Here is a 288,358-nt window from a genome sequence, read left to right on the forward strand (position 1 = left end):
CCAGCTGTTTGTCCAGTCTTTCCAGCAAGTTCACAAAAAGTCTGACTTTGAATCCGTAAGATTTGGTATTACTTCTAGGACAGTGGATTATGTATGCAGATGGATAAAGGCTTCACTCTAAGTTAGTGATTTAAGGACCTTTGGAAAACCGTGCATTAGCAGGGCTTAGAGCTAGGACAGTGTAGAGTTTAGGCTTTTCAATACATTTGCAATATTGCTATTTTTCTCCTACATTTTGTGGTTCTCATAAGCCAGGGAAAATAGCCTAGGTCTGACTGCTCCCTTCAATTGCATGTATCACATAATAGGGAAGGAAGTGCTGAGAGTCCCAGTGCTGTTAAACTGGCCACAATGGAAATTATAATAAAACAGGAGATAACAGAAATAACTCCAACTCATCAGATCCCAACTTTTGTGGCTAACATAAATGCCTTCAGTGGATACTTGGTTTGATACAAAATTATTCAAATGAACCTTCTCTTCTGGTGTAGTATTTATATGGCAATTCTCCTGGAGAGAAGCTCCCATTAATTTCAGTGTCTCTCCTCTCAATACCCCATTTGGAGAGCTTATATACTTCTAAGAGCTATTAGAAAGAAAATAAAATATCCAAAAAATAGTTGTACTTTTGAGAACTATTAGAAAGGGATGCATGTAGGTCAAAGAGTGAAGGGTGACCTTGAAATAAAGAAAACATTCATTTAGTGTACTAAAATGCCTTTTCTTCTAATCTGAAATTTAAATACAAACAGTACAGTTTTTCATAATTTTTACCTTTTGTTTCCTATCCCAAAATACTAGCAATTGTAGCATGACATTAAAATTAGACTGAAACAATTGACTTGTTTCTATGTATGTTGTGAAAAGTTGGTCAATCTGTTGAATTCAACACAATGAATTCCTGCTTTAGGCTTTTTGTACCCTAAAAATGCTTTCTTATGTGGCTTCTAAAACTCTTTAATAATAAAGCAGTTCATTGACCAAAATTACTAGGACTGAGGTGAAGGATGCATTTTTGGTTGGGAATAAATCTGAATTCTGAAGAGTGGACCTCTTTTCAAACTATCTTGCAATTGCTAGCCCTTGAAGTATGGCAACTTCTGAGAAGCTAAAAAAATAAATAACTAACTCGTGCCACTTGGGCAATCAGGTACATAAAGCAAACACTGTGTTCTTGGAGCAATCTGTATAACACTGAATCAAAGACAAAGTTATAAAATGTAAGATTCCAGGAATGTACTGATGCAACCTAAGGGTTTGGTTTATACCTTTTGAAGATGTCTAGTGATTGTTTCTATCAGATTTAGAATGCTATGAGAAGAAATGTTTTTCATTAGCCACCCTTCCTCTCCCACCCCATTCACAAGGTTGGCTTGTTCTTGAACATGTGTCTGTGGCTTTGGCTTTTACCTGAAGAAATGTAGATGTGAGATCATCCCAGTATACTAAAAAATATTTTGTTCTTAGTCACATGAGGTTGTTCAGTTTTGATTTTGCTTTTCACATAAAACCATTACTTTCTGTGAGGATCCATAAAATCAGAAAGTTTTAAGAGAGCTACAAAAAGAAAACCTCAGAAACAGCAAAAGTGAAATTAGGGCTAAGCAGTAGCCATAAAATAAGTCAGCAAAAAATTATGTAAAAAGTAAAAAAAAACCAAAAAACCCAATAGTCTGTGTATTAACACTTATCTAAAATAACTCCCTAATCTACAAAAAAGTATACCTAGCAAAATATTAAAAAGTTCTAACCTTAATAGTAAAACTCTGTACATTGTGTTTTAAAGCTTACAATCAAGTATTGTATTTAAAATAAGTAAGCATTGTTTTAACCAAAAGTAAGAGTGCTTATAGTAGTTAAATAAAACTACTGTCAATAGGCTTTTACTTTGTGTAATTAGTCAAAAAACTTTTAAAATAAGTTGTAACATTAAGTTCTTGATCTACTGCCTAAGATGTGAACTAATAACATCTTCCCATTGTCATAACCACGTAATGGAACTAATGCTGAAAAATAAAACAACTCAAAATGCATTCCTAACAATCCCATCCTATTTGTAATTTGTACACAGCCCCCAACCAGTGATAACCTCCCACATCTGCTCTAAGCATGGCAAAGCCTCATGCAGTGTCACCACAGAGGGAATTCAGGCTCAGACCTTTGAAACTGTGGACAGTGCTCAGATAATGCACTGAGAATCACAAAGGGGTGGGTCACAGCACAGAATACGCCTTCTCTGCAGACTTACAACAAAACTTCTTATTCTTTTATTTATTCTTACAATACAGATTTTGTTTGCAGCTTAATTTTCAGCCAAGAACTTCAGTATTAAACATAAACTAAATTTTGCTCACAAACTAGCCAAAAATACTTGTAGTTTCTAGAGGCAAATTATTTGCATAATTCTTAATTATTAAGCTTCACGACGCAAACCCCATCTGTATTTCCTAGGTGAATATAAACCCTGAAAAGCACTACTTTTCATGCCAAATAACAAGTTGTAGAAAGGGTAGGAGAATACTGCCAATCAAGCAGCTTGAGAGACTTCCTTGCATGTGATGCCACAGTGTATAATTTAAAATAAAATATTTTCCAGTTCCACTGTATCATCTGCATACTATTCATTTAGTTCCTTGTATTTAGCAGAAGTAGGGCACATTTTCCAGATACCATTTATAAGCCAACATACTCTGTTAATTTTATTCCTTACTGGAAAGTACCTTGGTCTATTCACAAATTAATTGGGGAAGTGACATTGTGACCATAGTCCCAACTGGTGTGCCTGACACAAGCAGGAAAGAAAGGATGAATAGGCAGGATTTTCCATTTGGCATTTCAGAATTAGGGGAGGTAATGTTTCCAGTTATATACACTTAAAAATATTTTCTGAGAAGATATGCTGAACTTAAGCATTAAGCTAAATACCTATAGCCCTGCATTATTTCATCAGCTATTTTCCAAGACATCACTCATTCCTTTGTTGAAAGTTTGCCTCTTAACAGTATTTATCTTATTTGGAAAAACTACAGGTCTATGAAAGAGCTTTATTTTGTTATACTGGTTTATATAACTAGTTACTTGCATGTTGGTACGATAGAAACAGAACGTTTTTGTAGTGGCAAGGGGCACTCATTAGGAAAACAACAAAATTGTACAACTGGAAATGAAAACAAAGCATAAAAACCTAACATTTCACATAAAATGAGCTTTCAACAGAAGTATTAGAAAAACCACCAAACCTCAAACACCTTGCCATATTAACTTCAGACCAACTGGAAAGGCACTGAGAATTGAAGTGTGCGACTCATATCCACACCTGTGAGAGTCACAACCACAGTGAGACACAAACCTCTGAGGCATACAGAATATGGCACTGTACAGTCCATTAGGCATTCCTGGTACATACGGCAGTTTTGTGTTTCCTTAGGGTGAGCTGAAAATGTTAACTAAATGTACACATTACAGCATATTTCCATGGGGAAGAGCAGTCCAGTTTAGACCATCTGAAGATGAGGAAACAAGGCATAACATACAGGACATTGTTGGCACAAGGAAGTGTTATCCTATCAATACACACCTTTTTAAATTTAATCCAATAGATATATAAAGGAATGGTGGTGGCACAGGCAAAGGGACAGGACTAATATCAAATATTCAGTTCTAAGCATGCTAGTGAGGTCTTTGTTTCATAAACTGAAGCTACCAAAACCAGTTCAGAGGCAAGAAAGCACTTATCAAGACAGTCCAACCCATTTCCAGGCATCCTTCTTCTGGGCTGACATGTGCAGACTGAAGGATCTGTCCAGTGTAGTTTCCATGCCCAAAGCTGTCTAAAGTTTCCCATTAGCAAATGCTGCCTCCTGGAACTGAGGGACAAATGTCTTGAAATATGTCCTAGTGAAAAGAACAGAAAATATATTATTAGGAAGGAGTAATCTTAAAAGCATGAATTGAAGCACTTGATGTTTCCCATGTTTTCTATTTCCCCTGTGTGGAGAAGGCTTCACATATGGTACAAAAGGCCCAAAGACAGACAAGGCAATGGAGCAGGAAAAGAGTGAAGTCAGAATACGTGTAGGAGATAAGCTCTTTATCTGTCTCACAAACCTTGACACAATACTGTCACTGCTGATGGCAGCAGTTTACATGAAATGCAGCAAATAAATACTAATAACATTGTATGAATGGTAAGTCCTTTTATTAAACTTCAACATTTATAGGATAATGCTCTTTTTAAAGTGTACTTTGTATATTTTGGTAGTCTATCTTCTTTGCAAAGGATCAAGCGACTCATAAATCCATAAAATGAGCTAATCCTACATATCCAAAATTGAGTTAGAACTGTACCTTTGAGATTTTTTTGCTGAGATCCAGGGATGCCCTTTATTTGCCAGTTATATTAGAAGCTGCTTTATCATTTTGCCTTTGGTTTCTGCCTACTGCATTTTGCACCAAACTTTCAATTTCTCTATTTTTTTTAAATTTTGTTTTCTATTTCTATCACTGATCTCCATAAATTTCTCTCATGTTCTCACTAAGAAGAAATCTAAAGCTGCAATGTTATTTATTAGATTCCTGATCTCTCAGCTGGTTTACCTCCTGAAGCAAACACACACTGATCAGGTTCACAATCATGATGTGTTTCATAACTGCACTAGAAGCTTTGGCAATCACTGAACAGCAACCATACTTCCTCACACCTAAAAACCTTGCAGGACCACGAAGGGAATGCTCCTCTCTCTTTGTGAGGTTGTGCCTGGCAAATTAATTAACAGATAGCTGCAGTCAGCTTTTGTGCACAAGATATAAATACATATGAGATGCTGTCCAAAGGTTAAAAGAGCAATGGAAAGTAAAAGCATTTCTGGACTGAGGAGCTGATCCCAGAAATGGAAACAACCATAATAAAGAGGACAACCAGCACACACATTTTATAGCATATACAGATTGTGCTGTGTATTTACAGAACACACTTTGGTTTATTGAAGCAAAGTTCAGAAAACAACCCTCATAATCATGCCTGCAAAAGTGATTGTTCCTGCTGGCACACACAAACATAAACCAGCTGAGAAGGCATCCCTGTCCCCTGATCTCAACAGCTGGGTGCCATTTCTGTATTTGTGTTTTTTCTGCCATACCTTTGAAATTGTAGCTTTTGTAAGTCCTGTTTAATTCTACGTGTTTTGCTAGCTCATGGAGTACTTACTGCATGTTGTCAATGTCAGGACCTATCCTTTTTACTTGTCCTTGCTTTATCTCTTCTAACATTTAATTATGCTTCTCTGCTTGCTTCTTTTAAACAGCTTCCCCCTTCCCCTTTGATACCTCCTCTGCAGACTCTCTTCATGCACATGATCTTAATCAACTTGATAAATGTTACTTAAAACTTCCTTCTTCCAAAACTGTAGAAATTCTTAATCATTAAATGGGATACAATCAGAATTATTTTCCTACATTTTATTTCTTTTTCTCCATAGCATTTCTGTGCTTTGTATTAAACCCACACTTAGTTCATTATATGCAGTAATTATATATGCCTTTTCTGTTAGGTAAAATCCAGAATGAATGCTTATGATACCACAAACATCCTCCCACACCAACTTTATCTACACTTGCATCCTTTCTTTTCACTGATTTCTGCAGGAGAGCTTGTATCCATTCCTGCAAAACCAAGTCTAACACCCCCCCTACATTCTGATCAGATGTACTGTGTCAAAAAAGACGTTATGTCACTGGTAGTTCATATGAACCTCTTGGCAATGTTCCATACACTACAAAAATTCCTTTAGTACATCATCATTTCAAATGTCTGCTTTTTTCTTTTTGTACCTAAAGTACATGCTTAAAGTTGCTCTTATCATTTTGGTCTTGTCCAGACTGAAGCAAATGCAGTACCACAAGTGTACTCAGGTTATGTTCCTCCATTTCTCTCCCTCTCCCATACCCCTTAAGTATCTCAGATGAAACAAAATCAGAGATAATTATGGTTCATCACACCTACTACAAAAAAATAAACACTGCTCCCTTCACCCCCCCACACTAAACCAAACCAGGCCCTGCTAAGAGATTCAAAAGCCCAGTGTGCCTGATAGGACTGTCCCAGCTACAGCACATTTAGTAGATTGAGGAGGAAAGATGGGAAAGTAGGAGAAGGTAAGTGAAACTCCTTAATGAACACTGAAAACTCTTTTCTAAATTTTTTCTTTTCATCCCAAAGTTTGGGACAAAACCCTGTGTTAAAGTACCTGAATTTCCTGTGAAATGGAAATTACAACATTTTAGTTACAACAATCTCTGCAGAGGTCACCAGTAAGGAGGAAAAGAAGCAGCAATCACCTTCTGAGTAAGTTTCATCTATTGACCATCTGGCATTGAAATCAAAGTACACATGTTTCTGCCTAAATAGGACCATAACACAAAATATTATGTCACGACAGATGACACGAAATAATTTTGAGAGAAATATAAAGTCTTTTGAAGGACAATACTCTGCTATAGACTGCATGGTAAAGGCATCTTTCATATGCAATGCTATTCCTTATACAAAGATTTTACATCAAGAGACAACATTCATGCTCAGCATCCTGTATGTACAGGCACAGAGAAAGAGTGAATATAAACATGAACTTTGGATAAAGATACATTTCTCATACTCTATTCATATTAACACATTCACATGAATTACACCTCTAATAACTATGATCTGTGCTATACCATAGGGATTCATTACAAGTATCTGAAAAGTTTTTTTTCAGAAACTTTGCCACATGATGTTCTTAAGTTATCTCCAAACTATTTTGAAATTATTGCTTTTATATACACTAGATATGTTTTTCAGCTCTGAAGAACTGTTATTAAAAAACCCAACAACAGTAATTTAGGTACCTGTTGAATTACACTGAAGGTGAGGAAAGCTAATTTGACCTATGGTCTCTCAGGGCTCTGTCAAATGGCAGAAATCAGCTTTTGATCAATGCCTTTTCTCCTTTCTGGGAAAGATGGGGATCCTTCTTTCTCCAGCTTTCATCTGCCATGTTCTTGGTGGGTCTGCATCACACTGACCTTATAGCAAGCTCAGAAGACCTGCATAAATTCTCCTGTAAGTACAGGGAAACTCATTTGTACAAAGTACACAGATATTCTTCACGTGAGTGTAGAGTACAATCAACACTCATGGAAAGAAAGTAAAACCCACACTAACTGTTGCATCCTTCTCACAATGGTTTTGATACCAGCTTAAACAGTGTTTAAAAAGTTGCTTTCTTTTCAGCCTAGAGTGGGTGCCAATCTTCATACACTTACGGGCACATGTCTAACACTTTGTTGAGCTTCTTATAAGACTCCATTGTTTTTTGTCTATTCATTTTTATTCCCTCAAATGGTCATTCTCCAAGTTCAAGGTAGTAAGTTATGAGGTTTCCATGGAAATTTTTCTTCATCACTCCAGAAAACAACACATTTTGCTGTAGTTAACCACTATATATACTTGACATAGTACAATGAATTCCAGGTGCTATGCTCAAGGACATCTGTTGAGAGTAAAGCACTTCTCTTTCCTTCACTTTATTATCCAGTGGAAAGAAAGTCTTGCTGTAATTGCAAGTGGTAAGTATCTAAAAGAAGGCAGAATTGGCTCACCTGCTGTTTACATATTTCCCAGTGATATGAAACACTGAGTGTGGTACAAGGTCTCCAGAAGCCCATACATGTCTAAATCCCAGGGTGTGGGTTTGCTGTGCTTAAAACATACTTGACTCAGAATTCACATGCTTTTGTGAAATTTCATTGTAATTGTACTGTTTTTTCCCCAGAGTAATTTAGTGCTGGGTTTTTTAAATGCAGTTGGTAGAAAATCTGCACTGACCACTTGATAATACCTTTTGCTTTCACATATCTATGCTGAAAATCTGCAAAGATTTAAAATTATGTAGCTGCAATCTCCCATCAAACAACATTTCCCATATATTTATGGTGATAGCATTCTCACACCAACACACTCAATTTCTGCTGTTGCTTTTGCTGGACTGGTACTATAGCCAGCTATACAAGTGTGTTCTAGTTACTGCTGCTGGTGTAATAAAGTTAAAAAAGTTGCTTAGGTGTTTCTATTTCTCTTAAAATCTTCATGTGGCAAATTCAGAGCAGAAGATCAAGACTCAAACTCTGTGAAGAAAAAAGCATACAAAATGTTGTACCAATGAGATTTCTGCTTTTTATGTCTGGGACAAGGACAATCATCATGGGGTGATGAATCATCTTCCCGAGTCATTCACAAAATATATTCCCCTTAAACTCCTCAGTTTATAACTGCCAAGATTTCCAGCATGCTGATCTCAAATTCACCCATGCTAGCCCTATTTGCACTCATGTTGTATTTGTTTCAGCTCAAGATGTGGGACTTTCAAGTGCTTTTTCCATCAAGAGATGATCTGAGGAAAATGAAGGGGATGAAGTCATCATGATGGTCCACATCAAGAACAGACTTGGCAGTACAGCAACACTTCTACTACCAGCACAGCGTCCTTACTGGCAAATTAAAGCCCCTGAGCTACAATCTTCATCTTTTCACAAAGACATAGAGACCTTCTCCCACTGCATCAGGCACACGTGTTGTGTTCCTTCTCGTCTGAAGGCAGACTCACATTTGGAATTTTTTTCTACTACTGGCTTTGAGAGCAAACTTTATTCTTAAATACTACCCATTATTTCAATATTTTAGTAAGTACTGCAACAGATATTTAATTCTGTAAATATCTGGCTCTAATTATAGACCCTTAGTGTAGTCAAAATAATAGTAGCCAGTGTTTTTGACAAATACATCAAATTTCTCCTACTCTAGGCAAGGCATACATAATATGTATGAATTATTTTCTAAAAATTTTCAAGTTAATAGATCTGACTTGGGCAGGCACTCCTGTAGTCATGATGATCTCTGAATAACTCTACTTAATCCTTCCAAGTCTTCTGGAGTAAGGTCTGTATTTAGTACCCCATTCTCCTCAGTAGTTCTCTATTGTCTGAATTGTTCAGCAGGTAAATTGAGTTTGTTTGAATAATCCTGGGACTGAGGTAAGGACTGAATTGTATCCTGTCCAGCTGCATGAGATACAACCAAGAATCCCAGGCATCTGTCCCAACAGCTGTCCACTTCTTTTAAAGGAATTGTACCTCTAGGATTTACATCATTTTGCATCCCCTATTTCTTTCCTGCTGTACCTTAGAAGAACTGCTTCAAGACATCTACAAGTTTCTTCAAATCCACTGAATCCTGATAGAACAACATCAACTCTATAGATGACTGATCTTCATAAATTAGCTGGAACAGCTATTAAATTGCTCTTTCAATTAAATTTGTTCTTTCAATTAAATTTGGTGAAAACAGGAATTAAGAAGGGTATAGGTCAGAGTGAAGGACAGACTGAGGCTTCTTGAGGTTTTTGACCTATTCCTTCCAGTCTAGTATTATTATGCTGACACTTTGCAATAAAATCTTGTTATATAAACTATTACAACACTATAGACATATTAGAATTATAAAAGAGTTTCTTCAGGCTTCATCAACATCACCTGATTACTCACTTTCTGAAGTACAAAGTATTTTTGCATGGATCACGCATACATATGTAGTGTGCCTTTGTATTTTTGTGTTCCTGTTGAAACTTGTTTTAACACAGTGAAAACTTGTTTTGAAAATACTGAACACCTACAACAATACCTTCTGGATGCCAGATGAGAGGCTTTGTCCTCCCATGACCACACAGGCACATCCAGCTGATTTGGTTCATGTAACCCCTAAAAATTCATCTCCTATTTACCATAACCTTCAAAACTTTCTAAGATTTCCTATTTTTTTCTGGCAGAACATAATCAAAGATGCCAACCAGTCTTTTTTTTACAGATATAAGTTTTCTTTCTAAATTCCTTTTGTCAGGAGCTACCTAATTCAACACGATTACCACTAATTAACAAAAGGAACTCAAACTAATAAATTGGTGCATTAATTCCAACAGTGGGTATGTATTTAGGTCATATTCCATATGACTGCTCATTATGTCCTTAACCCCTGCTCATGCCCTCCTCCAGCATCTCTATGCCTTGCACTGAGGAAGGGCTGAACACAAAAGTGTGGATGTCTACAGAAAGCCCATTCCTTCCACAGGCCTCATGCCAATGTTTGAGGGGCTGCTTTTTCCTTTTAAACACAGACATGAGACATTTGAACCTCTTTGCTATTTTCATCATATATAGTGCATTAAAAACATATTTCCATTGGGTGAACCATGTTGTCTATTTATTCATAGGCACTTCCACAGCATTCCTCACCAGGAAGATACATGAGCACTCACAGCAAAGCTGAATCAGCCCATCTCCTGCTTTGGGGTAACAGGAGAGTAACTCTACAGCAGACATTCCGTGACACCTCTGTTAGGAGAAAATGATGGTTGTATCATTGTCTCCACATCTAAGATGTTACAAAAACTGAAGTGAGAAACAGTTCTCAGCACTGTAACTTTGGATTGCCCAGCTGGAACTGGGCTGTAGCAGGCAGGGCCAGGTGCCAAGTGGCAAAGGCTCAGGAGCTAATGAAAATCAGGACTATTATGGAATGCACAAGGCACTCAGGAGACAGCAGCATTTCTAAATCACCATTCAAATCTGAGTATTACAAAAACTTATCCAAGCACAGCAGCAGAATGAAATAGGTACCTTCCAGGATTTCTTTCTCACTTCAAATACACATCACGATACTTGGTATGTATTCATGTTTCTAAACTAAGCTTCTTGATGCTATGCTCTTTGGGATGTGGTTTAGAATTTCCTTAAGAGGCAGCTTTATCTATAGCAAATATTTTGCTTTTATGTGAAACACAATGTCTACACAGTTCTCCATTTTACACATCTCCAGAACTGGTGGTGCCAAGCAAACATCTGAAGTGTTTATACAACAGCAAGACAATAGTTCTTAAATTTCTGCTACTGTAACTGGCTAAACACACAAATGTACAAAGGAGCCAGTGCACAACACCATTAAGCTGCGAGCAATTTTTTTTCTGTGTGCCAAAAAAAAAATTGCATCACAATCCTTCTTCCTCTTCTAATATTTCTCTCTCTCTAGCTCCTTTTATTGTGAATTACCCACAAGGAGATTAGAAAACTTTTTTGCCTGTTTCTACCTGCCAGTCCATGCAAGGCATTGACTGTGCAGCCAGGCTCATGGACAGACAGAACAGTAATCAAGCATCAAGAGATCTGCAGATCTGCAGTGGGCAGCCACCAACATGCAAGTTTTTAAGAAATACAGCTAGCTCAGTTTATTATACTGCATGACAGAAACCTGACTCCAAAATTACAAACAAACCAAAATTGTAACAGGAAATAGAAGTGGCAGAACTAGTGAAACCAAGTACATATCAGAAGTTTAAACATTAATATTCACTCATGTCCAAAAGCTGTTTTCTCTATTTTATTAGCAATATCTTTTTTCTCCAGAAGTTATTTCTGATTCAAGTCACACAGAACGGTACAAAAATTTATTATATTTAGACATGTTTTTCAACAATTTGCTGATTGCAGAATTAACAGGTAGCTTTAATCCATATGAAGCAAATAGAAATAAAAATTAAATTTTTACTTCATTTTCAAAAACCTATGGTATCAAATGGTTTTATAAATAAAGTGAAGAATTCAGCACTGGTCTGCTGTAAAAATTAAGATGACTTTGCTGCCCAACTTACCATAAAGCAAAATGAATTTTGACAATCTGTTCAAAGCACGAAACAACCATAAATATAACAACCCGACTAAAAGCAAAATATAAAGGAAGGGAGTTCTAGGGAACTGCTGTGGAGCCAAGATTGCAGATCATCATGTAGGCTGGCAATTAATGTTTATTTTAAAGCAGCAGCATAAGTAGGGTTATCACTTTGTAAAAGATGCTAATTTTGATTCAAAGAATACATGTCCTCCAAATGCACAGACCTTTACTGACAATAACAGATAGAAATTACATCTGCTGGACAGAATCAGTTCATACAGACCAAGGCCAGTAACTATGAAAGCAACTTTTAAAAACCATCTGGAACTCAAGACTCTGGTATTTAATGTCTCAAAGATTTCTGATATAGATATTTTAAAAATTTACAAAGGTGTATTGCATAGACACAGTGAATCTATGTGTTCCAAAGCACACACAGAAAAATGAACTTCTCATTTTGAAACAGTTTCATCAATGCCTTCTGCTTGCCAGTCAGTTCAAGAGATAAAACACTTCACTTCCTTCACCTTCTCCACAATGTACATAAATAGATGTACTTCAGTCAGATGAAGGTTTGTGGTCTTAGATCATAGCAAACTTTGCTTCTGCTTTCTTAACTTCCATTTTCCCCACAGGGCAGTGGGTGTCTGTGAAGGTTGCACTGGAATATCTTGGTCACAGCACGGTCACTCTGTTTCCTTATCAGTGGATCATGAAAATGATATTCCAAGGCCATCATGGAAAAACTCAATCTTCATAGAGTCTTTTTAAATATATTGTTAACTTGCAGGAAATTTCCAGTCCTATGAGCTACAGCATGACAAGTCTGCTCTATTTTTCCTAGTTGCTGAAGTGCCATAGCCATATTTTCCCACTTCAGGTAAAGGTTAACTTCTTAAAGAGTCAAGGAACATATTATTTCCTCTTATCTAGGCTGTGTAAATGCACAATGAGCTGTGCTGTTGGAGAGCAATTATTTAATAAACTTTTTATTAGATTTGAAGGAGAAAGTCAATGTGAGACAAGATGCAACTAGGAACCTCTTCAAAGCTTAAAAGGCATGGTAAAGAATGTGTGAAAGTAGTGATAAGTAGCAAGAGAAAGCAGAAAAGACTGGGCAAGGATATGTTCAGGAGCGAAGCTTGTAAGGAAAAACAAGTGCAGAAATTCAAGAAGAGAGGAGCTCACAGTAGTAATAATAGAATTTGAATGATCTTTAAGAGATTATTGAATCCCTTAATAGTAGTTCAGAGGCAGAAATGAAGAGTTACACCACAGATGCATCCATAACGAGTCTGACAAGCAGCATCCCTGAAAACAAAGTTTGCTTGCAGGTGAAAGGACTGATTTCATCATGCCATCCTCTTTGCTTTGCCAGATTGCTTATCAACAGGGGCCGAAGGCAACATACCAAAGCAGAAAAGAAACCTCCTTGGATATTCATTAGGACAAACCAGTCAGAAGGAAACAGATGAGACTCCACACATCTGTGATTATATAAAACATACGAAAGCACTTGTTTCTTTTTGCTTTTCAAAGGATATATATTTGCTATTAGAAGTAAAAATGAATGCTCAGAAGATTGGAGACCCATCCAAAGGGAAAAACCAGGCAGAAATAAACCTTTATACTAACAAGTAAAAGCAGAATAAAACAAATAGAAAATTAATTTGAGGAACAATTTAACTGTGACCCTCGAAATACACACTTGTCAAACAATATAAAATGCGGTCAAAAAGTAAAAATACTCAGGAGAAGTAAAATCACAAAGAATAAATGAAATGGAAGTGCTTAAAGATGTTGCTATACCAGAATCTGGCCTTCCAAGAGATGTACCAAGAGATTCAACTCATGCATATATGTCAGCCAAAAAGGAAATGAACAAATGAACAAAATACAACCAAATCAGCAGCCCCAGATTACATTCACACCCAAGTTCCAGAGAAACTCAAGTGTGAGAAAGTTAAACTCTTAAATAGCTTGTAGCCTCCTGCTTAAAACAGCTTGGTACCAGAGAAGTGTGATGTCAATTAAAAAAAGGTCTGGAGGTCTGGGAGGATAGGAGCTATGACTCAATGAATCTCATGTCCATACATTACAAGTTGGTAGAGATTGTTAATAGAAATTATTATAAAAATTCATAAATAGTCCAAAATTAGTGGACTTGAGTAAATATGACATACTGGGTAGGAGCCAAACTTGTGCTTCTCAAGTCTCCTATTTACTTAAGGTATCAAAACCACATGGACAAGAAAAATTCAAGTGACACCCACTGCTCAACTTACCTACAGGTATTTGGGAAAGTTTTTCAAAGGCATAAAAACCCCTGAATTACCACAGAAGGAGAAAAGATCCATGAGTAGATAAAGAGCAGGCCAAGATACAAAGAAAAGGACAGGAATAAATGATGAATACCATTTGGGGGAAGTCACCTGAGGAATGCACAGAAATGGGTGTTCTGACCTGTGTTGTTCATATTCCTACATGATATGAAGAAGTGAGCAATGGAAGATGGAAAAGTCTGTTAGTGTTAACAATTTAGTCAGGGAAGGAAAATAGGGCACAATTATGAGGAACTGCAGATAGTTCTTACAGTACTAGGAGACTGTGAGATAACATACCAGGTGGGATAACTGGGAGATAACATACCAGGTTTGTCAGTGTTGACAAACATGAAAGGAGAAATATGTGAGGAAAAAGACATAATTTTACTACCACAAAAAACATAGGCTCTGAAAAACTGTTAGAAAGGAGATGTTGGTGCTAAAATGACACTGTAACTAGCCTTCATTTGTATGCAAAAAACAAAATCAGATGCTGTTAGAAGCAGAATAAAGAGTAAATCAGACAATACCACTACACCACCATATAAACGCATGGTGAGTAACAGAAAAGGAAACAGAAGGAAAATCACAGAAACAGTAAAGGGAGAAAGAAGCAGGACAAGAGTGACTAGAAAGATGGAGAGGTTCTGGAGAAGGAAGGAGTGAGCAGAGCAAGAGAAATGGAGGATCATATAACAAAGGTTATGGAGGGGATCAATAGATTAACTATTTGCTGCCTCTCTTCATACAAAAGGTAAAGGGTAACAGCAACTTGAGCTAGGAGGAGGCAGGAATGCAAAAAGCCAACAGAGTTTGTTATTCACACCACACCTGTGTGATCCCTTGCCACAGAATTTCATGATGTTATGCTGTTGGTTCAAAAAGCAAGCGAATAGAAGGAAAGCTAGGTAAGATTACTTAACAGAAATGTACCAGTACTGCATAAAGAAATCCTTGAGGATGGTAGAACAGACAATGGAAATATGACTACATGCTCTGCCATGCTTTTCTACAGGCATCCACTGCTACCTATTGATACAGACATGACAGTGGGCTAAATGAATACAGAGTTTTAACTATTGATACAGACATGACAGTGGGCTAAATGAGTACAGACTTTTACCTATTGATACAGACATGATAGTGGGCTAAATGAAGACAGAGTTTTACCTAGCTTAATGGAACAATTATGAGTATTACTCAAAAGACAAGACTATGGAGCTCACTTCCTATTTTTATTTAGCTGTTTATTTTGTAACTGATCAGGCAACAGTGTTTATCTAAGCTAGTAAAGCTCAGCTCCTTACAAATCCATGTATTTCTCTCTACCCTTTTCTCTCGAGAAAGGGAGGACATTTTTTGTGCAAGTTCCTAACTGTAATTTCATGTTCTAATATAGAACTAGCAGCTTTCATAAATGTATAATGGAGTTCTCTAATAAAGCCAAATCAGACAGTGACTGTGTTTCACAGTATTTCTAGAACGCCACTTAATCCCAGTTATCCAAGAACCACCTACATTAAATTCTAACCTTTCATTCCTACAAAGCAGTTGTCTTCCAGCAAAGTGCTATTATACTCCACTTATACCATGCCAACTTCTCCAATCTCTTCTGTGCATTTCTCTTGTCAATATCCGAGAATACTTTTTTGCAGAAAGAATATTTACTATGTATCAAAACGCACATATGTACAGTTCACACATATACAGAGTATCTATACAAAATCACAGAAAAACTAATTGCCTAACAGATTTTATTTCTATGCACTTCCTATAGCACCTATACTCCTCATCTTTAAATAGTTGTTTTTCTTCCCCACAGTCAAAGCTTTAATGAGAAGTGACCAGAAACAAATACCCAGGCCCTTCTGTCTTGGCTGAAATCCACATAATGCATGACAGCACTGAAGATCCCTGGCAGGCACCTGTCAGAAACTAACATACCATAACTTAAGAGTCAGACTTAATTATCCAGGGAGACATTTGAAGAAAACTACATGAAAAATATGACTCAAGAAGTGCAACTATCATGATATATACTGTATTCTGTACTGTATGCAGAAGAACTAAGTAAAAATAAAGGAATGTACTGGGAAAATTCTAATTAAAAGCCCTATCTACTTCATCTGTTATCTCTTACAATCAAAATAATTTTGTTATTAAGTTTTGCTGGTAAATCAACTGCAGAACACACTACAAGGAATCACTAAGTATTTTAACAAAACATAGCTTTTACCATTTTCCTTTCTATTGTTCCCATAGAATTCTGATCAGCTGACACTCCCACAGAAAATCAGCTTTGATTTAATGGTGTATAAAATCAAATTAACTTCTTGGTAAGCTTCACACGCCTGGGTCGCCACATCTCCTTTTGTTCTGGCTGTCACAGTGCATTGCCCCTTTGCTGCTCTGAGGAGCGGCCCACCAGCGGCAACAAAACGTCAGCTTTACTCCATTTCAGGCTGGGAAATCACTTCTGTTCAGTTTCTGATGCAAAACTATCAAAAACCAGAGCTAAACAAGCGTCCCAGCTCACCCCCTCAGCCTTCAGCTGTACCTATGCTGGCGTTCTTCCTCAGAAAGAATCCTCTGAGCCTTGCAAGTGTCTGAACACAGGCACACACACCTAGAGAAGAATGATGTCCCTGGCTTCTATACTTCTGTTCCTTACTCTCATTTTTATGAATTTCATTGTAGTTTAAGATAACATGCAACAGAGATAAAGACAGTCATGCAAAAAGCTTTGTGAGGTGAGCATATATCATGCAAATAAGTTAGTTTTTGGAAAACCGGTCTTTAAAGATGACTAATGTGCATGAAAAATCACATAATACAGGCAAAGCCAACTTGATACTTTTACAAATAAGCAAAAAAACCCAACTTAAATACAACCCAAAGAATAAAAAAAATATTTATTACCTTAATTACACCTATCAAGAAGAGAAGGTATAAAAAGGGTGCAACATTTACATGTAAATTTTATAGTGAGATTCATGGTAGCATAGCTGGGACTCAAAATTTTCATGAAATTGTGAAAGTTGTTATTTTTTAAGAATTTGAAATATAGTAATAGGTATTCTGCCTAAAATGTGAAAGAAATCTGAATAACAATACAAAAATGGATGAGTTGAAACTGGTTAATGTCAAAACAACAACAAAAAAATCATCAGGGCACACAAAATTTACTTAATAGAACAGCAAGTCTGACATACTACAACTGATATGTCTAAACAGCAACACAACAACTGTCCCTTTTTCTTTCCAAATATCCTTTTATTAAACTAAGAAATGCAATATTTTAATGTGTTAATGTAATCATAGAATCACGAAACTGTTAAGATTGGAAAAGACCTTCAGGTTCATCAAGTCCAACCATTAACCCATCACTGCCAAGCCCACCACTAAACCATGTCCTAAATGCCACATCCACACACCTCTGAAATACCTGTAGGGGTGGTGACTTCATTCCCTCCTGGGCAGCCTGGATTGACAACCCTTTTGGGGAAGAAATTTTTCTAAATATCCAAACTAGACCCCTCCTAGTGCAACCTGCAGCCATTTGCTCCTATCCTATCCCCTGTTATCTGGGAGAAGAGGCCAATCCCCATGTGGCTACACTGCCCTCCAGGCAGCTGTGGAGAGTGACAATGTGACCCCTGAGCCTCCTTTTCTCCAGCCTAAGCACCCCCAGCTCCCTCAGCACGCCTCACAGCACTTGTGCTCCAGACCCTTCCCCACTCCACTGCCCTTCTCTGCTCCAGAGAAGGGCAATGCTCCAGCACCTCAAATCTTTCTTATAGTGGGGGCCTCAATCATACACATGACAGACATCATCAATTTGCTGATACTCAAGGAGAAGCCGTGGCTGAGGCTGAAAATGCTATGGCCCAGTTCACCAGCGTGACACCTCCTAACCATGGCACTCTTTGTGCTGAGCACAAACTGAAGCTGCAGCTGTAGATTGCAAAAGATGCACCTGCACATAATCTGATGATGCACTTGACCTCATGGCAGAGCAACAGCCAATATAGTTGAGAGCACTTGAGCTCTTTGATGCTTTCACCCTCTGAATGCCCAAAGAGATATATAAAATTTACACCACATTCGGCAAACACCGATGGATGGTCAGGGATAACATTGTCATTCAGAAACCTGTTTTGTCAGCCAACTTGGAAAAAAAAGGGAATATGAACCCTTGGAACAACTTCTTATTGTGGTACCAGTTTTCCATGCTCCTGCTATTTTTAATGATGAGTAGGTGGATTTATGTAGGATAAAAGAATAAACTGAGATTTAACTTGCTCTCCCCTGAAGTATAATCTAAGTCTACAGAGCAGCACTGGGTCACACAGAATTTGGGCCAGAGTGTATCTAAGAACTGAATTTCATTTGTATAAACAAACAAGCTTTATTTACAGTATTCCTTCATAAAAACCCAGGCTTCAAGTCAGCATGTTCTTTAAAGACTCCATTTATGTACACTTGAATGCCTATTTAAGCAAAAAGACAAGAAAGCTTTCCCATGGAAACTGCACAGAGATGTTTTACTTCACACGTACACCACAAACAAGGCTGCTAACTTTCCATAATTTACTGTATTTTCTTAGGCTTGCCATTGTATTTTAGGACCAAAACTTTTGGAGAAGCTGCTTACGCAGGAGGCCACAGACATATAAATAAATGACCTACAAGAGGCAAAGCCTGAGATACCAGCTGAGAGGAAATGGCATCTCAGCAGCTTGTAAGAAAATTCTTATGTTATTGGTTTCCCTGTTTCTAGCTGGAGGAACAGGTTAAAATTTTGTGTTAGCTGAGAAACAAGCAGTCTGGAGGCAACTGAAATCACATTATTAAATCAGGACTTGATTCATCCTTCAGAATTAAATAAAGCCAGAGGGCAACCCCTGGGCTAAGACAATAGCAATCTTCAGTAACCAGATGCTATCTCTCAGTGAGGAATCCAAATCAGTGGGCTGCAATGGAGCCCAGTGATTTTAAAATCTGCCCAAGAGGACACAGAAAAGAGGCTTGACTTCATGGACTTTATGAGACAGATATAAATTGGTCCAATAAGTTCAGCAAGAACATGGGCAGTTTTTCTCTCTGAATAAAAAAGATCCAGCTAAAGTGATATTCTGATATGACAATTTGCCTTTTAGATTTAGGTGATACGTCTCTAGGTGTGAATGCATACAATCTACTTTTATATGTATGCATTTTAGGCAACTAATTTTGCTCCTGCCTATAGTTACTACTGATTGTCTCAGGCTACAGCAAAGGGTTAAGTCCTAACTTCAAAAGATATGCCTATTTCTGCTGGGGGCCACAGAGATAAGCAAGGATACCAAGACTTTCAAGTTTAGTCCCTGCACCAAAGGAACTGGATGGGGCTCATCTGTTTGGAAAAAAAAATCAACAACCCACACCAAAACAACCTTGGGAGAAGGCTGGGCACAGAATCAAAGTCCCTTTGGTATGAACTTATGACAGCTCTGCCCATGAATAAACAGGCTGTGCTGAGTTGCTGAAAACAGAGACAGGGCTTGCCAAAATTGAGGACGAGGAAAGCTGTGACTGATGGCATTTCCAACTGGATGATGCTCCTACAGCTGGTGCAAGAGCAAGCAAAAGCTATCCCTGATGGTGTCTTTAGCCCCAGTGAGGAAGACAGAGTACATTGATCCCTGCCTGAAGTCTGAGAAGAAGGGTGGAGAACTTGGTCAGATACTGGAATATCAAGTGGGAGATCCTGTGGCCCTAGAGCAATGGCCAGGAAGATAAACAGAGATGTTTTGTCTCAAAGAATGCTGAGCACTTGGGAGACAATTTTGCTAAGAGGGAAAAAGACTATATATAAACAAACCCTAATTGACAGTATTTAGAAACACAAACAAGTTGTCTCTGATTTAACTAGGGCTAAATTTACTTCAGCAGAGTAGAATGACATTGTTTCTAGAGGGTAAATAATGTGTTCTTTTTTTTCTTGTTTTTATTTGGGAAGTTTTCATGTGTTGTTTGAACTAATACGTCTCATCAGAATGCTTTCCCACATATCAACATACATTCCCATATACTTGGTCCATAACAGGTCTGTGGTAAAAATTAAGTAGAATAAGAAGTTATTTGGTTATGTTAAAACACACTAACCTATTCTAAGAAGCCCTAGCAAATATTTTAAACACTGTTTACATAAGATGCTCAATTGTGTTCAAAATCTTTCTTAAAATATGCTCACATGTATCATAACATCATATTTTCCTTGATGCAGATTTATTTATGGTACCTACTGAGGAATCACTAGCTGTTCCTGCAAGCGAAGCGCTTTTAAGTGGAGCAGTTTGTGTCTCTGAGCAGCTCAGTGATTGCTATTTCAGACATCTCTGCACACTGCCTTCCCCCGCTTCTCATCATCCCTCTCCTATTACGCAGCCAGGGTAAAGCTTCAGTGCAGAGCCTCCAACGTAAGAGTGAATAACCTCACCGAACGTACATGTGATAGTAAGTGTACACATTTAGTGCTTTTAAAGAGAACTGCTGTCGTACTTCTAAATTTCAAGTGCAGGGCAGTGAAGTCCATTTGTATACACTCACTCATAAGCGAATGCACTTAGCAGACAGCACATAGGTACTTGTAAGCTTTCAGCTACAAAAGAAATGCATTTTGTAGTATGGGCATAAAAAAAAGGCCACAGTAATGCTTCCAATTATTGTTCTTCCTGTTTGGTTTTTTTTTTTTTTTTTTAGTAAACAAAATACTCATCCTGCTAAAGAAAAGAAGAAGGTCCATACACAAAAAAAATCATAGTTGATTAAGAAATGGTGCTCCTATAAACAGTATGGTGGCAAAACCAAATACTACCAAAAAGTTTTTATTACAATGCATATTAAAATTCCAAATCAAATGTTACTTGATGTTTTCCACAGAATTTAAATCAGTATAAAAATCTACAAATGCATCAGTCAATTGTTGTTTGCTTCCATTATTTCCAAATTACAGTCTCTGACCATGCCACTCATTTGATTTACTCAGCTTGAACTATTTTTGTTTCAACTCTTCTTTATGCATATTTGCTGATTTAATTTAATCTTCTGACTGTCATTCAAAATGTTCATCCCAATACGCCCTGTGATTTATGCAGTTTGATGTTTTTACATGCTGAACAACTGATAATCAGCCTGCTTAAATCTCTCGCTGCTCTAACATTTTTACACTTTGCAAAATTAAAACACTGCAGCAAGCCTACTGCGTTAACTTCCCCATTCAGGTAAAATCTGTTCTGCTTCATGAGAAGACAGGGATAATATCTAGATCTGGGGACACCACTGCCTCTGGCAGCTTGCCCTTGTAACAGAACCTCTTTGAGGCTGCCCTGTCACCATTAACTAAAGGGGTACACAGACTGAAGTGATCTCTCCTCAGCCCAAAATGAGGGCTTGCAGAAAAAATGCAGAGGAAGGAGACAGCGATTCTCTGTTTCCATCCAACAAAAAGGCAATAAAGCAAGACACATTCAGATTTTCAGATAACTTTCTCAAGATCTGATAGGGCTGCCTCCTGTGCTGGAATGGTGGTTTGCTCTACCTCCTCCTGTTCTTCCGTGCCTTTTCATTACAGCCTAATTCCAGATCTTTCAGGTTTTTCTTCCTTGCTCTCTCCATCTCACATGCTTCCCTTCAGGGTCCCCTCAACACAACCCCAGGGAGATACCTTGACTGACTGCTACCATGCAGGTTACTCCTGCTGGGGGCTATCTCATCTACTTAGGAGGGAAGTTCTCTGGAGTAGAGACTGTCACCACTCTGTGTCATACAAAGCCTGGCAGAAAGAGCCTTCTTTTGTTCAGTCCTCTGGCACTAAAGCCATAAGCATGATTAGTATCTGTCTACACTCCTCTACAGGAACACCAGGACTGTATGAGAACAAGAACAGCTTCAGCTTTTGTAACCCTCAAAATGCAGTTACATCCATGAAATTTCTATCCACCAAAGACCACAAAACAAATGGAATGCTTAGTAGGAAACAGCAATCTGACTTACTTTGCTCTCTTGGCCATTTCATTGCCATCCCATCTGGGGCTGTATGGGTAATTCTTCTGGGCCTGGGAGTACAGCTGGCCACTGTTAGTGAAGTGGTAGACAGACTGAAATGTTAGGGTTGGTTGGTCTCGAGGAAAGTAGAGGGGTAGGTCAACTGCAATTCAAAAGGAAAAAAAGAGTTATAAAAATATGCTAGTGTATTTTTTCCTTTTTGCTTAGTGGGAATATATCAGACCATTCTATTGGTTTAAAGGTGTCAGAAAAGGAGAAACTGATGGTTAGTTATAAAACATCCTTCTGCATTTCTTATAAGTAATGATTCCAACCTATTGCTGTATGAGACACTTTGCTTTACCAAAACACTTCTGTAAAGTACATGATTTAAAAAAAGTTTAGCTAGTGCATTGCTATGTTAATCATAAAATCTTCACCAGGGTTATTCAGTTATTTTAAAAAACCCCTACTTTTATAGTGAAATCTTCCCTTTCAAAAATTCACAAAATACATTCTGTTTTGCTTTCCATTAAAAAACCAAATTTATTTGCTTTAACCAATATATTTTAGTGTCCTCATGGACATCAAAAACATTATCATCCTCATTTTACAGCTATCTGTGTCCTAAAGCAGCCAAATGAGTTGATATAGAATGTAGAAAGATTCAGTCATATGAGCTGGAAAAGATTTCAGCTTGCTGTCATTTGCTAGACAAGAAAACATCCACGAAACTAAAAACACCACAAAGTCATTATTACCCAAAATATCACCCTAAAAATAAAAATCAGAACCTCTTAGTTCCCTTTGCCTATCACTGTCTCATGATCAGCTAGGTCTGGTGAACAATAAAATAGTCTACAACAGTTAGAAACTGTGTATGTTTTCTTTGTCAGAACTAGTTTTCAACCTAACTTTTTCATTGTTACAATTATGGTTTGTATTTTCTTGGTCTACTTCTTATTTCAGGAGGCTTCAGAAATCTGTAGTTAAACTGAGTTAGGACAACAGACCTGAATTACTGATATTAAATATCTAATCTAACACCCAAATTAACAGAAGAACAGTAATGTCTTTAAAGGGGTAGGCTTCCTTTATAAAGCACCTAAAACCATACTTTTTGGTATCCTTCAAATCACATTTTTAATATTCTGTACAGTGAAAGAACACTGCAATGGAATTGTATTTTAAATACTTGCAGAGATTCCAGCACCTCCTGCAAAATCTCTGCTAGCAGACTGAGGAATCAGTGTAAGACAGGTTTTATTTTCCAAATTCCATGGTATCATCCTGCTAGTTCCTTCATTTTTCCGTTTATCTAATCACATCTAAATACTCAGATGTGCACCAGCTACACCCTATCTCCGTTTGCTCTAAAGGACCCTCCAAGCCCTAGGAATAGAAGCATTTACAGCCATGAAGCACATTAAATTAAATTGTGTGCTTTGCAGCCATGGTCCCAAAATACAACAAATGCTCGTGTGGAGGACAGTGCTGGCTCAGTTCATGACCCAGTGTCTGAGCCACACGTGACAACTCCCGGAGCCCGGGTGACTCAGCCCACACAGCAGCTTCCAGCAGATATTTAAGCACTAATGACATGGGCAGAGTTCTGCTAATTCGAGGGCAGATCACTGCTTCAACAAAGGTTAGATTCAAAGACTGCTCTGTTGAATTCCTCTTTATAATGTGATTACTAAATAACAGCCCTGAACAACATTGGTGTGACCTGGCCATTTATCAGCAAGCACGCTGTCTCCTCCCCTCACAAATAATGTGTGTGCCTTGGTCTCTGAAGGACTCCACCATGGAAAAGAATCAAGAACACTGATTCTCTATTTTAATCTTATAATACTTCAGCTCTGAGTGCTTAAACTGTTTCTCTAGTGTATCTTTTTCATTCTTAAGTACCAACTCCTTAAGAGAAACCAAGTTTGTATACTTTTGTATTTTATCACTTATTTGTGCGAGAGGAATAACAAACTTTAGCAAAGCATTCAAACAATAATTCAGTCCTTGCACTCGACCTTTTAGTTAAGAATTTCTAACTCCATTAACTTTCCCTTCAAAATTGCCATCTACATAACACATGCAAGGAGCAATAGTTTTTTTCCCCTGTTACCTACAACTAAAGGTGGGCTCTCAGGGCAAAGTACCCAGCACTAGAAATGCTGTTTATAATGGATAATCAAGGCAGTGCTCTCACTACAGGGACACCTGCATTTGTCATGACAAGGTACCACCAAAATATATTCTATTAACCAAAATCTGTATAGGAATTTTCAGGAATTACTTACATTATAAACTGATCACATAAATCAGAAAATCAAACTAGAATCAAAACTGTGCATCCCACATCTGGACAGCAGCAGCAATACCCTGAACTGCAAGTAGAGTTTTGAAAAATTTAAACTACCTTTGATTTATAATAACACCCTTCACCTGAAATTGCCAAACTTCCACTTTTCTAACCCAAGTGTTTCACTTAATACAAGGTGTGGATGAGTCCAGACCAAGTAAAAAAACCTGTCCCTAATTCTGGAACACAACCACACCTAAAAGGCCAGTAAACAGGAAATAGCCTTGAGTTTAAAGTGTTATACATATCTCAAGGTAGCCAGCTATTATTTCAGCACTAGGAAAGGAAGGCAAGAACTTGCTTCCGTCCCAGTGGAGGCCTGTGCATTGCCACTGGTAGCACACAGAATGAAAAAATAAGCAAATACCACTGGTAATTAACGCTGGCAAGGTGTGTTGGACATAAAAGGTCAAATTCTGCTCATAATCATAATATGGCTTGCTAAAGAAAATGTTTCTTTTTACCTGGTCATGTGTAGGCAGTCTGACTCTCAATCTGTACATTAATAAAAAATCAGATCTGCCTTCATGCAATATCTAAGATGACAAAGGTGTTACTGTAATTACATGCAAGACAACCATTCACACTTTGCCATGAAAAATGCATCACAGTTAAGAACAACTCATCAGTTTTGTAAACAAGGCATCCGTTTTGTAAATTAACACCTGAACTAGGCAAACTGTAAAAGCCTGTGTTGGTTTGGCATGCTAGTTACCTAAGAACTACAAAAACGTATTCCTGTTGAATACAAGTACTATTCCCAAATAACAGCTGACTCACAAAGTACCCTGGTGATATGTCTGCAGAAAATAAGCAGATGACTCATGTCTGTAAATTCCTGAAAGTACCAATAGACCCCTTGCTTAGTCATCTTTTGCTTGGATGCTGGGTTCATGAGCTCTGTAAACTATAATGAGAGATCTAGCTCTTAGTAGGACTCTCTCTCCCTTTTTTCCTCTCTTCTAAACAGTGCAAATTATCTCCCTAAAAATAACTTCATCTGCGTAAGTGAGTCATTTCAACTAGCAAGCTTATACAAGTCATGCAGTTAAGCAGTAATATTTGGTTATGAAGGTAAAAATGCTGCTGTCAAACTCAAGATTTAAAATGAAAATTATGTCAGAGGAAGTCCCATTTACCCCTTCTCTCGCAGAAATAGAAACATTTCCTTTGGAAAATTTAAACAATTAGCTCATTCAGGAAAGTAAAGCTTTCTAATTTAGTTCCATGCTCAAAGTAATTTAAATCTGATGATTTCTTACTTTGGCTCTCCTAAGCATCATACTGTTAATCTAAGAGGAACTTAAAGAAGCAGACTGGAGAAGGAATCCAGTAAAACACTGCTTTCTCCTACATTACAATTTACAGATCATTCTTTAGAAGTCAAATTTTAGACAGCCATAGAGTGGGGAAAATAATGTCTTTATGCAAGCACTACATGAGCAGAACTTGGAGGGCTGTTTATGGGTAATTAAGCATTGAGTAAATTCTTCACTGATTGAACCCTAATTTTCCCACACAGTTCATAAGAAAGCAAAAGAAAAAGGACTTGCTTGTTGAGAATGAGTCATGTTGTAAAGAAACTTAATTACAGTTTATAAATAGTTGAAGTTGCTCTCTTTTTGAAACATAAGAAACTATCTAGAAGTAACATACAAATTTCCTTCTCTTGACTTAGTATTTAATGTGTACATATATTCAAAACATAGTTATCTTAAAGCCAAAATCTTGGTTTACTAATAGCTAACAAACTGTGCAATGCATCTGTAAGGTTGAATTGCTTATTTTCTTCAAAAAAAGCAATCTGAGGCCTGGAACAGGTTACCTAGTTTGTTAAGCTTATGTCAACAACTACAAAGTTGATTTTGACTATCCTAATAACTTTAAAATAGTATCTTCAGCATCTAATTTGATGACTTGTTCAACAGGATATGAAATATGGAAGGAATAAAGCATGTACCAGTGCTGCTACAGGTTTTCTGAAGGAAATATGCTGAGAAGAAAAGAGCAGGTTTACCACAGTGCCCTCTTTTCCACCTTTAAGCACTGGAGAAAAGAGATGGAAGAACACAACCACGCTTGGAAATGCTTGGTGACCATTAATATATTTCAAAGCACTTAGACAGTAACATTTAAAAAAATTTCCATATACTGTTCCCTCGTTCTAGGGAAAAGGTTTATTTATCCTTCATGTGGCACTGGATAAATCCAGGTAATGGTCTTCACAAAAGCCAGCATTTACTCACTGAATTCATTTAAATCCTTGGATGCTGCCATACTGGTTATCTTACTAACCTTTGGGATGCTTGATTCTGCAGCAGTTTATTGCACCTGAAATTTGTTTTGCACTCATGAACACTGAGTGATCTGGATATTTTACTGTTGAGATTTCTACTTTGACAAGATTTTATGGCCTGCACAACCTTAGTTCAATCTGTACGTGCTTTATGGAGCTGCCTTCAAATAGAAAATAACACATTGTGGTTTCCAGTTCTAAACAGTCCTAGGCTGCACAGAGCTGGCCAAAGGAGACACTGTTCTGGCTTCTCCCCTCTGCATTTCTTTACTGCAAACACTGAAGTCTTGCTTCAATTAAACGTGCTCATTTCTGCATGAGCTTTTCAATGTGATGATTCTAATAATAATAAGAATGATGTTAGCTACATAAAATACTTAAAAAAAAGTTTCACAGCACATTCATGAGTTGAGAGGTTCTTTAGGGATTCCAGATCAGGAATGAAGGAACAAGGAAAGAAGAGTCAATCTGCCTGCTGATGCTAAGTGCCAGCCTGTGGGATGCAATTCTTCTGAGACTTACTAGTAGAAAATACTTTATATAGCCAAACACAAGTCCTTCCAATGCTGACAGCCATAGTACATACTTCAGAATCCATGATTACTGGACATGTGAGAGGTTTTGTTACAATTATTTCACCAGAAAACCAAGAAGGATATGCCAAGTCTCAAGTCTCCAGAGAATGCTGAAGACTCTCAGCCTGATACTAGCTGTTCTCTTCCCAAACTTCCCTGACTCACTCCTTACTTATCATCCAGCTTTGGCGAGAGACTGCCTCTGCACTCAAGTACTTCTGATGAAGTAAGTAATGGAAACAGGAAACACATATTCCAGGCTCCAGAACTGCATTTCTGTCTCTTATTAGTACATATTCATCATCTTTCTGCCTGTTCTTTTTTTGGTTCACTGAATTTCACATTCTCTCTGCCTTACTTGCAGTTGAGCTCACACTGTCGGGAAAAACAGTGGATTTGAATGCATGGCCTCAAACTGAAAAGCTCCTTGAACTCGGAGCTCTGCAGTTTTCCTGGGATGATATGGATAAGACCCATGTGAATTTTCAGCGCAACTCCATGGCAATACATATACTATATCACTTACACATCTCTCAAGCCCTGTTTTAAAAAAAAAATTATACTAGATTTTTTGACATGACTTCTACTATGAGACAGGTGATTCTGTAGAATGGGTAAAAAGTCTTTACCAAACTTCAAGGAAAAAGAGTTTTCTTCAGTTTTTAGATAAAAATTCCAGTGCAGAAGGCCTTTCAGGATTCATATTGATCATGGTTCCTACGGAGAAGCCCGAAGAGATTTAGCCACAAGCATTCTGGGGGCTGTAGTGTCTAGCAAAAAGCTCCTCAGGGCAGGATTTCAGGCTGCTTTCCCTAGTGAACCTTTCCTGCACTCGTGTGTGCTGAAGGCCTTTGGCCTACATTCTACTGGCAAAAAATGAAAGGGGAAACTTGGCTTAAAATACACAAAAATTACTGAATGCCACAGCTATCCTGCTTTGGTGTGTGATGATTTATTCTTGCAGGAATGAGAAAGCAAGGATGACAAATAACATATCAATGGCATTACTGTGGGACTTTAGGTTAACAGAGCACAGTCACAGGAATTTGAATTTGTTAAATATTATTAGGGCTGACATCCCTTCTGGAGAAAACCAGTTTTTTTTTGTAGGAAGATGCTATTTTGAAATCAACATTTCAAAATTTCAAATCTGAAAGGAAAAGCTGTTTATGGAATTTTAGCTGAGACACTTATGGCATTCTGGGTGTGTTGGTAATCACAGCTGGTTTTGAAATAATTAGGTCTGCACTTGCTACGGGAAATATCCACCCCATTGGCAAAGTCAACACTTGTATAGTAAATGAGTAAGATGACTTATGTACAAAATACTTTCAAATAAATACTACAGAAATACAAGTAAATACTCCAAAAAAAGAGGAACAACTAGTTTATTAACAGAATACTAGTTTATTAACAATACTAAACAATAAAAGACAAACCACTGTAGGCAAAATGGAAACAATGAATTGTGATGGATTAAACTATTCTGACACATTACAGAGTAGATTTGTTTAATTAGCTTTCTTTGTTTTGGTTTGTTAGTTGGTTTTGCCTGTTTGGGTCTCTTTGAATATAATGTAAAATAAAATTTTTATCTGAGGAGGGCTGCATGACATTTCTGCATCCACCTTGTGGTTCTCCTTGCACTGATAGTGGGAACTATAATAGAATCTAGGCACCAGTGGCAACTAGATTTATGACTACAATTGCTTTGATTTTCTTTCAACATAAGCATATTATATGGTTGTAAAAATATCTCATGTCTTTATTATAACCTGCAACTTTTTTAAAGTATTCCATCCTTCATTCAAACCAGCATTTTTAATAAAAGTGATAAAAATATTTTGAATGACTGAAGTTACAGTCATGTGCTGCAGACAGAGTATCTAACTATTGGTTTAGTTTTACAGAGGAACTAAGTAACAGATCAAATCAAGATATTCTTCAAGCAGTTTCCAGCTATGTGGTCCAACACCATGCAACACAGCTATACCTTAATCTGAAAACAGCTTTATAAAAGCTTCTTGCTTTTGAGTGTCACTGCCCACCCCACCTATGTCATACTCTTATTGAATTTCTCTTACTGGACAGCAAGACTGGACTGCCTCCTGTGGATTATTTTACAATCCTATATTGACCCAAAAGAAACAGCATAATGGCCTTACAGATCTTTTCCTTCTCTAATTTCTGTAATCATATGTCTTAATTAAGTAAAAGGCTTCTTATTACCAGCTTCAGCTACTTACTTGTATTTTGTTTTATTTTTACTTCAAATTCTGCAAGATCTTAATTCCCTCCTGCTTCCGTTTTTATTTCCTTTTATTGTTTCTGCTGTTACAGTTTCTATAGTAACTTCTGGAAGTGCTGATGAGATTGATGTGACTAAAAGCTGTCTCTTCTCCATCTGAATTGTTTGAAGCTTGAAACTTAAATACAGTTGCAGTTGTTATGGGTGTAAAAAGCAAGCCATGCCCTTCCTTGGCACAGGCAGGATCACTGCAAAAAATACTCCTCTGCTTTTTGAGCAGAGATACACTGACAGATGCTGAGAAGTTTTCTGTTACTTTCCAACTGGACAGGAAGACTTCTAAACCATGCTTTTACCTGAAAAGCAGATGTGCAAAACCATTGTCTTATCTCATCAATATTTTATTAAGATTATGAGGCTTGCAAATAAGTTGCTTTTTTTTTCTGTTTTAAACACTTCCTGAGATTTGAAAGAAAATTCTTTCACTTCACTCTCATCTGTGGTGAGTGTGACATTATCCTGGAGGTCAAGAGGACTCTCTGCTGCCACACCTGCTATCCTGTTCTTCCAACCTTTGGTGCTTGCAGCTTTCAAAACCCAAGCCAGTGTAATCCCATCTGGCCCACACAGCCAACTAAGCCACTTCAGGTATTTTTAACTGCAGCACAGGCCCACTGCATCTTCCCACTCCTGAACATCACAATTACCACTTTTGCTCTTCAAGCCACCTTACACAGTACTAAAAGCTTATCTTTCTATTGCTTTTTGACCTAAAGAAGTACTTTGTGGAACACACTCTTTTATGACACGCTTTCTAGACCACCAGCCATTTCTGGTGCATTTTGTGAATCACCATTTCAGGATGATGCAAGACCAACATCAGGATCACACCCCTAAGCTTCAGGGACCAGACTTCAGGCTGTTCAGGGATCTTGCTCCTCCCATGGAAGACTCCTATGGGATAATGGTCCTGGTGAGAAGATGGGTCCCTGATGACCTCCAAACTCAAGAGCAGTCCATCCTAGTGAGCAGAAGGGCGAACACTACCAGCAGGAGGCTTACATGGATGAGCAAGGAACTGATAAAACTCAGGCATAAAAAGGAATCACAGGAGATGTGGACACTCCCTGAGCATGCAGAAACAGGACTGGGAACATCAGAGCTGACCTACAATTGAATCTGGCAATGTGAGTTAAGGACAACAAGATGGGCTGCTACAGCAACAGCAGAAGTATGACTAGGGAAAAGATCAGACTGCTGCTGAATGAGGCAGGGGGAGTGCTGACAAAGGAGACAGAAAAGCAGCTTAAGCCCTCCCTCCTTCTCCCATTTTGAAATTTATGCAACTTTGTGACCAGTTCCATCTCTAAACTAAGGTGTATTCCCTATTATTCCAAAATGAATTATATTTCTATTTCCTAAAAGGCATTCAGCACTTGCCTCTGTGTGCTACTGCTGTCACATATAGATTCTTAGAAAAAATTTATTTTGGTGACAAAGCGACTGTCATTGCATAGAAGGAGGAAAGAGAGGGAAGAATGTTTCAGAAAATGTTTCTTATCTTGATGCACCTCATATTTCTAGAAATTTCATATCTGTAATAATTCTGTAGTGTTGTGTTTCATTTCTGAAAGCATTATGTGGTATTGAACCCAGGACTCATCCATGAAACCCCTGCTCATCAACTCTTTCTGGACTGAAAACAAGATATTTGCTTCCTACTTGCTATTATGAGCAATTTTGAACTTGGTGTATCTCACACCTTTAAAGCAGTTCTCATCTTAGAGAAAAACTATCTGTGAGTTACCAAAGCATGTAACACAAACCAGATATGGACTAAGACGAATAAGCACCACAACCTGTACTCAATCCTGCCCCATCAATTACTTTTTGTGACCTAATTATTTCTTTTCAAAAACTGAGTGGATAAAATAGGATTATACCCTTTTTCCATGGCGGGTACCTTTCCTGAGAATTTCAGTTATCTGTCATATACTTGGGCACACAGTAGTCATACTCTAGATATATATAAAAAAATAAAAAGAATCAACAGTTCACTTTTCTGAAAAGTGCAATTTTGTAAGAAGTTATTACAAAACCTTTCAGTCCATTTGTTAAAGTGCTTGTAGTTGCTGGAAGAATGTCAATTAATGTCTGCAGCAATACACTACAGTTATAAAAGTGTGGCAAACACACGTGTTTCTCAGAAATTAAAAAAGTAATATCCACAGCAAAATGACATTTTAAAATACCTTGCCAGTCCACCCACATCAGGCCATCTATAAGACAGGAATAAGATTTTATTCCTATTAATTAGTATCACAACTGTTGCTTCCTGTTTGTTGCTGTCCATACCAAGTTTTATGAGCTTTCTGCTGTCCATTCTCCCTTTTTCTGTAATTACAAATAGGAACCTACAACTAGCTTATTCTGAGTGACATGAAAACAAAATGAACCTAGAGAAACAGAAAAAGAGGAAAAGAAAATTATTTTTCAGTTCACTTGCATCCATTATGAATACCTATATTAAAAAAAGTCTCATTTGGCTCACATACAAGTAAATAGCCAAGGTGGAATCAAAGGAACAAAATGTTTAAAGCACTCTTAATGTCTAAAATAAAATTACCAGCTTTCAATAAAAATTTCAAACTAAATCTACTTGGCAGTATCCCTTAGAAAAAAAGGAAAAAAGTACACCATGGAGAAAAATGATCAGCAAAAGACTCATTAATTTTCCAAATGCTACAATTGAGTCCTGTGATTAGCCCCTGCCTGAGCCCATGCCTAGTTTAGTGTGCCTGTGACTCAGGCTACTTTTCCATCACACTGCCTGTCCACAGCACTGCAGTGTGCCTGCAGTTTTCACTGACTTCAGTAAGCAAGAGACACCTCACTACACAGGAGGAGGCCCAGGGAATGCTTTGTTCTGAGGGACTGGAACAATGTACAAAATTTTGAAGAAACCTCGTCAGTTCACAGTATATTTTGCTGTAAGCAGAACATGCTTACAGAAACTCTCAAGACAAAAATCAAAGAAATACATAGAACCAACTAAAATACTGAGTCAGAGGAGAAGACTACCAAAAAGAAAGACATTTATTCCCAAGCATAAGATCCAAATTTGATTTTCACTAGCCACTTTTAAATCACTGGGGCTTTGTTAATCTACAGTTTCTCTTTTAAGAATGAAAAGACAGTCTTATACAATATTTACAGATTGTTTTGATGAGCATTGAACTTCTCATTCTAGACTCCTGAAACATTTATTTCATTATGCTTGGCATTTCTGCAGAACTATCCTGCTTTCCTGAGAGGACCAGATACCTCCCTATTATTCACATGGTGATGTTCTCTTTTTACCTTCTTTAGTTTTCAGAGTCATAAATTCTCATTTTAATTTAAGAAACAATGAGAACAATAAAATAACAGCATTATATAAGAAAGCTAAAACACTTCATTAGATAAAAACTCACAGAAACAATCTAATGTAAATATTCCACTCATTACTTAGCCTATTTTTTTAGGACATGGCTCAGGCAGACAAGGTTTTGTACTTTATACTCGTAACTTTTCTTCAAAAGACTGACAAATGTGTGCAGACAGCAATATTCAAACAAGAATGCATCAGAAGCTGGTCTTGGTAACATCCACCAAAAGCCCCTGAATCCAGAAGCAGGTGCCTACCCAAAGCCTGACACTCATAAGGTATAGTCTCCCTTTAGCCAACTAATGCTTTAGGCCCCTTGCTTGCTTGCTCTCTCTTGTTTCAAAACTTTCTTCTTGCTGGGATGCTGTTTCTGATCTATCCTCTGCCACAGACAACCACCTAACTGCACAGACAAGTTAAAGGGCAGACAAAAAGCTACTTATGTTGGCATTCCCACAGCAAGAAAAATCACCATTTAAACTCAAGCTTTTACATGACCAGCACTTTGGAACTCCTGGCTCAGTGGCATTATCCACACAGAAACTGAAAGCCCTTACAGTCAGCCAAGGTCATTTCCAGCAAATATTCCCAACCAACTTCACACTGACTGAGATCCCAAACAAACTGGAAATATAAATGCTGCCAGCCTTCAACATTCTCTACCCCCTAAAATATTGTTCAGTGAAACCAATCCTTTTTAGTTTAATGTTTGTCCTTTTCAAGACATCTTAAACAACCACTAACACAAGCAGTGTTTCATTTGCTACTGCATACTGGTCCAGCTTCTGTCCATCTCTTTAGTGCTGATAACCTAAAGATCTTGCAAGATAAAAATTAATCTTTGAAAAGCCCAAATACAGGTTGCTTCAGAGCTCTACTCTTGTATTTATAACAATAATGCTACTTAATTCTTAATTATGCACAGATAATGTAACTTATGTCTTCATCTAATATTGATTGGTTATTTCATCAATGGCCAGACTTGACCTTAAAGGTCTTTTCCAACACAAATGATACTATAATTTATATATGGTATAAATATATAAACTGTATACAAGAACAAGAATACAAGGAAATACCTGTCTCCAAAAACTAATCATAGCTGATTTATAAACAAGAAGAGAAAGTCTATTGAAAAGTGAGCAGTCTACTGAAGTTTACTTACAAAGCTTCATACTGGGACTTACTCATAAACATTATCAGTATCAAAAGCAGTAAGCCTGATTAACGATTTCCTTTCCCATGTGGATGCATGAACTTCTCAAAATGTTTATTTCTTCTGTCTTATAATTGAAAGCACTTGATTAATTCTGAAACCTAAACCACTAAAGAAACAGTTCCTTGGACTAGTCTTTGATCTAATATAATAACTCCAGCAGCTTCATTAGTATAATGATTAAGTCTGCAGCTAGGTAGCTCCTCGGTGTTTTAAGGCAGAACGTGTAGACTCTGGTCTTCATTCTATAACTACAGCACCAGTCTTTTTTTTTTTTTTTTTTTAGCATATGATGTTGTTCTAAGGTTATTTGGCTTCAGAAATTCAGAACTATTTTTCTGTTCCTCTCCTCTTTAACTCACTTTACTCAATAAAACTATTCTGAATAATTTCAACTTATTCTGTTTTTTGCTTCGTAGTGTCCAAACAAGTTTGTAACTCCCAATGCAAACAGTTGCAAAACAATGCCAAAGTTATTTTGGAAACCTCTGAACCCATCTTCTAAAGGAAATACAATTCATGTTAGTGTTTATAAATCTCATCTAAATTGCAACTTCAAACCTAAAATTTTACCAAAATTTAGATGCCAATAAATATGGTGCCTTTCATTTGAAATGCCACAGTGCTTGCTGTATACTGACCTATTTACTCTCCTCTGAATACTCTAACTACATACTATAGTAAATATATAAAGTAGAACAGTTTTCAACTTATTGCTATCTCTCCCAGACATTTTATTAGATGCTTGCTAAATATTCAAGCCTAATATACATAGTTATGTCAGTGGTTAGGAGATGAAAGCCTACATTACTTCACTCAGGAAATGAAGTGCAGGTTTCGGTCCTTTCATAGCAATATCCTTCAGTGCATGGACCAGAAATGCTTTTGCACTGAATTGTTCAACAAGTGAGTGATGCAATGGCTTACACAACTAAGCCACTGTATGATTTCTAAGGCCACAGGGTTAATACATAGTGATAAACTATTCAGTTATAATTGTAGCTTTCAGGCCAGTTTAATTGAATACCATGAATATTACACAGTTAAAACTTGCTCTGTTATTTAGCAGAAATTTGAATTTTCATTCCTCTGAAATCTAAGTGATTCAACATGTATTAAGGTATATTATCTCAGAGCACAAATCAAATCCACAGGAATTTTAACATTGATTAAATTAACCCAGATATGTTGGGGAGTAAGAAAGGTGGGAAATCTTCAGGAAGGCTGCACATAAAGAAGTGTCGCCTCATAGAAGACAATTGTGACCAGTTCTCCATTGTAGTTGAAATTTAAGTAAAGACTTAATGAGGATAATTTTCCCAAAGATACCACTTCAATTCTGTTTTCCTCCCAGCATAAATTATAATAACATGATGGAAGAGCTTTAATTTCAGGTTTGAGTTTTCTAAGATCATTAATGACTCTTAAGATCATTAGTGTGTGGTGAGCTAATCTTAGGGCATAGAAGGAAAGGGATTACTGAGACCATTTTTTATGATCTGCAACACAACACAGGGTGAAGAACCTCTCTGAACAATGGCAATCCTGACTTTCTGCATTAAAAACTCTGGGACAAATTTTTGTGACATCATCAAGACAGCATGAATCTTCCACATGAAAAGCTAGCCCACGACAAAAAATTATGTAATATGAAAGACTCCAGTGCTAAAATGCTATCAAATACCAGTGCTGCAGCTGCCCACAAATTGCAGCACAATTGCAGCGTAATAATTTTAAACATAAATAACATGCGTAACGATCAAATCTAAAGAATTACGTGACTGAATTTCCTCAGATCAAAGTATCTTTGATACCTGTGAATTTCACCTTACCACAAGGAAAAACTGAAATTGAAACTTAAAGTAATATGTAAAAGGCAGTACCAAAGCCACATTTACTAATTTCCACATGGAGTAATTCCTATATATTTAAATTAATAATGTGGTTCTGATGGTAATACAATCTTCATTTAAAAATTTTAAACAACAGCGAACCTAGCTACGTTGTTAGGACAGTTTTTGCCTACACAGTTTCAGTCTAGGAATAAGTTTTGAATCCTGATGACAATGTGCTGTTATTTCTTATGTGATATATTTTTTCTACAAAAGTGTCTTTACAGTTGTTATCAATGCATTAACTCCTGACAGTTACAGATGATTTTAGGTATTCCTGGGTAGAGTCTTCATCACTAACACTTTAGAAAAGCTGAGTTACAACAGTGAACTCAAATCTTGAGTCAAATTACCAGAAAACCTTCCCAAGATCCTTTTGGCATTTTGTAAAGCCAACATTTCAGTATTGGTGTGCATCCTCTCCCCTTCTCTAGATACAATTGAGATTTTGTGTTTTCTAAGTCACATCAAAAATAGATTAAGCACTGGATAAAAATAGCTAAAACTTTTAAATTGTTTCCTGTAATTGTACATTTTCCCTTTTGAACTTGTATCTTCAGAGGATAGACATTTATGCCTGAGGCAAAGTGTTACTCACTGTGAACAAGGAAGCAAAAATCTTTCCACATCAGCAACAGAGTAAGCTTTGTGAATCCTTCTGCATCATATTCCACCACACCACTATCAACAAAAACACAACAAAAAATGAGTAGTTTTTATCTTTAAGTACTAGATGATGAATATGTGAATTTTGTAATAGGGGAATTGCTATTTTTGTTTGTTTGTTCAGAATCTTCCAGGATTTGCTTTTTTTGTTAACAGTTACAATTTTCTGGCTAATCGTAAATTAGATTAAACTTTTAATGTCAGGAATAGTTTTATTATGCTGAGGTATTGGAGGTTGTTACCCAAAGAAAGGCCATTTTCAGTTTAAAATGCACTTTTAAATGAAAGAAGGCCTGCTACCACATCTGCAGTCCTAAATTGATAAAAACTGTAGACACATAAATCCCCTGTACATTACTTGAATGAAAATTATATATAATTTCTGTAGTGAGTGAGAGGTTAAAACTGAAAGCTGAGAAGAGTTTAAATTTGAAAATTTGGAAGAGTACATATAAAAAACACAAAACATGAGATCATAACAAAAATTCATATAGAATACTTGTTTGACAGATGGATTAAAAGTTTCAACCATCAGAAGCTGGTATTCTGTCTGACGCAGTATCAGAACTCATGAACCACAAGGCAGATGTCATGTCAGAGGAACATGTGGCCACTTCTATAATAGAGTTTTCTCAGAAGAAAATCAAATGTCTTGATAAAGATTGAGGTTGCACTGACTGTTTACTCATATGCTCAGTTGAAGTTATTGTTATCTATTTATCATGGTATTAAATTTGGGTGCATGCTAGAAGCCACCTGTTTTCCTAACCTCACTTGAGAGACCTGAGATTTGAAGGGCTCCCTTGGAAGCAGAAACCCCTCATCACAATTAGCTAAAGGCTTAGACTCCAGCTCAATTTAGGCAGGAAACCAAAGTGCCAACCCTTCACAGTGCCACAGTAGCCCTGACTAATTGATTTGTGAAGCAAATGTGTCATCATGCCTGGCCATGCACCTTTCATCTGCAGGAATGCAACATGATCCAAGAGCCTCTTCTCTTGAGACACAAATCACTGGCTGTTGGTGGGAACAGCTGGTCTCCCAGCCCTGCCTTTACACTGAGCAGGGCTTTCTGGCTCTTGCAAGGCTTGGAACCACACCTGCTTCCCCATTTCCCCACCTCAGTCACTGCCTGTTAGTGTAAAATCCCTTAAGTAATTGATTCAGAAATGAACATACTTCTTCTGCACAAGGAAAATCCCTACTGTCCCTTTCCCATCATCACCTATTTTCTAGAAAAATCAGATTGGCCACTGGCACAGAAGTGAAATAATACTGGAGTACATTCCAGTATTGCTACAGAGCGACAATCTGTACACATAATTCTGTGAAAAATGACTAGATTTCATCTCATCCAGTGGACAGCAGCCACACAACCACAAACCATATGCAAAAAATGAGTCTCCCCCACACTATAGAAAAATATGCATCGGAAGAAAACTTACGTTCCGAAGTGACTCAGGAAAGCGGCAATATACTCTCTTCTCTTATGGTATCCCTGAATAACATATTGTACCTTAAAAAAGAAAGAAAATAAATCCAGAGCTATAAAAAGATTAAAAAACCCAAAGCCCAGTTTGTCATACATTTCTTGTTGAGGAAGATTTATGTTTGACATGGTAGAATTTCTGAATTCTACATTTAGCATGATTTCCCTAAAGAATCCTAAAGTGCCTTTGAAAAAAATTCTGGATCTTGTACAGAATATCTTGTAAAGAAATCTCTTCAATCATGTCTAAGTGAAACTTAAGTCTTTCACAATAGACTGAAGCACTGTTTAACTGCATGAGACAAACACTGAAAGAGAGAAATGCTCATCCTTGCCTTACTGAAATTTGAGTAGAAATCTTTGATAGGCAAATCAGTCATTTGAACTGACAGTAAGATAAGTGTCAAAATAACATTCTGGTTATGAAAGAGAAGAAAACATTAAATTTCTTGCATAACTGATCTTGGGTGTTTTCTGAAGACTGCACCTCCAACAAAACCTTCTGAACACTAAGCTCTTTCACCAGTTTCATGCTGACTCAGGGAGCCACCTACTCAACTGCGAGCATCAGTTTCTGAGGCACTCTGGGTTTTGAAAGACTTCCATCCAGGCACAGACAAAATCCAACAATGCTAAATTTGGAGACTTAAGGCAAAATTCTCCTCACACCACGTATGTTTTCTTGTTGATTTGGATGGCATCACTTAAGAGAGCAGTGTGAGCAGGGTTTGACCCATAACAAAACCAATGCATGTGTCACCAGGCTGCAAGGACATCTGGTTTACAACTGGTGGCTTGGAAGTACTTATGGTATGGTTCTATATGTGATTCCCTGTGTAACTGTGCTTTCCAGAACCAAAACTAGCATTTTAAGATCCTTTTCTCCCTCACTGAAAAGAACAGGAAGACTATTTTCTTGGCTATGGCAATACTAGAATTCCTTGGCTGGCAAATGCTTTCCTAAAATTACTGAAAAAGTCTTGATACAACCATTGCTGAGAGCTGTCTTGTATAACTTAAATTCTACTTATAAACTCAAACATTGTATTTTATAAAACACTATTTTGAAGGCTTTGTGTAAGATCTGAAATGGTATTCTGGGAAGAGGAAAACATACGATAAGTTTGCTTAAGTGACTTCGTTTAAGAAAGGATAAAAACAGCCCGGTGTGCCTGCAGATTTTAAAAACAGAAAGTAATTTTAACAGAAAACCACAACAAAAACAACTCTAATGATAGATTCCAACATAATTATGGAAACACACTCTGAAGAAACTTTTTCTAAAATATAAAATTATTCTCTTCATTTAGACAATTGAAGGTAAATATAATATACAAGTAGGAAGTCTGTAATAGGTCAATATTTAAATGTTGACTCCCTAAGCATTCTTTTGAAAATTATACCTAAATAATGGAGAAACTTTCAAAATACTATAATTGTTATTTTTTGTTTAAACAGTAAGCTAACTGGAACACAACCTTTTCAGCAACCTTAAGTAGCTCTTACTGCATAAACATCCAAAGAAACTGCTGATTCAGTTCATCTGGAGGAAACATCTGAGAAGAAAAATCACGGAAAGTACTCAAAACCTACAATGATGACTGGGGTATGAGAACTTGCAACTAGAACAATAATATGCAAACTACACATCTGTATTTACTAAAAACCAGTATACTGCAATGCAGTATTGTACAATACAGTAACATTTTATCCTAAATCATGGCATGTCACAGTAAGAAAAAAACTGCTCCAGGATCTGATCCTAAACTCACTTGTTTACCTAAAGGTGTCATTCTATTCAATGTCATGCTTAGGTACTCAGCTCTTACCAAGAAGGCATTCCCTGTGTAGTTCAGCTTAAGTGTGCCTTGCTTTGCATACCAGGCAGAAGAATAATGATGTCTGTGGAAATGCAGTACAGTGCATCAGGGAAAGGAAAACTGATTGTCTGCAGCAGCTTACCTTGTTTGTTAGAAGCTGGCATACTTGGGGTACGTAGTCGATGAGACAACCTCCACCAGGAAAGGCTGGGATGTGAAGGGCAGATGATCCTCCAAGTGCACTAGAAAAATAAGTTAATTTAAGAATACATTACATGCACGGCCTCTGGGATTTGAAAATTATTTCTGCATAGTCCTCTCTCCCTATTCTCGATGTCAGATGGCCAAGAGGAAGTATATTTTATGCTGTGGTGATAATAAAAAGTATTGAGTGATACCATCTATAAAAACCATGACCCACTGTAAATTAACCACTGAAATCAAGAGTATCACTAATGCAAAACATTCTCTCAGGAAATATCTTTTTCATTGTGAACAGTTCTGTTTCTTAGCCTTCATCAGTAAGAGGTGGAGTACTGTAGTTCAGATATCTTGTTAGTAGTGGAGGAGAGGACCTGAAGTCCTTAACTGTTCCAAAACCCACGTTCAGTCAAACCAGCTAAGAATAATCAAAATAATTAGGACTGAGGAGTCATAGATGGCCAGATGCAAATATCAATCATGTCACTGACTCCAGTTTTGGACTTCCCAATAGAACACAGATGTTAACCTACTAAATCAAGGGGTCAGTGAGCCAGAAAGATTATCAGGTACATGATGATGTAAGGAGGATTCTGAAAGAAATGGGTTTGTTCAGCCTTCAGAGAACACTGCGGGGGCGCGGGGGGGATACTGAGGAGAGAAGCTGAAGGCATATTGATGCCTTCAATTATCTAATGGAAAATTATAGAGATGGTGGAGTCAGAGGCTTCTCTGAAGTGGGCCTCAGTGGTGCTATGTTCTCGGAGGTGCTCAAAGCTCAGCTGAACAACAGGGGCCATGAGCTGGCCCTGCTCTGAGGAGTGGTTGGCCAGATAAGCTCCTTCTTGCTCATTTAGATTGGTTTATGATTAGAGTCTATGATTCTATGATTTTGTTCATGCCCAGTAGGAAATGGCAAAACCAAGGACATTAATTCTGTCTGTGCACATACTGGACTGAATGATAGGAACTCACAGAAATAAGGTAACTTCAGAGATGTATTTAGGCAGCTTAACCATTTGCCTCTGTCAAAGGACAGAAGACTGAAGCACAGTCTTCTGTGCTTCATCCTTCTATTACTCAGGATAATGGCTTCTTTGGTGTGCAAAGATCTAACACTTATTTAAATCAGGCTGTATGAGGCAACGACTAGGTAAAGTCCATGCTACTTCCTTCTAGCAGCACTGACCTAAATCTTTCTTTATAGTCCCTTACCAAATCAAAATTTGCATTACACACTGTGGATTACATCATTCATTAACCATCCAGAAGCAACTTGGATACCATAAAAATGGTTCAAAAGCTAAGTTACTTTGGGTGGCCTCCTGTTTACATGCTGTTTCCATGACAAATTACACTGGCTAGAAAGAAAATTTCTTCTCTGCAAAACAAGTCTCTTACTCTCCAACAGGATCTGGCCTCTTATTTTCCTCAGAACTTGATAAGAAACCACTTTGGTAGGTATAAAGGTCTACAGTCATGCATCCCTTTGAAGGAACAGAGCCTACATAAATCAAAAAAATCCCAAACTCATAATGAGGTATATGGAAATCTGCTACTCAGGCAAAACAGTCTGGGTTTAGCAGACTGTTCACCACATGGAACAGTTCTGCAGGTCTGGATTTTGCATATGCAACGATGAAAAAAAAAAAAAGCCCTGAGTACACCACAGCTACATAAAAAAACAAACAAACTTTTCCAGCAGAAGTAAGACTTGAATGGGATTTTTTTAAAACAGAATTCAGTTTCCCTCCTGCTACCCCCTTACTAAAATTATTCACACAAGAATATAATTTTGCAACTTGTGGATGGTTTAAAGCAGTGAAGTATGACTAAGATGATTAGAAAGTTGGAACATTTCTGAAACAATATGTTCTTACAAAATTGCAAGTATAGCGGGTCCACCGATCCGTAACATTGGAGAACGGAAAACTTCACCTCCTGGTATGTTAGAAGTGGGTTGTGAACCTCACTTTAGGACACTGACTTCCAGTTTATTAAACTCCTTACGTATTATGTAAATATATCCATAAAAGCCTAAAATCTCACACACAGAGCAACTGGTACTGTCCACTTTGCATCCTGCCTTGCCTCATTTGACACCAAGTCCAAGTTCCCTTGCAGCATGGACACAGAACTAAAGATGCTCAGATGGCTACAACAGGAATTACTGGCTTCTCTCCCAGTTACAGTAGCAGGTATGAAACTAGAAGTCATCTCTAACAGACTACACATGCAAAAAGAACTTTCACTCCTATATCATCAGCTTACAATACATCTTCCAGACTGAATTATTATTATTATTATTTGTGAGTAAGGGGTTTGCCATTTTACCTGTATCCATCTCTTGAAAGTAGCTATCCCATAAAAACGTGTTGACATAAATGGAAATCCAATCCTTCTCAAATGAAAAACAGACTGCTAAAAGGTGTGGTTTCTGAGAAAGAGGTCCCTCCACAGAAAGAAGGCTGGAGTTCCTAGTGTAATTATCCTCTGAAAACAGAATAAAGCTATACCATATGTAATTTATATGCTGTAGAAATAATTATGGGTAGGGAAAATTAAGAGTGGACAGGCATCTTTGTTCCCTCTATTGGGTCAGAGAATCTGCTTATTAAATATTTTAATAAAATACTGCATTTGCACAGGACCTTGCCTCTGACCATCTCAAAACTGTCTATAAACATTCAGCAATTAACATTCATCTGCCTCATTCAACTGATATTTACCTTTTATTTTTAAACACGTAAAGAAGCTATTGCTCAAAGTTTGATTTGACAGTGCTGTACTACAATTTCTGTCATGTTAAAGGAACATATTTGCTGTACCTCACAACCTTGAGACCACGCAAGAGGATGTAATAATTCATTTGACTTATAATAAACCTTCAACTAAAGAAGGAAGTGACTTCCACAGTGCCAAAGAAGGACCTGTAAAGGATGCAAAATGGAGACAATTGAGCAAGGGAATGTCACCATGCAGCTCAATATCCAAAGGCTGCTTTTTGAGGTACCTCACAGTCCAATCAAAAGAAAAAGAGCAAAACAAAGTGCTATAAGAAGCCTTTTATAGTGAAGGACATTCCATTTGGCAAAGTATTTCACCAGCACAAGTTAAAGATTGCTGCATGTCAACTCTGCTTTCCCTATAGCTGGGTCTCTTGGAGCATAGATCTTAAACACTTCTGTGTGCAATCAAGCCTTCCTTCTCAGTATCAGTGCTATACACCCCTTACAAAAAAGCCCCATGCTCATTTTATCACAACAACAAAAAAATGTTAAACAAAAAGCATCAAGAGATATGATGAGGAAGCACAGACAATTGCTCCCCCACAGCTGCCAGAGTAAGGATAGTTTCAGTACAATCAATGGAATTGTGTTTGATTTTTACACTGTTTTCTTTCAATAAACTGGTACTTTTTAAAGGCTAGAATTCTAACAGTCTGGTATTTTTGGTAATTTTAACAATTCATGAAGCAATAGTCTTAGGAGATGCTACTTCATTTCAACTGGTACCAGATGAAGATAAAATACATGGTAGATCTACCTGTTCTATAAACATACTGGAACAAAGACTTGCTGGCCTCAGAATTTTATTTGCTTGCTCTTACTCTAAGCCTACTCAGCTCTGCAAACCAACTTCATACATCTAATTTTAAGACAGAGCAGAGACTCCTTGCAGCAAGGTCCTGCCCTCCTGGACTTCCAGAGTCAGTCATAGTGCGGTTCTGATCCATGGTCTGTGAATTAAATTGCATTTTGTGAGGAACTCACTACTGAATTCAACAAGTGCAGCAGTCAGCCTGCATTAATAGAAGTTTTGTTCTGTGACATGCTGAAATACAAGTTCAGAAAGCATAGCTGGAGTATGTTTACATTTCTGCTGTTGACTGGTGCTTTCCAAGTGTCTTGCTCTGTCTCTCAATGGATCCATTTATTCAGGCCAACATACAAAATGCAAAATTCTTCCACATTTTTTATAACTTATAATTAATTAAAATGTCTTTCTCAAGAAATCATCCTCAATAAATGGCTTAGCATTAATTCACAAATTTCAAGAAGTGACTGTTTTGTTCTTGAGTATTTATGGGTAAAGAACCAGCCATTTGCCCATCACTTCATTAGGGAAGAAGGGTACTTGCAAGTTTCAACCTCAGCAGACTGAGTGCTTTAGCAAGGCACACTTACAGGCAGGTAGAGAGATGCTCTTACTCCTATCCCTACCCCTGTCCCTACAGCTCTTGGGCCCGCCTAGTTCCCCTAAACTCCTTCATTAACACCACCTCTTCCCTGCAATTCATTTTGCTTCCCTCTCTCTCCAAAGAGAAAAAAATGCAGGTTTGTCTAGATTGCTGGGAAACTTTTGAGCTAAGTCTGAAAAATGAGGATTATTTCAGACCACCCTCTACATCACAGTTTGAATAGTTAAATGTTAAAACAAGTTATGCTACTACAGCTAAGGACCTGTGCACACGTAATACAGTTTATACTTTGCTGTGAAACAAATATCACAAAGAAAAGAAAAGGAGGTACTTGATAGGGGTTTTTTTTGTGGTTTTTTTTTTTTTTTTTTTTTTTTTTTTTTTTTTTTTTTTTGGGAGAGTAGAAAATGTGTATTTGGGTGAGGAGGTTCAGAACTGTAAGAATCATACTTATCCTGAATACAGTATAATATAGCATTAAACAGCTTTAAACCAAAAGACAGCAGTACATAATATTGACTGCACTCAACATTTGTAACTCCAATATATTCTTTCTGCAAAACACACAGAAAACAGGGAAAAGACAAGTTCAATGATTGTGAATGATGGAGTTATAGATTTGTCTAACTTTGAAAATGTAAACAAATTAAAAACTTGCCTCTGAATGGAAAGACCTTTCATATGGGTTTAAAGTAATTAGAAGCTTTTCTGTCAGTGTGGCCAGTGTTAAAGCACTGTCAAATCTATGTACCAGTGATGGAAAGTAGACTTCAGACTTTTTAGACTATGGCCATTTATTTTACCAAGACTGGTAAAATTACCTTTTTAACTCTCTGTAAGACCTGCTGTATTTTGAAACTGAAGCGCACTGCAGACAGACATGAGCATTTAAAGGGTTTATTACTCATGATGGCTATACCCAAGAGTAGCCTCAAGCATGTGGAAAGAAGTTCCCTTCTTTTTGCTTTTTTTTCCTATTTTGAGAGGCATATTCAGGGCTTTGATCTTCTTCCCTGTTCTCTTTGTCTTCTGTTGCTGAAGTAAATAGTTGACTTTTTTCTTTTGCAGTTTCATCACTTTAATACATTACACCATTTGGCACAGGAGACACAAGGAACCACATCAAATAAAAGCACGTGACCACAAAAGCTGCCTTAGCAACCATGATCCCAGATTTGCTGTCAGTTTACCATTTTTCAGACTCGCCTGACTGTAACCAAATCCATCCTATCACACAAACAACGTGGTGCTTGGCAGAAGCCTTGGGATAGTGCTTCCATCAGCAACACAAAGCTTAGCAGTAAAATAAAAGAACATTTGTACTGAAAAATTGGACAGTCGAGGTTTGAGACAGCATTTTCTTTCCTTTCCTGTAATAGTCCATTTGAAGCAAACATAATTAATATACTGCTTGTCCACTCAGATCTATCACAAAGAGAAGCATGTCCAAAAAAATTTCCACTTTATTTTTAAAGAAACAATTTTTTCTTTTAATTACTTCTACTATAATACTGGTAAAACAGAAATGTATGATTTCAGCAAAGAGAGCTAATCTGATCTAATCTATATTATTGAATGTTCTGGAAAAAGAAATACAAATAGACCTAGAGGGAAGCTATGCCAAATCTGTTTATCTGAAGAAAGAATCCTGGTCAAACTCAGACTCAGCATCTGGCCATTAGAGCTGAAAGGATGATACCATCATTTTTTCCTTGACCTACTAGTGGTTCAGAGTAAATACCTCTGAGCTTGTCCTGACTAGTGACTGGAAAAAAATATGAAATAATCACTGTAAAGAGCAAATACTAAAACCAGAATGTATTCTAGTTTCACAGAATGTGCAGAAAACGGCAAGTCAGACTTACTGAGCTTTATTTCAGTTTTCTGCTGACTCTGTATGTTCTAGCATGTTATTTCAGCCATCCTGCTTCTCTGCTTGCCCACCTATTATGTTCAGATGCTTATACTGAAGTACATGGAAGTTTAATAACATTCATAGACTAGTACAAAAACTGTGGGATGAAGTAATCTTTAAAAGCTAATAAATACATGTTTGGGTTAGTCCAACTTCTCTATTCTGCTGCAGGTAAAATTGTAAGAAAGAAGCAGTTGTCTATAATGTATTAGCCATTTTAGACAAAGTGGTCATACCAAGGAGACTTACATGAAGTGTATAGATTCTAGGTTCTAGCAGACTTTAACCTATCAGACTTAAATGCAAACCATACCTAGAGTGATTCAATACTGAAGGATTTGTGGGGATAAGAGCTCTGTCCCCAGGATTCTATTGCTTCTCAAAGAAAATAACTCAAGTAGTATGACATTAATAGATGGCTAACCCTATAATTAGATTAGAATTTGTTTCTTCTCATCCCTTCACTGAGTACTGAGAGCTAGAGGCAGAAAGAACAGATACTCCTGCAGTATCAAGTTTTTCTTACTGCTGTATGATAGCATAAAAATCTGAAAATATTACTATTTCCTCTGTATTTGATAAATCAGGACTGAAAGGATTTTTCCTTTGCTTAATGGATCTTTACACACAGAAATATTCTGCGTAAAGGGGACTGCCAGATTTCTACTGATGTGTTAAATGAGTGAAAACCTGGGCTGCTAGTGCTGGGAAAGGGAGCACTCCACCATCCTCTCATCTCACATTCCCTGAAGAAACAAAACCTCAAGAGAATAACAATTATTACCTGGCTGATGGGACACTTGGGACACAGTGGTACTTGGGCACACAAGCACTCTGCCTACAACACCACACCGCTTCCCTCTCTGGGTGACAGGGCCCCTGTTATGAACGGACCTGTGGCTCAGAGCAGACAGGTGGGCAGGCAGGCAGCCCAGCAGCACTGATTGTCCTCTGGCACCTCCATCAGACCTCAAGGTACAAACTCGTGGAAAGTCCAAGCAACAGAAATTATCAGTGAGGCTTTGAAGTGTACAGGTTAACTTAACTGGTGTCACCAACATCACTCCATAAAATGGTACAAAATTTATGGTCACTAATTCATTCTGACAACATAAAAGTGAAAAGTATAAAGCAATATAATTCAAACTGTTTCAAAGTATTAACATAGAATTGTTTTCATAGTACACTACTAACAGGTTCAAAAAGAAAATATGAAAAGTTCTGTAGGTTATAGAGTTTTAGCCTTCTCTTTAAGGCTAAAAATTTCTGACAAATGTTGCTTTTGTGTTGCAACAGACTGAACTGATGCCCCCTTACTTCTTCTGCAAAAATATCACCAGTAGCAATGTGTATTGCAAGTGTAGTATACTCAGTCAGCTGGGGCAGATAATAATGAGAATCCATAACAAATGACAGAAGAGCTGAATTTAGAGACACTTCTTATGATATCAAAAATAGAACTTTGGTGTATCCTTTCCCTTCCCTCCTAAAAGGTACTGCTTACTAGTATTAATTCCAATTAATAATATGAAATATTTTTACTAAATAAGAATTCATTAAATAATATCTACAGGAAATAGATATAAGAAGCCCTGAATCAGTTGCTAGATGCCTCACATTTTAAAGAGGAGGGCATGGTTCCTGTCCCAAAGAACTTTCACAGTCTACTATTTCAAGCTACACTGCAGAGAGGAACTGAATGAGAGGGTAGGAAGCATGCACATTGCAGAAAGGAGACTTAAACCTTTATCACTTACAATGTAGATAAATAATTTCCAAAGCATTTTGCTTATTTCTTAAAGGTTGGCAACACATTAAGAGAAACCTGAGTGAGAAGTGAAGAAAGGTCAGAGAAGATTTTCACAGAGAATTCAATGCAATAAGGAAGCAACAGCAAATAAAACTCCCAAACTACCAGGAAAAGTTGTAAGAAAGAAATCTAGACAAATAGAGCAGCAGCAAACATCACTGAACAGAAAAGGTAGATAAGATAAGCAACATGTGCAGATAAGTACATAAAGAGAGCACTGTGCAGTCCTGAATTATTTTCATTTCCACAGAAGTTCAAAAACATACAAGAGAAAGATCATGTAGCCTAACTTCCTTCAATTTTCTTCTGCATGGATCTCAGAAAGAGAAGCAAACATGAAAGAGGCTGGAGACCCATCACAACTAAGACAAAACAAGATTTTGGGTGAAGAAAAAGTCAACCGTTACTGAATTGTTAAACATTTCCACTCTGCATTAGTTTGAGATAACAACATAAACATAGGAATTTGTTTACAATAATGCATTCTCCCAATTTTTCCTTCTCATGAACTCTGAAGGAAGAAAGTTGAGTCTGTTATTCTTCAAATTCCTGTTCTTCAGAAAGGTACTTTTAAGGGCATTACCTGTTTTGCTGCTATCTTTATAACACCCTAAACTGTGAATATATTAAGGGCCTTTAAGTAGCAAGTAAAATAATACTGGGCATTGGCTCTTCTACTTCAAGGGAAAAATGTAATGACTTGGAAGAGCTGTGTCAAAGGAACTAAAAATGGTGTAGCATGAAGACAGGAGTTAGGAATGACAAACTTCTGCAGAAAGAAGAGAGAGAATACTGGAGTGCTGGTATGCCGTGAACAGTATGCTCCTCTGAAACAATAGCACTCAATAAATTAACAAAGAATCCAGGATTTATTTATTGTAAGGATCCCTGGAAATTCCTCACTGCACTGAAGCCTGGGTGGTGTGTTACACAGTGCTTCACAGCATTTAAGATACTGATCTACTCTTCTATAATCCACTCTGCTTTAGTGATGAAGATCTTCCAAGCAATTCAGTTGAACAGAATATTTATCACAAATCCATGTACATCTTCTCTTATTATCCCTCAATAAAGTGGATAATGTACATTAATAACTGCTCTAAGAAAGCATCAGTTATACATGCAAACATGCTGTATCTATCTGTAATTTCTGATGACTCTTACAGCAGCCATTCAATAACATCCACGTTACTACACTGTGACTGTACACATGGCAGATAATTTTCCAGTACTTGTACTAAACACAGCTAACCAGCAGTGTCTATCACAAAGCAGAAAAATTACTCTGAAAACCTTATGACTCTGTTGCCTTCCCTGCCTACTGTTCTTGCCTTTTTCTGAAGAACAACAGTCATTTCCTTGCATAACTTGCAGCCCTTTATGTTTTGTGATTGCACTTGCTCATATTGTTCCTTATTTTATTTATGTTCTCTAATCTACTTGCCAAATTACAGTAATTATCTCTTATTGTTAATATTTTCCTATATTGCTTAATGCCTAACACTTCCAGTGACACAGTCATTTTGTAGAGCATTTATTTTCTGCCTCTGTGCTAAAACACTGCTGTGTTGTAAACTTCTCTCATGTAGGTTTTTTTTTTTTCCATTCTCCTTAGGCCATACAGGAATCCTCATTTGTGAATCTCATCTATCTGGAGAAACATTTTGTATGAAACATCCTGTCCTCTGCTTCATCAGCATCACGTTTAATTAGCTTACACTGAGAGGGCAAGAAAACTTGCAGAAAAATGTCAGAAATGAAATGAGAGCAACATGCTGGAAAACTTCTGGATATGAAGTTGAGCATTTGGGTCATCGATAAGAATGCCCAAGGGAGACAGAAAGTTAAAGGAGAAAAATGTTTTTCTTTCATACATCTGGCTTCTGACACTGATTTCCATGTGTATGCAGCATGATTAAAGGGCATTCTTGCTCAGATCTTGAAATTGGCTTTATCTTATGTTCACAAATGATGTGGAATGCTACAAGTCTGGTCTGGTGCTCCTGCTAAATGCTCCAGGAGGCCGAGTGCGCTCTGGTTTTATGTAAGCCAAATACACATGTGGACACAAGGCAAGAGAACATCAGTTTTTCATGTAAACACAACCACTGTGGCTTGACAAGCTAATATGAACCATGTTAAACTCTTACTCATTTAACAAGGTGATATCAATCTGCTCAGACAGTTTTTACAGTCCCTTTCAGAGTCTTTACCACAGGAATTTGTGTAAGTCTGTTTTGTTCCCATGAACACAAATAATTCAAAAATCATCCTAACATGTTCTCTTCAAAACAGAGGGAAGTAAAGCTATGGATCATATTGCACAAGGGCAGCCTTTGGTAGGTGGAAAGACTGAGAAAAATTCTCAGAAGAAAACACTGGCACTTTGAAACTCTGGTCTTATATCAGAAGTAACAAAGGTTCCTTCTGTAAAAAGGCAGACACAGGTCCGCTTTTAAAACAGAAAAGGCAGAAAATAAATCCAAAGGTCTTCATTGTGTTAAAAGTGAAGCAGGGACCCCATATATACAAAAGGAACTGGAAATCTCATGATTTGTAACTTAACAGCAGTGCTTAAGTTGGTGAGAAGGTGAATACAAGTATTCCTGTATTTTGATTACACTGATATGCCTGGATTTTGGTCATGGAGCACATTCATCATAGAATGCTATGCAAGGCAAAGACTGGAGCAAAAAATCCTTTTCACAAGATTCCCCTTATCCCAGAAGAGATAATGAACATTCATAGTGCAGATACAGATATCAGTCAAGCCATTAGTCAAACACACACACTTCTACGCCCTAAACTGTCTTTAAAGCTGTCCCTCTTTCCCTTAGAAGCTGCAAACACTTACATGGCCATTGAAAGATGAAAATTACACCTTTACATTAGTATACCTTATGACTTTTTAAGGTTTGATTAATATTGCTTAATGTTTAAGATGTTGAGTGGTAAGATATAAGGATGGCCTAAATGGCATCGGTAAGTAGATGTATTTATGGGATGCTTTGATAAACCAGGCTCTTTAGTTGAAGAATGACATTTTCAGAAAGATTGTCTGCTTTTAAATAATTTCTGTTCTGTCATTTAGTAAGACTGAAATATTAAGATTCTACATCTTGAATTGCTTCCTAAATAAAGTATTCTCTTTTTGGAAATTATATTAGGGCTCTTGAGTCATATAGATATGTAAAAAAGATCAGATGATTACCAAAAATAAAAGCATCGAAGCAGTACTACATGTCTTATTAAAATACCTTTTACCCTAAAAATGCAAAGTGTTTTAAGAACACATAATACAATTTGTGTATAGTGCTTCTACAGATTGCTTAAAATACATTAATAGACAATCCTTGATTCAATTTCTGTCAGGGAATGAATATTACTGTATGTGACTAAAAGCTGAGCAGAACTCACAACTACCTCAGAAGTGAAGTACAACCAGAATTTCCCAAGCAGGTCCTCAACATATTTCAAGGTGAAGTTTACTGTTAAGCCATTTCAGTTTATCCTAAGTTCTGCCTTCATCAACTAATAATATCACAGTGTCACCAAAATCCCTTGGATACTATCCACTCAGGCAGATTAACTGTTTTTTCATTTTACAACATTCAAAGAAGCTGCTGCACACCATCTATGCTATCGATCTGCAACCACAGTAGTACATGATTTCAGACAGAGAGAACTCCACAAGCTTTTTTAATTGTGAAAATCTGTCACTCATGAAAGGCTATTTTAAAATTGACTAAAGAATGCAAAAAATTAAACCTTCCATATTACTTAAATCTATAAATAGCGTTTTTGAATTCTAGTTTACCTGGGCAGAAATAGTTGATTTGGGGCTCCTGCCAGCTTAGGTTACTATTTTGTTGTGAATACAGAAGTTCTCAGAAATCACACGCTCTTTGCTTTTTCTACTATTTCCTGCCTTCAACATACAGGCCACTATTGGATGTTTTTAAGTGAATTATAATGAATGTGCTAGCTTATGAAGATTTTAGGTGTGCTGAAGTTGGAGTAAAAAAGAAAAAAAAACAAAAAAATACAGTTATGAATTTAAATCTAAACTTCTCTGTATATAGCTTGTGTTCACTGGGCTTCCTTCTTAAAAATGACTGAAGGCTTTTCCTTTAGTAACTACTTCTGTAGTTCATGTTTCTTTGGACACTGATTGTTCTCAATTTCTTTAAAAATTGCAGGGGTTACACTGACAGCAAAGACATCATCTCATGCTTTCAGATTTTTTACCTTTCACTAAGAGCTCAGGGTAATGATGCAATGCCAGGATGCTGTACATGCCCAATTTCACTCCAGATTAAGAATCAGGCATAGGGTTTAACAGTTGCTTTGTGATACAAAGGAGGGAATGAGATTTGATCCTCTTATACTGAGGTAAATTCTTATCCACCTTGGTTTAAAATAACAATATACTTAGATTAGGATTTGGATCTACTGTACCTAATGTATTGTTCTCAAGCTCAAAAAAAGCAATAGTGAGATGAGAGTCTTTAATATCTACTTCTGACTTCACAAACGACAGCCCATCCAATAACTCCTTCTATTTGATCCTTTCTCTTGTTTGCTGGTTCAAACTTGACATTTGTATAATACAATACACTATTTATTTATTTATTCATTTATTTATTTCAGTTACTACAGCCTTGGACATATAAATCCTTATCTGAACGTCTCCTTGATAAAATGAGGTGTTGCCTTTTTACTCCTATAACCACCTGCACCTCATACGTAAGCTCAGATACAAAATGTGTAATATTAAGTCAACATTTTTTTTCCCCCAAGCCCCCAAAAGAATCACAATTTCAAAGTTTTGGTTCACACATCTGCAGTAATTTGATCCTCCTGTGCACACGTGCTATAACAACACAACACTACCAACGTTAATGTCATACTAATATATGGACATGACCTAATAAAGGTTGATGAATTACTTCTTTATGAGTTTCCTGTATGTAAACATCAGCTATATTATTCCACAAATGTAATCTCTGTATTTCTGTTATTCCTGACTGCCTGCCAGTCAATGTTTACCCCTCCATATTTGCAGAATCAGGACTATTCGCAGGAGAAGCAAGAAGGAAGTTGGTGAGCAGCGCAGTAACAAAGTCTGGTTTCCAGTGGACTTGTACAATGTGTCAGACTGACTTTTTACACGGGCTGTGTTAAAGCCACAGCATAGCAGGAGTTCAGTCCTTACAAACATCAGAGAAACCACACTGGAAAGATGTCCTAAATGCCTTTGCCAAATGAAAAGCTTCAAATGCTGTTTATGCCTTGCAAGATAGCAGAGCATGCATTCAGGAGAGGAATCTTCACTGAAGAGAGGCTTTTTTCACCTGATGTTTAATAAGGCATGAATTCTAATTGAAGCACTTCCTAAGATTAGAATATTCATAATTTCTTTCTCCCATATTGACTCTCTGCTCACTGAATACTGAAGTGAGCTTCAGCACTGAATACAGAGGGGCTTCAGCCTTTCCTTCAGGTGTAAGTAACAGTATCTTCCTCTTCTTAGTGGTTATATTCATGAGAATATAAAAACGATGTGAATTTCCCATATTTGAGACTTCTACTTTTCTGCAATTTTTTTTTCTTTCAAATTGACCAGCAGACTCAAAAATGTTAGCAGGACAAAAATGACAGATACCTGTACATACAGATAACATGATCCTATTAATTTTACAGCAAACAAAATCAATTTTCTTAGAAGCCAGATTTAAAAATAACCCAAATTTCCCATCACACAACATATCTAGGGAGAAACTGAAGTCCTTGGCAGAGGTAATCATCAGGAAAACAGCCAAAACCTCAAGCTCTATGCAGAAAATGATAGCAATTCCAAGAAACCCACCCCCAAACCAATCCCATTGATTAACCTGAAAGCTTAAACAAAAAACTGAAAATCAACTGATTAAATTCACATTGCATACGCAATTCAGAGAAAGGACAGTGTTCCTCAGATACTTCCTGAATAAGAACAAGCATAGGAAAATCCATCCCATTAGGTAAATAATTTGCCAAAACCACCATTCCAAGAGCTTCTACAAATGCCTTCTTAACCACAACCCTAGGACTGTCAACACAACACTAGCAATCCACTTTCTTTACCATTAGTGCACACAGGTGCATACTCAAAAGAAAAAGTTCTGTAAACCTGAGGTGTCAAACGAAGGTATAACTTGACACTATCACTGAAAAAAATATTGATGCCTCTTGAGGGATGGAAACTGAATCAGTAAGGCAAACATGTTAGCCCTAAGGAAGCTTCAAAACAGGACTCATTTGAAACAGCTATCTCATATGGAAAACCTCAGCCTGCAACTGAAAATCTTTTAAATACAAGAAACAAAAGAAAAATATTTATAATGGAAAACATGAGGCAATTTCCAATTGCAGCAAATTTCAAAGGTTGCTTGGTCTCCTAGCTCCCAGCTTTACTGGAAAGCAGGAGTTGCTTAATATCACTGAAAACATCTGACAAAGGCCTTTTAGTCTAAGTTTAGAGATATGACCTTTTTTTTCCTCAATAATCCAGAGCAGGAATCTATTAATCTTTATAGTTTTAGATGTGTATTTATGACTCTCTTCTTGGGCACTACCCACAGGGTGTGCATTTTAAAAGATTCCCCCAGCCAGTTGGGTTATACTTTTTGTTTTTTTGAAGCTGGGAATTTGTGTTAGAGAAAAGGCTCTAGAATTTCTGGTAGTTTCTCAGCAAGTTTACTAATCTTGCTTAGTGGGTAGGAAAAGAAGGTGAATGAATCAACACAAGGAAAATAACAGTCAAAATACCAGAAGGTGATGGAAACTTGCCTATGTTCACAGTACAGCAGAAAATATGGAAGCTTTACCACCACTTCTTAAGTTAGAATTTTAAAATCTAATGCAAAATGCATGTGTTAGGAAAGGTCCAACCCCAATGCCATATAAAAACCATTGTATAAAGAAAGACGTATTGGTACATGCCCTTGTTGTTCTTGTTTTTTCCACCACTTAACTTTTCAGAAAACTCTGAGCAGATTTTTCTGCTCTTATATGTTGAAAAGGGAAAAAAATCAACCAGGAACCTGTTTTCAGTGGGTTCTGTTTACCAAGATTTTCTAGCAAAAGCTATTCACCATTGGATTTGCTACTGATTTACTGTAAAACAATTGTCTGTTACGCAAGGGTAGTTTGCTCTTGCAGGACAAAAGCCCTCCAGCACAAGTCACTGCAGGTTAAACTGTTTTCATTTGGTGAGTGCAGAGGATACTCCTAAATGTAGCTCTGCATACTCTTTTTTAAACTTTCCTTTAGTTTCTCATAGGGCTGCCCAAAGACTGATCATCAATGAAGGTCATCTCAAACTCTCTGCAGAACTGATGATGGACACCATAAACAAGAACTCAATGATCATTTAACATTAGCCAACAGTAGCCCAAGAGCCATCTGTACCTGCAGAATCGTCACCACTGGTTTTAAGCAGAGCAAAACTAAGGTTTTTCACTCAGATAAAACCAAGTCAAGGGAGGTGGCTGTGGAAATGACAAAGACATGATGAAAGCTGGGTTTTTTTACACGGGCACTGTGTAAAAGCTGCACTGATTCCTTTGCAGTTAGGGGTAGCCCTGTCTCTCACATCTACAGCAGCTCTTAGAAAGAGTCACTAAGAAGTCTAAGTAAATAATTAGCTCTAACAGTGGGGTTAAGTCAGCAGGAGGGTTCACTAGTGACTTGTGCTGTTTAAAATGTTTGTAAATGACCTGACAAACCTGTGAGCTGCCAGGTGGCAGTTCAGGGATGACAGGTTATTGAGGGTAGTCAAAATAAACTCCAACTATGAAGAGTAATGAACAGACTTTGAAGTAGAGGAACTGGATGACAGTAAAAAAGAGATTTAACACAGATGAGTATGAAGTGATACACACAGAAAAAAACCAGCCCTAACCAAAAATGTAAAATGGGCACCAAAGCATTCAGCTGCTCTTGGGGCTATGATCAAAGTTCAGTCAACTCAGCACAAAATAAAAAGTCAAAACAAAAAGAAGTATGGGATTATGAGGAAAGAAGTAGAAATTCATCTGCAGCACAAGTCTGTCTGGAAAGCAGAAAATGAGGACAGAAGACTGATTACCATAAAATGATGAATGATGTTGAAAATGTGAATAAGCACTGACTAGTTGCTGTCTCTTCCAATACAAGTGTAGTGGCCAGCTTTATACCAAGCTAACAGGAAGAGCTAGTTTCAAAACTAAAAGGAGAGACATCTTCTTGCAAGATGTAGTGGAGCTGTGAAATTCCCTGTTGCAATATGTATGCAAACGGTAGGCTGGACAAGTACACAAAAGAAAAACTCATTCAGGATTACATATGAATCAGATTTCCTCAGCCACCAATGGCTTAGGGCTGGAGAATTCTTAGGGCAAAATATCACATGTGCTAGCCCTGTTTCTATGGACTTTGTTATCATTTTGCACATCCATGTGATTTTCTAGTGGGGTGGCATATTTAGATGATACTGCAAGGCAATTTAAAGTGCAAAATTTTAATCACAAACATGTATCTCTCTATTTACATAAAAAAATTAAAAGGATTGCCACAGTATTATGTGATTAAAGTAGATACAAATCATTTAAATGATGGTGTTTGCTTAAAATTGCAGTAGAAGTAGTTGTTAGAGTAACCTGAACTAATGGGGAGAAAAAGGCAGAACTTTAGAATGGCTAAGTTTTCTTTTCCTTCAGAGAAGGTTTTAAAGTAACTAATTTTGTGATCAGTAAAATGTAGTACACCTTCAAAGAGTTTTAGATTTAATGAAACAAATGAAACATTCAAATAAATAAAGATCCTCTTTTGAGAACTTCAATAGCTCTGCAGCAATGACCTGACTTGTCTGACATGAACTCAGGCTGGGTGGAACATCTGGAAAAACACCCCATCTCAAGATGTAGGACCCTGCCCTCTTCTGCAAGTACAAGTGATATGCCAGGGATCACAATGATTTTAAAAATGCATAGCTCTGCAAAACATACCGTGCTACCTTCCCCACCCCAGCTTAACATACAATCCCTCTGACAATATCAACACTTGCCTAACATGACATTTCACATACCACCATGATTTGGATGGCATGTGCTTGAAAGAGAACTTGAAACACTAACACTTAATGTGATGAGGTTTAGGAGAAGATTGAAGGAAGTAAACTGAGAATGAAGATTACAAAATGGCCCTTTCATTCCTCTGTGGGGATGAAACAGTATGAACAAAACAACCAAACCCCAAATGCTATTTACTTTGGGAAACAGGGTATGTCAAACTTCTCAGAGTAGGTGGAGTCAAGTAAGGACACAATTAGTCTAAAGCCACCACCAGCAAATTGCTGCACACAGAGATATCCCTGTGTACAGGTATGGCTAGCTGCAAGAATCCAAGGGAGGAGGACAAGCTGTCCCTGGAAACGAGTGTGGGTGGGATGCACCACTACACAAGCAAACCCCATCCCCTAAATATGGTCGTGATGTAGGGATGCACTTACACACTAGTGAAGATCCACTTACACGCTGTGCTGGAGTTTTGATTTAAGGCCTCTTACCTTTGTTACTGAACAAATTTTGTAATTAGCTAATGCTGCTGCTTGATTCTATTTGTGTGCTCTTTGTTTTCCAGCTGCTGCAGCATAGAGCAGAGATGTGGGTGATGAGATACAGCTACCTCTGTTTAATCTTTTTTTTGACAGGCTTGGGGAGAGAAAGGGAAGACAAAGACAAGCATTGACTTGATACAATGTTCTTCTCCTTTGTTTGGTGTTTGGGAGAGTTATAATGCAAACTTGATACTTGAAGTCATTTTACTAAAGGGAATGAGGTAAAAGTATTAGCAAGCCTAACTAGATGGTCCAATTTACTTCATGTAGCACATCTCAGTACTGAAATCCAGAGTCCATGAAACAGCATTACATAAGACAGCAGCAACAGAACAATCTCATATGAGCCCTCCAAAATTAAGAGAAAAGCCCACAGAAAGTCTGTCCAAGTATGGGAGATAAATTCAGTAGCTACAGTCGAATCAGTCCTTGGCTATTTCACTGGGATCAAATAAAACAAGATTTGTCAGAATTACAGCATGGGAGAGAGAATCAATCCAAAGGTCTGTTAATGAGGAATTAAAAGACAGCCAACCTATTTCTAAACTACCATTCCATTTTTTTTTGCTACATCCAAATCAGACAAAAAAAAAAAAAATCATTAACAGATTCCCCAGCCTTCCCTTTCTTACTAACTTGTCACCCCATAGCACTGTAAAAGGTTGTTGAACTGATGCTAAGATACTGCCAATGTCCTAGCAGTAAGTTACCAGAAATTTCCTACTGTGAAAGAATACAGGTTGGAAGTTTAAGCACAAACAAGTTTAGGAAAACAAAGAATACCAAATGGGTAAAAAGAAGACACTTCAAGTTTACACTAAAGAAAGATTCGAAAGGTGGATACTATTTGAGAATTGTGTAAGCTAGAGGCAAGGGGGGTGTGGGGTGTGTGTGTCACCATCTGAGACACTTCAGATTTGTAATTACATTGGAATCCTATGCTGAAAGGTGGAAGTGGTCAAGAAGAATGGAACTATCTCATCCTTTTATGAGAAGCAGATTTCCTGAAAAACTGTTGCTTGTTTTTAGCACCTGAGCTACACAAAGACACACTTCTCAAACATTAAGGAAACAGAAATGATTTGCATCTCTGCTCTGACTGACCTGACTACCTGAGAGGAGCTTTTTGTTAGAAATTAGCAATTGCAATAATATTACTGAAGAGGATGGAGGTCATGGTTATATACATCACAAACTTTTCAAGTACTGCATACTAATATCTAGATTGTTCCTTGTAACTAAGTCACCACTTTCTATTCTTCAAGACTGCCAAACCTGTGACATGCAACTGTTACCAACTGATTTAGCACATCCATAAGTTTCTAATATGATTGGCATTGTACATAATTTCAGAGCATGAAAGACAAAATTGGTTGGGAAACATCTAATTTTCATCTTTCAACGTGACAATACATGAAAAATAGCATCTGAAATGCACAGACTTATTGCCTAAGTAAGTGACTTCAAAATCCATGTATTAGTTGGGAAAAAAGAAAGACACCCAGGTCTTTACATGTCAAACTTACCCTCCTATGGATTGTGTAACACCTGCTCCAAATTGCTTTCTCTTTGGAGATCTACTTTGGAAAAGTGACCTATCCAAAGCTGTTGCCAGTACTTGGAAAAGGCCATCTAGCCTTCAAGGAACCCTGCATTTATTCAGCATCTAATTAATTCAGAACCTGAAGAGCATGGAGGCAAACCTGGCCAGGCCCTAAAAGTAGCTAATTGTAGCTCTTTGAACCAAATGCTGGGAAAGGTTGAATTTTATGTTGTCCATGGTCTGATTTCCTAACTTTGCAAGAAGAGATAAAAATGCAGTACATGTAAAAGCAAGGGATGCCTGGTGAACAGCAGACTATGCACTATTATTCATCAAGTCTCAGGGTACATGTTTCATAATCCCAAAGATACAAAAATTATTTTCATTTAAAATTTCATACTTTGCCTTGAAAATCCAGCACTCTACTATCTGTCTACCAGGAAACCCCAGAATTGCTCAATTCTAATGAATAATCTGGACCTGGTATTTTCATCTTTCCCACAATGTAAATACACATTAAAGGGGAGATGAAACATGGACAACTCCAAAAGATCTGGAGAATAAAAGAGCAAAAGCTCCTAGTTGGGGAAAAAAATACTTTCCAAAAAGCATTTCTATTAGTTAACAGAACAAGATGCAGTTTATGGTTTGTTTTTAAAAAATTTCTAACTTTATTTATTTTTGTTGAAAAAAAGCCCCCACGCCCAAAACTCCCCCTCCTTGTGTCATTTTGTATACTGTTTTCCCTTTTCCTTATGTTACTAAAGCTAGACAAACGAAAGAGATATTTCCTCCCCAACATTTAATTCAACCAAATCATTTGCATATTTTCAACATAAAACAGTTTTAAATAGCCACAGTTCTGACTGTCATTGTGACTAGTATCCTAATCAAGGTGCATGTTTCCTCAGCATCAAGACTGCCCAGACACTGCAGTAACTTCAAAGGATCAAATTAATTTCCAAAAGAGACTTGTCTTTTTACTTCCTAAAGATTTAGACTTCACAATGCATGTACAAAATTATAAACTGATCTTATCAAGGCCTACTGCAGTATTCTGAGGAGAACTGAATGCATGCCATGTTACAAGTGTAAGAAATGACAAATAGGCATATCACAGGATCATAACAGGGCTGGAAGGGACCTGGTTCCAACCTCTCTGCCATGGACAGCCAGGGACACCTTCTACTAGACCAGGCTGCTCAGAGCCCCATCCAGCCTGGCCTTGAACACTTCCAGGGATGGGGCATCCTCAACTTCCCTGAGCAACCTGTTCTACACCCTCACGGTAAAGTGAGTTCAAAACTCCTTGAACATCATCGCCTGAATTTCAGAACTACTTTCCCAAAAGCGCCCTGAGTTCCTCTCACACAGCTTTACCTTCCCCAGTCTTAGCTATGTTTGTCACTTTATGACAACTAGAAATGCAAAGAAAAGCAAATTTTAAGTCACAGATAGATTTTTCACATGCATTCACATGCATTTCATGGCACAATCCAAAATATAGATCCTACTACTCATTACATACTACATGAGCTTTTTGAAAAGTTATGACAAAGGAAAAATTTGAAGTATCACTCCCGTAGCAACACATAACAAAACCCATGACATTCCCTGTAGAGCACTGATTTTATGATTAAATAAATTTATTCAAAAACCTTTTTACTGTAATATCCAAGTGATAAGCAAAATAATTCTACTTCCTCCTCCATTCCAGGTGTGAATGAACAAATTGACTGGAAAACTTACACTTCCTCAAAGTAATTATTTCTTATTTTCAAACAAAGGCATTTAAAGAGCCTGAAAATGCCACACAAGCAAAAATGATAGAGCATTTAAAAAGAAATCCCCCATAGTCAATATACTGGAAGTCATCTCTGAGTCATCACTGCCCTTCAGGCTTCCACATACCCTCTTTCACCTCCTTTAGCAGAATTTGGATCTGCCAAACCTGAAACAATTCTCCTTTTGTCCTTTAGGTTTGAAGAGATATCCACTGATCTATTTGCTGGTATAATAAAACCAAAATCTGGGTTGAGAAACCACAAGATCAACTGTAAAATATTACTATGGTGGCTAACAACAGTTTCTACGTTATTAATCCAATCAGACAGGTCTATGCCTGTCATCTTTGCCCAGATTTGAACTTCTGTTGCCCAAGAGAATAGAAATTGGTGATGCAGGAAGAAATGCTTAACTGTACAGTATTATTTGCTTGTGGCTCAGCAAGCACTTAACCACATATGTGAAGCTTTGCCAAGATGTCCTCCTACAACAAAAGAACTTAAGGGGAAAAAAAAAAAAGAGAACACAAACACAATCAGTAGTTGGCAGATTTTGGGTGGAACACTATTTACCTACTACTTGTTCTTAAAATAGAATCCAGTATTTTTTACAGGTTTTAAGGACTGAATTAAATTAAAAGGTCTTTTCTGCCTGCCCGAAGATACAATTTTAATCAGCTTGCCAGCCGCATTATCAATTTATCACTAGGTTACTGAGATACACTGGTGGGGTCGAGGCTCAAAAACATACCAAATTATTAAAAAGATCTTTTTCATAGTGGAAAAAATAGTGCTTCTACACATACTGAATTTTAAAATTTCCATTTCTTTAGAGGACATAGCACAAATAACACCAGTGAGATCCTAGAGGAATCTGTATCAGTGCATGTAAGTGTGGATAGCCTCACGACTACCTAGAAAGTTAAGGCACGGCTTTAATTGAGGAGGGTAACTGAGAAGTAATTTTGCATTAAAAAAATTGACTATAAAAGAAAGAAGACATTTCTAAATCTAGCAACATTTATCTGGTACAGATTATCTGAGGGAGTCTCTATTTGCTTCTAGTTTCCCAAATATGAAGTCTTTCTGACACACATGGATACATTCACACATCCTGACAGCATCTGGTACCATTTTATTCCAGAAGGGTACCAAGAAGACAAGCACATTAACGTTTGCAAAAACATATATTCCAATTAAAAGATGGTAAACTATTTTATCAGTAGAATAGCTCTAAGGAAATTGTGTATTCTGTATTCCTTGCATATTTTCAAATCAAGCCTGGATAAAACTCCTTAACACTTAACAAAAAAAAATCCTTTCTGGTACTGTGGTAATTGAGACATGCAAGGGATGTCTTGTTGTCAAAAATAAGAAAAATAAAATGCATTTTAGACATGAACCACTGCTGTCAATTTGACTATGTCAGAAACGTGAGTTTTCCTTTAGTCCCCAGAAGAATGGTGAGAGAATGGCGCAGAAGACTCTCCCACAAAGTTTGGCAGTTTCCTTCTGTGGCTTAAGAGAATAACTTCATGTCACCATGTATTAAAGGGGCATGCACATGCAGTACAAACATAACCTGCCCAAGAAAACTGCAGAAGAATAAAAGAATATGCACACACATAAAAACGAAAAAAGCCATCCTAAACCATGTCCTTTAACAGGTCACCTGTACAAAAGACACTGCTGCTAGCACAGTGTGCTTATAAACCCTCTACACCCCTACATTCCTGACTTTAAAGGGAGTCAGCTGTAGGACCTTGTTAGATATTAATTAACAAAAACAGGGAGTTGCCTTGGTGAAAAGTAAACAACATTCCAGTTGCAGAGTCTGATGTAACATGGGTGGTTGCATATAGACTCTACCATTAAACTATTAAACAAAATATGCTGAACAGATTGGTGGATGAACAAAAATAGAATGCTAGACTTTCACAGCATAAGTATAACAAACAAAATCAGGATAAATCTATCCTTTTTCTAACATTTTAAGTGTACTCAGTTGTATGTGTAAAGTACTCAGTAATGCCAGTCGCATTGCCAGGATCATTCACTGCTAATGACTAGTGTTCTATTTCAGGGTATTTATTTACTTTTTTTGAAAATTCTGCTATAGTATATGAAATTAAGAAAGGAAAATACAAATTAGCATCTGTGTATTGAAAAGGCAACTTGAAGCTTTCAGTACACAGAGCCAAAAGAATAAAGTTAAAGATATTTCCCAGTATTATGTGCCTTGGTGTTGCAAGGCATAATGCCACCCATATTCTGACCCAACTTCTTCAATATTTGGGGTCCAATGCACTGCTCTAATTTATGTCATGCACCAGCTAGTCCAAAAGGACTATGCGTTTGTGATACTTGTCAGAATGCAGAAAACTCATGCCCTTGTTCCTCATGCTATCCCTGCACTATGACAGCAGCGAGAGAAGAACTTAATTTAACTTTCTACCAGCTCATCGTGACCTCCAGCCAGAACAAATCTTGGATAGCAATATGTCCTTGAGAACTCACCCATCCCTGCTGCTGGAGAAGCAGGATGAGACTCACCAAAAAGCCTCGGCTTCCACCCTGCAGTACATGACACACAGCTAATGACATCGTGCAATACTGCTATGACCTACTGCACAGCTTCAGTCTGAAGGGACATTCATGTTCCAAGGACTGGGACAACTGAGGCCTAGGGAGTCTCAGAGTGGACTTTGAGAAGAGGTCCTCTCCTAAGGACGGTGGCAGAGCAGCAGACTGGCTCCTCAGGGAGCCTGAAGGATCTCCACTGGAAAGTGCTCAAGACACAGACAAACTGCAACACAAAACCTGAGCTAGTGCTGGTGGCAGTCCCGTGCTGAGCAGGAAGCTGGCCCAGATGATTCAGAGTTCCTTTGCAACAAAGAGCTCTATAACTCTGGTGTGAGAACTACCCCTTACTTGCTGCAAAAGAATTTCCTACAAAACCACTTCAGCTATCCTGGGTTAAGGCACTTGATGCATTTTATGAATTGATGTGACCTCCAAAATGTTAATGCCATACTATGAAAAGACAGTACAGAAATTCATTGTAATGAGAAATATCATCTTTTTCATGCTGAGACATGTAGTCTAAATAGAATACTGTCACAAAGGGGAAAAAAGTTTTTTTCAATTATATGTAGATAAATACAATATAATGAAATGTTTTTGCTTTCACTGTTGCATAAAAATCCTGAAGGTTTCCCTCCTTTCATAAATGAAAGCAATTAATTCTGAAGAGAAATAATGTTAAAAAAAGTAAAATAAACAGAGTTTAAAACACCAATGTTAAAATACTTTAAAATTAAGAACAACAAAAGCACTGGAATTGTAGACAACACTAAATGATTGTTCTGGACATGCAGTGATTCTTTGTATCACACAATTAAAAGGGCTGCTAGGTTTTTATAGATCAAATGTTACTAAAACTTTAAACAAGATTTGCTTTGTCAGGATGTATATTCATCATTCTACTCTCCTTGCAGTTTCTATGTCAACTGCAGGAAAAACTGTTACCTGGCATGCAAAAAACAAAGCCTCACTTCTCAAAAACAAAACAAATTTTCAGAGATGTGTGCAGAGCTGAAAACTAACAGCCAAAAGAGAAACCAGGAAATAGAGATGGAATGTAAAGAAATAAAAACCCAATGGAAGGCAGTATGAGAAACCTAAGCGATAGGTAAATGAACAAAAACAAGAGCACCAATTCAAAACAACAGGATTTGAGGAGGTAGAAAGCAAGTTACACATTCATTACAGGCACAAAAGAAACACAATGTTTGAGCCATGGAACAAATTAGGAGGATCACTACATAATTACACATCATGTCGTCTAACCGTCTTCCCATTACAGAGCAAAAGAAAAAAAAAATAAATCTGGGAAGTCGACCAAAAACATGACCTGAAGGAACTACCTCTACAGAATGTCCCAGAAAGCCCTGCCTGTGTGGAGAGGTCCAGGGAAGAGCAGTGGGCACACACAGCCTCCCAGGACAGACAGAGGTTGCACAACTGTTTGGGTTAATATCAAAGGCAACCTCAAAGAAAGGAAAAGGAAAGGAAAGCAAGCAGCAGCCACACTGAAGAGCAGAACTGCTTCGCACACAGTACTTAACATATGGAATAAACAGTACTGAGGCAACACAAGGGAACAATTAGTCTGAACGGTTTTGTAAATATCTTGGATAAATACCAGAAGAGAAGAATACTAAGGAAGACACTGACTAACTCAGGGGAGGGAAGGGGCCTCGATGGCTTTTCTGGCCTCCCTCTGTCCTTACGTGCCCTGTATTTATATTTGAACACTTGCATTACCCAGCATATAGGCTATTTAAGGTCAGGAAAGCATTGCAGTAGCGCAGCTGCCTCCAGCAAGTAGTGCTTGACATCACTAAACCACACAGAAGAGCACAGCCCTTTCATTGGCTTCAGCAGCAAATATCTGCAAGCAGAATTGTTTCGCTCTATTTGTACAGGTTTTTCCACTGCACTGTGGTGGCTGCAACTTCAGTACTAACAGAGTTTTGCCCACTGAAATTGTTAAACGGATGAAGTTTCTTCTCCATTTATTTTTAGTGGCCCCTGACCAGAAACCAGCTCAAAGAATTCAGTTTTAAAATTCAACTAAAAAGAATCTACACTTTCATCATCTTAATTTTCAGTTCTTGCCAAATTTAGCTTGTCTTCCTCCATGGGTTGTTTGAAACGTACTGCATGCACATTCTAAATATCACACACAAGATCTCTCATTTAAATTCTGTAATATTCTTTGTTGACACACAAGTGTGTTTTTCCAAACTATACATAAAAAGAGTCCCATTCATTAACACAATAGTCATATGATTTGCTGCCTATAGTCTGCACTTTCATTTAAACATAGCTGAAGTTTAGTATTGTTAGAGGATGCATGTGCCAGGTTCAAAATTCAACAAATCCTTTTGGTTTTTTAAGGGGACTCTTCAGAGTAAAGTTCCTAGGAAAGAAGCACAATATTCCTGAAAGGGAACCTAAGAAAAGACTTATCTAAGAAAAGACTGTTCAATAAAAAAGTCTCACCTTTGATAATGTATTTTATACATTTTCTCCAGGTAGGTACAGTCACAATCAGCCAAGCAGCTTGTAGCAGTTAAGTAGCTGGACAGACTGTGACTGTCTCATATGCCTTAAATAAGATAAACAATACAATGAACCACATTCTTGACAATAATTAGGAAAAAGGAAACCCCCAGAAATTCTGTAGTCACATTTTAAAAATCAGCCATGATATATTTTGGGAAAATGGCATCTTCCTACAATGGATATTTAAGGAGGTACTAATGTTCCTTTCAAGAAGGCATCAAGTTTAAAATGCCACTGATTATTTGGAGGAAATATGGGGAGCAGAAAGCAAAGGAAATTGAGAGATGATACCTAGTAGTACTGTGGGGCCAAGAAGTGCATGGGAAAGAGACAAGTTGGCAGGGAACCAGCCCTTCTGGTAATGTCAAAGAGTGCACTACCATCTTTTATCACACAAACAGTGGGGCCAAGACCCCTCCCTTTATATTCTTTCTCCTGCCCATCAGATTCCCCACACTCCTCAGTTCCTCTGCCATACTCCTCAATTCATGCTCCCTGTACTGCCACATTCCCTCCTGGAACATCAGTAACAGGAATGTGGCTCCTAGCAGGAACTACCAGCTCTCCCTTGTGGGGGCTGGGGGGCAGAGGAAGAAGACAACAGAGACAATCAAAACTGAGGTCTTTCACATACAACTTAAGTCTGTGTTCACACTTGTCACAGGCTGTATCTGAAAATCCTTAACTTTTCACTTTCCAGTGGTCAGAGATTTGTACCAATTGAATACAGCCATTTGGAAGCCAGCATTAAACAGTAGTTGAAGTTTTGTTAATTGTTTTAAATAATAAAATAGAAAGAGTCTGAAGACTGAACACTAATATGCAGATCACAATCAGAATGAAGTTCTCTGAAAACAAATGGCTTGATCACCATATTCAGAAAGCAAACCCCATATCCCAAATATGCAAAAATCAACATCAAGAAAACACACTTTGTTAAGATACCACATTCTGTAGTGGTGGGTTTGCATTTACATCAAGAACTGGGAAAAATACCCACGCAGCAACAAAAGTGGGTTCAAAGTGTACTCTAGGAAATGTGAGTTTTCATAACTGTTGAATAAATGTGCCTTTCCATACCCACTGCATTTTCTGCCAAGATTCTAATTAACTCATTTAACTACTGCTTGACAGTTTTCGTAATTATTACCCAGTTACAATGAATACAGTAGAACAACTAAATTTTAGCTCTGATCTGAAAGAAAAACCTTCCATGACCTGCTTGTGCCACTTTCCATCCTTTGCCAGCAGTCCTGGAGAACCTGGTCCCAGTTGACTGGACATCAGCAAATGTTATGGCCATCTACAAGATCAGAAGGAGGCCTGTTAGGCCTTGTGCTGGGAAAGGTCACGGAGCAGATTATCTTGAGTGTCACCACATGGCATGTGCAGGACAATCAGGGGATCAGGCACAACCAGCATGGGTTTATGAAAGGTGGTCCTGCTTGATCACCTTGGTCTCTTTCTGTGACAGGGTGACCCTGTGGATGAGGAAAAGGCTGCAGATCTTGTCACTGACTAGCCTTTGACATCACTTCCTACCAAATTCTCCTGGAGGTGCTAGCAGCCCATGGCTTGGGCAGGTGCAGTCTTCACTGGGTAAAAAACCGGCTGGATGGCCAAGCCAGAGTGGTGGTGAATGCAGTTAAATCCAACTCACAGCTGGCCACCAGTGGGGCTCCCCAGGGCTCAGAACTGGGGCCAGTACAGTTTAAAAATCTTTACTGATGATCTGGATGAGGGGATCAAGTGCCCCTGTTTGAATTTTCAGATGACACCAAGTTGGGTGGGAGTGCTGATCTGCTGGAGGGCAGGAAGGCTCTGCAGGGGGATCTGGCCGGATCGATGGGCTGAGGCCAGCATGAGGTTCAGTAAGGTGAAGTGCTGAGTCCTCTGCTTGGATCACAACAACCTCTTGAAACACTAGAGTCTTGGAGAACTGTATCTAAAAAGCTGTCCAGTGGAGAAGGACCTGGGGGTGCTGGTCATTAGCAGCTGAACACAACCCAGTGTGTGTCCAGGCGGCAAAGAAGGCCAATGACATCCTGGTCTATATCAGAAACAGCGTGGCCAGCAGGACCAGGGCAGTGACTGTCCCTCTGTACTCAGCACTGGGGAGGCCACACCTTGAGTGCTGTGGAGTTTTGGGTCATTCACTACAAGAAGAACATTGAGGTGCTGGAGCGAGTCTAGAGAAGAGCAAAGGAGCTGGTGAAGGGTCTAGAGCACAAATCCTGTGAGGAGCGACTGAGGGAGCTGAAGTGGTTTAGCTTAGGGAGAAGAAGGCTCAGGAGGGACCTTATCTTGCTCTCCAACTACCTGAAAGCAGGATGCAGCCAGGTGGGAGTCAGCCTCTTCTAAAAAACAAGTGATAGGAGAAGAGGAAATGGCCTCAATTTGCACCAGGGGAAGTTTAAATATTAGGGAAATTTTCTTCACCTAAAGGATTGCCAAACACTGGAACAGACTGCTCAGAGAAGTGGTGTAGTCACCACCTCTGGAGGTATTTAACAGATGTGCAGATGTAGTACTTAGGGACATGGTGGACTTGGCAGTGTTGAGTTCACATTTGAACACAATGATCTCAAGATACTTTTCAACCTAAATGATTCTATGATTAGATTTACTGATAAATTACCAGAAGCCTCAAACTTGTCAGGTAATTTTAAAATTTCATGCTGTCAGTAACTTTGAAGCACTTTTCCTCTGCAAGAGCAATTTAACTCCAGGGAGGCAGTCTCTGGAATTAAGTCTGTTTAACAACAGAAAAACTACTACTTCAATTGTGATTTCCAGCATCTAACTTTGTATCTAACTGTTGCCCTTTTTTTAAAAAGCAGAATTTAACACCAGGATGTTATCAGTGAAAGGAAAAATAAATTGGCCCCAGAAAAACTCCAAGTTCCCCTATATACGAATTTTACCTCAACCAGATTTATCCATTGCATTTTGAAGAAACACCTAGTCAGTAATTGTTTAGGTTAACATTTAACCCCTGTTACCAGACCCTATTACAGCCATACCAAAAGACACACAATAAAAAGATGAAACCTACAAATTTCTTTCATCAGCCTAATTAATGTTACAGAAAACATTTCAAGGAGTTCAAACTGTCCATACCACTGGTCCAGAGTTCTTCAGGACCTTTTGTTCCTGAAATGAGTTTCAGCATCAAAATAAACACAATCTAAGAAAGTAATTTAAAAAGTAACCCCTATTGCAGATAGAGAGGAAGATTTCAAAAATACTAAGTACTGACCTAGCTAGTAATGAAGATGACAGCAATTAGTTTTGACTAATTAAAAGTGCTTTTAACAATCTCACTGTAAAAAAATACAAGTCTAAACATATGGGCAACAGTAAAGAATTAAGAACACCTTAATGAATAATGTCTGATGTCCCCTCAAAAAATTACTTTGTTCTGTTTTTTCGTTATTATCACTCTTTGTAGGTGGATAAACATGCCTAGAGGCAGTAATATCACAAGAAAATCCTGAGGAAGATATTTTAGTTGAGTACAGCTTTATAATGACACTTAGAAATTCCTGTGTTGAAACACAGATTATTACAATGAAAGGTGGCATACTCATAGCACATGACAACTAACATGATACAGAACTGGATGTTTAATTAGGGTAGCCTGAAATAAATTACATGTGTACGAGTGAAAAAGGGCAACAAATGAAGGGAGAGATTCAATTATCTAAAGGAATCAAATGGATTTAAAATTTATGAAATTTCTGTAGACCATTCTACCCTAGTCAGAAGTATGCAAAGGGAGTTGAAGAGGGCTGTGTTGAATCACATTTTCATTTTCTTTTGTGATCTTTTACTAATGAATTTTTCTATATGTGTATTTCAACCATACAAGAAAATACTTTAAGTGATAAAGTGCTTGATATATCAATGTAAAAATACTCCCTGCACCATCACATTACAGAACCTTAAACATACAGGGTGACACTCAGAGCCTGACAAAACCTCTGGAAGACACAAACCCTTCCCAATACTCAGCTCTAAGTTTTGCTCTGAGACTTCAGGCAACAGTGAGCTCTCGATTGCCACAAAAGGTATGTCAGACCAAAAACTGTCCCATATCTCCTATATAGGGAAACTGGTACCTCATTACCTAGCAACAGAAGTGGTCCCACTGAACTGCTTCAAGTACTTCATACCTCGACAAATAGGTCTAATTGCTTAGTCTCTTAACTGACTTAAAAATCTCACTAACTGAACCATTTAAAGACAGCATTAACATATCCAGCATTAAAGCACCATTTAGATGATGGACACATAATCTTAGCTCTCCTACAACTATTTTCACTAATTGCTCTATAGCAGCTTCAGAGGGAAGAAAAGAAAAAAAAAGAACAATCAGTACAGTTGAACACCTGGAATAGAAGTACAAGTCAATCTGCTTTGACTGCCAGTCCCAGTCTGTCCTGATCTCTTCTGAAGCTGTCAACACGCCATCAAAAGCTGGTAGCAGCAAAACAATTATTTTGTGGACACAAGAAGAGTACCAAGCAGTGCTAGGCTGGCAATCAGTTTATGGTAGTAGCTATAGTTTCTGAAGCCTTGGCTGATGGGGGCATGGCACACACAGCAGGCAGTAAATACGTCTGATGCACTGGCCAGGCACTGACCAAACAAAGCCTCATGGAACAGGAAACTCTGCAAAGCAGCTGCCATTCCTTCTGCTTCCCATGTCTGCAAAGGGATTTGAAGAAGCCATGAACTGCCGTGGATGACTACTAACAATTCTACTGAAATCATCGATTCACAAGAATAATCACATTTTAGTATGCCAAATTGAAGATCTTCTCACTTCTACAAAGCAGACATATAAAAAGGCCTAAGCCCAACCATTCATTTAGTGACTGTGTATTCATAATCTGTCTGAAACAGCAGGCTTCTACTGGAGGCAGCATGGCATGCCAACTTCAAAGGTGAAGGCCTTAACAGCTCCCCTGTGTCTCAAACATAGCAAGAAGCAGTACTCAGCAGTAAATGGGTAATATTCTATGGTTTTCCTCCTCCAGCTCCCAGCAGAAAACACAGGTAACAGACAGGAAACACATCAAAGCAAACACACATTTCATTTTCTCTTCAACTTTTTCTTCCATCAGTGAAAAACATACAGGAACATTCAAAGCCAGAGAGTTCAGATCAGGTTCTTGTTATTCTCCCCTGCCTGTATGGGAAGGTTAAACGCAGTCACCGAACTCTGCATACCACCCTCAGTCACGAAGAACCCTCTGGCACAGCTCCCAGACCAGTAAAAAACGACCATTTCAGTCCCCAAAGCATGGAGCCTGATCCATTTAAGCAAAACAACTTCTACTGACAGCTGGTTTTCTTAGCATATTCACGTCTGTATTTATCAGAGAAAAGCCCTCCAGGACAACAGTGTTTATTGCAGGATTATTTCTGTGAACATAGGGAACACAGCATTCAATGAGCAATAGTGTTTCTACCCTAATATAGTTTTTTCTTAAAATGTGAACCAAGATGAACCCATTTTTATATTCTTTAGCATGGATGACTCACGAAAGAAAGAAAAAAAACTACATACATTGAATTTATTTCTGTTAAGAAAAAAGTCCAAAAACTTCTGATCCACATTCATGTGTAGTGTGCTGACACACATTTTTAATCATTAATTTAGACATCAGCTGTTCAATCCTGCACTGATTCTTTGCATTTAGTGTCTAATGACTTTTAATAAATGAGAAACAAAGATATGACGGGTAGCTTTATTACAGATTTCCATCCCATATGAGTACCTAGTATACTTTCACCAGAAAGGCAATTTTGAACAACAAGATGCTTTCTACCAACAGGTTTAGAGCCACTATGAATCACTCATGGAAATGCATCAGAGACATAAAGGATAAATATCCCAGCAGGTCCTTACCATGCCCTAGAGCACGGCTGTGCCTACCTAGCTCAGCTGTATGACACTGTTCCCAAAGCACAGCAGCTCACAGCAGAGGATGGAGAGCATCCTGAGGCAAGTCCCCTGCCCTGGGGTGGGAGGAAGGGAAGGATGAGCTGGGGACACACTCATGGATGCTGACAAGCACCAATCTCTCAAGTTGTGTGGTCAGTCTGTGTGGTTTCTCAGCTTACCACTTCCTACAGAAGTGTGCAGAAACTGTTTTCTATGATACTACAGTAAAGATGGTAGTTTTTTAAAAACAAATATATCTCATAAAAATCCCATGTTTCTTTTTATCTTGGCCTAATTTTGAAATAATTGAAAGTAACTGCTATTGGCATCTGTTATGCAATAAAAAGTCAGAAGAATTATTAAAACTATGGAATATAAGCTTTTTAAGTGACTGATTTCAAATGAAGGAAACATTAAAAGTTGCTGTTAATGTGTTTTGAACAAATAGTATCAAAATGAACTTTTCAAATTAGCATGTATTAACGAAAGAATTAAACTAGGTATTGTAATGAACAGTTATTGATGAGATTTTTACAAATTAATGCAGGTAATTCCCATCCCTAAATGTGGATTTGGTTGATTGTAACAACTGCACTTGACACTCTTGCAGCCAGACATCACACCATACAAGCCAATAAAGCACCAATACTGACTTGAATGAGCCACAACTCCACTGGATTTCTACCTGCTGCTTCAATATGTGAACCTTTTCAAGCCAATCAGGGTACTAACATCTTCACCCCAAATCTAAAAGTTGGACACTTCCCTGATTTTGGAAATCTCTCTTACAGAGTCTATGACAAAGTGCAGTCCAGGTCTTAGTATTATTGTACCTACTATCAATTTAAAAAAATAGAGCAAATGTGTTTTACAAAAACCCTTCAAAGCAAAAACCTATACTCACATTCCTAGGACTCAAATTTGCTGACAAGATCTGTGTGTATGTATCATTTTTAGAAAGGGCAATGTGGGAATGTGTGTTTATATGGCACAGCACAAGAGCAATGAAACCTCCTGGGAAAGCAGGCGACAACTCACTTTACACAAACAGGCCCTTTTCCTCTTACTGCTCTACAAACCTGAAATGTTATTTCATATGTCAGGAAAATGCTATTCCTGTTTGCTCATTCTTCCTAATGTGAACTCGTTTTAGTGTTAGCAAAATAATTGTGGGAATTTGGTATTTTTCACATTTTGTTGAGTTCTTGGGAATGTTATGTTGGGAACTATCAACTATTACTTGGAACACCTCAAAATCTGCTACACAGAAAAAATACACTGGTGATTTGCTTACATGGCTTTTGTAGATCCAATTACTGTGAGCAGCAGGAAAGACCTTTATAAGCAGAACACAATTCAAATGTAACATGCCACGGCCTCAAGTCATTAAACTAATCCTGAGGGTTCTTGAGGCCTTTTATACTTTTGGCAAAAAGTAGAAAGAAGTACACATTGTTGCTTCAGTTCCCAAACACTGGGAGGTTAAATATCTAGACTGTCAGCCCCTGCTAAACACAGCAGAGATTGGTTTTGGGAAAGAACAAGAGAGAACTGTATATTTGCTATTAAAACACAATTTTACCAACATTGAAAACATACCCATACATTTTTTCATGGCACATACGAAGTAGCCAGTAGCATAAAGTGAGGTGCAACAGCTCACAAGCAACTTCAGTAATTATGCATTATCAGTACCTAGATACTGTGATGAAAATGTTACAAATGCAGAAAAACAGATTGACTTAGATGAGATTAGTATCTCAATCTCAACACACAGATAATGTGACAAGGTGTGGCACAGAACTCCAGGGTTTACTGGCATGATTTTAACATGACTGCATCAGCTATAAATGACAAAAGCCATAAATACACCAGAATGTCAGCTACATACCAATACCACTCAAGTATCTTTCTGATGTCTCGCTCTACATCACACATCTAAAATCAGATGCTCTTTAGAGCACTGAGAGAAAATGCAATACTTTTAGGCAGACAAAGACTTCCTTTGTACTATTCTGCTAGGTATCAAGAGGTTAACATCTTTCTAAAGATACTGCTGAAAGTGGGAAAATATGCAACATATTCATTAGCTCGTGGATGATTTAGACAGATATACCTGGGTGGCCTGAAACATACTTCACCATCAACATGTGACTGCAGCTGGAAATACAATGGAAACTAATGGTAGCCCATTTGCTTTTAAGAGTTCAGAAAAAGAATCCTTTGGAACATAGAAGGATAATTACATATTTGACTACAATTATTCCCTCAACTGATGCTGACAAAAAAGAATGAATTAATGAAAAATATGAAAATGTGAAAGCTACTAAACACATTATCTATGTGTTTGCACAGGCACATGTAACCTGCATTTTGTTAAAGTATCTCAGAAGTGTTATGTCTTTATCTAAGTCAAATTCTGGTTTTTATTTTCTAAACTGCATCCAAGAGTTCATCCAGATCAATACTCTGTTATCTGTCAAGAGATCATGTTTCTTCACTCACACAAACTTTGTCCTAGTTATTATAAAACTGTGGTAGTCAGTATTTCCCATCTTTCCTCTGCACAGAAGAGTCATCACCAGTTCAGAGGAAAGTCAACTGCCCTATTAGCTAAAACACATCAGTGAAACAATGCTACACCAGTTTGAATGCGGTATTCCTGAAAAGTCTAACATAGTTATTTTTTAAGCATTACAAGACTGAAATACTGGAGACAAGGAGAAGCATTAAAATATTTTCAATTTCAGAAAAGGAAGAAATGAAATTTAATGAAAACAGATTGATTTTTAGTCTCCAGTCTTCCATTTTAGGAGTAAAAATCCATTTCTCAGCAAATGTGCCAACTGGTAAACACATCAGTAAGGTTCAATGCTCTTAAAATGAAATATTCAGATATTCTCCTGAAAAAAGTAATTTACTAAAGCTGCAAATTCCAAAAGTTAACCAAGTTCTTTAGCTTCTACAATAATAATTTATTCAAATATATTATGTTTGTATAGAGAACTTACCTTACCAAAAGAAAAAACAATTAAAGATTCCCCCCCACAAAAGCTATCACTATGTTGTACCATAGAAGGCATTCAAAGTATATTGCCACAAGAAAGGACAAACATGGTTTTCAGAGATTGTGATGCTACAAGAATATCACATACAAACAAAACTAGCTGAGAGAAGATCTATCATTTCTCTACCACACACACTCAAAGCAACCACTATAACTTTAAGCAATTTAAAGCAATAGTATGTTATCACCTAGTATGTTATCACACATATCAGGAAAAGATTGAAAAGTGCTGACATGAAGTAGAATAAACATTCTAGAAGAAAACCTCTCACTCACTGTTCAATACGCGGGGAGAGGTACAGCTTAGGAAAAACCTGAGTGGCTTCGGCGTCCTCAAAACTAACAGAGAGGAGAGCAACATCTTCTCCAGGGTCTTCATTCACATCCTGTACATAGAAAAACAATATAAAATGGTAAATAACAAACTGAATATTTAAAAGCTTACAGATAAGAACTAGTAAGTCAAACACAAACTTATTTAGGAGATGCTTAAGTGAGGAATCTAAACTGTAACCCTGCAAAACAGGTTGCAAATTTATTCTTTCTTACTATATTGGCACTTTAAATAAATATTTTGATCTGCTTGATTTCCTTTAATGTATCAGAATAAAATTACTGAGTTATGAAGTATACAGTACTACAATTCTTCAATTCAGTGAACTATAAATTTCAGCAAAGATACAGATTTCATTTTCAGGAATTCCTGGCTTGACATCAGAAGCAAATGCCAAAGGATTTTTTAAAATGTTGTAATATCACTGAGTTATGACCACAAATTCTGTGTTTGTTATTTTTCAAAGTAGTTTAGGATTCAAACTTTCTAGTGTATTGTATTCAACTCCTGTTGTGGATGAAAAACATTTTTGCAATTAGAAATTTTTATCTAGAAGTCACTGTCCCCCAGTTTCCTGCAAATTAAACCTATGCATTACTTTCAGCAAAGACTGCAGACTCCAGGACAGGACTGTAGGAAAAAAAAGCCAGCATGCTAAATACAAGTTAATCTTATTGTATTCACAGTTGAGGCTTTCTTTAATCAGAACAATCAGTTACAGCTTTGGGATCATCTAGAACAAATTGTTTCTGGTTAGGACCTGATGTCCCTCCAATTCATAAATTACATATAGTACTAACAAGTGTATTTCTGCCACACACAACTTCATTTAAGCTCTTGACCTCTAGTTAGAAAGTAATCAATTAGCAGCACAGTCACCTTCACTGACAGCAAATAATATGGTGCCACTTGCTTCTCACAAATACATCTTCCAATATGTTTGTTCATATGTACATAGCAACTTGCCAAGATGCCTTTGTTCTTATCTGTTTTGGAAAAATAGGAGAGGAAATAAAATATGCACTCAAAGCATGATCAACATGGTGCAGAGTGCCCTGGTATGCTCTGTCCTACAGGCAGCTGTGAGGAAGGAACAGGCAAACCACTTAAATATTCTTAGGAGGCCCTGCCCTGTGTGGGGAGAACAAAAAATTAGGTGACTGCTGAGTGGTTTCAGGAAGGCAATCTCGTGCCATTTGAAGCTCTGGCAGGACCGGGGCTGTTAATGTCCAGAGAGACGAGCTGTGTACCAGCTATTGTGTGCAGAACACTACATGCCAAGAAACTTAGTGATAAGCTGCAGGGAAGAATGGGTCTTAAAAAAGCCTAATTGTCTTAGATGAAAAATGAGACAGAGCTGACAGTGTTTTCTTAAATTCTGCCTTGGTGTGCAGCTCACTTGTGACAGATGAAATAAAACTGTGCTCTTAGAACCGCCTGTAAAATGGTCACAAGCACACTGTGGCTAGAAATCAGAGCATGGTTTTAACCCTAAGTTGCAGGACCACACTCCATATGAGTGGTGAGCACAAACAATAGCTGTTGTCCTGCTGTGATCAGTTTAGGGATGGCATTATGGGATGTGACTGCCTGTAACAGCAATGGATAGGATCTCATGACCCAAAATGTTCCCTTAAGTGTTACTATCATCTGGACTAGAGAAAATAGAACAGATTACAAAACCTTTATCAACAAGACAAATAACAAAATATACCTAAGAGTACAATATACCCTGACCTTTTCCCCAGTATTTCGTGTATTCCATCATTAAAGAAAAAAAATTAAATAAGGAACAGCCTTCAATCCTGAAGCTGACTACAGCATTAACTGGCTTTTCCCCATTAATTTGCTAATTGTCAATCAAACGAAAAGAACTATTAAGAGAGATTGAACAGCAACCCTTTTAATGCTAATAACAATTAAAAAGATTTTATTTTAATGGGCATTCTTCAAGAGATGACAGGTACATAAAATGGTTAGGTTGATGAGGAGCTCAGTGTAACCCTGTGATGTGCACTTGCAGCTCAGAAAGCCAACAGGATCCTGGGCTGGATCTCAGGCAGTGCTGCCAGTGAGACGAGGGAGGGGATTCCTGCCCTCCTACTCTGCTCTGCTGAGACCCCACCTGTACTGCTGCATCCAGCTCTGCCTTGGACAGTAAATCCCCTCTTTAGCATTTATTATTAGTGCTAAAAGTAGATGTGCACACACAGCTTCCCACCATGTGTAAGACCAGTTTCTGGAATCCTATCAGGTGCTTACTGATTGAACAAAGTCAAAACAAGGAAACAGAAAAACCCAACTCCAAAACAGATTAGGTGAATGCCATTAGAGCATCCATTAACACATACAGTAATATTAATTCTATTTTCTGTGCTCACTAGTGAACTTCATATGAAGACTCATGCCAGGGGGAAAAAAACCTACACAACCACATAAATCATCTCTGTATCTTTTCATGTTAAGTTGCAGTAAAATGAAATATGAAGTAAGAGCAAAAAATTGAGACACAATATTTTTTCCATTTACAAAAATACACACAACAAACATGACTGCAACTCCTGCTGCCAGCAAAGCACTGTTATGTTCATACAGCTACTGTCCAATGGAAATCCACGTAAAGAAATTGGCATTCTTCTGTAACTACCGCTTTTCAGATGGATGCATATTTTCAGCCCTGAGAAATGAAAATTGTTACTTAAAAAAGACCCCAAACCAGCATTCCTGTAGGTTTTAAAAGACACAGATCAGTAACACCATGAAGCTGCTTGACTTTATAGTTCAGGTGGCCACAGATTTACAATGAACCCCCTTCTATCTGACACCATACCACTTATTCCTTTCAGCCTCTGTTATTTATGGAAGAAGCTGCTTACTAGACCTGCATTTGACACTGGTGTATCTGTTAGAGCTGCCGTTTATAAAACCAAACCAAAACCACATGTCTTACAGATAAACTGTGGAAAACTTTACAGCTAATAAACTTTTTTGATGTTGTCTGTGCCAGTTAGAGACATCCAAATGCTTTGGCAATATTATACCCTTTTAGGGAAAAAAAAAAGAAAAAGAAAAAAAAAGAGGCTGCTGAACTAAAGTCACACTAAAGTCACATCTCATTTTTTAGTATTTAAGCATCCACGTTTTTTCATCTTATAATTTGTATGTAACTTACAATACAATAGTTGCTTTTATTAAACAAATGTATTTTATATTCAAGAAAAACTGATTCTGTAAGAATGCAGAATGGCAATTTTCTATAAATATTAAATTTCAAGATTAGAACTGCCATAATAAAAGTGCTATTTTATACTCACAGAAGTTTTTCTACACAAGACTCTACAGAAGGCATTATTAAAATGAACTTTTAATTGAACAGAGAACTCATCCTGGGCCACAGGAATTTTGAGGTTTAAAAACGGAATGTAAAAATGCTTGAGATCATTAGTTAAACATGTGATAATGCCCACCTATTAATTTTTCCACAACAGTCTCATGCCTGATAGTAAAAAAAAGCAAGCCACTAGAACATTGCAGTGTAAAAGATCCAACACAGATTTTCATGGTGCCTTTCTGCCACCTTGCTACTATGTCTTTTTTTTTAAAAATATTTTATTTCTGAAAATGTCCATTCAAATCAAACATTAAAAAAATGGATATACCCTTAAAGCTAAAAACAGTTTTCTTTCTCAAGAACTACAAGGGGTTTCCTATGTTTACAGAATACTTTGTACAATGGAACCTCATCCTTGTCAAAACTTCCAAAGCAATGTGGTAAGAAAAGAACGACAACAAAAAAAATCTAGACATTTTCAACCCATATGCTTTTTTTTTTCTATTACCGAAACCTAGCAACAATTTACAATAATAAATACAACTTTTCATAAACAGTAAACTCATGGTATTTGATTTTAATTCACTGTTATTCTACTTAGCACAGTGCAGAGGAAAGGTTCCTTAAGCATGCATTTTTAAAAGAACGCATTTTCTCAAGAGGAAGAGACCATGTGAAAATATAAATGAAGAACAGAAGAGATGAAAATGGAAGTCTGAAGGCATTTAGAAATTTTTCTCCCATATACCTCATGAAAGCACTTTGAGTATCACAAAACTCCAAAGAAAAAATTCTGTTTCCAATTGCATCAGCACTGTGTTGACAGCCATTTGTTGGTTTTCATTTGTATTAATCTCAATTTACATTCAAATGCATGTTTCAATGTTTACAGCTGCTGCCTTTCCAAGATCCTTAATCTTTTTACAAAGTTAGTAGGAGTTGTTTATGAAAATTACCATCAAAACCACTTTAAATACACTATCCAAACGGCATTGTTTTCTCATATCCTACCTACTGTAATTGAAAACTGGGAATTTACTGGAACTGACAATTTTTTATGAGTCAGATGGTTGATAGCCAGGCCAACCAAAACATCTGCTCTGCACAGTCACAACTGCTATAACCCATTTCCTCTTGTGCCTGGAGTCCTACCAAGTTGTACATTAGAGTTCCTTTTCCTTAAAGATGCAGAGTATGGAAAATCAGTTATTACCTTTTCTTCATCATAAAAAAAAAAAAAAAAAAAAAAAAAAAAAAAGCCTTGCAGTCTCTGATTAAAGTGTACTTTTGAGAGGAGGTAGCTCTGTATTTGGCACACAAGTGCAATTCCCTGGCCTTAACAGTAATGCTTAAAGTGGTAAATGACTTCAGTCTTGTCCTGGGCAGTAGCAGGACCTGCCTTTCTATGAAAGGCTCAGGATGGAAGGGGCATGAGACTGGGAGGAGAGCATGAAACAGGGTAATGCACAGATCAAAGATGTGGCATTGAGAGCCTGGTTTAGGCTCTCTAACAAACTCTAACAAAAATGAGAAGAAAACAAGCTTTGAATTTGGTAGGAAGTATGGGAAAGTATGTGCAGGAAGAGTATTGGCATTCTTTGAGAAGGACAAGCAGCTTCTGACCCTGGGGAAAGCAGGAAATAAGGGAGCTGAACTTCTGGTAAGGCTGTTAAGTGTGTACTATGGATATACACAGCAACTGGTGTGGGGATAAAAATGAGGGAAGAAAGAGAACATAAACTGTTAAACCTATTGGATGTTCCTTTGAGAAATGAGATGCCTCGCAGATGATTGATATTGTAGATGGCTCCCAACAATATGGTGAGGCCAAATCTGCTTCAGGAGGGAGGTTCCCAGTCCCAGCTGATTGCTCCTACATCTTGCTGGAGCCTTCACAACTCTTCAATAATTGTTTTTGTAGTATGACTAATTGAAGGAATGGAAAACTCGAACAAATGGGGAAGGGATTGCTTAAAAGAAACAAAGGATAAACTTACATGATGTGGTGGAGATTGCTGGGGAAGGTGGAATAGAAAGGCAGAATACAGAAAAGAACAGAAAGGAGTGAGGAGACCTTGATCTTAGCATCTGCAGCCAGCTTACACTAAGTGGGTCTTCCAGCAGACACCTACTTGCCTGTGGTACCTCTCAGACCTACCAAGTCAGTCAGCTTCACTGAAGCTAACTGAGAAACTTATATTTCAGGATCCTTTCTGAAAAAAGAAAGGTCTTCAGAAGAGAAATGCATGAGAGTAACATGCATTCAGAAATTTAATTTCTTAGGGTCAAATTTAATTCATTAAATTCTGCATGATACATACCTGTACCATAATTATTAACAACTGATCAGAGAAGAATTTGGTTTTGAAGCTGAAATGTGAATTACACCAGAGAATACACAACACTGTTTGCTTCCTTAGTATTAAGAGGCCTCTTGCTTCACAAAAGTTAGCAATTGTGGCTTTTTCCTACCAAATGGCAGTGTGCAATAAAATGAAAATAAAGCACAAACAACTTGTAACCTCATTGTGTAGCAGCGTCACTAGCTTTGATATGAGCAGCTACAAGTTCTCCCTATTTTTTTCATTAGTGTTTTTTTGGTAGGTGTTTTTTTTTTTGTTTTTGTTTTTTTTCTTGTTTTATTTGGTTGGTTGGTGTTTTTCTGTTTGTTTTTTAAATAATAAAACATACTAGGTGAAAGCAGGCTAAGCAATGTGGAGTGACAAATGAGACTGAGAAATCTGCTTAACTCTAGGGAGAAATTTAATCACTCCAGGAAATTCTTTCTCCTGTCTTCCAGGAAACCCACCAGGTCTGATCAAGGAGTGTTGATTCTTTAAATAGGACTTTAATGAAAACAAAGGCAGTTACCTTGAGTGCACTGCTCATCAAAGCTTTCCATATCCAGTCCCTCTCCCAAGGTAACACAGCAGCAAGCACTCTGGGCAAAGCACGGTTGAGCTCAGTGCTGTTCCCATTTTAAAAATTACATGGAAATTGTAGGCTGGGAACAACTTTGTAAAATCTGAAAAGCAAGCTTCTAGGACAACATACTGGGTTTTCTTCACTAAACAAAATAAATCAAATATCTACTGAGCATTAAATCTATCAGCAAGACCTCCAAGCATACCACTGGGCATCAATAGCTGAACATAAAAACAACGGATGTTACACAAACGGTGTGACATCCCAGGGGTTCTTTTCATTGTCATTGTTCAGGGTCTTCTTGTTCAACATTTACACATTCATCTGTTTTGTCTATACTCCTTTCTTTAGTTATGGTCGTGGTAATTTACTGCTAGTTTCACAATATGATTGACTGTTAAGAGTTAGGTAAAGAATGCTGTTAGGAAAAGCATAAGAAACTACAAATGGTTAGGAGGAAAGAGCAACATTCTTGTCCAAGAAAATACATGCTAGATTCAAAAACTTCGAGATTAATGACATTTCAGACAATAAAAATTAATTTATTTTGACAGCAGAAAAAGTTGTGGTAACCCTTTCAGCACAACAATACTGTTTGCTTAGGTCTGAAAAACAATCTCAGAAAACAAGGCAGATTTCTTCAATGGTCAAAAGCATGTTTTGGCAAGTTTGAGACTCAAATCTGACATACATAATCCAGGCGTGGCACAGTATAAAACTAATATGAGCTACAGTATAAAATTAGTATTTTTTAATTCATGTCAAGCAATCTAAAGTGCTTTCACACATTCATTTTCACATACAAGAGATAGAAAACATATTTGCAAACAAGGATCATTCTATCATATTGATTGAATCTAAAAGTCTTCACTTGTTAAGTATGTTTTGATGACACTACAGCAGAGAACATTTAATATTTTTAGAAGAGACTGGGTATGAAAGATGCTGATGATCTTAAATTTCAATTCATTCAACGACACTTCAGTATGAGTGCATTTGCTCTACCTACTCCAATATCAGGTTAAAATAAAATTTAAAACCACCATTTACAGAATTTGGAATATATCTGGTAATAAATTAATTTTTTTAATAAAAGAAACACAAAAAAGGAATAAATATTAGAAATTGAGACTGCTGGGTAGTAATCTTACACCTAGATTTTCCATGCATTCATAAAAAAGCAGCTTTCCTTCCTAGAAAATTTAGGACATCAGTTTATCAAACACTACACAGGAGCGTTGCTTAATTTTTGTTTCGTTTCCTTCTAACCTAACTTCTAAGTAGACCACATAAATCATTAAGTTATTATAAAAGACTACAGTTTTGCCATTAATTAAATTACCCTGAGAGACACCCTCTGCCCCATTACTCTGATGAAGTTTAGTAGGCAAGGAAGGGATTCCAATACCATCATGTCTTACCTAGAACCTCAAGAAAAGCACCTTGAGGTTGACAGGAGCACCTGCCTCTGCCATCACCAGCTGATACTGAGGTGAACAAAGTGTTCAGGGACTGCAAAGCTCAGTTTTAACTATTCTGAAACAGCAAGGAGTAGTTGCACATACTCCAACCAAGCAAATACTGCCATGTCTTGGCAAACAGCTACTTCCTCAACCTGTAGTTATGACACTTTTTTCAATGTAAGCCCTGTTTTAAACTTGTTTTCCTGATAAAGATTAGGGGAGACATAAAACCTGGAATTCAAACCCTTCATTAGTATTTCACCAAGATTCAAAACTCTCCAGCCATCTCTTCTCTCGACTGGACTGCAACTTATTTAGAAAGCCATATTTGCATTCCTTTCTCCCATTTTACTGATTTCTCATCTCTTTAAAAATAGCAATGTCACTGCAGAGGCCAAAGAACAGTCATCTTGTGTCCAGTGGAAAACAGAGTCTCCTAATAAATACCCAAGTACTTAACTACACAACAAAGAAATCATTAATACTAATCTAAATAAAATAATTTTCTTGCTAAGCCAACCTTCTAATTGCAAGTATGGCTGTTCTACACATGCATATTTATATGTGTAGATTGACAAAACAAACATAACATTAGTACACAGGGCTCATGGATGAAAGATTCGGAGGTAACAATTATATTTGTGAAGAACATAATATATTTGTGCAAGCAAGGATTCTAGGTAGAGAGCTGACTCTTAGAACTACAGCTAGACACTAACAAGAGTATTGCTTTAAAGATAATGAAATAGTTCATTGATACAATTAATAGATCTCACCAACAAAAGAGAGCAAAAGTTAAAATACTGTGAAAGAGACATCAAGCATAAGTATTTCTGTAATTGTGTTGTGGTGGCAAGTCAGGAGAAACATTTATTTTTTAAAATCAATCCAACTTTTTAATAAAAGCTTTTTCCCCTGCTCACCACATATTCTTCCATATTCCTGGCTCAGTGAATACCTCTGCAAAATCAGAAATACTATAGATTACATGGGTCACAACAAGAACACCGGAGTAAAGCCATATCCTGAGCCATGTCTTCAGTGAACCAGGAAGTACCAACATGATTTCACAGATGAAAAAGTGAATAATCAAAGTGTAAGGTAAAAACAAGCAAAGTTAAACTTGTTCAGTGTTCTTTCACCACTGCAGCTTAGCACTGCTGACCTGATTTAAAAATATAAAACATTTTATTTTAAAAGAAAGTGTCAAAAATATTAACTGCTATGAGTTGTTTTGTCAATTGCTGTTTCCTGAAAATAACAGGAATGTTACTTATTAAAGTTCACAGGGCCTTTGATTCACAAACTGCTGTTCTGCATTCCCATCTCAAGGATATATTTGTATTTCTTTTCCAGAGAATTTTATTATCCCCTAGTTTCACAAGCTGTTATTATGCATTCCCATTTCAAGAGTATAATATTTTTATTTCTTTTCCAAAGAATTCTATTATCCCCTTGTCTCATTATTCCATTTATATCAAATGGATCTTAAAAATAGCATGTGTCTGTGTGGGGCACTCTCTGCTTTGGACAAAGAACATGGAAGTCAGAGCATCCTGCCCCCTTGAGCCCTATTTACAAACATTCAGCTTTCCAACAAACAACATACTTGGTCTGCACACAAGAGTAAATGTATACAGATGTCACAAAGAGTAGTAACTCTAATAAAAATAAAATCCTTGCAGCAAGAAGAGAAACACAGCTTTTCTATTGTGTTTCTGTGAAGGTGGACCCTGATACAGGTGAGAAGCAGGACACTGAAATGAGGGATAAAAGCTGTATTTGAAAAAAATGGTTGTGACATTGGTATTTCAGAGTTCACATCTGTACTGCTATGTAAATCAGGCACATAATGTGAGAAAAACCTCACAGGAGTAGACTCCTTCTAGATATAATAAAAAAGTGACACTTGGTGACATGCTGTGTCAAGTGAGGTCTTTGGAACTTCCAGTGTAGACAGTAACTCCTGTACTTGGGCACACAGCTCAGGTGAAGGCTGAATCATCAGGTGCTGTTTACCTTGCCCAAGACAGAGCCTGAAACATGGGGTGCCCAGCTCAAATGTGGTCCCACTGAACTAAAGAGGTAGTTGCTAGAACAATATATCATGTATTTCCAGATGGAAGACTGACTCCATCACTGACATTTCCTTGATTACTGACTCAGAAAAGATCACCACATCTTTTGTCTTTTCCATCAGTGCATCCATCACCAAGTTAGGATGAAAAATTTGGAGAAGTATAGTTAAACTCTTTTATGGTGTCTGGAGCTGTATTTCAATAAAAAATAGTAAGAGTTCAAAGGCTACTAATATTGATACAACCCTTGAATTTTTAAGTCTTTCCTGACACTTTCTCTCATATCACCTGTTCTAAAGTTCAGAGAATAATTTTCTGTAAATGCAACTTTTAATACTGTCATAAGGCTCAAAATCACCTTCATAAGCTCAACTGCTTCAGCACAGCATCTCAGCATGCACAAATTAACAGAGAGGAATATCCTCTCTTCTAGGTCTGATATACAGCTTTCTGACCATAAAATTGAGTTGTACATTGACTACATACAAGCAAAAGTTGGATCACAACATGAAAGCTCCAACTGGAAGCTTCTTACCCTGTTGTACAGAAGAGAGCATTTGATTGATTTACTTATAAATTTTCTTTTTCTTTGAAGCAGTAAATTAAATACTACATTATTTTCAGAAGTTTTCTGAAATAATGCAGATTTGATGTTCAAGTTTCACAACTGATGGGATTTGCTGGATGATTGATTTGGCTCCACCTTGCAGTTATGAACAGTTAAGAGTTCATGGGGACACACAGACAATGGTAACTCCTCCACTTTCCCCTTCTTCATGAACCTCAGGGAACAATTTCAAAATAATATAGTCCTTTAGCTGTCTTGCATGTACACCTCTAGTGGGGCTCACTATGATACTTTTTATAGACAATATTAAGCACTTTTTTACAAGCTTAGGAAAAGTGCAGAACTGGACGTTCTTTTAAAATAGCATGTGGAAATCAAAGTAAGTGCCAGCTAAAAGATAGAGAAGTCAATACTTAAGATGTCATTGTAAAATAGAACAGATTAAACATAAGATGTAAATAGTAATACTTAAATTCCTTTGTATATTATCAAACTTTAAGTCTGAAACCATTGAGTCTTTACTACTAAGAAGCCACTTAGAAAACAGTTGTGTCTTATCAGTGACAAAATTGCAGTCCACAGCATTTTGAGGATCAAGGGAGAAGGAAGATTCAAGTCACATGCATTCTGGAAACTCTGAAATTGCCAAATTCAGCACCATTTTTATACTGAATCTTACCACTCTCAGCAACCTGATTTTTGCAAATCTATGTAACATTCTATCATCTTGATATCTCACATGCAAGATTCCTTGTTTTTTTCATTATGGCATTTATCTAGAAATTAAGTGGCTGATCTTTTATTTCTAGGGTTCAGACATAATGCTAGAAGCTTATCCTTTCTTGTTATTTTCTGAATATTAAGAACAGATGAGATGTTGGCCCACCATTTCCACTTTGTATGCAGCACCTTTCAAAAGGCACGGAAGAAAACCATCTACTTACACATTCTGCCCCAACCCTCACAACTACCCAATACAACAATTTTCACATCCTTGGGAATAGGAAAATATACTATGGAACATAGGAAACTACTTGAAGCTAGATATCACCTCTAGCTTCAAATAAACATGTTGAGAAACACTGCTTTAACCATAAATACAGTTTAAGTTTTAGCCATCAGAGAAAAATCTACAAGTCTGCTCTAATTAAGACTGAATACATTAAACAAAACCACTAACTGGTTGCAGCATGTTCCTTTTAAGGTGTACAAGTCAGAGTCTTCTGTTAGAGTCATAACTGAAATAGCATACAGTCAAATAACATCATATAGGGAATCTAGCTCTAGATACAGACATCTGTACAGAATCTTTCAACACAGAATCGGTTCTAATGGAAGGTTTTGAGAATTTAGGGAACATCAAGACTTTGAACTGTGAGTGTAGTAACAGAAATACACTGTGTATTTCAACAAACAAAATTAATTAGGAGCTATCCATGGAGCATGTAAATACTTTTTGGTCCTCACAATAAAAAGAATTGCTAGTCATCAATACTGAAATTCAACACCATCTCAGTTTTATTTTATAGCTATGCAAAGAATGGACCTTCTTTTATATTAACTTCCCACTCATGCATCCTAAGTAGCTATGGGATGAATCTAAAAATTCTGCTAGTGAAGCTACAGCCATATGTTTCTGTTGTGTGCAGTTCATTAGCAATATAACAACTCATGTTTAAGTGAAAATTTTAATAATTTAATAAAATAAATCAATTTCATTTTCATTTTTATTTGTAAAAGCAAGGACAAAAAATTTCATTATTTACTTCAAAAACTTCTTAACTTATGATTACATTCAATACTTACCTATGCTTTAAACACAATAAATGTCACTGTAATCTTGGCATCACTGAAAACAGTAAATCCAGGAAAGCAAATCAGCCTGTTCAGAAATACAACCTCAACTCACACCAGTTTCATTCTACAATCTAAATAAAGCTTCACAGAGTTACACTGGGTAATGAAATGAAATGACCCTCGTTTTTAGTTCTGCTGGGTACTTCTTTCAAATGTATATCTGTTTGATACAATAACATTTATAGCATTTTGCTTCTACTAGTTTCAAACAATTCAAGAAATAAAACTGACTGCAGCCCATGGTAAAGTGTCCTACAGCTGAGTATGTTACAAGACAGCATTTTAAGAGAAGATATAAATTTATTTATGTTCACATTCCTTTGCACAATGCTATCATTGCAACGCTAAAACTCTTGAGACATAGCCATGGCATACACAGGTGCACCTACCCATATGTATGAATACAAGTTCTTTTCATAGAAGTTATGCTCTAGTTACCAGATGGGCACTGCAGTAATTAGCTCAAATGAAACAGAAGTGCAGATCCTTCCATTCTCTCACTATTTTGCTGCTTCATTTGGGATTCACACTACAGTCTCGTCAAGTTCTGACCTTTCAGGCCAGACAGTTACTCACATCATGAACACAAACTTCCCCTTAACTGTGAAGCTCAAGACCTCTCCCTCTCCATGCAGCATTATTAACTGTTTGGTCTGCAACAAAAGCTACTGCTTTGATTTATACTTGGTCCCACAGCAATCTCCAGAAAGCTCTGTCTAGACCATGCCTTCATTTCTTTTGATTGGTCCCCAGACTCCTTGAGTAGTATTAAACAGAAATTGTTAATATTCTTTAGAAATAACTGTTGCTCTGGCTCCACACAGGCTTTTTAGCCCCTACAGTCTTGTGACAGTCAAGATGAAAACTTCCACAGCCTTCACAGATTGCCAGCAGGTCTGCTTCTGAAAGTGCTTTGTATCTGGGCTTTAGCACTCTCCCAATGTTATCAATGGCAATATTTATACACACATGAAAAGAAACTTTCAATGTTTTCCTTCTCCTCCCTAAAAAATTATGCCATTCCCTTTTGTCTTCCTCCATATTCAATTCCTCAATATCCTTAACTAGCCGAAAGGCTTCTTAAAAGTTTTTGTTTGGTTTGGGCGCTGCTTTTCAAAATACATTATTTTATTTCTGTGGCATACAAAAACAGATGCTTCATCTGCTTGAGCTCCTTCAGCCTGAAATACAAACTGGCTACTTAAACACATCCATCTTGGTTTTCCCTCAGAACAACTGCACTTACTTGACACTAGTTTGTCTTAAGGCTCTCTGTGACCAAACAGATGTGCTTATGACAAGTGGCTATTTGTTTGCATTAAATAAATATAGAAAATATATCCTTTTCCACTAGGATTAGTAAACACCTACAGATTTCTATCTCTTTTCTTCCCCCAAAACTTTTATTTTCTTCATTCTGAGAGGAGCTTAAACCCCACTGCATTAATCAAGCATAGAGTGTTCCCACATTAAGAAATACTCTCTGCAGGTATTTTTGTATCTATGAAATTGAAGATGCTTTACATTAAAACTTTAATCTTCACAAGATTACTATAATTATTAGTTGCACTATAATAACTGGTTTTGTGGCAACCACATGTTTGATGCTGTATTGTTAAAAGAAGAGCAGTCCCTTTCATAAGACGTTACTATCTGGAAGGCAGATGTATAAAGATACCAGGAAAGTCCAGAGACAAAATTAAACAACCCAGGTTTTTTCCTAATGTTTGTTTGCTTTGTATTGTAATTGACTCATTTTTTTATAGCTCTCACAACAAATTACCTTAGAACAAGAAAAGGAACTAACTGAAGGGCATTCTTTGCCGTAGCCAGTTTCACTGTGGAGCACACTGGAATGTGAGGTACAGTTATTCAAAAAATGGGGAGAATAGAACAGATACACTCTGACACTGATGCCACATTTCCTCAGGAAATTGAGCTAAAACTACAGCTAAATGAACACCTTGGTTTATCTGAAATATGGTATGGAAACCCTTGACATAAAAATGTATAAAGAATGCCTTCATGGAAATGTGTTCAAAGGATATCAGGAGTTCTTCATTCCTTCTAGAGTTTATAATTTCCAATTGAAAAGTCATTCTTGAAAAGGAGAAGTGGAAATTGCTTTTGTTGTACAGGTAGATAGATGTAAGATGTGGATAGACTGTGATGGGTATTTGCAGCAAGTCCATTATATGCTGGAGTTAAGGTTCAATAAACCTGGAATGTGGAGGCTCAAGATGGATGGTAAAATTACCATTGTTTATACAGCTCCTCAGAAAAAGTCATCCATTCATTTTCTCAGAAAACAGTTTAAGACAAAATGTTGATTGCCTTGATTAACAGGGAGGTGAAAAAACAGAACAGGTATGAGCTATAAAAGTTCAAAAAAAGTTCTATAAAAACTCCTCGTGTGAGGAATATAATAATTTACATTCAATCTTGATTTAAATTAACTTTGAAAACAGAAAAACTGGATATCTATTGGGTGAAAGAAAAATGCAGAGGGGGCATAGACACTTCTGACGCTCATCAGTCTATGATGTACTCCTTGAACAAAGCAGATGAAGCCTTATCTTACTGCTTCTCAAAGAAAACTAAGGTAACACTATTGAAAACTTTATTTCCTGCCTACTTACATTGGTGAAGAGCCACTCACTACCAGACTGTAGCAAAGGTGCTATACCTTATAAAATATCTCAGAGTCAACAACTGTCCCCTTGTCTCAGTTCAAATAAAACACTTTGGTGCACTGTTCACTAACATGATTAACATAATTCAAAGTGTTTCTAATCTCAGAAACACTTTGTCTCACTATGCGTATATGAAGAGACCTTTCTCTAAAGCCCCACACTTTTTGACCAGGCAACTTAATTATATACAAACTGCTGGTAGACTATTTGCCAAAAACATAGAAACATGTGTTTCCTTTGAAGATGAAAGATACTGAATCAGACTAGATTTTGAAATAGACAAAATAAGAGTCACTATTCTGCTGAGTCTTCATGGTACAGAAGTGCCTTTCTAGTTATAGTTATGATTTTTCCACCAATTTCGTATGAAATATGAAGTGATGCCATTCTTCTTCTATCATATTTTCAATGGGAAAATGTATTATTCAGAACAAAGAATGAAACCACAATTCAACTGTCATGACAAGTCACATAATGCACTGACTCCACAAAAATCATTCAACATTTCAATATATCAACTATTTTTCACATATTCTGTAATGCTGTGTTCAACTACGTCAGTTTAAAAAAGGCTTATTCTTAGCAGAATATGAACATTCCCAGTGAGACTTAAATACTGTTCTTTAATCTAACATAGTGAAATTATTGTTAATGCCAAGTCCAATAGGAGATCCTTTTTCTTGGCTGCAATTCTGCAGGGACCTTAGGTAATGGAATCAAAATCTTGAGCTTTAAACAAGTACTGGCACAAACCTAGCTGCAGTAACCAGAGCAATCTCAAGCAATGTTGTAGTTACCTGGTGTCTGCTCAACAGACTACCTTTTTTTGAGCCTCAGGCAGTTGGTGAATATATATCTTTGCATTAATTCCCAGTTAAAGCTAATTTTAATTAAATAAACTTAGGATACTCTAGTCCTCACCACAAATGATGTGCAGTATTATTCTGACAAAGAAGTTTAGTGATATTTGCCAACTTTGAGAAAATCCTCATTAGTGGATATCGCAAATAAAGTAAATACTGATCTTCAATTTTATTTGTAATATAAATTATGTCACTGTACGTATTTTGAACTGGTGAAAAACTTCTGTCTCTGTTCATATTTTATCAAGACCTAGCTTTAGTCTTTTATTTACACAAGGGAAGTTAAGTATCTTCCCCATTTCAGCACCTGAAAAAGTAATGAAATGTGGTCTGAGGGTACCCAGCTCTGATACTAAGTCACCTTCATTAATTATAAAAGCTCAAAAAGAAAGGTAACAAACTTCTGACACTACTACCAACAGTAAGTTAGGCATGCTAAGACTGATCTGCTTTGGGACCTACAGCGCTGTTCTGTCTGAAAGACAGCACTGAGTCTATAATCAGAAAATAAACAGGTCTTAGGTAACATATATCTTCTACAGGCACATAGAAATTCCAAGGACTTTGCAATGAATACTCCAGGTATGATTAAAATACCTTCCAATACTGCCTCTCAAAGTCAACACACCTTATTTATTATGCTTTTCACTTGATTAAATAAACAAACCTAATTAATTTAAAAAATCCATATAAGGAGTGTTTTGCTCCCATTGACATACTGGGGGCCTAGCAGGCTCCAGCACAGTTCAGAGTATGCAAAAAAAAAAAAAAGATGAAAGCCACTTTCTTCAGAAGAGCACGAAATACTGTGGCACTAGTCAATCAGACCTCTGGAGCTGATTCTCAGAGATTCTCAACACAGAGCTCTGTGTTGAGAAAACTTGGCTAATACAGAGATGACAATGCCAGGTTGTACATTCTTGTCTGAACCTATGCTGAAGCCATCAGCAATCCTGACTCTGTTAACAGCCACCTCAGCATTGGGAATAGCAATGGTTGTGTAATGAATAGTTGTATCATAATAAAATTTCATAAATGAGTTTCTTTGATAAAGCGCTGGATTTTTCATAGGATAACCAGAGGAGGCATAAGGCCATTCCTGAACTCAATTTTGGTTTCATCAACCTGACACCACAACAGCTTGAGCTGTCATTTACACCTAAAGATCTGAACGCTCACATGTCAATGTCAGCAGGAAGAGAATGACACCTAAGTCTCACCACTGAAAGCTTACTTCATGCTAAATTAATTTGATGCCACTGCTCACGTGGATAGACTTGAATATAATTTCCACTGTCTTCTACTTCATTTTGACATATTGAACTGACATTAAATAATTTAAATAAAGCAGCACAAAAGCATTTGGAAGGTACTTATCATTCAAAATATCTCTGTCTTGAATTTATACATACATGCACTTTAAGCTAACAGTAGCAATTGAAACTATTACTTAGAAAGGACTAAAACAGTATTTAAAAGATAACCTATGACTAAAGCAAAAAAATGTTTAAAACAGTAATTAAAAACTATTTCAGCTTGTTTGAAATTAATAAAATTGCTCATTTCCTCTCTACCTCCAACGTTGCTGTATCAAAGGACATTATTTGAAGAATTAAAAACATGTACTGAATGACAGCTCCTTAAATTGCATAAAGTTCAACCATGATAAACAAATACTCAAATGGACAAAGGTTAGCACACAGAATAGCTTGTACTCACCTATTAATAAATACCATATTAAATTTAGGTTGACAGCCACAGCTAAATCAGCAGATGAAGTAATTATTGTATTTGATACTCCATGGCTTAAAAATCACAACTACTGGTATCTATTTTTGGTCTGTCACTACCTTACTCTAGCAAAAGTTCATATACCAGTTTCCACATTTAAAAATGTGGAGATTAATACATCTTATCAGTGATGTTACAGGGCTTAAGTCAGTATTTCAAAACATTTGATTCTGACTGCAAAGTCCTCCATTAATGCTGCAGAAAGGAAACTTATTAATCTCAATTCCTTTAACTGCCACCAACTGCCTTGTGAAGAAGGAAAACAATTCAAGTTGCAGAAGCATTTCCAGTATCAGACAAATATCACTGGCAACATAAAATTCTTTTAACAGAAAAAGAATGCAAGAGTAATTCATTTGATGAGCCAAATTTCAGCCTGATACTTTTATAGGAATAATAAACATCTAAAACCAGGATTCATAATATTGATGCAGAAATACTGAGACAAACTCAAAACTATTAATGGTGCAAAAGACACCACTTCAAATGCTTTTACCTGTCTGAACCAGTTTTGCTGCTTTGACACACCTACAATTCTTGTATATATTTATCCCTCAGAAACACAGAACAAGCACATAACACAAAGAGGCCTTTATATATAATGCCATATAATTACCCTTTACATTTCAGATGGTTTGAAAATCTGTGTTTATGAATATAGTTCTGTGATCATGATCCTGTTGACTTCAATGAGGGCAGAGTCCACCTCATGGAATAAAAAACACAGTCATCTCTTGACTGGCCCGAACTACTCCAATTGGGCCAATTAGACCAGCCTTTCTATAAAGGTATCCGAAATATTGTTTTTTAAAAAGTTGCATGCAACTAGTTTCACAACAGGAGACATAACACTTCTTGCCTTGATCACTTTCCAGCATCATAAACCTCTGCTTTTTTTCTAACACAAACACAGGGAAGTGAAACTACCAGCTAGTCCTTTCCCATAACATAAAATATAATGAAAATTTCTTTGAAAAACAGGGAAGAAAACCCACCAACCATGACGTATACACCTGCTTTTCACTATAGCCAAAACTCTGGTTTAAAGCTGGAAATCAACTCCTTTCTATGCCAGTTGGGTATGTCAGTGATTTGCTTCCAAATGCAAGTGACATTTTCTCATTAGTGAATAATCAGTTATTCTGTGTAACTGTACTATTGTTTTCAGTATTTGTGTAAGAAAAACTAAGAATCTAGATTAGCAAAGCCACGCCATCCTTCCAAAAGGTAATATGGCAATTTGCATTCCATACTGTGTAATTATCTACAAATATGTTGCTTATAGGCTTTGATCAATAGTAGGCTTTATTGATCAAAATCTATGTTTTACATCTCCTATTTGCACCTTATCTAGCTTTCTATACACTGCAGGAAGAAGACAATAGAAAAAGTAAAGACTACTCTCATTGCTCTAGCTATTTACAGAAGTAATTAAAAAAAAAAAAAAAAAACAAGAAAAAATTAATCCTTGTACTGCTCTGAAAATACCAGCACACATTAAGCATAAGTTCATTTATTGAAAAGTCGTCTATCTGCTTTTCAGCATGTAAATGCTTCCAAACCGCTGAATAGCTATGGAACCAAAAATTTGTTGTAGAAAGAAATTTAAGACTACAGTAAGTATCAGTTTGGAACTGTATGCCACTAATAAGTTTTAAATATTTGCTCCTTGTTCTATATACAAAAACTCAGGAAATTATGTGACTTGCCCTCTCAGCATCAAAAGGAATCTCTTTAAGAACCTCATTGGAAACAAAAAATATAAAAATTGTTCTTCCTGGTCCTTCACGTTGATAACCTCACAGTGACACAAGGAAAGAGAAGACACTGATGCTCACTTCGAGACTTTAAATATATTTCATAATATATCAAAATATGTATTTGTCCTCTTTTTGTGCTCAACAGTTGTGGTTACTTAAAGGTGAGTTTGAGAATTCTGGTATTACTGCTACACTTGAAAATATACTGTTAAAAATGAAATGCAAATTGAAAAATAGCACTTATTCACTTTTGCACTTATTCTATGATTTCACAGTCTTAAAATAAAATGTATCATTTTCCTACCACAGACATCAACTCCCAGTAATTTGTCATCATTCTCAAAAGAAACATAAAACATATTGAAAAACAATAAATAAACATTTTGCTAACAATTATGTTTGTACACAACCAGGTCAGAACTGCACTGAAAAACTCTTATCTTCATGTGCAAATTCCTGGAACACACACATCATCAAGTTCTTTCACTTTTTCTTCATTTTACAGGCAAGCTTCTAAACAAACACAATTCATAACAGTCTCTAACTATGGTGGGAAAAAAGATAAAGCAAATCAGGCCTAGTATCCAGAAAAGGATTTAGACAAATAGAAGAAAAATAAGTAGTTGTCTAAAAATTAACTTTTTATGTTTCTGAAGGTATAAAACTTTGAGTTTTAAATCCAACAGTCATTTAAAGCTAAAACATTTATCAGCAACATTTATCAGACTACTTCTTCCCCTGCCAACAAAATTTTTTTCCAGACACAGTATTCCTTCATGTGCTATTTGGAGGGAAATACTTCTCTGCAATAAAAATTCCTTCTGTATTTTTTTTCACTCCCTTCCAACTTATACCAAACAAGAAAGCATAACAGACATCCTTTTATGGTTAAAAAGATCCTGACCAAGGTTCTTAATGTTCTTGGACAAGCAATGCCCACATTACCACAACACTTTCTTGACTTAACACAGTTTGAAGATGAGGATGATGCTTTACATGCTCCAGGCTGAACAGATTTGTTAGGAAGACATGTCCTGACAGATATGCTTAAGAGAATAAGGCCATTGATTAATCAAGAAAGGAGTCCATTAAAATAATGGAATTAATACATTTGTTGATGGTTACTTAACAGGACACTGTCAAGGTATTTTTGTCAATTTTTGAATATTCCCTTCTCAATCAGCAGTAATACATGCTTGGCTCCATATCTGCCTAGCTTTCAGTATGTTAGAAGCTGGATTGCAATTAATGGCTGCATTAAAAAAAAAGAAGAAAAAAAAAAAAAAGAAACAGTCCTGAACTAATAAATTACATGAAGTGATAAAGTGAGCATTTGCAAATACTTTGTTTTCTGTGTAATAGTTTTGCAAAGATCTGAATATCCTTATGCACAAGAGAAACAAATAAATATCTGGAGACGATACCGTAAAAGTTTCAAAATAGTGTTTTCAAAAGTTTACATGTAGTAAGCTTCTAAAATAGTAATCTTAAGAAGAATCTTTTTCACTGTATTTTTCAAAGAATACAAAATTAGAACACAAAGATAAAGAGATAAGACTTGTTTCCAGTCTTTCTCTGTGATTCAAAAAACACCAATGTTTTGTACAGCTGTAAATATCTTAATTGAAAGTATGTTCTGAAATTGCCTTAATATGGTAATGCAGAGATTATTCATCTTTCTCTACAAATTCAGAATCTTGTTTTTTCTGTCCAACTCCAAAATAGCTTTTGCATAGTCAATGAGCAATTAATAGTCTTCATGCTGAAAACTTATTATTGATTCTTTTAGTTTACATTAAAGGAGAGTTTTCCTTCACAGTAACAGTGATGATCGACTTGGTGAAGAAGAAAATCAGCTGCACCATGATCTACCACAAATGTTCCCAAATGGATCATTTGACTAAAGATTTAAACTGTATAATCTCTTAGATGGCCATTCCCAAATTGATTTAAATTACACTGATAGATTATTAAACTGCAGGAAGGAGTTTACAAACAAATTTAACTGAATGCCTGGGTGCTAAGCAAGTGTAAATATTCTACTTGTGCATTCATCCCACTTGAGCCAAGTTGTTCTCAAAGTTTTTAGATGATGAAAGAATTTTGAATATCATCAAGTTTTTCATTCTAGTGTAGACATACTGTAATAATTTTTCTTCCTTTTAGTTTAGTTTCAGATTCAGTGCATATGTAACCACTCTTTTCAGATGCCTCCCCACTCTCTTCACTCCTTTCCCTGACCTGTTTTTAGTCTCAAAAGATAATTAAGTTCATAAAAGCTCTTATGAAGAACAGCAGTCAGGTAGAGGAGAGACACAACTGGTTATTCCACCAAATACTGCCACAGATCAATTCAGTTTGCTATGAAAGGCAGCAAAAGGAGGGCCAAACAGTGAAAACACTTCTCATCTTTTCACTTGAAAAAATCCTACATAGGACACATGGGAGAACAGTAACAGCATAGTGCAGTGATTGAAGAAGATGAGGGATTAAACCTGTATGAAATGAAGCTTTACTATTTCTACTGTATTGGAAAAAAAGGCTCCCAATATTACCAGTTAGATTGTGCCTGGGCCAGTCTGACCCTCGCTGCTGGGCCAAAGGCAGCAACTGCGGCGTGTCACCCCAGAGATACCTTGGCTAGCTGGTGGTTGCAGCTGGGCACTGAACAAGTCCAGGCTTGTTGGAACCCCGTTCACCTCAGGAGGAATAGCTTCAGGCGATGGTGAAGAGAAAAAGGAGAGGATTCCGCTGGAGGGTTTAATGTCCAGAGGTTTATTCCATGGTTACAGAGGTCTGAACGTGAGCAACTGCTCCAACAGAATCTCGACCGCATGGTCTGATGACCTTTTTAAGCTCAGGGACAGGGGGAGGGGAGGTACAGGTGAGCCACCAACCAGGTGAGAGGGGCAGGGGCCCAGTGGAAGATGACACCCAGACAGGCCAATGACCCCTGGGCCTGAGTGGCATCCTTTGAACTTGACCAACCACACGATGCCTTGCTGGAATGCTAAGTCTGAGTGACAGGACTCACTCAGCATGGGGGTAAGGGGGAAGGGAGAGAGTATAGGCACACCTGGGAAAGTGACCTGGAAGGCCAAAATGGGACATTACAGCACACCACAACACTACTGCTCACAAACATGGTGATTTTACTTAAAACCTACATCTGTATGTGCCAAAAAACTGCTTTAGAAGAGGTGTCCTGCTAAGCACACTCACTCTGTCGTGATGAAGAGCATTGCAAAATTAATTAAATTTCTTTTTTCAAATCCCACTTATACAGATCACTATTACAATTTTCCAAGTTTCCTGGGAATGTGTCCTTCCAAGCCTATGAGACTGCAATTTTTTCCATCTTATATGGATCTCTGCTTCTTAATTGGCTTTGAATGACTCTCAGTTCTTTTCTATTAAATTATCTCTTTGTGCTGTATCTTCTTTTATATTTAGTCTTGAAGGACTACATTAACATAATTCTTATTCATACACAGTTACTCACCTTCTTGTAACATTTCTGTATCAGTGGCATATAACCTTCTACACCATTTTTCCAGGAGGAATAAGTTTATTCAGTTATATTCACAAAATCCATAAATAAAGAAGCCAAGGGAAAGTAATTCTGCATACTGCAATGCTGCCTCACATGAGTCAGAGAAATAATATATGCCTCCAAGTTGCTTTAATAGGTATAGTCTCCTAAATGTGATACCATCATTGCCTGAAGGCCTGTAAACGGGCCTGCAGTTTGATCACACATCTTTTCAAGAAGGAATTGGCAACATGTGGTAAACAACAACAAAAAAGAAACCAAGAGAATATTTTTGCTATTAAGTTGCTGCCATACAGTAAAACTGATGCTGCAAGAACACAGTCGTAAACGCCAGTCTTGTTTATTGCAAATTCAGTTTCACAGCTTCTTATGAAACATTTGCTATTGCATCAAGAGAATCTCTCTGGTAATTTCATTCCAACATTTCTTTTGTTTTAGGAGCTCATAAAGCACTCAGTCCTAAAGCACTGTATTATTAACACCTTAGTCTTCTATTTCCACCAAACAAGTAATATCCACCTATAATTTAAACATCTTGAAATAAAGTTTCAACAATTTCTGATTTTACATTAAAAAAACCCCAAAACTTGAAAAGAGAGTTTGAGTCGCCATGTAAAAAAGAATATTAACACAAGAGAAACTGCTCTTCTGTTCAGTAGCTCTAGTGCAGTCAATGTTAATTATACAAAACAAAGCTCAGAAATTACTGCCATTTTAACAGCCTTTTATTGACATTGCCAAAATAAATGATATGCATAAAATGAAATGGATACACAAAGAACTACATTCTACCTAGAAAGGTAAGTGTTCCATTTGTAAACAAAGATTAAACACAGTCTTAAGAATATAAAATTAAAATTGTATTTTAGTTTAAATATTTCTCATACAGACTGCAAGTCAGACTGCATGAACTTTGGTCTCTGTTCTGCCATTTATTTGCTTTTCAATATTTTTTTTATTAAGTGAAACAGTTGCAGGGCTTTTCTTTCATGCAGAACACAGCTCAATTCTGTGAACTTTAGAAAGAAGGTATAATTGAAGTTCTCAGTATCTTCAGAGATACAGTTATTGTCCAAATGTGAAGAGGTACCCAAAATCACCTTAAGACACTCAAGAACACTAAAGAATGTTATAGTGGCACAACAGTAACAACCCATAATAGTGAACAATGGCCTAGGAGAAAAATCTCCAGCAACTCTGAAGTCACACAACTCCTTCTGCTGACAGGTATGGCTTGCTTTTCCTTGAAGAAAAGTGTGTCAAAATGAACCAAACTTAAATGTCTGCTAATTTTAACTGTGATGAGTTGTAAAGGTTATAGGAAGAGAGGGGAGAGGAAGATCACTGCTCTGGTTAAAGCCTTGGACAAGCCCTCTACTCACAGCTCAGAATTCCACTCTGAATTTGCATATACCTAGATCATGTTTCAAGTCCTGTCTGAAACACAGATGTTTTTTATCATGTGTCACAACTCCTGTGAACAATATATTAAATTAGAACTTGCAAGATTATCAGTTACTAATTTCATCTAATCTATGTAGGGAGAAAAAGCAACAATACCTACATGTATGTCAAAATAGGAACGTGGGTATAACTTGACCTATATTTCAAGAACTTATCTAATCACTTAACAATAGTAAAATGAAAATTAAATAAGATTTATTACTTAGAAAAAGTAATGAGTCTAGGTGAAATGAGATAGAATTAATGATTTTATCTAGGACACACATTATAAATGCTAAACAATGAGAATAATAATTTGGAATGAGCGTGTTTATTCTTTGTTAACCAACACATTGTCCTAAGGGTTTTGCAAATGAATCACTGATTATTTACATACCATCAGTCAGTCATCAGTTTTAGTCAAGACATCAGTCATATCTGTCCAACATTTTTCTAAACCAGAGAATATCTGATATCTCCAAATATATAAACACATTCCAATATATTAAAAGCATATATATTTCAGTAGTGTATTACTTAAGACAGCTACAAAAGCAAGTCATTAAAATGACAAAATATGGCAAGAGATGGAACAGCATTATCAGTTTAACTCTATCTCCCTATTGTCCTTCACCAGAAGGACTTCCTATGGTATTATAAGGGTATACTAAAGTGTTATATGTGCACTCCAGACAGTTCATTACGCAATTTAAAACCAACATTTAATTCATGGACATATTTTTTCCCAAATTTTAATGCACTGGTAATGTGCTAAGGCCTAAGGAGTGCACGTAATTGCACCCAATGAGGCCAAACTAACGCTCCTCCCCACTGCCCCTTCTCTCCCATGGATGAGCTGCTTGCAAAGATTACAGGTCCCAGCACATGAAAGACATACAAGTTCTAGCATGAACACCTGAACTGTTAAAACAGCACCAGAGATTCAAGAAGTCTAAGTTTTACTTGCTGTTCTCTCACTGTCACACTGAGACGCTGCTGGACAAGGCAGATTTTCCATTAGCCTTCTCATCTGAAGTCTCCTTCTAAAACAGAAGATGCCTACATACACCTTCTGTAAACAAGCAACCACCTTCTTAAACAGAAGACACTATAGAAATTAAAAGCTTTACAGGAACATGGCACATTATTAGCTAGCAATTGGTAGACAACATGCTGTGCATTTTTTTGTGTATCATGGAACAAAACCAGCTGAGCATCCTATTTTTTTTTTGTTTTTACTTTATGTTTTATGGTATTATGATTAACGACATTGCCACTATCAGTGAGACAAAAATAAAAGTGATGGATCAGTCAACCTTAGTGTTTACTGCTGAGAGTAACTGTTTCAATGTTAAAGCTTTAATTTTTTTATTATTGTCTTAAACCTCTAAACTTATGAAACAAAGTAAAAGTGAGTAGTATTAAGCATGCCACTACATGATTATTTTACAGACATATATTTTAAAAAAGCCCAAACAAATGAAACCTTCTTTTAGGACTGCAGTCATGAAAGGACTTTTGTATATTTAACAAAAAAAAAAGTTACCAAGGCAAATCACAACATTCAAACCAAGCACGACTAAGAATCATATGAAATCACCATACAGATGCACATGCATGTTAATACTATTCTTTCTTAAGAAGACATAGTCTACAAGGCTGAAAGCTAGAACAAAAGAACCCCAGAACAGTAAACGAACCCAGTCCTTGTAGCAGCAACTGGCACTTTTATAAACAAAATTTACATTAAAATGTCAATATATGAGGTGCTGTAGGATTTAAGCCCCGATCTGAAGCCTTAGAAACAAACCCAGTCCTAGGGGTACTGAAAGGGGCTGTGCGCTCAGCATGGGAACATCCTTCAGAAAACCCTATTATCGTGCTTTATGCACTTATGTATTTGCAAATACAGATTTGCTGGTTCATGAGTTTTACAGATTACTTGCTACCTTCAAATTCTGTGCTCAACAACTTCTGAATATTCTTTTCTTCAAGAAGAAACAGCAGTGTAGAACAAATGCAAGAGTTTTAAAAATATGTATTTCCAAGATCCACTTCCCACTTGAAGACCACTGTATATTGCTTGTTCTACACAGTATGGGCGGACCATGACAGATAAAACAAGCACCATCATTATGTAATAAGTGCAATTATTTTTATGGCTATTGAATTCCATTCTTCCTATGCAATACATAAAATGCAAATGTAAAGCAATAGTACAAATTACAAGCCCTAACAAGGCAGTAAATCTGAACCAAGTCACGCAACATAACATGTCTATAAACTTTCCCACCAGCTGCAAAAAGGCTTTCAAAAGCTGCTTTTTTAAACTTATTTTTCTTAATTTTTAAAAGAAAATTAATGAAAATACCCCTATCTCTAGTCACCTCTGAATAGCAAATTAGTAGCTCTACCAAATTTGAGGGGAATTCACAGAAATTGAGATGAATATTGTAAGATTTATCAGTAGATGTGGTGGTTCTTTCTTTTACTATTGCATTATAAAAATAAAATGTTTAAAAATAAAAGAACTGTCATCAGAAATACAGTTGATTGGAGACTATGATTCATATTAAGATCATAACCTATAAAAATCATCAGCTGTGCAGAATGAGCTGTTCCAGTTGACAGATCTTATTAACAAAATCTTGCAATAAATTACAGAAAACGCTGATTTTAAAAAATTGCTTTTGGCTTTCAGCATACAGAGCTTAAGGAGCTCCTGACACTAACATATTTTATGTGGTTTTAGTCACTAGATGCTACAAACAACTCATCTTGTTCTGGAAAAGCTGTACTAATACATTTAGTGAGAATGAAGGCAATTTTTTTTCCCGAGAATTCAAATGTAACACATTTTTGTCATGAAGTACACTTTTATGCAGCTTTGCTTCCCTTTGTTTGTGGGCAGAAGATATTAAGAACAAAATCATGAAAGGATGACTAATTAAATCAGTGTCTGTAAGTATTTCTGCAGCTTCACTGAACTAAAGCAGTTATCACTTTACTCTTAGCTCTCCAATACCAAAAATCAGTAGATTCTGTGACAAAACAAGAGGTGACCTATTCTGAGAAACCCTGTTAGGGTAACTGATATGATTACAATAGTACGACCAGCCAAGAAGGACAATACAGTGAAATATGAAAGATATTATCCACTTACACCTAGAGTGACAAGTGTATCGTGCAAAATAAAAAAAAAAAAAAAAAAAAACCAAAATCCCCAAACATTTCCAGCTGACAGATCTTATGTTTTTTAAGCTATCATGAAAAACTAGACACTTAAAATATTTCAGCACCAAAAAAATATCTAGTTTTCTGATTTCACAACTTTTTAAAATACCAGAAACACTTAATGACACAACGACATTTTTTTTCCCTCCCCATGTTATTTTTGGCCTCAGCCAACATGCAAGGTCCAGTAGCTGGAGTTTGCCTGCCACGCTGACAATGGCCAACACATTGAGCTAAAGGAGCACTTCCTCACTGGTACTTTGTTGTTATTTTCAATGGAAATCGTGGACAGCAAAAATAAACTGCAGATTACTAGGCCAGGCTAAAATTAAAGACTCTATAAGAGACAAGCATCAATGACATCTATACTGATAAATGTCTTCTGCACACACAGCTTACATCTATTTTCCCAGCCTTTAGATCGTGCAATTTACTGTATTCAGCTGTTACAAATGCTACTGTTTCAAATACTGCCAGTACTAACTTGCAGAGACCCATTTCTAATCTAAAATCTCAGCGGCTCATTATAATTGTATGTTATAAAGTTTGCCTTTATTAACAGAAGAAGCCCAGACAATCTTTAATGATCCATTATTCTGTTTAAGTTAACGCTGGTATAGTAATCAATCTACTGAATATCATACTGTTATCTACTTTTAAAATATAGCTATTTGCTCCAAATGCTTGCATACATCTCAAGATAAGGAATATTTTATGGAATGAAATTCAGGAAGTTAACTTTGTGCCTTTGTCACAAAGTAGTATAATATTAAGATCAATCTAAATTAGCCTAAAAGATCTCTATGTAAAGCATGGTCAGAGTATTGTGAATTATGAGGACTACATTTTATTTCAGGATTATCTGTAAATCTTATAAACTTCCAGGTTTGCTATTGGTAAAAGAGGTAAAATGACACCAAGCACCACAGACCTGAGAAGTTTCATACAGTATGCAGGTCCATCATTCTATCCAATACAACATAAATATGTTTTGGAAGGTAGTCAAATAGAATATGCTGCATAACATTCTACACTCTTTTGAGAGGTAGCTGCCTGGCACAGACTAAAACAGTCTAGTGCAAAAAGATCAAGTCAGATCTGAGCTCCACATCATTCTTTACACTTTTGTGACCACAACACACTACACACCAGGTTTTAGTTAGTCAGTTACAAACAAAATCAATGAAGCTTAAAAGCAAAATAAAATATTATTCTTTTTCAGAATATTTAGCTCAGGGTTTTCAAACAGCATTAGAACTTTATACAAGCGCATTTGTGTTTTGGCATTTGCAGCAATTTAACACAAATCTAAAATGCTGTCAAAGAAATCAAACTGCTAAAGCACAACAGAAAAGAAATTGGCCTGGAAAAAAAATCTCATTTGACCCTATATATTACACTTTTGTTTGTTCTGTACTACAGTTAATTACTCAAACATAGACAAGTATTGCAGTCTCTTCACAGTACCTGGAATTTGGTCTACATTGTAAACAAAAGTTGCAATGAAGTCTTTTAAGAGACATCCAAATGATGAAATCAGACTAAGGAAAAAAACACAAATATGTTCTTATCTTTCAATTTGAACTTGAGGATAAAACTCTTCCATCGACAGTGTTACACACAACTGTTTGGCCTCTGGCAATGTGTCTAGACAATGTCTGTTATTTATTTCAGTTCCAAAAGATCAGCACTAAATACAATGGTCATCACAAGAAAAAAAAACAAAAAAACCAAAACCAAAAAGCATCTAAAGGAACAGGTCTACACTGAGTGTTTCAGTGTTTCCTTTACACGTCAATACTGACAAATTATTGGAAGGCTGCTGGTCACAGCATCATAGCTAAATCAGTCCTGGTATTAGCTATTCACTGGAGCACAACAAGCATGTACATACACATAGGAAATGAGTACCTTAAAGATACATTCAAGAATGTGGTGTAATAGGGAACATATTACGTAATCAAAACAGTGAAAACCCCCACGGAAATAAGAAGAGAAATACCTAAATGTCTTGTTTTCAACAGCATCACTGGCAACACACTCAGAAATCCACTGATTCTGTGCAAGCATACTACAGTCACATAAACAAGTACAATTTTTAAGTTCCTGAGCTGGAGGTTTTTAATGGTTTGTCATTATGATTACATACGTGTCCCTACTTGAGGAAAACTACCAAGAAAGAAACAAAGCTACACAGAATGAATGCACCTAGGCAGCCAAGAAGGTCCATGGCATCCTGGCTTGTATCAGCAAGAGTGTGGCCAGGCAGTGACCATGCCCTTGGACTCAGCACTGGTGAGGCCACGCCTCAGGTGCTGTGTCCAGTTCTGGGCCTGTCACTACAAAAAGGACATTGAGGCATTGGAACCCACCCAGAGAAGAGCAATGGAGCTGGAGCACAAGGCCTGTGAAGATGGACAAGGCATCTGGGGTTGCTCAGGCTGGACAATTTGAGGCTCAAGGAGGGCCTTTATCTCTCTCTACAAACACCTGAAAGGAGGTTGAAATGAGCTGGGGGTCAGCCTCTTTTCCCAGGTAACAGTAACGGGAGAAGAGGCAATGGCCTCAAGCTGCACTAGAGGAGGTTTAGATTTGATATCAGGAAAAATTTCTTCACAGAAAGAGTGATCAGGCACTGGCACTGGCTGCCCAGAGAAGTGGTGGAGTCACTACCTCTGCAAATCTTCATTTGATGTGTAGATGGGATATTTAGGTATGAGCATGGGGTTATTAGTGGACTTGGCAGTGGTGGGTTAACTGTCGGACTTCATGATCTTAGAAGTCTTTTCTAACATAAAAAATTCTATAAGAATTTGAAAGAGGTATTTTAGATGTTGAGCCTATTACCTATTTTATTACTGTGGCATACACAGTACCAGTAAAGAGTCAAAAATGCAAATTAGAGTCTGACTCTCAAAATGAGTATATATGGTGGATACCTCCCTTTATAAAATACTGTGGAGAAAATGAAAAATACTACAACCAACAAAAAGAATTTAATTCAAAACGAACATGCTGATTAAAAATCCAACTGCAAAAAAATGCAAAGGAAAAGTATACAAGGATTTTCTTGAGCCAAAGCCTCATTATTTTCAAATAAGAGAACCTTAATGAAAGATTTATCACAAGAAACTTTGCAGTAGTTTGAGCCATCAGCTTGATTCTGCGGCTATTTCAACACAAATTTTCACTTATATCAAATGAATTTGCATAAGAAAACCATTTGAAAGTGGATACAAAGGTCCACATTCAATTAAAACCTTTGCATTAAAGTATAGCTTTCTAAAAGAAAAAATAATGAATGTGCTTTTAAGTGTAAGCCAACATTTCTTTTGGAACAGCTATTTAGCATAGAAAATACACAATGATGCTTTTTCTTTCAAATGTAAAGGAATATGGCAAGAGAAGTTATGAAGAGAGATTTATCTGCTGCAGGCATTATAACAGGCATTATGTTTCCAACTAAATAAAATCTGAAGAAATTTTACTAGAACAACTGAACACATTTTGCTACAATTTTAGAATTCAAAGGAAGAAACAGTATACTCGGCATTGCTCCTTAAACTATCCTCAGTCTTTTAAGTATACTCATATATTTTACTTTAAATGTACACACACTTGAACCCAATTTTAAATTTAGTGCCACAAATACTTTTGAAATAACCTGGCAAACTTGCCTCTCCCGTCTGTAACAATCCAACATATGCCACACCTCCAAACTTTTATTCTTTATAGGTAAAGTACTCTCACTACAATCAGTATGAAGTTCACAGAGTAACATCTTATGATTCCAGAGTGTATTCTCAACAACCCCAAAGATTTTGTAACACTGCAACTGATCTCACAGCTTACATCATCAAACCTGAGTACTCCCTTATGATACAAAGTTTTACTGTCATACTTGCAGTATTATTTATATATAATATGTATTATATTACCTACTGAAATCCATAAAAACTTCAAAAGAGCATTAGAAATCACTGGGATACTACGAATGATTGGTTAGGCAAAAATAATGGTCTTTAATATTTCACCAGATTTTAATGCAAGTAGTATTTAATTAAACATAAAGAAAATGTCAGAGAAAGCACAACAGGTTTGAACTTTCCAAATCATGACAGAGAAGCTACTGCACAGTAGAAGGTTGGCTACAGACTAGAACATATTTCATACACATTAAATTCTGCAGTAAAACATGAAGCTGTTAATACACTAACAGTCTTCAATTGCTGATTGCTCTTCCACCTTTCAGGGCAATGCATCAACAATTATTTCCACTACATCAATAAAAGCTCTATCATTCATGTACCATAACCCAGCAGGCAGCATTGAAACCAGCATAACCGGCAGCCATGATGGAAATAAACTATTTTATTGCAATATATTAGAGGTCTATTTATGTCAAAAATCTCATCCAAAAAAAAAAAAAAAAAGACATGGACAGCTTAAAAAAAAATCTCTTTTTTGTTTAACAGCTCCTTTACTAATTCAGAGTGGTCAGAGTACAATTATTTAAATCATAACAGAGTAGTCCTGATTCTACCTGCTCTCATGTTGTCTATTTTGCTGTCACAAGAGATGACATTCATCTAGCTCAGGGTACATACAGGAAGTTGAAGGCAGCAAGGGGTATATAAGATCCTGCCTGCTACAAAGCACACTCACTCATAACCCATGCTGGAGCCTAAATCAAACCATTCTTCTACTGTCAACAAACACTTGTGGAATAAAACAATATTTCTTCTCCTGTGGCTACTCAGCCAGACTACATGTCACTGTCCTACTACAGATAGTTAACTTGCCAGCTTGCACTGTAGAAGCCTGATCAAGAAAACAAAAGATTTCACCAGTACACTGCCCATCAAGAAGGATCCGCTGCTGTAAAAATCCAGGCTATAACACACAAAACCACATTAATTTTAAAACCCCAAAGGTAAGACATTAAGACTTCTGAAATATCAAAATAAAGGCAGACTGGGAAACTTTCATTCTGCTACCTGCTCTGTGTATCTCTTCACCTCACACTACATATGCATGCAAAATAAACACATGCTTTCCTTCAGACTAACGAATCACTCAGTACCGAGGATGAACAAAGCTCCAGGACGAGACTTGTGGAGCACTAATGATTTATCCACACTATATGAACCTTGTTTAGAGGAGATGCTTAGTGAACATGATTGGGAATTACAGTAAGGAGGAGTATGCTGTCATGCATGAAAATGTTACTCTTCAGAAACAACTGCAGGTTCCGTCACGGTGTTCCTACACGATGACAGGTACATCAGTCATACGCCACCTTCCAACCTGCAAGGTTTCCCAGAAACTGAACACAGACGTACAAGACAGCCCTGCAACTGCAGCTATTCAACATATTCCTGCACTTGTCCTGAAATTCTTGACTCATTTAAAATTAATTCTGAGAAATACAGCACTTGGGAATTCTGGCAGGAGCAGACAGCACAGTTCACACTATACATTCTCAGTCGTTTTTCCAGAGTCTTTCAGAAGCAAATCACAGCTAGCTTGCAGTCTAGGTGAACTATTGCTGTGCCCTGCTTAACACCAAACTTCCAGAAAAGGCCTCAGCCAACCTTCTTACATCTGATCAGAAACATTCCCATCAAGTGAGAAGAAAAAGCCCAATGGAAGACAGCAGCTGCTACTCAAAGTATCTGCATGCTTTCAAGAAGTAGCTCATTACTCAAACAGAAAATCTACAGAAGCTAGAAAGAGTGTAGGGTTCCAATCTCAAACTGCAACCAAAAATTTCAGTCAAGACTATAGTTGTGCCTGCCTTTACTTTCATGGTTTGTAGTTTGAGGCATCTTATTTGGTGAAACACTGAAGACTCACACTTGCAATTGTGATTTAACAGTAGTTGAAGACAGTTCTAACAATAGGACGAAGAGGAGGTAATGAAATCCAAACCGACAATTTCATCTCAACACATTAGTTTTTAAAGATTAAGTAGCTGTTCCTCTTTCCAAATATTTAAAAGAAGGCAGACACATGGTTTAAAGGCAAGATGAGTGTTGGCAACATCAACTAGCTCAAACCTTGTCTGCAGTGGAAGTTCTGACACTTCATGCTGACAGTCATGATAGACAGAAAAACCAGATCTCACTGCATTCTCTAAATATAGTAACATTGACCTTATGATGGGCTTCCACAGTAGCTGCTTCAAAGAGAGACTGTCCCCATACTGTAAAAACACTCATTTCAAATTCTTCCATGGTGGTAGTTTGTCACAAATTGCTTTTTCTGTTTTTATTTCTCCTCTTAGCAAAGAAATAAATGCTTTTTTTATCCCAATTTGCAAAACTACTCTATAGTACTACTTTCAAAAGTATCTGGTTAAATTTCTGTGCACTGTGAACAATGAAGTAATGTAATCACTGAAGCTTTCAGTTCAAGTAACCAGAATTTGCTTTCATTCTCTGTTAAGAAATGGTATATTTAGTTTGCTTTTCTGCTTCTACTATCAAGACTACTGGTACAATTGAGACTGTTCACTAAAAATTCCAGCACTCACAGACATGGCATGAAATTCCACAGACTCATATAAAAGACGCCACTAAAGTAGCACACAAAAAAACAGCATGTCCAACATCACCTTCCCAAAACATGATCCAATTAGATTTTAGAAATGGTGAACTTTCAAACTCTTAGAGAGCAGGAAGGCAGGAAAGTCTAAATAATTACTAAGGAGATTGCAATAATTCATACTCTCTCACAAATACTGTCAACTTAGACAGTTATTTTACCTTAAGCAGGTATGTAGGAATATTGCTGAAATCGACAGGCAACTTCAAGAGGAAGCGAGCCGAGAATTCTCCAGTCTGTGGAAAAAATGTAACACTAATGAGACCTAGTAGCTAAAAGAGAACCACAAACATTCTGAAGATTAAATACTATCCAGAAAAATGTGTCAGACCTCATACCAGAGAGAAGGGTTAAGATTTAAAACAAAATTGCTGAATAGAAGTATTGGAGAGGAAAAAAAAAATCATAGATTTCACAGGTGTCATACGAAAAAACGCCTTAAAAAACATTAACCCTCATTGCCAGTAAGTCAACAGCAAAAAGTAGATTAAAACAATGTGCATGACAAAAAATCAGACTATATTTTGTTACACCCTAAATATAGATGTATCTTGGCTGTACTCATTTCCGGACAAAGGTCTGGCAGGACCTGCAAAGAGTCTGAAAGCAAAGCTAAAGACCTGACAAATTGATAAGAACACATAGATAAAACAGAGGCATCTTTACAAATACTGCAGATATGTGTAAAAGAATTTGTGTTTTGAAAGGTGAGCACATATCAAAAGTGTCATCTGAATAAAGTTAGAGGAAAAGACTTCAAGTAGAAGGTTTAAAATAATTTGTCTTCAGAATTATGTAACTCTAAACACCTAGACAACCGTTTACTGAAAATGTGCCAAGTGTCCCATACACATTGCTCTTTTTTACGTATAAAGGGTATGTGAAGGAAATGGAAAGGATTTCCTCTCTGTTTCATACACTTCCTTAAAACCAGACTTTGTCCACCTGGTTATAAAGCAATGAAGTTAGCTGTATTTTAAAAACAAATGCCTGCCTGATATCCTTCATGTTAATTTTTCGTTATCTCTATTTTTTTAAATTCAATATAGTAGCCACACAGCAGCTATATTTGTTAGGTACATTGAATTAGCAGTAAAAAGTGTTAAACATTGATTTTATGCAATTAATTACAAAAACTGGGATAATTTGAGACAAGCTAACCAATTTGTCTGTGCCAATCTGTTTCTGGGTAATCTACCAGGCATGAACTATAAATACCTCATTCTACCTTTAAGTCACTAAACAAGAAAAAACAAGATCTGGAATGGAACTGAAATGTTCCTAACGGCACATTTCAAGTTATATCATTTGCCAAAAGGATTTGTGTGACATTGGGCTGTAATTCACCCTTATGCCAGCTAGCTAAGAATTGCCTTTAAAATTTGTCACTGGTAGTCACACAAGATAGGCAAAGAAATTACTCATAGAAACACTATGCAACAAAAAGTGAGTGTACACTAAAGTCCAGCTGTGAAATCTTTCCTGAGTACACCTCTTGTGAGGAGAGGTACCAACTTCCTGATGCTGTATTACTGATGTATGCAGAAAAATCAACAACTTCTTGCACACGTTTAACATGAAGACTACTGTGATGATGGTCAGGGTCCTCACTTCTTATCCAGAGTGAAATGGATATTACAGACAGTAATTCTCCTCTGGACTTTCAAAAAATGCCATACAACAGTTTGCCATAAAATCCAGAAAATTATTTTTGGTATAATACCTAGTCTGATGAACTAGGATAGCCACTGTGCACATGAATGACCTCTGATCAATGCTGCTCTGATCATCAGCTGCTCCAAAAAGTCTAGATCTTTCATATCATTCCATCAAGACTATTTTGCAAACAAATTCTTCCAAAGGTGTTCTGGCTGGACAGGGAGCAGCCCCTGTCCATGGTGCTCATCTCCCTGGCCCAAACCAGGCTGGATACCGGCATCAGGTCAAGACAGATGAATTTCTGGCCACAGCCCCGAGGGACGGGGTATTTAATGGGCTCCTGCATCTGCTGTTATTCCTCCAACAAGAAGCCACTTAGCTAGATAGTAGTTTGTTGATTTATCATATATCTTGGAGACTTGCATTTTAGGAAACTGGAGGCAGCAGAACAAAGGTATAAGAGCAAAATTCTGTTCCATTCTGGGTCAGAGTGCTGAATTCAGGTATTCTTTTTAAAGTATTTTTAACTCATGCACCTAAGATGATTGCTTTCATAACACTGTACAAGGCTCATACTCTATTATTTCAGAAATCTGCTGAACTACTATTGTTTCCAGAAAGACAGCAGCAACATGAATCTCAATGACTTCTAGGCAGAGAAGATAAAAGGCCATTTGCCTCCTGCTTTCTGGAAAACCAGTCCTATTTTGCTGATCCTTAAGGCTAACAAAACAAGAAGTTGTAAAGGATAGTAAAGAGAACTACACAAGGTAGTTTCACAGTTTTGTTTTAGTACACTAGTAAACAAGCCTCTGTCATATATGCCAAGTATACAGAATCTTCAAAACTCTCAGGAGTCTTCTTGACAGAGAATAAAGACTTAGAAAAAAGCACATGCTATAGAAAAATCTATAGCTCTGCTATATGAAAAGGATTTGACTCAAAATGTATTTATTTTATTGGAATGTTTTTAATTTAAAAAGCATTTAAAATTAAAGAAAGTTCTTTATTCAGTCACCAAAGATTGAGAAAAGACTCGGTAAAATTTCAGTACAGTTCAGAAAGTCTTCTGCGCTTCAATAAACCAGTCTGATGAAATTTAGAGATACAGCAAGTTGTTTGGGATGCAAGCTATGGACAATAACATCTGTGAATAAGTTAATTTCAATTAAATATTCTGATCTATAAACATTAAAGAAGTCTGAATTTCTTTGATGAAGAAAATTAAACTGGGTTCAAATAAAAAAGCCTAGATGACTTGCCTAAGGAAAAAAAACCAGATCAATGTGTGAGTTGTAAACATCCTTGAATCACCTGTAACTTAAGGATGATTGAAGTGATACAAAGTTGAATTCTAGCCTTGATAATAGGAGTGATGAAATTTCATCAATTTTCAGACTGCACCTGTTTCAGAAGATATAGCTTCTGAAGGCCAGTTTATCTTAAGAGTATGCCATTTCTGAAAGCAAGGGGGAAACAAGTCCTTCATAAACCCCATTAGATATTTCCTGACATATCTTACTCCAAACTTCCCAAGAAAAATATATTACTAGCAGAAAAAACTTGATTTTGTGCAAAGCTTACTCTGTGGCAGAGATCAATTTTTAAAAAACATCCATTCACACAGTAACCAAAATGCCTGCATTGCCAATGGCCACACCTTAGAGATCTATACACAGTGTTTCTATATAGAATGGCACATTTCCCATGTGGGAACATGGGGTATAACTTCAGGAAGCAGATAAGCCAGTTTAATGTCTGACTGTCCTATGAAAGCATGGCCCTACAAAGTCACTGCTCTAGCCCATCTTGCCTCCTCTTGCAGAAAATTACTTGGGTTAGTTTTTCCTCTCCTCTCCCAGAACAACTCATCTCGGCTTAGACAAGTGCAAGAGAGATACTGGCAGCTGCAGCTACCAATTAAACCAACTCAAACACAATGTGGAAACACACCCTAATGCACCCTACCCCTAAGCAGACTGGTAGGCTGGCAGGGTGTCATACCAACATGATTATTCTGCCTCTCAAATCTTCAAAGCGAACTCAAACTTCCACACTGATGTTGTACTGTGCTCTCTAAACACAGCACAGGCGTTTCAACAGTTCCAAAGTTTTCACCTATAAACCAGATGAATGAACACCAGGTTCAAAACCAGTTCTCACCTGGATATCTGGTTCAACCACCGTAATGGAATACAGCAACATCCCAAACAAGGAATATAGAAAATCAGCTGAAGTCAAATAGCTTTCTCCATCAGAAACATCAAGCATGGAGATGCACAGGAAGAACTTACATTTTCCCAAGAAGGAGTTGTATTTGTTAAAAGCATTTTAGATGTAATAAGAGCTTACCCAGTTGTTTTTTTTGCCAGCATAGATTTCCATGTTTTCTCCATACTGAGGCTCTTCAAGTAAAGTCTGATACTCAAACATGAGACGAGAACTCTCCCGTAATCGGCTGCATTGAAATTGATGATACTGCTGCACAAGCTCTTTCACAACAAGCAGCAAGCATTCAGGGTTTGAAGGATTCCAGGAAGCTAAATTCTGTTGATTAGAAAAGAACAAAACCCAAAATTGTTGACACCAATAAAAGACAAGCAATCCCCCTTCCATACTGATACCAGAGGCACGTATGCATGTGGAACATTTTTGACAAAGCTACATGACATTATTAGAATACAAAGGTTCTACCATGCTTTGGAAGAAAGCCAGGTGAAACAGCAGAAGCTTATTAACAAATAGGAGACTTACTATAAAACTGATAAAAGGGCTAGTACCAGGCTTATGTAGGCCCAAATGACCATTCTATTCTTTCCTAAAATTATAGGAAAATTATAGTTGTATCTGAGAACTGGAAAAGTTTTAATTTAATTAAAACTGATAGGCAACAAACAAGTACAACCTTGCACAGTAACTGATTCAAAAAGCAGTCAACCAAGCGAACAGGGCAAATTAACACCAACTACAGAAACTGCTCTGCTTCATTATCTTAAGCAGTGGCTACATTATCAGTGGTAGAGCAAATAGGTTCTCTTCTCTTGCCTCAACCTTGTGATTTATTTCACCTTAACTGCCTCTTCACTTGAATTACCTTGACTCATCCCCTTAACACAATTGTCATCTGTACACAGAAGCCTCTTTAATATGCTGGCAGAAATTTTTATTACAGGTTCACTGTATTTCAAGAAATAGCTAACAGAAATAAAAATGATAATACAATTAAGATAACCGTGTCAGTAGCACAGTAGTGATGTTACCACTCCTATAATTGGCTTAGATCAGTCTTCTGTGCACAGTTAAGTTTTATTCAGGAAGTATTTGGTGTTACAAACCACACCTAATGTGACCAATGTTACATGCCTACATTTGGCTGACAAAAAAAGGACCTATGTGAAAGGCAAAGGGGCACTCACCCTGTAGTCCATGCTGTTAGGACATGAAAGAGCACTTATTGAACGTACTTAAGTACTCATATGCTTTGCACTTGGATCTTCAAGCAGTTTTCTTGATACCATCCCAGAGCATGTTAACGCAATCATGTGGCATTTAGTGAGCTTTGAGTAAAAGTAAAATCAATCTGCATTTCATAGAATCATGGAATGATTTGGGTTGGTAGGGCCCTTGAAGATCATGTAGTTCAGGGGAGGGACATCTTCCACTAGACCAGGGTGCTCAAAGCACCTTCTAACCTGGCCTTGGACACTTCCAAGGACAGGGTATCACCAGCTTCTCAGTGCAACCTGTTCCAGTGCCTCACCACCCTCACAGTAAGTAATTTCTTCCTTATACCTTATTATCATTTACCCTAATTCAATTTAAAACCATTACTCTTCTCTCCCACCACTCCATGCTGTTATAAAAGCTCCCCTTCCAGCTCTCTTGAGGGCCCGTTTAGGTACCAGAAGACTGTATATCACACAGATATTTGACAAACTAGCTGCAACAGAATTTTAAATTGCATGAATTGTACAGTTAACATGAAAAAACTCAGAACTAGCACAGATATCTGCACTTTACAACTAAGTGATGATATAATACAGTAGCTTCATAAAATTACTTATTCATATTCGTATTCAATGTAGTTACATGCCATGTTACTTCTTCCTGTAAGTTGCAGGTATTTCATAAACAAATTCATATTTTGTGCAATGCCAAAAGTAATAAATACAAGTAATAAACACAAGTGAATGAGTTCCACAGAGAAGTTGTTGAACCTCTGTCCTTAGAGATACTCAAAACCTGACTGAACAAGGACCTGGACAGCTGAATCTATCTGAGCTGCCCAGGCAGGGCAGCTGGGCTAATGATCTCTATCTAAAGGCTCCTTCCAACCTCAGCTAGTTTTAGCTTTATGAAGAGGTTCACAAAAAGCTCAGACTGAAACAGGATCTTAGCAAGGTGAGACTCCACAGCCCTGGCCTGAAAAGAAACAAATGACTTTGTGTATAAAATTTATCTGCTGATACCCCTGATACCCTGCAAAAGCAGATAGAAAGTTTAATCAGTTACTCATCAGGCACCATGCTTCATCTCTACAATGAAATTTACTTGTAGCCTGATCTCTAACTAAGATGGTTATTTCCATTAGAAAGGGTTATAACTTTTATTATTTCTGATGACTTTGAATATGTCCCTGTGGAACAGTTTTATACAGACTTCAGTATATGTGTATGGTGGCTCAATTTTTCAAGTGTTTACCTTTCCACAACTTTATACTTTTTTCTCACTTAAGTAATATATGTTAAGATCTTACCAAAATGAACTTGTGATTTTCAGCATCATCACTTGAAATATACCAGACTAATTTGTCAGTGAAAGCAACAGGAAGTATGTATTGCTGTGTTTTACATGCATGAACAGCTACAGGATTGAACTGTATTCCTATTTTCCTGCTCACTCTGATTCTGGTCAAAAGGGCTGCTCTGCATGGCTAAAATGCTACTTTTGAACCTATGCCTTTAAAAGTTACTACCGTGTCACAGACTTCACATTTGTTCACAGCTTGATGTAAAAGTACTGTTTTCTCCTCCTTCCAGACAGTAGGAACACTTACAAAATGGTAATATTATCATTGTAAAATCTTAAAATGTAAACTACATTCCAGAGGAACTGGTCAATTGGTGATACACTAATGCAAATTATGTAAGTTCCTCAAACACTACAGAGTGACTGAAAACCTTTTTTTACCTTGTCTACTACCTACAGCTGGTAAAAATTTGTCTGCAACTTGAACCTATTTAAGCTTATCCAATTCCACAAAATACTAGAGAAAATCTGTCAGGTAAGACAGCATCTTCTAGGAAACACATTTTCTACCATGCAGCCTGAAACCAGACTGCATATAACCTTAAATTTCCTGTTCCCAAGCTGCTGCTCAAATAAAACATTTCCAGAAAGCCAGAGGATGTAATATGCCAGTATGTATTGATATCAGCCAGACAAGTGGGAATAACCTTTCCTCCTAATGACATTGGTATAACACAATAGAAATGTTCTGTCAAAGGAAATGACCAGCAGTATTTTAATAACTGACCTAAATGCAACTGAACCTTTTGTTTTTTAAATAACATTACACTACAGAACAAAAAAAGAGCAAGAGGAAATCCATTGTCATTTGTGCAGCACAGAGCTAAAGGAGTGCTCTTTTCAAAGAATTCAAGAACATTGCATCAAAACAGTGTTCATTCTGTACTGTCTTAAAGCTACAGGAATTAAAATTAATGATTTGACTGTAGGATCCTTACTAAACACCTCTCATTCAGCAACTCAAATTTCAGAGTACAAACCGGCTATAAAAACAAACCACCTGAAGAACAATTCAATTACCCACTCAGGACATACAAGAATTATAATGGATTCTCACTGATGAAAGAAGAAACATACAAGGGCTACACAAATTTTCTGAAGCACAAGTTCTGATTTATATGAAACATTTTTAGCTTTAGAATCATATTATTGTAGTGCATGTTATTTGGCATTTGGCCCCTACATTTCCATTCATTTTGTTAACTTTGCAGAAGGACTGCACTTTCCACAAGATCTAAACTCATAAATTTTAACACAAACTCTACCAAATATAATACCATAGTTATGTACGAGATTTCTTTTTGCATATCTTAGTGTAACTTATTTGCCCTATGCACTAGGTTCATTCACATGAAAACACTTTTAAACAACTTTAATCCAATTTCAACAGGATGTCAAAATATGTGCTATATTGTTCTGGTTTCAAACAGCACCTTCCTAAATCTTCCTTCTGTTTTTCAAATCAAAGATAAAGTAAGCAACTACCTGTAAAATACAGGTAGTTGTAAATGTAAAATACATTGTTAAATCTAGGGCAGAGTTTGATTTGTCAAGTTTATCCCTTTCAGAGTGCCTACATTGCTACAATTTCAGCATTAGGCAGAGTCTTCTGAGGACAAACAATTCATCACTTTATTTGATGCAAGTAGCGTCCTTGCAACAGTAAGCTGACAATTTCTTTAGAGAGAAAGGAGCTTCTAAATAAGAATTTATTTGGTGATGCAGTATTGTTGTCACTATTAGACTTTGGAAATCATCAAAATCTTAAACATAGAGCAAAAGCAGTAGTAACCTGTATGCTTCATTTTCTGATTGTTTGCCTGAAGGCTGCATTCCAGCTGAACCAATCCTGCTTTTTAAGAGATTGTAGTTAAGAAGATTTAAAACATTAGAAGACCAGAGCTTCTGGTGTTTGTGTTTCATGGCTTCAAGTTCTGCTTGAAAGCTCAAATCTTGTATAAGTATTAAAATCTGATGCAATTTCAAGATTATGAGGTTTAGTTGTTACAACTTTAAAAAAATCCTGGGAATAAGAACTCAGACAGATCACTGAAGCCAAGAGGAATACAGAAATAACAAGACAATTATGTATATAGAAAACAACTTATTGCTTTCTGTGGCTTATCTCAAAATTTTCTGCCTTGCTCACAAATCTATACATTATCATTTTACCAAAATCACATGCATGCTGAAAAGATTTTTTTTCCACCTGAATTTGCTATAAAATTGTGACTAAAATGAATTTTATAGAGAAAAAAATTATCACTGGGGCATTGACAGACTGAGTTACATATTTCACTCAATAAATTCTGTCTAGTTTCAAATGAGATTTCTGCAAGATTTCCAGGGAGTTAATAAAATTTAACAGAACAATCATTAATGCATTTAAAATAAAGAAATCCAGACTTGGATACAATCTCTTGCCTTGTTTGCCAATAGATATCTTTAAATGAACTCTGCAGTGCAAACTCTCTAATTTACTGAACAGTTAGCCAGTTAGATTGAAAGTGCCCCAGTGTACAACAATATACCAGCATTAATCAACCCAAACTGCATCTGCAACTAGCCCTGCATTCGTGCTGATCTCACATGATGGCCTACATGCACAACTCACACTGGTTAGGACCATCATTAATGTTATCATTTTTTCAGTGTATCATTGAAGGACTTACCTGACATTTCTGAGCACACAGATGAAGGTTCAAATAAACAATTCTCTTCTGCCTAAACACTGCTTGCATGTGTCTAGACATGATCTCCACTAACACTATAAGCAACTATATGCATCAGATCTTAATTTAAACCTTTCAGGTTTTAATTTCAGCACTTTTTTTTTTTTTTGGTTTTGTCATACTGCAACTTGTGTAACTTCCATCTTCTAAGAAGATAAATTGTTGCCTCATCTTAAGAAGTACAGAAGGTTTAGCAGCATCCAAAGATGACGGTACATTCTTGTGGACACAAAAGCCTGCTAATGTCAATCTGTGACAACTGGGTGAATCCCATTTTTCCAGTTAGGGAATGAATGAAAAATGATCTTCAGGAATAAATTCAAAATGGCCTGCAGAAAAAATAATGGAATGAGAACTTCCATCTGATAAGAGACTAGACTCCAGAAGCACCACTGCCCACACAGCTGTAGCTATTGTCATACAAAAGATGGCCAATAACTATTTACCTATCCATAAGCAAGCACTTCAACATAAAGAAGTTAAATGCTCCATGGCAGAAGTTTTCCTGGCTGACTTTTTTCATTATAGAACAAAGTTTCAGGACAAGGTCTTCCAGAAAACAGTTATCTAAACCTTTGATTAACCAATAGCATGTATATTCACCAAACCTTGCCCTCTAGCTCCTGCTGTGAGGCAATAGGAATGGAAAAATAGTATTCAATTATTATACAGAGATTAACAGACCATAGACATCCATCAAACTGTGTCTACACTGGAGAAATCCAAGCGATTTAGGAGATCTCTTCTGACAATCTGCCAGATATTAAGTTAAACAATCTCACCAAGGAGCATTGATTTTCACTAAGAAGTATAACCCCAGAGATTTTGTCGGGCTGCACGTTCAATTTGTGAATTCCCTGGCTCCTGATCCTGTCTGCTAACAGAAGTTGGCTGCATAGTAAGCAAACAGTTTGATAGGGAAAGGTTTTCTTGACATTCAGACATGACCAGAGTTGAGAAAATGAATTCACTTGAAGTTGGTATAAAAGGCAGAGTAGAGCTGTTATAAGGCCACCCACAGAGTGCAATTTAAGCCATTTCAACAGTAACTCATTTAAATGAGCAGCAATGACACCAACTGGATTTCCAAAAGAGACAAGGAAAATTTGCACCCTGACACTATCAGTTCTAGTGAGATCTTACAGGTGAGGCAAGGGAAAAATCCCCAACAAAGTAAATTCTCAGCCCTATTAAAAAAGACATGCAGAGTTTAGCTTTCCAAAGATTCCATACTATTCAACTTCTGGCAAAGAAACCACATTTAAATTTTGTTCTGGAACATTCTGTGCTTTGTAGTCTTTCCTTTATCCTTCCAAAAAAATCTAATCAAGAACCTATGCAAACTACTCAGTGGCCATGATTACCTATTCCCCATTTTTTTTCACAGCACAATGGGCCTCATGTTCCATAAAGCTGCTAATTCATGGGATTCTTGAGAGGTTATTGCTTATTTCATAACTCCAAGCAATGTCTGCAGCAAGCCATAATTCTACACTATCAGAAATGAAATACTGTAACAATTTCTAATTGATTTGAAGTTGTTTTTCTTTGAAATGTGTTTAAATACCCAGGTTGCCAGAATATCTCCCAGGAATATGATTTTAAAGAAGACAGATTGCAACTGTTTTTCCTGGCTATACTACAGGAAATAACAGCAAGATCTTATTTTAAGTTAGTGTACTTCTATATTTCTAAGCAAGAAATTAACTTTCATGAGAAAATGTCAGTAAACAAAACCTCCCAAGCCCGTAACAGTGGTAATGCATTTCTATAGCATCTTTCATCCAGAATTATCATAAAGAATAATGTTAAGTACAGATTTGCATTTTGTTTATATCTCTGCACACCACATGCACACAACTTGCATCCTACAGTGGCTTAAAATCAGTACCAATATAACTTTTTACCCAAAATGAGAAAGATCACAGTGTGATATCAGCACTTATCCTCCACATAAGTACAGAGGAGATACTGGTCCAGTGGTTACAGCATTAGCCTAGAAACTGGCATATCTGGTTTCAGTCTCTGCTTTGCTCTACTCTGCATAGGCCACCACAGGGAAACTGCTCACAGAAAAAGGCACAGGATAATTATCTACCATATGCTCACATCTTTCTATCAACAGATATTTTTCACAGTATTTGCAGGGCTGGAGTGTTATAACAACTTCAAAGGCTTCAGTATCTTAGCAGCCAGCACTTAAACATCCTACAGGCTGCAGCTTCAAATCAATCACTGTAAACCTACATGCCATCTACTTGTCATCTTGTTTTCACAGGTTCTTCATATCCCTCTCCCCCAAAGCACCACTGGAACAACTTTCTGGAGTGATCTTCTTGAAATGATCATTTTTGGGCCCAAGCAACATCAAAACTTAACATTTCATAAAAACAGTTCAACTCTGGAGCAATTCTGTCATTGCAAATACAACCAAAGAATTGTGTGCTCTGCTGCTATGAATAACAGATAAAAACGTTTGGACAAAGCAAAGCTTGGGATTGTCAGTATTTATTTTAATTTTTATTTTTGGCAAGAGGCTGTGAAAACTGGATACAGGAATTAGAGTAGCTCATAAACACTTAGCTGAAATCCCATATACCTAAGAGCCTTGAATTAGCAAGAAAATATAGAGCAGGAAAACAACATAATAAGAAATTAATTCTGCTTTCAGAAGAGCATCTTATCTCGTGCATGAAATTATTTTCTCTTTTTTCTTCCACTGGCTACACAGTGTGCTTCTTGATAAATGATGCAATACCCAAAGCAGCTCTATAACAGATCCCAGCAAATCTGATACATGGAGAACACTCTTCTGCATTCACCTAGAATAAATGCAAAACTGCTGCTCGAGTACCATTCACCCAAAAAAGGAGTAAATTCAGCTTCCAAAGGTTACTGCAATTTTTTTCTATTTCCTGCTGAAGGAGAAGTAGACACAGCTGATCTTGGTAAGTTAAGAGTACTCAGGAAATCCAGAATCTGCGAAGCCGAGCCCAGGAGAACATTTCTATGTTGTGCACTGTTCCTAAAGAGTTTGCTTGTTTCTCCCACAGACCTCTCTTAGAAGATAATCAGACCCTTAAAATCTATCTGCTAAGGAATTAGAGCAAGTTTTGTTTCATTACAGACCTCTCAGCACACCTCTCTCAAAGCAGATAGCTTTATCTGATCCAAGAGGGAGCTTCTTAATTCCCTCAGCATGTATTAAATTCTGGGTTAGTGAATCCAATGCACTAATTATTAGTTTCTCCACGTGAGTACAGTGCACTTTTCCCCCCTGGGAGTTGGCTACCAGGTGTACATATTTAACTAGATATGGCAAGTAAAAGGAACAAAGCGCGAAGACAAGAAAAATTCCCCCACAAGATATAGGCACATGCATCTTTCCCTGAAGACTCACCATGCCCTGATGGTAGTGTGAACAGACCTCAACTCCTCAGGCCCTCAGTGGAGCAGAGAACAGACCACTGTCAATGCTTCACCTCAAGAGTCCCTGTCAAATAGCAAGTCTTTCACTCTTATCAGCTCCTGTGGTTTTTCCTTTCCTGTCAACACAAGTAATTTTAGCTACAGCAAAAAGGCAGAACCTTTACAGCTAATGTTTTGGATAGCATCCACTAACATCCCTTGAGCATTTATCTGCACACGCAGAACTGTATTCTTGTAACCATTTTTCCCCTTCCAAAATCCCACAAATTAAAATCAATGTATCACAAGGTGGATCTCACTGCTGTGAGAGCAGTATTGCATCTTTATTTTCACATCTGTACTATAAGACCTTGAAAATACAGTCTCTAAAGAAAACACTTACAAAATACCACTGTGTAAATCATAAAATATTAGAAATCACAATTATTTCTCTATCATACCAGAAATATTATTGCACATTAGTAGTCTCTTCTCAAAAAAAAGCATGGAAACATTTAGTTTTTTATGAAAGTAAAAGCTGCATCTCTAGGAAGATGGGTATGTGGCAGAGTTCACATAAAACTGTATGAACACTTATACTGCAAACAAAAGACTCAAGATGCTGACTAAATTTGAATTATATTTCTGTAGTTATCTCTAAAACAGAGCAGACATGCCTGAGGAACTGAAATAGAAGATAGCAAGGGAACACATTTAAAAGAATGTAAAGAATGAGTAAAACAAAGAGAGGTTTTGAAACAAATATAGGCTGAAGCTTAAACTGGTAAAAAGGAAAGAAAATGTATCTTCAGCCCTCCTCCACTTGGGAAAATGAATAGATCTTTTGAAAATCACCCTGAGTGCAAAGACATTTATTTCTTTGCCCCAACAATCTCTTCTGAAGAAAAGAACCTTCAGGGTACCAAACTTAAACTAACTTCATTGGAGAAAAGTGCAATTATAAATTATAACACAATTTACAAGCCAGAATTAAATCAAATACAAAACTGCATTATTAGATAGAATTTCTAACTGTCCTTATGTAATCAGTTAATTTAAAAGTTTTTTCTACTTGATTATCCATAAGCAATGACCAACTTCCTCTACAGAAAAATGAATTTTAATAGCACATCAATGTGAATTCAATGGGCATACTACACAGAATTTAAATGTATTCTCAATTCAGGAAGACTGTCCTAGAGTCAGTCTTTTCTCTCAAAAAAACCCCCACTCCTACCCAAACCCCTTGTAAATGTGTTTCTACAAAGCTAACAAGAGCTGTTGCCTTCAAGACATGTCATTTCTTACTGTTTATAGGGTTCTTGTAAAGAAGCAAAGTGTATTGTGACAGCAACACCACAGATAAGGGCCAGAATCCTTCCATTTTCCACTAGTTTTTCTGATAATATTTTCCCACAATTAAAAAAAACCAAACCACTGCTCAAATAAAGAATGATTATAGATTAATAAAGTGAATGAAAAAATAGTCAGAAGTACATTACCACTTTGCTGGTTTACACTAAAGAATTATAAATGCTAACATATTATCATTGTACTCCCAAACTTCCACCTAAAAGATGTTCTGCTTTCATGTGTCTGGCTTGGGATATCCAGCTTTATATATTTTCTATGAGCCATGGCTCAAAAGTGAATGATTTGCAGGAATTCATTATACCACCCTTACCACTACCAAGGACTGTATTTCCTGCAAAGCAAAGACATGCAAACCTAAACATCTTTTTCAACTTTTTACATTAAGATTTAGGCATCCGGTTATTCTGGTCCAATCTTCTGGCCCATCTAACTCTATGACCATGAAAAATACAGTCAAACTCACATGAAAAACGGAAATTATTTTTTCCTAAAACAATGCTATGAATGGAAAACCATACATGTTTTCTTCCCCTATTTTACTAGTGCACCATGATTAGGTCCTTCATTACATGCACTTTATTTAGTATGGCAGAAAACCATTTTCTCCCACTTTGCCATCCTTCAGTCAAATGCCCATGCACATTCCTAATGCTCTCCAAAAATCAGTCTCTTCTGGACTGAAATACTATATTTTAAAAGCTAATATTCTCTATTTTTTCATATTCTAGGGAGAAACTGTATTATCAGAGAAGCTTGTGCCAAAAAATGAAAGGAAATGTTTCCCCCGGAGCCTTTTACAAAACGAATGGCACTCATTTTGCCTTCTGCACTAGCAAGATTTAAGCAAGAAAGGCAAAACTACCTAGCTTAACAGATATTTTGCTCCCTTGAAATTAAAGCAGTATTATCAAATTATAGATTTTTCTTTTTTTTTTTTAATTTCTGGACTCTAGGTGAAAGGTCGAGCCAAAATGCTGCAATTAAGCAAAGCGCAACTTCTAACCTCAGCATATTCTCTTCTGCTTATGCTTTGAGACAGAAAGCCAGGTTTTATAAACTGTGCTAGGAAATGCTGAAGTTTGATAAAAAGAAAGTGAGGTAAATACATGCAATGACTACACATGAATAGAAAATGGCAAAGTAATACAATGTGGCTAACCATCTCTCAGCCCTATAAATATTAACTCTAGACAAAAACGACAAAAACAAAAGGCTGTAAGAGAAATCAAGAAGACTCAAACAAGGAGAAAAATGAATAATTTCCCAGTGTATAAAGGTTTTGATGGACTCAAAGATGGAAAGGTGAGAGGAAAACCTTTCCTGTCATCCTCTTGTACTCCTTCTGCTGGACTGCTGGCCACATCTGCAGAGATAATCCTAACACTTGCTCTCAGCACCGTGTGACTTCTGAGAAGGACCTCCTGAATGCTGGCCTCACACATGCTGCAGTCAAGCTGACCAGGCTATGCCAGGAGAGGATTCCCAGCCAGAATCCTCTTTTGAAGATTTCTCATTTTAAATCCAGTACTTATTCAGCTTGGCAGAGGGGCTGAATCAGATCATCTCCAGAGGGCCCTTCCAACCCTAACTATTCTGTGATTTTGTGATTCCCTGTGGAATAGTGTGGAGCTCAGACATGAAAAACCAGATCAAAATACATTCAAAATTATATTTTTTCAGATCTGGCTTTAAAAGGAATGCAGCACTGGTATATCTCTATTTTCAAAAATGTGAACAAAAATGTATCCTATAAGTGCCAACAATACCAGTCAAAAAGTCCTTGGGAAAGTTCCTGAAAAAATTATTTCTCTGATGGTATAAAATGTGGTTTTTTCATTGCCTATCAATACCAGACAAACTTCAGCAAGGCTGCAGTGACTATATGCATATATATATATATATATATATTTATACACATATGTACACATGTGTGCACACATACCTGCATTCCCCATATATACAAATAGGTAGGATCAATAGAGAGGGACAGGAATAAAAAGTCTTCAGAATTATTTCTTGTTTCAGAAAATTAAATTTTAAATAACATGGGATTATAAATAATCAAAACATATGTTGACATATAAAGTCAAGACATGGCTGAAAAATGAACACAATAAATGGGAATATAAAGTAGTTTAAAATAAGGAATTCTAATAAACTGAAGGATCCAATTCTGCATTCCGTTTCACTTAAATTCCTCAAGTTCAACTGAAGCTAAAGTAATTTAAGGCTTTCATTACAAGAGCAGTAGGTTAGGGGGTCCAAGAATGAAATCTGCTGCTGCCATTTGAAATAGAGCACACAAAAGAGCTAAACAGGCTGAACTCACCCATGCATTTCTCAGACAAGCAGAACTCACTGCTAAATATAAGCTGTGGCTTTATATTTTAAAATCACACTCTAAAACCAATGAACTCATTGCCCTTATGGGGAGCTCTCACCTAGAACACATAACAGCTGAATCCCTGCTAACAATACAACAGACTTTTAAGAACAAAATAGTTCAAAGAACATTAATTAATATAAAGGGTGTTTAAGCTTTTTTGCAGCTACTGTGACCAGGGGGACAACTGACACTGTTAAACATGTGTCTCATGCACCTGAGTAAATAAATAAAAATTAATGGAAAAAGGGGATATTTAAAGGATCTCTTCACTACACATTAAAAGCTAACTCAGCAACCAACAAAAATAATGATCAAGACTTTGAACAGAGATCCAGAAAAAAATACAACCTTCACGATAGTCCTCATATAGCCAAATAAGTCTAATAAGCATAAATACAAGAACTTAAAAACAAACACTGGTCTACACAAGACATAGAGTTGACAGCCAATATACTTGAGTAGCACAGTGATTTGAATTAACTCCACAGTGACTGGAATCTGTACTCAGTATCAACAATTACACAAGGGAAAGCAATCCTCCCAATGCTAGGTACGGGCATGAGAACTGCAGCAGCCTATTCTCTGAAGGTCTGTGATGGCAGCATCTTTCTCCCATGCAAACGCAGCACTAAGTATTCCCACAAGGAATATGCTGTATACTAGCCCACAAGGACACATTCAGAACTTCCTAGGCTTCGGGAAATGCTCATGTCCTCTTGCCTTCATTCCCACTATGGCTATTGAAGCCTTTTGACAGCAATGAGTGGGCAGAATAATTCTGGCAAGACTAGTTGGAGACCTGAAGTAGAATACTAAGATACCCATTTCCTTGAACTGACAGTTACCTTGCTTATATTTCTATTGTATCCTCTTTGCCAAACAGAAGATAATTCAAAATCATTGGAAAAATGGGGTTAACATTTTGAATAAGCACTTCAGCTATTAACTGGCTCACATTAACAATCAACTAGGCTAACATAACAAACAATTCTTGTTACTCAAACTGGCGTCATGGTAATGAGCTCCAAATTAATCTCATCCGTACACAATCACTAATCTTGTTGTGTGCCAACTGAATTTTTAATCAGAACAGAGTGAATCATAGGTTGTTTTTAAAATACATTTCTAATACTTGTCATCCAAAATGAATAAACACTAGAGCAGGAAAGAACTTTTCTATTTACATTCTAAGAAGCTGATTTTATTTATGCATACTATACATGCAGGTATCAAATGCATTTGATAGGAACACATTCTTAATGACAATAAAATGTAAAAATGTTTCTTCTTAATAACTCTTTGAGCATGAACAGCACCACCAACCTAAAGAATTTAGCCTCTTCACTATAATTAAAACTGTACAACAAACCAAAAGGACCACTTGCCCCTTGTTGAAGCACTCTGCAATGCTGACATCATTGGCAAGATCAGCATGCACACAGTTAGAGCCTGCGACCAGCAGAGTGACCACTACTGCTAAGACATGTAACCAACCACATACTTTGCAGTGCTGAACTTGAGACTCAAGCTGAGTTTCAAATCCAGGTGACTTTAACGTTGGTGCAAGACACGAAAGCAAAGCTAAATTTCAATAAGCGTTTTCAACTTGATTCTGCAATTGCAGTATTCATTCAAGAAAGCATTAGCCCTGCTTATAAAACAAGAGTGCTCAGCCCTACTGCTGAAATACTGTTCTGATAATTCAGGAATTCTCTGGGGAAAATAAATAAATAAATAAAACCCCAAAATATGAACTATTCCTTGACAGCATTCACTTTTTAGAATGCAGTATTTCTGGAATCTTGCTTTAGCTGTCTGGCTAACAGCTGCTTAACTGAACACCTATTACCATGCTCAGATGAAAACCTAACTGGAAGCTCTGCCCATGGCCATGGAAACTGAAACAATCTGCAACACAGCCATTCAAATGTCTTTGGGGATGCCTACTGAGAGCCTCCATTAGAGCCACACGAGCCTGAGGAATCTGGAGTACCTGGTTCTCCTTTCATGCTAAGCATAATGCCTGACTCAAGCCATCTAACAACATGTGATGACTTCTTAAAAAACAAGACACTCAGACAGATGAGACCAGCGCATGCAGGCTCAATGTCAGAATTCCCACAGATTCAATGGCACATATTACTTACTTTGAGACTGTGCTTCCTCATTGAATAACATCTACATGCTTTTGTGCATGGTAGATTCTGTTTGGATTGCCAGGAACTGTTGCATCAGAAGTATCTGAAGACTGCTCAAGATTAAAAGCACTGAAGTATGGTCAATGTGCTAATCTGTATTTGACTTCTAGTCAGTAGACAGCTATGTTAACATATTTAAGAATTCTGCTAATATCTTAGAATTCAATTAAAATTCATTAAACAGCTCTCACATTTCTGGAAAAAAGGGAGCTATGCAAAGACTTCACATAATAAGCAAGTTATTGTTGATGCAACATTCTGAAGAAAACATCTACAAACCATACGGAACTTTAAAAAGTGAATGCAAAACTAAAGGAACAGTATGCAGACCACAGCTGCAAGATGGGAATAACATCCCCCAATACCTCAGAACAAACTGAAGGTTACATTTACATAGTAAATGCTTCAGCAAGGCATAATGACCAAAGGAACACTGTTGGCTTGCAGATTTCTTCTTTTGTTTGTTCTAATTACTTTCTAATAGGCTGGTTAATATCTCATTATGTATCAAGAAACAAATGGCTCTTCCAAGTTGCTTTCCAACAAAAAAGACAAGAAGATTTTTCTATGCTTAGGCAGAAGAAAAGCGACACTCCCAAAAAAAGCATCATTAATGAACAATGTAAGAAAGAAAAATAAGGATGTTTTTATCTTTGCAGGTTTTCCTGTAGATCACAACTGTTAGTGACTTCTTTTCACATAAGAAATATGGCACCATACCACTCTCAGCAAGCTTCTCCATCTGAACAGCATTTCTGCAAGATGCCCCAAATTATTTTATATGTCATTTGCAATTTGTTATTAATTTGTTTTCCAGTACATTAAAAGGTGCTTCTCTTTTTTAATATCAACTATAAAAAGTAGTTGCTAATGTGAACACTTCTCAGAAAGTTGTATAATTGTGAAGGTTGTGAAACAAATGAGAAAAAGAGGAAAACAGAATTGGTAAATAAAGGAGTGTGAAAACAATTCTAGAACTGCCATAGAATGAAAAACCTTTTCTGTAAAGTAGCATAATGAAATAGCTGTTCATCAGCACCATGATGAACAGCCTCCTACCCAAAGGAGTTTGTGAGCTTAACAGCAAAGTGACCAGGAAAAGAAAAGAAATACGGCATTCACCTTTTGAAAGTTTTATTAGGTATGCTAAAAATAATTATTAAAACTAATTCTTCTGATCCTTGTATATAACTCACTATGAAGTGAAAGGTAAAACCAAAAGCCAACACTTGTCATGTCACACATCAAGGACATGTTCAACCTCCATCATGACACCTCTACCACAGCACGACAGCCACCGAGTTCCTTTGGGGACCTCTGGAGATGTGCTCATGAGGCACAAGAGGAGCTGCAGGCAAGGGCTCTGCACTGTCCCATTAGTAAGTTTTGAGAGGGAGAAGTGTTGTAAAAGCATGAGCACTGATAGCTTCTTCAAACAAGGCTTTACTACTTGAGGCTAACTGTAACTAGTGAACAAAATGCTTGGTTTCAGGTTGTGCTGTTTCCCCTTCTGTAGTAATATGGCTATGTAAAAGCATTTTCTCATTAATTTCTGTTCCTTCCATCTTTTAGAAAGTCATTTCTTTGTCTAGATAACCCTAACACACATGAGCACATAGCTTTCTTTAATGCAGTGGTTCCCATAACATATTAACTCGATATATCCTTCCTCAACCAAAACCAAAAATCAACAATGTGACACCAATTTACACAACTTTATTTTACAGATAAATACTTTTAAAGATATAATTTATGAACTTTTTTTCTGAGACAGGTCATTTAAGATGGTCAGATATTAAACAGACATATTTTTACAGATATTCTAAGTAACTAAAGATAAACAATAATATTGTCTTGATTAAAATGTTTTAAACTTTGCACCCCCCCTCCTCCTTCCCCCCATTTTAACCTTAAATTCAATTTTGGAAAGCAACAAATTCAATTTTAAATTCAACTTTAAATCATTTTAGAAAGCAATGTGTTTACACTCAAAATATCAGTGTGATAAAAGGTGTGTTTCTTTTTAATTTTGCATTGTTATAAAATTCCTGTTCCTGAAGCTATGCTAAAAAAAGCAAAGTCTCTCTGCAAAATGGAAGGTTCTCAAATAGTAAAGTACTTACATGCAAGGCAGAAGGATCTGGCAAAAACTCAGCATCCTCTCCAAAGATAAAATCTGGTGGTAGGTCAGGATAGTGAGCATTGAAAATTATATCCCCTGAAAAGCAACAAATGGAAACATTGTTTGCACTTCTATATATGTGCTTATAAATAAAAATAAAACAATCACAATTAACACACATTTTTTAACACAGAATTTGACAGCTACATTACATATATTTCATGTATATATCCACATAATTGTTACAAAATTCACATGCAAGATAAGCATCAGATGTTTTGGGGGATGAAGTCAAATTCCTGAGGCGCAGCTTCTTCCTCCTCTGCAAGCAATGAAACACGAAATACATTATTGCTTTGTATCTCAAATTGGAATTCAAATACTATTGAGGAGTGCCTGAAAACATGAGTTAGAAAAGTGATCTTGTTTTAATAAAAAGTACCATATTTAGATGGCTGTGTTTTGTCTATTAAAAGTCAATTGCAAACTACTAAAGATCACGACTTTCAAAATACCAGAGCTTTTAAAAATTAGTAGCACTTACTCCCTCTCTTCTCCTAACCATTGCCAACTCTTGAAGGAAGAATACACAGTTCAATAGGAACCATTCCAACCACCCAAATTCTGGCCAAGAGAAATGCAGTATTGCACATTTAAATGGAGAGATGAAAATTAACTGAAAATATAAGACTTCATCACAGCTTGGCACTGAGCTTTCATCTTGCCAGTGTCACAAGATATGCAATTAAAGGAAATTTAGGTTCTAGTATTTCACTAGTACACATACTTCAGAGTTCATATAGATCAAGAGGTGGTCATATGCATCTGAGCTTTCAAAAAAATCTACCCACTGTTCAAGAAAAAAAGATTAAAAATTAAAATAAGCATTTCTAGCCTTACTTGTCTACCTCCCTATCATTCCTTATGACAATATGAAAGAATAACTGAGCTTTTGCATAAAACAGATTTATAAGGTAGGAGACATTAGAGAAAAATACTGTCTACTATGTGTTACGACTCATTTAAAACCCACACAGCAAAGTAAAACCAGTATAGTAATCCTTATAAACAATTCTGTTCAGAGAAAGTTACACCACTTCTTATTTCTTAAAAAACTGTGAATGGAGAACTGGAGAAAAGCATTAGATGAACAAATCTTGCAAAGCCACATTGCTGGCTCAGTGATGTAACCATCTCAAGACATTTAACCTGACAGTTTTAATTGTGGATATTCTGTAAACTTGGCCTTAGCTGGAAGCAAGGATGCCATGAAGATTAATTACAGGGGATGAAGGCTCATGAGCAAGAAGCCACTGGCCAGTCTGGGGTAGGTATTCTCTACAGTATGGCTTCAAATCACAAAGTCACTGATCATGCGACGAGTGGAGCACAGTGTGGGTTTTTGCTGTCCGCACTCCCACCCTCCTTTCACAGCTGTCAGGAGCACGTGTAAGTATGGGGTGCAGAAAATAGCAGAGGTCTGCCAGTTAAAATTCCCAACACACTCAAAATAAAAATAAAACCTTTTATTTCATTTAAATTTCATTTAAAAGAACAAAATGTGCACCAGTCCTGGAGGAAAAGGCATAAAATTGCAACAGGAAATGCATCTATATTAAGTAAGAAACAATAATTGGTAGATTAGCCTAAACCATAATACAGCACTGAAGAATTCAAAAAAGTTGATGTTTACTAGGTTGGGTAGTTCCTACACCATCATGACACAACGCTTTTCTTGATATTTACTGCAATTAAAATGTCATGTGTGGTTCCTTTCAACAAGTCCATCAAATTCTACATAAAGAGCAGTGAACTTGAGGTTATGTACTGAAGGAGATTCACCTTAATACATTTTTTTTTCCTGTGTTTTGAAAGGGGCATGAATATGAGTTATGAATAACTCAGAAAACAGCACAATGATAAAGCCTGGCCCATGACTTAGGCAGTCCAATGCTACTCCAAAGGAAAGGACTGCACCTGTGCTGCTGCCATGCTCCTACATGATGCTAAGTAACTCATTTAGCGCACACTTTTCATCCTGCAGGTGCTAGCTGCATGCTTTTCATTCTCTGCATTCCTCCTCTAACAGAGCTGGTGAAACAGAGTAAATAAGATATAGCTACTGCTCAGCTCACTTAAGAGCTGCACTCCAACTACACACATACTAAAAAAAGCTGCTTAGACTAAAAGAAGGATCAAAATAACAGCGTATTTTTGATGTTACACCTCCATACTTGAGAAGTGAAAAACTATTACAGAACCCTACATCACGAGGCAGCTTCAAGACTCTGCTTGAGTAGTGAGATTGGCAATAAACCATATCCACGTCTACGAGCTGCACAGTAAGGGGTGAACCTCAGCAAAGCTGCGGCAGTAGGTGCCACTCAGAGGTTCAAGCAGGCACAAACTCGTTTCACAGAGTGAACTCGCAGCAGCTCCCAGAACACCATTATACGCAGTGCTCAATATAACAGCAAATAAAAGCTGGCATTATGTTTAACATGCTAAGTGGTGAACTTTAACAATCTGGGGTTCAGGTCAGCTGCACATGCTAGGCAATGATTTATGCTGAGGGATCAGGGACATTTGGACATGGGACCCTCTTCTGACCACTCAGCTGCGATGTGTGGTCACACCAAGGTCAGGTACATCACATTGCAGCTGGACAAACTAATCTATTACCTATCTCACATGCTCATATTTGTTATTTAGACCTTCTGTCAGACACCTTCTTCCACTAAATATGAGTGCCATTATGAGTCCTTATCCACAGTAAATGACCAACTATACAGATATTTGCATATTAGAAGTGTTCATGACCTACTGATACCAAGGAACTATTCAGGTAGAACGGAGAGAATCCAGAGTAAAAATTAACATTGTGATATTTGATTTTCTGTTACTCATAATTATTTATAATTGCTAAAATTGTTTCTACTTGTCTAGGGTAAACATGACTCAAATCCAAATTCCCAAGTCCTTTCAATAAAAGTCACTTTGAGACCAAATATATCAATATTAATGCCAATATGTATATCAAGATTATTTTTCCTCTAGCGTATTCAATTTCCAAAATGCTACATTTTATACAGCTACATAGGTTCTCCAGGCTTCAGAATAAATAAAACTAGTAGTTCAGTGCCTGTTAATTATACATTCACAAAACACTATTGGTGAGACCACATTCAAAATATTCTACAACCCTATGGAAATAAAAAATGATGCCATTGCTCTTATGTTCTTACTAAACAGAAATGTATCCTTTATGCCCTCCTTCCTACAGTACCACAAGTTTTTAGCCAAATGTAAACCTTAATTTATTCTGCTACAATCTAACCTCACACAGGCTGGCTGACAATTTAATAGACACAAAGAAGTACAGAACAAAATGTTGTTTCCACTTCAACGTTAACAGTTAGAAAAGAGCAGTGATTTTCTATCATCAGTGGCTTTCATTCTGGAAGTTAAAGACAGTATTTTACTATTAAAGATTTGACCTTAGAACAAATTTTTAACATATTTAAAAATGAAAAAACACCATTCCCACTGTCAAATCATATTCTATTAAGTCTCACTTCTGCCGTGAATCCAAAGATGTTCAACTATTTCCTAAACAAAAGAAAAAATAACCTTCTTTTTAACCATACCAGACATCCATACACATCATCCCCAGTCTCTCCAACTTTTCTGTTCTGTGCTTTCCCCTTCCATACAGTCTCACTTATGTCTTGCTCAATTTACATACTAGAACAGAAAAGGTAACACCTTTGACCCTAAAAGGCTTAGGCACAAATGAAGGTGTCTGCCCTATTCGCAGCTATGATCATGAGCTATTTTCCCAAATTACAGCAACAAAAACACACAGTAACAAATCAGACTACAGATTAAGAGGATCCATCCTAAAGCTGAATTTTGTTCTTGTTAAATATCAAAACACAGAGAAACTGCAGTTTTAGTTATCAGTTTGCTTGGCAGGGCTGTGATGTGTAACTAAAACAAGCTTCATTACACTCCAATAAAAGGTATTTAAACAATCGCAACAGCCAACGCAAATCTGGTTTTACTTCACATAAATATTAACACTAGTCTCTGCAGTAAGCTTACAAAATATAAGGTGCTAAATGTTTTGTATCACAAGTTAACAGTTTGTCTTGACCTACTAGAAATAGCCATTTTTATAACAAGTACTGTATTTAATGCTTACATGATATTATCTGTGGCTTACCCTCTTCAAATATAACTGAGGTAAATAAAAGTAGCACTTTTAACCAATAAAGTAATTTGCAAAATTACTGTGCTTAAGAGTTTGTGAACATTTACCATTCTAACCTTGGAGGAAAAAAAAATAATGAAAAATCAATACAGTCCTGCATTCTCTGCTCTTCTCACCCAAATGACACAAATACCCTTTTCTTTGCATCTCCAGCATAACTTTCTAGTTTTGCATGTATTTCAACTCTGTTTGTCCTTTTTCCCTTGATGGAAGGCCAGCTGTAGTAGTACTCCACAGTACTACTGACCATGACTATTCCAGTGTTAAGAGCAAGCCAAGCAAAAAGGCAAGCAAAACCTTCACACTCCTCATCGTTGTAGATATACCAGCCAATAATTACTTTGATGGAATTACATTTCCAATTATCCAAAAATATTACTTTCTCTTCCTTTCTTTATCCTCAGGCAAGCAGCATTAAATGTTGAAATGTTTTACTTCACAGAACTTCAAAAGAAAAGTTAATTTGCTCCCCACAGACAAAAAGATAGAAATATTAATACTTAAATCTATAATTTCTTTTAAAACTCCCATGGTCTACTCTTTTCTCATCTATCAAAATGCATAAGCAAATCTAACAGAGGAATAAGAATTGACTACAAGTAAGACAGGTGTATGTCAGCAAGAAAAGGAGAAATTTCTAAAATCCCTACAATCACTTTCTATTGGCCTATCCAGTTCTTCCTCTCCTGGTAACTTCATTTTTGGGGTATTTTTATTCTTTTTTATACTACAAATTTGTAGTACTGAAAAATGCTATGCTAGGAGTGCCACAGCATTAACATCCCTGTTTAACCAACAGCAGCAAAATTAGGAAGCAGTCCACCAGTTAACTTCTCAAACTCTACTTTTGAAAACATCTCTATATGCTTCAGTTTCTTCTGATACCAAGAATTTCTAAGTCAGCACTAAGTACGTAGAATAAACATATGTGGCCACTGCAACCTAGAATAAGACCAATTTGAATGGAATTTGCTATGAAAGAGATCAACCCATTTGGCTTTTAAGAAATGCAAATGCAACTTGATCACAAAATGCATTCACAGATAATAAGGCAACTGCTGAAGCAAGAGACCAAATTATGTGCAGAATCAGTTCTGGGAAAATACAGAAAGTGGTCTTGTTGAGTATTAAAAAGGAAAATCCAGTAGAATTATATTATTCATCAATTCAAAATTCAACCTGTCTCTTCCAGTAGCCATGTAAACTGTAGACAAGAACCACTGATCAGTCTCTTCTATAAACAAATTCTTACCTAAACCAGCCAGTTTTGATTGTCTTTACAAATACAAAAGTAATCAGTAACTCACTACAACCAAGACACTAAGTCAGTGTAGTCAGCAGTATGAAAGGATTTAAATTAACTAAATGCAGACCTGCCTGGAATCCTTGTCACTGGATTCCATGCTGAAGAATTTGTTCTGCAGGCTTTAAGTCAAAAATAGCACTATAACACCTATAGAACCCTTTTCTAATTGGTTGGCAAGAAAGATTAGTTCCTGAAATTACAATGAAACTTGTTAAATACAAAACTACTACTACTGAAAAAAGATACATGAGTAATTCTACTTTGCTGTGGTACTGCTGCTGACAGGTTATTCTGCTCTCGAAGGGTATTTTTGAGCTTAATTTCTGATGTGATGTGCAAATTGAGATATCAGAAAAGGAAAGGCAGAAAAGTCAGCTTAAAGACTCAAAACCATCTCATAATAGAGGGACAATTTGAAAAAAAAATATTTGATTGCATTAGAAAAAAACAAACCGATTTCTCAGCACCTCTGCGACACTCCAGAAGAAATACCAGCTACTCCACCGCACACAAGGCTGTGGAAGACCAAGTCTCCATGAACGTGGTGCAGCTGATTAAACCAACGTGTTTAATCTCATTTGAGATGCCTCAGGGCACATTTACAGCAGCTATAGTACATGGTTTTCAGAGATATCAGTGCCCTATGGGTCAGAAGCTGGAAAGGCCAAGCAAAGTATCCTTGGGAACCTCAGAAATAAGACACCTCTAGTTAGGTTAGTGAATCAAGTCCCACTTTTCCAACAGAAGAAGAAAAAAAAATAAAATATATATATGATGAATTTGCAGGATGTTATTTTCATTCTTGGACAAAGGGGTGCAGGTGTGGGTCATTTTTTTCTTTAACTTCAACTGGCAAATGTTGCTGAATGAGGAAAAAAAGGAGTTGTAAGACTAGAGAAAGTCTGTTATTTTGTAAAGTGGGAAAAACCGTAAAAATAGAATATAATTAAGTAAACTGGATCCCAAGCTGAGCAAGAAGGCATCAAGACAATCTCAGTAACTTGCAGTTCTGCAGCTGGGCAACTGCTTTCTCAGAAATCTTAGTATTAGAATTGAAGCGGACAAAGATGAGAACAACAGATAATTCAAGATGGGATAAGATACTGGTAGAAATTAAAGCCACGCAACTGAAGAAATTAAAACAAACACTGAGTAGGTGAGAAAAGGAAAGGTGAAGGCAAAGGATAAATAGATTCAAGCAAATGGACCTGAGACCATCACCAGTATGTGCAGCCCAAACAGGCAAAAAAAGGAGGAAAGAGCAAGGTAGCAAGGCATTATGGCAATACCACTGTGGAGGCCTAACATAAAATGTTTTAATCCTCTCTAAGTCCACACTTGTACATAGATACTTCTAAGATCACTTCTCTTGATGAAGAAATACATTAGGATTTGCAATTGCAAAATCTTCTGTAATTTACTTGCTCAAGAGAAGTCTAGAACATAAGAAAAAGTGAACAAAGAACCCAAGTAAGAGGAAAGTGATTATTTTAAAGGGAGAAATACTGTTGTAAACTTTGAATACAAAGAAGAAATAAGTATAAGATTAGAGTCTCTCTTGACACTCTCATTAGGTACAGTCATTAGTTAACAAACAGGTTACTGACAGAAAAAGATTTATTACTCCTGCCACGTAAAGCAAGACTCAGCCAAACTTCAGAAAACATATTGCCTGGAAAAATCTTTGGTAAATTGCATGACCCTAAAAAGAGACATTTACCACACAGGTAAGGACAACACCTAAAGTAAGTATAATCTGAATTACAGCAACCAGGAAGGCCTTGTAAGAGCCTCAACCTAAATACAGCCTGTGTAAAATAACCTAATGGTGCAAAAAACACTAACACATGCATTGCAGCAACATACTTACGAGAATCTGAGATCTTACATAACTTCAAAATTCATTTTTACAATTGTTTATTGGCAAAATAAACAAGTGTTTAGCAAATTACTTGGCAAAGTGGCCTTTAAAGGGGCAATAAGGAGGTCGGGCTGTTCTCTACATTTATCTGTTTGCTCTTAATTACTTCCTTAAAATAGAAATCCACAAGAAGACTGCATGAAATTACTGAAAGAGTTCCATCACAGGAATAAAAAAAGCCGAAATTGGGTACCACGTATTATGGGCAATATTCTTAGACTGGTTAGGCATCAAGACTGATTTCCTCCTTTAGGGCCCATAACCAAAAAGAGTAATAATCCAACAAACAAAAATCAGAAGGAAAAAATTAAAAATTAAGCTTCAAATGAAACAAAATAAATGTTCTTCAGGATCAAGGAAACCAATATGGTGGTAGTAGAACGCAGAGCCATAATCCACTCACATAAAAACAGTGAAAATCAGACAGAAGATGAAAATACTACAGTTCAAGAGGCCACAGAGAACAGTAGCATTGCAAGGGCAACTCATTGTTTAATCACTGTGAAATTCCAGATGACAGCACTCAAGGTCAGAGAGGGGAGGAGGCATCAGTGCCTGAAAAAGAAAATGTGAAGAGCAAAAGCCAAAGCCAAAAAAAAAAAAAAAAAGGTCAGATTCCCTAGCAAGCAGCAATGAAAGCTTGAGTGGAAAAAGAAAAGCCAAACCCAAGATAGTCCAAGGATTTCTGCAAAAAAATCATAATTTGATTCTAAATAGCATGTTTTAATTATAAAGGCATTGCAACTTATAACCGCTTATTCTGACAATTTCTGCTAATATCTGCATTGATGTTTTATCAACTAAGACTGAAATATCTGCAAGAGTTATGGAACACTTCACTTCAAAATACACAAATACTTCATCAAAAAGGATACTGAACTTTTCTAAGCAGATACTGCAGTCCAGTTAGCAATAAAGGATACCTCTGCACACTACACAAAGTAAGTTTTGTTCCAGAAACAAAGATTCAATCTCTTACACCGTATTCCAGACGGTCTTCCTGAAATTAAAACTCCAAATAAGAACCCTGAAAAACTCTAATACAGAGAAAAACATGGAGTTTCATGCAACAACACTGAGTACTGGATGAACTAATAAAAACAATATAGCTATCTCAGATTTCAACTGACAGTCAAGGAAGACTAAGCTCAAGTTTTCTAAATACTCCCACTATGAAAACAAATAAACAAAATTATTTCTCTTACAAAAGAAAATAAAAGTGCCTCCCTGAAAGCATGACTTGAAGTGCGATAGAAGACAATTAGTATGACAAACTAGTTTATCTTGAACACTGGCATAGTATTTTCTCCAGTATAAAATTGTGGGTCTCTCCAAGGTCCCTGGCTGGAGCGGAGTAACTCCTCCGTCATTCATTACTCTTCAGTAACATTCCAGCAGCTCTTCATACATGCAAAAGTAAGGCGAACGTGACATCTTAAAAAAAGCCCATTACACAGCCAACAAGCCACTCTGAAATCACAACATGTTTGCTCCTAGCAAAGTTTACAAAACAATTATTTTACACTACAGGCAGTTAGCCTTGCCTGCAAGTGCACTTTCTCCTTTTTTGAGAAGCTGTGAACTTTCTGGTCTTTTGGAAAACAGGATTGCACCGTGCAGTTACACTTCCCTAAAGCTGCACACCAACAGTTTCCAACACAGTGGCATTGCTACAAGGGTGCCTGTGCAGTGGCAGCGGTTATGATTGATGATATGCAAAGACCTAATCTGTTGCAAAGAGGATGCAAGACAAACCACAAAGGAACTACACACTTCAGCCTCTATTTGGTACCACATCTGAGCCCGTACGCTGGAGATCCTGAATGCATTCAGCCAATCTGTTTTATTCTCGCAGATTTCGCAATTTTCCTTTGCAGAAATATTCTGCCCTTGAAAGATAACATATCTAGCAACAGCCTACAATAAAATATCTAAACATCTCTGTTTGCACACTATGGCTGTCTTCCCCTGCCATCGTTACAGATCTAAACACAAAATTATTAAAGCTTTCTTGAATCTGCACACATCACTATTTATTCCGCATGCTGTGAGACTTAATGATTCACAGCATTTTCAAACATGTAACACTGAAATGTGGAGGATTATTATTTCTTGAATTCAGAGCTATTATTAGACAGCTCTGAAAAAGATACACTTATTTACAGCATTTTCAGTTGTCTTTGTTAAAATATATAACATGCTCTGTAGGCTTTTTTTTTGTTTAATTGTGTACATGATATAAGAAATACAAGAACACTGGAGAAAAAAAACCCAGATTTCTGGACACTGAAATTTAACTTAATGCATATTCCATAATCATATTTCTAGGTACTTTAACTGGACTACAGTCATTTAATATATGAATATAGTCTTTATGTATGTGCAAGTGCATATGGGCATTTTAGTCTATCCATTTTCTTTTATGAATCAGGAACAGCTTCAGCCTTTACTTGAAATAAGACTTACATCTCTCAGAACGTACAAACATGGCCCTGTATAAGATACGATGGTCCCACAGAACATGATACCACTCTATAAAACATGCCATTCAGTGAAACATATTTTGACTTGCTCATGGTCATCAAACAAGATTCAAGTGGAATCTACTACACATTGCAGAACACATCAAGATTCAACAGGTTAAGTTTACTACACATTTTAACAATTATTAAAATAAAAGTTCTACCTGGGAGGGCAGCTGGCTTCATACAATACAGCTACTACTCACAAGACTTCTGAATGCAGAACCACTTCTTTTGTCTTAAAATAATTACTAGCTAGGACTTAAGTCTTCCAATTTTATTCAGTGAGAAAAAATAATTGGTAATCCTCTTGAGCCATAATTCCATATATAAAGAAAAGTCAAAATAGCTACAGTAGGCTGATACATGAGCCTGGCTAAGTAAGCTTCCAGGTCAACTTATAGGAAAGACAACTTTCCTTACAGGTGCCAAATGGAAGCTTTAATGTACTTCTAGAACATAAGAAGCTTAATTTTGTTGGTTTCCTTTCATAAAGGATAATGCATTCCAGTGCATGACATATTGTAAAAAAAAACACCAAAGAAAAAAAGCTGCAGAATGAATACAATAAAATTCTTAATACATAAAATGCCTTGGAAGCCACAGCATGTGCAGTCTAAATGGATACTACCAAAGCAGTGTTTTAAATGCTTACCATTTCTGTTCACACCAAGTACCTGCTCCTCCAGACAGCACACTTCCACAGACTCACAGGATAGCTAGGGCTGGACAGCACCACTGGAGACTGCCTAGTCTGATCCCTCAGCTCAGAGCAGGGCAAACAGGGGAGATTCTTCAGGATCACACCCAGTTGTGTTGTGCACTGCCCCAAAGATGGAGATACAGAAGCTACACAAGCTCTGAGCACAATCTGTTCTACTTTTTGACCACCCTTCCAAAAGAGTTTTTATTGTGTTTGAATGGAATTTTCTACATTTCAGTTTGTGACCATTTCCCTTCAGTGACCACCACCAAAAAGAGCCAGGCTTCTTCATTTATCCCCATCAGGTATTCATAAACATTGGTGCAATTTGCCCTGAGCCTTCTTTTCTTAAGAAGCCCCCGCTATATTGGCCTCTCCTCATACAACAAATCCTGCAGCTCTTGATCATCTTTGTAGTCTTTTGCTGTAGTCATTACAGTTTATCTTGTTGCCATCTTATTGCAGGGGTTCCAGACTGTTGCCTCCTTATCACAAAAGTTCCATACCTTCTTGGTGTTTCTCATGGGCATCTCCTCAGAGCACTGACTCTTTCTTCACAAAGCAGCCAACTGACTGCAGTTCCCTTCTCAGCCAGCCACCCCACTCTCTTACAGCACTCTTCTTCTCATTGGTCACAGCTGTGGCCTGTTAAAGTCAGGCCTGTCCTAATCTTCGATATTTGGCCCAGCTGCAACTCCGTAGGGGTAAGATTACTTTCTACACTATCTTTATTTTCTTATATTCTATCCCCCTACATATGTCCATGTTGCTCTGGTAACAGATAGACCAGAACTGGACAAAGTACTCTAGGCATGGCTTTACCGGAGTTGTCCTAAAACTATAAATGCCAAGGCTTTAATTTTACTTTATCTGAAATTCTTCATCCTCTCTCATTTTTTATTTGTTGGAGATAAAAACAACACAACCATTTTCAGCAGTTCAAGTGTTTAGAAAATGTTACCTTCTAAAAATATACAAAAGTTAATTTTATTTTAAACCTTTGAAAAAAACCACAAACTAAGACAAACAGAACACACATTACGACTGAGCAAATGAACTAGTTGTCTACAGGTTCTCTAAGCATAAAGATGATTTAACAATACCACTAAATCAGAGAAATCAAATTCACTTTTCCCTGATATGGGTAATTATACCAGTCATTGTTTAAAGATAACTAATAAAATAGCAGACTAACATCTTTTATTGGAGCTTAATAAAGAATTATTCCTAAAAGAGACACAAAGAAACAACACAAAACATATACAACTTATAAATGAATCTAAAAATGGTCATGAGATTATCTTAGTCATAACATTTTATTAGAAATATCAGGTTGTGACTTTTGGCTTTTAAAACTCATTTTTCAAAACTGTAGTCTCACAGAAGCCTTTAAACTTATCTTAAATATTGCGTGTTCCTGATGGTTGTGTCTTCTTGGAACTGAAACTTTAAGAGAAAACAACAAAGACATGTATCTCAGTACTCACAAAGTTAGACAGACAGACTGGAAAATTAGTGGGACATGGAACACTGAAAGAAAAGCCAAAATGCAGCTGTAAGATTTTTTAACTTACATTTGAGTGTTTCTCCTGCATAAGGGATATGCAGTTTAAAACGATCACAGCTGGGTCCAGGGGTCAAGGATGTACAGCTAAAAAGGAAGATAAGAGAAGAAAGAATGTGCTAAGCAGTCACAGATGGTAGCAAACACATTATTCTACAGGATACAAATGATTAATAGCAAAGACATTGTGACTACTAGAAATACTCATCCTTATGATTCTGAGAAAGAAGAAGTGAGAAAGATGCAGGAGGCCCATTCTCTTTTGATCAGCAGTTCTCACCACAGCATAAGAAATGTTAGGATTTGTGTCAACTCTCTCCCATTTTAAAAAGAAAACAAACATGCAAAATGCTCTGATTTGAATGTATAATCAGAATGCTCCCAATTAGTCAGTCAAAGCCATCAAGTTCTCCACTTTGTATACAATTTTGCAAATCACAACTCTGTATGTCACAGCAACATAGTTACCTGTTCCCTGTCCCTGCCACCCATATAACTGGGATCAATCTTAATTTTAAGCCACTAACATTTATTAATTTTTTACCTATTATAACATTAAAGTTTTCCCTTGAGGAAAAGTCTCACAGCCTTCAAGAGGGCAAGTTGCAGAATCAGCTACCTGAGGCTATAATAACATTTTATCTTTTTGGTCTGCGACTCTCCTGTTTATCTGGAGCACTGGAAAAGCAGTTGGGGGTCATGGTGGTAAGTAACCACTTCATGAATAGAAAAGTCACTGGAAAACTGTTTAGTGCTTAGGTCAGAGATGATCAACTTCTTCATAGCCTCTAAGTCATAGACCAAAATTCACACACAAAAAAATCTCAAAATCTCAGCTGCAAAAGAAGAAACAGGGACATACATTGTTTCACTGGCAGGAATGGTCTCTCTGCTGTGGGCTGCTGGGTATATCATGAGTACCAGGAGAAAAAACACTGGAAGCCCTTAGAAGTTCATCGCTTTATGTTTTTACGGATCTTGATAGCCCTGAATCTTCTTTCCAGCCTAACATTAATGGGAACTGTTCATAGCCCCAGCACAATTTTTGCAAGCCACCTAAAAATCAAAGCCATACTGGTCATCCCTAGGAAAAAGAGTGAGTGATAAAAAGGGTAGACAAAGTAAAATAACTTGACTAAACTTAAATATCAGATCACTGGTAGAGCTCTAACACACACCACTGACAACATATTGAAATAAAACCCACATTTACTGGGCTATACACACAACCAAAAGCAGTAAGGTGGGTAGGCCAGAAAATTGTCAAAAATTCTTATCCTACCTCAGAAAAAACATCATAACTCCTGCAGCTCTATCTCTCCTACTGCACAAAAGGCAACAGGGTAAATGGAACAACCTTAATCGTCACTCACATACTCAAAATAGTTCAGAGAGCCATTTCTCTAAAGTCTTGGCTCTACAGTCTCTTTTCTTCTTTCCACTTGCAAGTTACAGAAACCATATGCACTAACTTCAGACTGTTTCTATCCAGTGGGCTACACTTACTACAGTCAAATTTGTGCCTGCATGTAGCTTCCGCAAAAAGAAGCAACCATGAAACTACAAATCAATTCATTTAAATGGAGTTTCCACAAAAAATACTAGAAAACATAAGCAAACCACTTATGTGCAGCTAGAATCTAAGGCAAATACAATTAAGAGCCACATTCAGTTAACAGCCTACACTGATTCAGCAATAATACACCATATTTTTTCAGTATCACCACAGAAATTAGATAACTGTCCTTTCAAATCAAAAGGAAGAAACACATCTATCTTGTCCTGTCTTTGCCTTAGAAAGGTTTTTGCAACATCTTGTGAGAGTATCATGAGAAACAATCTAGAAAGACATAATTTAGATATAAATTATCTACTATCAGGTATGTGCAGACGTGAATGGAAAGCAAGTTTCAAAAAAGGATTAGTTTACATCTTGCTTCATCCAGGAAGAATGACCTGACTTGGTTTTCTTCTGCTGGAATAATACTTCACATTTTATTGAAAGACTGACGATGGAAAAGAAATTATGCTTTGTGAAACCTGCTGATGATGCAAATTTGAAAGGGAATACAGCATGTAAGACAAAAAGACCAAAGCTGAAATATATTTTGATTTAATGGTTGTACTATTTATCTTTAAATTACACCTAGGTAGGGCTTATTGAAAAAAAGTGAGCATCACCAGCCTCATCGGGAGTAAAATCAACTTAAGAATACAAAATATTGGATCCCTAGTACCACAGAAACAAGAGAATATAATTCTTTTCCAAGATGCACTTTTTTAATAGGTGAGAACAGCAAAATGGGAGTGCCCAGTGTTAGGGCATTTTAATGGCTGTGGATGAATTTAACAGCTATACTGACATTATCAGCTACTTCCAAATAATTTCTATGGCTTACAACAGGTATTAGGCCAATTCTAGGAAGCATACAAAAAAAAAAAAAAGCACACCATAAAAAACCCTTTTCAAGTTCTAAAATATCTCTGCAACATCATTTAATATTTAATGAAAATTTCTTTCAAAGTATCTTGGGTCACAGTCTGAGACATTTCTCAAATACCATCAAAATTACACTGTTGTTAGCTTTTCAACAGACACAAAAATTTCTGATCCTGCAAATACCCTGCAATCTATTCTTTTAGCACAATGGGCCATTTGGAAATACTTACGGAAAGTATAATATTCTTTAACATTAAAATAAAAGCTTTATTTCATGGTAAATGTCCCTAAAAGCAATACTAAGTGCTTTTCCTATATTATTATATTGTACTAGAGATGTTTTTAATGTTATTGGTCTAGAAATGATAAAGTGACGGTATTAACATTTTTTCCCCCCAAATTGCTCTGGCTGGGCTGCACAAGAGACTTCAATAACTGCAATAGGTGAAGCAACCAAGCAGAAATATTATATACATCCATTTGAAAGGAGGCAGTTTCTTTTTAGAATAAACAGCAAAAGAACAAAACTCCTAAGGCAAACCAAAACTTTGGTACATGAAGGAGTCTATGTGTGACCTCATTTCAACAGAAAGCCCCAAGTAACGGCCTGACTATGGACATTATCTCCTGCTTGAATTTCCTTAACACACAGAACCTCTTAAAATTAGATACACGTCTGACCCTGAAACATGACCTCTGTCTTCTCCAAAATGTAAGACTTTTGTTTTTTGGAAATGTGATCCTTTTCCTTAATGCGCTCCACACAAAAGCAACATTTGAAAATGAATGGCTTGTAACTAAGTATTTTAAAGATTATTTGTTGTCTTTTCTTTAGAGGGAATGGACATACAGAACAAAAATACATGCTGTTGAAAATTAATGTCATAAGCTGGCTCTATCATCATATATGGGTGTGCTATCTCCCTCTTTATTCATGGAAAAATATTACACTGGTTTGCATTTATTTATCTAAGTAATATAAATATTTTACATAAGAAAGCCACTGAAGCAGGAATGAATGCTCTGATGCTCAGAGCAGTGATACATCTTAGTTTTCATAAGATGATTAATGCTATACCACAAGATGTCCCACAATGGTTTCCCTACTAAAAAATCAAAGAATCATCAACTTTAAAAGTTTCTGGAACCAAGGAATATTGTGAAGTGTATTGCTTAAAATCATATTACCCTATTCAAAGGGCTGTGCTGAGACTTATGGTTAGAAACTGATAGATGGAACTGGGTATGCAGCAACTACAGCTGAATACAGCTTGCTCCCTTTCACATCAAATTTTAGCTAAGTTCCTTGAGCAGATACAGCAGATTAAACTCAAACTGAGATACTTAACATCCTTATGAAGTAATTATTCCAAGTAGGAGACAAGTAGAACATTCCTTCATTGAGTGTTTGATGCACCTTACAGGTTATCTGTGATTACTGGGAACAGGTTTCTTTCACAGTTAATACAACACACGTAAACTAAACTCGCTCTTATTCAAAGTCACTGTCAGCACCAGATGCTTAGTTATAAGTGTTCTGAATTCTTTACCAGTCACAGAAGGAAATAACAAAGAATATCCAAACAAAACAGCAACAACAATAATAACAATACAAACCAGGAAAGTCACTCAGTTTTGCTGCTTGGAATAAGGCCTCGGTCTACAACAACAGGTATAGTACAATGTGTTTTTCTCCTAAATGGATCAGAGTATCCTAAAACCCTTTAAGAATGCAGTTCCACTTGAGTTTAACAGCAACGTTTCCTCTTATACCAGAATATTTGTGATTGACTATTTTGTTGAACTGACACAAGGTCTGTTTAAGCTATATCCCCCCCCTTTTTTTGATATTTTACAGGATTGAAGCCACTCTGATAACCCTAGATTTCAAAACCATCTTCTCATCAACTAGTTTTCTAAAACCATCACTTGAAAGCACTCACACGAGAAGCAGTTTTAAATTATTTGGACTCTGGTAAGTTCTTATCCAAAATTATGTTCTGTGACAACTGAAGGGATTGCAACGAAACAAAAGCACAAGTGTTTATCACCTTAATCATGAAAGTCAGGAGGTGAATGGCTATTCTATCCAAAGACTTTTAAAAAACCACAAAAACCCAAACCCATCAAGACCTCTCTCCAAACCACCAATTTATATCCCAAAATTCCTGTCAGAGGCTTGTTTTTTACGCCACTCCTAAAATCTCCTGTTTAGAACTATATAAAACTATAGCAAACATTCAGAACTCCCAACAGAAGTCCAATAGCTCTACAGGAAAATGAGTAATCTTCTTTTTATTTCTTCTTTTTTTAATTTGTGGTATAGGTGTAAGCCCAAATAGTCACGTAAGATTTATCTGATGACTATCATTTTTACTGATTAAAAAGTATGCAATGCATTTAGTCATTCTTCCTTCATAGATCACACAGCTTTACTGCCTTTACTATCAGAAGACAAATCATCTTGAATCACTGAATTTTACTGTACAATAGCAAAGTCAAATTAGACTAAGAATTTTAGCCTCCATAATTTCAGGAACTTAATATTGCCACTGCCTAACCTGAATAGTCAGAGATGCAAAAGCTTCCTTAATCTCATGATGCTTAGGCTGCTACACTTGCTGTTCTTGAGGATCAGTACTTCACTGGAAAACAAACAACTGGTTTTTGTTCACCAGACTCTTGGTGTAAAAGCCAAAAAAGCTTCACATTTTGTTAGAAACACCTCAATGGAGAACACAGCTAAAACCCAACACACACATACAAATAATAAGCAACATCACAAAGTCAGTTCTGACCACTGGTTGCATTCCCAACCCCTCCCACCATACCTACAATATACTTCCAATTGTTCCTGTTGTACAAAGATACTGTTATGGGAAAAGGAGGTCAAGTTACTTTTATGATACTAGAGGCTAAGAATGAATATTATTTTAGGAATGGTGAGACACAGTTCAATCAAAGTTCCAGAGGCTGAAGGTTTTGCCAGCAGGACTCAAATGCAGTTCAGAGGCAAAGACAGGTTGTTTGTTTGTTACCAATAAGAAGCAGTAAACACAAAATTCCACCCAAAACTCTTTCATGGCATTTTTTAAGAAAAGCACCTCAATGTTCAAATCTAGTAGAACAGTCTTTGTCAATGCCTTCAGACTTTTATTTCCTCCAATTTCTGTAGATGGAAATCTGCTCCAATGTTCCTTGAAGACACAGTATTTAATCCCATTTAATTCAGACTTAATTGCAGAACTCAACAGATGGGTATGCCATGTACAGAGGCATTAAGAATAATTAAAGTGTGTGGAGGATGGAGGTGAATGAAAGGAAGGCCAGCAAGTGACAGGTTTTCTGCAAGATCAGGAAACAGAAAAATGGTGAAAATCACTTTTTAGAGCATTGACACTGATGCCCAAACCTTGTATCAAGCAGTAGCTCCCTGCAGCATTGCACAAAGCTTTACAGGCTCCTACACAGTATTTAGAGTATTAATCAGCTGGTCCTGAAAACAAACAGATCCGACTAAAATTATGTCAACCAGGCAAAATTTGAAATGGGAGAGATGGGCTACTCAACCAACTTCCACCTTCAGTTTCCCTTCATATATAGACATATATATTACACATACTAGAGAAAGAGGGATTTGCTCTTAAAAGACTCACAGCATTACTTTTGGGAAATTAAAACACAGTTACATTAAATCACTACTTAAATGCATCTCTTAATTAAAATATTAAAAAGCAAAAGTCAACTGTTAATTATTTAAAAAAAATCCTAGTAGATAAACCCGCTGTTTTCAGAAAATTCATTTGTACCCTATCCAGTTTCTTCAAACTTAGTATAAAATTAAACTATAGACAAAGACTACTTCTGGCATTGCAGTAACGATTATGATGCTGTTTTTGAATCCTGATAGCATAGGTGATAGTCTGTAATTGCAACAACATTTCAAGCCACAGTTATTATCTGGGAAATTCCAAAGTGTCTCCAGATATGTCAACGATATCTTCAATAAACCTTCATCTACTGTAAATGCTGATTTTCCTTTACATAAGTTTACATTTTCTTGTAATAAGTTTATTGCACTAACTGGAACTTTTAGAGAGCAGTGGGATGTGAGGCAGAACATATATACCAGAAAAACAACCCCTCATTTCCCTTCTGCACTTATAGGAAGATTTGTATTTTTAAAAGGTAAGTTCAAATAACTATTTAAAATCAATTCAGCTGCCAGCTTTCACTAGAAACATTATATAAAAGGTTCTTATGCCTATCTTAGTAGAATAAATACAGCACTTGTATATTAACAGAAAACACAGATTTTCTTAATATGAGTGAGAGTTTGCCAAAGCAGATGTTGCAGGTGGGGAGAGCTCTGGGACTTGTAGAACTACAAATCTCCTTCAGATCTGCCTGAGTCTTGTGGCAGCAGTTCTGCAGTCACCAAAACACGGCTGCCTCTGCTGGAGGGAGATGTCCAGCCCAGTCTCTCTGAGGGAAACAGAGGAAACACACCTATATATATATATATATATATATACACATTTTGAAATCCTCTCAGAAAATTTCTATATTAAATTAAAACACACACAAACTTCTCATGATTCTGGGATTTTTTTAGTACCAAACTCCCTGTTTATTTAGCCTGGTAAAGTTGGGTTTAGAACAGCTCTTTTCCAGCCACCATAGCAGGACAGGTTGGAAGGTGCTATCACAAAAAAGAAATGTGAAGTACCACATCTACTGTACTTGCAAGAGGACTTGAAAGAAAAACTCTGAAACTATCTCAGAACTTTCCATTCATAAAATCTCTGTAGTTTAGGGTGGGAGATCATTATTACTGGGTCTCAGGGAGCTAATGATGATACTAATTAAGAAAAATAATTAACCATTGACAAAGTTTTCAACAAAACATATTTTATAAACATGCTTTAGAAACGTTGATAATCAAACTGATTTCCTTTGTAAGCAAGATCTTTTATACTCTGGTAATTGCATGTAATTCTTTTTAAAGACTACACATGGCACACACATGCCTCAAAAGAATGAAATAGAAACAGAAAATGGAAATTTTAATGAGGAAATGATCAAAAAATTGAACAGAAATAAGGACAATTGCGATGGAACAACACTAATAACATACACATATCTAGTATAGTATGTTTAGGTAAATAAACTAGTGAATTTCCAGTATCATAAACTGTCACATGTTCACACAAGGAAAAGGCACTCTTTCATTATACTGGAAGACCAGCTGCACCCCAAATTCTTGGAACTCATAAGCAAATTTTTAGTGAAGAGTATGAGGGAGTGGCAGATGCATCCTTTGGATTTACTTCATCTCCCTCCCCTCCTGACAGATTCAAATCATGTTTCAGATTTTCACAGCTGCCATTCAATTATCTATTATTTTGCAATGAGCTACAACCTAATAACGTGTCACATGTTTTATTTCTACTGTTCACTAAAGTGAACTCCATTTCTGGAGAAAGAAAAATAGAATCAGAGAGGTAATGATTTTACTTTTAGCTTACTCTAAAAGAGAACCATTCTTCACCAAGTATGAAATTACAGTCAACCACCTGGAGTTTCATATCCTTTCAGTGTTCACAGAAAAAGCATACTCATACAGCACATCACAAAAGCTGAGCTATTATAAACATCAGCTTTAATAAGCCACATAGCATTGCTCTCAGTATTGGCTGTAGTTGCCACAAAGACTCCCTATCCATTTTCTAAGTAATTTATTTAATTTTATTGAAAAACGCAGTGAATTGGTATCAGGGAAAAACCTCAAGAACTAAAATCATAGCCCATGTTTATATATTTTTCCCCCTTTAACAAACTAAATAAACAATAAATGGGTCACATCACTGCCCAGGATGGGCAGGAATCTTCAAGGTCCCTTCCAACCCAAACTGTTCAATGATTTATGGGTATTAGGTGGGATCCAGTGATCCTATGTCTTCTCCATTTCCCTTTCAAAGTTAGGTCAAGCAAGGATCACCACATTTAGAACATAAATCCATAGTTTGCAGTCGCACACATATTCAAAAGGGCAACTTCAGATTAAGTATATTTATATAAAATATTACAAGACTGGAGACACAGCACAAAGCCTATGAAAAGATAACACCTGAATAAAAATATCAGTAGTTCTCCTATTTCTAGCATTATTTTTGATCAATTACAACAATAAAGATATATAGTAGACTAAAAAGATCAAAAGGCAAAGGAAAAAATTACAACAGACCACCCTGTGTAACTATACCTGCAGAAAGCAAGGCCCACATCACTGCATGTTACATTTTCTCTAGAAGTCTCACTCTAGAACCCCTCAGCTCACCTTTTCTTTCTCTAACTTCTCATTCTCACATTAATTCTCACAGTTCACCGCCACCTCAGCCGTGCTAATACTATTTTCGAGATGACACCATAAAGCAAAAGATTAAGCATCACTCTCCCCACGGTCCCATCTAACTATCCCTAAAGAAAGGAGTTCCATGTACATTTCTCTTGATGACAGCCAAAAAAATCCTCTTCTTCCCTGCAAAAGCTTGTCCTTGCCCTCACTGTGCAGCTCCTGTTTTCTCCCACCATCACTGCAGAAGCTAGGCTTGGCTCGTCTCTTATCAGCCTCACAGGCTCAGAAAACCATGTAGGACCTCCAACAATGACAAGAGTATTTATAAGCACAGTCACCTTTAGATCCTAGTGCAAAGAGGGTCCAATCTACCCTAAGTTCTTGTAAGTCTGAGTCCCCAGCCCACCACAGATGCCTCAACCAGTCTTTATGCCACTTCTAGCACCTCTCCTACATTCCCAAGTTCTCCCTCTTCCTGCATCTATCTAATAAAACTGAATTTTGCCTATGCACAACAGGTTAAAACTAAAACAATGGAAGTAATGTACACGGAAGACACTACACCATTAGAAATCTCTGAGGAAATTATTCCTTCTAAGTGTCTTCATTGCCTGTTTGCAGTTGGCCTGAAACCATGTCACTCTCATAGGGTTCATAGGGTTTAAGTCAAGGCTTATGACTAACACTTATAGCAACCTGGAAAACAGGACAGATAATCACTATCTATTAATTTAAAAAATTCTCAGTATAGAAGAATTCTTAACAAAGAACATGAAACAATGTATTACTCACGACAACCAACCAAAACAACAACAAAAAAATCAACGGCTGAGATGCATGAAAAACCTACCAACTTTTACTGAAGAGACTGAAACCAACGTTCTGGAGGAAGGAGTAGAAGAGACAGAAAGAAATGATTAAACTGGGAGACATTTTGAAAGTTTACTGGTAGCCCTAACTATAAACAAGACCAATATAATCAGGTTTTTCTAGTGAAAAAAGAACTGACCATCCAAAACATAACAGCTATTACTATTTCATATAATTGGTCTAAAGATATTATTTCAGTGATGCATACAGTGATGCACAGGAATCTGGGATTGGGTTTTTTAGGCAATGTAAGTTTAGAGGGCTTTTTTTTGGTCTCTTTCCCATAATGAAATTCTGCAATTTGCCCTGATTAACTCAGTTTTATCATTGCAATTCTTTTACTGTACAATAAAACAATATACAAAAATATTCAGTCCTAGTGGTCTAATTTTATTCTTTCAGTCATGTACCACAGATTACAGAGAAAAGAACCTGTGGCCGACACTGTGGAGTGGTTTGCCTCAGACACAAATTCCCTTCTCTCAGGAAAGACAAAATAAGCATGTTCCCTTTTATTGACTTTTACTTTTTTATGGATTATTTAGGAGGTGTACCTCACGCACTTAGTATCTTCAATAAAGACATCAAACTGAGCAAACTGAACTCTGTTAGTTTACACATACAGCTGTAACTATTCTTTTGAAATGCTCATTTTCAGTTAGAGAATAGCTGCTTCAAAGAATGTCTACACTGGGCAGTGCAAGGCCAGGTAAATACCTAAGATCATATATCAAGAAACAGATTAAAAATAAGAAATTATTACATTTCATTATTCATTTTTATTTTGCATACTGCTAGAGATTGATCTTCAACACTGTTGCATACTGGTCTGTCAGGATAAAGCCTCTGATCATCTCCTATGCTTTTAGAGCCCCTAATCTCATCAGACAATGTCTGCAACAAAAAGGCTAAAACAAAAATTTGTAATATTGTGCTTCATATTCATCCCAAGTGTACATTAGCTTTTTAATGCTATGCCATGTATACATGCATGCATATGAGACAATCAGGCATACAAGAAATAACTGCACATGTAAGACTGGAGGAATGTACTGACCACCTATCCAGGGAAGTATTCTTCTCTACTAATGAGAAGAGGAAAAAAAAAGTGAGCTGTTCTCAGCTTCTGGTGAAATGCAATATGCATCCAAGACACATGGCATGCTAGAGATCTGTTCAGTTCACATAAAACAAATGCAAGGACTTGGAAGTGAAGAAATTGGACTGGATAACAGTTATTAGATTTTAGCTGTCTTTATAACAAAAAATAAAGTCTTAAGAATTTTTTCTCCTGTAGTGATGCACAATGCAAAGATGTAAGAGACATCTGTTAAAACAGAAAGACCTGGGCATGGACCTACACTAACACAAGCCCCATTTTCAAGAAACATTGAATGAATTCCCAACATACTGATAGCAAAAGCACATTTAAATATCTTGTTAAGGTACACCTTTCTAACAGCATTTGGCACACTATTAGCACTACATCATGTGATACTCTCTTTACACAGAAAAGTAACAGTTCTATCAAATAGTTTGTTCTCGTTTTTATTCAATGTAAATAGTGATAAACACTGCATTTACCTTCTTCCAGGCCAAACAAGAGGATGCTACTCACTGTCCCCATATAAAAATACCAGCAAAGACATATTGTACAGTATTTAAACTGAAAAAATCTCAGGAAAATGTATGTAGTCTTTTAAATGAGAGTCCAAGTTACTGCAATTATCTAGTGCTATCTTTACTTTTTAAAATCCTTTCTTTCCTCATAGCACTTGAAATTCACAAACACAAACTTTTTTGTTCTGAACAACTTCAAGCACCTTGTTTAAAACTGGTGTAAAAAGAATGCCAAACGTTGTGGAGATTATTTACAAAATCATTGCCAAATGTATGCTCTGCACTTTCACCTTCTAAGAAAGACATTTTGACTTTGTTTTTTCATCATTTAGAAACAAATGCAGGAGGATGCAACCTTGGAGACAGTCAAGTCTTTTTTTACCAGCACAGAAAAACTGCTGTTCCAAGTGTTGCTCCACAGCACCAACTCTATCAAACTGTCCTATCAGAGCTTCAGCCTTTTTCATTTTACTTGAGAGATGAACTTCTAGTAGTAAGATTCTTTGCAGTGAAGAACTATATTTGTCATCAGAAACTGGAATGAAACAACCTACTTTGTATACTGCAGCAAAGGACTCATAAGACCACACCTCCTAGAAACAGCCACATCCTCTCTAGTACACATTTCACACAAAACACAGCTATTTTTAAAACAGGTTTTCATAGTACTTGTGTTCAGAAGAGTCAGATTCATTAAACTTCATGCATAAACATGTTAAAAAAAATACCTACAGACACCAATGTGAATGATGGACATGAGCCTTCCTCAAGTAACTAAAGTAGAATCTTTCATTTTAAAATAATCAAATGCAAAAGACCAAGGCAAAGCTTTAAATAACTGCTACAGTACTATAATAGTATTTCACAGCTAAAATCAACATTATTTCACAAAATATGCACATAAAAATGCATATTTACTTTAAAAGGGGAAATGCCCAAAAGAAAGGGAAATACCAAAGCATATTGCAGTCTACTTGATAACAGAAAAAAAGTAAATCATCGTTGCTTCCTAGGAAGCAGGGCAATAAAGTTATAAATATCTTATTACAGCTTGATAATAAATTTTTATGTTGAAATTTACCCCAGAAAAAATTACATTCTTTTGACCACTCTTCATATAGGTTTCTTTCAGGAACATACCAACTTGCACACATAGCTCTATATCAGAGAGGCAAAAATCAATAGTGAATAAGACAAGTGAAAAGAACAAAATACTAATATGGTTTACTACAAACCACTTACATAAAAAATTCCACAGTTAATCCTCTCATAAATATGGAATAAATATAACCATGAAAGTATGAAATTTAAAATTTTGTTATGAGTGGATATCTAAAAAAATAGAATCTTAATATATGCAGCTTTAAATCACTGTATTCATTTTGAAATTTTGCCTGGTGGAACACATCAAAGTAATTTAAAAAAACAAAATCAAGTTTGTTGAGTAAGAAGAATAGGCTTGCAGTGTAATTTGAAGCTCAAGCATGGGCCCTGATGAACAGCTGTAGGGGAAAAAAAGAGTTCTCAAAGGCAATGACCACCACAACTATGTCTTTCACTCTTGTAATGCACCATAGGAAAAGCAGCAGTCTCTTAAATAACTGGATTCTACATTATACAACAATTAAACACCCTTCACATAGGAAAATATCCTCTATTTCTGAATCTACATAATAATCACTTTTCCCTATTCAACATCTTTCCCATGATTATATGTGTAAATGCTAAGAAAAATGCCGCAGCCACAATTCAGTTGGTTATGAGTAGATTTTAATATCTAATTAATATGGGTCAGTATTTCAAAGAGACACTAGTAGAGATTAACTGAATGATACAATAAATGGCATTGACTCAAGTGGCAGCAGTATTTTCCTTGGGTCTAGAACAAAGTAATATCCTATGCAAGAGTTAAATATGCTTTCATCCACTCTGTCATCTTGAAGAATGTCTTTTATTAATGCAACACAGACGCCTGCCAGGGTTTTCTTATCACCAGAATCAATGCTGCTTAAGGTGCTATATTTCAGACATGACCTTACACCCCAGTTCTACTTTGTTCACTGTGGGGCCCTATTTACAAGAAGACTTGGTCACCTAACCTTTTATTAGTGTTTCCTTTGCAGAGCCTCTTTCTTTTCTGTTGCACCCCATCACTGAGCTCCATTCAGGGGTCTGCATCAGCAGGGCCAAATGAATTCTAAAAATAGTACTTCGTTCTGAATATCCTAATCATAGATGTAAATATATGTGTCTTATGAGACTGGTACTGTCTAATAAATTTGTAAAACACACAGACATTATGAAACTGTAACATATTATTATAAAACATTTACATACTCGAAGACTGCAAAACAATAGATTTCCTTACTATGACATATTTCCCTCCCACACTTGAAAGCAAAGCAAATTAACATATCATCATACTTCATACATCTAACATTAGCTCTTTAATACAGTTTATAAAACACAACAAAAGTTGTCAATCTCAGCAATAAGTCAGAAAAAGTGCAAAACAAGTTCCTTACTAAAACTATCTGACATATGGATTGACTTTTCAAATAATTAAAGGCTTAATATGCTTGCCATTTACAAATCAAAATCAACTGATGTGATGGGCTAAAATCTGGTACTTGATCTTCTACTGGTGAAACAGAGAGGAAATACTTTCCATTTCTGAGAATGTCAAAACCAAGGCTCTGAGTGGGCAAGGCCTTAGAAGTACCACTTTATTCAGTATGTTACCATCATTCCTTGTTAAGCACAGCTTCTATTTCTAAAACCTAAGAAATGAGAATGGATAGATCTTCAGTTTGAACATTTTATTTTGTTACACCTTGTAAAGCAGTGGTTCATTAGGGAAGTGGAATAACAACACTAACTCCTAACTTTCTCGGAGAGTAACAGTATGGCATATGACAGTGGAGCAACCATATAGCTCCTCTCCAGAAGCTTAGCGATGCTTCTGTTGTCAAAATTAATAGCTGTTGAGGTGATTGCCTTAAATATCATAAGATTTTAAAGGTTACAGTAAAATTGTATTTATTTATTATTAAAAATCTTATAAATCACATAACACACCAGGTAAAGCAGAAAATATTTGCATGTTCTGTAATAAGCTAGGCTAGAGTTTTAACAGCCTAGACTAGCACGTGTACAACCCCTGTCACAATCACTAATGTACAATCACTACTCAAAAGCAAAGTTTCTGAACTGATAGTACTCCCAAGTGGTCATACTCACTTGTGAACAAGAACTGCTCTTTATCTAACTTCAAACATTTAATCTAGCACATTTCATCTAAACCTGCCTGGTTCTACTTTCTAAGTTTAAAGCCTGATTTCAACCCATTGAAATGGAAGGGAGTTTTGCAATTGATATCCTGAACTTCATCCCCATTTCTCTAAAAATAGTTCTCATTTTTTTACCATTTATGTCCAACTTCAATGGCCTCACAGTTCTCTTTCTTCACCTTGATGCCACCTACATTTGCCTGTTGTGATTATTTTGGCTGCATTATTTTGTTTCCTTTTAAAAAGTGTAATGAAAGTAAAAGTATACAGGCATTTGCATCATCTCATGATGTGAGGTCAGGGGAGGAGAGTAGGCCAATGGCCTTCAATTCATTTTTGAACTCTCAATGCCCTACAAAGTTTTCCTCTACAGTCAGTATGAAGCAATAAATTTAGACCTACTAATAAGGCTGTGAGTTAGGGATTTTGCTATTTATCAGCTGACATGAGACTCTGAGAAACAGTCAGTGGAGTGTCAAAGAACTCCTGTATCAAGGTTAAAGACCACTGAACTACAGTGGACATCTCTGTAATACTGTGATTCATCCATAGTATGGTAAGTAATTCTGCACTGTTCACCAGTTCAGCGACAGCATAAAGCACTAAATCATGAGAATTTTGTATTTCCATATTGACACATGAATTCAGAATTTTCTGTTATAAATAACAATTTATTTGTAACAAACAAAAATCTTTCCTAAAAGCACATGCATGAAATTTACATTTCAAAGAAATTTCTAGCAATTGTTAATTAATTCTGTTTACAGCAATGGTTTTCAGAAACTAGTTGTACCAAAGAAAGAAAACCTTCAAAATAATTCTGAAATAAATGAAGAATCTTGATTATCCTGACTCCATCTCTGAACAACCTCAAGCTAAAACAAAGACTCAACACAAAGAATGAGGTTTATGTTCCAGAACAAGGAAAAAATTATTTCTAACACGTGCATTTAGGTGGGCCAGTATCTTTAAACAAGCTATGAAACAACCTCTGTCAGGTGCTGTACTTGTGTGTAAACTCCACGTTAACAGAGTTACAATACATTTTGAATCACTGGGTTTGAGTGACTGGTGCAGCTGCTGGCAGCTTTTAGTTTTTTAAAAGAATAAACCCCTGGAAAACATTCAAGTTTTAACAAAGCAAATACGAGATCTTGGCAAGATCAGTGGCCAAAAACTTTAAACACCTATTAAAAATACCTGTGAAAAGAGTCAGCTAGAAAATACCACTTTTCATTATTTTAATCACTTACTTTAAAGACAGGCAGCATAAGCATTCAGTGGGTAGAGAGCAAACCCCTTAGCTACCTCCCAACAAACAGTTGTGTTTTCTCTCTACTTTTCTTTGTATTCCTTTCTCTTAGACTTCAACTGGAAAAATATAAGAGCTCCCATCACAGCTTTCCTAGAAGACTAGTTCAAGGGAAAACAAGATCTAGCATGAAATGACAGCAGCAGATGCAGAACTGCTCAGCCTGTCTTATGTAATTTGCAAGCCTAAATGTCAAGCCAGTCAACACTAATAACAAAGTCATGGCTTCTTAGACCTCCATGTAAATCTGTACTCTGTCCCAGCACCTCACAGGGAGGGAATGGTTCCTTTCAACTAACCCCAGAATGCAAACCTCCTTCCTGAAAAGGCATTGTTACAAGCAGAAAAGCACCTCCAAAGCTTTTCATGAAACCATAATAAAACAGCCTTCAGAAGCACATTAAACAAAGTCTTCAGCAGAACTGCATTTTAAACAACAGTGATTTGTGGTGGTTCTGAACACCTTTTGTTATTTTTATTATGCTATCATTCAAAACGATATACAAAGCAGTAGTTTGTACAAACAAGATGATTTGTATATCTAAACCAAAAGTAATTTCAGTCTCTGAGCTCCTGTAGCAAAAAAAAAAGCAAACACCTGAATCAAAAAGATGCTGTTAGATGCTCAACTCTATAAGAATAAAGCAATTTCTGACATGTGTCATCTAAACATTTCACTCTTCTCATGTATTATTCACAGAGGTTATACACCAAAGTCTGTTTGTATATGCAAATCCCAAAATTCTATTACTACCTGAAACCGAATTTGAACGCTTCCAGAATTAAAAATAAAAGGAGCAGCTTTGCTTATTTCAAACACTTGGCCCTATAGTCACTTGATGTACTGATCTTGAGGGAGGCCACATAAAGCACAAGTTACTTTTTCTTCTGGTTTGGCATATTCATGACTAAGGTAAGGTCACACAAATTTGTCTTTCAATTTTTGGTATATAGAGAAGATTGAATAAGCAAGCAATAAACAACAGAAAAAAGTGTTTGTAACTATCTCACTGCTGAAAACCAGCACTATCAAGTGGCAGCGATGCGAGTGTCTTAACAAGACTATTATTGCCAAAAACATGACAAATTTAGTCTCCCAAACTACAAAATGGTACTAAGATAAGAAATAATGTAGCTAGTATGTCAGCTAGTATGTCAACTCCAGCTGTGTTCAAAATGCTTAAACCCATGCACCTAATAAAACTCAGCTCTGAAAAGACAGCTGTGAGGGGCTGGGTGTTCTTTTTGGATGAGGAACTCACCCAGACTTCAAGTCTGTAATCCGTAAACAATTCGTAGCATCTAGTCCTACTTTTCCATTCCTGACCACACTGGAAATGAAGGGCGAAAGTGCTGGAGAAATTCTGTTCAAGGCCACTTCAGGTGACATTTTATTATGTTCCTGCTTCCTCTTCTCTTGAGCTGCAAAGGGAGAAAATAAAATTTAAAAATTGCCTACTTATTTGATGTAGATTCACATGTACTTTGCAAACATCAATAGAAAAAAAGCTAAGCACGCAAAAGATCGGGAGTGTGGAGTAACAGAACAGTGCACAGGTTTATAGAGAAAAAATAAACACAAGTGGTTTTTTTCCTCCCACCTCTGCAACATTCAATGAAGCCTGTTTATTCAGTATCAACATAAAGCCAGAATTATGTCCTAGGCACCTTTAATTAAGGCCCTATCCCTCTGAGAATGAGAAATAAAATTGAGGGCCACTCTGACACTTCCCAGTCTGTAATTGACAAGTCACACTTGTTCCACGTCCCCTGAAATCAGTGGAATTTACATTAATTGCAATGGGCCCAGGGGTTTGATACCTCTCAGTATTCTCACCTGTAATTTCCAAGAACACTAGTGTCCTCACTAATAATCAGTATTACTTTTATACCACTTCATTAGGTGGTGATTTACAGGACTTCATGATGCCTTTTAAAAGCTAATACTGCTTCTCTTTCAGTGGCATCACTGCACTCTTTGAAAGGCATCTTAATCTTCCTTCATGTAACAGATCAGGAAGCTGATGTAAACACATTTTAGCACAGCTTGTTCAGAAGTGCTTACAATTGCACAACCTTATGCTAAATCAATTAGGCCATTAATTTAGCACACTTTAGGAACCTGCTGCTTTCTAGGTGAAAAGTAGAAACTGAGCATACACACATTTTAAGTCATTGCAGCACGAAATGGACAACAACAGATTGGTAGGAGAAGTGGGAGAAAAGAAGGATAACCAACCTATTAAAATGTTTATTTGATCACATTCTAATGCACAGAGCTTCACATGAAAATTAACTGAACTTGGTAGTTTTGGAAAATAAGGCAGTAAATGACTGAAGGTAACATGAACTTGCCACTGACAAGTGGGACAGAAAAGCTCATACAGAAACCCTCAGCATTAAGAATTTTTTTTAAAAATAGCATTTAATTGAAAAACACTAATACACATTGCGTTCACTTTCTTAAAACTGCATATGGACTACTGTATTATTAAGTGTTCTATAACAAGAGTGTGAACAACTCATGGCAATAATTGCAATTTTCTGTTGTTTCTCACACTCAGTTTACAAGCATTAATTAGTAACTAATGGATATTCTGCAGAATCTACTAAATCTCTGGAACTGGGAGCAACATTAAATTTCACATTCTGTTCTCATGAAAGCCATTCACACTGGAGTAGCAGGAAGCAACGCTCAAGAGTGTTTGTCCTAGATATTCAGAAAGTATCTTAATAAAGCAAAGGCCAGGCACTTAAAGGCAAACTGAAAGACTAATAAAGCAAGACTTCCTAAAAACAGTAATTATCTTTAATACACTGGCTCCTACATTTTATGGCAGTGAAGAAGCTGAAGACTATGTATCCATGCCCTGACACATAATGTGTTCTCATATACTATTTGTTTAATTGACAATGGAACAACTTAAGTTTGTTTAGCAAACACCTACAGCAATTTAAGATACTACCTCTGGTTTGCTACTTTTCTACTAAAAATTTCTGCCTACTCACCTTTATTCTTCCCCAGAAGGACTGAGAAAACAAGCCCATTCTTGACCTATTTCAATGCAAAGTCCAATGGCTTAGATTGAACTGCTCATAAAAATTAGTTTAAGCTAAAATACTTTGCACAAGAGTCGTTACAACAGGGCACATACTTCAGTCAGCCAGCCCTGCCGTAGGGAACAGTAATTTCAAGCAGGGAGCAGCTGGACTGAGGAAGGTGAGAACTTCTTAAACCATGGGAACATGCTGAAAAATAAGCTATCCTTCTAGCAATGCTGAAGTTATACAGGAAGATCAAGAATGGGTTCTGATAATGATGTGTTTTAAGGGAACTGTGTTATGAGGGTGAAATTGAGAGACGTGATACACCTGGTGATCACAGCTGACCTTCCAAAATGAACTTTGAAATGAGATTTCTTGTCTTTCTATTAATAAAATCTGCATATATTGTCAAAACAAGATTTAAATGACTGTTAAGCATTTTTCTGTATTTTATTGCATCATTTCTTAAAATCACAGTACCTTCCATTTACCAAGACAGATACACAATACTTAAAGGGTTGCTATCAAGTAAACTCACTGATTTATTTTGTAAACAAAGGGCTTTACAAACTAGAACACAATTTGTACCAGTTTCCTAAGTCGCCATATACATTGTTTTTCTTCAGCGTAAGTTTCCCACAGTACTGGAAACTGAACACAAACAAACTCAGGGGAATAAAGAAAAACAAAATTCACTGGACTGTTTTCCTCCCAAAACAAAACCTTTGAAAGAAGCAAACACACTAAGAGTTGAATGCTTTCAGATTCAGCTGGCTATCACTGTGACTTCGGGCAAATGTTATACAGGCTTCACAGTAACCATGAAGTCCCGGGCTCTGCTTGGGGATGCAAGACACTCTGTCCTTCCACCACCGGCCATACCATAATGGGGATTACGGGAAGATTTAAAAAGGAAAGGTGAATATTGTGATGGAAACCTGGAGGCGTGACAGGAGCTCTCCTGTCTAACCCTCTTGGCGTGGCTGGTTGCGTGGTGTTCACTTTGGGGGCGGGAGTTTGTGTCTGGCTGGGAGCGGGGAAAGGAGGAGACGCACGACCGCCGCCTCCTGCAGCCGTGCCCGAACACATCCATGGAATGCGATCAGCAGTGTGCACCTGCGGAGCCCCGGGTAAACAACCAGGTTACCTAAGCCCTGGCACGGAATCCCAGAATGATGGGTAAGGCTGGAAGGGACCACAGCGGGTCACCCGGACCCACCTCGCTGCTCAGGCAGTGTCATTCTGAAGCACAAGGCACAGAATTGTGTTCAGGCAGCTCCTGAGTCTCTCCAGTGATGGAGACTCCGCACCCTCTCTGGACAATCTGCTCCAGTGCTCACGCACAGAGGAGAGAAGCTCTCCCCACACTCAGGGGGAACTTTCCGTCCGTCCACTCCCGTTCCGGACTGACCCTGGCCAAGCCCCGCTCCCTCCCCAGCTGGTGCCGCCACCCGTGGCGCTGCGCCCGCCCCGCCCCGCCCCAGCGTCGGTGCTAACGCCGGCCTCCTCCGGCTCCGGGCCAGAGCCTCCCGGCGCCGGGTCCCCTTCCGCCCGCCGCTGGCCCTTGAAGGGCTGTGCCGTTGCGCGCTCCCTCCCGCTCTCCCTGCGCGGCTCGTTCGCCCCATCCCGCCCGTCCCGGCCCCGCCATTACCTACGGCGGCCGGAACTCGCCGCTTGGCAACGGCGTGCGCGCCCCCGCGCCGGCCGTGCGCGCCCCCGCCCCGCCGCGCACCGTGCGCGCCTCCGCTCCCCCCGCGCCGCCGTCGCCGCCGCTCCCACCCAGGCCGAAGGGGTCTTCACCGGCCCGATATTGGCGTCCGCCGCAAGTGCCTGTGCGGGCCGCGCCGCCGCGCAGGCTGTGGGGCGGCCGTTGGGCCGCGGCCCGAGCGGCGCGGGACAGAGGGGACGGGAGAGGGGCGGTCGTGGCAGCAGGCGTTCAGCAGGGACAGCCCTGCCGGGCGAAGGTCCCCGCGGGCAGCCCGTCGCCCATGGCAACCCGGGAAGCCGCGGCGGGGCCCGGGGCGGGTCAGGGTCAGGGTCCAAGGGCCGCCCCGGCGCCATGGCCGCGGAGGTGGTGGTGGTGGGATCCTGTATGACCGACCTGGTCAGGTTAGTACCGGGTGCGGGTTTTCTGCCCGCACTGGGCGGAGCGACCCTGAGGTCATGGGAGCGCAGGGCGTCACGGTGCCCGGGGAGCAGCGACGGCACGCCGGGCCTCCCCGGGCTAGGCCGGGCCGGAGCAGGCGGGTGTCACGTCGCTCCCCAGGCCGGCAGGGCAGGAGCGCGGCGGGCGGAGCGCTCGGCCCCGGCAGAGGAAAGGACTGAGCACCGTCACGGATGGCTCAGAGGGGTTGTGGAGTCTCCATCGCTGGAGACGCTCAGGAACGGTCTGGACGCGCTCCTGTGCCCTGGGATGACCCTGCTCGAGCAGTGGGGCCGGACCAGGTGACCCACTGTGGTCGCTTCCAGCCTTATCCGTTCCGAAGGGCTGGGGGGGGCGGCTCGCCCGGGTGATGTCAGCTGCAAACAGTGCTTTGAAATAAGAGTGTGGGAACGGGGAGAGGTTTGAACGCGTTGCGTGCCGGAGCTTTGATCAGCTGTCTGTGGCTCGGGAGAGAGGAGAGACTCGGGTTTGTGTTTTCAGCTGTGTTTTCACCGGGCGGGTCGGTGTCGGCCTTGGCCAGGGAAGCAGCGTTCCGTAGGCGCCCGCACGGGAAACCTGGAGCTCCGACACTCGGTATCAGCACGGGAGTCTGAAAGGATTTTATGAAAGTAAATCAAGCTGGTCAACCGTAACACGTTGTCAGTTCAAAGCACACTTGTCTCCACTGGAAAAGTGAGAAAGTAAGGTTAATATTGCAAAGAAACCAGAGTTAGCTCCATGAATCACTAGGTTGAAAGTTGATTACTTGCATACAACATTTTGTGTGACACTTTCAAATGAGATTGAGGAAAAAAGGGAGGCCCTCCCAAGGTATTTATATCCAAGAAGTGCATATAGGAAGACCTCAAAAATTTAGCAGCTCTGAACCCCAAAGCTATTTTTAATTATTTTAAAAGTTTTTAATATTTTGATTAAAAATAAATCTTTATTTGTTTTCTGAGCATTTTGTTTTTCAAATTAAATACTTGGGTCTCATTGTCTTTTTTTCCTCCTTTTTCTTTTTTGTACGTAGGTAAGGTTTGGGAACTTCTTTGAAAATTGGAAGTACAGAAGTTCATGAAAGCTCTTGGTTCCAGTAGCCCTGGCTTTGTAGTCAATACTAAATAAAGGAGAATTCAAGCAAAATTGCAAGAATTCACAATGCAAATTCTAACCTGAACTGGCTGGCCTTGTCAGTCCCAATAAAGTTGGAAATCAGTCTTTGATTTGTACTATTTTAAACACATCTCCTTACTCTACATGCAGACTTGGTTAAAATAGGATTTAAAGTGTATGTATCTGGACAGCATCAGCTTGTCCTGCTTGGAATTCTGCACTTAAAAAAAGTCCTTTATTGACAGGCAATTATACCAAAGCCTGTGGGTCAAGAAAGTGCAGAACGTGTGATTAGAGGAACTGAGGAGTGAATACTGCTTAGGCATAGACTTGTGCTGCAGAAATGATGAAGTCCCTTAAATAATCATAGAACCTGTGTCAGAAAGATTTAATGCTCTGTGTAATTTGCAGAACATACTGGCAGCTTTCCAAGTAGAATAGTTGCCTAGTAAGTCAGAGTAAGAACTGTGAAACTGATCTTGATGTTATGTGTGAATGAGCTCTCAGATGCTTATGACGTCGCACTGAAATGCAAAACTTGGTGCTCTAACCTCAAGACATTCCTTTTCCTGTCTGTCTAAAATGTGGAGGGAAAAGTAGTAATAAAATTGCCAGTTTAAGCACTGCTGACAACTGCAGCTTTGGGATTTTCTTGACACTTTAACAAACAAACAAGAAAACTTCTTACACTTTTTTTTTCTTTTTTGTTTGTTTTTTTTTTTTTTTTTTGGCTGCATGTTTGATATGATAGAAATGCAGTAATTTATTTGAAGGCATATTAACTGGCCATACTGTAACCAGAAATTACACCATGGGCTGGAGTGACAGATGCTGTTACACTGAGAATAAGTGGCTGAAGAAAAGCCATTTCACTTTTCAATCAGCTGAGAGGGTTTCTTAAAGTGTACAAATGTGACCACAAGTACATATCTGACACCATTATTAGCCTCTGCTTTAAGTAGCATTGAAAGGGCTTTTTATAAGTGATAAGCTAATCAGCTTTAGTTGGAAAAGAAGGGATGGCTTCATTCTTTCTGTTGCTAGCACAGAACTTCAGGGACTTAATAAAATAAGAACAGTATGTTTAAATTTAGCTGGCAAGAGTTTAATCTGACCAAAATTTCCATGTGGCACCTTTAGACATTGTTTAAATGTATCCTGGGTTAGGAAAATCTGGATAAAATTCCCGGAAAGTACTAAGCTGTAGGCTTGATTGTACCTAGGTGGAACAGGAAACTATAAACAAGCTGTGTGAAATACAAAAATTGTCACATTAGGGTTAGGATTAGATTCCAGGAGCATAACTCTTGACTGTCTTTGTATATGAGATTTAGAGGGGGCTGCATATTCTGGATATAAAGCTAGGGTTCATTTCAGCTGGAATGAAGGAGTATTGGATTTGTGAGTTTGTCATTTGTGCTGATGTTTCAGTTTATAAAAGACATGGACAAGAATGATCATGTTAAATGCCTATCACCCATTTGGAGGAGCCTTAATGAATTTGTGAGAGTTACACAGAGGAAGCTGGACACATTTTTGTGTATGTTGTGTTTAATGGGCATATTCACCACTCAACACTAAAGCCTGTCTTTCTTAGAAGGTAATTACATCGATTGAGACTCTGCCAGAGCTAGACAATGCTGTGTTATAACTCAAACTGGTAAAATACCCTGTTGGCCCTTTAGGACACAACCTTGGCCCTCTGACTGGAGAGGGTCAGACTTGAAATGGTGGTGGCAGACTTAAATATTAAACATTTCCAGGTCTGTAGAGGCAAGGTACGGAAAAGCTTGAAGCCACCACTGGACATATGGTAGCCAGATTCACCATGAAAAAAAAGAATTAGCATATAATGGTTTTACTCAGTACAGTAAACTAATGATTTAAATGAGTGCAACCTCTATGTGAAATGGAAATGTACAGTTTTAAATGTGCTGAATCTTACATAATGACCAAGACAGAAAAGGACAGGGACCTTTAGTTGAAGACAGATACTCAGATGTAATTCTGAGAAATAATCAAATTCAGAAGAAAGGGTAGTGTGTCTTAAAATTCTTCTAGAAGGAAGGGCCCCAGTGGTTTGCTTTTAAAACACTGTTCTCATTAGAAATTCTTCTCTCATTGTCCTGTAGCGCTGCAGTGGCAGAATGCGGGTTTTCCAAAGTGAACTTCATATGATCAAAACAACCTCACGTACATACATGCAGTAAACCACACTCTTTTGGCTTAATAGGACCAGGAGCAAAACATATTTGTGGTCACAATCACAATCAACACTGCATTGGCAATAGCAGGCAATAGTAGTAGAAAACAAAACCAGCATTATTCTGTATGATCTAGATATCAAACCAGACGGGTACTATCCACAGTATTATTTAAATAGTTTCTCTTCTGACTCATATTTGCAGACTGGTCGTGGCATTGGCATTTTAATTCATATTAAATCAGGACAAGACTAAACATATAAGCCAATGAGAGTCAGACACACTAAAACAATTAGAATAAACAGGGGAAACTTTGGCATGGCAATTGAAAACAGCAGAAGCATAGAACAAAATGTAAGATGGAAAAACAGTCTTTGGATAGTCACAACAACAACAGTCTTTCAGTTTAACTCAAGAGAATGACACCACAGTCCAAATAGTGGAAAACTGCATTTTTTAGAATTTTCAGGATTTCAAGTCTTTAGTTTTCTGTGGACCTCTTTCCTCTCTCATCACATTTCTTCACTCCCTTTAGGGAGTAGAACTAAAAGTTCTGCTTCCAGCCCCTGCTGTAACAACCACCGTTAATAATCACTGCAAGTACTCAACTGACTGAAGCACTCAGCAAGGCAGAGAAAGCACTGAGCTCCATACAGAGTAGTGTGTTGCTGATCTGCAGTGGCAGAGGTGACAAATGCGCATTGGTATGAACATCGCAAACACATCAAATCCTCTTTGCTAACGGAGCACAACCTCTGCTTGGGCCGAATGGCAAAGGTACCTCGTTAGTGAGAGTCTGTGTCTTCCTTTTAAGTCTCTAGTGGTGATTATTGTCTGCTCAAGTGCTGAAGTAAATGGCTCATTGGCACATTGGAAATGTCCACGATCCAAAACTATGTCTGTACCTTCTTTTTCAGAAGTGCAGTATTTGGAACAATAATTGCATACTTTTTTTGGTGGGAATGTGAAAAAGGAATTTTCTTACGTTTCTTTGGAGTGATCAGAAGAAATCTCACATATGACTTCATTTTCTTCTTTGCTTTGTTTCCAGATCTCACACATGTTCTCCTTTCCACCATTTCTCATCCATGTCACCAACTTTTAATGGTTTTGCCTTGTTTTGATTTTTTTTTGCTCTTCAGTTTCTCCTAGAAGTGAAGTGTTCTAGAATCCTTCAAATCCATTTCATTTGTGTTTTTGTTTTTATCTGTAATGCTTCCCCTGCAGCAGCCACTCCTCATTCTAGTCAATCTGCCGTTGCCAGCAGCATGGGAAAGCACAACTGTGAAGGAATACAAGCTTAGTCCAGTTGAGGAAATTAATCTTTGGATCCAATGAAAGACATCAAGGCATGAGAGAATGTGTCATCTGTGAATTGTTTCATTTATGTAATAGTGAAAAATCTGGGCTTGATTTCAGACCCAGTGCTGTCTGCCCCTTGTCTTCTTCTCTGACCTAGCAAAATTTGGGTGCATTTTAAATGCAGGAGGTACAGGCTTAGTATTTTGTTTTTCTGCTCTGATTTTAGAGAACCTAACTATTTTGAAAAACTCCTGTTTGCCTTCTCTTGTGTGGCAGGAAGAAGCTGTGTCTTTGGCCACCCCCAAAAAAGAGGGGATAAAATCAAGTTGATGAAATCTTCAGTAATGGCATTCAGTAAGAAAATTGTCATCTGTGCATATACAGCTTTTGAGTATCTCTACTGGCCCAAACACTGTTGGTACAGGACCTGATCCGAGCTCATTCATATCAAAAGAAGATTTTCACTGCTGCAAACTGAAATTAAATTGTCGTCCTCCAGCAAAATCTGTGTGATAGTTCATTTTAGGGTGAGACAGTTAAATACATGTTAAAGGTATTCAGTGTTACACCTCAGACTTGAAAGTTTCCAACAAAGTTCCTCTAACAAAAAATGACAAAATATTGGAGAGGGGAAAAGGAGGGAAAATGTCTGCTTGGGTGCTTCTTAAATTGACACAAAATAACTAGGGCAAGGCCACCAGGGGCTTTTTTAAACTCATTACAAGGGCTGCATTTGCAACTGAGGTTATGAACCCCAAGCAAGAGACAGTGTGCCATTGATCCCAGCTGGCACCTTCTGAAAGAAACTCTTGTTTGTGCCACAGAGGATGCTGTAGGCCCTCTCTGAGAAGGACTGGTGGTGCTAGAACACCTGCTCAGCCCTTGTCTTTGGCTCTTATCCATGAAAACGGGTTTTTTCCTCCCCTTCCTAAATGGAAATGTGGAAGTTTTAGAAGTCTTGGGAAATATGAATGTGAAAGTGGTCAAACAATGTCTTTTAAGTTAAGCACAACAAAAATGTTGCTTTCTGGATTCTATTTAATTGAAATGTCCCTGCCCTTTCATTTGGTATCTTCATTTTGTGTCCTATGCTACTGTGTACTGTAATTAGGCACTGTTTTTACTTCCAGAGGCATTCCATTTTAGCAATAACTTTTATGCCTCTTGTTTTGCAGACTCGTTTATCATGTTGAGTTTTAATAGTATGTATTTAGTAGCGCTTTTAAAGTAAAAAATGCCCCATGTGGTACTACAGTCAAGCCTGTACTGCATGAATCCCAGTCACCAAGAACAGCACTATTTACCCTACTATGCATTGGGAAAACATTTTGCAATTTGAGGACAGAAAGAAGGGCAGTTTGCTTTGTAAAAAGGTAGGAATAAGTAAAGAGAATTGGAGTAAAGTATTAAAAGGGACAAAAAGTATAGGAACGACCAAAGTTTTTACTGCAGGAAGTATGAAGAGTCTACCTAAAGAGTTGAAATTGAGATAAAAAGCAGGGAAACTACAGTCCTAACAGTGACATGTCCCCAGTTGTCCAAAGGCCCCTTGCTTTTCTGCATCTCTTTCTGTCAGCTCTGCCTATCTGCTTGCTTTCTGCAATTTTATCGCACAGCTGCATGGCAAAATTCAAGGAAAAGCTCTGTTCTAGTCCTGCTGTCTTCTCCCAGCAGCACTATTTTGGAAGATATGGCACCGAGAGGGTCCTCTGTTACCTCCTCCTTCCCATGAATGAGTTCCCAGCTGTCTGCTTCTTTTCCTACCAGCTGCAGTGTCTGGTCTGCTTAAGTTTGTAAATTGCTTTGAGATCCTTCAAGATAAAAGGTTCTTCTTAAGTGAGATCATTATCGCCTTGTACATTTCTCCACTCCCTTTTCTCAGTTCAAGCTTCTTTTCTTGACTTGGGGTCCAGCACAGTACTCAACGTTCCTAACTCATGGCAAAACAAAGTTTACACACAAATTTCAGCTTCCAATCCTTGAGTTGTTTGACTCCTCTTCGAGTACTTCAGAGCTGAAGGTTAAATATATGTATTTTCCTGAGATGATGCCAAGATGCTTAGCACTTGCCACACTGAGATCGTACTTCTGCATTTACGTCTGACTTCATGTTATTTTGTGTGCTTCAAGAGACTGTGGAGTTCTGTTCCTCCCACTTCTGAAGTACTTACTCATTCTAGGAAGCATTCCAGCTACAGCGTTGCTCTGAGGTCCTACACTGGGTTCTCATAGCCATACTTTGTTCATGTTCTTGTGGTTAAACTGTATGCCTGTCAGGGCAGGGATTTGACTCTGTGGTGTGGTGAACTTACAAAGGGGAACCCTGACAGGAGTTCAGAGGGCTCTCTGTTCAAAGGTTCATAGGTGGTAACACAGTGTTTGGCCAGGAGAACCTTATTTCTGTTCAGCTGGAAGTGTAGCTGTTGTCTCCATCTTCTGTAGTTTAACTGGCTAGTAAGAGAGTTTTTCACTGAATGGTATCTGTGTGCTTATTCCCAATGTCATTCACATTCTAGTGAAATTTCCCTCTTTCCAATGAAAGTGAGGTCATCTTAAACCTGTGTTTATGATATTGCTGTCATTTCCATGGCAGTAGACTATGATATCATCAGTGGAGGATTATGCCTTTCCTATGTGTGTTAGCAATTAAAAATTATGGTTTGCGAGATAAAACTAGTATTTACCAAGCTTTTAGCTTTAGTCCATATGAGACTGGGAAACTATTGCTTAATCCTCTAGAGAGTTCACTTGGGTAATGGAGTAAATGAATCTAGAAACATTTTGATCCTAGCAGGTGATACATTTTTGGGGTATATTTTCCTAATGAAAGAAGAAAATCAGCTACTCCATCTTGTGTTCTCTCGCCTGGCCAAGAACACTTGTCTGAAACCCAGTAACATTCCTTACAGTTCTGTTATTCACGGCTACTTAATTGTTTGACTTAAAGATTCACAATTTTCTGCTTTCACTAGAATGTTGTTTTTCACCTTTGGAGGTCAGTAAGCTATTAGACACTACCCACAAAAGTAAAACAGTGTGATCATCAGTCTTTTCATCTTTTTAGTGGGTGCCCTCTTTGCCAGCTATCAGTAGCTGAATCTCTTTGTTGAACCTTCCAGAGAGTGTACATGCTTTCTCATGGGCTGGTGACAGGAGAAGCCAGTTTCAACACCGTAATGGCAAAAGAAAATTAATACATTTAAAATGCAGAGTCCAGCGTTAGAACAGTTGCTAAAGTTGCAAGATGAGAGTGGTGGACTCAAAATATTATGTATTTCATCCCTTCAAATACTTAAGAATTTTTAAGCCAAGGAAGTAGACTTTCCTGAAAATGAGTGTGAAAAGAAAGGGAAAAGACATTAGATGAATGTTTGTAGAGAATAGACATCATCAGTCTGGGTATTGCAACATGAGACAAAATTAATAGTAATTTTTGGTGATGTAGGTTCATTTCAGAAACACACTACTTCTCTGCATATTTCAGCCTATCTATTTTCCCACCTAACACAAGTGAACTCTCCTAAAATATCTCTTTCAATGATCTGGGTATGACCATTTGGAAAAAAATGCCAAAATGGTGTGCCCTAAGTACAAACAAACTTATTCAGTTACACAGAAGGTCTAGGATGTGAAAGGATTCTTCCTGAAATTGTTACCATATGAGTGACTACAGCAGAAAGAAATTCCTTGTCCCATGGTCGTTCACTGAAATGGAACCAGGCTGGAATAAAAGGATAGACAAAATTATTGTATGTATTTTTTGGAGGCTAAAATTACTAATGCCATAACAGACCTGGCTCTTATTTGCTGTCTATACAGTCAGGTGATGTTACAGCAACCTCCTGGCCATGCGTCTTCCCCATCATTTTGCATTCCTTCGGAGGCTTCATCTGTCTGTGGAAAATCCAGATTTGATACCTCTGTTGGAATAAAGTGAAATGCCAGGAAGTGAAATGGTTGTGATCAAGGAAGAGAATGTTGTGATGAAAGCTTATTTGCCAATTGTCCAATATCACGGTAAGACGGGGTTTTGGTTAATTTGTGCTACGTACAGATGTCGTTTTATCTCAGTAGTGCTTTGTAACATACGGCTGTTGCTTCATATTGTAACATCCCATGTTAGAGAGGGCACAACTATTGCCTTTTGCTCTCTGTAGGGTGTTAGCAGCTGAGCAGCTCCAAGTAAATAGCATGCAAAGCACCAATAGCAGTGTCAGTACTGCAGGGTATTCCTTGGGCTTCTGCTATATCCCATGATACATATTGAATATTACATCGTGTTATGAAAGTATCTATACTTTCTAGCCCCAATAAATACTTTTTCCATATAACTTCCACAGAATTTTTAATGGTTTGTTTATTGTCCTACTATTACTGCAAACTGGTTTTGACTATTTAAAATAAAATGTCTCTTGCCTTTTCAGTCTGGAGGTGTCTGACATGCAAGATTCACAACAGTCAAATGGGAAGTTGTCTAAAGGAATTCCTTTGAAAACATTTGTCACAATGGCCAGGTGTTTGGCGCTAGATTTTAACACTCAACACTGAGAATATTATATTTTCTCCCCCTTTGTGAGACACAGAATGGTGTGATTAATATTCCATTCTGTCCTGTTAGTGAATTACTTGCTGGCTGTACTGTTAAAGGAAATAACCATTTTCCTAGATGCATTTCTAGACTTAAGTATCTTTGGGTGAATTTTAGTACTCCTGACAGTAAAGAGCTGCTGGCACAAATCAAAACCTGCAATAAAAATCATACAGAGTCGATGGTAACAAATTTGTGTAAAAACACTCTGGGCAGGCATATATATTATGTTGCCTCTAGGAGCTGTCTGAGCTGTTCTTTCCATAGGAACTTAGCAGTAAGGTTTTGTTTGCTTGTTTTATATGGCTCCAGTTGTTAGCTCCTATATCAAGCTGCAGTAAGTTATTTGATGCTGACATCCAAGTTCCCTTGAGGATCCTTGTATCATATACTTCGAGCCAGAAGAAAATACAAAATTACTTTTCACTAGTATGTTGCCAAAGTGGGTGCACTTTGTAGAACACGTTGATCTTTGTGACAACTAATTATAAAATAAGAAGGTGGTAATGTTCCCAAATATATCAATGTGCTCTCTTCTGTATTTTATTCTTTCTTCTTTCCATTTCTGAATTTAGTCCTTTTTTCCTCCTTTTTCTCCTGTGCGACATCAATAACATGTCATTGTTGAACCGTGAAATTTCCCCTAATTTGTTTTCACCTCTTCTTGGTGTCCCTGTACATCATGTTCTTACAGTGCACTTCTCTTCTGTATTGCTCTTTCCCTCTCATCTTTCAAAAATAACTTTTACGTCTGTAAAGTATCATAACTCTCTTTCGTCAATTTATTCCATCCATCACTTGCTATATTTCTTGTGTTCTTTCAGATCCCTGTTTATACAAAATGTATAAACCTTGATAGTATAAACAGCAGAAAGAAAAAGCATTGGTCAGAGCTGAAAATAAAGGATAAGCAGATCAAGTTCAAGACTCATGGGAAAACTGGCATTTTTTATGTTCTCAGCAGCAATATGACTGACTATTCATTCCTTCTAATTGTCTGATCCTGTTAGTATTATTCAATAATTTTAAAAATTAATTTTAATTTTTCTTTTTCCCAGAAAGGACCAAGTGAAAAATGCCCATTTGGAAAAAAAAGTAACTGGTGATTTTGCTGGAACTCATACTACTCCATATAGAAACAGCAAAAATGTGCAAATTTTTCTTCAGTTTTTATTCTGTGTTGCTCATTAAATTCTGTGCTTAAATGGAGACACAGGAGTTGTCTATTGGTAGGCATTAGAAGCTAGCTTTATACAGAATTACACTTTTCCTTCTGATATTTAGGGATCTACCTCTCCCAAAAGAGCTTAAATTGTGAAAAAGATAAAGGGACTTAGCTAGGTGGGATTCCTACCTGTCACAGCAGAGTTGACTTGGCCAGTGAAGCCACACACACTCCCCACACACCCTGCACATTCTTATCTTTGCCCTGCAAGCCTTAATTTTACTGCAATCCCAGATTTTAGTTGGTGCCTTTATAATTAGATGGAACTTCAGAGAACACTTTCTTTTATCAGTGAATAAACAGTAAGATAGTTTCAAAGTAAAAACTTGACTAAAAATTTATCCTGAAGTGGCTGAGCAGTAAAACTTGATGGTGGTTGTAGGTCCCTTCCAACTGAACTATTCTATTCTATTCTATTCTATTCTATTCTATTCTATTCTATACCCATATAATAAATATACATCTATGTAAATATATTTATTGCATTCATTATTTATGATACATTGAATAAATGTATGTAAACAATGTCTCATTTTGGTTATACTTTTCATTCATGACCCATATGGATTCAGCAGGAAACACTGCACATACAAACTTGATAAAAAATATCACATATTTCTCAAAATTACTGTCCTGGCTATAAGCTTTTAGAACATCTTATTGAAGAAAATTATAACTACTTGAACCACACTGTACTTTGTCTTGATGACTCTGTACTCTGAAAACACATCTCTGGTGTTGCTTGTGATACTATAGTTTATAAAACACAGTATGCTTGTGTGCAAAATGCTGATGCTTAATGGTATGAGGGGCTTCTTATTTTTTACCTGAAAAAGACTGACAGCAAGATTTTGTATGGTAGGTGCCCTGTTTTCTGTATGATAGCAAAGTGTATCATACTTTATCAGTATCAGATATCAGTAAAGTATCAGAATAAAAAAATCAGTACAGATTACTTTGTTGATTTACCAGTATATAGAAAATCATGATGACAAGAACAAGGACCATGTGGCCTGTCCAGCCAACCATATTATTTCTACTTTGTTCACTGCTGTCTGATAAATTCTTTTTTTAAGAGGTATAGAAAAAAAATTAATGTTTGCATGTCTTGTTTATCTTAATCTGTCCTTGGGCAGGTAAAGATCACTGTTTGCTTGGGTTCCAAAGGTTGTTTTGTTTTGTATTTTTTTTTCTGCTTCAGCACTGGTATTTCATCATGATACAATGTTCTGTTCAGCACAGGAACTGTAGGCAGCCTGCTTCAGTTCTGGGTGAGCACAGCCTGTTTCAGAGACAGTCTCTTCTAACATTACTGTCAGATTGCATTGAAAATAATTATGTAACTGCCATTCCAAAAATAATGTAATCGAGAGACATCAATGAGGAACAACGTGGGAGGCAAATAAAGCTAGAGAGTAGCAATTCTGAAAATTTCCACAATCTTTCTTAAATACAAAACAGATGTTTGGTAAGAATGATGGAATGTTTGCTGAGACTTAAATATCTGAAGATAGATTTATTTGAGTTTTTACGTCTCTTTAGAGCTTCAGATTCAGAATTACACATTCCACACATTATGAACCCATCAATGTTGTTCCACCTTTTCCCCAGATTTAAATGCTAGTGATGTGAGGAAATGTTACAGGTTTGTTGTTCCATGAGAAAGCTTTCTGGTAATTAGTCAAAAAAATAATTTCTTTGTATTGAAGTTTTTATATTCATAACATAATTTAGGAAATTGATGTATTAGTAATACCATAATTTCACTGAAATGCAGTACAGTGTACTACCATAAATGCTTCAGAGCGTTCATCAGAATGCCTTTCTATTTGCTTCAGCTTTTAATATCTAGGAGGGTAAAATCTGATTCTGCACAGAGGGTCAACAAAATTATTCATTGAAGCTCTTGAAGAACTGTGGACAGCTGTTCTCATTTTATATGTTACAAGTTTTGTTCCTTTTCAATTGAAGCTGTGATTGTACATATAAGAAGATATCACTCTTGTAGCCATCCTACGTGTAGTAACAGCCATTCATTTCATTTTCTCCCTTGCTAGAGATTTTCTACAGTTATGCCACTTCAGCTGTTTACCCACTCAGTAATGAGATCTACAAACCAGTTTGTCTATTTATATATATCTATTAATGTGCTTATATAAACAGTTTGTATATTTATCTGTTGTTTATATATATTTCTGTTTCATAAAATACATATTTTCCCTGATGGCAAAACTCACTGAAAAGATTCCTGCAGCTTTGCACCAGTTTATCATTCACTTGTTTGTGTTGTGATGATAAATGTTCTTTGATGTAAAATCAAACTGATTTTAAAAAGTCCCTCTGAATGGATGACGGTGCAAAGCTTTTGCATCTCACTGTGCTGCAAAGGGACTCCTCTGTAAGTGTCAGTTATTGTGCCTGAGACCAGCTTGGGTTGTGCTTCCATAGTGTTCATCACTGTGGGCTGCAGGGAGAACTCAGACCATCAAAAGTCTGAGCAATAGGCAAGTGTTTGAATTGTCTGAAAAGTTTTGAGTTTTTTTTAAAAGAAAATCTTGTCGTGTTGAGGAGCATAAAAGGAAAATAATAGAGATTTGCTATGATTTTTAGGGTTTTGTCAGTCATTGAAGGTCTGAAGGATGTCTACAAACCTAGAACCAGATTGCCCCATGCTTAAACCAAGGTCTAGTTAACTGAATTCCTGAGGTAATCGCTTTAGAAATCTTGGAAGTCTTCTACCTCCCAGTAATATATTTTAATGGATGATTAAAAGGAGTGAAAACATAAATGAGTCAAGAATATCAGATTTTGAAAAGAGTGTGGTCTTTTTGTCTCCATGTTATGGATACTTTCCCACAGCACATGTTCAAGTCTTCAAAATGAAGCTAGACAAAACATATCAAGGCTAAACCAAAATGTCAAGCCAGATCCAAACGAGGTCTGAGAGTTTTTCACCACAATGTTGTATTATATTAGAGGCAAGAACTGTTCTCTCCTTTGTATTTGTTCAATTGTGAGAATCATGAAAGGCCAGTAAATTGTATGTACTAGACAGTGGCTAGTTACACCTACTCTAATCTCACTGGGATTTTCCCCATTCTAGGGAATTCCCAGGAGTGGAGAAAGCAAGTTTTGTTCAGTGATTCAAAGAGAACAGAATCAAAGCTAAATTCTAGAGCCTTACATTATATTGCTTTTTATTAAGTCAGTTTTAAATTCAGTATTTCTGCTGCTATTTTCCTACCCCTGCTCATCTTCACCTCTCTTCAGGAATTTAAGAAATCTGAATGTTTCTTTTGATACTATTTAAATAACAGTAATTTTAAGCATTTTTGGTGATATTTAATGTAGAAATTCTCTTCCCCTCTGAGTTGCCTGATGAGAATATTGTTGGGACTTTTTTAGAGAAAAATATTCACGTGCTTTGCTATTTTCCTTTCTCATGCATGCCATTCTCTGCAATGAAGTGATACTCTCTGCTTTTCCATATATCTAATGAGCTAAGTATACTGTGCTACTTAGGCAAACCTTAGCAACAGAGCATTAAGTGTTTTCAACACAAAGTAGTATCAAGTGAAGTCCCAGCTTTGGCTCAGGGCAGTCTGGCTGTACCGCTGCCAGCAGAGAATCTCCTGCTCCTCCCTTCACTGACCCACCTTGGCTGCTGGATAATGAGTTGGATGAATGCTCTGGTCCAAATGAAAATGACCCTTTGAACAAAAATGTTTTGAATTAGGAAGCTCTGTAAATAAAAGCAATAAAAGCAGTGCTAGAGAAATAGTGGGGAAATGCTGTGAGAAGCGGGCATGGCTTCACATCAGTTTAAGCTGACAATAATAATACATCTTTTTAGTTTTCACGTGTTGAAAACAATGAACAAACAGTGGTCAGGTGTGAAGAATCAGAAGCAAACTATGATTCATTTCAGGATTAATTTATGCAAATTCTGCATAATATGTATCTCTCCCTTTCCCCTTTTTCATACTTTCTATCTCTGTATGTGATTTAGTCATATGCATAGAGGGGAACTTTTTGAGAAAACCCAGAATATCGGGAAAGGTGCACTAATGACTCAGTACATTGTGCTTTCACCTCTGATTCAGTGCTTCAACACTGTAGTATAAGGTTCTCTTCTGGTTTTAATGCCATCCCTCCAAAGGGATGTCTGTTCTTAAATACAAATGCTAATCAGCTCTAGCCTCTATGGGAACTCGTGGACATGCTGGAAGGGAGGGTTGAAGTTAGTGCAGTGGTAGAATACTCATGTCTGTGCCTTTATTCATCCCAAACCTCTGAAACATAAGTGTACGTAAGATTCTTCATTAGTCTCAAACAAATGTGGGCAGCATTCCTGTGTGCTTTACATTTAAATATTGTTTTGTAAAAACTCGGTTGAAATTATGAGTGAGGATATTCCTTGCTTGTAACGTCCAAAGTAATTCAAGATATTTCAGTCTGAACTTTCCTCTATAAATAAGATTCAGTTGTACCATGCACAATTTGCAAAACATGCAGTGATTTTATTTTACTTAGAATGTATTATGAGTTTTCAAGTTCAGTTTCTGATTGTTCATAAGACATAAGAGCACAGTATCCTTTGCACCATTTAGGCTATCAATGGTGAGCAGAATTTGTCATGTAAGCAAGGAGGAGTCTGTTGAATAGTAACTTATATTGGGTTTTTCAGGTCAATGTTTTCAAATTACGTCAGAAGTTGTAAATGGCTTTGCAAAACATTTTATGTAACAATTCTGAATGCTCATGTGACATTTTTTCTAATTAACTTATTTAGCCTAGTTTTGGAGTAACATTAGCTGTTTCATCACTTTTAGGCTATTTTGGGTATTCTTTGTGACACCATGAATAAGCCAAGAATTTATAGGGTTTCTTAATCATACAGATTAGTCATCACTGCCTGCTCATAAAAGAAGCCTGAAATGCTCATTAAAATTGTCTGATGTGAATCAAAAGTTAGAATAGTTGCAGAATTAAATGATGAGAGAATACCATTATATTAGCAAAGAAACCTGTTTCAGGAGTACTGGTTTCAGTGTAAGTTAAAACTGCCTATATAGATCAGTATAGATATCAGATCAGATATATAGATTAGTGTATATACAAATTTGTTTCATATGGAAAATAAGAATGGGCTTCTGGAATGGAGATTTGGTCTGGAATGATTGGCAATCATACCTAAAATGAAACATGGTGAAGGTTTGCATGTAGGGATCTGTAGGAAGTTGCTACGTGTTCTTGCCTGGTCTGTTTTAGCTTATTTTAAAAATTGAACTGTTATAAATCACACTTGCACTTGATCCTTTGCCCTTTGCCTTGTACCTTTCCATCAGAGCAATAAAAAAGGTCATTTCCCTGTCTTCCACAAGCTGTTTGAACCCCACAGGCAGTTGTTATGCCATGCTACTTGAAACACTGAGACCAAAATTCTCATCTCACCAAGCCTGTTTTTCACCAGTGAAATTATGATGCTTCCACTAGACTTGCATGTTGATGCCAACATAAAAGAAAGAAGAATCAAGTCATAGTGTGGCCACTGCTAAAACAGCAATATTTATGGTTGAACATACCTGAATATGAGCTCTGAGTAGTGCTATTAGGAGATGTGTGCTGAAAAGAAAATTTATAATCTTTGCTTTAAAATATATTGACTGTTTATGGAAGCAAATTCTATTTAGAATAAGCTATAATCTCTTTAAAAAACCAGCCTAAGGAAGAAAATTTAATTGAGAATTGATGCCATTTTCATACTGCAGAATTTAAATGAGAAGACAGTGTGAGCTGGTGGATTAAGCTGATCTCTCTTTTTGTTTTTGCCCCTGGCTTCTTGACTGACCCATGAAAAGGCAAAATGCATTGACTAAGTCCCATACCTGCGAAACAGGAATAATTATGTTGTTCTGCTTTTTAAGGTGTAGTGAGATGTGTGGATGAAAGGAACTGTACAAGAGCTGCTATTTGTTCTTATTACCAAGGCTGGGTGAAAATCCTTCCTTACTGAATGCTGCCTAATTTTAGAGGTGTATGTGCTGTACCCTGGCAGTAACTGAAGAGGAGCTTCCTCAGCTGAGTCTTGTGGCCTTCATTCTGTGGTCCACAACTGTCTCTACTTTGGCTTCCAGTGGTGAAAATGGTGATAAATTACAGACGTTGCCATTAAGGAATATTGTTTATTTATTTCTATTTATCGATACTCTTTATTATTGCAACTTTGTCCCTGAGAATGTAGAGTTACTCATTAATGGAAACAATTTCCTGGATGCTGCTGTGGGCAGTTTTAACTTCACCGTATTAGGACTGTATTAGGTATTAGGAGCTTAGCAATCATTTCCAGATATATATATATATATATATATATATATATATATACACATATATATATATATACACAAGGTAATAAGGTAATAAGTGTATTTTTAAAAAGCTTTTGTGTTTTTATTGGAAATGGTTTAAACATTTTGCAACAAAATGTTCCTGGCTCTGAATCTCTGGAAATGAGTGCTGTGAGCTGTATGTGTGACTCTTCGGGGGTTTATCTGTGGCCACCCACACAAAAGAAACCTGGTGACTGTGTATGCTATCCTAAAATCTGGCATGCTGTGTTAGTGAGTGTCTCTGTTAGTGTGGCTGCATCCCTACCCGCATCTCTCTGGAAACTGTAACTACTGATACCTGTAACAACTCCTTCAAAGCCAAAATCTTAATTTCTGGGAGTTTGGGACTTGTTTGACTTTGGTGGTTTCATTTTAGGTTTTCTTGACTTTCTACTGATCCTACACCTTTGGACTGAAGAAATTGAAAATTAGAGGGAGAAAAAAAATGTTTGCTTTTTCCTGAGAATTTTCAGTAAATTAGACTGTGCTCTGTCATTAGTTCTGTAAGATTCTGCAAACACCCATATGCCCCAGAAGGTGCAGCATAAGCTCAAAAAGTAACATATACATTCTTCATATCCTTTCAAAAACAATCTGTAGTGATTGCCTTATGCAGAAGCACAGAATCATAGAACATTCAGGGTTGAAAGGAACTTTAAAGATCATCCAGTCACAACCTCTTCTGCCATAAGCAGGCACACTTCCCATTAGACCCTGGGCCTTATCCAACCTGGCCTTAAACACTGCCAGGGGTGAGGCATCCAGAATCTCCCTGGACAACTTGTTCCAGTGTCTCACCACCCCCACAGTGAATAATTTCTTGTAATATCTAACCTTTTATTCTGAATTGGAAGGCTGGCAATTTTCAAAGAGTCACAGAATAGTTGAAGTTAGAAGGGACTACAGTGATCCACATCTGTTCCAAGCTCCCTTCTCAGGCAGAGTCATCCTAGAGCGCGTGGTACATTGCATCCAAGCAGTTCTTGAATATCCCCAGTGAGGGAGACTTTCTGGGCTCAGTCACCCACGCAGTAAAGAAGTTCTTCCTCATGTTCAGGTGGGAACTTTCTGGGCATCAGTTTCTGCCCATCACCTCCTGTCCTATTGCTCAGCAGCACTGAGCAGAGCCTGGCTCCATCCTCCTGGCACCCTCCCTTCAGATACTGACAGACTTTGATGAGGTTCCCTCTCTGGCATCTCTTGTCACAGCTGACCAGGCCCAGCTCCCTCAGCCTTTCCTCATACATGAGATGCTCCAGTCCCTTGATCATCTTTGTTACCCTCTGCTGGACCCGCTCCAGGGGCTCCATGTCCCTCTAGTCCTGAGGAGCCCAGAATTCAGTTTTTGGATTTTGAAGCTGCTGTGAGATTTATTGGTAAAATGACGTTTTAAATTGACAAACAGAGCTGAATTTAATCTCTTCATCATTAGGGTGGTGGATTCTTCTGAATTCTTTTAGACTCCCATTCCCCATGCTTCCTTTCTATCCTGCAGACTTTGGGAACTGTCTGAGGTAACTGTTCTTGACTGAGTAGGTTCTTAGTACACCATGGAATGCCTTCCCTTTCCACATGTTGTGAAGTTGTTTGTAGCATAAGAGATTTTAAAATTACATTTTTAGGCCTGGTATCTGGAATGCATGCCTTGAGAAGGCAGAAATTTTGGTTGTCTGAGTGTTGAAAATGCATCCTTGGGTTACATATTTTAATAAAAATTACAGAAGTCAGGTAGTCTTTGCATTCTGAGAAATTCTGTCCCACAGTCTCAGTGGCATCTTTTACTCTTTTCAACTTTTGTTTGAGATAGCAAAGCATCTGGTAGGGTTAACAGAACTGCAGTTTTGTTTTGTTTTTTTTCAAAATGGAAATGAAACCAGAATACACTCCTGATGGCTTTCGGCTTGTATTAGTGCATCTGGTTCTGGGCACCCATCTGCAGAAGGATGTAAATGTGATTGGACTGCATTCAAGGAAAAAAAAAATGCTGAGAAGTTGTAAAGAGAAAAACTTAAAAAAGAAAAATGTTAAATATGTACAGTATGCCTGCATGACAGCAGAGGAGAGGCAGGTTTTGGTAATGATTACAATTCTTAGGGGTGTGAACACCAACAGAGTGAAAAATTACTTAAGGATAGTTTAAGAAGGTATAATTACATGTAATGGAACTAAATGAACTATATGTAAACTTGAGCCTAATTTTACAGTAAAAAAACCCCATGAACAGTGAGACCTATAGATTTATGGTTTATCTGTATTAAGAATCCCAGTCAGGGATAAGGTGCATCTTCTGTAGAAACATGAAACATGAACAAAAGAAATGCAGTCCCTCTCTTGAGGGGACAAGAAACTTGATTGTGTGGCACATAAGGAATAAACTTAAGCTAGTGGGATGTGGAGTAGAACCCTAAAAGGTCTTTTAAGTATTTTTCAGTCTTATTGGCTGACTGTTGAGCCATTTAGGATTATAACAATGTAACTCTTATATTGAAGATGCTTGTTATCTTCAGCCACTAATGTATGTAAATATTGCTTTAAATTGGAATAGCCTTACTACGCGATTGCCAAAAGCTGGAGAAACTATCCTTGGACACAAGTTTTTTGTTGGTTTTGGTGGGAAAGGAGCCAACCAGTGTGTCCAGTCTGCTCGACTTGGGGCCAAGACCTCGCTGATCTGCAAGGTAAGTACTGACTTGTTCTTCAATTACAGCTGAACTGAATGTTCATGCAAATTCCAGTAAACCTTTTGGTCACTTACCAAAAAGCTTTTGGTATGTTTTTAGCTTTTAAAAATCTCTCTCTAATTCTCTTTTCTTTTTCTTATTTCAGCTATAAATTTAAGCATGGAGGAGGTTTTTTAAGAACATTGCCAGAACCAAAGACTAGTTGGCTACAGATCTGACAGAAATTGCATATAGAGAAGTATTGCAAAACTTAGGTTGATATGGCATGGAAAAGAGAATTGGGAAGAGTTAGACATGTTTAAAATTTAAGAAATCTTGATTAGGCCTTCCTCTTTATGTTCCCCACTGTTACAGCTATCAGCACTTCATTGATGGCATTCAGGTGCTAGAAGCTATGGTTGCTCTGAATTTACTTTGTAGATGATTAAAAACCAGCCACTCACAAGCCAGTGACAAATTTGAGAAGGAATGTAAAAGTGCTTTGAGGGTTGAATCATTATCTCATTACTTGAGGTTAAGATAAGGTGATAGTATCCAAATTCTAGCACTTTTGTGTGCTATGGGATATTTTTGCCTACTTTTCTGAAACATCTGATGTACTGCGGCTCTAAGGACTTGCTCACAGACCATTGGGCTGATTCAACTTGGCAGATGCTATATTCTTACAATGCTTTTCTTTGATTTTTGTCATTAAACATTATAAGTTTTGAGTGATCATTACTACGGTTAAGATCAAATTTTTTCTCTCTGTAGTCTTTATTGTCTATCCTGTGCTAACTGTAGATGAAACTTCAAATTGACTGGACATACTTTGTTTTTTGCCATAGCTGGGGAGGATGCTAAATTTGTTGGATCATTGTCTGTCAAGGATTTTTTGAGAAGTACTGCAAACATCTCAAGGAAGCCTTCTTCACTGTTCTTTCAATTCAACGTTTAGACTAAACAATGTTGGCTATAAATTTAAATTACACCTGAAAGCATTTCTGTGAGTTATTATCACTAGTTCTTCTACAGTGTGGGGTCGGCTTTTTTTGGCAATGTTTGCACTTCTGTCATATTGTGTATATTTGATCATTTTTGCATTCAAGAACGATCAGATTCAAGTACAAGATGAACTGTCAGTGAATTCCCTTCTAACATTTCCTGCTAAATGTTAAAAGGTTTTTTTCCATTGCAAGTGTGAATTTTGCTTTATTTTTTTAAAATGATCTAGCCCTTTGCTCAGTGCAATGGAAACATACACATTCGTAATAAAATTTAGTAGCTACTATATTTTCTAAGTACTTTTCAAAAACATACTTCTGTTATTTCAGTAAAACCCATTCTTCTTTCTGTCTTTCTGTCTTTCCATCTTTCTGTCTGTCTGTCCATCTGTCTCTTTCTCTTGTTTTCTCTTGCTTTCTGTTGTGTATTCATTGGAGAAAATGTTAGCATTTTCTATTTTTTTAATTTTGAAAGTTGTTATTTAGTTTTTAAAAATTGCACTTTATAGCCTCACAAAATACTATCTCATCTCATAGAAGTCTCATATACAGTCTTATATCTGCATAGGTTAATGAGATATGAAATTTCTTTCTTAATAAACTAAGAAGAATCTGGCAATAATGAGCTTCTACAATTAAATTATTTTTACTGCAACAAGTAATCTGAAATATTTGGTGGTGCTTTAAGCTGGATTGCCCCTCACACACATACTCTGTGCTCAGTTACATACTTCTGTTTTGGTCATATTTCCCAAAAATTTTTATCTAGTGTGGATGCAAAAATTAGTTCTACAATCTGAAGTTAAGAAAATGGAATCAGTATTAATATTGAAGGGACATTCCGTTGGCGTGTGGCATCCTTTTAGCAGCAGTGTAATTTAGAGGATGTCCTCAACAAGACTGGAGATAGATGTCTCAGATCAAGTGACAAGGAATTCTTCATACCTCAGAGCTTTAAAACACAAGAGTCAGTGTTTGGTGAGGGTTTGAGAGAAAGAAAATTATAATGACTTACTGTTATGACTAGAGATGCCACAGAGTGCTGTGGCATTTAATGTAAACATTGTAAAAAATGTTAAAATATTGAGTTTCAGTACTGGAAATGCAAACAGTGTTCTGTTTCCTGCAGGATGTGTCTGCAAGTGGCTTTGTTACTCTGAGTTACCAATGTGTGTCACAGTAGCAGTCAGTGTGCTCTGTCCTGTAAAACAATGTACTGATGGAATAGTTACAGAGAAATGTAAAGCATTCCTTTCAGGGTACTAAATGATCTAAGCAAATAAAGTAATTGCTCAGGTTCATACAAGAACACTGTTGCTGTACTGAAAAAATAATTTCAAACTCCCCTAACTATTTTCTTTCTTTTTGTCATGACCATTCCCAAAAAAATCTGTTTGGCATCCTGGAATAAGATGGTGAAGGGACATTGGTCTGAAAGACATTGTATGTGCTGAAAAACATCCTTTACTTCTGACAGACAATTTGGGATGATCTTCACTGGACATTGCTGATATTGCATATAATAAACTCTGCTTAAGCCATGGCTGCATTTGTTTCCTATCTAGAAACAGAAAGTGTTGTATTACCATGTTGTGTAGTCTTTTAAATGATCCATAAGCCAAGTTTTAAGTTAAAGTGCTATAGGCTAAATTTTCACTTCATTGTATGAATATAGCTGTATCTCAGATGCAGGGCAGAGTATGATGGGTATCTTCAATTGTTTTTTTCCTTTTGTATTACTGTCTTATGCTTGTCTTTAGTACCTGCTTAATTCCCTAATGACAAAAAATAGTAAACACTTGAAATAAAAAAACAACATATAAAATAAATAAAAATTATCAAGAGGTACATGCATTTTGTTGAAAGTAATTTTCAGGTACAGATGAGTTTGATTCTTAAGCTGCTAGAATTCTAGTTGCTATGATGCCAGCTAGCTCCCTAGCTTCATGTGGAAAACATGATCATAAGCAGGGAAAACCCAGACTGAAAAATACTGATGTAATTCCACTTATTCTGATATGTAAACTGTGTGACAATAATCCTTGTACAAATGGCTTTTGTTGTTAAGAATTCAAGAAAGAAGAAATGCTATTTAAGCTCTTAACAGTGTTCTGTGGTCTGCAGACTGAGACATCTATTTTTCTATTTATCCAGTACTCCATCTAGGAGAGTCTGTGCAAAAGCAGAAATTATTTAAAACAATGTTATATAATTTGACATGGTCAGTAAATATGCCTTTAATCTAAACTGAGTCTAATGCCCAATACTCTTGTCTTTCTTGGGGGTAAAGCCTGAATGGAAAAATAAAGTCCTTCAAATGCACTAGCATTAACTGGGTTGGATACTGATGAACTAACATGGAAAAAAGTCTCCAGAGGAAAGTGACCTCCATGGACACCCCTTGGAGGGCTTCCCTTCAGCACTGAGATGTCTTTCTGTGAGCAAAAGTACCATGGCTGATCTCAGCTGCTTTGACAGTTGAACAGTAAGGGATGTCTGTCTGTCAGTCATGCAGGATCCAGAGCTGAAGGAAGGAAGTTTCAGTTGAGCTTCTGGAAGGGGGTTATGAAATATTTTGTTGCTGAATTGACTAAACAGATTGTGAGATTTGTTGTAGAAGAATCATAGTAGCGAGGGAGGGAGAAGGTGATACCATCAGAGCACAGTTGTTAGGGTGTAGAGGTGAGCACAGCTCAGGTTTAAATTGCAGATGGCTGCAGTCATCCAGCCTAAAGCAGTCAGAAGAGGCAGCTTCTGACAACCCGCCCTGTCTGGCAAACTGGGAGTAGCCAGAAGTACAAATATACTCTAATATGAAAACAATGACTAACACAGTGACCCAAGAAAATGTTGGGTTGTTTGGGGTTTTTTTCCATGTACTAGACCAATGTTCCATCTGGTTAAACTATTCTGACCTTAATTACTGTCCTCCTTTGCTACAAGACTGGGACTATCCTTAATAATGCTTTAGAAAAAACCCTTATAGATGTTGTAGGAAATGGACATTTCAAATCATGGTTATGCAATCAAATACGTGAGGAGAAGGATCATCTATCTGTGACACTTTAAATTTCAGAATTCTGACTCAAAGGGTTAGATTCTTGTGATCACTAGCTGGTACTCGGGCCTTCTCAGCTTTTTGAAGGACTGAACTCATAAATAGACAAATTTTTAACAACAGCCAGTAGAGGCAGCTGCTTTGTGCTGGTAGTAACTGAAGTATACCATTAGCTACAAAGTGCTGTTTTATGAGAAGATGGATAATTGGTTAGGACTCCTCTAGACCCACAACCAGGATCTTGATTTGGCTTCTACTTCTTTTTATCTCTTGCAAAAATACTTTCTGTAGCATTGGTTAGTCTTTGACACTGCTCAGATACACAACTCACTCTTGGAATTGGGAACACATGCTATGCATGCTGAAGACAGGCTGAATGGTGACTCAAAAGCTTTGTTGGCTTTATAAATACATTTTAAATGCTTGCATGGTATTAAGCAAATTAAACTATTTTTTTCTCTCCATGTACCTCATCTCCTTTGTTCAGCTTGTGTAATGTAACAAAAAGGAATTTATATTACTTTGAATAAACAGCAAGCAGAATTGTTTTCAGCTAAAAAGATTAATGGAACTGAAATTACAAGCTTTTTAAGTTGCTATTAAAAAAAACAATAGACCATAGCTTGACTCCTTAACTCAACTTGATCTGCTGTTGCTGGATAATGCAAACAAAAATGTTGAATTTCTAAACAGTACACTTAGTACTGAGAATTGCAGAAATTAGTAATGCTGCATTTATCATTGCTTTCTGTCCCATAGACACAGTTTGATATTTTTCTACCAAGGAAACTTGAGGTAAAAAATTCAAAATACAAACTGCAATTCAGAAAGACACCAGAATTAATGTCAATGCTTTCAATTCAAAGCTGAAAAATTCAGTACATGTCCAGATTTTAAAATCCCCAGAAGTTTCAGTGTCAGAGAAGCACAGGGTTTGTAAAAGGATGAAACTTGAATATTGCAACATGGATATTTGTAATAGAGAAGGAGAAAACTGCAGAACACTGTTCTTATTGTTTGCTAATACTATTAATACATTTTTACCATTATTTCTTATTTATTTTTTCTTGATTAATAATGCAAAGGGCTTCTCAAGAATAAAAGTGTTGTATTTAAATTACAGTAGAGCATTTGGTTGTCTAAAGATAGTCTATTTATCCTCTCACCTTTCTGTAGAGAAAACCCATTATTTTATCTTTTGTACAGGTTGGGAGTGATTCCTTTGGCAATGATTATGTTGCTAATTTGAAGAAGAATGGTATTTCTACAGGTAAAATTTTACTTTATTTTGTATTATTTTTGAATGTCAAAAACTGGTGGTGAAGGATTTATTATTGTTTTACCTTATTAGATATGTTTTACCATTCAGAACTATGAATAACTGTTTTGATGCAGCTGGCAAGAATGAATGAATATGAGAGAGAATATGGGGACTCCTGAAATCAGCTGTACCACTAAAAATAAAATGTAGTGTTATTGCTAAATCTCAGATGATTGCATCATTGCAAGTCACCTGAAGATAGCTTGCTGTTATGCAATTGTTTAGTCTGGCATTAATTATAATAATGCCTAGTGAGAAATTTAAAAATTCATTCTGATTACTCATTCTCAACTTCACATTGTCAGAGGAGGGATGGAGTGGAAATTCAATGGTAAATGCAGTACATTTCACCTTTGCTTTGTGAACCGACCCATGCAGCTGATGTTAGCACACATACACACAAAAATCAATGTTAAAAGGTTTTCAGAAAAATGGAAAATGAGGCATCCACAATATTCTATTATCTTTTACCTTTGTAAAACCAATTCCCTCTCTACTGTGCTCTGCTTAACTATATGATCACTTTTTTGTCTACACCACCCTTGTCTCCTTTGGGGTGGACAAGGATAGACAGATGTAATCACTAAGTGGCAATTCAATATTCTGTTTATCTCTTCTGTTTAATGTGCAGCCACAAGCTTAATCTATTGCATTATTCAAGTCCTGCCTTAAAGACAAAACTATCAGTATTTTGTGGGCTTTTTTAATATGCTTATCAGTGTAGCATCTAAATATTTCACAAATGTATATATAGGTTTATTCATTATGTGTCTTTCAAATTAGGCAAGAAACCAAGCAAGGATGCCATGAAATCAGTGTCTGTTAGTGTACAGTTCTGAATATCCCCAAAGCATGCCTACCTTGTGTCTTTGATGGTGTAAATGAAGCAATTATAATGCATAGCACTAAATGAAAATGCATATGCCACAAAGAACCTTAATGTTTTCTGATTTAAATTATTGATCTTGCAATCTTAACATAAATTTTTAAATAGTCTTTATTGCAACAAATGAAAAGTGTAGGGAAAGTATTCAGAAATTCCATCATATTGCAGTTCATTGATACCTAAGTAGATCAGTTGAAGGGCTGGAATGTTTAGGTCCAAGGTCCCAATTTCTGCTGATTGAGTTGAAAATATCTCAGAATTGTGTTTGATTGTCACCTCCTCCATTGATCAGCCCTGGAGAAAAATAAGATATACTGCTGGCGAGGTTGATCCAGGATCCTAGCTTGTATTCCAAGACCTGGAGGCAAGGGTGATTCAGTGTACTCAGAGGTTTTTTCTCAAGATGGTATTATTTCAGTCATGGGCTTTTTGTCCTGGTTTAATAATTTTCTAGCATATCCCTGTTGTTGTACATAAGGATGCTGGGTACTGGATAAAAATCCTTGGGGTAATGCCAGTTCTGCCAGCTCTCATAACTTGGGTCCTTGTTGTATGTCTTCATGTTGCTCTTCTGTTTCCTAGCATATCAGCACACCCCTTTTCTTTCCAATTCCAATCTGTTTTGTAATTTTCCTCTTTCCCTGTGTTCTTGTCTTCGACAACAAACCAGCTGCCAGTGCTGCTCAGACCATTTAGATCTTTATTGATCTGTTGTTCCTTTTCCTACATTTGAACTGGGCAAATTGCTGCTCATGCTGCAAGAGCATTGAGAGCACAGAAGACACACATTCTCTGCTTTCAGCTCCAGTGTGCAGAGACAGAATTCATGGTGAAAAGAAGCTGTAATTGCAAGGGAAGTCCTGCTCTGACCCTGGTAACTGTGCTAGACAAGGGTACCTCCAGGGCAAGTACCCGCAAGACTTCCACAAAACCAGATGAGCATGATGTAAGGTGTTTTTTCTGCCTTCTTCAAATTGCAGCAGATTGTTAAACTGGCCACAAAGGCACATCTTGAGAAAGAAGCCCACTTTAGCCCAGCATTAAATCCATATTCTACAATGTTAGAACACCAAAGCTCCTTAAACAAAAGGTCCCCAGAATTTGTCTCAAATGGAATAGTAGATTTTTCTCAAATACAGTTTTTGGAGAAGAAAAAAGAAACCCTCAACTTTTTGTCAGTTTTCTGCTACAGTGCTACTGGTTTCTACTACCAATTTCCTATCATTGGTTGGTATTTGACAAATTTGCTGTCAGCTGAAAACAGGTTCTTATAGTAGGAAACATGGAACAATCTTTCTAACAGACAGTGCTGCCAGCATGGTATTAATTTTTCTGAATAATAATCCAAAGAGGATACAATGTAACCCCACCACTGCCTTTATAGCATTAGTTAATATTGCTACTGAAATGCAAATCTACACAAAATGAGATGCTGGGTTGTTTTAGTATTTTTGTTTTCTTTAGCCTTGACTCTATTGTTTCATTGGATAAAAGAAATATTTCCAAGTAGGAGTAGAGTGCTTGAGAAGGCTGTATAAATAACATGCTTTCTCTAATGCAGAGATGTAGCCAAATTAAAGAATGTTGGACTCATATTTCGTTTTGTGGGTGTAAATTAACACTTTTTGTTGTTGTTAGCTTCTCTGGCATTGTTGCACATGAAAGAGTAATTAGCATTTTTAAATTGCTGGAGGTTATGGGTTCATTTTAGATTTAATTCAATTAAACTGCGTCACATGCTATTGGTTGAAAGTAATGTATTGAACTAGTGCATGCTCTAACTTTTCCCTTTCTTAGCATTTGTAGGTCAAACTACAGATGCTGCTACTGGAACTGCTTCAATAATTGTCAACAGTGAAGGTACATATTTCTGCTCTGAATTGTCCTCTTTGTTCTGCCTTTTCAGCCATAAAAGAAACCTTTGACTTGTCACTGTTAATTGTGGATTTTTTTTCCTACATTTTTCTTTTTTTTCCAAGATTTTATTCACACTTTATTGCACTTCTGTTTATTGCAGGCAGAGTAGAATTTAGTGCCTAAAAGCAGCAGAATCAGATGCTTAAATTAGCAGTGTGATAGCCATATTTCCATCAGCCAGCTGAGCTATCTAGTTTTACTTTCCTGAGCATGCAGTGTATTAGAAGGTTAAAGGTCTCCTTTTCCACTACAAATTACCCAGTACTTTTACTGTAAAATTATTAAGGTTGCAAAAGACCTTTAAGATTATGGAGTCCAACCATTAACCCAGCAGTGCCAAGTCTACCACTAAACCTAAAAGTGCCACATCTACATGTCTTTTCACCACCTCTAGGGTTGGTAGCTCAGCTGCTTCCCTGTGCATCCTATTCCAGTGCTTGACAACCCTTTTAGTGAAGAAATTTTTTCTAATATTCAATCTAAGTCTCCCCGGTACAACTTGAGGCCATTTCCTCTGGTCCTATGAGGGAAAGGTTTGCCTCCTCAGGACACCAAGTGAGTCATTATGCTCTCAATCAGGAAAAGGACTTGTCTTCAGTATAAGCAGAAATATTTCTGTTAATCTTGTAATTTTACCACAAATCTTGATTCCAAGTTGCATCTGCAGTGATGAGTACACAGTGAAATGGCATTTTTTTCCATGCTAGTTTTCCTTAGCCTATGCCTTTGCTCTTATATTGCAGAGGAAGAAATAAAGATTTGGCTTGTTTTCATATTTTTTGTTAAGACTGCTAAACTATCCTCAGAAAACTTTATATCTTTTCCTCAAGCATAATTTAATCAGCCAGCTGATCAACCTAGTTTTATATTGTCCTGAACACACAGTATATTAGAAGGTTAAAGTTCTCCTTTCATACTATGACTTACCCATCACTTTTACTATAAAATCATAGGTTGGAAAAGACCTTTGAGATCACTGTGTCCAACCATTAACCCAGCAGTGCCAAATCCCCCCATAAACCACCTACCTAACTGCCACATCTACATGTCTTTTCAAGCTATTTCCTCAAGCAATTGACACCTTAAAAAAAGTGTGTCTGGATCAAAATGTGGAGCTCAAGACTGATAATGTTTATGCAAACATAACAAATTAAGTGTGATTGGATTAGTTCACTTCTGGAGTTGCTAAGAGGCTTCATTTGAACAGTTACCACAGCTTAGCTGACACATCAACTTACCAAGCTTCTATGTAATCTGATGGTTGTACATTGGGCTACAGCTCAAAATGGGAAAGGAAACATAACTATTTACTCACGCAGCAAAACCGGGAAGGAACTGTGACTAAAGGCAAGCCTACACAGGAATATTCAGGAAAATTAGGCAAATTAGTTGGAGATGTGAGTTTAATTTTCCCTAAGTAAGATTAATCCAAGCTTTGCATGACAGCTCTAAGTCAGAAATAAGGTAAATAACACTAATACATTGGATAACCTGGATACTGCCTGTTAACTTCCACCTCCTTTTCTGGGTTTGGATCAGCAGGTAGATTACACAGCAACTCTTGACACTTCTTAGGCTGCCTACAGTCACTATGGCCATTGTAAACAGGAGGGACAGTGGGAATCCAGTAGTGTTCCTCGGCATCACTGTTTTGTACATGTCTTGCACTAGGCTTGCTGTCCAGACTAGTAGAATAAGAACCAGTCTTATAATTTCCCAATTCATATGCATGGCCAGCTGAGATAAAAACAGTCTAAACTTGAATGAACAGAGGATGACCTGTTAAAATTTTACCACCAATAATTTTTCCAAAGGATAAGGAACAAAACAATCTAGTGGATGTAAAACCTTTATTAGCACCAGGAAAGGGACGTGGATGTTTGGGGCCATGAGGTTCACAGTGGGCTATCTTACATGTTAGTGTCAGTGTGAAGGGTATATGACAGTCTTGTGATTCACATAGTGACATGAATAATGCATAAAGTCATGTAGTTTGTGCCTCTGAGTAACTGAAAAATCATATGCTAAGTTAGCACTGGCCTCAAATTTAATTTAAAATCTAGTAGAAGAGCAAACCTGGTCAGAACTATGCTCTAAAGCAAACAGATGCACAGAATTGGTAATGGTTCTCGTTGTTACTTCTCTCAAAAACCATCTGGCGCCTGAATTGAGTAAATTGCAGTAAAATAGCAGTACTTATGTGCTTTGCTGTTGCAAGAGACATTTTCTTTTTTTTTTCTGTAGAAACCTAGGTGATTTGACCTAAGCAGGCTTTACAGCAGTTTTCAAAGGGCTTGTCTACACATGCATGTTTTACTGCAGTGGCTGTGCTGGCATAGCTGAAACACCACAGCACTCAATGGACTGATGTAAAGTAGTTTCTACTCGTTCAAATTGTACCTGAAAGGGAAGCATTTGAACTTGGTGTTGGTGATGCTGTTTTGTGTTAAGATGAGGGACAAATAAAAACCATAGCTATCATCTCTTTAAATTGACAAGTTTTCACTGCTGTATTGTTACACACCTAACCTTCCCTTCTTACCAATTCTTTACATGTACTGATACTTGGGAAAAATACCAACCCAAACCAGCTGAGAAAAATCACAAGGAGAAATAGGACATATAAAGGTAGAGGGTATATGATGCTCTGATGTATGAGAGAAGGCAGAGCAAAGAAAAGCTGTAGAGATCAGAGTCAGATGAGGCTCTGAAGGAAATCTTCCCTGATGTTACCTCTGTCTGTCTAACTGGCACTGCAGAATTTCTTGGAAGTTTTTGGCTGGTTACAGAATTGCACAGGTATAACTCACCCACTATTGTAATTGGCAAAGTGCAAAAAATGGGAAAATATTAGGCACATTTGATAATCTCAAAGTTGATTATATTCTGGGACAATACAGTATAGTTTCAATAAAGATAGAGAGGTTCAATCTCTGTTTTAATGCAGAATGGTAGAGAGGTGTTTAACGAGTTTATAGAGCTGCACTGAAAAATGTGCAGCCCACAGATGCTGCAAAGACCTCTGGGCTGGTCTCAGAAAGCTGTGCAGAAATATTTCTGGGATCTTGTGTTCCTTTCAGTTGTTCTCTTTTATGCTGCTGCCTTTTCAGAAAATTTTGATTTGACTAAACACAAGTATACCAGGATCTTGTATATCCAAATCTGTACTTTCTCTCTTAAGGATAAAAGCTGATACATCCAGCTGCTTTTCTTAACATTTTCTTTGAGGTACATCACAGACCCAAGGTTTTGTTTCCCCTTTCAGTCTGCCCTCTTGCCACTAGCTCTGTCACTTAGCACACCTTCTGCTAGCAATGTGATATTGGATGGTAAGAGCTCCATAAAGTGATGATGTACTTTTACACAAACATGTAGTGAGGGAAAAACCCTCTTTGTGGATAATTTTTTACATGATTAACTCTGAAGGTTATTGCAGCTTTGTCCATATCTGGTACTGACTGCTGATGGAACCATTATGTTGGCCTAACTGGAGTAGAGGTTTGAACAAGTCTAACAACATTCATATTCATATTCCTAGCAAAAATTCAGTGGAGGCACAACAGAGTTTGGCAAGTCATGATTAAAATTCTCTTGATTATTGCAAGTTAGGACTTGGAGCTCACCTACACAGAACACTGCATGATGACCCTCACTTGAGACAGGCATTGTGCTGACTTTATCATAAAGTTATTAATCATTCATGAACAGTGAATAGACATTATTTTGTAAGTTGAGTGTACCTTTGGTACCAAAGCACTACTAGTAAAAAAAACATTCAAAATATATATTTAGGTATGGCTAAGTAAATAAGGCAAACTTAGAGTACATATGCCAACTTGTTTTTATTATGATTTCCACAGAGGAAAATCTTTGGTGTGAACCTTCAGGTTTATGAAGAAATTTCACCTGAATTTTAAAGACTTTCTACATATTGACTTTCTTTATTAACTTGAATATTTTATGTGCGAGACTCTTCAATATTTCTTTTAAGTCATTGCCTAGAAATTAGGATACCATAACACACCCCAAACCCACCCTCATATTCATGAACTATGTGATTTGGCAGCACATGTTTTTCTTGTAACATTCTTTTCTGATCACAAATATAATTTTCTTCTGTGTGAATTATTAAGCACAAGCTTTGCAACCATTGTTACAATCACACTGTTTGATCTGTTTGATATTTTGATTCATTCTAAGCACTACTGATGGTTTTTAGGCTTGTGATCCAGTTTTAAAGATATTTATTGCACTGTGGTGTTTACTGATTTGACCTTTGATTTTTCCACTGGCACTTCTCATCTGATGTCATCTATAAGATGACCCATGTAAAAAAAAGTCTGGCTTGAGTTATCCATCTTTCTGAGAACTGGCAGTAGCACTTTTGGAAGCCCAACTTAGAACAGTTTTTATGTATGTGGCATTTATCCTGACTGGACCCAGTCCCCATCTGGTGTAAGCCTGTGCAAGCTTATCGGTTTCATTTAGCTGTTACAGCTTATAGCAAGTGTGAAAGTGGCCCTTAATATTCTAGCTGATGTCTGCAAAACTCAAAGTTATATAGATGTTCCAATCAAAACTGATATTTTTAGTCTAAGAAAAGAGATTTTAGAATTAACAGTAATGCAGTAAATACATTATTCTCATTCTTGGTGTGGGTAATGTTTTACCTCACTGGAGTAGTTTTAGAAGTTAGGTCTACTGTTTAAGGCTTCACCCAGGGTTAATAGAGATACACAGACTTTTCTGGACAATAGTTTATCTCATCCTCAAACAGACATATAAGATATATAAGACTAAAAAAACCTCTGAAAATATTTGTCTCTTCTCCTTGTTGAAGGAACATAGAAAAACAATTTTTCAAAATTAATTTTCTTAGAGGTTTCTAGTGTGTAGGATTTTTTTTTAACTTAAAAATTATTTTATGTTGGACAAGATGAATCTCACCCCTCTTTGCCATCTGTCTTTAACTCTGTTGTCCCTGATGCTGAGTTCCCATCTGATTTCCCTGGCAAGAAATAATTTCTTTCAACAAAATGGTTGCTGTTAATGCAAAATTTTGTATTAATTGTGAGTGCATGGGTCCAGATTCTGCCTTCATGCACCCCAGTGCAAGTTTGTGGTGATTGCTATCATTCAGTAAGTCTGGTATACATAGCTAAGAACAGAATGGGGTGAGGGGGGTTTTCCTCCAGCTTGGGTTTAGTCTGTCTGGACTGTTGCACCGCAGTAGGTACTGCATCTCCCTGGCAGGTTTGAAAGCAGTCTCTAAGTCTCTGACCTTTTGTAGTTAGGAAGAAAACCTTCAGACTATGATCCAGTGTAGCACAGTCTACCTTGAATTTGTACATATGGGTTTGAGCAAACAGCCCTCCTTACTGCCTTGGGCCATTAGCTCCAAAGTCTGATAATAGTATACATGTCAGTACAGCTAAACAGTTCAGCAGGATAATGCAGCAAGACATGTGAATAGAGTCTGAGACTCTAGGAAGCACAGAGGCCAGGCAGAAATGAAAGAGATTCTTGTTCCACTGATTCTGTCTTTTACTGCTTGCACTGCTGCACCCTAAAGCTATCAAAATATACGCTCCGCAAAATAGGCACAATTTGCCTTAGAATATTTCCCCAACAGGATTCAGATATCTTTGGTAACATTTACGTGTTGCAGAAGGTTTTTTGTGTTGTTTGCTTTTGTTTTTTATCCAAGATGCCCATCATTGTCTGTTGAAAAGCAGGGCGTTGGCTTGTAAGTGCTGAGGTTTTGCTTTTCATATGCAGCTGTTCTGTACCAAACCATTGACAGCAGAATTGCTTTGGAAAGCTTGGGTCCCTCCCTCTGAGATCACTATATTATTCTTTCCATTGTCCTGCTTTCTTTTTGGAATGTATTTAGGGAGAGAAGCTTTGCATGTTCTTAGTCAAAGGACTTTGAAGTCACATTCAACAAAAATAATGTATTAAAAGCATAAATATTTATTTGCAGAGTAATTCCGTTCATTACAGAATTGGTAGCCTTTAATGATTGACAGTCCTTAAAGGAATCTTCAGCGGGGGCGGGCTGAGCCTGTAAATCAAGGAACAACTGACTTATTGAAGTTAATACCTGAGTGATTAATAATAAATTTTAATTGGAAGGCACCCATGCCTGAAGGTCTCTAAGTGTTGTAATAGAGATTAAAAAAAAAAAGAAATTGCAATAAAAGAAGGTGATTTGTGTGTCTAAAGAAAAACAAAAGAATATTTGGAACCTACGTAAATGAACCTCACCTAACTGTAAAACAAACTACAAGAATAAAAAGGATCTTAGATGTGCTTTGAGACATTGCCATGCTTGCACACGCACAGCTTTGTTTAGATTATTCTTCTGGCCACCTGTAAGAGCAGAAGAAGCTGTTGCCCACCTTTTTTACTCACTTCTCATAAAACTTTCCTAAGACACAGGCATCACCTTTCTGGGCTTTGGTGACATGCTGGTTCTGGTTTTCATGATGATGAGGAGCACTAACTTGAAATATTTCAGGTAAATGGTGTAAGCCTGCTTCTCTGAAATCTAAAGAACATGCATAATTTTCTTAGCTGTGTGAAATACTTTTTGTTCCCAGCTGATGGGAAAATTAAAATTTTTATGCCATTTTTGGCATATGAATTCAGTAATCACATTGATGCTTTTCTCTTCCAAATGCTACTGGAATATTTTAGGAAGATGCAAATATCACCCTCAGCGTGTATCCACCATCTCTACTGTGACTAGTGCAGTGCTTCTTTAGAGTTCACAGAAGACACCAAAATAAGACTGTGGAATGCCCAAATATGATCTTTCCCAAAGGAATTTATATTGTGTTTATTGTGCAGTATTAGTTCATTAGTACCTCAGTCTTTTTTATTATCCTCTGAAATATTTGTATATTTGAAAATGTCAGCAATGCATACAATTTTAATGGGTTTTTTTGGGAAGTAAATTGAAATACTCCTCTGAAATGTATTGTAAAAAGTGAAAGGAATTGTTTTACGTACTTTATTGTCAAAGTTAAAGTTAAAAAACACAATATCTTCTCTTTAGGACAGAATGTTATTGTCATAGTCCCAGGAGCCAACCTGCTTTTAAATTTTGAAGACCTGAAGAGGGCTTCTGATGTCATCTGTAAGGCCAAAGTGGTTGTTTGCCAGCTAGAAATAACCCCTGCTGTTTCTCTTGAAGCTCTGAAAATGGCACGTGCCAGTGGAGGTAATTTAACATAAGCCATTCTTTCTCTTTCATTTGTGCTACATGAAAAATACTCTTTATCATGCTTTCTAAATAAAGATCCTGTAGTCTGTTCTGGTTTCTGTCATATTAGTTTTATTTAGAATTGAAACAATAGCCAACAAATTCATGCTATGCTAACGAGAACTGAATTCACTTTAAAAATTTTGCAGTGTTAACCTTGGATAGCAAATCAACTCCTACCCTTATAATCTCCCTGTATATGTCTGGTGCTGCCTTTCCTCCTGTTTTCATGCTGTGACTAAATACAGTATAATGTTGGTAGGTCAGGCACTATGGGCCTGACTCTGCTATGATTCCAGAGCAGAACAGGAATAATGAATGCAAGTCAGTAAAGTTCCCCACACAGGAAAGTGAATAAAATTACTTCAAAACCAGACTTATGCCCTTGTTCTGCCAGCATAGAGTAGGTATGGCTGTGGTTTTTTGTATAGTAGTTGACATCCTTAAAATTAAAAAATAAAAAGCTTTTGTTTCCTAACCAAAACTCTTGTGTGACTGGGCATGATGCCATGGCATAGACACAGTCATGGTCTGTGAAATTATTAGAAAATTGTTACTGTACTGTACTTTTAAATGTAGGGCATTGTTCCTGCAGTGTAGCATATACGTAGATGAAAGCTGATATTTTGCTTGAACAGGATGGGGTTTCATTACCAACATAATGTTTTTGTTGTTTAAGTGCCTGTAATGCTTTCAGTTACTCAAGCACAATTACCACAGTATTTGAACACTAAGTAAATAATTATGCAAGAGAGGCATCTATATGAGATTTAAAAAATGTTTTCCCCTTCTATCCAGAAGATCGGGCTGGGAGAAGACAGCTCATAGCATAGTCAGTCATGCAGCAGATCAGGGATGCAACTGGGATCAGACTGCAACTGGGATTACTATTTTCTTGAAGCTGAGCCCGGGATAGCTCCAGTAGATCATGGCATACTGGAACTGTAGGCTCTTCAGTTCACCTTCTGCACCATGACCTGTTGTGCACCTGTTGTACTATATTTCTGTCATTACCTTTTATGAAAATGGCTAACAACATTTTAATCCAATGGTTAATGGACTCTCGTTGAATAATTAATCAATATTCATGACTTATCTTGTCCATTTCTAACTCTATGAACAGTTTTGGCAAGATGCTCCACACTTTTGTCACCCTCCTATGGCAAGATGCCAGCCCGTGACAGAAGAAAAGATAAGATTTTTAAAAGCAATTGAGAAAAATTCAAACCTGATACACAGAACAGACATGCAATCACTTAGCAACTGTAGACAGCACAATATATCAAGAAAAGATAGTAGTTAACTGTGGGCCAGCTGTAGTTCTGTGCTGTCAGTGTGTTATCATTGTGCAGCTCTTCTGTCAGGGAAGTTTGGTTGCTTCTGCTTTAAAACAATAGGCTACACATGTTCAAATGTCATGTGCCATCAAATCTAAGTAAACAGCTGAGTTTGTAGCGCTGTAAAAACCTATCTGTAGCCAACAGTAAATTGTTAATTTCTCTTCTTTTAGCTTGTAATACCCTCATGTATTATGTAGCACTTCATGTTAGAATGTTCACTTGACTATTTTTGTGTAAAACAGATGCATACCCAGATGCCTCAAACCTCTGTTTCGATGAGGGTTTTTTGCTTGTTTTTCTTCATTCTTACTGAAAGAAATAAACAAAAGAGAGAAAGAATATGGAGACACAAGCAAGAACTCTTTGCTTCTCTTCAGTGAATGTCATCTGGATCTGTAAGCTGGAGAGGGGCATCTCATCATATTATGTACATGTCATGACATCTTCTCATTGTGGCACTGATGGATGGAAGGAAGTGGCGGAAGGAAGTGGCGGAAGGAAGGAAGTGGCGGAAGGAAGTGGCGGAAGGAAGTGGCGGAAGGAAGTGGCGGAAGTGGCGGAAGTGGCGGAAGTGGCGGAAGGAAGGAAGGAAGGAAGGAAGGAAGGAAGGAAGGAAGGAAGGAAGGAAGGAAGGAAGGAAGGAAGTGGCGGAAGGAAGGAAGTGGCGGAAGTGGCGGAAGGAAGTGGCGGAAGGAAGGAAGTGGCGGAAGGAAGGAAGTGGCGGAAGGAAGGAAGTGGCGGAAGGAAGGAAGTGGCGGAAGGAAGGAAGTGGCGGAAGGAAGGAAGTGGCGGAAGGAAGTGGCGGAAGGAAGTGGCGGAAGGAAGTGGCGGAAGGAAGTGGCGGAAGGAAGTGGCGGAAGGAAGGAAGGAAGTGGCGGAAGGAAGGAAGGAAGTGGCGGAAGGAAGGAAGGAAGGAAGTGGCGGAAGGAAGGAAGGAAGGAAGGAAGGAAGGAAGGAAGGAAGGAAGGAAGGAAGGAAGGAAGGAAGGAAGGAAGGAAGGAAGGAAGGAAGGAAGGAAGGAAGGAAGGAAGGAAGTGGCGGAAGGAAGTGGCGGAAGAAAGTGGCGGAAGTGGCGGAAGTGGCGGAAGTGGCGGAAGTGGCGGAAGGAAGGAAGGAAGGAAGGAAGGAAGGAAGGAAGGAAGGAAGGAAGGAAGGAAGGAAGGAAGGGTTGTGAATAACTATATGAAGTGGGTATAAATTGTAGTGGAAATGTGACTAGACAAATAAAGTTTTGTAGTGGTCAATGGTGAGAAGCTGCTGCTGCCTCCCAAAGTCTGGTTTTGGACTTCTCTAATGATAGACTCCATAAAAGATGGCTGATAATGCCCAGCATATTAATACTGTAGTGAAAAATGATCTGGAAGTCCCTCAGTTAAAGGTTCCATGTCACTTGCAAGAAAGAGATCTATTTTTCAGATGCTTCAAGCTTTTAATCTTGGGCTACAAGTTTTCATAACAGCTGTTTGTCTGTGGTTAAACTCTTCGCGATTTCTGCCAAAGCACTGTGGTTGCAGAAACCAGGCAATGGAAAATGCCTCCCACCCTACCCTAGCTTTTGAATTATGAATACCAGCTACCCTAAAATTTACTTTAGACTTGATAGCAAGGCAGCTTTCTTTTAAAGATAAGCCTCCACAATGGTATGGAAACCTGCCTGATTTTAACTGTATTTTCAACTTTTGGAAAATACGTACCTTTCACACAGACATCAGAAAATTGTTAAGAGCTTCACAGCTACCTTCCCCTGAGCATCAGTCCATACAGGTACTTGTCCTTTTGGGCAGCATGAGTTCCAGTGTAATTCCTGAATCTGGTTTTAGGCAACTTCTTTTATACTGTTAAGGATCTTTTGTATGCCCAGGAAGCACAGAGCAGCAGCTTCCTCAATTTCAATGCAGAAGACAAAAAGCTAGATGGAAATGCTGGTGATGGAGAGTTGATTTCAGGCAAAGGAAATATAGGAGAGATTTACTTGATTTTTGGGCGTGGCAGAGGAAGAAAGAAAGGAGAAGGTGAAAGAGGAACAAAATTGGAAGAGAGATTAGGATTTGTTGAATAGATATTGGAAAATGGAGGTAGAGTCAGGGAGGAGGCTGTGGGCACTGGAAGTGGGAACAGGAATTGTGGGCCATAAAGAGAGCAGATGTGGTGAAAGTTGAGTGAAAGAGGTTATAATTGCATAGTTCCTATGCAAGGAGGCATAAAGAATAAAAACCCATTGAGGAGAATGGATCTTGGCAAAGGGAGAGAAGTGACAAGCTCGAGGAGTAGTCCTATAGGAATCTCATAAACACAAAGCCAAGTACAAGTTGCTGCACCTGGATGGAGCAGCCCTGGTATCAACACAGGCTGGGGGATGATCAAGAGCAGCCCTGGGGACAAGAACTTGGGGGTGCTGCTGGGTGAGAGGCTGGACATGAGCTGGAAATGTGCCCTCACTGCCCAGAAAGCCAAACCTGTCCTGGGCTGCAGCCAAAGCAGCGTGGGCAGCAGGGCCAGGGAGGGGATTCTGCACCTCTGCTCTGCTGACACCCACCTGGAACCCTGCATCCAGCTCAGGAGAGACATGGACCTGCTGGAGAGAGCCCAAAGGAGGCCACCAAGATGCTTAGAAGGATGGAACACCTCTCCTGTGAGGAAAGGCAGTTTGTTCAGCCTTGAAAAGTCTTAGTGGTGACCTAGTTGCAGCTTTCCAGTAGCTGAAGGGAGCCTACAAGAAAGATGAAGGTAAACTTTTTACAAAGCATGCATGAACAGGACAAGTGGCAATGGTCATCCAACCCAGGCCATTCTATGATTCTGTGATTCTGTGAAAGAATTTCAGCAGAAAATAAGTTCCTCAGGATGACCAAACAGATTATCCTGTTCAAAAGCCATGCTCTTCTTCACAACCTGAAAGGGGATCTTAGGGTTCCACTATCTACCCCATGCTCAGCAGATAGTAAATATGGGAGAAAACTAATAGTAGTATATTACGTTGTGCTCATGATCAGTCTGTATTACCTAAAACCCAAGTTGGAACACTTCCAGTGCTGCTCCTGACCCATGAACATGTCAGTATGATACCACATGACAGTTTGTTTTCCAGTATGTGCTGGTTTTTGTTTTACCTAGGGAAGTATACCTTAAAGTTTTATGTTTAAGATGACTTCATTAGTGTTGCAGTTAAGAAAATAGGAAATGCAAGAGTTAAGGTTGCCTGTGAAACCTTAATTTGTCTCCTTTCTGCATATGTATTATGTTGCAGTGTTTAATTATGTGATCACATGCTGTTTTTCAGTGGTATGTGATCATATAATTAAAGAGTTTATTATAATACATACTGTATTGTAATAATTTAGGGGAGCCACATTAAGATTTCAGTGGAATTCCTAATCCTGGCATTTTCTGACTTCTGAGTAAAAGTCTTTGTCACTTTAATACTGTTTTTAAAGAGGCAGGTAGAGAGGCATGATACAGTTATGCAGTCAAAGGCTAAAACTTTCTAAGTGTCAATCACTAAACTTCTTGGTACTCAGATTTCAGAAGACTCTGTGCATCTTTGTGTGTTGGGGCATTAACTGGGATTCAGAGATGTTCAGGGTGTCTGACTAGTACATGCTATAGCTTACAGTCTAAATATGTGTTAGGACTGAACATTTAGGCGTCCAGATTGGAAGATTTGATCACTGACTATAAGGAATATTTCTGAACTAAGAGTGTGCTTTATTTAAAAATTATGGCCTTGTGGTTAAGACTCAAGTATTAATCATGGAATTGGCAAAGTGAAAAACCAAGGCTGAAGACTTGCTATGTTAATAGTGAGTAAGTCACTTACACTGTCCTCATGACAAACCTTTGCTTCTGCTACTTGGGGCCTTAGGCTACTACAGTTTAAAGTTAGGGTAACTAACATATTCTACCACATGTTAAGTTTAGGTCTAGCTCTGCCAGATAGCATACTAAAAATATGCAGTGCCTTGTCTACATTACAGTTTTATAATGTGGCATTTTGAACAAGTTAGGTAACACATTCAGAAGCATATTTAACTCCTTGTCTGGACATGCCCTTCATTACTCCAATAACTCGTGATTCTTCATGTACAGAACTCAGATAATGACACTGAAAAATTCTAGAACTAAATCAGTTCTTGTAAAACTTATTAATATCCTGGAAGAAGCATCATCAGTTAAACAAATTGCATTAATGTCTAAGCATTTTCTGTCTTTATTTTTAATTTAATAATTTCTTGGGGTTTTTTTTCTGTAACTTTTCTGTCATGTTCCCATCATGACAGGTGACTGCACATGGATTAGAATGGAACTCTAATATAATAAGCAAAACTTTTAGTATTTGTTTAAGAGTATGCAGAAACTGAGAGTAATTTGTGTGTTAATAATAAATATTGGGGTCTGTGATTGAAACACAATGGTCTTTCAAGTGACAGTTTATGAATCTAAAACACTCCAGATTTAGATTTTCTTTTTCTTTCTTTTTTTTTTCCAGTAAAGACTTTGTTTAATCCAGCTCCAGCCCTTGCTGACCTAGATCCACAGTTTTATACCTATTCTGATATCTTCTGCTGCAATGAAACTGAGGTAATTGTCATATATCATGTTAAAGAAGGGGTCTTAAGCAGGAAAATTTCAGCATAGTCTTCTCAGAAATACAGCATAGGGAGCAGGAAAATTGAGCCATGCTCCTCTTACCTGATCTAACCAGCAAAGAGGAGTATTCTAAGATAACTTTATCTTGCATTTGAAATTAAATTAGCTGTTTGCAGCAGGAAAGTTGGGTCCAGCCTTCCTTACAAGTAGATCAGCAAAATGCATCCATAAAAGGACACTTGTTAAATGTTATCACTGAGTGGTAAATATTAAAATAGTTCCTTGTCCTTGGTCTGTGGTGCCTTGATATGATTAGCAGGAATGCATTAGCCATAGTGTTCTGACAGTTTTAAACTCTGTTGCCAGGAGGTGATGCACGCTTGCTGCACTTGATGGTAAACAGTAGCTTCATATGCCTCTTCCTGTCAGATCTGTTTTCAGTGAATCTTCTCTGGCCTTCAACCTATATTTTGCTTTTTTCATTTTTCCCCCTCCTTTTCATCTCTTTTCTAATTCAAGTGTTATTTCTCCCAAAGGAAATCGGTTTTGTCACAAGAGACAAATTAACCTCATCCCATAAGACCTTTGTTTAAATTTGCTACTTATTAGCATTAGGCATGCTGTGTTCCTTCCCCTCACCCTCTCTTTATATAAACAGCAATGTGGGAGAAGTAACCTATTGGATAGGAGCCATGCCCTGATCAGAATTAAAGGTATTTCTAAGAAACATGAATTCTGCAATGCACATGATCCCTTTGGGTGGGGAGGAGGGGAAGAGCTAAGAGAGAGCGTGGCCCTGCTTACTTGTCGTGTTTTTTGTCTGATGACAATGTCTGTCAGTGTAAATTTTTGAAGGCTCAGTTACCCTCTTTTGAAATTTCTGTTAAACCCCATCACAAACTATATCAGAAGTTCTCAGTCCATGAGTCTTCTAGCATTTAAGGGTCAGCCTAAGTAACCCAAAAAGACATGTAAATTTTATTCTGGGATGTTTCCTTATGGGTCTGCCAAGTAGACATGGTCCATAGAATTCAAGAATTAGCTAAATAGCAAGGTGGGAGATGCTATGGCTCTTCAGGTCTCTGAAAGCCAGAGTTTCCAGGATAACTGGAATACAGTTATCAACTGGATACAAGTTGTGGCTCAGACACTGTACTACAGATATCAGAATTCAATTCTATGTGATGAAGAGAATGCTAAAGAAAAGTATTTATTCTTGTTCAGGAGACTTACGGAACGCCAGTATCATGTTTTCTTAATGCTATCAGAAAGCTCTTCTGCCTGGACTATGCCTCTGGATTGGCTAAATGGTGCAATGGCTCACATTTTGGGCTGAGAACATCCATACTCTCCCACTACTTAGTAAATATCATTCATTGTTTGCCTTTTTCATAATGCCACTTGTTAATATTTTTCCCCCTGCAAAAACTTCTCCCCCATATGTTAGAAACAAAACTTTGTTTTTCTTTACTTGTCTATTCCTGACTTCTCTCTCTTTGCATCACATGTGTTAGAGTTTTCCTTTTGTTGTATTTTATTGCTAGGGGACAGTCTTGAAAGAGGCATTCTTTAGAAGTGAAGCTTGCTGGATCCAGGGGTATTATTATTACCACCACATGGAGAAAAGAAAATTACTTCTATTTAGAGAACAAGAAATACAGGTGTATAATTATAATAGATCCCTGCTCACTCATCTACCTTTTCCTGCAGAGCTGGGGGTACAGTTTGCATTCTTTTCTGCTGTTTTCTTTTAAAAAGTAATTACCATGTGAAGATAGCTTGGATCATTGGATGCAATGTCAAGGACAGAAATAAGCTCTCTGCTGTTGAGGAGGCTCATCTCTTCTGAATTTATGGAAATGCTAGACATATGGGAGTTCCTGCCAGCCATATCATGGGAGCATAAATCCAAGTGTACAGCATATTCTGAGAACAACAATGGCTCATAAATACTTTTGGTTTTAGAAACAACCTTTTGAAACTTTGCAATGAAATCGATTATGTTAGCACAAATGTAATATTTGATTTTGTTTGATTTCATTCTCTCTGTGTGTCTGATTTGTATTGAATTGATTTTTAGGGATGAACTATTGCCATTGTTCCTTTCTTGTTGCCGAGAAAAAAAGGAAAAATCAAGCATTTGTTTTTCTTATGTCACAAGTTTGAAAGTAGTTTTTTTAGTAATTGTTGTATGTTCATATACCATCTGTTTTCTGTTATTTTTCATGACTTTCTTTAATTTCAGAGCTCTATAATGAGTACACTTGAGAAGTTTGATATACAGACAAATGTTTACATACCCAAATAAAGGTTAGCAGTCACATCTCTGCATGACACTTAAAATCAACAAGTTAATTGTACAAATAATAAAGATAAATCTAATTTTTTTAAACTTTATACATTCAACTGACTACATATGCATTTCCATCATCATCTTAAATAAGGGAGTACCTAAGACTTTGGTGATCCTGAACATATACTGGGAAAAGATATTTTTATCCTATTTTTTTTAGAATTTCCCTTAGTATTTACTGGCAATTGCAGTTAGAAAATAGAATTTGGATAATATGGACCTTTTCTCTAAGCCACTATGGTCATTCTCTTGGATTTTAAAAAATTATTATTCTCTATGACCAAATTTATTGAATGTCCTGCTTGCCACTGCCTTCCTGAGGTGTTCTGTTCCAGCTCCATTGCGTCTCCTACTTGGTATTTCTAAGTCTCAAATGTCTTCCTTATAGCCAAAATCCTATTCGAGCTTTACCCTTTCTGGAATTTTTTTTTTTTTTTTGTTATCTGGTACTTTTAGCTACTTCAAGGGAAAAAAAAAAAAAGTGTATTTCTGCTTTATCTTTACTGAGTTTTTTAAATAGTTAATAAACCTCCTTGGGTTTGAAGGTGAATTCTTTAGAGGTGCCCAGTACAACTGCTTCTAAAACATTCTTTTAAACACAGATGTGTGCTCTAAGACAAGATTAAATTTACACAGATTTTTTTTTATTGCTTGGTTTGCCTTTCTTAGTAATTTGTTTTTTCAAGTATTTATCACAATTTCATCATAATATCCCTCTCTTCCTTGTTCACCAAGAAAAACTTTTAAATTATAAAATCCTGTGGTTTGCGGATAGTATGTGAACAGTATGTTTGTAACAGAAAATCATGTTGGCTGTCAAAGAGAACTCCAGCCATATAGTTTAAGACATCTTCATAGACTGTGTGGAGTGTTTGTATTATCAAAGATGAGGAAAGGGGATGGTCCTTGTGTTTAGCTGAATTTTTACTGAGTCAGAAGTTTCTGTTATTTACAGCTCTAAAGGTTAGGGTCTTGATCTGCAATGCCTTTGTCCCAGAACAGAAGTTTAGAGATGTCAGCTCTAGTGTCAGCCATGGGATGCTGGCTCTCAAACATGCAAATATCAAATACAACATCAACACTTTATACTCCATTCTTTATTAAATGCTTTAGGATTTAATGAAATCACATGCAGTATCTGATATAACAGCACAGCTTGTTCTTATGGATTACGTGCTAGAGAGAAGCAAACAAAATTACACTATCAGTGAATTATCTACCATTAGTTTGTCTAGAAGGCTCTTCACAAGCTGTTCTTTTCACTCTTGCTTGTTGCAATAACAGAGGGGTTTTTGTCTGACATTACTTTCTTTTTATGTGGTTCACGAACAAAAATGTCAGAACAAATCTTGCAAGGTTATCAGTTCTTTCACTGCTTAGCCTGTAGTTCAGTTTTATCTTTTCCCAGAAAGATCAAACTTGTTGAGACTAGTTTGTTAATTCCCAGATGTAGCACAGCCTAATCCCTGAGGTTTGTGCAGGAATGTGCTAGTTCTCCATTCCCTTAATTCTACTAATGAAAAATAAATGTATCCAGTGTCATCCTGGTGAAAACTAATGGTTGTTCTTTTCAGTCATCTATAAATGTTGAAAAGGAGACAACCCTATACCAGACAAGGAATAGTTACCATTTTTTTCCCACGTATTTGTGTGATTCCTTGCTGCAGATGGCTCAAGGCATAACCACAATGTCAATATAGTTCATGTGTTGTTTTCCTTTCTTAGCATGTGCATGCAGTTACATAGCCCTGCAGGTTAGGAACCAAAATATATTGCACATCAGCAATTTCAATTTGATCCTAAACGTTTTGAAGAACAGCTGCTTCTCTGTTCACAGACTACCAAGGAGCCCTTCAGGAGAAGAAAACCTCCTGAATGGTTACAGAAAATGATTAAGTTTGACAAGCTATTTTTAATGCAAAATTGGGAACTACTTTCTCCCTAATGTAAAATGGGTATCAGACTTCTGATCTAAAGAAGCCCTTGCAAAGATTTAATTAAATACTAGCATTGGAGCTTCAATAGTAGAAAGCTTCAAAAGTAGAAAGTACAAGTTAGTTGCTGATTTTGTTAAAGCTGTAAGATGTATAAAAATAACACTGAAAAACAGATACATTCCTACTGTTTCCTTTTAAGTGTTGCTGTCTATTAACAGAAGATAGATAATTTTTTGAATAAATATTTGTTAGTATGTCCAGAATCAAGAGACATTATTGCCTTTTGCAAGATTCAGAGAATATGAAGTTTATAAAACTTTTTCTGTAGTCCGGGATAAGGGTTTAAGTGCTGGGATTTAAGTACTGGGATAAGTATTTAAGATACTGCTTGTTAATATAGTGAGATTAATAGTAAGAATAATCTTCCTTAAGAAAATATAATTGATCTCTCTAGGAGTCAAAACAAAACCAGGTCCTTTAGAAATTCCTTTAGAAATACAGTATTTCAGAACATCTCTTGAATTTGCCTCTTGTGATTTAAGTAATGGAATGCTACTATTCTGCCATTACATAGAAGCTGCCAGCAATTCACAGTATATTTTATTTCCATCTTTGTTCTAAACCCCTTTTTATCAGTTGCTGGAAAGTATGAATTTTCCCATATTTAGTCTAAAATGAAAGATGTTACTTTTAGGAGGGAAATTATAGCTTCAGGCCAATTCGTTTCAATCAGTTTTTAATTATTCTAGCACGATAAGTATTTCTGCCTGCTTGTATGTAAAAATTTTTTAATTTGAAACAACTGGAACTAGCTTGGCTTGTGGCCTGACCTTGCAATTTTTTATACACTAAATCTGTTGTACTACTTCTTGGGGACTGTTCACATGTGTTAGAATTAATGAGATTGAGTTCTTGTTTTGTCATTCTCAAAAGAAATCTTCTAAGGTACAGGCCAAGTTTGTAGCCAACTGACTTACTGTGTTATAATATTTGAAATGAAAAGTATTTTAAATTATCATATGCAGTTTTAGATGCATTAGCCTTAAAACTGAGACAGTTTCCCTGTTATTATTTATTATTTCTCTTCCAGTAGTACCTGGGAACATTTGCTAAGTTGTTATTGTGCTAGGTGCACAAAACTCAGTCCAAATGATGGACTGCTCCCCAAAGAATTAATACTTTATGTTATTTCACCAGTTTGTATTTGCTGAGGATCAGAGGATTGTGGAAGTTAGGAATAGGCCTCTGGATGTTCAGCTAGTCTAGCACCCTGGTGAAGCCTGTCCAGTTTAGGATGGATTGCTCAGGGCTTTGTCCAGTCAAGTTCTGAATCTCCCAAGGCTGGAGCCCGCATGACCTCTGGGCACGTGTTCCACTGCTTCATCACCCTTGTGGTGAAAAAGCTTGTCCTAATACTGGAATTTCCCATGTTCTAGTTCGTGCTTGTTGTCTCTAGCCCTATCCCTGTGCACCTTCAAGAAGACTCTGCCTTCATCTTCTCTATACCCACCTACTAAATTGCCCTAGACAGCAATTAGATGTTCCCCTTAGCCAGGAGTTCTTAAGGTTGAACCAGCCTGTTTCTCCCAGCCTCCTCTTGTATGTCCTGGTCTCTGGCCCTCTGACTGTCTGGATGGCCTTCCACTGCAGTGTGCTGTGCTAGCTCAGTGTCTTACTTGTGCCAGAGTTGCCAAAACTAGATATGATGCTGCAGGTTTGGCTGTGCAAATGCCAAGCGGAGGATCCAGAACATGTCCCTGGAAGTGGCTGCCCCAAATGCACCACAGCTAGAGGAACTGGCAAATGCTCCTATGCTGGGAACATTCTCAGTTGTAGCCAGCGTAAATTACTGTTGCTGTTGAAAGAAGTTAGTTGTTTTGGGTTGACTTTTGCAGTTCATGTGGGACCCAGGGTAGTGTTAGTTTTAACACAGATTTGCCTGGCAATCTCAGTTTGTTTCCAGGCCACACAAATGGCTGTTCTGGCACATGAGAGTGGGCCATTTGGACAGGAGTGGCAAGGAAAAAGCAGGGCCATTTTCTTTTATGTAGCACTTCTGGTTTGTGTCAGCTTACCATGACTAGACTCCACAGTCTAAAGAGAGACAGAGACATAACTAAGATTGGTAAAGACTATGGCCAAGAACCTTCCTATCTATGAAATTAAAAGCTTTAGCTAAATTTTTCTACCAGTCTTGCAAACAACATTTTGAAAATAGTATGTAGATTAATTACATAATATCCATCATAGGTTTATTCTGACAACAGTTGTGTGGAATGCCATCTTGCTTTAATAAGTCCATTTAACTGACTAGTTTTATGGGACTAACTGCAGAAAAATAAAATTCTTCATTTGCTGCTCTTTTATACAGTATGATGGCAAATGTCCATGTTGGGCTTTTAGTATTGTTATTTAATTTTTTCTTTACATAACCATTAGTTATTTCCCTCAATTGTACCACAGTTTGTTTTTTAAATAAGATTCTACTGAAGGGAGGAACTTAAAAACTCACCACAGTATTTAACATCAGTTGACATTTACTGCAATTTCTGATCATTGGCACAGAATCTGTCTGGCTTCTGCTGCTTTTATGGTTCTTCCAGCTTGTTCCAGTGTTTTTTAGTTGTACCATCCTGCTGTAGATGAGTTAGATGATAATGGTTTGAAGCAGCCAAAGATCTACTTTTAAACAGACTCTGTCTGTTCAAAATAATTTTGTTTATTGGTATAAGCAGTGTAAAGATGAAAAGAAAGATTTCTACAAATATCTGTCCCAAAACAATTCTTTCACTACTCAAACAAAAAAATCTTTTTGATTTGGGACATGGGAAGCACAAAGCTGACTACTGTCATAATGCTAAGCATACAGGTTGTGCATTTCATTAGGAAGAATTATTATATTAAAATGCTTCATTTACCTTGCTCATGAGCTTATAGAAGCATAAATATCAGGTAAATAAACCAATATTAGATTTGCTGTTACTCTATAAAAACCAAATCCACTTTCCTTCTGGAGACTTTTCCACAGAGTTAGAATGTTTGGAATTATTGCCCCTCATAAAGTACTCTGAAAATTCAGTTTGCCTGTTTCATTCAAGGATTTCTGTGAAATTATTTTTATTCTTGTAGCACAGGGCACCAGGTGTTCTGAATACAGGAATACATAATTCCTGCTCCAGAGATATTAAAATTCACAAAAAGGCTCGGAATTTTCAGACACTTGAATAGAGTGTACATATATATTTTAATATTATATGTCATCTATCTGTAGTTACTCCAAAACCGTTATTAGTGAATTGATTTCCTGGAAACCTTGGAAGAAGATACAGTCAAAAGATTTTGTGAGATACTTTTTGAAAAAAAAATTCTTACCAGAAAATATTTTTATAACTTTTTAAAGACTGAAATATATTTAATATGCTTGAATAGTTTATACCGCAAGAGAAGTTCGAGCAGCATGATTGCATGCCAAAGAGAAAATTGGACAGATTTAGTTGCCTTCTTATAATTTAGATTTTACTATATTCTTGTCTGGGATCAGTGTGGTTAAAAAAAGTAATTTTAAGTTGGGTGTACACGTTCACCACGCACAAGGTTTAACAACCGAGTCCTGCCACACCAGGCTCTGCCTCGCAGTGAGCACATCAACAGCGCATTAAAAAATTCGTGCATTTGCCTGAGTAGGGACTGCAGCGCTTAGTCATGTGTGTTTAAAAGTAAAGCGATTAAGGCTGTGCGAGTGGTACGATGAACGCCAGGGAGTGTGCTGGCACGGTGCGGCCCTGCGGAGCGCAGGGTGGCTGCTGTCGCCGGGGCCGGGCCGAAGCTCGGGAAATGGCAGTGGCGAGCAGTGACTCAGGGCTGGGCGGCGCGCTCGGCGCTGGCTGCCGCAGTTCCTGTCCCCGCTGCCGCCCGCTCCTCACTGCGCTCCCCAAACACGTGTTCGGTCACTTTGTTACATCGAGAACTGCGAGCGCTGAATTCAAGCTTCTGGCATGCAGAGGAAGGCCGTCTGAAATGTTTCAGCGGCTGTTTCCCAAGAAGCTGAGCTGCCCATGCAGCAAAGGTCAGGAGAGTGGCTGCTGAGTAGGTTCCAGAGAAAGTTTTCCACTGAAAATAAGCCCGAGGAGTGTGGAAGTTATGCTCGGCTATGAAGCAGGTATCTGAAAATGCTTCAGGCTGCATTCCTCAAGATGCAGCAGCAGCCTTGTAATGCCAGCTACAGTAAGGCCTCCCTTTTCATGGGCAAGCAGGACAACATTTAGTGAAGACAGCAAAATGTAATGTGTCCGCTTACTTACAGTTGGAGTCATACAGTGTTATGCCTGCTAGACTGTTTCAGAGAAAAGACAATTTCTCTTCCTTTTCTTCCTGTTTCATTCTTGTTCTTTTCCCTTCCAAAAAGAAGAGAAAAAGCACATTACACATGACAATACAATGCCATCAAGAAAATGTGTCAAGTGGTGAAAATGTTGTTTGATTCTGAAGTCTTCATTGCAGATTTTGGTGAAGTTTTGCTCTTAGTTGTGTGGAACTAGAAGAGATTAATTTTAAGGCCAAGCTGGGAGAAGTTTACTTAAGCTCACCATCAGTTAGAAGAAAAGTTTAACTGCATTTGTACAGAGCCAGCACAGTTGACAGAGACATATGGACATGGCTGCAACACAAATATATAATAAATTTTTAATGGGTCTTTGTCCAAAGGTGGCTTCAGATAAATTTTAGCTATTCTCATCCAAAAATATATAAACTTAATAATTAAACTGAACAGAGTGGTCAAAGTTGAGCAATTTTTTTTTTCGTGAAAGAGATTTTCCCTTGTGATGTCCCTTTAGTTAGCTGAACACTGAGAATTTTAAAAAGTATTTTAAAAGTTCCTCACTTAGTGATAAATTTCCCTCAGGAATAGTGACCAAGTTGACTTGCAGCATTTTTTCACATTAAACCACAAAATGCTTTTGCCAAGACTGTGTCACTGTGTCTATTTCACGGACGAATAAACAGCGACATGTAGGAGAAATGTGATTTTACTAAGGGCTGTATAGCAGGTAAGTTGTAGAAGCTGGAACAGAACCCACATCTCCTGTGTCTCTGTGCCTAGGCTGCTCTCTGTTAGTCTGCTGTGCCTGAAGTACCACACTGATTTCAAGCAAGGAGCAAGACACAGCTGAAGATCAGCGTAGGAAGTGGTTTCATGATCATCCTACAATACACATTTTTAAAAGATACTAACTCCTGTTTTCAAATGCAACAGTTGTCCAAAAATGAATGCTGTCAGATTATGATTTTCATTTGCGTGGGTTGTTTTCCAGGCAGAAATTTTAACGGGCATCCCAGTTGGCAACCTTGAAGATGCAGAAAAGGTGGGACGCATGCTGTTAGGAAGAGGGTGTAAGCTCGTAATTGTTACTCTTGGAGCAGAAGGCTGCATGATGATATCAGGAGACGAAGGCATTCCAAAGCACGTTCCTGCTGGGAAGGTCAGGGCTGTGGACACTACGGTACGTTTTTGTGGTTTAACTGTCTTGCTTTGGAAAAGACTGCTTAAGCACTAGGGGAAAGCAGTGAGTAATCAGCCAAATCTTTGGGCACTAGCACAAAGGCTAATTTATGATGTGAAATTGGTATCTTGCTTCCAGTGTCTTATGTATTAAATATCAATTCACCTGAGTTTTATAGTCTGTATTGTAGATGACTTAGAACTATTATACTAAAGGTGTCCTCATGTTCCTCCTTTACTGAAGTACCTGTCTCTGACTGTAGTGTGTGATGCCACTGGATTGAGCTGCAGTCTTTTTTTCACCTTTGCCCTTTCATTTAATTCATCTTGTCTAGAACTCAAACACTGTGAGAGAATGGAGATACTACTCACAGTCTGAAACTGAATGTTTGATTCTTCTGACAAAGCATGAATTACTTACCAAATCTAACATAAGGTGATTAAAGATATAATTTTTACAGAATATAGTGGAAAAACCCACAAGTTCATGCTGTTTCATGATGACTGTTTTATAATGCTAGGTAAGGGATACTTGGTCAGGTGCATTTTAACCTTTGACATGAGGATACTTCTTTGCTTCCTTCTCAGAACTGAGTGCAGAAAACATGCTCTGTTGAAACCACAAATACAATACCCCCAGCAAAAGAGAAAAACAGGACAGGCAATAGTTAAGATATCATTGCTATGAAAACCTTACCACATTGCACATATGGGGCTATTTTGTGTTCCTAGTATTATCTGACATAAATCCAAAATAATTCCAGTGGAGTTACTGAGAGCAGAGCAGGTCACGTTATATGTACTGACTATACATTTAAATGCCTGTTATAATAACGTCATATTACATATGTTCTGTTACAATAGTTCATTAAAATCCTGGAGATTTTACCATCTGGTACGTTCCATATCTGAATTGCATTAATAACAACTAGTTCTTGTAGCATGTTTTTTATCCATGGACCTCATACTGATTCACAGAGAGGAAAGGCAACTGTTTAAAGGATGAGGAAACAGAGGCAGAGAGAGCTGAGATTACCTAGGTCAGTAACATGCAGTAGCAGAGCTAAGAGTAAAGTCACTTCATCTCAATCCAAAGATTGCTTATAGGTTTGGACTGTGATATTCTGATACTGTTGAAAGCGTTGTTTCATTGGTCAATATAATCTTTTTGTGCATAACTCTGAAATAGAGACACTTAGGCTTTATTTTCCTCTTTTGCTGCATTGTCATTTAGAAGTTTGACCATGGGTGTACTAGTTTTGGAATGTCTTAAATTTCTAGCTGGGAGAAGGAGACATCACTAAGGTTCTTGGTTCATGCATAGGGTTCTTGGTAGGGCACTGCAGATGCCAAACTGCCTCTGTTTGCTTTTAGCCCAGAATTGGAAGTGCCAAGGAAGTGAAAGGCAGAGCTTCCAAAGCTGTCCAGAAGCAGGGTTTATTAGCTTGGGAACAGCACCTTGTGAACCTGGCAGTACAGCTTCTTGCTCTGGGTTGGTAAATCCACTGCTGCTATCAAAGCTTACTGTTAGAGCTTCTTCTCTATCACACAGAAGTGATGTTGAAGAAATATGTGTGATCTGCTTCTTCAAAAGAAGAAAATTGCTTCCAGATCAGCTATTGTTTGATATCTTAAAGAATTGCTGCTCTTGGAATAAAACAGCAATACTGAAACCACACACTGTGGATGAAAAATGCTTTTTATCTTGCCTAGCAGTTCAGAGTTTCATGTCTGAACCAATGTAATGTGCCTCTTTTTAAAAACAGAATCATTTTATTTTAAATAAAAACAGTTCCTTTTAATTTACTAAATCATTGCCCTGCCTCCTTGTGGCCAACAGGTTATTGGCTTGCACATAGCAGAGGATTTTCACAGTTAATTTTGTTAATCTACTTAAATACCAGTGGGTTGTTTTCAGTAAAACAGCTGTGCTTGGTTTATTCTGAATGAAAAAATATGTGTTGGCCTTCCATTATAAAAGTCTTACAGTGCTTAGTCTGATTATCACTTTGCCTGAAAGCAAGTGGTTTGAAAGCAACCCTCACAAACACGAAGCAAAATAATGCAATCCTCAACTAACCTGGATTGCTCTGTTATTAAAATAAGCATTAAACATTCCAGTAGGACATGTTACTTTCTTCAAGGCATGTCCACAGTAGATCCTTCCCCAGGGAAAGGATCAAACTTGTAAGGTGGCTTACCAAGTAGCCACCTACCCACAGGGTATTCAGAGTTCATGTGTATGCTCTTAGCCTGCCATTTGATACTAAAAAAAGTTGCTACTTTAAACTGCTCTGACTTCAGCATCTCGAGGGACTGGGCACAATCACATTGGGTTTTGTGCCTGTATCTGTATTGATGCTGTTTAGATCTGCAGAAGGTGAAGTTACTGCCAGACAAAGAGTTAAATGACACATGTACCCTATCACAGAATTTGCAAAAGGCTACAGAGTCCTTATTAAAAAACAGAGTTTGCCATTTAGGAGATACACATGCAAGATGCAAAATTAGCTTCAAAGTCCCCTTTTACTGTAGAAATTTCCATGGCTGCTGACACTGCTCAGAGTCCTCTCTGCAGGCCTGCAACTTCAGTACTGACCCCTGGTAATTTCTGTTCTGCACAGCAATTTTAGGAATTTTTGAACAACAAAATACTTGGGTAGGTACAGCCACATGATTAAGAATTTGAGTTCCTTGTCCCAGTTGGTGTGCTCCCCATTCTCCATGTTCACAGGTTCATCAGAGACACTAAAGGCTGATAGGCTGTAGAGCCTGGCTCTTCATCCCTACCCTTGAGGTGGTTAATCTGAGTGTTTATTGGCAGAACACTGGGAAAAGCTGGCTCCATCTCCCACTCTGTGGTGGAACATGAATCTTCAAGATTGAAAATCTGGCATTTTTCACCCACACTAAATCAATACTATAAAGAGGGAAAAAAGGCTTGTTGATTCTTTTTTTTTTAGCACTAATTATCTTAGTGTGGGCTTTAGTAATGTATGCAATGCTTCTCATGACTGTTAGCAGAGCTCTCCATACACAGTCCAAAACATGTAGAGCACGAATAGTCGTTCAGAGGGAAGTTTTGCAAGACATGGCATTGTAAAGCTGAAACATCTGTTTCTCCTGTTACAGCTAAGTAGTGCAATAAGCTTTTGTTAAGAAAATTAACTTTCCCTTCAATTTACTAGTTCCTGCTATCTACTTTCTGTATGAAAATTTTGGATAAGCAGAAAAATAAGTGAATTATTGAAAAATCATCCTCGAATTTTCTCTGTGACAGAAAGATCTGATTAAGCCCACCAGCTGTATCAATTTGTATTTGAAACAGTTGATGTACATGAGACATTTGACACATAATAAAGTACTAATAGAGCTATACATTATATTCTAGTTTCATTACTTTAAATAGTTGCTTTTAAATTTACTTGACTATATTAAGTTGAATATATGCATTTACTTTATTTTTGGAAGAAGCTATTTCCACTCTAGGTGAAACTAGTACATGAAGCTACATTAAAATAGCTGTGAAGGATAATTATATAATTCCATTTATATGACACTTCTGTTGGTAGCAGAAGGTTTCACAAATCATTCACAAATCTGATAAGCATTCCATAGAAAACAATAATATCATACACACACATTTTGCAGTTGTGAGTGTGTGAAGCAGTTTGCCTGCTGCTGAAGCAGGAGCACAGCTGAGGTGGAGCACGGCAGCTGCTCACAGACAGCTGTGGGACATGACCAAACTCCATCATGGCAGAACTGTACTTGAGGTGAAGGGAATGATCTGTGTGATGAACCACACGATGATCCTGGATTTTGGCATCTGCTGCTGCAGTAGCCCTGAACGAGCCATCTTGGCAGAGACATATGTGGTCTGTTGAGATAGAAGGCCACAACATCATCCATATTGGAGAATGAAGCTCTGCTCTTTTTGCCCCTTCACCCTTGCTCTTTCCCTCTGCATCTGACAATCACACAAAGTGTAATTTACAGCACTATTTACATCTATTTACATTTACTAATTATATTCTATTGAAACTGCCAAGGAAAATTTGTCAGAAGAATGTAATTACTCAAAGCTGGAATATGGCCAGCGGTGAGATTAGTTCCCTTCCATTTTGAAAAAAGCACTATGGGATAGTATGGAGCTGAGCACTTCAAGTGACAGCTGGGAGCCAAGTCAAGTCCTTGAGGTACTGCCAGAGGCCTGCCTGAGGCTCAGTATCTGCAGGTGGACTTCAGAGGGGCATTCAGGTTGTCTGGAGCTCCAGGTTACTCAGGATCTGGGCTTCAGAGCCATGCCAGGCTCCTCTGGAGGTGGGGCAGTCTGGTGGGGCAGTGGCAAAGGCAGGCTGGAATGTCCCCTCTGGCTCTGGGATTGCTCTGTGGTTCTGTGGTTGCTCCTTGCAGTTGGAGGTGGGGTGTCCTGTCTAGGGTCCATGATTCGAATCGGAGAGAATCTGGCAGAATCTCTCCTGTGTAGCAGCATTAGTGGAAAATGGGGGGGTCTCTGAGTAAGCTGGGGCTGCTCTTCTGTTGCCCCCCCCATTTCCAGGTTACAGCAGGAAGGTCACTTTGGGGAGGAGGTCATCTAGAGTTAGTTTTTAGAACCTCCAGTTTGTACCAGAGCCCAGCTTGGATCAGGATGAGAAATATATACTTGCACCAGTTAGGGTGACTTTCTAATTTTTGACTCATCTGGTCTTCTAAATGCATAGTATGGTTGCTCTATTTAAGATCTCTTCATCAGTTGACCTCTAGGTTTACACATACCACTGTTGTGTGCAAGAAGTCCTGCATTAGCACACTCACAGCCAGGAGATCAGGCATCTCCATCTCTGGCTTAGGCATAGATGTATTTTCTTGAAAGGCAAATGGATGCACTTGAGCACACTATATTTAAATGAAAATTTGGAATCACTTCTCACAACAGTGCCCCTAGTAATCACAGCAAATCAACAGTCAGTCCCTCTTTTAAATATCTAGAGATTTCTAAGATTCTAGAGAACCTAGAATGTTTAACTTTGTAGTATTTCTAAGCACAACCATTACATTTACCATGTAGTTTCTTATATTACCAGCATTTTCCCTGTCTGGTTGTGCTGTTTGGATACAGAGATTGCACAACCTGCTAAAAGAAGCTCACAGGTTGAAGTGCCATGCTTGTAAACATGAAAGTCATTTAGGGGAAAGGATAAAATTCAACATTTAATCTACTCTGCCTGAAATTTGACCTGAGCATATGATTTATTTTATATAGTCCTTTTCTGTGCAATATTCTCAGAGATATGATACATACTATTTGTCATAATCAAAAATGTTACCATTATTTTTTCATGTCAGTTCTGCAAAAGAAAAGCTCATTGCTACAGTATGAATTGTCATCAGATGTTTTCTGTTCAAATCCTGTTGTTTCCCTCTGATTTCTTAATACAATTTATTAGATCTGTCTCTTCTATTAGGAGAGAGGATTATGAAGGCTGTCTTTAAACAGTAAATTGCTCACTGGGCAGCTTTGTATTGAACTCTGAAGATGTTACACAACCTTTATTTTAATAAAGCCTCCTATAAGTGTATAGCTGTATAATTTTAAATATGTCACAGTATTCAGGCCTGTGCAGCAATTGTGGTCTAAAGAAGGCAGTGTGGTTTAGCAGTTTTAACAAAGGACCGATTAAGAGTTCCAGGGCTCTGCAAAAGACTTGCTGTAAATCCTTGGAAGAGTTACGTGTCTTCTTTGTATCCCAATTTATCTGTCCATAAATTGGAGCTGCTATTAATGTGTTGCATATAAGCCATGAGAAGTCTGTTAGAGATCAGAACAGAACCTGGGAGGCCTTTTTCCCAGGCTTTTCGTATAACCTCAGGCCAGTTGTTCTTCTTTGGGGGGTTTGCAAACTCATTGAAGTGTTTCTGCTTGAAGTTGAGAGGTCTCGTCTGCAAAAATATGGTTTACACTAAAATTCTCTGACTTAGCTGTATCTTCTGGTTTGGAGGATGCCTGAGCCAGAGGAGTGAAGTGGACACTGAAATAAAGCCTTGGAATATAAATAAATCCAAAACAGTCCTCCTAATAACAGCAATTCTTTGTCTCCTGACTTTGTGGCCTAACGTCTGAGGCTCAAGGGGATATAAATACAACACTCTGTGCAATGACTAATTACTCAAAATTCTGTGCATCAGCAGAAGTGGGACTTGTGGTTGCCTCTAATATTATCAAATGCCTTTGCTATTTAATAATCTTGTAGCCGTGCATTATTTAGCATGCCGTTTGCACAAAGAACAGTGATTTTATTTCAGTTATCTCTCAACAAAGTAAAAATGCAGCTGGTAGTAAATGAAGCATTTGGCAGACAATGTGTCTGATGTACAGTTCTCTAACTTGCTAAGAAAAGAAAAATGTTGACTGTTTAACCTTTTCCTACCCAAGGATGTAGCAAGGAGTAAACCTTTGCGGTTTTCTATTTTCTTTATTTCCTTAACCCTAAAATGTATCTTTTCTTTTTCTTTTTCTTTTTCTTTTTCTTTTTCTTTTTCTTTTTCTTTTTCTTTTTCTTTTTCTTTTTCTTTTTCTTTTTCTTTTTCTTTTTCTTTTCTTTATTCCTTTTCCTTTACCTTTTTCTTCTTTTTTGTTTTCTTTTCTCTTTTTTCTGTTTTTTTCTGTTTTTTTCTCCTTTTTTCTCCTTTTTCATTTTCAGTTCTTCTTTTGTTTTTTTGCTTTTTCCCATCTTCCCTCTCATTTTCAAGGAAAGAGAAGTTACTGCTGGGCAAACATCTTATTTATCAGTGGAGTTTATTCAAATACACCAACACAGAGTAATTATGCTCAGAGTTCCCATTAACATCCCACAAAATGAGAGCATAATAGCTTCCTTTCTTTAACATGCAACCCAAATAGGTTATTAAATAAGTTCAGTTCCAGTCATAGCCCACTTTCTGACTTAGCCTTCTGCATTGCCTTTTTTACAAATATGGAATCCATTGAATCTTGAAACAGAAAAACCATGAGGAATAAGTTAATCTGCCAGGCACTCCAATCAGTGATCAGCACTGTAAGCCTAAATAAAGCTGCATCTATTATGTTTGAAGTTCAGCTGAACTGTGAAAGGGCACATGACTGAAATGACTGTGTGTGAGTTGACTCACAATAAAGTCTAGATGGGACTTGCTTAGTTCCTCGTGAGTTTCTGCTTCTGATTCAGGCCTTCTAAAGACACTTCAGTCTCTTAAGGCTTGGTCAGTGGCCCAAGGGAACACAGGTATCCAGTGACAAGAGGGATTGCAAGAGTGTCATCCCTCTGCATTGGCAGTCAACTGAGAAAATGTGGAGCAAGCTGGATGCACCCTCTTTCCCCTTGGAGAGCAGAAAGCTATATTATCCCCCTTGTACAAATTGGAAAAGTGGAAAAAAAATGTTGGTGACTGGGTGCACTGAAGCACAGGCTAGAATTGTTCTACTCCAAGTTATATAGGGAGTTGGAGTGGTGCAGCCAAAAATGAAGCACAGGCATATATTGTCCCATGCTGCTCTTTTAACTTCTGGACAACATTGTCGTGGAAGGAAACACTGTTTATCTGCCTAGTAACTGTCTATTTTAATCTCTAAGAACAAACAATGTAAACAAAATGAGCAAACAGAAGCAGGCTTGTACAGAACAATTTGCAGTCTTGTTTTCCAATGGAAGATTCCATGGACCACCCAGGCTTTGCTCTAGTCCTTTTCTCAACCACGGAGCATCTAATTAAATCCCTTTCCATTCCTGACTCTAAGTGGAAGAGAGCCTACAGTCCTGTACAGTTTCTTTCCAGATGGAAATGCATAATTTAACAGAGATACAGCTGACAGGGAGAAGTGGGCCCAAAGCAGTATTAGCATTTGCCACAAATTGCATTAAATTACAAGGGGTACTTAATGAAGACATATTATAAAAAGAAGATTAAAGCCAATATTTAGTTTTTAAGCCCCTTCTAAGATTGTAGTGTGCCAGGCAACAAAAACTCAGTAAAAGTACTTTAGTGATACCAAGAGTTGTTTGGTTTTGCTACACATGATCATTAACGAGTCATGGCGTTGTGTCCCATTGTGTCCTACAGCTTTATTCCATATACACATATACATACACAAAAAGTTGCTAAGCACCTTACATTGTTTACAGCATAAGGAAAGTACTATTCAGAATGCTGTTCTGTAGACAGGGAACAAAACATGCAGACACTGGCTCTTCAGTGGCAAGTGAGCCTGTTTCCCTTGTTTAACCATGACTTGTTCTCTATGCTCATCCTAAAAAAAATAGGAGTGGAGGAAAATTTTTGTCAGGCTGTCAGCTGCCTCATTTTTAGAACTGGACATCATTGTTAATATCCCCAAAAAGAACATAGCAATGCAGAGTTGCTTTGCATTGGATGCTTCTTGAAGAGGCTGTAGGGAGTTTATGGAAGTATGCTATGAGAGCAGGTGCTGTGGCTCCACTACTGGCATACTGAGAAACATTCCAGTTTGGAAATTAACCCAGTTGATTACTGTTCTGGACATAGAAAGGTAGGGATGCTGGCAGTGTATGTGTAGCAACTCGAGTGTTTTCTCTGTGGGAAAACATGGGAATGGTACCACATCCAGCATCTGCACCTGAGAATACATTCGGATGAGGTCTAGAGAGGCTGAGTTCAGAAATATCTTTGTGCCATCTCACTTCTGGGATGCTTTAGTAAATAAAATAATGGTACAATTTATGCAGGAGAGCAGAGCAGGAAATTACTTTTATTGCTTCTCTTGGGCTAACCATGGAATGCAGCACAAGTCAAAATCATTACAGCAAAACAGGCTGCATCCCTATTTTGATTTGCTCTCCTCCTCTTGACTTTATGATGAGTCCAGCTCAGGGTCCCCTCCAAGAAGATGCTCAGTCCTGTTATGTAGCTCACCCTGTGCTGGAGCAGATCCTGGGCTGCCAGTGCACACAAGGAGTGCCACTTGTAATGGTAGATAGGATATCTGGGATATCTGAGTTGCAGAAAGGATGAAGAGGAAGGAAGACCAACTGTGTGCAGTCATCCTTTCTAATGCAATTCCTGCAGTTAAAAATAGCTAGTGGAAGCTGGCACTTCTGGCACATCCAGAGCGTCACCTTCCCAAGTATCTTTTTCTGGCCTGAGCTGTAGGAAGTTGCAAATGCAATCCGCTGTGTAATAGTGCAGCATATTCCTGGCCAAACCCCTCACCATTTTTTTCCTCTTCATGGTTAGCTAACAAATGTTATATGCCTCCCTTTCTTCTTTAAAACTGTTCTCTGCAGAACCAAGTATCATCCAGGCCATTGTGGAACATAACTTACTGTTCTCAATTTCTTCACATCAGTTCTGGCTGTGGTGAGAGGGAAGGCAAACATGGCTCTGGAACCCCTTGCCAGAATAGTTGCCCTGAAATGCCAGTCACAGTAATGATGATATTGAACAATATCAGATTTCATTATTTCACCCAACAGAGTTTTCAATGCCAAGTAATTTTTGTCACGACGGAAACCAGAAAGGTTTGAGTTAGATTGGTGATATTGCATAATTGGGTTTTCAAGAGAAGAAGAACAGAGAAATGAGAATAGTGGGGAAATCAGGCTTCTTGCTTTTGCAAATTGTAACCGCAGAAAATGCCAGAAGCTGTATTTCTTATCAAGAATAAAAGAGTTAATCTTTAATAGCCTGTCGCACAGACAGAATATATTTTACAACTTTCATTAGAAAAATTGAAAGAAACTAAAACTGTAAGTTTTGGTGATTTATAGCAGTAACCTATAGGAATGTCTTTAATAACAAGTTTACAGTTGAGTGCACTTATTTTGCCACTTTTCTCAGGGTTTTTTTTACTGTCTGTATGTTCAAAGATAGACATACAGACATAAACCCAGCTATTTTAGAGAAAGTCATCTGCAGAAAAGCAGATTCCCAAATTCTAACCGTGATGTTTGTCAGCTGCCCAAATGTTTATAAGGAATATATTTTCAATTCATTTCAAAGCACAAAGAGCAACAGAAATATGAGGAAAAGGTGAGGAAATTCTCTGGAAGCTTGTGCCTCATTGCTGGTACCTGTGATTTTGTTACTGAAATCATTAAGCAGGCAGTGTGTTGCTTGGAAAGATCTATTTTACAGGGAATCTCACAGAGAATGCCTTTCTGTCAGAAGCAGTACCTTGGTGGTCACCTGCTGCTGAAGACCGTGAGTGAGGTGTGGGAGCCCCGTTTTCTGCACTCCTGCCCCACAGGTTAAGGGCAAGAGAATGAGTGGGTAGCAGAGAGCAGTACTGTTGAGCAGAACAGCAGTTCTGGCTTGTAAGTCACATCTAACTGAAATTCAGGAGAGGAGATCCAGCTCGGGTAGTCATCGAAATGATTACACAAACTCAGTTGGAAAAGAATGCAGGGAGCTGGCAAGGGGACAAAGCTGGGGAGAGCTCAGACAAAAAACCTCCTGAAGTTTGGTGTTTTTTCTTCCCTTCCAGGATGTGTAGTTCAGAGGTAGGCAGAAGCAGTGGCCAGCCAACAAAGGCTAGATGCTGTGGTTTTGAAAGAGGCACTCGAGCATATGGAGCTTTCGTGCAAAAAAAAGAATGTTTTTTTGATCAATTCCAGGCGAGATGGCAGTTGTGTCATTCCGAGTGCTTCTCGTCAGATTAGATAGGATCACTAAGAGTCCTTTGGCATTTTCAGGCTGAGAGAAAAAACCCACATCTGGCTAGTAAAATTGTCCAGCACATATACACCCTTCTTCTTACTTAAATGTTAGATTATGGGGTCCTGAAGCCATGTCGGCCCCATATGTGACACTGGGTGGCACAGTTAGTGACAATTTGGACAGTTGTCTCCTGGTTGGGGAGGGAAACCTACTGCCAGAATTTCCAGTGTACTATCAAAATACCGTGATGTATTTTGGGCAGAGCTTTGGCTGTAGTTTCATTTCATCATTAAATGATATTTGTGAATTAACACAGAAGCATGAGCTTTGTTGGGATGAAAGCACAATTTGGCACAAGTGTGACATGAATAATGAAAGGAGTGAAGTACTGCTCAAGGAAATGAGATAAGTGAAGCTTTTGATTAGAGGAGGAGAGTAGCTGCATGTTGTTGAGGCTTGATAAACCAGTTTGAGAAGTACAAATCAACCTTCTGAGGAGCTGCTATATTTAGCACCAGGCTTCAACCACGACTCTTGATTCTGTGCAAGTTCAAATTTTGGGAGAGGTGGATACAGCTCCTGTTGCATGTGCAACTGAAAGTCCATCTTCTGTCTATTAGTGGTGATGTCTGTGTGCTTCCCTGTTGTTGACACATTGTGGTTTATAACTTTGCAAGAGTGCCACTGGAGAGTTTTGTGTTCAGATGAAATGTTATGAGAATTTTCCAGTACTGCATTTTATATTTCATACATTTTTTATATGCACTGCAGGGGGAAAAAATGTGTGGAGGGTTTTTTCTGCTGTTTCTGAGTTTCTATGTGAGGGATAAACTTCCAGACCAAATGAAAGGAGGTCACAGATCAAAGCTCAAATGTGGAACCAGGGAAGAAACAGATAATGAAGGCAAAAGTGAATTCAGTCTTAAACAGAAGATTTACACAGAAGTGTATCCCAAATTGAAAAATTCCATGCCAAAATATCTGTTGCCCTGGTAGTGTAGGAATCAGGGTACTGGTGAATTGTTTGGTTGACAGGAATCTCACAGGTTCAGCAACATGGATCGCTTGTTTTCACAGTGGTCTATGGAGCTCCTGCTTCCGTTGCTCTTACTCCATTATGTAAGAAAGAAATAAATTTGTCACTTCTCATAAATGCTATCTGGAGTTGAAAGGAGTTTATATGAGCATCATCACACTGAATTGTTTCGATGATTCAGAAAACAGAGTGCTCCCTGTGAGTGAACACTTTGTTGGCTTTCTGGGGTTAGACTAACCATCTACTACACAGAATAACTTTGTTCTCCAGTGCTGAGCAGCATACTGGAATATTATTATCCAGGGCAATGTGGCTCTCCTGCAATCTTTCCCAGACTTCAGTGTGCACTAAGAGAAAGCCATCACCTCACAGACACCTTGCAGTATTTTTCTCTTAAACACTGAGATGGGAGCTCCTCTGTTCTGATCCTGATTGAGAGTCCAGAAGAGCTGTGGAGGTCTACTTAATTATTTTGAATATCTCAGTTTTAGGGTTCCCAAGCTGTGCCTCACTTTCAAAGGATGGGTAGCTCATGTGATTCCTGTTAGCCCATAAAAGATCTGGAGCTTTGGATTCAGCCCACAGATGTCTCAAAGTGGGTGTTCTTAACATCCTTGATCTTAAGTTGGGTTAATTTCCCATCATGTGAAATGAGAGCACTATTACCTGCCTTCAAAGTTGATGCTGTATATGGGCTTTGAAATGTAAAGCAGACACTTTCATCTGTGCTTTTTAGATGACATACAAATTAAAAATTGCAGAGTTGTGAACATTGTATGTTTTATTTCCAACATTCACCACAAACCAAGCATTTCAGGGGAATTCATGCATCTGTAATGCTTGTCACTGATCTTTTTAGAAACAGTGCATAACTTAATGTAGTAGGATGTTTCAGAAAGGAAAGAAATTGCTTGCAGGAGGCCTTGTATTGAGATTAATCTCTCAGGAATGCAGGGGGTTAACGGTCAGGCTGATTAATCACTGTTAATGACCCATCAGGAAATCTGTCAGGAAGTGGGTAAAAATTCCTGATGGCTGATGTGAAGCATTGTGTGGTATGCTTTGGTTTTGATGTTTCCCAACTGATAGTCTACACTGGGTGTGGTTTGGTTACCTTTTAAGTTCTCAGGACATGTGAAGGACCAGATGATATGATGGCCTTGTTCAACTTGACTAAGTGAGCAAGAAACTTTCCCTGTTCAAGGCTGTGCAAGGACCTCACAACATAAATGCAAGAAAGTCAGGGATTGCTCCTTCCCACAGCTTCCCAGAACAGAGTCTGGTAAAGATGCAGAAAGGAAGCGTGATCATTCCCTCATTCCTCCAGAGCCAGCCCACAGGGTATGGGGGGAAGAGTGGAACAGGCAGCTTTCCCTGTGTGAACAAGGAGCCAGAGTATTAAGGCTTGGATACACAACTGAGTTAATGAATTGCCTGGTGTTGACTGAGGGTGAGGTTTCACAGTTGGCTCAAGCTGATCCAAGATCATGCTGAAAGGAGTGTTTCTAACCTCTTTCTTGTTTGCTGTGGACCAGCTATCATGTGGTAATACAGCAACTTGCTGATCTGGGTGGAAACTATTGTTTCTTGCTCAGTGTTGGCCAGCCCAGTCGTCAGAAGGATCACAGAACTGATCTGCCTCACTGCTTGGCCACACAAGTGCTAAATCTGATGTAGGGGAGGGCGTGGGAACATGAAACAGGGATAAAAACATGAGTGGGGACTGAGCCTTTCAGCAGTAGCATAGCCATGGATTGGCTTAAGCCTATTATGAAACTGCAGTCTGAATCACTGGAATTAAGAGTGCACTGTCAACCTACAGGGAATGCAAATGAAAATGTGTTAGCTTACACCTCCTGCCGTTGTTAAACACTGGCTGAGCTCAGCCATTCTGCACATGGCTGGGAGGAAGGAGCTACGGTGGGGCAGCATCTTAGCAGTTCCCCATGACTTTGCCTGGAGTGTGCAAACCACATCAGACAGCATTGGGGGGGTTTGTGGGGAAGGCAGAGGGGAAGAAGAAAGGAAGAGACAAGCACCACTACCATGATTCTCTCTATATATTTTCCTCTGGCTTAGGGTAACATCTACTCTTTCTTTGTGACAAGACTGCAGAAACACTCAGTTACCAGAGGACAAATTAAGTAATAGAGTTGGAGATCCAGACCCTAAAGCTCTGGGGCACAGTGTGCTTTTTCTTGTTGTTCTCCTATATTTTCAACCCAAGTAGCTTTGCAGTGCTATTTAGTCAGTACCAAGAGCCTAACTTACACCTAGCCAGGCAAGCCCTGCTATTTGATTCAAGTTCATTTCGTTTTTATTGCTAAATTTGGTAGTTCCCAGTTAAGGACTTCCTCCCCCATTGTTTTGGCTCAAAATTCCATGCAAAGATACAGGAATAACTGTGTTAGTGGAAAATTACTTAGTAATTTTCAAATATTTCATGTTTTAGGGGTTTGTAACAATAGGTCTCCTCCTTTAAGCACAGCTGTGCAGAGGCACACCAGTATCTGCAGGGTGCCCTACAAGGACAGCAATGCTTCCACACAGGATTAGCAACCCCAGACACTGTGGGAGTAATCATCCTTGTTAGGCCTTGATTTTAGGAAACAGTTTGAAGATAGTCAAATCAGTTTCATTTCAGGAGAGTTTCAAGATAGTAGAGTTAGTTTAATTTAAAGATTGTCTTGATTTAAACTGCCAAAATATCTTTCGAGTGAAACATGAGGAAATATGTGGGGAGGAAAACATTAACCTCTCAGAAAATAATTTTTAAAAGTATTCCACAGGCAAATAAATGCAGAAGTAAAAAGAAATAAAAAAACCCAAACAAAACAGCCAGGAACATTTCCAGAAATAAATCATTCTCCATCACACAGAGGATAAACATGGGTTCTTTCAGGAAGAAGGAAATCATAAAAATCCAAAAGCTGCATAACAAATCCAGCCACTGTGAGTGGGATTTTCGTGGCAAGGTTTTGGTAGTGGGGACTACAAGAATGGCTTCCCCCATGTCTGACAGAGCCAGTGATCCAAGAGGGACCCAGCACTGTCCAAGGCTGAGCCCTTCAGTGAAGGTGGTAGTGCCTCTGGGGTAATGTAGTTTTACCCCTTAAGACAGGGTAAAAATAGTGCTGTGCAACAAGAGCTGGAGAGCAGGAGATGTGACAGAAGCAATGGTGCAGACACCAAGGTCAGTGAAGAAGGAGGGGCAGAGATGCTCCAGGCTCTGGAGCTGAGGTTCCCCTGCAGCCCCTGGTGCAGACCATGGTGGAGCAGCTGTGCCCCTGCAGCCCATGGAGGTCCCTGGGGATGCAGAGATCCACCTGCAGCCTGTGGAGCAGCCCCACAGCAGAGCAGCTGGATGCCCAAAGGAGGCTGTGACCCCAGGGAGGCCTGTGCTGGAGCAGGGTCCTGGCAGGGCCTGTGGAGGGAGGAGGCCATGCTGTAACAGATTTGCTGACAGAACTTGTGATCCCATGAGAGACACACACTGGAGCAGCCTGTTCCCAAAGGACTGAACCACGGGGAAGGGACCCACTCTGGAGCAGTTTGTGAAGAGCCTGTGGGAAGGACTCATGTTCCATGGAGAATCCCATGGAGGACTGTCTCCTGTGGCAGGGACCCCATGCAGGAGCAGGGGAAGAGTGTGAGGAATCTTTCCCCTGAGGAGGAAGGAGCAGCAGAGAAAACATGTGGTGAACTGGCCACAATCCCCATCTTCTCCAATCCTGTGCTGCTGTGTGAGGTAGAGGTAGAGAAAATGGAAGTGAAATTAAACTTGGGAAGAATAGCGGATGGGGGAAGGTGTTTTAAGATTTGCTTTTATTTCTCATTATTCTACTCAGATCTGATTAGTAATAAGGTAATTTCCCTAAGTCAGGTCTCTTTTGATGATGTGATGGTGATTGCTGCCTGCCCTTATTCCAATCCACAAGCCTTTTGTTCTATTTTCTGTCCCTTGTTCACCTGAACAGGGGAGTGGCAGAGTAGCTTTGGTGGGCACCTGATATCCATCCAGGCTCAGCCCACCACACACTGTCATCAAAGGATATTTTATTCTCTGAGCATTTCAGCTGAAATTATCCCTCAGATGAGACACAGACCCAAATGGCACAAGACTATCTGGATATATTCAAAGGCTGTAAATATTTCTCCAGTTCCACTAGTAACCTTTCACCAAAGCACAGCCCAGGGATTCTTGTAGGGAGACATAGGCTTTTCCCACTTGTGAGCAATGGATAATGGATAGTGAGTGCCTTTGCTGACAGCTATTTTTGTGTTTCATAGGGCTAATTTGCAGTTTGGGTACAGAGTAGGCAGAGGTACAGCAGGGAATGTTGAGCAGATGTGACAGAGCGATAACATCCTCAGCATAATCCAGCTTCACACAGTTGTGGAGAGCTATAAATACAGCAGGAATTCTCCAAGGCCCAGTTCCTTTGACAGAGTTGGGCATCTCTGCATTGCCATGGATGTAGGCTGCACTAAATCAGCATAATTCTCAGGCTCCGTTTATTTGTGCACTTCTGTGAATGCTCCTTGGAGGCTGTAAGCATCACTGTGAGCAATGTTACTGGTTCTACATCATGAGGCACTTTTTGACAGCTTTTGGATTGATGTTTGATTTATTCACTACATGAAGAATTCATCATTACAGGCAAAACATTTCTCTTGTACTGCTGTACAACATCCTTTTCAGATGTTTCTTTGGGCCTTGGTAACATGCTCTTAGAATGTATTTAATGGAATGAATGCATGTTAATAGCCAGACTGCACAAGGACTGTAACTTCTTAAAAATCACCTGAGAAAAGTTTTCTGAGCTTCACTAACGTCAGGTTTCAGGAGGCAGAGCCCTCTCATGTTCTTCCATAGCTGCTGTTGCTCTTGCCCAGGAGGACAGGCTGGGAGGGCAAAGGCTGAGCAAAAGATTTCCCTGGAACAAGGCAGTGCAACTGCGGCCTCTCTGTGAACTGCAGCTTTTGGCCTCTTCGCCTCCAAATTTTTTTGGTGAGCAAGTCATCTTATTGTATAAGTGAAATGCATCCTAATAGCCTGTGCATGATGGATTGGAAAAGGCTTTACATGCTGGAAAGGCTGTTGAACAATATAGTTTCCACTTACAAAGCAGTTTCCTTAAAAAGCTTCTCGGGGCAGCATCATATAAAAATAGTTATACTAAAGTTGTGAACCAGCTTCTGACAAATCAGGACTAACAAAAGCTAAGGTATAAATAGAAGTGTTTTCATGGGTCTTCTCTTCTCTAGAGGCACACAGTCTCAATCAGTGCTGGATTGTAAGAAACAAAAATGCCCTTTTCCAGACACACAGGAAAACAAGGACCTTACAGACTAGTGGCACAGAATATAAATAGGTTTTCAAAACTGCTTCAAACCCATAAAAATTAGTCAAAACCATGACATTTGTATTTAAGAATGAGCCACAGCATATCAGACAATTTTAAAATCCAATTCTTTATTTTATTTCAAACAAACTAGCATCTCCTGCTTTAAGGAAAGGTTAAATACAGTATACTTTCATAATTATGGAATGAATTGTCTCCAGGCACTCAAGGATATGAGGATTATCTCAAAGTCTGCAGTGTATTAGAATTCCCAGAAGACAAATGCTGAAGAATGTAAAATATTACATACTCTGTATTTATATTTTGTCAGTGGACACTCTCAATGCACCTTAGTGGTCATTTTCAAATTAATTTTTTTTGTGAAGTAGGTTAGAATTCTTTTTCTTAGAGCAGGGTTTGAAACAGCTGAAATAGAAGTCTACTATTTGTTATTCCAGTGTTTGTGTAATCTTGATTTTACTCTGAGCCTGTTCCTTCTAGTGCTCTGTGCAAACCATTTCAGAATCTACCCAACCCAATGTAGTTTAATCCACAGTACCAAAGAAGGAAGGTCTGTTTCTGTAAGCCAAAAATAGTTCTTATTGCAGTTAACCTTGCAGCTGAACCAGTTGTGCTATTGCTCCTTGAGTCATGTTTGACCAGTCACGTCTGCACAGACCAGAAGCAAGGCTGAGCAGGGGATCTACATAATCAGTGAGATGCGTGACGCTGTTGTCAGTGCAGCAGCTCCTCTGCTGAAAACACCCCCCTCACAAAACATTAACTTATCAGCAACTGAATTTATGATACCCTTTGGGTCTGTGATAGCTGGGCTTTGCAGATACTGACTGCTTCAGTCTATGCATGGGAAGTGAGGATTTCAGAAAAAGTTTACTGGGACCAAATCCTTCTATAATTCTCCAATCACCCTGTAATCTTTGCTCTTGCAAAAAAATGCTAGGGGGGCTTTTTTCTATTCTGGATGGGAATCTGCTGTTCTCTCCCTTTTCTGCTTTCAGAGCCATTTATCATTGTTCAGCCAGGCTAAAAGGGAGATCCCCAGCCATCTCACAACCTCAGAGCATCACCCCTGAGCAGAGAACCACAGTAACATTGCAGAGAGAACTTACACTCCATCTCCCTGGCACACAGACTAAGACCTGCGTGACATGTGGTCAGTGTGTTTTTGTCCCTGTAGCCAACAGTGCAGCAATTATTAAAGAAAAAACCAAAAAGACACTATTCTGCTCCATGCTGCTGCCAGGTAACAGTTTATGCCATTTGACACCAGATATTCTGAGTATTACTCATTAAAATATTCGGCTACTTCCATTTCCCAGTGATCACTGTAAAAAATGTTCTTCCTGCTAGAGCAACAGCAGAACAGATCTACATGCTGAAATCCTACTCCTGTCTGTAACAACATCACCAAAATAGCTTTAATAATTAATCATGCAGTGATTAGATTACAAACTCTGAGGTGGGATGGAGATTTTTGTATTATGCATCAGACAAAAGACACTGGCAATGCTTAACTAGCAGTCACCTGCTCCTGCTCCACCTGCCATTGTGGGAACACTCCGGAAACCAGAAGGGAGACAAAGGCCCAACAGAAATTGATAAAAACCTTCACCTGCTCCTGGTATGTTCAGGAATACAGAACTGTTGAAACAGGTGCTGCTACAGCTGCATGCAGGGGTACAGCTTTGATTATTAACTTGTCATTTGCCAGGCCATGCTCCATTGTATCCTGACAGAAGACAGCATTCAAGCTCCAGGCCAGGCAGGAGTTAAGCAGGGAGTTTTCTTCTGGAAACACCAATGCAAACAGCCACTGTGGCAGGGCTGGGCAAGGAGAGGCCAAGTGTGGGGAAGGGCCCCTGTCCTGTGCTCACCCCTGTTAGGGTCCCTTGCAGTGCCCACACTGCTCTGCCCTGTCAGCTGCTTGCAATATCGGAAACAAATTTCTGTGCAAGTGGCATTGTTTTGCTGGAATGATTTTATATGCAGCTGATTTCAAGGCAAGTAAGAGTATAAGACACTAGTATTCAAAACTGGAATTCAACACTAGTATTCAAAATTGGAATATTACTTCCTAGTCTTAACTTCCATTAGAAATTTTGCTGAACTGTTTTGACAGTTTTTCTAGACCCTTTGCTCTTGCTGCATGACTCTTGGGGCCTATTTATTACAACTACAGAGGCAAAATCCCTCCTCCATATGCTGGATCTGGAATGAAATAAGATAATACTAGTGTGTCTAGTTTAATGCCTTCACTGGTATAAAAGTATGATTTAAAAAAAGGGACCTTAGGACCAGTTTTATGGTAGCCACTAGAACTGGTATCAGTCTGGCCTTAGAATCAAGACAGTTTTAGGGGAGGAGAGGGAAAGAACACTGAGGACTGAAATGAGCAAATCAAGTTAAACATGACCATCAATCAAGTTAAATTTTGCCAGTTGCTGGGGACACTTCATAGCAGTGAACAGCTAAACAACAGTTACTGTTAAGAAGTGCTTGGGAGGCAAAGAGCTGTCACTGCCTGCTGACCAGAGCACAGCCAGCAGTGTCTGGGCAAAAGGGTCAGGGCAAGCTGGGGTGTGGCTGGTGCCCATGTGGGACAAATGTACTCCATGCCTCCCCAGGGCTCCCACGGGGCACTCAGGGCATGGATTGGGAACGATGGGTAGCTCAAGGGGGCCATGGCTGCCAGAGCTCCCAGTGAATGCCACTGTCCTCATCCTCCATGGTCAAACTCAGCACAGGTGGCAAAGCTTGCCCCAGGAATAAAAGTGATTTATGTGACAGATACAATGCTAGTTTTTAATGACAGTGGGATCTTTTTAACAAACAACAGCTGTTCTGGAAGTGTCAAAACATATCGCCCTGCAACTAGGAATTTACACAAACCACATAGCTTGTTTTTCCTCCCCCTTTTCACTGCCCCTTTTACCACTGACCTTTATGAAAAACGGAAGTTAAATAAGGGAAAAATAGCTTTAATGAAACATCAAGGTTGAGAAATCAAAATCAGACACTCCAGCAACAGGAAGTTTCAAAAGCAGTGTTCATAACAATATCTTGCTGAACTGTGGCACACTTGCTTTGCTTTTTCTTTAAGTTTAAAGCCATATTATAGTGCTCACCTTGACTCAGCAGCTGGGCACAAAGAGAGTATTGTGGCATTAGTTTAACTTTACAAAATTTCCTAGGCATAGAGAAGTGTATTGAACTCAACCCCTGAACAATTTCCTGACCCCTGCAATCAGTGCTACAGCTTGTGTCTTTCCGGTAAAGGCATCTGAATTGTTTCCCTGTGCAAATACACTTAAGCTTGTTTGTTGTTTTATTCTAGGGCGCTGGAGACAGTTTTGTGGGAGCACTGGCCTTCTACCTGGCCTACTATCCCAAGTTATGCATGGAGGAAATGATCAGGAAGTCCAACTGCGTCGCATCAGTGAGCGTCCAGGCACCAGGGACACAATCTTCATATCCTTACAGGAAGGACTTGCCTCAGGACCTTTTCTAATTGATAGTCTAGCTCACTGTACTGATTTTATCTCATACCAGACAGCATTATTCTCCTGACTGCACTGAGGTTCTCCTCTGCTGACTGGAAAGGCCAGCAGAGTCTCTTTGCTTCTCGTTTCAGGAATCCTTGTGTTCCTGTTGCACAGCAGTAGATGGGGTGTGGGTGGTGGGTCTCTCAAACACAGCACAGCAGCTCTCTCTGGCCCCACACAGCCCTGTGGCCATCCCACACAGTGTGCCTTATTGAACTACATGAAGTTTACAGCAAACACCTGCAGGGTATGGGCTCCTGACAGTATTTGCACTTGATTTTATCAGAAGTGCTTATGTGAAATGGCAGCACGTGAAGCAGAGCATTAGCTTTGAGACTGCAACTTCAGTGCTCAAACTCCAGGGCCAGTGTTTGGCTCACCACAAAGCCCCGTACATGGAGCCTGGGCGTGCCTGTGCCCATGTGCCTCAGGTGTGGCACTGCACTCTGTGCCACCCCACACTCAGCAAGGTCCCTCCAACTGCAAACAGGACACCACTGCTACTGAGGTAGGCTTGGAAAAATGTCTCTGGCCACATTGCTCTGAACACAGGCAAGCTAATCAAGGATAAAATGCTTACAAAAACATCAGAGAACTACCTTGGCTGTTTTCTTCATGTTTGACAAAAACCCAAGAATGAAAAATCTGTCCTACTAACCTGGCTGAAAATAATACCTATTATAAAGCCTATAACCATATTAATAGCTTATCCAAAAACTCATCTAGGTTCCCATTCCTGCTGTCCTCAGAAGGAGCTGGTGCAACATTACCCCTCCAAGTTATGACACCAGCCCGTGGTCACTACTGTCGCATCTGTGGCTGGTAGGTTAGAAAAACTTGCAATCCTGCCATTGAATTCCTGCTGTGGAAAATGTTAATTTTTATTGCTTTATAAAACAATAGTTCCTTTGAAGATTACAGCCTCTTTCACAATAGAAAACACAGACAATGGGATTTGCTATTTAATTTTTTTTAATTGAACACTGTAAAAATAACTCAAAAGATAAATAAATGTTACTGTGATGATCTATGTCCAGACATTAAGAATTTTCTCTCTCTACATTGTTTTATTCACAATGGTTTTCAAATCACAGGAGACGGTGATCCCAGTTCATTTCCTCTGTTTTCAGCCCATGTTGCTGGATTTCTGAATCAGTGTTCACCCCATCCTCCCCCCAGACCATCCTTGTCTTGTGTATAAATCAACTCCAGTCATTGTTCACACAGAACGGATTTTTCTCTTCTCTGTGAAGAGGACACGTTGTTTTGCTATAGGGGAAAAAAAAGAGAAAAAAGAATCCGTTAAGAAGCCTGAAGTGTTAAAATTCAATTCAACCAGCCCACGTTCCTTTTCTCCTGGCTGCCTTCACTGCTTAAATGAGTGTGCAGCAACTGACTGGCACACCACTGTTGTTAACCAAGTCTTGAAGGAGTTTCGTGTGCTTTCACTTAACCACATGTAATTTTTAGTTCCTAAGATGTCCACTTTACCTCTGTGAGAGTAAGTGTCAGAATGCAAGTGACTGAAAACACTCAACATCTGCTCTGTGTGACTGTTCTGAGTCATAGCTGTTCAATGTAGGGACAAAAATAGGTTCTTTCTGCTTTCTACTACTCTTCAACTCCAGAGCCCAAACAACTACAGATGATGAGCTGGATCCAGTTGGCCTCACAGACTGACTGAGAACTTAGCCAATTGTCCTGTGGATCTCTCAGCGAGGCACAAAGTGGCCGTGACCACAACGCCTGATGCAGGTGTTTGCAAAAAAAAACCTGCAGGGGCAGGTTAGGCATAGTCAATACATTAATGAAAACCAAAAATTACAAAATAAAGCAGAGCAAAGCTTTAAAGTGTCATCTGAAAATCCACAGTTTGGTTAGTTTCATTATATGAATTCCTTTGAAAGCTACGCAAGAGCAGTCCACACAACAAAATCTCCTCTTCCACAAAAAAGTTTCATTTTAAGAAATCCTGCAGATAGTACAGATTCTGTTGCTGCAGCTGGGAGGTAGTGAAACTTGGGCAATCCTGCCACTACTTCACTAAAATGCTTCATTCTGTGGATGTCCCAGGTTTCTAAGAAGTATAAAACATAAGGTGAAAACACATGCCAAGTGAAAATGCTTCCAAACATATTCCTGATGTGAGTTGTTATCTAGACTCAAATTTACTTCCCTTCACACATGCAACACTTTCTCACATCAATTTCTCACTTGTGTTCTACTACAGGCTAAAAAGATCAAACCTTTCTTCAGCAACCTACTACATGTTCTAAGTTCTTCTTTTTCTTCACTTTCCTACAAGTTGCAAAGCTTCTGGAGGATCACTCTGCACACTGTTTCAGTGCAATAATTTATTTTTCTTATTCAAGAATATAATGCCAGAGATCTCTGATTGCCCTTCTGTGTGGAATTCAAAAGGAAAGCCACAACCTCTGTCACCTTTGAAAACTGCATATTGCTTCCCTGGTGGTGTCTCTCACCTCTCAAAGCTCCTGTACTGTTAGCTCTGAGAATGAAAAGGTAGTCCTCTAACAAGAACATTGTAAGAAAAAATAAACTCGAATCACATGCATTATCACAGCATTGAACTGGCCATCCATTATCTACTTAGAGCTGCTTAATACATTTCTTATATTCTACAACTTTAAATAAGCCTTTTTTGCATTAGCTACAGCATGTTATTTCTAATATGGTTTGGTTTAAGCTTTTTATATAAAATTCAGCTTTTTAATGCTAACAACAGAAACTTGAACCCTTAGTCACATTTCAAAAAGCTGGGTGAGCAAAAGACAGTGTGGCAGGTGCTATAACCTGTCCAACAAATCAGATTCTTAAACAGAGAAAATCTGCAAGGACCAGGGGAACATAAAAGAATCCACTAACTGCCATCTGGAGAGTGATATCATTTGTGGAATAGGAAGAATCTGTGCCTATTTCTTTAGAAGAAAAAGTCCATTTTGTAAGAGATGGTTAAAATTTCTGGTCTAGAGCTCCCACCGCAGCTTAACAGAACACTTCTGTTGATGCATACTTTGTGCCTGCTTGTTGGAGGTAGCACAGTCTAGCAAACCACACAAAGAAACAGAATGAAAGAACTCCTGTGTCACTCGACTTCGCCAGTGACATGTGGCATGGCTGTCATCAAAGTCTCTGATGTGTCAGGCAAGTCATTACTTTGTTTCACTGCCACAATCTGTAAAATGAGGGTAACATTTACTTCCCACTGGAATGTCATGAAGAACAGCAACTGTACAGTCATTTCAGTATGAAACATGTTATGACATATTCTGCTTAGATGGGAAAAATCCTGTTGCATTCAAATCTTGTCTCCCACAGAGTCAGAGAAGCTCACACAAAGCACGAGCCCTTACCGATGGGATCGTATCTCAGCAGGACCAGTTTTTCCTGCAGCCGCAGTCTCCTGATGTTGAAGCAGTAGCCTGTCTCTGCAGCGCTCTTCATCCTCACCAGTATGTACCTACAGTCACAAGGGATGGCTCTGTGTCAGGGCACTCACTGAGGGCCCACCAACCTGCCAGGGCATGGCTACTGGACAAGCTTTCAGCACACACAGTTTGAGACAATCACATTTCATTTCAACTTCAGGGATGGGAGTATCAAAACTATGTACACTTAACTTTTAACACAGACAAACACTAAACCATAAGCTCCAGCATCAAGTTTAAGTAAGTAATTCCTTAAGGATATTAAGGATATATCTTTAATATACAAGGGTACAAGCCTAGAGAGGAGTAACTCCTCCAAAAAACAGTGAGGTGGGAGGAGTAGAAGCAGGAGAGACAAAAAGGAAAATCAGCATACAGTTGAGTCACTAAGGCTTACAAGCTAAGGGCAAGAGAGGAAGGATGATGGTAGTTGAAGATGTTCAGGCTGTAGATAACACTGTATCACAGACTATCACTTCCTCATGCAGAGAGGAAGCTCAGCAGATAGGCTGGCACAAGAGGCATGCGAAAGGAGAAGCAGAACCCCTTGGCACCATCCTGCTGGAGATACAGAACTCGTTATTAACCCAGCCCCGGGAATCCCCTTCCCCACTGGAGGGCTCTTGGTTTGCGGGGCAGGCTGGCAGCAACCGCGGTGTCCCGGGAGCAGGAGACTGAGGAAGCTGCTCCACACCTCCAGTCTAGAAGTATGCCAAGATCCAAGCAACTTCCCAGTTTCAAAAGAAATGTAAAACCCTCAAACCAGTCTGTAAATTATATCTTTCCCTTCCATTTCAATGAAGAGATGGATACATCTCAGTTCACTTTCCATTTTCCTGTATTTTCCTGTTTCTAACAAAATGGTCTGTCAAAATGAACCCGTTCTTCCTCACTTGTACAGCTCTGACCCGTTACTTCCTTAAGCTCTTCCTTTGCAGCTTTGCAATCTAATTTACTATTGAGTTCAAAATAAAAAGAAAGACACTGAATTCCTGCAGACAACTGACTGAACATACTTTTGGGATTATTCCTGGTTGTTGTCCTGTCCTGCACACTACTGCAGGTGTGCTGTGAAGCTTCAGTAACCACAAAGACTCCTTTCCCTATATCTCACCCACTTCCTCAAAGCCTCTGGGCAGTTTCCCCTTTCTGGAGGAATCAGTGGCATCAGTGTGGCCAGGCCTTCAAATTCTTGTGCACCACACATCTGAGGCCAAGCCCATTCAAAACAATACACCTTGCTCAAAAAAATTACTCCCCTGTGAAGGAATGTAACAAGGAGCAGAGGTAGAAAACATTAGAAAGCTGTCAGGACAAGAAGAAACCCAAGGGGAATGGAGAAGGATAAATAATAATAAATAATATAAGAACATATTACTGGAGTGCATATGGGACTGTAAAAGAACAGAAAGAAACATCGGGTTTAAAAAACAAAAAGGGGAGCGTGTGGTAAAAATCCCTACATGAACATTAGTAACACCATTTAAAAAAGCTACTTTTTCACCTTGCAGAAACTTCCTGGTTTGCTGTGTTTGTTTTTTGAACAGATAACAGTAGAACAATGAGATGTCAAGTTGCTCTCTGTCAGGCACATACTTGGGAAGTGCTTTCTTAATTTAAAAGCCTGACAATTGTGCAGAAATTCTGTACAGAAGAATCTGCTCAAATGTGGCAAGTGGTCGGTACTGGCTCTGCTGGGGGCAGGTTCTTAAAAAAACCAAAATACAGAAAATGTACCAAAGGCCATAGATCCCAGGCCTGTGTGGAATCAAGTATAATACACTCACACAGAATGCAAATTCTGGGAAGGGAAAATAGGAATGAGTCCACATAAATGTACCAGTTTAGCCTCTTGGATTTGTCTAGCTAATTTTCTTACAAAGAGCATTCTGGATCCAAGTCAGTTTCTCCACATGATCTTGTTTCCTTGTGCCTACATTGCAAGAGCACTGGTGTGCTCAAAGCACATATTCCTTTCTTTCCAATCCTTAACACAGGTCAGAGGACTGTGACTAATTTCTTTCCAGAGCCCACTAACATCTCTGCTCAGCTGGACTAGAGAGCAAACTGAGATGCTCAGAGCACCCCATCCATTCCTCACACCCAAACTCAGGGTGCTGACTGCACCCCATCCATTCCTCACACCCAAACTCAGGAATATGCTCAGCCTAGGAAGTGTTCTGCACTCTGGCTATGGCAGAGCTTCACAGCACCTGCCCAAAGTCCACACCACAGACAACAAAGACCCATGTTGTACCTTAGTTTACTCTCCTCAGCTAAAAAGGTATGACAGGTGAACAACAGGGAAAATACTTGGATAATTTACAACCTCTCTAATCACAGAGCACAGAGGTGTGCTCCCCTTTGTGCAGGGAGCTTGGGAGATTACTGCTGAGCTCAATGCAACAGCCCATAGGACAAAACCTGCCTCTGCTGCAAGTTCAGAACCCATGGCAGAGTTTTCACACCGTTCTGTACTTACCTGTGAGAAGACACACATACAGAATGGCTGAGAGGATGCAGCCAGACTCAAAGACTGGAATTCTCTCAGGTATATTAAAAAATTCTAGAGAAGCTTAACATTTTGTAAAGATACAACATAACAGTAATCAAAAACTGGTGAGGAAAACCATCACTTACTTAGATTTGCTCTTGGCCACTGGTTTGGTTTTTTTCAGCATGAAGAAGAGAAAAACAGAAGAAACAGTTACCATTTTATCTTTTTCCTTTATATGCAACATACAAAGATTAAGTGTGTTTCGTGGCCTGACTTTGCTAAAGCCCCAGAGCCATAGTGCAAAGAGATTCACTGTCACGATAAAGCACCACTCATTCTTCCACGTGCTGCCAGCTCCCTGCTCTTTGTGCATCATATCACCTTTGTGTCTGTGCAAATGCAGTGCCCAGCATGACAGGCTGCACTTGCTGCACCCTCCAGATGTTCTCAGTAAGTTTTCAGTGTCAGAGCCGAGTATGATTCTCTGGGTGAATGTGAAGTTGAGACAGGTGTGAGGAGCATTGCTGGTGCAAACTGCAGTCCCAGTCTCCTGGATTTGTTTCCACCATCCCAGCTTTTGTTCCCGCTGTGGTGCCAGCACAAGGGCTGGCACGGCCACAGGGGCAGAGCAGGGAGCGCTTCTCAGCCGGGCCCGACCTCCCACGGACCTGCCTGGGGGCCCGCTCAGCTAACCCACAGCACAGCACGAAACAGGCTGAACTACTGCTCTGTCATCTCCCTGAAGTTAAGGTAATCATAAATCTGCAGCACAAGTTCAAATCCCCACTAAAAAAAGGGAGGTTATGTTTATTGTGTCTGTGCAAGTCTCGTTTAGGTCACACTGCGGTTCCTCCGGGGCACCCTGGGAGGCCCCGCGGCCGATGGAGGGGAAGGGCGGGGAAGGGCCGGGAGGAGTCACCAAGGTCGCGCCGCCGGAGCCGCCCGCCCTCAGAGCCGCCCCCGCGGTCACTGCCACGGCCACGGCCATTGCCATTGCCGCCGCCCGGCCCCGCCGCGCCCGCGCCACTCACGGGCCGCCGCCGTCAGGAACATCGCGCCGGGCCCGCCGCCACCGCCACCGCCACCGCCCCGCCCCTTCCCTTCCGCCGCCACAACCGCGTCCGGGGCGCGGGGCCGGGCAGCGGGGCCGGGCCGGCAGGGCCGCACCGCCCACGGGCGGGGCCGGCGGCGCTCCCGTGCCCGTGTCTGTGTGTCTGTGTATCTGTGCGTCTGTGATCGTGCCCGTGCCCGCGTCCGCATCCAGCACAAGCTGTGGCCAGCAGGCCGAGGAGGTGATCCTGCCCCTCTGCGCAGCCTGGTGAGGCACACCTGGAGTGCTGTGTCAGCTCTGAGCTCCTCAGGACAAGAGGGACACGGAGCTGCTGGACAGTACCTGGTGGAGGGCAGCAGAGATGAGTGAGGGACTGGAGCTTCTCTCTCATGAATAAAGGCTGTGGGAACTGGGCCTGTTTTATCTAGAGAAGAGAAAAGTGAGAGGGGATCTCACTAGTGCATATAAATATCTCAAAGGTGGGTGCCACGAGGATGGTGCCCAGGGCAAGGTGCAGTGACATAAACTAAAACAAAAGAAGTTCCGCCTCAACATGAGGAAGAATTTCTTTGCAGTGAGTGTCAGAGGACTGGAACAGGCTGCCCAGGGATGTTGTGGAGTCTCCCTTTCTGGAGACATTCAAGATGCACCTGGACATGGGATGTGTTCCTTCCTCAGTGATCTGCTCTAGGTGACCCTGCCTTGGCAGGGTGTTGGACTAAATGGTCTCCAGAGGTCCCTTCAGACCCAGACAATTCTGTGATCTCCCCATGCAGGCCTGTCCCAGCACGTGCTGGCAGCCTGTCTGTGTGTCTGTCCAGCAGTGGCTCACGGCAGTGCAGAGGAGGACATGCCCAGCCATGATGTCCCCACAGGCTGTGCCCTCTGGCTGCCAGCACATCGGAGTCCTGTCCCACTGCATGGAATCATGCAGCGGTTTGGCTTGGAAGGGACCTTAAAGATCATCTCATCCCAACTCCCACCATGGGCAGGGACAATTCCCACTAGACCAGGTTGCTCTGAGCCCCAACCTGCCTGCACATGACTGTGTCATGTTGCACTTCTCATCAGCAAAAACCCCCAAGTCCTTCTCCTCAGGGCTGCTCTCAGTCTGTTCTCTCATCCTTCAGTGCATTTTAGGCACTGGAATAGGTTGCCCAGGGAGATGATGGAGTCACCATCCCTGGAGGTGTTTAAGAGATGTCTGGATGTGGTGCAGGGAGATGATTTAGTGATTTAGGGGTTACACTGATAGTGCTGGGTTGATGAGATAGGCTAAAAGGTCTCTTCCAACCCCAACCATGCTATGATCTGCTAACCTCTGCCTGCTTTTGTTCTCTTTTTTATTAAAAAGGGGGTGCTGCTATGCAGTCAAAGTCCCCAAATCATTAGGCAACTAAACCTATCAGTGTTCATGAGATACTGTACAAAAGCCATGGGCAGGGAGGCTCAAGGCAGGCACCAAAGCAAGTCTTCATATTCCTCTGACCCATTAGATAATGAACTGTAATGAACTAATAATATATTACCCTCTGAAAAATTCACAGAAGGTCCGTGGCTTACTCTGCTTCCATCAGTTAGGTAAACTGTTATTGATGGAATTCAAGTCCTTGAATATTTAGCAATTACTAAGGCAAAAAAAAATGTCAGCTTGACATATTTAGATGAAAAACAAGACTTAGAATGTATAATAACATGCAGTTAATTATATATTCTATGGCATGAAAACAAGAGGCTGACCCTATAAAAGACTGGAGCAAAATGACATCTCTACTAAAACATTGCTGCTTGTGTCAAGTGTTTACTTGATATGTTGTTCCTTTATTCAATTCAATTATTTCCAAATACCTCCTCTTAATGATACAACATTTCAGTCTTTACTATGTGGCCTTCAGAAGTATAAATCTAGTAGTTACATAATCTGCCCATGAATATCAGAGTGAGAACTTGAAAACATTTGAGATGAGAAAATGTGAGTGCTGTAAGACTCCTTCTCTTTGATCTGTGTTATTGCCTCAGTCAGAGCACAGACTGAAAAGGAATGGGATTGCCAACCTCCTGACTTCACTGCCAGGAATATAAATCAACATTAAAGATGATTTCTAAATGAAATAGCAAGTTAAACATTTGTAGAAACACATCATCAAATAGAGGTTACTGCCTCTTTTTAAACCTCTTGCCTGTTGGCAGAAAGAAAACTGTTCCAGTGACATTTTCTCTGCTCTGCTGTGACACGGGCTGCACAAATATAGACACTGTGGATTAGAATAGACTTCAACAGTCTTCAACTTTCTTTTTAGCAGCCTTTTCTGTAGACAGTTCTCAATAGCTATGGGTAAAACCCAGGGAGTCTGAAACTGGTATGTGTGGCAAGGTGCTGACAAGTGTCACATGCCCCTGATGGCAACAGTCATAGCTGACCTTGAGGAGAAGTTATCCTGGCTGGAGGAAAGGAGAGAGAGTGAGAATTTCTGACCCTGGCTCTGATTCAGATTTGGCATGTGGGCTAGGATAAGTCATGTTCTTTGAGATCTTTGATGGCATGTGCAGTGCAAATGCAGATTTTTCCTTCAACTTTGCCTAAAGAAAGCAAGGAGTGTGATGAACTGTAATGCCAGCCTAGATAATTCTGGTACTTGCTTAAAGAGTAGTCACTCGTGACTCCAGCAGAGAAGTTGCTGGTGCCAAACTGATCAATGTCACTCAGAATCAAACATAGGGTGGCTTTTTACCTCCCTAGAAAAACAACAATTTGTCATGGTATAATCTAACTGCTTCTTTCCCATTTTATGCTTTATATTCTAGGCTGAGCCCTCCTTCACCTTCAGGAAGTGAGGAGATGGCTGCTCCCTGCCAAGAAAGTGCAGCCAGGTTTCTGGCACACACTGAGCAGGCAAAGGGCTGGTGACTGAGGTTGGCAAGGGTGAGGCTTCTTCAAGAGCAGCACGGTGCCTCCAGTCAGCCATGGCTCGAGAAAGCCACAGAAGGGGAGAGGGGGCAGCAGCTGAAATGTTTGCAAGGTAAATGTCCTCTTGGCACTGGATTTCCTACGTGAGTTGCTGTAATTAACGCATACAAAATCCAGGGCTGGAAACAAGAGAATAACGCTAAAGCCTGGGAAAAGCTCCACGTGTCCTTCCTGGTTTCCCACAAAAAACAGGCAAACATCTAACTAAGCCAAAAAAATGCAGACAGATTGGTGGACATAGCTTTTAAACAGCCAGGCTACTTTCTCCTCCCTTCTTTCCCTTTCTCAGCGTGTTACCACTTAGCAGTGCCCTGCTGTCCGCAGTGTTAAACAAATACTCATGGGCACCATTGTGCAAATCACTCATCCCAGATAACAGATGGATTTTTACATTCTTTCTGCATATTTGAATCCATTATCCCAACAGGGCCAGAAGAAAGTGGGCATTAGCTTAATGCAGTTCTGAAAGAGGACTGTTCAGGTCAGGAGAGCGGGAATTATGGAAAGAGCCATCTGAAGTGCTAAATCACTTTGAGCCAGTGACTAAATCCATTTCAGCTGCTGGTCTGTTTGAAGTGGCCTTTACCCTAGTTCTTAGGTGTGATAATCTTGTTAGAAAAGGTGGAAAAGCAATGGGCTTGGATGCTTCCCTTTTTACCTCCAGAACTTAGTCCCCTTAGATCAGATGTGGGGCACTCTGGTGTGCTTAGGGCACAGCTCTGCTTTCAGGGATTTACCTGCACCCTGCTTATTCCTTCCAGAGCATTGATCTCTGGATCTGTTCTGGAGCTCCTTTCCCCTGCACTGACGTCATTCATGTGTAAGGAGGGAAGAACAAAGACAGCACTCGCCTGTTTCTTGTGTGATTTTTCAATACCCGTTTCCCAATCCCGGCATCCACAGTAACAACATCCTTTCAAACCGCCCCCTCTTGAAATGCCACTGCAGTCAAACAGCTGCAAATCAAAACACCTTGTAAACAAGTGACTGAAATCCCGTGGGATGCCCGAGGGCTTGGGCACGTCTCAGAGTGATTATAGTTCCTGCTATACAAATTGGAGTCCATGCAGCACAGTTTGTGCCAGCTACGAGCTCTTGCCTTTTATTTTTAGCCCTGTTTGTTGAGGGGTTCTCATAATAAAAAGAATGACGTTCGGTATCAGTGACACACAGATAAAATTAGATAGTGGCCGGAAGTGATCCTACAACTAATCCTCCCCATTTTTCCACAAGCTTTGGGATCCTGTGGGCCTCAAGGAAAGCTTTTCTCTGTGTGAATTTCACTTTCCATCAGCAGGCAGCTGAAAAATTGGGCTTGCATAGGACTTGTGTGCAAAAGGAATGAATGTCATTGTCAGTGCTTATGCCAACAGCTGGGACCATCTGGGACACCAAAGACAACAGTGTCTCGATGTGTACAGCTGATCAGAGGTTGTTTTTAGCAAGCCTTGAAACCTTCTTCCCTTTTTGGGGCAACAGAACAATGTTTTTGTCTTCCATGCGTGGAGTTTTGTGCACAGAGCAGCTTAAGTCATCAGGGCTCAGTCCTGGAAGTGATTAGTCCCCGGACATGAGACACCCGCACTGATGCTGAAGATATTATTCCTTTCTTTGAAAGAAGCTGCCTAGGGGAAAGACAAGACAGGAGATGCATTAGCTTACATCTCTAAAGTAAACATTCTCTCAGGAGAGCAGGATCAGTTCTCATTTGTTTTGGTGCTTTTTTTCCCCCTTCTAAATTTTGGATTGCTTTTGTTTTTACTTCCCTGTAAAAGAAGAAAATACAAGAGGTTAACTGGTCAGCAGATTCTCTCTATTGCTTAGAAACACTGAATTCAATCAGGCCATGTACCTAGTGCACCTTCAAAGGAAGGTGCAATTGTTTGCTGTGTAACACAAAGGATTTAGCTGTGGTGTTAGGGAAAAGAAAGAGTGTATCAAAATCAAAGCTGTGAACCTGTCAGGTCGAGTACTTTTAAGCAGGGTGGGTAAAGGCAAACAGGGGAGATAGTTATGTAATGTGAACACAGTGGGACACAGATAGGGAATGATTTTTTTCCTCCTGTAGCTTAATGGAGGAGGATGGATCAAGTGCCTGGACTTGTTTCATTTTATGTCAGAAACCTACTCTGGAATGAATTGGTGTATCACTCACATGGCTGCTTGGCAAGGGGATATCTTTAGCTTCAAACCAGAGTTAACAGCTGTAAGGGAAAAGAAAACAGGTGGTTCAAGGGGACAAGTGGATCTAGAGAACCAGAAGAAGGATACAGCTTTCTGCATCCCGTGGCCTCCCTAAAGACTTTCTCACTTGAAGGAAGGTCACAGGGTTCAAAGCTGTTTCTCAAGTGTAGCTATGTAGCATTGCCTTGATGTCATGCAGTATTATAAACAAGTTATTATTTCATTCAGTGTTTTGGGAAATGATGGGACTGGAACAATACACCCACAGCAGTTCCCTCCCCTATCCCAGCAGACTCTTTAGTGAATTACTTATGAGCTGTACCTCACTAACTGATGCCTGTCTGTCTGTCTGTCTGTGTGTCTATGTCTGGTAATAGTGTGTCTCTGAGGAATTTCAAGTAGGAATATTGTGGATTTTGTGAAGGGCAGAGAGCTGGGAAGGAGGTGAGGGACATAAACTTGCAGTGTCTTGTGGTTTGATGGATGTTTGATTTATGAACATTGGGCTGAGAGGCCCCAGGGCTTCATAGCTGCAAGCACTGAATGCATCATCGCTCCCTTTTCCACGCATTTGTGCTTCTGAAGCCAGTCACTCCTTTACACCTGATGGGATAGCAGAAAAACAGAGTTAAGCAGGGCAGTGTTCCATTCATTTCTGTCTGCTGAGCTCAGGTTCAAACTAGACCTGGGATGAATACTTAAAAACATATGAATCACCATATAGGAGCAAGTTCTAGAAATGAGGTTCCACAGGAATGTATGTAGAAATCTGAAGTCTTGGGCTCTTGCATAACTGTCTGTGGCTAGTTCCCTAAATCCTTTTCTTCTGCTGTACTCTCCCTAGATCCATTTTACTTAAAAACATACAAGCAATTCTAAAGCCCTAATGACGCACAATGTGTGTTCCTTGACCCTTGCACAATCTCTGCAAAAAGAGTCTTTCCTCTTTCTATTTCATAAGTACTGACCATTTGGCCTTGCCCTGTCATCCCCAAATATAAAGAAATAGTCTAGCTTCTATAGAAGGGAGGCAGCCCACCAGGCTAAGAAGATAAACACTGTAACAATATTCATAGGTGGCCTGTTGTAAGAGTTTTGTTGACCAGTAAAGATGTATCTACACTTCAGTCACTTTTTAGCCCATGTTATATTCTTCAGTGATGCCAAACTATTAGATCAAATAATGTAAATGTAGCTCAACTTATCTTTCTGGAAATATTCCTTGTCTGAAAAAGAGCAAGTTATTTTCCCACATCATTATATAGAGCAAGATATTATTGAACTGCCCACAAAACAAGGCTAAACTGAATTACAAATTTTCCCCAAAAGTTATCCTAACCAAAGGAATCAGGAAAACTATTTATCTTCCTTTTTTCCCCAACTGTCACAACATAGACTCTAAGCTCACCATTACAGGAAAAACTGCTGTTCCCAACTGTGTAGATCAGTAAGAGACCAGGTGTTGCTCCCTAAATGTAGCTGGTCCCATAACTCTAGCCCATATCTTTAAGGTCACCTTGCTACCTAATTTAACTCAGTATGTGTCCAAGGGGCATAGTGGCCTAAAAATCAGATCTGTAAATATGATGGAGACATGGCCCATAGCATATGACCTTAGATAAACTCCTGCCAAATATTCTGCCTGCTCACACAATGATGCAGTCCATACTGGGATACAACTGGTGTACTGATATTCCCAGCCCTTCCCTGCATTAGGTTCTGATGACCTAGTTCTGAGTAACTGAAGATCTCACCTCTTCCTCAGCACAAAAGTACTCTTGCATCATTTTGAAATCCTGTTGCTGGCATTGAAGAGTTCACAGAAACCAGTACTGTCTGCAGTGACCTCCTGCTTGCATGTAAAATCACGGTCAGGGCATTTCATGCTAGCAGTAAACCAGAAGAATTTAGTGGAATGGGACTAAATTTGTTTTCAGCATGTCTGCAGAGCCAAATCAATTCCAAGAGTTTTCCGAGCTGCTGAACAACCAGAGGCAATCATTGCACTTTTCCGCTGCCTTTTACCTCTTCTAGGCAGGAGCTGTCTTCTACTCTGCAGTTGTACAATTGCCAGGGAATTGAACTCTCTGCATCAATGGGATGGCTTTGGTGAGCCTTCACCTGCAGACAGACAGCAGGACAGCCCTCCAGCTGCCCTCCTGCCTGCAGTACCTGTGGGTAAAATACAGGCAAATGCACTTGAGCTAGACGTGCATCTGACGCCAACTGCATCTGGCACTGCAGAGGACTGCCCCAGGATTTCTAGTTATTTTTAATTCAGCATCAGATTGGACCCAGTTGCTCCTGGTTAGAGATCTTTTTGCAATAACAAACTAAGATTACATTAAGAGCTTAAAAAAGAATTTCACCCCCCCCAGGGCTAAATTACTTCCACTTATATACAACTGTCATATCTTTAAAGGGCAAAGCCAGAAAGCTAACACTGAAAAATATAACTCTACAACCGAGATTATCTGCCTGCCTTCTCTAGGCAATCATGTCTCATATCTAGAAGGTCTTTCATAGCAAAACCCAAAATTCAAGCTAAGTAGATGGAAGATTTATGTACAGAGTAGGAAACAACAGCTTGGGAGGAGGTGTATTTGATTGCTGGAGCCAGTTACAAAGAGAAACCTCAAACACCATACGACTGCTTTTCCATAGCATCTCACTCACGTCTGGTAAAACCACTCCATGCTCAGCCAGACTTTGCAAACTCCTGCTCACCAGCTGAGAAAGGCATGGTGACGTGCATCTTATGGAAGCATCTGACACTGGCAAACACCTCCCTTCTATGTTTAGCTCAGCATTCATTCCAGACATTTTATAACTATTTTTCATGAAGTAATAATTCGAAAGTGGGAAGAATGAAAGCCCTCTGTACCAACTTACCTGTCCCACAGGAGGCCTCCTACTGTTCAACTCACATTTAGGGAATTTAATTAGGAGCCAAGTTACACAGGAGCATGAAGAGGCCACAGCTTCCCTCACTTTCTGTGAATTTTCCCACTCATATGATGAGAGAGCAGTCATAGTTCACATAGTGGCTGTATTCAGCCCTGATTATATACCTGGATTAATAATTGAAGCACTTAACCCCAGGGGCAAATGGATTTCCCTGAAGAACACAGAAATTATGGAGTGGGGAGCTCAACATGTCAAATGTCCAGAAGTAGAAGTGCTCATAGTCCTTTGTTCAAAAACTTTGCCTTGAAGAACATTTAACTCTCTTCAGAATTGTCTCTTTTCCTCTCAACTCCTTTTCAATAGTGTCATGGAGAAAAGTGGAAGAGGAGAAAGGAAAGATGAGGAAAAGAGTAAACATTTTTCACCAGGTTGGGGTTTTTTTACATTAAAAAATCACTTAATTTACATAGAAAACTCTTTAGATTTCAAACTTCCATCCAAAAAAAGGATTATTTCCATATTTTTTCTAGTTCTGCCTATATAAAACATCCCCTCTAGAGTTTTTTTGTGTTTTATTTTTAATTCTTTTAATGTGAGGTTAGAACCCAGCACTGCATTGTCTTCAGAGAGCAGCACCCTGAGACCACTGACTAACTGGTACTTTGACAAGAGTCCTAGCCTGTTCTTCAGCCACAATTGTATCTCACATCTCCCAAGCTGTAAATGCTTGGATGTAAACTTAGAAGCTTGGGGGCATTTGTGTCTCCCTACTACCCTCATTCACATGCAGCTATACCCCTTCCAATGAAATCCCACGATTTAGAGAGACTGAATTGCTGTAGGTCTCACGGATTCATTCAGTCAGATGCAATTTATCATTTAACCCTTTCAGGAGATCTACCAGTTGCCAATCTTGGCTTCATTTTCTCATCCTTACAACTGCTGAGCAGAAAAGGTCAAACAGTGTGAAATACAGCAAGGAGCAAAGGCCATTTGTTTGAACCTGACTTTTTTTCTCAAGAGAGAGAACAACTTGTAATTGGCAGTGTGGTCCAGGATGCTCAGGGTTTGTAACCTTCCATAACTCTGCTGCAGTCTCTGGTTAAAAGGGAGGATGGAGGAGCTGCCCTGCTGTGTTCATTGACATTTCTTCCTGTGAAGTTGTCTGTGTTCCAGAAGGAGCCTGTAACTCACTGACTGATCAAGAGAAATTAGGTTGGTGTGGCTGGGGTTCTCCAGAAAACATTAATAATTTTCCAGTATAACTATGGCTACCCAGAAATCCAACACAGTGGGACAGCACACACGTAGAGACCATCTTCAATGCGCTTGCACCCAGGATCCAGCCCCTTTGGAAACATGTGTGTGATTGCCCCATGTGCATGGCTCAGAGTTGTCACTGGGGAAATGCTGCCCCTCCCCAGCCTCTGACTCTCCCCCACGACATGGCATCCATTCCCAGTCAGAAGGAATGAAATAGTCCTGGCATTCAATTGGTACCAGCAGCTGAACTCTTTGGAAAATTTAGACTAAAACTCCCAAAACAAAGCTGTAACCACCAAGGCCTGGATCTGCAGCTGCTTGGCTTTGTGCTGAGCTCACTGGCATCCTTGAGAGGTTTCCCACTGATTTCAATGAGCCCCATGGAGGAAGTTTTAGCTAAAGCAAAGTATAAAGAGGTTGGGCTGAAGTCTTAACCTGATACCATCCAACCATAGATATTTCAAGTCCCCTCCACTGCTGTGGTCAGCTAGGGTAATGTGCCACTCCAGAGAGCAGGTGAAATATCCTTCCATTAGCTGTAGGCTGGCATGAAAACTGATGTTTAGGCCTTCCAGTGAAGTGCCTTACATCAGGCAATCCTCCTGTGTGGTCTCACACAGTTAATTTTCTGTGTCACTCTTGGCATCTCAGAGGTAAAACCAGTTATATTTCCCTGTTTGTACCTTTTGGCAACTCTGAGATAAGGACACTTTTATCTTCTCATGTTTGCAAAGGAAAAAAGTGATTATACTTCAGCAAAGCACCCCCCCCCCCCATCAAAGGAATGCACACAGATGGACTTCTGTCTCTTCAGCCTCTCTTCTCTTCCAGTACAACCACATTGCCACACTACCAACTGACTTGAGTGTCCTACCATTGTTCATTCATATTTATTTTAGCTCCAAGTAGTGTTTAGTCTGGAGGCTAAGAGCTCTCTGCAAGATGGGCTTCAAGTAGATGCACAAAGAAAGGCAGCTGAGCAGTGGGCCTGTTTCCCTTCTAGCAGCTTTTGTTATGATTTTAGATGTGAAATCTACTGACAGGGTGGAGACTGAACTGACATGTTGAACTGCCTTGTTCACTGATTTAAAAATCTTCTCTCTTAAAATGAGTCAGACCAAACCCTTATGACATTACCCCATGATCCGAAGAGTGACTTCACATTTGGTCACAAGAAGAGCAGCATTTTTTATTTTTTTTTAGCTACGTGGAACTGGGAATGTTTCAGGCAGTGACTCTATACAATGAATGATACACAGTCATCACTGAAGGAACTTTCTATCTCTCTGTGAATTACCAGAGCACCTTTTTCTAATCCTTGTTCTAGCCTTTAAAGTCAGGACACTTTAATTTTTTTTTTTAATTCTCTGCCAAAATCTATTTTTGAAGCTGTTATTGTAGTAGTTGCCAGATACAAGAAAGCAAGTGCCTGCCCCCATTTGTCTAAGAGAATAAGTGAGTGGGATCACACAGGAATAGACTCAATCTCCCAGATGAGACTCCTGAAGCAGTGTGCACTCATTAGTGAGTTAAACCTCACAAATCCTGCCTGAGTTAGTGCTAAGTCCCTTTCACTGGTGGAAGGCAAAGAAAGACAGGTGTGGCAAAGGGCAAAAGACATCTGCAAAGAGGATTTTTCTCCTTGAAGAACAAAGGGAGTGAAGGTGTGTCTCGTAGATAGTGCTTTACTCAGGTTGATGTTGTCACTAGGAATCTTTCCATTGATCTCCTCAGTCATTGCAAACATCATAATTAGAGCCTGCTGAATAGCATTGACAAATGGTGTATCTGTCTGTTCAGCAGCTTACCTCCTTTGAGGTCTCTTCCAACCTAAATCATGCCATGAGTCTACACACAATTCTGCTGTCAGGTTTGAGTAACTTGCTCATTGGTTTAGAGACTGCAGAGTAGGAAGGGTTCAGTGGTATCATTAGTCTGAGCTCCTGCATACCATAAGCTGCAGTATCATACTGAATTGCTTTTTCTTGGAAATACAGACTAACTTTCAGGGGAATTTTTTTTTTTTTTTTTTAATATTGCTAATGAATGGAGAAGCTTTATGTAAACTGGTTCATTACTCTCACTTCTAAAATATCAAGGTTTTTTTCTAGTCAGAATTCATTCAGTTTCAGTTATCAAACCTGGTTTTGTGTCAGCTTTGAGAGATTGTGATCAAGTCAACCCTTCACATGATCTCCCTTTGAGCAGACTGAGGCATGCTTTCTAGTTTCTTAATCAGCCCAGTATCACTTCTCTGTACTTTTTCCAATGTGTTATCAGCCTTCTGAAATTATTCACAAATAACCTTTTCATTAGTCAAGCTGCTCTTCAGATGGTTGAATAATATTTGCCTGATGAATTTACATTAACCTTCCTATTGGTTGGTTGTATTATTTGTGAGTTGTTAATGTGGACAGCTGCAGAGATCTCTTTTCCTGCAGCTCCACTGGCCATGGAAGGCATCCTCATGCATTGTTAGTCTTCCCCTGTGCCATCTGCCATTGATCCCAGCTGTGCCACAGGGAGACACCAGCATGCTAATTGTAAAAATGTTCCCATGTCTCAGGATGGAAAGGGACATAAAAACCAGCTCTTCTTGGGTTAGCTCAGCTCGTTTACTTTTTCCCAGCCCATTGCCAGAATCTTTTCATATGCAAGAAATTCTGAGAGAGGCAGAATTGTTATACATCAAATGTACTCCTGAACTGTGGACCTCCTGAAAGGAGGGGATGTGTATCATCCCAAGAAGTTCAAATGTCTGCTTCAGCTGATCTTGTTACTGTATCTAGTGCTTTCTAACCTCTCAGTCTCAGTGATTTGTCTCAATTACCAGGCTCTGTGGCTAGTGATTGACATGCTGGGTTATTTGTGAACAAGCAGAAGGCTGGTGTGACTTCTGGGCAAAGTTTCAACACTGTAGAAGGATGTCCTCTCTTCAGAGTGTCCTCAGCAATTCTCATCCACATTTGGAAAAGGTAGATGCCCACAAGAAAACTGTATCTATGTAACAAACACACACATTTTAGCTCAGCAGAGTATCAAGTCACTCTTGATTTCAAATTAACCTGATTCCCTTCTCCTTGGCTTGCCATCATTTGCTGCAGTGATGCGGACTGTGGAATCTCCCTTTAGCTTTTCATTAGAAAGCCACTGGTTCAATTTCATGTTCTAGGCTTCAGCTGAACTCTCCTTTCTTGCCAGTTCATGTTTCCACTGAACACACAGCTGGTGAAGAAATAGCCCCTTCCCTATCCTGCAGCCTGCTTCAAACAGATAGGGAACTGTGGTTGTGTTTGCTCTCCCATCTCCCTGAGGCCATTAAGTACTGCAGCCTCAACTCTCTTCCCTGCTACATGATACTCAAATGTCACTAACCTTGTCCCCTGCAAACGAAAATCAGGTGATGGGAAACCTCATATCCTTGTGTCTCTCTTCCTGAGGTTTTGGACTTTTGCAAGCAGCTCTCAGTGCCATCAGTATTGCAAGAAAAAAACCTCTGCTTCTTTTAGCTAGAAGATCAGAAAGCCACAGCCACCTTCAGGCTTTGATCTTTAGCCAAAGCCAACCTCCTTTGCTCCCCAGACCTTTTAGTTTTTCTTTGGAAGACATAAGTGCTCTTCTGTGTTCTTTCCTTCTCTCTCTTCCCTGTTTTCACTCTCCTCACACTCTCTCCAGACCTCTTCATCCCTGTAGGAAAAGATGTGTATGAACTTCTGCTTCATAAGTGACCAAGAGAAGGCTGGACCAAGGGAGCCTAGGTGATTTGTCCCCAGATATTAAGACCATAGGCATTCCTGTCAAAGTTTTCCACCACAGGAGGTGATGCACACTGTCCTGGTGACTGAAAATGCCCAAGAGGGAAAGGGAAGGGCCATAGCAGATGTCTGCAGCCAAAGCAGCAGCAATTTGATAACCAAGTGTAGCCACAAATGAAGCCTGGAACAAGGGAATGGCAATAGCAAACCATTTCCAGATGGTCAAAGTCCATCCATTCAAACATGCCTCTACTGGAACTGAGCTTGGAGCCTTGGGAGAGATGGGGCAGATGACACTGAAGAAACAGGGAAGGTGAGCTTCCACACTCCACAAGGATTTCTTGTAAAAGATGGTCCCTCCCTCACCTCTTCTGGTGTCTGGACTTTATGATCAGTGTCCTCAACTCTGCTCTGCCAAAAGCTGAAGAGACCAGGGCAGAGGGCCTGCAGAATTTCTCATAAGCTCTGTGAGAACAGTCTTTGTTGTTTTGCTTTGTAGAAGGAAAATACATAAAAGCAGCAGAAGTACAGGCTTTTTAATGTGGAAATTTTGAGTCTGTCCTCCTCTACCAGAGCCTCCTTCATGTGATGCTGAGCAAGTAGGGCACATGCTTAGATGTACCCCCCAGTATGGGATGCTCCAGCTTCAAATGTAGTGGCCTGTGGTTAAGAGGTGCTGAGCAACATTCAGAGTTTCAAAATATTGGATGGTCAGCACTTCTGTAGTCCTTCACGTGTCAGTTTCTTGACCTCTGTGGAAACCTTGAGAGTGATGACAGAGAGGATGGTGAGCCATTTGCCCTGAATAGGGGAGGTGGAGAAGTCCATGACTCATGACCTTCCTGTACATCTCAAGGTAGTGCAAGTCACTGCTAGTGAGCTGCAAGTGAGCTGTAAGCCCTGAGGAACTTTGTCCTCCAGATCTGATGGAACTGAAGAAAGTAGAATTGAGGGGCATATCTGAAGTACTGCCATAAATCTCTCTGTGTTTCAGAGCTTTTCCAGTCTGCTCACTTGAAACATAGGCAAATGAAACAAAAGGAAAAGAGAAACCTAATACCACAGCAGGTAAATGTTCTTTCATGCTTCTTAAGTGCCACTGAGGGCGAAGTTTTATCATTGCAAAAACAGCTGTTATTTGCCTAATCCTTCTTTAACATTTATGGTAGATAACATTTACATTCCAGTTCTTCCCTAAAGCTTTGTCACAGGTATTTAGGCAGGAGTTCAAGTACCTGGCAGCTGGAGCTATGCCTCTACTAAGCCACCTAAAGACTGACATTCCAGGCCTCCCCTCATGGAGAAGAGCCTTGCTCCCCTAACTGAGCTTCAGCATCCTGAGTACAAAGCCTGTCAGATTTCATTGTTAACGAGTGAAGAAATAAATTGGCTCTAATTATACTATGAAGAGCTTAGATGGAATTTTACAGGAAAGAAGCTTTGTTTGGAGATTATAAGAGGAGACTCTGAGCCAGGATTCCCAGATTTTATTTCTGGTTCTGCCCCTCATTCACTGAGTAGCCCTGAATGAATATCTTGTTTTCCCCCATCTGTAAAAAGGAGTGGTGATATCAAACTTCCTGGCATAAGTGTTTCTAGGCTTAATTAATTAACAGCAGTGAAGCAATCTGAGTTTTCTGTTGGAAGATGCCATAGTAGTAATCTAAGAAAGATTTCTAGCTGCTTTGGTATTTGGCATTCTCATTCTTTTTCTTATATAGAAGACAGCCCTCAAAGAGAAAAAAAGAGTTTTCAATCTCCTAACTGGTACTGGGCATTAAGGAAAACTGGTGTTGAACTGGGTCATAAATTCACTGAAATTGCATTTCTTCTCAGGCTGTGAAGAACAGACAGACAGACTTTTGCTCAACTACTTGTTGGTCTAAATTTTTCAGTCAATTGTTTTATGCAAACAAAGCTTTTTGCAAATTCTATGACTTTTGTTTTAGTAGTTTGCAAATTAACTGTGGCTTTTGTGTGAGTAGTTTCTGCTTGCAGACTGATTGGCCAATCAGCTCACATAGTATTGTGTCTGTTCCTCATGTGGATAATGCTCAGGCTCCCAAATACCTTACAAAACCTTACAAATACTCAGGTTCCTCTGGTTGGAAGGGACTTTGGGAGGTCTTCAGATTAACCTCTGGTTCAAAGAAGGAGAAGATCAAATAAAGGATGAGGAGAAGTTGCTCAGGGCTTATGACAGTTGGGTACTGAAAGTTTACAAGGACGGTGTCTGCACAACCTCTTTGAGCAGTATTTGGCTATTCTCATGGTGAAAATGCCTTTCCTTAAAGCCAGACTAAACATCTTCCATTTTAGTTGGGGTCCATTGTCTCTCGTCCTCCCACCACACACTGTGGGGAAAAGCCTGGCTCCATCTTCTTGATAATTCCCTTGGAGAAGCTATCAGGGTGCTGGTTGTCTCCTACAAAGCCATCTCTTCTGAGGCCAAACAAGGCCAGCTCCCTCAGCCTCTCCTCAAAGGGCTCTTGCCCTCAAACCCCTTGGTCTGCTGAACTGGCTCCAGTGTGTCCATGTTTTTCTTGCATTGGGGATCCAAAAGTGGGTCTGGTGCTCCAGTGCCATGCGAGTACCTAGGGAAGCTGGATAAACACATCTGTCACCCTCCTGGCTGTTCAGCCTTCGGCTTCCTTTGCTGCCAAGGCACACTCCTGGCTCAGGCCCAGCCTGCTCTCTGCCTGGATACCCAGATCCTTTTTGAAGAGCTGTTCCTCTCCCTGTCAGTCCTAGCCTGTACTGCTGCAGGGGCTCTTCCTTCCCAAGTGCAAGATTTTGCATTTATCCTTGTTGAATTTCATAAGGTCCCTCTCAGCCCATTCCTCCAGCCTGTCCAGGGCTCTCTGAATGGCAGCTCTGCACTCAAGCATATCAACTGCCCTCTAATACTTTGGTGTTGTCTCCAAGCTTGATGAGCAAGCACTCCATGGTCTCATCTAGACAAATGTTAAAGACGTTTAAACAGGACAGGCACCTCGAGAGACCAACAGTACCCAGCTTGTTACCAGCCTCCAAATACGGCATGACATCTATCTGCTCTTCTCCAAGTCTGACCATCTAAACCAGTTTTTTTACTCTCTGTTAGTCCACTCACCCAGACCATAACATCCAAACTTGAATACAAGAATGTTGTGGTAGACAGCCTAAAGGCTTGCTAAATTCATGGTAAGATGCCTGCCAAGAAATCACATATGAATAAGAGCTGCATCTATTATATTTACCTATATGTGTGTGCATGTGCAGTCCCTTTTTGAAAACAGGCTTGTGAACTACTGTGTAGTCATAGTTTAAGAGTTAGTCAGCATGGTAGTGAATTGAATGTGTGTCTTAGAATTCTGTCACAGACATCTTTTATGAAAAACCCTTTCCTTAAGATTTTTCCTCCTGAGAAGCTAAGACTCCTCAAAAACAAAATGTAAACAATGGTTATCTGCTGCTGTAGAATGCAACAGGTAGATCTGTGATTGGTCTCATGCAGTTGTTTCTAATTAATGGCCAATCACAGCTGGCTCAGATCTCTGTCTGAGCCACAAGCCTTGGTTATCATTCTTCATTTTGCTGTTCTTAGCTAGCCTTCTGATAAAATCCTTTCTTCTATTCTTTTAGTATAGTTTTAACATAATGTATATCATAAAATGATAAATCAAGCCTTCTGAAACAGAGTCAGATCCTTGTCTCTTCCCTCATCCTCGGACCCCTGTGAACACAGTCACAGAATTCAACTTCCTAAACATGTGCTCTGTTGTTTTCCACTTTATGATTTTGTTTTACCTTTCACTGGGCATTTTTAAAGCAACCATCCTTGTCCTTACATCCAGCTCCAGCTATGAGTCAATTGGGTCTCTGCATTTGAATGATGAGCTACTTCTAACCGTAAGTCATTCTCTAAAGTTTTTCCTTCCCGTAACTCCAAAAGGGTTCCAATCTTTTTAACCTCTGCATTCCCCAGTAATGTCAAACACATGGTCTGCAGAAGATATGGACCACCAATAAAACCATGGGAAGCTCATGGACTGAGAGAATGGATGTGTGAAACACTCTGTGAGAATGGGATTGACTCCACGTACTCCATGTACTCCAAGCCCGTGTAGGCTTGTCCACCTAAGCAGCATGGATCTCAGGTGCTGTCTACTTTGTGTATACCTAGGCTTTAAACCAGATCTTCAGCTTCAATCATCACATCCTTACTGCTGATGTTCAGCTCTGTCCTGTCCATCATCTCATCTCCTGTTGCTTGGAGTTGTAGCATAGGGAGTTTTCCCCTACAGCTGAGGAATGGAAGCTCTATGTGATCATCATCATCTCTTCTTGCTAGAAATATGCTTTTCTTAATGAAGTTAAGAATATGCTCTGAGAGCTTCTGGGTGCAAAGTGAGGCCATGCATTGAGGGAGATGTGATCACTTTTTAACTGGGTTGGGGAGTTCAGTCCCTGTGAAAATCTTGAGCTATTGAAGGAGGATGTTGCCTAAATGAGCTGCTCAGATGCAAAATCAGAGCCATCCTCTGCAGTCCCTCAGTGGGTGCTGCTGAACTCGAGTGCAGCCACACTCAAGACCCTTGTTCATAATGGACAGTGCAATGTTACTTATGCCATGTACTTATGCCATGTACTGACCTATCCCTAGCTGGAGAGGAGACTTTCTGAACCTCTGGTTCCTCTGTTGGAGATCTCCCATTCAGATACTGAGTGGCTAAAAAAGTTATACACAAAGGCTGGTGGCAGAGCAGCCAGGACTGGTGCCAAAAGGCAGGCCTCACCTCTCTGTACAGTAGACAAATTTCCAAAATCCTATGTTGGGCAATACTCTAGCTTCCCCTCCTTGGGCAATGCTAGGTATGTAATGGTACCTTAGCCCAGATAACTTACAGGAAATTGTTTTTCAGACTGGCCTGTCAGCTCATGCCATGTTGGACAGTATGGTGGAGATGCACAGGTCCCCAAGTCAGGCAGCACTAGAGCAGTGAAACAAAGCAGGGGAAACTAGCATATGTGAAAAATGCAGAGGCTGCTGTTTGTGTCTGACACAGCCAGTGCAGCTTGGGTGAGTGTATGGCTGGATGTTTTTTCTGGCCGATCTCCCACCCAAAGTGCACTGATGACCTTTGTTTGGGAGCTACATCCTTCCAACAATACTCATGTGAATCTTGTGGTAATCATTATTTCCATTTGCCAAAAGGTGCAATAACTAGCCAGCTAGCCTAACTGTGGTAAACCCCAATCCAGTGACTCCCAGTACCCTGAATTTTAGGTGCAATTCCTTTATCAGCTCTATAACACAGCATTGGTAACAATCAGGCAATTGCCAGAGTGGTGTAATGATCCCTCTAAAGGCCTGGATGGAATGGCTAAATTTACTCTTAGACTTTTGCACCTTGTTTTCTGGCACACAGAAAATCCATTCTCTTATTATAAACTTAACTGTGAATGTAAGTACTGCAGCCTGGTTTTTTTATGCCAGGGTTATTTACCAAAATTGAGTACTGTTGGAGTAGGAAGGGAGGCAATCTCTTTGTGCAGCCTTCCTACCTAAGCAAGAATGTACTTGTGTGATGTAATCAGTCTTGAACCAGCTGAACCTCCTTCCCTGGATGGCATCTGCACCTCTAGGTCAGAGACGTTGTTTTGCCAAGAGCTGAGGATGTGTGGGGAAAGGTCCTGCTCTTTACATGGTGGGGCCTGCAAATGCTGCCCTTGAGACTGCTGTGAAGCACCTCTTGGAACTGGAGTAGTGACAGGCTGGAACTCCTGAGAAGCCACAGAGGCTTTGACATGCTGTGGACACCAGCAGGCTTGGTCTGAGATGTGTCCCACACCAGGAGTGAGAAGAGCCCCTTTTGCACTGGCTGTCAGCAGAGTGTCTGCAACACACTGCTCACCCAGGACCCATGAATTCTGATTACTTCAATGAAAATAATTTGGTGCAATCAGCAGAGAAGGGAGGTTTGCAGCTACCACAGCCACCTGCACAGACACATGTGCTGCTGCAACCATCTTCTTTGTGCCATGGTTTCAGTGAGCAAGCAGACAAGCCTGCTTGTAAGACACAGTGGCGTGTCAGCCAGCGGGGACGGCTACAAATGTGGCTTTCTCCAGCTCTGCTCAGCAAGACCTCCTCCTGCTGCTTGGAACAATATGTGGTTACCACAACATGACATCTAGTTAAGAAAACAAAGCCAAGCACTATCCACCCAAACTTCAAAACTTCCCCCTTTCCTTCAACAACAGATTTTTCTTGTCAGGTTCAAATTATTTGCCAATAAGTGCTGGAAAAAGCCGTTGCTCTGGTTTGGCCTGTATTTATTTGCTGCACCAAACCAACAGAAGGTGTTTCTGGGAAATGAACATAAGAGGATACAAGAAAATGACATTGGCCTGGCCTAATTTACTAGCTAAGGCTAGCTTCTTCAAGTATTGGGCCACGGTGATGGGTATTTTGTACTACTCCATTGCATTCCTCTTCCTAGCTGATGTGTTCAGGCTGCATGCTATAATTTCTGGTTTTGGTGAATGGAGAGCAAAATCCCCCAAACCCAGAGGCACCATCACCCAGCCTTGGTGAGCAGCTGGCTGGGTCACCTCTCCACAGCCCAGCCCACAGGTGAGGTAGGCTGAGAAAGCAGAGACACAGACACTCGGTGCTCGTGCTTGCTCTCACTGTTGTTTTTGAGGAAGTCTGCTACACGTTTGCAGTGGAGCCAGGTAGTGGATGGATGTTGTACAGAACTTCAGTCTCCCCGTCTGTCAAGCTTGAAAGTTTTTCCAGCTTTCAATTTTGTCTAGAGTTTCCTTCTTAAGACTCCCCCCTTCTTCAAACAGAGCCTCAACTCTGGCTAGGTCCCAGAGATAGATACCAAATGGTGCTTTTTTCCCTTTCTTTTGCTCTTTCTTCCTTCTCATGAAGCTGGCAGACTCTCCAAACACACATCCAACCAACGCACAGTGCATTCAAAAACAGGCCATCTGGCTGAGCACTCCTTGAGAATGAGAAGACAAGAAAAACAACCCTCTTGGAGCTGGCAGCCGAAAGGCAGGCAGCCCGTACGTGGACTTGATCTCGTGGTGCAATCCAAGAGCTGTCCAATCCAAGGGCATTGCAAAAAAACTCTTTCCTAATGAGCAGAATACGGCTGTCTCCAGAAGCGGCTCCAAGTCAACAATTTGAGTGGGATGCTGTAACTCTCCTCGCTGCACATGTGCTCATTAATTAAAGCCACTTTGGAAGATGCCCCGGACACCCCCGCCAGGGCTGCCAGCCTACCCTCCCTGAAATCCTGCTTGCTGCTTTGCAGCCCCCTGCTGGGCTCGGAACTGCAGAGAGAGCCCCGGGAGAAGGACGGGGCCATCAGCATCCAGCTCCGAACCGCAAAGGGACCTGTTGCGTCACCGGCGAGCAGCTGCGGGGGAGCACAGCCCCGGAGGAAGTTGCACTCCGTTTGCTTTGCCATCATTTTTCTCCCCTGAGTTTGGTAATAGCCAGAGTGCCCCAGGCACAAAACCACTCTGTGCAGGTCAGCAAGTGTCGGGGACTGAAGTGAGCTGAGCAACCAGTATTGCAATGCTTCCCTATTTTTTCTGGTGGCTAAGGATTGGATTCACTAAATCAGGGTGGCTGAGATGAATGCAGAGCCATTAGCAGCCAAATCCATCAACAGCAGAACAGGGAGTACTCAATGAAACCAGCAGGAGATGAGTTTAAAACAATTTAAAGAAATGACATCACATTAATGGTAGAGAACTTCTGGAAGTTACTGGCCCAGAAGGCCTCAGAGGCAGAGAGCATCAGTGGGCTCAACATGGGATTAGACAAATTTGCAGGCAACAGGCTCTTTAAATGACACTAAAAGGAACAGGCAAATGTGTAATGGAACATCCCAATCCAACAAAGGTGAATGCTGAGAGAACAGATGGGAGAGGAAAATGTCTAGGTGTGTGAGCTCCCTGGACCGTGCCCTAGTTGGGAGCAGAGTGCTGGGTGGGGGGAGCCATTGCTCTACTCCAAAGGCTATTCTTCAGTTTTTACTGTAGGATTCAGTCACTGTAGCAGCCCAATCTGAAGGTCATATGAACAGATTGTTGCCTCTTTAAGTTACCAGAAGGAAGCTAGAATCCAGTTTTTCTCTGAAAGCAGAATTTGTGGAACATGTTTCTGTGAATGTTAACAGTCGTGAGCCCTGGCTTAATCTGTTTGCTCTCCCAGTCAGTGCATTTCACACAGTGACAGGGTGATTCATTTTACTCTTTATCTTCTTACTTGGGATCTCCTCATTTCTGCATCTGCCCCTGCAGTACTGATGGGAGCAAGGACAGCTCATAGCTACATCTCAGCTCTGTGTGTGGGGCTTTCCAAAGGCTACTTACAGCTCTGCAGCTCCAGATGGCACTTCCTCAGGATTCTGCCATGGCTTCTTGCATGCAGTTGTGTTTCCAAGGCCAGGGGTTAAAATTCTTGATCTTTTGACTTTATTAATTCAAGAGTAAGGCTCTTTAAGTAAAAAGTTAGCTTTAGAAATATGACAAAGCATGTGCAGCACCAATGCAGTTCCTCTGTATTCCTTGCCACTAAGTTATCAGAGACATTCAGTACCTATTCCTTTTATCAACATGCAATTTAGTTGTCCCCAGGCAACAAAAGTGAGGTCTAAAGCAGATTTGACATCATTATCTTTCTAAAGCCACTGTTTTATGAGCTTTAACAATTACAATGCCATGTTCCTAAACTGAAAAGAATAAAAACAGGGATTTGATGAAGTCAAATATGCCCCTTTTTTGGTGCTGACTGAATTCAAAAACAGGTGTGGTTAGTTCAGAAAAACCTGGGAGTGACAGGAGACAGGGAGCTGTATTAAATCAGAATGAAGTGCAGTAGTGCAATTGCTAAATCATACCAGAGAGTATGTAAATAGTAACTAAAAGCTTCAGCATGGAAAATAATGGGGTAAGGGGTATGACAAATTAAAAGGATTGTCTGTGTGATTGAATCTATTCCTTCGTTGTCATGATATCCCACAACTGATAAAAATCTGTCTTCAAACAGTTGAGCTTTTCATTCCTATTGCTTTTCTTTGGAGGTTATTCTGAACTTCACTCTGCTGTTGTTTTGAAGGTTTCTGCAAGTCTGCAGCCTCAATTTATTTATGACCAGTGTGTGCCCATTTTAAGCTCTTTCCTTTTATAAACTCTAACCTGCTATTAGCCACATGTAGTGAAGGTTTTAGGGCATAATTCATCTCCTCCAAATATGTGTGTTCTGTGAGGCTAACATTGTCCCTTTTCTTTTTTATTTTTAGCTTATAGGAAAGCAGAATAATATGCAAAACCAAGATGAAACATGTTTCAGGTCTACATTACAACTCAAACAGAAATGTAAGTCAGCTGAAGACATCAGAACAAAACTCTTTGTAAGTGTTCTGTGCTATCAGTTACTCAAGGGATAGTTCCAGGTAACACATCTTTCATGCATATTGCTTCCTTTGCAGCCTTTGATGTGATCTTGTGAAACTAGGTTCCCTTCAGGAAAGTGCTCTGAGGTCTGAGGCAAGTCAGCTGGAGCTCTGGTGCTTCCAGAGACCAGGTTCCAAACTTGCTTGTGATGTTTGTGTGAACAGCGGTTTTTAAAAAGAAAGACTATCAGGGTACAGTGTCATGATACTGAGAATACAAATTCTCAGTATCAATTGTGCTGTGGGAGTGTCATTTGTGCCTTATATTCCAATAAAAAGAATTGAATTTTCTTCAGGTCTTTCTAAAATTAGATGTAGAGAGTGCCCAAACCATCACCAGTGAAAATGATGCCAGTTGGAACACTTCTAGTGAAAAATTTGGTTTTAAGAGAACAGATATTTTCATAAAAAGTGTTCACTGACCTCCAAATATGCCTCCCTTGCAGAAAACCAAAAGCCTTAAAAGCAAAAGAGATTTGATTGCTGGCAGTTTGGGGATTATTCCTCTCCCTTTCCCCCAGCGTTTTCCAATGGAAAATATTCAGGGTTTGGTTTTTCAGCCCTTTGCTGAAATGTCAACATTTTCCAAAGGGTGAAGGAGGGGAAAAGAGAAGAAAAGAAAAACATGTTCTGACCAGCTCCAATCAGAGCCAAATAGCTCAGTCCTGGATTTGGTAAGGGAAGTATGCTGGAGGGGAGAAAACAGGAGTGTCTTGGTTCCACACACAGCCTGGCTGGGCTGAGGGCTCCTGTCAGATCCATTCCTGTGAGTCATTACGGTCTCCATTTCCCCAGGACACTGTGTGGGATAGCTTTTAAGTACTCCAGGGCAATGTGTCACTAGCAAGCAGTGCCCTGTTGCTTGCCAGGGCCACTTGGGCTCTCCATGCATGTGTGGGATGCACACAGGTATGCTCTGCTCAAGTCCTCCAATATTTCCATGACGTCTTTAGCTCCCAGAGACAGCAATAACACCTGGCACCCATCCAGACCTGGGAATCCAGCTCTTCTCCATTCATGAAAGAGGAGAGAGGAGAAAAATGGCATGTGCCTGTAACCATACATGATTGTCTGTGCCCTCTGCCCAGGTGACACTGTCTTGTGCTGTGCAATGCCTGGAATTTAGCCTTTGAAAGCCCAGGCTATCTATGGACCAGCTGGCTCTAGGTAGGGAGAAATGCTGGAAGAGCCAACATAAAGGCTGCTGACCTACTCATGCTCACACATGTGCCATCATGCTTCTGGGCAAAAAGGAGTGGCTTAATTTCCACAAAGCATTGCTGGTCCCCATCTGCATGCTCAGCCTCCTGAAAACTGTTCCTGCAATTGGGCACCTTCAAACCTGGGAAGGACCAGGGCCATCTCTGCAGCTGCCTCTCCAAGGTGTCTCCCACAGCTGCAGCTAGGGGAAGTGGTAGATGGATGCATACCCTGGCTAGGTCTTTGTCCCCCTCTAGTGACTCAACTGCAATTCTGAGTCCTACTCCCTCTGAGCAAGATGGTAATTTAGGCCAGGATGTTTCCTTTCTGAAGGCCAGTAGGACATCTGAGCACCACTGGCAGGTCATGTATTTATACACACTCAGACATTATCCACTGCAAGTGTAAACAGTAATTTAGGAGCCTGACTTTCTGTTCTAATAGGCCACATGTGCCTGCTTTCCTCCCATGGAAGATGGCAGTCACAGGACAGCCCATGGCTGATCCTCCCAGGAGGAGATCCAGCTAGGACCACTGTTCCCAGTGCAAAAGCACATGCTCCCAGTCTCTTGTAACCAAACACTTGCTGAGTCACAGCCCAGTCACCCGTACGCTTAGCGAGTCGCGTCAGCCATCTGTCACCAGCACATCCTCCTCACCGTGCTCTGACTCCATGGGGAAAACAACAGGAGGCAGATTACATTTGACTAAGGAGCCAGGCTCTTGTGCATTTTGGCTCTGAGTAACCCCTGGATTGCCTTTTAACCAGTGCTGAGGGCTTTGGCTCCTCTTAATTTGGCCCTTTGTCAGGGAAGAAAGTGACATTCAGGTTGAAACACTGGAAGCTTTGCCTGACTAATAGTGACTCCAAGCAAAGCTGACTCAGACAGGACATGGATGGCATTGTACAAAATGTCCCTCCTACGGACAGATCATCTACATGGGTCTCCACACTGGTGTTGTCCTCCAACCAGTGTTTAAAAAACAGCACTGAAATATAGGGTGCCCTGTTTCCTAGGGCCTTGTCCCACCCACTGTGTCAGCTAAAGGCTGCAAGAGCAGCCTTGCCATGTCCCTTGTCCTAATGAACACCTGTGTTTCCCTGCATTCAGCCACGTGCCAGAGGTGCAGCCCTGCCAGGCACAGCCCAGAAAAGCAGGATTGCTTCCTGTCGTGTGCTTGTGTTACCCACCAGATGAGGCACTGCCCAGGTGTGGGAGCCAGGCTGGGGGAGTGTAGGCAGCTCCAAGCAGGGATTCACAAGGGATTTCACAAAGCCAGGTCCCTGCACTGCTTGCCACAAGCTCCCCAGCCTCCCCTCTCGTGCCTGGAAGTCTCATGGCCATCAGCTCCATGAGGGACAAATCACCCACACTAGCAATCTGACCATCCTACTTTTTCCTGAGGCAATGAAAGAGTAGAGAGTAGATGTGGCCTTTTTGTTGTGGAGGAAAAAAAAGTGAACTCAATGCTAGGCACAGATCCCAGGCTGTGGAGTTCAAATCACGCTCAGAGCACATAATTCCCGTTTGTGTTTGTGTGCACACAGGGCAAGGGTGGGAGCTGGCGGGGGTGTGTGTGTGTGAATATAAGAATGTAATTGTCATAATTTAATCCAAAACTACTTCTTGGAAGGAAAAAAAAAATCAGGCTGACACAAAACAGCGTGTTCAGTTATAAACACCACATGAAAGAGCTGTATTATGTTCTGCTTGGTAACTGACATGGAGCACTAACATTCTCAGCTGCCCACTACTGGGCAAAGGCCTTTCCAACTCTCCCCCTCACCCCCAAAACAACCCCCCCCAGCCAAACTGCAGAGCAGATACCAATTTTTGAGGCCACAGAGAAATTCCACATAGAAAGTTCATTATGGGCAGAGCAGGCTGGCTGGCAGGCAGAGTGGTGTGGAGCACAGAGATGGCCATCTGGGACTGGGAGCGCTCCCAGCTGTGCACGCACATCTGCAAAGCCACAGAGAAGTTGGCACACACTGTGGGAGCTTCAGAGGGGCTTGTCCCCTCAGATTTCCCGTCACAGGACTGTGTGTTCCTGGAGCAACATGCCTTGCTGGCATCAAGGCTGCTCCTCCCCAGCCAGCTCAGGGGTCTGCAGGCTCGAAGCAGTAGCAGCCATCAGCAATGGTCTCAGGGCTCCCTGTGCCCTTCCCTTCTCCTAGGCCTTCAGCTGGAGTGACTCATTCCATGTAAAGAAAGCACAGTCACTCTGGCTTAGATCCTCAGGGGTGCCTACCTACTTAACTCCGGATGGCACTGTGCCCCTCAAAAAGCACCCAGGAACGCCGGGGAGTTGATAATTCACTCAGTATTCTGTAATTCACCAGGCAGAATTGCCCTCCCTGCCTGCGGGGCTGGGAGATAATGTGAAATTGCCCTTCCAATCCTCGCTGTCCCCTGCGGTGGGGCTGGCTGGGGTCTGATCCTAACTAGAGGCTCCACAAATCATCAACTGGAGAGTTGTTGCAACAGGATATCACAAAATAAATGCCTTCTGCTTGAAGAATATGTTTTTTAGCTTGACGCTAACCTTTATTTTTCGTGGGGCTGGGTGACATTATTAGCACCCGTGCTTGCTGCTGAAGTGAAGCATCTTTGTTGCAGCGTGGGTGGGAGATGGGTTATCGTCAATATGGAGCAGATCTAGAGAATGACTTCTGTTATTTACTTCTTTTCTGTTCTTGTAGGACATGTGACACAGTTTAACAAAGATCTGCTTAGCTGAAAAATCCAATTAAAACGTGAATTGTCCTTCCGCTGTGCCTGGCACGCTGCCATTCCAGCAGTCCAGTGCAGTGGGAATAAAGTGGAAGAAGAGAAAACGAAACGTGCGGTGACACTTGGGGACAGCGCGGCGAGCGCTGCCCTTTTCTCTCAGGACGGTCGGGCTCGGCACTGCCGGGACAAAAGGGATGGGCCGGGCAGGATCCCGGCGCGGCCGCCCCGCCCGAAAGGTGGAATTGAACCACTCTGTCGCTAGACAGCTACAGGTTTGAAGCCTGCACCCCAGACCACTGAGGGTCATCCGGGCAATTTGGAGAGCTCATGTGACTTCTTATATGAATTCCCCCACGCTTTTTGCCCCAAGGTAACGGCGAGCGGTGTTTTCCTGCAGGCACGGTCCCTCACCGTTTTCCCCATGCTAGCGCTGCCCTCAGGGAGCGCAGGGCGCGGCGGGGGCGCGAGGGGCGGCCGGGGCTGCCCCCGCCGCCATCCCAGCGGCCCGCGGCGCTGATGCAAATCGGCGGGCGGTGATTGGCTGTCCTGCGGGGGGGCGGGGCCGGCCCGGCGGGTGAGTCACGGCGCTTCCCAGAAGGAGCGAGGCTGGTTCGGCGCTTCCCGCACCTCCGGGACCCTTTCAACATCGGACAGGGCAGCTTGTGCAACAGCGGGGGCGGCCCGGGCCCCGAGGTGTGCTGTGGGGAGACCAGGGCACGGGCTCCGTTCTTTTTATTTTTTTTTTCTTTCCTTTCCTTTTTTTTTTTTTTTTCTTCCAGTGGCTAATGCCAGATACTCTGGAGGATGTGAATCTCCCATGAGATACATCTCAGAACAATAATATCCTCTGGGAGGAAATTCCTCCCTGGCCCCCAGCTGAGGATCAACTTATGCCCCGAAGTATGAGGATTGAAAACACTTGTAATTTTATCCCAGCGAGTGTAACTATACAGGCTATTTTCATAAACCCTTGAAGAATTACCCACTTATTTGCCTCGAGAGATTCCTCTGAAGCAGAGCCATTTCTGCAAATGCATGTGGTTTCCAGTGATTTTTAATTAGATAATTCTTTTTGGTGTAAGCAACAAAAAACCCCGCAGGCCCTTTCCCCCTCTTGCTCACCCTGGGGAAGCTTAGACTCAAAACTGGGACAGCAGCATCCCAGTAAAAGTGGTAGGGAACAGAACCAGAGCCACAGCCCGAAGCTGGGAGCAGTTTTGTGCATGTCAGCAAAAGAAAGCAGAAAGTATATGGTGGGGCAGCACCATTCCCACTCACACACAGGAATGCTGCTGGGCACAGCTTTGCTTTCAGTGCAGGGCTCCAAGTCATGGCTTACCCCCTTGGAGCTGAACCAGCTCAGGTATGCCCTGGCCTGCTGACTCCCCAGACACACATCAGCCTATCTGAGGCCTTACTGTTTATAGTAAGCAACTTCTTCGGCAACTTAAATGTGTTTTTCTAAAAGTACTCCAACTCAGGAGCAGGGCTGTTATCAGAAGGAAATGGTTTGAGAGCTGCTTCTGTGCCTGCCAGTGTAGGGCAGAATATTTTCTTTGTTCCCTTGGTTTGTAGGAATCACATTCCTCAGTACATTCCTATCTCTTTACCTGGTACTTATTCCAATAGCAGGTGGCGCAATTTAACAAGTGTCTTTTGTGCATAAAAATGCACGGGGTGAGGATCTGGGGGTGTGCAGGGGAGGAGGTGGAGGGAAGTTAGTCATGGGGAGGAAGAGAGGAAGAGGTTAGCACGGGGGCTGAGGAAATCAGGTGTCCGCAGCTCTCCCTCAGGCTTCCAGCCAGGCCCATCCTGACGTGTGCCGGAAGAGGCGCGTCAGCCCAGAGATATGCTCCTGTCAGCCCGTCGGCATGTGAGCCTGCTCCCCATCCCGGCCGGGCAAGAAGGGCTGCCAGGGGTCGGAGCAGACATTCCCAGCTCTGTGCTTCGCGCTCGAGCCTCGGCTTTGACACCACTTTCACTTTCTCTTTGCTTTCCTCTCTAGCATCAACCTTATCTGGGTCTCTTTCCAGCAGCACTTCATAGGAAGGCTTCTTAGTGTGAGAATGCTGCTCTCATCTTCTCTCTCTTGCAGCCTCCAGCATTTTAAAACAGGGATGTCTTTCTCTCATGTCTTATGATCTGTCTCCCTGTACTTTCCAGAAAAAGACTATGCCAAACACTCAAGTCCATATTAAAAATAATAGCCAGCCAAAATAACTCCAACCGAGTAACCAGAAGATCCATCAGAAATGCCAGCTCCTAAAACTTGCCTTATTCTGCAGTAAAGGGAGATGCAGAGATGAGGAAGGCAGTAGTTGCTAAAGATGAACCAGTGGAGGAAGGTGTCTGAGAGGGTCAACGGCAGCATAGGAAATTATGCTGGACCCCAGAGTTGTTGGGGAAGCAGTAACAAAGCAGTTGGAGCATTTTCTCCATCTCAACCAGGATGTTGGTCTGCCTAGGTTCAGCTCTGCCTCTGGAGCGGAAGCTGTGCTAGCCACCGACTTCCCCAGCAAGGATTGAAAATAACATCCCCAGGAGCTCTGTGTGTCTGGGTTTTAGAGGCCTTTGGCACCTCTGCCCAGAAGGGACTGTGCATGTCTTGCTGTGCCTGGCAGAGGCGCCATTCTCCCTCTGTGAGGGATGGGGGCATCAGGGGCAATAGGCAATAGTTGGTGCAGTTACTGCAGCGGCTGCTCTCTGTGCCTGCAAGGGCCCAGCCCTGACCAGCAACTGGAGAACAGACCTGGCTGCTGGCTGCAGGTAATGCTCATCTCAAAACTTCTGATTAGATTATAAGCCTACAAGAAAGGCCAGTTGGTAGCTCCTAGGATTTCTGGAAGTGTATAAATAAGTGTAGAGAACTGTTGATTTGAAAGGCTTCTCAGCATCTGATTTGCCTTCAAACATTTCTTGGAAATCTGTAAGCATTCAGCTTCATCTTTAGACCAAGTGTCTTTGAAAATCTGACCCTTTGCTATTAAAAGTATAGAACAAATTCAGTTTATCAGCTTAATGATGGAAAAGCTTGCTCTCCTCAATAATGCTCCTAATTAAAGCATTTCAGAGTGTCTTTGGACCTGATTCTTTACCTTATGCAGAGAGCTACACTGTGCCAAATGGTTGCAGAGCACTGCCAATTTAGGTTTGATTCAATGCCCATTCAAGTTAATAGAAATCCTCCCACAGAAATCGATGGGATTTGGTTCAGGCCCCAAAGTCAATGGGAAATTCTGATTTGGCAGTACTTCATGCTTGCACTGCACCAGGATAAGCAAATATTCAAGGTACAAAGCCTTGGAGAATTTGGAAGGGCTATTGTAAGGGGCTGACCAGAGCCTAGGCTATTTAAGCAATTCACAATGCCTAGGACTGTCTGACAAAGAAGCTTTGAAACAAATCACTCTGAACTTTTCCTGTTCATTTTTTATAGCACTCCTACAACTTAGCAATACACTTCTTATTTTTGTGTTGGGTTTTTTTCCTGTCCTAGGCTGACAGAACATAAAAGCATCTCCAATGCTTTGCTCTTACTACTTATTTTAACCACCAGAGCCTGATTTGTGTCAGAAATTATAAGCTTAGATCCCTACAGTATTAAAATAATTATTTGGGGTAAGGTGGAGGATGAAGAGGGCTGTTATTCTTAGCAGCAGCAGTGAAATTTCAGCAGCTGATGACGTCAGTGCTAAAATGTCAGTGTGAAACAGGCTGGAACAAATTAAGAGTGTGGTGTCGTCACTGTGAGAGCCACGCTGCCCTCCAGAGGGACTGTTGTTGGATGCTGCAGATGCAGTTCAGGAGATGGGGGGACAGAGGCTTGTGGGAGCTTCTCAGAAACTTACAAAAAAAGCAGCAACAAGCATCTCAGCACCAGAAAGGTCAAAGAAGATGCTATTTGAACGTTTCTGCCCACCTCAAAGCGTGAGCTCACAGCGAGGGAAGGGCCACTTCTACAAACCAAATTCCAGGAACTAGAACAGAAAAAAAAAGACAAAAGCCAAAATAAAATTGTCCATCTTCTACTCATTTAACAAACTGAGCTAACTCTGTCCCTGATGACACTGCTGTGACTCAAACTGAAGGGAAATTCAGCCTGAGATGACTTTTGCCATGATGTGCTGCTTAAAAGAGGGCAGTGTGCTTGGAGTAGGGGTGATCCTGAGGCATTTTATTTCTTAACTGTGCTACTGCATTTGAAGAATGCCTTCAGGCTATCCAAAAATGCTGAACTCAAGGTGCAGAAAGCTTTAATCAAAATGGGGTAAAATTCCAAATGCATTGATGCTTGTCCTTAAAGAGCCCAGTCTTGCACATTTCTTGGCTGGTCTCAGGTGGTGTTGTTAGACCCGATCCTATCAGCTCAGGGCATGGATCCTTGTTTCGAGATGGTATCTCAGGGGGCCTGATAACTTGAGGTCTTGAGGCCAGCATCTCCTTGGTTCAGCACTTGAACTGCCTTGTCTGCAGGGGCTGTTGGTCTGTGGGATGTCCTGCTTTGGGGGGCTGACAGGGAGGATTGGGACCATCCTGGCTCCCTTCATGGAGACCCACAGTATTTTGTAGGAAATATGGGAAAAGTCAATATTCCATGGATTAGTGTTTGTAGGAAACTAGTCCTGGTAACAAAACTGTTGTGTGTTGTTTCACTCCTTTTTAGAGCTGCCAGTCTCGTAGTCGCAGGGATGGATGTGGTTAGAGCAGGCAGAGCCATCAAGACATGTGCTTATCTATCAATCATACCAGCTGTTTCTGGCATGCAGCAACTGACTGACCACAGTAAGGAAAGCAGGATGTAATCAGTTAGCAGAGCTCTCCTTTCTCAGCAAGGACGATAAGGATTGTTGGCAAACCCACAGAAAGTTACGGGAATAGAGGAATTGCTGTGCTGAAGTCACTTCCTATCACTTGGGAGTCCCTGTGCTCAGAGCATTGTGTTTGCTTTCCTAGTATGGGTCTCGTTGGTTGTCTGCATTGGTTCAGACATAGAAGTGCACTCAGCCTGTCCCAGCACACAGAATCCCACTTGGGGAGATTGCCAATGCAGTCTTTTATCTACTTCTGTGGGAAGGATTCAGACTGACTGTGAGCAAACAGAGCGATTCTTTACATATCTTTTCACCAGTAAAACACCTTGCTGCAGAGATTTTTACAAAAACAGGCATGACTTAATCAATTCTGGGAAGAGGCATATGCCAACAGAAACACTCTTTTGCCAACACAAACTGTGCTGCCACCAGAGGAGTGTCAGCAATCCCACTCTTGCCAGTGTGGGTACTCTGCTCCACTGATTAGGTGCGGTAGAGGTGGACAGCGCAGGAGGTTCCCAGCCAGTGAGGTCAGCGCTGAGGTGAGCCCCTGCTCCCTCATCTCAAGAGGGAGTGGTGGCCATTTCACTGCACCTGTGTCAACAGAGAATTTATAGAAACTGGAGGTGAGCTCTGGAACGTGCAGCTGGTTGGTGTTGCAGTCTGTAGATGAGAAAGTTGTCCCTGTGCTGTATCTGTGGTCAGCACAGATCTGGTGATACCTTGGGGGTTTCTGGTGTCTTCTCTGAGGTCATGACTCAGAGAGGACTCACACTGCAGCCCTGTGTGCAACGAGTGCCTATCACTGAGATTAAGAGAATGCCATTAGATCAAAGCTCCCTTACCAGGGATGCTGGAGAGCCTGGACAGGCAGATACAATGCCAAAAAGCATTGTGTCACCACAATGCCAGAGTTTCGGGTCTAAAAATGTGACTGGCAAAAGCAGGGGAAGCAAAAGGTTGAGTGCTACCTGCACTGCATCCTGTTTAGCCCAGATTTGCTAGAGCTTTGGGGATATAGGAATTAAATGTCTACAGAAGGAAAAAAAGACATACTTTTCCTAGATTTATTGGGAGGGATGTGTGTGTGGAATTGAGCTTTACTACAAATCCCCTGTAGACAGTATTTGAGACGGAATGACTTTGTTCAGGATGTGTTTGTAAATATCTGTCTATATTTTTAAGACTTACCACTGTAAGAGACCCAAGATGATCTGTGATTTCTGCAATCTCATCAGAGAGCAAGTGAGTGATTCCATGCGGTGGAGACATACAGCCCCATGACTCACAGCCCTGAGTCACAGCATTGGGACACTTCAGCATTCAGAACACTAGTAGTGACAGAAATCAGGATGATGAGCAAGCAGCTGTTACTCATTCTCAGCTGGACACTATAAGCATGTTTGTACCAGTCAGTGTGGCTCTGGCTCTTCTTTGCTTCCTCCTGCAGACCTGCAGTCATCTGGATAGCACAGTGACATGGCTCACTTAACATTTGCCTCTGGGCAAGGGATGATCAAGTCTAGTCTCTGGCTCCCAAAGTGTCCTGCTTGACTCTATTAGGCTCAGCAAGGAGTTATCATGGCAATTTTCACTTCAGATTACTTCTTTCATCTCTGGAGATCAGCTCACGTTACAAACACAAACACATTGATCATCACACAGAGTTAAAAAGTCTACCCCTCTTTTCAGCTAGGGGGCACTAAGCAGGTAGGCAGCTTGCTCTTAGTGACAGGAGGTTTGTAGCAGAAACAGGACAAAACCGCAAGAGCCTTAAACTGCCTCCTAATCTCTGACAACTGAACCATATGCTCCATTGCATTCATCACTTCCTCATGAGGTGGCAGTTTGGATGAGAACAAGTGCCCAGGAAGTCACCCTGTTTATCCTCTCTCGGCCTCTTAATGCCTGTGGAACTTTTTTATTGAATTCTTTTAATGGCCATCAGCTTTGGTGTGGGAAATGATTCCGAGAGACAAAGACTCGGTTGTGTGTGTGCACGTGCGTGTGTGGTAGGGAGAGGGGAAGAATAAAAAATTCATTTCCAGATGGTTGAAAGGATGCATAGCACTTTGCTATTGGCAAAAACAACCTCTTTCATTTTCAGGATGTGTAAGTCACAGGATTGCAGCTGGAAAAAAATTAGTAGAGAGGGAGGCAGTGGGGTAAAAAAAAGAATGCTTAATGAAAAATTACCTAGCCCATATATGAAAAACCAAGTGCTTCATTTTTATATAATTGGGGGTGGCGGGGGGAGGGAGGAATGTACTTGCTTAGGAGGATCTGTGTAAAGCAGGTCCAAATATGTATCATCTCATTTTCTTCTTAGCTTCTTTGCTTTGCATTCCCAACTGTAGCCTCACAGGAAATTCAGTCCCTGGCAAGCTTCAGTTCCAGACAGGAAACATTCTGAGGAATTTCTTCCATGCAGGTACTATATTTGCTTGGAGGGATAACATGGTGGAGGATATTTACCATGGCTGGATTTAACTAGCAGGATATTATTCATGTTGATGGAGTTGTTGGGAGTGATCTGTGTCTGCAGCCACCAGCATGCCATGTTTAAACAAATCGTGCTGCTCTGCTTGCCTGTGGGAAGATTTGCATTAGATCTGGGCCAGATTCTCCTTCCTCCAACAGCAGCATGGCCCAGCTTATGTCAAAGATATTTGCTGATGTCAGGAAATATCAGGATCAGGCCCATGCAGCAGGTTTTTATCACACTACAAACTTGGTCTTAAGCTATTTGCACGTACAGATACTTGCAAGCAGGCATTTGGATAGTAGCAACTGGAGTGATGGGAGGCTTGTGTGTGTGTGTGGAGATGAAGGAAGGCCTTTGCTCTTGCCTTTGCTCTCTGAGGGGACCAGACACTGAGAAAAGGGAATTCTGGCAGCACATGGCCTTTCAGATGAGTGGGAGGTGCTGAATGTGGCCAGCTGAGACACAAGCCTCCTGCACTCCTTGGGATGCTTTCCTACTTTTCACTGCAAGTTCTCTGAAGGCCTCTGCATTGCTTATTAGTCCAGAGGAGTCTAAAAAACAAGTGTGATACATCCTGCAGCCACTCATCACTGAACAGTGATGTGGTGGGTTGAACAGTTCTTGAAGCACCCGAGAACAACATCCCTTTCTTATCAAAACACATGAGTGCTTTCAAGTCTTTAATGCAGTTCTCAGGATACAAAGCGTGAAGAGAAGAGTGATCAGTCTGAATCACTGTCTCCCAAGAGAAACGTGAGGGTTTGAAGTACGTGGCTGGGAACAATCCTGTGCTGGCAAGGAAATGGACTGCATGACCCATCTCAGAGATCTATGATTCACTGCAAATGCAGAGAATGAGCACAAAATGTGTAGTAACTTGTAGTGGTACCTTGCCTGCTATTACAGCGCAGCCTCCAGCCAGAGACAACCCAAACAAGTTCACAGGTGTTCTCTGGGAACAGGCCTTTTCTGTGGGGAGCCATGAAAGACAGCAGGAATGCCTTCAAAGCCTTAAAGGTCTCTGTGCCACCATGCCAAGCAGTGGAAATGTAACTGTGTGTGCACTGCTGAAACATGAATTTTTTTAAGATTGTTTTTTTGGTTTCTGAGGCAGGAAGCACAAGTGTATGTCCTCTCTTTTAATGCTATGGGGAGAAGAAAAGATTCAGACTCCCCTGCAGTGTTGGTGAAAATGCAGCTTTGGCCTTTAGTGCCCTTTGTTACATAAATACAAGTAGAGTAGACATATTAATCACCCTGCCAATGAGGGAGGAACAGAGCAGCAACCTCAAATGCCACCCACTCCCCATTCTAGCTCCCATTTGATGTTGCTATTTTAAGCCACACATTATTTCCTGCTGTGATTTTATTTTTTTTACCCAGCTTCTAATTCTGGCTCTGAGGTAAGCTGTGACATACATACCCCTCCTCTCCCCCTCCCCGCCTTCCTCCTCCCCCTGCACCCACGTCCTCTTTATTGCTGTCTTTCAGAAATTTTCTCTCTTGTAAGCAGCTGGGTCCCAAAGGTTAGCTATTGACTGCCCACAAAAAAATATGAAGAGGATAGTCTTCTCCCTGCTTTTGGATTTAAGTACAAACAATATTTGAGGTCATGATTTACAGGGCAGACTGCTTTAAGAGTGCTATTCCCCTGCTCCCTTCTTCTCAGGGAGTTTAGTGCTGTTGAGAGGATACCTGGCTGGGAAGGAAGGCTGCTGCCCAGCAGCTGATGATGGGCCACAGCTGGTGAAGCCATCTAGTGAAGGGTTATACACCAGTGGCACGTGTCTGTGGAATAGAGGAGACAGGACAGAGCTCAACTACTCAACAAGGGCTCTGCCACCTGAGCTTGCTTCTGTGTAAAGGCAATCAGCAGACTTCTAACCCCTAAGAAACTGGTTGCCAGTTTCCCCCACTGGCAACCGCCTCATGTTGCCTGTGCCAGAGTGCAGCTTCTTTCTGTCTGGATCTGCTGCAGCCACGTGTCTGCTGTGGCTTTCAGCTGCCACCACCTCAGCCCTGAGGAAGGCTGTAACTGCATCAGGGCAGAGGAAGAATGGAGTCTGCAATCCCACGAAGGGCTTGGTGCACCAGGCAGCAGTGGCTCTTCCCTGGTGCGTGAGCATGGCTGAGCACAGATAAGAGCTCTGCCAAGGTAAGTTTGAGCCCTAGGAGGAAATCTGAGGCTGCTTCTGTACCGCAGTTGAGGAACATTACAGGTTTATCCTCTTCTATTCCCACTCACCCCTTCCCTCCCTGCCAAGCAACCCATCCTGAAAATCTCCTCTGACTAGATGTTTGCTGCTGCAGACAAATCCTCCTAGCATAAGAGCAGGCTGGGTGGCAGCACACTGCTGGCAAAACCCCAGGCCTTGCTTCTACTTCCAGGGAAGCAGAGGTCTGGGCTGCCCTCAGCCAGTCCTGATGTATACATTTCACACAAACAATCTCACGCCTTTCCCTTCCTGTGAGTTGTTTTTGGAGCTGCTGCATGTGGCTCTTGTCTGCCTGGTGTGAGCAGTAGCTGTAGGAAATCCCAGGCTGGGCATCTACATGTTCTTTGTCCTCCCCTTTCCCAGACAGGGATTCCAGTTATGCCCCTCCTGAGGTTCCTGGAGAGTAGGAAAGGCAGAAAGGGAGAAGCACTTTGCCAAGTGGTTTAATGTTAGTCATGGCCACTGAAAGTCTTTGCTGTGCTCTCACCAGAACTGTTATTTTTATTTTCACAGTTGTATTTCCATATGGGTCTGCAGAAAGGGCTGGGGAGTCATATCCCTTCCCAAAAGCAGGCCACACACTGGCTTTGCACACTTTTCCACTGGTTTAAAGCAGTGAGGAGCACTGGGCTACCACAGCCCTCTCATCCTTGCTGCAAAGAGCTTGCAATTGAATTGAGCAAGCTAATTTCCAGTGGATGGGAGGGTGGGAAGGAGGGAAAAAGCCAGGCTCGAGAACTGAAGTGATCACACCAGAATTAAATGACTGTTTTTCCAGCATACTATGTCCCCATGGGCAACTGTTTAAAAAGTTCTGGCAGAGTAACTTGTCCCACAACAGCACTGCTGGAGAGTTTCCCCCTGGAGAGGGGGAGAAAAAGGACCTCAAAAAGGACTGGAATAAATTTGCTTTACAGAAAATGACCCTGCTCTGGGGTGTCACACCCAGCACTGTGCAGCAGGAGCCAGCCAGCAGCTGACAGGCGTCTGGTGTCCTGTGCTGGATGAGGACAGCTCTCCAAGGACCAATGTCCACATGGCAGCCAGTACTGCCATCCTTGCTGGCACAGACTCGCAGCATCTTGCTGGGGGTCTGTGTGGTGCAGGGAAGAGCTAACTGGGCACAGGGGCTCACAGAGGGAGAAGAATTCAGTTCACACTGGGTGTCGCCTGCTTGCCGGGACCATCTGCCAGAGGCCAGTGCTGGTACAGGCCCTGCTGGTCACTTGAACAATAGGAATACTGGGAAAGAGCTTGTGGTTTACAGATAAAATGGCTGTGGGGTAGGGGCAGCTTAGGGGCACTGGTGCAATAGGCCATATGTGTTATGGCACTCGAGGTATGTGATAAATAACCCATTTCTGAGTTTGGCCAGGCTGAGAGTTGCATAAACAACAACATCACCACCACAGAAATCAAAAAGCCTGAACAATCCTCAATATCCACAATCTGGCGTCTGTGAATGGCACAAGATGGCAGAGATTTCATGCCTGTGGACTAGCTGTTACCCCAAAATCTTCTTTTCCTTGCAAAGCTGGTCTTTATGATCAGCGTTGCTGTATGCTTCCTGGCATGGCAGCAATCTGAGAGGCCCAGCTCACTGGAGATGCATCTGGCAGGTACCCTGACTGCCTGGAGAGCTCCCTTACTACTGCCACTGTTCCCTGGCCTTACAGCTCAGACAGAGCTGGGTGAAGAACTTTCTTCTCAGTGAAGAAAGGTGGCTCTGGAAGACATTCCGTGCAAGCTCTGATGAGATCTGCCCCTCCCAGGGCCATTCAGATGGGCTTGCTCCTTTTTCTCATTCCACACACGGTTTAAAAGACTGTTTGTAAACACCAGTCTCTGCCTCTGGGGCTCTGGGCAGAAGGCCAGGGAGGGATCTAAGAGACAGCAGACAGTTTTAAGAGGCAGTGGCGTCCGACTGCTGGGGTGGAGAGGACACGCCTTGCAGTTAATAGCCGTGGTGGCAGGAGTCACCTACGGTACCAGCAGGTCCCAACACTATTTCATGGCTCCCTGAGGCTGAGCTCGGGTTTTACTGAAATGACCCCTTCACGTGCCAAGGTAAATTCTGCATCTCTCAAGCCAGCTCTGCTGGAATCAGTGGGGAGTTAAGCTGTGTTTCCTCAAGTGTACATACGAGATCAGGGCCCTGTGATGACAAACACCACAGTGCACATGTGTTTGCATTTGGCACAGCACAAGTTAAATATTTACTCTGTTCAACCTCTCCTTTCCTTAGATTGCTCCAGAGAGCTTGGCCACATGCATGGACTGGGGCACTCCCATCTAATTGGGCAGTCAAACGCCTGCTGTGGCATAGCACCTGCTCACTGAACACAAGACAGTGACCTACAGTCTGAGATGCTGGCAGGGGGTCTGCCCAAGCCTCCCTGTCTCCCTTGGCTTTAGTCCTTTTGAAAATTGGTTAACAAGTGCCATTGTTTGTCATTGTGACGTTGTGGAGCAGTGACAAAGCTCTGCTGTTGAAGGGAGGCTAGAGCTGGTGAGAATTAGAGCTGTGCTCACCTCTCTCCATCATCTGCAGCACTTGGTAGGCAAGGGAGGCAAGGACAGGTCTTCACCCAAGTACAAGTCTGAGCCTGTTTGTATGTCCAAAATTGCTTCTGTCCACACACTTTACCAGCAGGCATGCTTTTGCACAGATTTAGATGGAGCTGCAAAGCTTCTGAAAAGGTGAAAGCCAGTTCTGAGCAGAGTGGGTTGCACTAGGAGCCTGAGTACACACAGATATGGAAAACAGAACTGCAGCTGGGAAGCAGCCAGTGGTCCAGACAGGCTGAGCATTGCCTGTAGGGTTGTTCTGTCTATACCTGAGCTCACACCTCACTGCACAGATGAAGCCTCTTTGCCTTGCATCCTGAAGGCCTGGAGCTGGGATGGCTCATTGTCCCCATGCAGGTACCTCTGCACTGGGCTCCCCAGGCTTCACAGTGTGTGTGACAGCTTGTACCTGGGTCATGTGTTACACCTGTGCAAGGCACTCCTGTGGGAACATTGTGGGAGGTCAGGCCTGGCTGGTGGGGCTGAGGGAGGCAGAGAAAAGCTGGTGGCTCCTTTAAGGGAGGAAGCCAACAGGGCTGCAGAGAAGGCGCTCTGGAAGCTGTGTTTTTTTCTCAGCGCCTCAGGGGCTGGTTACTAAATTTGGTTACTGGGCTTAAATAATGCAGCGTGGCAGAGCCCACTGGGTTTGAACATTGTCATATCCACATAATCCTCTCCTAGGTGGCAGAGATCTCTTGTTCTCTGCCGCTGCTATCTGCACAGGAGCTTGAATGTGATGTGAAACAACATCTCAAATAATTATAACTAGCAGAGAAGAGCCAAAGCTGCAAAGTCCCATCTATTTCCACTGTGCTCTGTCTATCTATATAATTTCTAAGGTGCCAATCACCAAAGCATCCAAGCACTGTCTAATCTGAATGTGAATTCCCTTGGTGCTCATGGACGCTTGAATCTTAGCATTTTGTGTGAGCCCATCTCTAGCAAGCATAGGGACAGAGCTGCATACTGTGAACAAAATAAACCTCCTATTGTTTCATGATTTACTGACCAGAATCCCATTTGGGTTGGAGGAGTCAGGACTTCATGGTCACCCCTGGCCCAGGGAGCATTAAATCCCCTCTGTTATTTCAGCAGAAGGCAGAGCAGGTTCACCAAGGGAGGGCAGGGAGCCATGGTGTATTGCCTATCTTCCATGTCACACAGTGTGGAAGCAGGGGCAAATCTGTACAGCCTGCACACTCTGTACACCAAGGCTGCATCCAGCCTGGGGGCAAGAATGTCCTCTGCCAGCCCTCTCTGCAGATCCAAGGCTCCCCATGCAGGGACAAGGGATAAGCACAAGACAGGAGCCAGTGACCTGCTTTGCAACACGTCGGAGGAGGGGGAAGAAAATGATGCACCCAGTTGCTCTCTCATCTGACCTACTGCCTCACATTTCCTACAGACTTTGTGAAATAGATTAAAACCTGACAGAAGACCACCCATGGCTAACACATGAGTGCTAACAGTGGCAAAGGGACTCACTGTACTGAACATACTCACCTGGAGTGAAATGAGATTAAACCTTTCCTTCATGAGCAGGGAAAGGATATTTGTTCTTAGTGAGAACCTGTCAAGTTCAGGCAATGCCAGAGCAGTGCAATTACTTTCCATCCACTGGGCTACTCTTAGGTAAAAGATCTCTCTCAGTCTCTGCCTATAGTCTCATTGATTCAACATGACACTTGACAGCAGGTTTTCATGGCAGTTATTAGGAGAGAGTCTTTCTGCTTGTAAGCATCACATTTCAGTCTCTACAAAAGTGCAGGTCCTCTCCACCCTCCCCCATTGATCAGCCCTATCCTCCTTACCCCACATCTGCTGGAGTATTGTTAGTGACAGTGAATAAATACATGTTAAATCTTTTTCCATTAGTCAGACATGTCAGAAATTAAAATGGCATTAGCTGTAATGCCTGCAGTAAATCTGCCTTCATCTGGGCCACTCGCCCGTGGTTGCCCAAGAGGCCAGGAACAACAGTACCAGCTTTGCTTTTCCTTCAATCCATCCATATTCTCTGCACACCCTTTGTACCCTTCTCCCTCCAGAAATACTAATGGCACCATCTGCTGCTGTTGCACTAACAAACTATCCTCGAGTCTCCCAGACATTATGTGTAGGAGAAGTCTCCATGTTACAACATTTCATCCTCTCCAGTCACCTTAGACATGTCCTCTCCAGATGTGTATCTGAGATTTCTCAAGCTCCATTGTAGAAAGCAGATTATTTTTTTTTTTCCCTTGCTAAGGCCACTTTGGAGTTGGCTGGCAGGAATCTAAGTGTATCAATAACTCGATTTTCCATCCATAGCCACAACTGCCTTTGCCCACATGATCTTCATTCTTCCATGTACACTGGCTCCTCAGCTAGACTTCACGTTTGACTCTAGGCCATGCCCACTCTGCCAGTTATCCCACTCCTACATTTCAAACCTTTTTTCTTCCTAGACATCCTGCCTTTCTTTCTTCTGCCTTCCCCTGCCTTGTTTCCCTGTGTCCTTCTCCTGACTACCCATCCTATCCCCTTCCTTCCCTACTTGCTTTTTCAGCCTCCCCTGCCTCCCCACCCCATGCATCTTCCTCAGTCAGAGCTGGACATCTCTGCACTGCCTGGTGGTTCAGGCAAATGGTTTGCATCTTCTCTGAGTTACCCAAGGCAGGAACTTGCTCTCCTTTGCTGCTACTCCTTCAGGTATGTGGTATGGATCAGCCTGAAATCCAGAGCATGAGGAAAAGAGCATGACAGCTCACAGCACGTGTAGCTTCACAGGAGGACATCAGCTCAAAAGCTCTGCCATGAGGACCAACGAATAATGGTTGAGGGGAAGCTCGAGTTGAAAGACACTGAAATGCTACAGCTATCAAACAAGCCAAAATATTTATAGGTGTGATTTGCAGGGTGGCTGATTGTGCAGGGTAGGGAAAAGCCTACCATTGCCTGCCATTAAGGAAGAGGAAAATTGCAAAACAAATATCCCCTTTGGATATTTAGTAGCACGCCCAGAAGATTAACATTGATTATATCTCCCTATTAAGAGGCAAGATACTACCCTGCTTTAATTAACAAGGTGGGTTCTCAATCCTCAATTGCCTCTTTGCAAGTATCAGGTGAAACATCAGGGCTGGTGTTCCCAGTGGCATGAAGCTAGACTCTTCTGGTTAGCAGGCTAATCCTGAGGCCCTGCTCTTCAAAGGTATTTAGGTTTCAGGCTGCTGATGTTATTTAGGTGCTTAAATCCTTTAAGGCTCCGGGCCTTGGGAGCTAAGAGGATGGCTACAAACTCCAGATTGCCTGGTTCAAGTCAAGTCTATGTAAGTCCTGATTGATAAATGTTACTGTTAGGTATCTGCATGATGTCAAATTTTTCCCTGAGGCTGGGTCATTCTGCAGTTGCCTGATGTAGCCTCTGTGAGCCTTTTTTTTCTCTGAACCAGGGGGTGATAGCCAGCATCAGTCCTCATAATGGCTTTGATGGTCCTGTGTAGAACTCAGGTTGTTCTACAGCTATTAATTCATTCAGACAAGCAAGCCTGCTGCTTGATGGGTGCTTTGTTTCACTCGGGGGGTGGGGGAGAGAGCACAGGGAGAATTGGTGCCTTTCCCAGACTTGCACAATAGCAGGGCTGGAAATGGGCCCTGTGCAAATTCAATTACTCTGAGTTGCCAGCATTAACTGCTGGGCTGCCCACTTTATTGTAGCTAGGGAAGGAGGTGCAGAGAGCAAACTGGCTGCTGTGCTTTGGATGTGATGGAAATGCTGTTAGATTTTAGCAATTCAGTGACCTTTTCTTAACAGTTCCTGAAGTCACAGCTTTCCCAACACTTGGCAATTGGTAAGGGTTGTCCACAGGTAAAGACTTTTGTTTTGTGGTGCAAGATGTCTATGGAGACATAAGCAAGAGAGAGAGATGGAAGAGATTGCTTCCTCCACCAGCCTTCTGCTTAATTACCGCCTGAAGAATGACACTGAACTCAGATCCTTACTTCAGGTCAAAGGTTTCCCAGAGGGAACGCAGATATCTTAATGATGGAGTATACTCCTTCCCCAGACTTGCAACCCCAGACTTGCAACCAGCCCTTTGTTAATGGTAAGATCCTTCCCTCCCTCCCATTTCAGCACCTTTAATCTCTCTGGAGTCAAACTAAGCTCCTCAGATCTAGGAAAGCAAAGGGACCAGTTTTTCCTAGTGAATCTTTGAGCCATGAGAAATAACAGTAGTGATTCTCAGGCTTTTCCCATCACTTTAGACCAAAGGCACTCTGCCATCAACCTGGTGAGCTTCTGGGAGAAACCAGGCTGTGTCCTTTCTGCCTTGTGCATCTCATTAAAGAATAGTGGGCAGTTTGGCTGGAGATTCTTCATGCAGGATGGGGTCAGATCACACTCCTGCTACCTGGAGGCATAAAAAGCCTGAAGTGCTGTCAGCTTTTCTCGTGTTTTCTGGGTTGCTCTGCTTCTCCCAACGATTCAAGTCTGGAGTCCAGGGGCTCCCACTAGTCCAGTTCTCATAGCTCACAAATAGAGTGGAGAAAAGCAAAGCTACAGGGCCTGCTCTTAAATTGTGAGGTCTCAGACAAGGAGGAGTCCTGAGGTTCCAGAAGTGCATGGAAGATGCCAAAACTGGAGGAGAATTGAATGAATGGGGCTGTGAGGATGACTTCTTGTAGAAAAGTTTTAGGCAAGGGTAGGGGCTTTGAATCCACCTACATTGTGGGTGCTACAGGGATGCAGAGGACTCTGAATTGCAGAGAAAGAACTGAATGTTTTAAGAGTCATTAAAAAAGCATGCCAGGGTATTCCCATGTGTGCATTTTTGCTGCAGTTGGAGACAGAAGGGAGATTTCCTAATTGCCTTTCCAGTCTGCACCACTACAGGTACTGTGTGCAGAGCTGGCTCCTGGAGAGCTCTTTTGTGAGGATGCAGTGCAGCTGGCCAGCATCACTTAATGGTTCTCATGTGTTGGTCAGTGGGGGCACAGAGACTGCCTGAGATGTGACTAAACACTGTGACTTTTGTCCTCACAATGGCCAAAACCAGAGAAATCTTGGTAGGTCTAGTGGGGCAGGCAATGGTGGAGGAAGGTGTGATGGTGGATGTTGTCTCTCACTGCTGTTGTGGGCAGGGAAAAAGCAGCCCTTGCCTTAAGGGTTCAGGTAAGGCTGCTGGGGAAAGCCATCCTGGGGGAAGATGCCAGCTCAATAAAGGGAGCTGGCATGAACAGAAATGCCTAAAGCTTTTTTATTATATACAAAAACCACCCAATGCCTTGCTCCCTGGGGAAGAGCTCCAAGATGGTTGTCAGTCTGGCTTGCCCCTGCCCTTTAATCTGAACACGCCCAAATGGGCCAGGGACTTTATTTTTGTATTATTGCATTGTCTTCCTCCCACTCACTTGTGCTTTCCTCTCAGATGCCTGTGGCTGCTTTTGATACTTCTCTTCCCTGTTTTGGCCTCTCTGTTGGGCAAACTTTGTGGTTTGCCACCTTTTCTTACCCCTTTTTCTACATCTTTGATGGTACAAGAAAGCTTCTGGTTGTTTCTCTGTTTGCATTTTGCTCTCTGTAGGGTTGTGTGTGATGTGCTAAGACGAAAACATCTGAGTCCTTCTGAGTTCTATCTAGCAGGGAATGCTCAGCAAGAGAGTGAAAAGCACAATGTGAGAAGGTTGTTCATTCCTTATATTTCTCAGCATCATAAAGACAAAAAATTTTCCTACTTGCTTCATGATGAGAGCTCTTGGTCCTATTTACTTTGTTCTTATGTGGCATGCTTTATCTGGCAATTTCCAAGAATCTTGACAGTGTTATTTATATAAATAAATAAATCTCATGTTGCTTCTGTGCAATATGCATTTTCTCCATTTTGCAGTTTGGGGAGCCAAGGCAGTTAAAAACTAATTGGCTTATGAAGAAGTACAGAATAATCTGTCCTTAAGAAAGAGAATAAGAATTTCACAGTCCTTCCTTCTGTGCCTTCATTAATGGAATGTTCTCCGCCTCTAGTTAATAGGTAGTCTGGTTTTCCTTCAGGTCACGATCATAAAGAGATCCAACTGTCACTTTAAACATGTAATTAAAGTGCCTGCCTTTATAATGACCTTCACCAGAATGCACCAGCCACTGTGCAGGTGGGTAAAATGGTGCTATAGTGAAAACTATGAGGCTCAGAGAGATTAAGAAAAGTGACCAAGGATTTGAAAATGAAAACTCACCCTGTAATACAGAAATTTTGATTCTTACTGTTCTGAATCCCAGAGAATATTGTCTCCCCATTTTTTTTGGAGGAGGTGGTTTGTTCATTTTTTTTTTTTCTTTATTTTGTGTGGAGTTTTTATTTTGCTTTGTTTGCTTGGTGCCGTCACATCCTGTTGTGTGCATCTCCCAAATTTCCTAAAGTTTGTGGGGAGGAGGAGATACTGTCTAGGCAATCTACACACCTCTGGCTGTCATCATGAAGTACAGAATTAGTGACAGGAGTGGGGTTTGTGTGGACTGGGTTGGCCGGCTCGGCTGTGTCCTGCCGCTTAAAGAATATAGATCCACCAAACTTTATTTTTTAATTTTATTTATTTATTTATTTGCTGCCTTTCTAGTAAAGCGTGCTGTTGAAATAGGTTACCACCACTTTTCAGGAGTGGAAAAGAAGACATTTCAAATGGCAAAGAAGTCGGGAATGGCTGTGATTATGTTATGTGCCTTTCCCGGAAAAATCCCTTTATGCGATAGGTGGCCTGAAGACACTGGTACATTTGGACTGCAGCTTTTCCAGTAACCCAGCAGGATTTGGTGGGTGGAGGAAGGGGAAGGAACTCAGCGAGCTGCGACAATGGGAAAATCTTGGCAGGGACCGCACACGCGTCTTGCAATCGGCCTCAATGTCCCAACTGTTACCAGAAGGGATTGCGTCGGGATGAGGAAAGCTCAGAACAGGGTGTGTGAAGGCAGCCACAAACCCGAGCCCGGCATCCGTGCGCTGGGCGCAGGAGGCGGCCGAGGCCACGCTCCCCGGGGCTCGGTGCCAGGGCCCGGCTGCGGCCACAGGGGCCTGGGCTCGTCCTTCCTGCGGGCCCAGGGCCCTGCCTGCCGCTCGCTCCTTCCCGGCTGTGGCCACAGGGCCCTGCCTGCCGCTCGCTCCTTCCTAGCTGTGGCCACAGGGCCCTGCCTGCCGCTCGGTCTTTCCCGGCTGTGGCCACAGGGCCCTCCCTGCCTCTCTGTCCTTCCCGCGGGCCCAGGGGCCGGCGGCGGCTCGGGCCGCGGGGCGCGGCTGCCCCCTGGCGGGCGGCCATGGGCACGGCTCGGCTCGGCTCGGCGCCTGGCCCGGCCTGGCCGTGCCCGCCTGCCGCTCTGCCCTGCGGCGCTTCCTGCAGGGACACCTCGCCTGGGTCATTTCCTTCTGACTCAGCGGCATCAGTCACGGAGCGTATTGCTCCGGCTCTTGGCTCAGGTCTCCAGCTGTGAGGATGTGCTCTCCCGCTCACAATCACTGTGGGCTGTGGGAGACAAAGCCCCGGGCTTTGCTTCCGTGGGTCCCTCAGAGCCACCAAGTGTGGCTGGAGGGGTGCTGTTCCCCAGCCTGACCACTACACATCCCCATGTACCTGCTGGGATGGTCATATATCCATTATGTATGTGCTGGTTGAAGGGC

At 39.3% G+C, this 288,358-nt stretch overlaps 3 protein-coding genes and 1 non-coding gene across 6 annotated transcripts; 1 reads left to right on the plus strand and 3 right to left on the minus strand.

The window, feature by feature from the left end:
* Positions 1-2,244: 2,244 nt before the first annotated feature.
* On the minus strand, positions 2,245-164,014 carry BABAM2 (BRISC and BRCA1 A complex member 2). 2 transcript variants are annotated; one of them, XM_058800994.1, is made up of 12 exons: positions 163,852-164,014; positions 159,968-160,127; positions 142,826-142,902; positions 130,528-130,622; positions 113,850-114,044; positions 110,000-110,074; positions 75,616-75,725; positions 40,238-40,337; positions 38,232-38,302; positions 36,719-36,801; positions 22,117-22,270; positions 2,245-3,894 (listed from the first exon to the last, which is right to left on the minus strand). In XM_058800994.1, exons 2-12 carry the CDS (start codon positions 160,093-160,095, stop codon positions 3,831-3,833), a joined length of 1,152 nt encoding a protein of 383 aa, XP_058656977.1. In that variant the 5' UTR covers positions 160,096-160,127; positions 163,852-164,014; the 3' UTR covers positions 2,245-3,830. The 2 variants fall into 2 exon arrangements, with proteins under 2 accessions (XP_058656977.1, XP_058656976.1); XM_058800993.1 differs by lacking the exon at positions 163,852-164,014 and adding an exon at positions 163,402-163,464.
* On the plus strand, positions 162,831-236,379 carry RBKS (ribokinase). 2 transcript variants are annotated; one of them, XM_058800995.1, is made up of 8 exons: positions 162,831-162,929; positions 183,263-183,395; positions 188,646-188,709; positions 191,444-191,506; positions 198,624-198,788; positions 204,657-204,748; positions 214,360-214,548; positions 234,955-236,379. In XM_058800995.1, exons 1-8 carry the CDS (start codon positions 162,847-162,849, stop codon positions 235,126-235,128), a joined length of 963 nt encoding a protein of 320 aa, XP_058656978.1. In that variant the 5' UTR covers positions 162,831-162,846; the 3' UTR covers positions 235,129-236,379. The 2 variants fall into 2 exon arrangements, with proteins under 2 accessions (XP_058656978.1, XP_058656979.1); XM_058800996.1 differs by lacking the exon at positions 162,831-162,929 and adding an exon at positions 163,634-163,859.
* MRPL33 (mitochondrial ribosomal protein L33) lies at positions 236,119-242,227 on the minus strand. Its single transcript, XM_058800997.1, has 4 exons — positions 242,140-242,227; positions 241,252-241,270; positions 238,537-238,643; positions 236,119-236,431 (listed from the first exon to the last, which is right to left on the minus strand). Exons 1-4 carry the CDS (start codon positions 242,159-242,161, stop codon positions 236,382-236,384), a joined length of 198 nt encoding a protein of 65 aa, XP_058656980.1. The 5' UTR covers positions 242,162-242,227; the 3' UTR covers positions 236,119-236,381.
* Positions 242,228-268,858: 26,631 nt separating this feature from the next.
* On the minus strand, positions 268,859-268,945 carry TRNASTOP-UCA (transfer RNA opal suppressor (anticodon UCA)). The gene has a single exon. It is a non-coding gene; the product is annotated as a tRNA-Sec (tRNA).
* Positions 268,946-288,358: the final 19,413 nt, after the last annotated feature.

The sequence above is a fragment of the Ammospiza caudacuta genome, chromosome 3, assembly GCF_027887145.1.
Source record: "Ammospiza caudacuta isolate bAmmCau1 chromosome 3, bAmmCau1.pri, whole genome shotgun sequence".
Lineage (NCBI taxonomy): Eukaryota > Metazoa > Chordata > Aves > Passeriformes > Passerellidae > Ammospiza > Ammospiza caudacuta.

Bases quoted from the DNA above. Each gene is read 5' to 3' on its own strand.
- BABAM2 (XM_058800994.1), bottom strand. From the start codon at position 160,095: ATGTCACCTGAAGTGGCCTTGAACAGAATTTCTCCAGCACTTTCGCCC. The intron at 130,623-142,825 runs GTAAGTTAAAAA...GTTGCTTTTCAG, and splicing joins TGCAGGAGAAACACTCAAAT to GGGATATAATTTTCAATGCT. The intron at 38,303-40,237 runs GTAAGCTGCTGC...TTCTTTTTTAAG, and splicing joins GCCAGCTTCTAACAAACAAG to GTACAATATGTTATTCAGGG.
- MRPL33 (XM_058800997.1), bottom strand. From the start codon at position 242,161: ATGTTCCTGACGGCGGCGGCCC. The intron at 236,432-238,536 runs GTAAGGGCTCGT...TTTCCCCTATAG, and splicing joins GCTGAGATACGATCCCATCG to CAAAACAACGTGTCCTCTTC.
- RBKS (XM_058800995.1), top strand. From the start codon at position 162,847: ATGCGATCAGCAGTGTGCACCTGCGGAGCCCCGGGTAAACAACCAGGT. The intron at 162,930-183,262 runs GTAAGGCTGGAA...AAATTGGAATAG, and splicing joins ACGGAATCCCAGAATGATGG to CCTTACTACGCGATTGCCAA. The intron at 188,710-191,443 runs GTAAAATTTTAC...TCCCTTTCTTAG, and splicing joins GAAGAATGGTATTTCTACAG to CATTTGTAGGTCAAACTACA.